Source organism: Rhinatrema bivittatum, chromosome 13 (genome assembly GCF_901001135.1).
Source record: "Rhinatrema bivittatum chromosome 13, aRhiBiv1.1, whole genome shotgun sequence".
Taxonomy (NCBI): domain Eukaryota; kingdom Metazoa; phylum Chordata; class Amphibia; order Gymnophiona; family Rhinatrematidae; genus Rhinatrema; species Rhinatrema bivittatum.
The window spans coordinates 15,705,833-15,994,190 of record NC_042627.1 but is presented as its reverse complement, the minus strand read 5'-3'; the positions used below and the strand labels follow the sequence as shown (position 1 = coordinate 15,994,190).

The 288,358-nt window shown below is 43.8% G+C and overlaps 3 protein-coding genes and 1 long non-coding RNA gene across 6 annotated transcripts in view; 1 reads left to right on the top strand and 3 right to left on the bottom strand.

The window, feature by feature from the left end:
- Positions 1 to 38,387, bottom strand: part of MAN2C1 (mannosidase alpha class 2C member 1) — a gene marked incomplete at its 3' end in the record, with an annotated part of 65,636 nt that extends 27,249 nt beyond the window's left edge. Inside the window, 9 exon segments of the mRNA XM_029575300.1 lie at positions 544 to 636; positions 1,178 to 1,288; positions 1,725 to 1,831; positions 9,308 to 9,497; positions 10,949 to 11,126; positions 15,417 to 15,487; positions 20,744 to 20,867; positions 29,588 to 29,713; positions 38,153 to 38,387. Coding sequence (XP_029431160.1) covers positions 544 to 636; positions 1,178 to 1,288; positions 1,725 to 1,831; positions 9,308 to 9,497; positions 10,949 to 11,126; positions 15,417 to 15,487; positions 20,744 to 20,867; positions 29,588 to 29,713; positions 38,153 to 38,250 — 1,098 coding nt within the window.
- Positions 38,388 to 61,592: 23,205 nt separating this feature from the next.
- Positions 61,593 to 234,766, bottom strand: SIN3A (SIN3 transcription regulator family member A). 2 transcript variants are annotated; one of them, XM_029574814.1, is made up of 21 exons: positions 234,740 to 234,766; positions 203,019 to 203,239; positions 196,093 to 196,272; positions 195,453 to 195,559; positions 188,553 to 188,835; positions 163,164 to 163,412; positions 148,860 to 149,012; positions 147,484 to 147,642; positions 146,656 to 146,745; positions 138,352 to 138,470; positions 130,971 to 131,181; positions 122,266 to 122,382; positions 119,883 to 120,121; positions 112,035 to 112,218; positions 104,712 to 105,285; positions 88,094 to 88,263; positions 82,490 to 82,663; positions 81,876 to 81,968; positions 79,015 to 79,109; positions 73,933 to 74,140; positions 61,593 to 64,536 (listed from the first exon to the last, which is right to left on the bottom strand). In XM_029574814.1, exons 2-21 carry the CDS (start codon positions 203,205 to 203,207, stop codon positions 64,306 to 64,308), a joined length of 3,825 nt encoding a protein of 1,274 aa, XP_029430674.1. In that variant the 5' UTR covers positions 203,208 to 203,239; positions 234,740 to 234,766; the 3' UTR covers positions 61,593 to 64,305. The 2 variants fall into 2 exon arrangements, with proteins under 2 accessions (XP_029430674.1, XP_029430673.1); XM_029574813.1 differs by lacking the exon at positions 234,740 to 234,766 and adding an exon at positions 229,038 to 229,169.
- On the top strand, positions 229,513 to 233,440 carry LOC115074868. The gene is made up of 2 exons (XR_003852354.1): positions 229,513 to 229,649; positions 232,322 to 233,440. It is a non-coding gene; the product is annotated as an uncharacterized LOC115074868 (long non-coding RNA).
- Positions 234,767 to 263,332: 28,566 nt separating the features above from the next.
- The window catches only part of PTPN9 (protein tyrosine phosphatase non-receptor type 9), a 93,450-nt gene continuing 68,424 nt past the window's right edge, over positions 263,333 to 288,358 (bottom strand). Inside the window, exons 9-13 of one of the 2 annotated variants that reach the window (XM_029574811.1) lie at positions 281,759 to 281,828; positions 273,127 to 273,205; positions 271,911 to 272,064; positions 269,028 to 269,235; positions 263,333 to 266,668 (exon numbers count right to left, since the gene is read on the bottom strand). In XM_029574811.1, coding sequence (XP_029430671.1) covers positions 266,457 to 266,668; positions 269,028 to 269,235; positions 271,911 to 272,064; positions 273,127 to 273,205; positions 281,759 to 281,828 — 723 coding nt within the window. In that variant the 3' untranslated portion in view covers positions 263,333 to 266,456. The remainder of the gene's footprint in view (positions 266,669 to 269,027; positions 269,236 to 271,910; positions 272,065 to 273,126; positions 273,206 to 281,758; positions 281,829 to 288,358) is intronic. The other variant, XM_029574812.1, reaches the window with a different exon arrangement.

The window sequence follows — 288,358 nt, the reverse complement described above, 5'->3', positions numbered from 1 at the left end:
GGACAAACAGGCAAAGGGAAACAGAGAAGGGCATAGGAAGATGAAGGCAGAAAGAGAGAGGGTTAAGAGAGCGGGGATAAAGAGTCAGAGAGAGACAAATAGGAAGAGGGAAAGAAAAGCAGATGACAAGAGGAACAGATACAGCCAAGGGGAAAGACATAGGAGACAAGGGAGATTTAGGCAGAGGGAAACAAGAAGATGAATGAAGAGCTGAGAACCAGAAAGGGAAGGATGGAACAATAGACTGACATTTTCAGTGGTATAAAGATCAGAGATAGGCAGAGGGGAAATAAGGGGGTAAGAGGAAGACAAAACTGAGAATGTGATGGAGAACAAGAAAGAAAACTGATAACATGAAAATAACTACAGGACATTGATACAAAAAACCCCACAAAAAAACCAACAACATTTCTTTGCCAAGCTGCACACTCATAGCTGCAGACAGACAAACACTAAGCTGCTCTCTCAAATCCCAGACAGCAGTCACTGCCTCCCTACCCCCCTCACCATTCCCTGATAACAGCAGAAGGACACCGACTGTACCTCTGTGCACGATTTCCCAAACTCCTGCTGAAAAAAGCGCTGCCCCTGGAGGAACTGCCGCACCATCGACTCTCCACTGGGGAGATTCCCATCCTGGAACGAAACAGGAGCAGGGCGTGGAGCGAGAGCATCACTAGTACTGAGCAGCCAGGTACATGCTACCCAATCTCTGTCTCAAAGGACAATTTTACATAAGAACATAAATCATTGCCATACTGGGTCAGACCAAGGGTCCATCAAGCCCAGCATCCTGTTTCCAACAGTGGCCAATCCAAGTCACAGGTACCTGGCAAGTACCTATTCACCCAGGTAAGATGACTTGGCTGAAGATCTGCCTGGCTAAAAGCATGTGCTGGTTTCCACAGAGCACAGAGATGCTGCCAGGGGTGGATTTAGATTAGGGGAGCGGAGAACAACGCATGCATTCGGTTTTCAAAATATATACGCCATTTCCCCCTCCCCTCCCTCAACAGTGCGCACAATTTAAGGGCACCGTGTGTGGCTTTCCTTTGAAAATTAGCTGCAATATCTGCAGGGTAAAGCACTCACTTAAGTGGCAAACAATGCCCCCACCCCCCAACAGACTAAGCCAGCCACAGAAATATAAGGAGAGGCGCAGAGCTCCATTCCTTACCATTTCCACCCAGGTACCACCAACGGGTATGAACTGCCCTCGCTTGACATAGTCCTGAATCTGTGAGTACAGCCCTGGGTACCAGCTCTTCACCCACTCGAACTGCTGGGCCTGGAGAGATGAAAGGCACTTTACTGCGAGCTGAACGACAGAACATGAAGTGGTGCCTCCCGAGCTGTGCACGAGAATAAGCACAACAAGGAGGAGACGGCAGCACTCGCCTCAGGTCCACACTGTGCTGCCAGACCCCTGAAGAGATACAGGTAGCGCAAGCAGGATGGCTTCTATCTTTAGACTAATGGAAGTGGATAATGATGATAACTCAAGACAAAAAAGTGACTCCCAGGAACTGAATGTGTCTAAACCTGTGGGTGCTGAGATCGCTCTTCCTGAGATATCCCCAGCGCCACTGGGAACGGCGCTACAGGAGAGAGAGTATGTGCTCCCGGGAGCCAGGAATGGTGATATCCTAGCAGACAAGTGCGACAATATGCCTGAAAGATGACAACGATGCTCCTCGGGAGTCGAAGAAACGATGGAAACTTACCTGAGAACAAGTGAACTTAAAGTTGGGGTTTTTCTCCATCAGGCGTATCACAGTCACCCAGCTCCGAGCGCACTTTCGAATCGTCTCTTCGTATGGCCACAGCCAGGCTGCAGGAAGAAGACACAAACACGTTATGGCTATTGTTTACCTTTTCCCTTGATCCCTAATTTAAGGCACTAGTCAGGAAACTTCCCCTACATTCACTGCTCCCACTGAAGCCAGTTTAGCAGCAGCAGCAGCAACTGGAGGATGGCAACCTGCATGCATATTTCAACTGGCCAGAGCTGGGAGTCTGGTGTTCAGCTGGAAATAGTAAGCCTGGTGCCTGCACTATTAGAATGACCAGGAACCTCTTACCCTCCCCCACCACCTATAGCTAGAATAATTTTTATTTTATTTATTTTATTTATTTAAGGTTTTTTATACCGGCATTCATGATAGCGTTCACATCATGTTGGTTTACATGAAAACAGGGGTGTGATGAATACAACTAAGAACATAAATAAACATGATGAAGAGATGCAGTTACAATTAACAAGGGCTGATGAACTGGGGTGGAGGAAATAAAGAGAGATAGATGAGGTTAATTATATACAAGATTATTATTAATTATATACAAGATTATTATATACAAGAATATTATATAATATTCCTGCTGACTATTCTCAACAGTCACGTAATCAAAATACACAGGTTTGTTCACTACGTCCTTCTGTGGAATATCTAACAATCCTATTTTCATCTTTTCTATACTTTTATTTCTTTCGCTATAAATCTTTACGTTTCTTTATATACTTGCAGTCAAATTGAGACCAAAGCTCCAATCAGCTACTGAAAGATGCTTTTGGGAAGAGACTACCAGGCTACAATGATGCTCTGACTGATGCGTGTGAAGCGCAGAGGTACTGCTAATTATGACTAGAAGTGAAGGCAGGGCACCTACATGAGACCATTTGATACAATGCACTGACAAAAAAAACAGACAGGCTAATCCTCAGAGAGTCGGTGAGTGAATAATTTTACACAGCAATTCAGTAGGACTTACCTGGGTAAGTCTGCCACAGAATATACCCAGCAAAGCTACATTCAGAGCTTTACCCTGACAAATGCAGGACAGACTTATGTGCAAACTTTAACCGGACAGTACGCAATCTGTACGCTCGCTGGCTAAAGATCAGACCCGAACCCCAGAACACATCCAGCGCTGCTGCCTCTTTTTAACATTGGTATATTTGGTGCACACAGCTCATTGGACACCTAAAATGTTTCTGCTTGATAGAGGGAAATGTTCAAATCTTGGCTTCTGCCCGACTAACTCTAAAAGTTAAGCCAGACAAAGCCTTTAAATAAACAACCTCAAAGAAAATAAACAAGCATTCTGTCATCTGCATAGGACACTGCTCAGACACTGAGCCACATGATTTCACCTTCTGGCACGGCCTGCATAGGAGGTGTAAGGCACGGAAGTGGTGGGGCCTCCTTGAATTTTAACTAATAGCCTTTGCAAGCGATGTTTAAAACCCAACTTTCCGATGTGATTGCCTTCCATGGGCTATACCTCCTCCCACACATGGCTGTGGCAGTGGCTTGGCTATCCTCAAAAACTATGCGGTGGCTTCTGGGTGGTAGTCGATGGCTGTCTCTGTTGGTGCTGTGCTCTAGATCTGTTCCTGGGGGGCACTGGCTACACATGCGGCCTGGGTTGTGAAAAGGTCTGTGTCCGGTAAGGAGTAAATTGCCAATACAGATGTCGTTGGTAGTTGGATCTTCAGTAACTAGAGTAATTCCTCCTGGATGCCTACATTCTGTTCCTTTAGTTGTGAGACTGCCTCCCTCAACTTGTCTCCGAAAAGATTATCTCCCTTACATGGAAGATCAGCTAACTTCTCATGAACATCTTCATGAATGGCACTTGCTCTCAACCACACCATCCTGTGTACTCCTATAGCCACCGCTGATGCATGGGCTGAAGCCTTGAATGCTTCGTACACCGTCCACAGGAGGTGATGTAATCCTTCCTCCATGTCTCTGTCCCTGAACTCACTCCACAAGTGGGGTTTGAGCAATTGCAAAAGCTCATATAGATATTGAGTAATGTATAACTGGTGTTGGATTTTTGCATTCAACATGGCCATTTGGAAGGTTTTCTTCCCAAAATAGTCCAGGTAGTGGTTGTCCTTTTCGGGTGGTACATTAGAATGCAACCTGGATTTCTTCACCTTCTTCATGGCCGACTCTACCACAATGGAAATGTGTGGCAACTATACCACACTAAAGAATGGTGACTTCTTCATCCAAAATTTCAGGTCTATTTTTCTGGAAGCAGGAAGTCCTGAGAAAGGAGACTACCAAGTTGTTTCCATGACTGCAGGGGAAGGGAGTGCTGTAGGCTCAGACAGGACCTTGAAAAATCTTCAGGTTGCCGAGGACTTCTGCTCTAGGATCTGGTACTCTCTTCATTTCCACCTTGAGCAGCAACCCTACTTTCTCTACACATTTTGAGTAAGAGAAGTCTTCGGGTCGCAAAGATGGCTCTGGGGGTTCCTCAAGTGGATCAGATGGAATGCCTGTGGAGGATTCTGGTGAAGACTGTGGGGAGTCAGGCAGTTCCGAGCTCGGCTATGGTGATTGTGGCAGACGAGATCCTTCTTGTCGTTGAGAATCCTGTGGTCGAGGAGAGGTGTCCTTGTGTGGGGATAACTCCACCGATGAGGGGCTCATAGATGGACATTCTTGATTCCCTGATTCCAGAGATGTGAAAAAATTATTGAGAATGTCCAAGATTTGGGATATTGCCTGGGATGCCCCTGCAGTGATATGTTGGTCCCTTGCCTCGGCTATTACGTTGTGGGGCTTATCTTGGCCCAACTTTGTTCTTTTGGCTGTTAGCATCGCAGTCAAGAGGATGTTTGACGAAGCCCCCACTCACGGTGAGCTGCTGGCTCTGACATATTAGACGGTCTAAGCCTCTTCAATAAAGGCTCTTGAAGCTGAGGTGAATCTCTGTTCCTTCATGAGGTGGAAGAAAGGTCAGAGAATACCCTGCTTGAAACCAGTGCTGGGTGATCAGGGGAATGCGTCAATGGGCGCGTACGCGCATTGTGCTTCGGGATTAGCAGAATTAGACTCCTGCGCCGATGCCTGGTGAGTAGGGCAATGCACCAATGCACATTTAAGTGCATGAGTGCACCACGCACCTGGATTGATAAGCTGAGATGCCAATCCAGGGCTTCCCTGGATGTAGAGCATTGGTCCCATATTGATGCAGCACATTGCCCACCGCATTCGCAGGTGGAGTGTGAGCATTTGGGGGCAACTACCAAACCGATGATGCCTCTCTCGACAGGCAATGGCTTTGAGGTGCATGGGGGGGCAGAAAGTGATGGGGGTTCCTGAACTGATCGCTTCTTACTTTGCAGTCCTAGACAGGAGAACCTTTTTTCTTTCGCCAGTCTATGAATATTTGGTGCTGGAGAAGAGTGAGAGGAGTGGCGCTCTGAAACCAGAGCGCAGGACCCGGCTTCATCTCTCAGACACGCGATCTTCTCTGCGCGTTGTCCTCTGGGCCCTGGGTGACATCCGACCACAGACCCGAGAGTTGGACTGGTCGTGCTTAGGGTCCAGGCAAATGTAGCAAAGGTCATGTCCATCGGTGATGGACATAACCTTACTGCACAGGCAATATCTGAAGACAGGCGGTTTGGGTGCCATTCTGTTGTTTTTCCTCTTTTTCTAAAGTCCAAGGAAAACGAGTGAGAGCTCTCTGCGTGCTACTGGCAGTGCAGAAAAAAAACAGACTGAGAAGGAACCGATTTGCGCAGGAAGATATGCACAGTCACACAGAGCCAAAGCTCTGTAATCGCTGAGAGATGCTCCATCTACAGGCCGCCGGAGGATGACCCAGACAGCATCTCTGCTATCGACAGGAAAATGTCTTTATGCAGAGATGTCGGTGATACAAAGTCTTTATAAATCCTGTGGGGGCAGGGATCTGCTCCAAATTGCAGGAGAAACTAATGTTTGAAAATATGCAGCACAAATGTTGCTTAAGGAAGCCGCTCCTTTATAAACCCTGTGTGAAATCATCTGCTCGCTGCGTAGGTTATCATATTAAAGAGAGTGCAGAGTATTCACACGTGCACCGGAAGTTCACCACTGAACATAAGCCGACAAACAGGCCTTCGGATGTTTCGCCAATGCAGGCTTCCTCAGGCGAGAAATACTGTCAAACACTGACCAGGCATGCTGTGTTGCTAGATGGAAACAGCCTGAGCAGTGCTAGTTCAGTGTCATTCAGTTTATCAAAGGAAAAATATCAGTAGCGTTTAATCAGCTACCATAATTTAAGGTCACGGCATTGAAACCTTCAGCAAGCGTCAGAGCAGGGCTGTCAAAACCTTTACCCATTTTCAACATCTGGTGCTAGCCAATCCTTTTCTATATTGTATTATTTTATATAATTGTGAAAAATTAATTGTTATTTTTGTGCCAATCCCTAAGACATTCCTATTCTTCTATATTTACTATATGGACACACATCAGGAACACTAGTAAGTACTGTCACTGCCTTATTTTTTTTGTACTATCTATCTCTATATCTCTATATTTATCTATATAAACAGAAAATGGACAAAATAAAGAATACTAATGGTGAGCAATTTAGACTAAATGAATCACTAAATCCTGAAAAAATTAACAGTATATTCAATTTTAAACATAAATTTTATTAGAAATGTAATCAAAAGATTAAACGCTACATGTTCTTAAAATGCCATTTAGAAGAGAGATTAACATACATTTTATAATGTCCCAGGAGAAATAGTATTAAATGTCCTACTTGTTTAAAAAGGTCAGCATGGAGTTCTGATGATGATCAGGACAGCAGCGCTATTTTTATTAGGTAACATGATTTTTAGGGGGTGGGGAGGGGGTTAAAGGGATTTTTGTTTTTGGCTTTTAATGGCCACACTGCTCACAATCTCCAAGGTTCTTGAATTAATAAATCAATGAATGTCCGCAAATTCTCTTAGATTGAATATTGCTAAATCAGAAGCAATTTGCTTCTCTAGGGACCCTGACTATTTCACTAAAACTCCGATGCACTTCTCTTTCAGTTATGAGTACTTGTGTCGATTTTAAACTTGTTATTCACAACTTGGGATTTTTAGTTTGACTCTAGGCTTTCACTTCATGCTCATATAAAACCAATCATTCGTACAGGTTTTTTAAACTAAAATTACTACGACATTTAACATTTATTTTAAACCAAGGCGATTTTCGTACTATTGTACAGTTGTTTGTTTTATCCATAATTGATTCTTATAGTTTCCTATTTATGAGGCTCCCAGCTTCCTCTGTTCAGCCATTGCAAGTACTGCAAAATTCTGTGGCCCATTTGATTTCTGGGGGTCACAGATGGGGGCCACGTTTCCCCGTTATCGTATGACCTGCACTGGCTGCTCGTCAAAAAGCGTACTGAATTTAAAATCTTCATACTAATTTTGTGCAGATATAACAAGTGAAATTTGTCCATAGTATGTTTGGTATTTCAGATATTTTTCTGTCCAGCTAAGCAACATTTCCACTTCTTCTGCCACCTGCCGACTTTTTGTGCCACCTTGATGATTCACATACACCACCTGCTGTGGCATTGTCAGATATTATCCTGACCATATGACCCTTCACAAGTGAGTCTAAGAATTGCAGAGCTAGCCAAATAATTTTACTCTCCAAATGACTGATGGACCACATCTACACTTCCTTTGGCCATTAGCCTTGAATAACTCGTCCTAAACAATGATCTCCCCATAATCACTGTCACCTAAGCCTGGGGCTCAGGATCCACTCAAGACCTAATTCTTGGGATTCAGCCACAATCTCAAGCTGATTCAGATGTCCTTTAGCACCGTCAGCTTTATGGAGTAATTCTTGCCCAGGGAACCAGATCCAACACCGCTGCCATGGAACCAAGAAGTTGAAGATAACTCCACACCATCGACCTCTGGGCAGATAACAATGAAAGAATCTGATGCAGCTTTGACTCCTTTGTTCCATCAGATGCACTTGACCTGCCCTCATGTCGAACAGAGCTCCCAGATATTCCAGGGTCTGCGAAGAGTTGAAACTGCTTTTGGAAAAGCTGACTGCCCAACCCAGCTCCTGCAAAACCTGCAACATCTTGTTGGTGGCCACCACTCTCCTCTGGTCTGACTTCACTCTTATCAACCAGTCGTCCAGATAAGGGCGAACCAAAATTCCCTCCTTCCGCAGGGCTGCCCTTAGAGAAGGTTCTTGGAGGAGTGGTCAGCCCAAGGGTCAGAGCCTGAAACTGGAAATGTTCCCCCAGCTCTGCAAACTGCCGGTGTTCTCTCTTTATAGGGATATGGAGATATGCTTTTGTTATATCCAAGAAGATCAGAAACTCCCCTTGCCACCCTGTCAGAATAAAAGACTTCAAAGTTTCAATTCTGAAACAAGATACCCACAGGAACCTGAGATCCAGAATGCTCCATCCTTTTTGGGCACCACAAAGTAAATCAGATAATGCCCCCCCCCCCCGAGCCTTTAGGACCAGAATCAATTCCTTCAAGCAGAGCAGCTGATTTAACGTTACTCTTACAGCCTCCCACTTGAGTAGAGCGTGACAAGGGGAAATCGTAAAAGTGTTTGAATCTGGCTGGAGGAATTCCAGGGCATATCCTTCCTGAATCATCTCCAGCACCCAATGATCAGAAGTAATTTGGACCCATCTCCTATCTCCAGAATTGGAGACTAGGACCCCAAATTCTCATTGAGAGGCTCAAGAAGCGCCTGCCCCAGAGGCACCATCTTTACCTTCTCTTTTGACCGACCAAATGTCCAGAATCTCTGAAAACCCCATGACTGCCCTTGCTGAAATCTTCTAGAATCCAAAAACTTATTTCAGGCCGGAAAAGACTGGGAAGAACCTCTAGGTCTGTCCCTTGGGAACCTTAAGTACCTTGGATTCACGCCAAGCCTTGGCTCAAAGCTCTGCTCAACCGAGGGAAAAAGATCTCCACTTTCACCTCAGGAGCTGCCTATCTTTTCTTTTTAATGCCTTATGGCACTGCTCAACTGATGGAGAGAGAACCAGTCTTTCACCTCAGGAGTTGCCCGACAACAACTCCTATTCAGCCTAACCAGGCCTCAGTCCCCGCCTACACCATCTGCGGAAATCAGAGAAAACTGGCAGGCTGAGGTCGGCACATAGACGGGTGACATCAGTGAGCCTGAGTTTTCTCTGTCTCTACCTGCTAGTTGGGATGCATAAGCCATTCATCTAGACTGGTCTGACTGGATGAAGAGAATTTTTTTTTAATGTGCTAGTTCTGCTGCTTTGAACCATTACCTGGAGTTTTATGGTCTGCTCTGATGTAATTTAGAGTCAGCTGACAAGGTTTATGAATTCAAATGTTAGACAGGAAGAAAATTAATGGAGTAAGACGCACAGTGGAGAAATACAAGTAGGTGCTGACAATAGACAAGAGCTGGATTATGCAATACTCACAATTTGAAGCTGGTGTAGGTGGGAAAGCTTTTGGATCTGCCTAACAGCAAAATACCTGAATCAATGTGGCAATGTCCCAGAGCATGGATGAGGTGCTGGCTGTCCCCGTTCTTTTGGTGGAAGAAAGAAGAGGACAGCCGACGGACTTTTGGGAAAGTTGATGGGTCTGTAACGTCACACAGGTTCACCATCTGATTGGCTACGTAGAGTGCCTGAAAGCTCCGCTGATTTTCTTCCCCGAGCAGCTGTAGATGAGAAGGAGTAAATGAGGTGCAACAGTAAGCCAGACGAAGTGCATCCTGGTTCCCAGGAGTACAAATCCTGCACAAACCAAATCACCTTTGTATGGAACTTAAAAGAATTTGCCAGCAAGAAGATCCAGGTCAGCAGCTTGGACCAAAACAGGAAACCCCAACAAATGGAATAAAATGTTTTCAAAAAGGTCACTCTGTGCATAATTTACATTTTCTGTTTGGCAGCTCCTGTGGGCCTTCAGTTCAGAAGCTGCAGTTACCTTTTGGTGCCGATATCTCAAGAGATACAACCCAATACGGCTGGAAGCTGAAGGAGAGAAACCATTCCTGAGATTCCTGCTGTCTGGACACATCGGTAAACAATGTGCAGAGCATCGGCAGGCCATCCATTGGCCAGCTTCCCCTACCTTTTAACAAAGTGATTTTCTGACTTGGCACCGAGCCACAAAAGCTGTGATTCCAAACCTTTGAAGCAGGAGATGGTGCTGGGGTGGGCACCTTTATAAAGGAGTATATCTGAGACAGCTGCTATTATGGGGGTTATAATAAAAGAAATGAGGAAGTGGAAGTAATCACTAGAAAGGAAAACATGAGCCTGCTATGGGGTAAGCTGAGCTGACAGCAGGGCAACAGTTTTTAAAGTATTTCCATTTGGGACCCACCTAAATGCTCTTAAAAGCTTCTGGCACTTATCACAAAATAAACCAACTCTAGAATCCAAAAGAAACCATTCTTCTTACTGCAGCATTAATACTGTAAATACCTGTCCACTCTTTTCTTTGAGTTTCTGAGTGTTCCCACTGCAATTTATATCTTGTGACTCACCAGCACAGATGCCGGATCAATTCCCTCTTTTTTTTAGACAATAATGTTATCAGAATGACCACCTGGCTTGGTATTTCCTGGAACGCAACGCCTGAGGCTGCCAGTGTTGTTATCATACAGAAGGGCCATCCTCAAAGGCATTTGCCCAGGTAAACTGGTCCGAGTGAAAAGCGCTCTCTTCAACTGCACAGTGCTGGACGTGCAGCCGCATTAACAGGAGGCGCTCCCGAATGCGTGTTCAAGTCTGGAGAATGAAGCAGCCGGCAGACTGAGGGTTTTCAGCTGCAGGTGTCCTGTTCTGCCCCTGCTTGGCTGCCCGCACAAAAAGCAGCTACAAAGTACTCAAACACCTTTTCTGCATGCACTTTGCACCAAATCATTTTCAAAGAGAAACACAGGATGCTGCCCTTTGAAAAACATTTGTAAATTACACTTGTTGGAAGTGCCTACGTAGTTTGCAACTAAGCGGGTTACTTCCAAACCACCCCTACAATCTTTACAGCCATGGCCACCAACGCCCGCCTTCTTTCAGCCAACAGTGACGTTCTGGACATCTGCTGCAAAGGGAAAAAGGACAAGAAGTTAGACAGCGGCACCGGAAACAGTAACTTGAATACCCTGGCCATGTCCAGGAGGATCTCAAAATCCACCAGCAGCTCATGCACATCCCTGTTAAAAACCACAAGCTCCGCACGTTGCACGACAAACTTCTTGTTGGGATCAGGAGGTGCAATCATGATGTTATTCCCAGCCCCGAAGAGCTTGTTGCAGGCCATCTCCACATAGAGGGTCAGGCTGTGTGCACAAGAAGAAAAAAAAATGAAAAGAACCAGAGGACAGACTTATAACATCTCTTCATCCTGACCTAGGCATCTATGAAGATCAGGCAACCTAAGCTTAAAGTTTGCTTAGGACCAAAAAGGGTTATGTTCGCTTGACTCTTGATTACTGACTGGAAGGGTAAGCTGGGCTAGTTATTCGGACTGGAAGGGTCAGTGTGAGGTACTGTGGGACAATAAAGCATAATATCTCAGACAGGCTTTCTGGGACAATTACTAAGGACTGGTAGAGTTAGGTTCACTGGGCTAATGGCTGCTACTGTCAACTTTATTGGGCCAGTGGCTGATAAGGCCAGGCTCCCCAGGCAAGGAAAGATAATTTTTCAGAATGGCAATTTTCAAAGACTTACTCACATAAATTCGCTGTCTAAAAACTGCCCTTCCAGAGAGGATAACAAGCATGCACACATGTATACAGATATATGGACGCGCGCACACACTCTCATGTATTTTATATAGTGCATGCAATTGCGTACAGATGATATAAAATACGCGTAAATCTATCCTACAAAATATGCTCGTATCTAAAAGATATGTGGCATGTAATGTAAAACAGCCGAATAAGTAGTGTTTTAGCACTTATCCACCTAGACTCACTAAGCCACTATGTTTTATAGCAGGAGGAGTCCCACTATTGCAAGGGGGGTCACCACGATAGTGGGGCCCCTCCCTTGAGAAAGCATTGCGGCTGTATGGCGCACTCTTTTGTGCTGAGGCCAGACACCGTGGCACAAAAGAACGCGGCGAGCAGACCTTTCATGCGATGGCGGCCCCCAACCTCACGGGATTGCCATCGCTGGCCTGAAGAATTAAAAGATGCAGCAAACGGGGAGGTTGAGTGGGAGTCAGCGCTGACCTCCGTCTCAACCCGGGGCCGCCGGCTGAGGTGGCCCCCGACTCCCTCAAAAAGCAAAAATAGAAAACTTTAGGCCTACGGCAACAGCCTCCCCACTCCCCTTCCCACAACGTCCATCAAGAAGACCCCCTTCCGCCACGTCCATCAACAAGCCTCCATCCCTCCAAGCCCAACATCAAGACCCCCTCCCAGAAAAAGAAGCAGGTCCCCCACCCCCCCACGCACCCTTCCCCACTCCTGACCGCCCCCAAACCTGCCAAGGGATGCCGTGTAGGGGCCTGGTGCACCCTTTCACCCAGCCCAGTCGGTGCCATGTTACAAAATGACACCAACCTGACCTTGCCCCGGCCATGTGACTGGGGTAAGGTCTGGGGATCGGACCCAGGCCAGGTGGCTGAGATACGATCCCCAATCCCTGGACCTTATGTGGGATCCCTTGACAGGGTGTACTGGCCTCTACGGGGGATCCCTTGACAAATTTTGTTTTGGGGTGGGGGGGAGATGGGGGGGTGGGGGAGGGTGCACGGGACCTGCTCTTCTTTTTGGGAGGGAGGTCTTGATGTTGGGCTTGGGGGAAGGAGGGTGCCGGAGCCTCAAGTTTATTTAACAGACTGGGGCAGGGGGCCGTCATCGCACGCCTAAAGTTTTCTTTTTTTTACTTTTTGGAGGAGCCGGGGCTGCCTTGACCAGTCACCCTGGGTTGAGACGGGGGTCAGCACTGAATCCTGCTCAATCGCTCCGTTTGCCGTCAATTTTTTTTCTGCCATTTTAAATGTGCAGCAGGAGGTTCGGGCCCTGTGTTAGGGTCCTGGACCTCCCACCGCACATCTAACGCATTTCAGTGAGGTGTTATTTTATCATGGCTGATCACCTTCTCGGTTGGGCACAATAAAATATTAACATCAAATTGACTATTCATGACCTTCTTTGTATGTATTTGCATTGTTCATGCATGCAAATTAGATCATTGTAATATGGGAGGATATCGCGCATATAACGTATGTTAGAGCCCTAATGCAGCTTGATGAATCACCCAGTAACTTAGCCAGATAAGTCAGAATTTATCCGGATATGTGGTGCAAATCTGCTCTGTGCATGTTGTCTTGCTCCTAATTTTAATCATTTACTCAAGAAGATTTAACTTGCATACTTTTCTTAGTCCAGCCTTGGCCCTTGGGGAACTTTATGTCTTTCCTCCATGGCAGAGTGGAACTGGAGAGCAATTGTGAGCCCATGGCATGCATATCAGGTAAGACTTTAGACTGACTGCCCTCTACTTCTGCCAGCTGCCCGAGGACTGTTTGTACAGGGTACCATCGTCATGGAAGATCCACCTCTAGTTTTTATCTTACAGCTTGGCTCTTAAGAGGACATGCTTGAAGAAGATGGGCTCCTCTCTTTGGTCATTTCCATTCTATTTGAAAGCCCATAAGATAACTTCTCTGGCTTACATTTGGGTTTGGCACATATTAAGAGTCATTCTGTAGGGACTGCTTGGTTTCCCTGGGCTGCGAATACCCCTTGCATTTTGGTCTTTCTTTAGAGAGGTTTAGAAAAGAGGTTGGCTCTGAATATCCTGAAGGTTCAGGTTGCAGCCATTTTCTATCACAGAGGCTGGATTTATAGCATTTCAGTAGCAGTTTATCTGGATGTGTTCAGGTTTCTTTGGGGAATTAAAATATTATGACCTCCTTTTACACCTTTGGTTCCTCAGTGGAACCTTAATCTAGTTCTCAAGGTGTTGGTTTTGCTTTTCTTAAGGATCTCTCCATAAAGGTGTTTTTTTACAGTAGCAATCTGTTCAGCTTGCCGAATTTAAAAAAATTCAGGCTTTGTTTTGCAGAGACCCCTACCTGATCATTGAACCTGACTGTCCATTTTCACCCAGTACCTTCCTTCCTGCCAAAGGTGATGTTGGTGTTCATTTAACTTCCGGCGTGTCCACTCTGTTGCAGATCTTAGTATCATTCACAAATAGACAAACTTTACGTACTATCCCTTCTGCAATGTCACTCACAAAGATATTGAACAGAAGCGGTCCCTGTGGCACTCTGCTTAACACTGTTCTCTCTTCAGAGCAGATTCCATTTACCATCACACGCTATCTTCTATCCATCAACCAGTTTGTAATCCACACCACCATCTTGACGCTCATTCCCAAGCTTCTCATTTCATTCACGAGTCTTCTATGTGGGACTGTATCAAAAGCTTTACTAAAATCCAAGTAAATCACATTGAGCACTCTTCCCTGATCCAATTCTCTAGTCACCCAATCAAAAAAATCAATCAGATTAGTCTGGCAGGAACTTCCCCTGGTGAATCCATGCTGTCTTGGATCGAGCAGCCCACTGGATTGTAGATCGTTCACTCTCCTTTCCTTCAGCACAGCCTTCATTAATTTTCCCACCACCAAGGTGAAGCTAACCAGCCTGTAGTTTCTGCTCCCACTCTTGTGAAGTGGAACCACCATCGCTCTTCTCCAGTCACTCGGCACCACGCCTGTTTCCAAGGATCCATAAATACAAATTCCTTTGTGAAGCATTACAGGTTGGATGTTTTTGCTACGGAATTTGCAGCTTACGGAGCTGGTGTTCTCAAAGTGGCCCTTATGTCCTCACTCCCTAATTAGTTAGGCTTTGGTATTTCCCAGCTATGTGGACTGGACTGGTGTAGCAGGATGAAATAGGAGGAGAAAGTTTTACCTATTAATGTCTTTCCATGAATCCTGCTACGCCAGTCCAGGACCCTCCCAGGAAGTTGGGCCATTTTGAGTCACAGATTTTCTGTCCTATAGGCTCAGGTCTTTTTTCAGACTATTATCTCTCTGCTGTCCTGATGTTTATTGTTATGTTCTACTCTTTCATAGTTTTTAGACAGGTGACAGGATGTCCGATGATTTTCTCCTCATATCTGTTATGGGTCTGTTATTCTCCTATTAAAGGATGTAGTCTGTTTCAGGGCTTTGTCATCAGAATACTAGATTTCCTCTGTGCATCACCTCTAAGTAGTAGTGGTGATATCATGGAGAATAAAATCAGTATGCTCTGCCTCCATTCTGCTTGTAGGGGGGCATAACCCACTTGTGAGGTCTGGACTGGTATAACAGGATGAAATGGACTAGAATAGCTTGCATTTTCAATTCTATGTCCATACTTTTCAGGCAAAAATTCCACCTGCACAAAAGCTGATGCAAGTGTCTTTGTATCTATGGTAATTTTCAAAGGGAAAGCCTGCAAGTACTTTCCTTTTGAAAATTGGTGAAAAAGTACTTGTGGACTTGGCATCAATATGGGAAGTTTGAAAATTGTCCCCCAGGACTCAGGTATTGACACACAAATAATTCCATCCACATGCTGCACGGACTTTGCTCAGGTAAGTCCAGCTTCTTACCTGTGAGGCTCCTGTTCCTGCAGGCTGTCTGTCAGGATGCAACTGGTCTTCTCACCCTCTTTGGTTAAGCCCTGCCCTCAGGATAAAGCATGAGATAAAAGAGAATGATGTATCCACATTTTTCTCTTTGAAATTCAGAGTTCTAACTAAGAGCTGCCTCACTCCAGGACAAAACCAGTCTTTGTAGATTGTGACTCCGTTTCTTTTCGGGCCTGGCAGTTTTCATCTTCTCCTTTGTATTCGGGCTGGGCGCTGGTGCAATGACCTTCATTTGCAACTATCCGAACGTTTTTCCCCCGGGTTTATATCCCCCCCTCTCAACTCACCCAGTCCAGTTATTGCAGAGACTGTCCTCGGCAGCGGGCCACGTACCGTGGCTTCTTTCAGAACCCTGCAATCATTGGCCCTTAATCTGGCCACTGGTTGTCACCACTGCCACTGCCCTCTCCTCAGGCTCTATGATCACTGCCTCGGCAGCATCCCCAGTCCTGGTCGGCCTTGGGTGCAGAAGACCTAAGCCAGAAATCAGATCCAAGTGCCTCTGCATGCCCCCGAGTCATTGGGTTGGCTCCTGCGATTAAAAGGTTGAACTGCAGGAGCCTCAGCAGCCCACGAGGCCTTGACAGCTCTTGTACTACACTATGGAGGTAATTTTCAAAAGATTTTACGTGCGTGAATGAGCTTTTGAAAATTGCTACAATATACGATTTTACTCGATAAATCCTTTTGAAAATCACCTCCTATATTTTTTGTTGGCATTTTGAAAGGAATCACAACCTACAAAGATTCCAGTTTTCTCTGCAATTCAAGATTTGGCAAACAACTATCATAATATAACTCATGAACAGAAAAGGGTAACTGCTTTATATATGTTAGATTAGAGAGCCTCATAATCTATGAACTGAAAGATGATGAAAACATATAATGTAAGTCAAAGCTTAGGCTAAGTTGGTTAGGCAGGGGGCTCCTTGCCCCATTTACATGAAATACACTCCTCAGAAAAACCTCTCTTTTCTTTCTCATATTGTAGACAGAAAGACAAAGCTGCTCTTGCTATCGTTGTTAGTTCGAGATCTGCCTCGACACTTTCATAAAGGAGCGTATCTGTAATCCCACACTCCAGCAGTGTGAGCTGTTTCACAAGAGAGCCCCAAGGTAAAAGCTGAAATAACTCAAATTGCATAAATCAGATCCATTTTAACTTCCTTGGCTTGGAAGGATTACAGTCATTGTCCAGGAATACGGAGAGATAAGGAGAGGGGAGAGCTGAGGGCAAGCCTGTTGCTCTGCTGGAGCTTTCTCTAATGAATCTTTTTGTGCTGAGTCTTCACTGCAGTTGGAATGAATCACAGATTATCTTTATTCTCCAGAGGTTCTGAGTTCAGTCACCTTCTGCTGGTTGAAAGCAAAGTTCAACAGTGGAGAAAATGCAATGTTATTTACAAGCTTATCCCGCAGCATTATATGTCAGCCCCAGATCAACATGCAAGGCTACGGACCAGGCCTTCCACCCAGAAGCTCACAAGATAAACAAATAACTGATTCACTTCTATATCCACCCCCACACTTTATGATCACTGTCCAAGGGCTGGAAAGAAGTCTCCTCCAAGACTCTTCCTCAAGGCCAATCTTATACAAGCAGAGGTCACCACAGTAGTGGCAACTGCAGCAACAGGTCCAAACCAACACCAGCGCTGCGGCCCGCACTTCCCTTGCTTTTATCTTAGAAGGATATTTATCTGTTTTATAAATAAACATGTTGTCCATTATAGTATATGTTGGCTGGATAAGAGGCTGAAAAGAAAACCTGGGGGGCTACAGGTTTAGCAATGTTTTACACGAGTTACTAAAAGATTCAATTTTGCCAGAGAAAGAAGATCTCCTAGGCTGCTATGTAAAAGGCCTGGAGTTTAGTTTCAGGTGACTGGAATGGTTTCTTTAAAGTGACACAAAAGAGGGTGAGGAGAGAGAGGTTATTGTAAACCAGAGAAAGACCATAGGTTAATGAGATAAGGGCACATAGGAGTTAATTAGCAATTACTTGAAAGACTGTAAGGTAGGGTGGTAGGGTAAGGGTAGAAATAATGTATTACGCCTTTTCCTAGGTTCTTAGAGCCCAGCAAGGTGCTAACAACCTGTCTGTCCTTCACCAACGTCTTCCTCACTACGCAATATTACAGATCGGCTACCTACTAAGGAAACCAGGGACCTTATCTGATGTTACCCTCATGAATGACCACTGAGATCACTAATGAGGTCACAATCCCCTTGATGTGGCCCCTGTGTGACCAATCAGCTATCGGGCAGTGGAAAACCTCAGGCACTTCCGGACGGCAGTGGGGATGCTTTCTACATAAGCAGCACCTCATACAGCTAAGCTGAAAGCTCACCAGGGGGTAAGTATTTACTCTGTAGCACATCTTGATGCTTTCATGCCGATAGTTACTTATTTTGCCTTATAACTTACAAGTGATATATGGATTTAAGTTGAAAACCAAGACATTGAGGTTTAAGGGAGGCCTTTCCTGCCCCCACTGATGTCCTGTTCAGTACCAAGGAGAGGAGGCTTTAGCTTATAAATGTTTATCTCCCCAGGACCCCGACCCCCATGGGAGAAGGTCATTATAAAATATGAGATCTGATATATATTTTGTGCATATTCTTGAGGTTCTGCACCACGTGTTGTGGCGTACGTTAGTTTACATGCAGAAAGACCATTTGAAAGCAAAGGATTCACCATCTGAAGGCTTCCCCACTTGGGAGGCACAAGGAGGGATATGGGAGAATATTCAACGTGTTTAACAGGCTTCAATAAGTGCAAGATGAGATTTTCCATGAAAAAGAAATTCAAGGCGAAGGGCTCCTGAGAATAAGTTGGAGGGCGGGAGACTCCAAGGAAATACTTCTTTACCAAGAGAGTAAGAGATGCCTGGCACAACCTATCCGCAGAGGCACCAGGAACCCAAACCAAGAGAGGGAGAGGGGCCGTGTAACAGGAGGCCTGGAACCCAAACCAAGAGAGGGAGAGGGGCCGTGTAACAGGAGGCCTGGAACCCAAACCAAGAGAGGGAGAGGGGCCGTGTAACAGGAGGCCTGGAACCCAAACCAAGAGAGGGAGAGGGGCCGTGTAACAGGAGGCCTGGAACCCAAACCAAGAGAGGGAGAGGGGCCGTGTAACAGGAGGCCTAGAACCCAAACCAAGAGAGGGAGAGGGGGCCGTGTAACAGGAGGCCTGGAACCCAAACCAAGAGAGGGAGAGGGGCCGTGTAACAGGAGGCCTGGAACCCAAACCAAGAGAGGGAGAGGGGCCGTGTAACAGGAGGCCTGGAACCCAAACCAAGAGAGGGAGAGGGGCAGTGTAACAGGAGGCCTGGAACCCAAACCAAGAGAGGGAGAGGGGCCGTGTAACAGGAGGCCTGGAACCCAAACCAAGAGAGGGAGAGGGGCCGTGTAACAGGAGGCCCGGAACCCAAACCGAGAGAGGGAGAGGGGCCGTGTAACAGGAGGCCCGGAACCCAAACCGAGAGAGGGAGAGGGGCAGTGTAACAGGAGGCCTGGTTATTGTCTAGATGTGGAAACTTTCACCTAGAATGGTGCAGCGGAGTGGGGGAGTAGCAGCAGGCTAAGTACGAAGCAGGGAAGCCAGGGTTCAGATCCCACTGCCGCTCCTCGCGACCTTGGGCAAGTCACTTCACCCTCTGTTGCTTCAGGTGCAGATTTGTAAGTCCTCTGGGGCTAGAGAAATAGCCACAGTGCCTGAATGCAATCTACTTTATAAAATGCTGAAAAGCGGAACATAAACCAAATCGAATAAATACAGGGGCCAAAAAGAGAATACCAAGGCAACGTCCGCAGTGCAGCAGTGCAGCTGCATGAAGCTCCCAAAGAGAGGAGGCAAAAATCCACCAGCAGGCAACGGCAGCAGGGCTTTGGTACATTCTCAGATACAGTTGGGGGATGGTGGCTATACTTCCCAAATAAGGGAATAAAGAACAATTTTCAAAGCTATCTAAGCCAGGTAAGAAGGGAGTAACACGGCTGGATTCTCCCATTAGAAAACTGCGCACCCCATAGAGCTAAAAGCACTCACTGGCTTCTGCGGCACCCATGCCTTTAGCCGTATTAAAAACGGGTGTTACCGGGGCGCTACTAAGATCAGGGGAGTAAACAGTGTGCGCACATTTGAATTTTAAAACGTATGTGTGCTAAGAAGGTGCAAAGTATATGGGCACTGCAGCATGCGTATCTTTTGGAGACAGTTTTCAAAAGGAAAGTATTGGGGAGTTTCTCTTTGAAAATCCACTACAAGGTATGCACATACTTTGCAACAATGCAGGTTACTGAAAATTACCTCATAAAGGATAAGGGCTTGATCTCATGCAGATTGTCAAACTTGTACGGCTGAGAGATGGGATATATCCTTAGCACAGTAAGCAGTAATAAGGCCAGAGAAGAGTGATAATCAGAACCTAGAGCAGGGTGGGTGGCCAAGCTTCTACAGCTATCAATAAATAATACCAAGAGGAAGGACAAACAGTTCACGAATGTCCTTTCAAGTTCAGAAACAACAATCTTTTAATTGTGTACGGGTAAGTGTGTCAGCATCACAAGTAACTTATAATAACAGCTTCACTGTCCCCCGACACAGGCCGTGTTTCAAGAAAACTGCATCGGGAGGGAAACCTAGAAGAAAGTAACAAACGTCAAGAATAACTTTAAAAGAAAGGACAGAAATATCTGAGAACACAAAAAATGCGTACAAAGCTTCTACAGCTGACAACTGGGAGATATCTTTAGCTAGAGAACAGTGTAGGCAGAGGCAACTGGGCAGACTGGATAGACTAACATCTACCATGCTAAAATTAAATCTACTCAAGAGTAAAAATCCCTCTGAAGCCTGTTGGCCATGTGGCCATCTACAGACAAAAACTAGTAGCCAGATGACATTTCAGATTCCTACCACAATACTTGGTTACAGAAGAATGGAACAGGTAGTGGACATAGGAAGGTGAATGCAAATGGTCATTTTAATCTGACGTATTCCAATGGGAGGAAAAGCATGTTAGTTAATATTAAATAGATTCACGGTTATAAAACTAAACATACTTCAAACTATTTTCCAGAACTAGATTTCAATTTGTCTTTGGACAAATGATTAAAATAAATAAATGTTATCAGATGCTCTCAACGTGTATCTGGAGGGTGTGTAACAAGTAATCCTCCATGAGAGTGTGCATGCAAAAGTTAATTCATTACATACAGGATATATACAACAGCCCTTTACCAATACAGATACAGAGCATACTCTAAATACAATTTTATCCTACCTGGACTGGCTGGCCATCTCTCCAAACCATGCCCTCACCATCGCTCTCCCAGACAAAATGGATTTCTTTTCCAACCCAGTTCTTGGGAATGCTGAGTTTCACGCAAAACCAGCATGTCCACCACCTGAAAGCCAAAATATTTACTGACAAACCGCATACACAGTTGTGTTGTACGCTGACAACTTTTTGTACATAAAAATGTTAATCTACCGCTACACTCTACATCATGACATATCTTACTGTATTTACAAAATGATTTTAAACAAACCTTTTATATATTTTATGCTTAGATCCTCCCCTCCCACATGGGCTGAATGATTACTAAAAGTTTGGGAGATGGTAAAAATGGAGGAGTTAACTTCTGCATTGAGACAGAGGTGGAACCAATTTTTAATTCTTGGAATTTTGCTATTCACTTTTTTCTGTTTCCTTTTTTTCACTTTTCTCTCCCTAATTTCTTTCTCCTATTCCCCCTTTTTTTTCTCTGCCCTTCAAGGGGCCACACTTCTGAGCCCTGCTGAGCACAGATCCACTCACTGCAGGTTTAGGGACTGGGGATCTGGGATGAGTTCTAAAGAGGACAACCCACAAAATTAAACAAACCACATTCCAAGGGTTGTATTTCAAACAGAAAACTGATTTCACTGAAAAAGACAGAGTTCAACAGGTACAAAAACCAGACACAGTCAGGTTACAAATATTTCAAAGATCAGGAAAACAGGAATTCCAAAATCACTAATAAATGTAAACCGATGTGATCTTTATTTCATATAGGAACACCGGTATATAAAAATCTAAAAATAAATAAATAAATAATAAAACCACAGATACAGGCCTCAATTGTGCTCCATTTTCATTTAATAGCACAAAATATTTTGGGTAGGGGAGATCCCAGAATTTTCATTGTTCAAAGCCTTATACAACATGTTTGAATGTTTGAACCTGCAAATGATGGCATTTGGTATGATTGATATTGGATTAACAGAATGTGGTTTCCGGGATATTTTAATGCCTCAGGTTAAAGGGGTTTGGTGTGGATGTCCCCCTTAAGAGTAACGGGAAGACATGATTGGTGGGGAAGTGTCCAGGGAAGGTAATAACTCTGGGTTAAAATTGGCAGGAGTGGCCCTTTCTAGGTTGAAGCTTGGGAACAGAGGGACCTCCAGGATGTAGGGTCCTGGAATAGCCAAGTCCGTGGGCTGGAGCCGTGGGACCTCATCACTAAGGAGTGGCTTCTGCAGGGGTTCTCCCCCCAAGGGAAAAAGCCTGAAGCAGAGGATTGGAGAACAGGCTATTCCAACCCAATGAATAGCTGGAATGAGGTGCTGAAGAAGGAAACATTACTATTTACCTGATAATTTCCTTTCCTTTAGTGAAAGGCAGGTCAGTCCCAATGAGTGGGTTATGCATCTCTGCCAGCAGATGGAGATGGAGCAAAAGCTGACTTCACGGCTATATAGTTCCACCCCGACTTCAGCCCACCAGATTTCTCTGGAAAAGCCAAACTGTGGACAAACTTGATTAAACGTGAACGTTGTTAGCAATAGGCAATCATTCGTGTTTCTAAACCAACCAGATCACTGAACTCAGCCAAAAGAAGGAACATATCTAGCAATCTAAGAGCTAGAGAAGCCACTTACCAGTTATCAATGAAAAACAGAAACCATAATCTGCATCGCTCATCCTAAGAAGGCTAACCACAAAATCCAAATCCGGCAGCCGAGGCTGGGTCTGGAATTGACCTATCCTTCACTAAAGAAAAGGAAATTATCAGGTAAGTAGTAATTTCTCCTTCCTTAGCATTCGGGTAAGTCAATCCCAATGAGTGGGATGTACAAAAGCTAATACCAAAAAGGGTGGGAGGATGCCAGTGGCCCAATCAAAACCGCCCTCGCAAAAGCAATGTCTTCCCTAGCCCTAACATCCAAGCTTTGAAAAGGTATGCAAAGATGTCCATGTCACTGCCCGGCTAATTTCAGCAGATGACAACAATCAAAGCTCCGCCCAAGATACCACCTGAGCCCTCGTGGAATGCGGTCAAATCTGCTTTGGAAAGGCAACCTCAGCATCCACTTAGGCTGCCACAATGACTTCCTTAGCCCAGTGGGCAATCTTTGCTCATGTTGCTGGTGCTCCCTGCTTACTTCCACATTGGAGCACAAACAGGCAAGCAGACTTCCGAACAGTCTTAGTGATCTCCAAGTAGCACAGTAAATGATACTGAATATCCAATGAACGCAAAAGACAGTATTCAACTTCATCTCTGTCCCTATCCAAGGCAGGCAGAGAAATTGGCTGATTCAAATGAAAGTCCAAAACCTCTTTGGGCAAAAAGGAAGGCACAGTCCAAACCTGAACCGCATCCGGACTCATACGGAATGAAGGTTCATGGCAGGAAAGAGCCTACAGCTCAGAGACCTGATGAGCTGAACAGATTGCTACCAGAAAAACTGTCTTCAAAGTAAACAGCCGCAAGGAAAGAGTATGCAGCAGTCAAAAAGTCAGCCCTGCCAAGAACTTAAGGACCAAGTTAAAATCCTACAAAGACACCAGAAGCCGCAACGGGAGACAAAGATGTTTAACTCCCCGTAAGAAACGGGACATGTCCGGATGGGAGGGGCATGGACAGAAAGTTTCAGATCTGATCCATCAGCTTGAACGCTCGAGAGTCCGGCAGGAATACCTTACCGACCCGAGTATCAAATCGAGCCCCTAGGAATTCCAGGACCTGGGAAGGGCGGAGATTGCTCTTGGAAAAATTGACTATCCACCCCAGGGAGGAGAGGAAAGCAAGGACTCTGTCCACTGCCAGCTTGCATGCGGTCTCCGACTTGGTAAGCACCAGCCAATCGTCTAGATAAGGGTGGACGAGGAGTCTGTCCCGCCGGAGGGCAGCCGCCACCACCACCATCACCTTGGTAAACATACGTGGTGTCGTGGCCAGACCGAAGGGGAGAGCCCGGAACTGGAAATGTTGCCCCAAGATGTGGAACCAAAGATACCGCTGATGATTGGCACGAATCGGAATGTGCAGCTAGGCCTCTGTCAAGTCGAAAGAAGCCAGAAATTCTCCGGGATGAACAGCCGCTATCACTGCCCTCAGGGTTTCCATCCAGAAGTGGGGGATCTTGAGGACCCGGTTGACCCTCTTGAGGTCCAAGATGGGGCAGAAAGAGTCGTCCTTCTTGGGAACCACGAAGTAGATAGAATACTGGCCGGCGCCTCATTCCTCCACTGGAACAGGGATGATAGCCCCAGCCCCTGGAGCCTGGCGAGAGTCTGACATACCGCAGCCTGCTTCCAATGGCCGCACAGGGAGATCATGTACAGATCCGGCAGATCCCGGGCAAATTCTAAAGCGTAGCCCCTCTATTATCTCGAGAACCCACTGGTCTGACGCGATTTTGACCCATTCCTCCAAGAACAGGGAAAACCGACCACCTAAGTCTGGAACGGAGAAATGGGCCTGCGGAATCTCACTGAGAGGTGGGCTTGGATGCGGGGTGCTTTGGATTACCATCCCAAAAGGCGCGGCACCCTCGAAAAGACCGAGACCAGGACTTAGAACTGGAGGAATTTCCTCTAGAGAAAGCGCCCCGCCCCCTGGGATTATATCGCCGCTGACCCCTGAATCGGGTGCAGGTAGGGAAGAAGGTTCTCGCTTGCTTCGGGCGATCCTCTGGTAGTTTGTGGACCTTGTTCTCACCCAAGGATTTAATGAGCTGTTTCAGGTCTTCGCCAAAAAGTAACTTGCCTTTAAAGGGGAGTGTGCCCAGTTGTGCCTTGGAAGACAAGTCGGCCACCCAATTACGGAGCCAAAGGAGTCGTCTGGCTGAGACAGTGGAAGCCATCGCTTTTGCCTGGACCCGGAACATGTCATAGAGGGCATCCGCCCCATACACTATAGCGCCTTCCAATCTTTCAGCCTGCTCTGCCTCTGCAGACGGGAGGTCCTGGGTGCTGAGCAGTTGTTAGACCCACCTAAGGCTAGCCCGCTGCATGAGCCTGCATGAGACTGCTGCAGATCGACGCCAAGACTTCAAAGATGTGTTTGAGATGGAATTCTAGCTTACGGTCTTGGACATCCCTTAGGGCCGTAGCACCCACCACCGGGATGGTGGTGTGCTTAGTAACTGCAGTCACAGAGGAATCCACCTTGGGCATTTTCAGCATGTCTAAGCACTCCTCCGGAAGAGGATAAAGCTTCTCCATAGCTCTACCGTCGCGGAGCCCTGATTCAGGAGCCTCCCACTCCCTAAGGAGCATTAGCCGATGCATCGAATGGAAGGGGAAGGTGCATGGAAGAGACCCGAGTCCAGCCAGGACCGGGTCCGAGCAAGCCGGCATTGCGGCCGAAAACTCATCCACTGCGGGGCACTCTATCCCCAGCTCCTGAAAAATAAAAGGGATAAGTGGCTCCAGTTTCTCCCTTCTGAACAGCCGAAAAACCCTAGGGTCATCCCCCTCCAAGGGGGGGGGGAGGGGGGGAGTGTCAGCAAAATCCTTATCTGGATCTTGGTCTGGGGCACTGAAAGGAGCGGGGGGGGGGGGGGGGAAGACTCCCAGGATCACCCGCACTCAGACAGACCCCTGCGCATCAGGACCCGCTGGAGCGGACGGCACAGCATTCCGAGGAATTTTAGGGAGAGGAGGAGCAGGAGGGGGTCCGCCTCTTCTTGCAGGCTGGCCAAATAAGATTTGTGCATGAGCAGCACAAATTCCGAAGATAACTGAGGCCTGGAACCTCCGGGGGGGGGGGGGGGGGGGGAATCCAAAAAATCTGGGTCCTGAGAGTCCTGCTGCCTCGAAATAGCAGCATCTGAAAAACCCAAAATGTCCGCCGTTCCCGCGGTTTGCCGACCCGGGAACGGCGCGGCCATGCGCTTCAGAGGACTGGTCCGGGGTCCTGAGGTGATTGCTGCCACGGAGGGACCTTCCCTTCCTGGCAGACAGCTAGAGCAAAGCTCCTCGCGGGAGAGTAGAATCGATGACTCCCCGCAGGCTAAACACAGAGGGGATCGCGGCATGGCCCTGAATCAGGGAGGAGCAGAGAAATCAGCTGAGCAGCCGGAGCTGAAGGAGCGGAGGCAGAGGAACGAACCCTGCACGCTCCCTTCTCTCTGAAAAAGGCTGCCAAGCTAAGAAAAAACACCTGATCGGGGTGTTATTTATATATATATATATATATATATATATATATATATATTATATTCTTTTTTTTTTTTTGTAATTGGGCAGGCAGGGGAAGAACCGTCCCTGCAGGCAGCAAGAGAGAGAGAGAGAAGGCTGTAAAGGAGGAGTGACTGGCACCACCAATTTCACCCCACAGCCGAGAACACCAGGGATGGGGAGCCTAGGCTATGAAACACAAGGGGCAAAGCCCCCCCTAGGTCCCCCCAAGAGCGAGGAGACAGAAAACTGTCCCCTTACAGGAATCAACAGAATCCAGAGAAAGTTTACACAAATCTCTTTTTTTTTTTTTAAATTATAAACAGTACTTGCTTGACCCGACACAAGAAGAAAGGAAAGCAGCCCCCCAAAAGGGGGATAGGCATAAAGAACAGGGAACCGCAGGGTGAGCAGTCGCATCTGCTGGAGACAGACAAATACTGAAGGGCTGCAGGGTAGGCTCTGTCCTGATACAGGATACCCTTACAGTTTTGGTCTGTCTCCATCTGCTGGACAGGAGGCTCAACCCATGGTCTGGACTGATCTGGGTACATACAGGGAACCCTGATTTTTATTATTATTATTAATTTTTTTTTTTTTTTTTACTGCCACGGCCCAGCTGATCTCAGAGGAATTCCAAAGCAGTAATGGCAGCTTCATCAGTCACGCACTCGGGCTCCCCTCGCTCACTGCCTCTCTCCCTCCTCGCGGCCCGCTGACAGAACTCTAATCCTCCTGGCCTGCGTAACGGTTGCCACCGAGAACTTCCGAGGCTCCTGCGGCACCATATCCACGCAGTTATCAGCCGCGCACAGCAGCTCCATGCTGCCATCTCTCCCAAGGCCTAAATTTTGGGGGGAAAAAATCATGGCCATATTTCCTGACCCCTTAAAAACCCTCACCCATATACAAGTTTAAAAAATATTAAAATAGAGAAGGCCAGGTGGACTCTGGAGCAGCGGTGATGCCTGTGGTGTGCCAGTTTGGGCTTGGAGAGTCCATGGGGATATGACCTCAAGCCGGCACCGGACACCTTAAAAACCTTCACCCATACACAAGTTTAAAAAATATTAAAATAGAGAAGGCCAGGGAACGGTGGCAGCGTGATGCTGCTGCTGCGAGCCGCAATCGCGCTGGGGATGGGAGGGTAGCTGGAGGACCTGCCATCACCAGCGCAATTGCAGCTCGCAGCAGCAGCATCACGCTGCTACCGTTCCCTGGCCTTCTCTATTTTAATATTTTTTAAACTTGTGTATGGGTGAGGGTTTTTAAGGTGTCCGGTGCCGGCTTGAGGTCATATCCCCATGGACTCTCCAAGCCCAAACTGGCACACCACAGGCATCACCGCTGCTCCAGAGTCCACCACAAGCCAGGGACCTCACAGCGATGAGTCTCTCACAGCATCAGAACAGGTAAATAATATTTTTTTTACTTTATTTACACTTATATGGGTGAGTGAGAGAACATTGTGTGTGTATGTGTGTAGGGTGGATAAGGGAGAGCACTGAGTGTGTTTGTGTATAGGTGGGTGAGCGAGAGCATTGTGTGTGTGTGTGTGTGTGTGTGTGTACAGGTGGGTGAGTGAGAGCAAGGTGTATGAATGGGTGGGAAAACATTGTGTGTGTGTCTATGGGTGGATGAGATAGAGCAATATGTATGTATGGTAGGTGAGAGAGAGGGCATTGTGTATGGATGGGTGAGAGAGCTCATTGTGTGTGGGTCGGTGAGAGCTCATTGTGGGTGGGGCTGGGTGGATGAGAGCATGTGCGTGTTTGTATGTGTGTATATATGGGTGGGTGAGAGGGCATTGTGTGTGTACGTAGGTGGTTGAGAGAGGGAACTGTATGTGTGCATATGGGAGATGAGAGAGGACATTGTGTGTGTATGGGTGAGAGAAAGCATGTGTATATGTGTGGATGATAAAAAGAGAGCACGTAGGTGCAACCCCTCCCCCCTCCTTCTTTCTGCCTGCAAATTATTCTTCTTATTGGTATGGCTGCTACTTTGTTCCTCACTGTGCAGTGTACTTGCCACTGTAACTGCCTGCTCGTCCCCCCGGGCTCATAGAGTTATAAGGGGGACCCGGCCCCCGGCTCAGATAAGCAGTAAGCGCCAGTATTGTGGTCCTGCTTTAAAAAAAAAAAGGTTGCCCACCCCTGCGCTAGGCCAACCCCATGCCACTCGTAGGAAAGGACAAAGGATTCCCCTCTCCTGCAGAGCAAAGCCCCTTTGCTGCCCCTTCCTGGCTTCCTCCAAGATGTCTTCTCCCAGGACTCATGGAGCCCCCGTTTTATAAAACTTCTGAGTTTATTGACACCCCTCCTCCCCCAGATAACTAATAAAGTATATTCTGCAGGACGTTTATCCTAAGGAATATATGGGACAAGTGAGCCGGCTAACTTGTCCACTAAACGGCCTAATGAATATTTGCCTCTACCGTCCCAGCTGCAAGGAACCCTCTTTACTAGAATATTTCTACTGCAAATTGTTTCTAGTAAAGCCAAACAGGTTTTACACTTAATATTCTGAAAGTATACCCCCTATTGCACCCTTTTGCTTTGTTAACGTTTACTTGGCTTTCATACATCTGTTATTTTCTGAATATAGTTTTTTTTAGTATTATTTCCCTTCTGTTTTGGTTTATGTGAATCTTGTTTTAATGTCAGCAAATCACACTGCTCCTTTATGGGTGTTTTCTTTGATGTTTAAGCTTTGAGATTTGCAATTTAAAATGTTATATTGTATGATGTGCTTGATACTGCTGTGGTGATTTGTAATTACATTTTCCTCTGAATTTTTGTATTGGTTGCATTATTTTTTAAAACAATAAAAATACTGAATACAAAATACAGTTCCTAGAAGGAAGAGGTGTTCCTTGTGACATCCAGACGTGTGCAGAAAGAAAAGGTGTTAAAATAAAAGACAAGAGTCTTATATTAGCGAATGGCTGTCAATAGTAAGTGCAACTTCACGATAGGATGGGAAAGGCATCTAGAACTGTGTCCAGGTTTAGAGGGATAGAAAAGGGGAAAGGAGGATAGATCCCTGCAGCAGAAAAGATTCCAGTTAATTCCAGACTATTATGCTGGGGAATGAACTTAGGTTAAAGCTTCAGCAGCCAATCACAGTGCAGAGGTACTTCATACCATTTTAGAATTACGGTAATCAATAAAGCATGGGACAAGTGAATACGATACCTCAAATATGTCGAGAGATAGGAGGCCTTTTGGAGTACATGCTTTCAACCAACTGAGCTGCACCAATATTCTAACGTAACATGGACCCAGATATAAAATGATTTTTGTTCCTCAAAATATTAACAGACACCATCACAATACTTGTTTATTAGAAGTCAATAGGTTATTTCAGTTGAGATATGTACAAAAATATTCTAGTTCCTTGATCATTTTTTAAAGCAACTTAAAAGCCCTAGTTTATATAAAATTTAATAAATAACAAAAATTGCTAGCCATCTGAGCCACCGATGAGTGAGAATTATTTACCATTCCATAGTAATAATGGGGATCTAACCTGTACCACTAAAATAAATATCAGACGGGGCAGAATCTTTAGCAGCCAAGCCCACGGGGAGATTCTTCCTACTGTTTTACACCAACTTGAGGGGCTAAAGGCCTCTTTCCATCAAAGTCCTCTCCTATTGCAGCTTTTACTCACGTAGGTCCGTAGGAGTCTCCAACTTTGGCAGGTTTGAACTCTTGCTCGACAGCTTTTTCATAGGAAATTCGCTCTGGGGTGAGAAAGTAGGAGAGTCCATCTACTGGGCATGTGGCACCAAAGAGCCTGTGGTTGAAATGAACATTAGAACTCAGACACATCTTTATAAAAAAAAAAGCTGAAGTTGTATGTGGGTCATTTGACCTAGCAAATCTGCTTGTTCAGTTTTGCTTAACCATTGTTTCAAGTCGCTACTTAGACCCGCATATAAACAAAGCAAGGAAAAAGGCACAAACTGCTTTCTTCCATCCCATATGTAAAAAGAGTTAAGGTAAGCCTTGAAGGGATAAAAGACATTAAAATACAAGAGACAGTGAGCAAACGTAAAGGAGAAATAGCCGCTAAAGTAGTTATGAAAAAAAATAAGACGAAACACAAAGGAAATAAAGAGAGGGAGATGGAGAGCAACTTCAAGAGACAGGTATGCAAATGCTAAGTCTTTTTAACAAAAAACACAGACCTGAAAGCCAACATGACAGAGGCAGAGGTAGATATCATTGCAATCATAGAGTCCTAGCATAATGGAAGCCAGGACCATCCCACACTATTATCTCTTCAAATGATAATGCAAAATAGGGAGGGAATGGTGAGGAGAGGTCCCTATTAGAAACACAGGGAAAGCAGGAAGAATATGAATTACTTAAAGAAACTTTAGGTTGCCCATGAGAAACCTAAGAGAATTTCTGTGTACATGGGAACATTATACAGAGCTCAAACTAAGAAGAATGAAGTGGATTCAGTCAAGACACGAGGCATCACCAGAATGGCGAGCAAAGGAGAAGCCCTGCTTATAAGCAACTTCAGTTCATCAGATGTAGACAAGAGCCTACTGTGAGTGAGTATACAAGATACCCCCTCAAACCCTTAGGAGTCCAGCCACAGCTATCTGGCCCGGTACTCCTTAAGGATCAGCCTTGCAAGGGATTCTGGATGAAGGGAGGCTCCCCTCACCATACTATAAGAAATCAGGGCCCAAAAGGGCTAGAGAGGCCCCGGGGAACAGGCAGAAAGCCAGAATATCGCAAGATGACTTATGCTGAATGCTTTTGGAACTACAAGGAAGGACTGCTGAGGTAAGCAGCCTTTGGAAGCTGTTTATGTAAATAAAATTGTATACAAGGACACAGCCAGAGGCTGCCTCCTTTATCCCCACTGGCTGTTTCCTAAGCCACGATCGCTCACATTACCACACCTACCTGCTACAGCATCAACTAGGAATGGAGAAGTCCCTGATGCCCTACAAAGGTCATTCCCCTCAGGAAACTAATGGAAGAGCCCACCTGAAAGGAGCTTATCCTGAACTTGGTAATGACAAATGGAGACTGTGTCACTGACCTCAAGGTAAAGGTAAAATTTAGGATCTAGGGATCACGGTGATGTGATTCAATATTAAACTCCAACCTGAACTGAACCATACTAAGATTAGAGTCTTGAATATCAAGCTGCTGAGTGATTATAACGGAGGAGGCCATATCGAGACTAAGGATACGGAGGAATGTTTATCAGCAATAAAAGGGAGTTCTGAAAGGGTGACACATCATTGTGCAAGTCTGATTAATAAAGGAAAAAGGAGAAAGAAACCAGTATGGTTCTCTAAGGAGATAGCAAAAATGGTAAGTGTAGAGGTTAGCATTCAAAACAAAATACATATAGTCATATATGTATACATATAGTCATATAGTCATAAAATACATATAGTCATATTTATTCACTTTGCTATACAACTACATTATTTGATGCAACTGGCTGAAATGTAAATATTGCTTTGTTCAATCTCTCCCCTTTTCCAGATCCAAGTTAATTTTCCCTGTTTTATTGTAACTTTCTCACATCCTTTAACTGATTTACTGTATCTAAAGTTTAAAGTTTCTATTGGGAATATTGTTTATTACGTTACGCTCTGCTTTACACACATTGTTATCTGTAAACCGGGTTGATGTGATGCTAGTCATGAAACTCGGTATAACAAAAATAATAAATAAATAAATAAATAAATAAACACAGGCAGAGGTTGACAGAAATATCAGGAAATACAAAGGGAGGCAGAGAGAGCAGATACCTGAGAGGAGACACCTGACCAATTGATAAAAGGAAGAAATAAAAACATTTTTACATAAATAATGGAGAGCAAAAAAGCAAGAGGAAATAGGTAAGACAAAAGGGAAAAAGCGAAATTTGCAAGGAGTAGCAGCAGAAGGCAGAGACATAACATTTACAGAATGAGAAAATCACAGAGCAAAGGCAGGAAATGGCATTGATAAATGAGAAAGGATTACAAATCCATTTTCACTTGAAGTATTTAAACAAATGAGAGTGCACAAGGCCATGGGACTCGGTAGTGTAAGAGCTTGAGTGTGCTGATCACACTGCTCACAACGTATCCCGGAAGATGGGGAGATGCCAAGGGACTGGAGAAAAGCAGACATGGTCCCACCTCAAAAAAGTGAGAACAAGGAGGAAGTCGGCAACCACAGACCTGTTAATCTAACTTTAGTAGTGGGCAAAACTATGGAAAAATTACCAAAATGAAAAGCTAATGCAGCATCTTGAAACAAGTAGACCCAGATAAGATGATTTCACAAAAGGAAGATTCTGTCAGCAAACTTGATTGAGTCTCTTAGTGATGTCACAAAGCAGTCAGAGAGGTTTGCGCAGCCTTGCGTGCGCCGATCCCGGATTTTAAAAGATACGGGCGGCTACGTGTACTTTTGTTTGTTTGTTTGCGCGAACAAAAGTACATGTGCATGTACTTTTTTTTACAATCTGCCCCTTAGCTAATACCTAGTTACATACTTACTTGCAGATGCTATTATTTTGATTCTCACACAGATGATAAAGTCTGAATTAATATAATTTTATTGGTCCCTAGTTGCTACTCTGGGTTAATGGTTCAGCAGCATATGCTGTCTGCATGTCCATCAGACATCTTTTTTTTTTTTTTGAAAGAAATAGAATAGATTTTTGTAAGCGCACAGTACAGTTGTTTTGTTTTTACTCTTTGCTCCACCGATGGGGGGGGGGGGGGGGGGGAATATAGGTGATACACCTGAGTTTAACTGTTCCAGATACATTTAAAATAATGATAAGCAGGATGTGCAATGCCAATGGGAGATGCTGACCAGCAAGGACCTGAGACTATAATTCATCGCATGGTGAAGAGACACCCAAATGACTGCAGATGTGGAGAAACATGAGCTTCTGTTAAGCAGGCCATGCTGAGCAAAGTGGGCCTTACACTCATCATTCAATGAGAGGTTGCCTATTTATTTATTAACTTTTATTTACCGACATTCGTGAAGCACATCATGCCGGTTTTACAATGAACTCAAAGGAGGAAAATTACAATAAAACAATAGAGCAATAAAAACAGGGCAGGAGAGTAGGGAAGGAGGATACGGAGGGGTGGGAGAGGGAGGGGATAGGGGGATGGGAAAAGCAGAACCGATAGAGGAAGTAAGAAACAAAATAGAGGAAACTATATACAGTTGACAATATGTACAGTTACAATCAAATTATGTAGAGCTAAGGAGGTATTGAGAGACTGGCAGTATTATCTGAGCGATGGTATTCACCTATATACTCTGACAAGCCGGGTGTTCCCTGAAGTCAAGGTAGGCCAACCATGTGAACCAAGTATAGAAATTACAAAGAAAGACAGAAGATATTGAGAACCGCCACAGAGACTCCTGGCAGCCTGGAGGCACACCTTGTTAAGGATTTCAAATCGGCCAGATTTCTGGGTCAACTAAACTCCAGGTGATATTGAGCTTAGATGGGGCTTAGGTAGTCTTGATGAGGGTCACCTGACCAATTATACAGAGTGAGCAATGAGTAAATGGATTTAGCTTTTCTTGCAAATATGGTAGTAGCCCTGGTCTTTTATTTTATTTATTTAAATCTTTTCTATACTGTCGTTAAGAAGGGTCCGTCACAACGGTTTACAATGGAGCACATAAAATAAGGATGCTGAAATATATTAATTTACACAGGTGCCATAATGGTTCGGTACATAGTTTTCTAAACAATATTAATGGTTTGTGATACAATACTGTCCAGGATTTTTCAGTTTTAAAACAATGCTAACTTTATAAGTGTCACTTTATCTTATAGTGATGGATGAGAAGATAAAGTTAAATAAAAAAATACAGCTACACACATTATTTGTTCGTACCTCTCCCTTCGCCGGCTTCACTATTTCCCCTTCTCTATTTGATATTATATATTATATTTGCTAGTCCTAAGGGACCAGTGTTTAATGCATTTATATATCCAACAAGTAATAGCCATTGCTCTGATTATTGCTGACACCAATATAACTATAGATTAGGAAACTTTTCATCCAGCAGGTGTCAGTGTAAGTGTTCTGAATCCAGAGGTACAATGTAATAGAATTATTTCTAACTACTCTGGCTGAGGATGTATTTAGAGGTCAAGCTGCATGGATTCAGAGTTCTCACCCACACACAGACTAATTTGAAGGCCACAAGCCAACCTCTGTGTGAACTCATAATTACTGTTTTGCACTGTGAAATGTTTACAAACAGGCAAGAATCTGTTTATTATAGTTATTCCAGTAGTTCTATTGTAAAAAAGTAAGCAATTAACTGATACTAAAGCCTGAGATAGTGAAGGCCTCACAGCTGTGCCTGAAATTGATAAGAACAAAGAGGAAGGGAACACTGCTGCTCTCCCAAGCATTAATGCTAGGGACACTAGCGCGTCCCTAGCGCCTCTTTTTTGACAGGAGCGGCAGCTGTCAGCAGGTTTTACAGCCGACGCTCAATTTTGCTGGCGTCGGTTCTCAAACCCGCTGAGAGCCATGGGTTCGGAAACTGGACGCTGGCAAAATTGAGCGTCCAGTTTTCAACCCGCGAGCCGCTTTCAAATTTTTTTTTTTAACTTTTGGGACCTCCGACTTAATATCGCCATGATATTAAGTCGGAAGGTGCACAGAAAAGCAGTTTTTACTGCTTTTCTGTGCACTTCCCTGGCGCCGGCAGAAATTAACGCCTACCTTTGGGTAGGCGCTAATTTCTGAAAGTAAAATGTGCGGCTTGGCTGCACATTTTACTTACTGTATTGCACAGGAATGACTAATAGGGCCCTTTCTAATAATTCCCAACATTCTGTTTGCTTTTTTGACTGCCGCAGCACACTGAACTGACGATTTCAATGTGTTATCCACTATGACGCCTAAATCTCTTTCTTGGGTTGTAGCACGTAATATGGAACCTAACATTGTGTAAATATATCATGGGTTATTTTTCCCTATAAGCATCACCTTGCACTTATCCACATTAAATTTCATCTGCCATTTTGATGCCCAATTTTCCAGTCTCACAAGGTCTTCCTGCAATTTATCACAATCTGCTTGTGATTTAACTACTCTAAACAATTTTGTATCATCTGCAAATTTGATTATCTCACTCATCATATTTCTTTCCAGATCATTTATAAATATATTGAAAAGTAAGGGTCCCAATACAGATCCCCTGAGGCACTCCACTGCCCACTCCCTTCCACTGAGAAAATTGTCCATTTAATCCTACTCTCTGTTTCTGTCTTTTAGCCAGTTTGCAATCCACGAAAGAGCATCGCCACCTATGAGGAACTTTGTCAAACACCTTCTGAAAATCCAAGTATACTATATCTACCGGTTCACCTTTATCCACATGTTTATTAACTCCTTCAAAAAGGTGAAGCAGGTTTGTGAGGCAAGACTTGCCTTGGGTAAAGCCATGCTGACTTTGTTCCATTAAACCATGTCTTTCTATATGTTCTGTGATTTTGATGTTTAGAACACTTTCCACTATTTTTCCTGGCACTGAAGTCAGGCTAACTGGTCTGTAGTTTCCCGGATCGCCCCTGGAGCCCTTTTTAAATATTGGGGTTACATTTGCTATCCTCCAGTCTTCAGGTACAATGGATGATTTTAATGATAGGTTACAAATTTTTACTAATAGGTCTGAAATTTCATTTTTTAGTTCCTTCAGAACCCTGGGGTGTATACCATCCAGTCCAAGTGATTTACTACTTTTCAGTTTGTCAATCAGGTCTACCACATTTTCTAGGTTCACCGTGATTTGATTCAGTCCATCTGAATCATTACCCATGAAAACCTTCTCCAGTACAGGTACCTCCCCAACATCCAGTTCAGTAAACACTGAAGCAAAGAAATCATTTAATCTTTCCACGATGGCCTTATCTTCTTTAAGTGCCCCTTTAACCCCTCGATCATCTAATGCTCCAACTGACTCCCTCACAGGCTTTCTGCTTCGGATATATTTAAAAACGTTTTTACTGTGAGTTTTTGCCTTTACGGCCAACTTCTTTTCAAATTCTCTCTTAGCCTGTCTTATCAATGTCTTACATTTAACTTGCTAACATTTATGCATTATCCTATTTTCTTCTGTTGGATCCTTCTTCCAATTTTTGAATGAAGATCTTTTGGCTAAATTAGCTTCTTTCACCTCCCCTTTTAACCATGCTGGTAATCGTTTTGCCTTCTTTCCACCTTTCTTAATGTGTGGAATATATCTGGACTATGCTTCTAGAATGGTATTTTTTTAACAATGACCACACCTCTTGCACACTTTACTTTTGTAGCTGCTCCTTTCAGTTTTTTTCTAACAATTTTTCTCATTTTATCAAAGTTTCCCTTTTGAAAGTTTAGCACGAGAGCAGTGGATTTGCATACTGTTCCTCTTCCAGTCATTAATTCAAGTTTGATCATATTATGATCACTATTGCCAAGCGGCCCCACACAGTTACCTCTCTCACCAAATCCTGTGCTCTACTGAGAATTAGATCTAAAATTGCTCCCTCTCTCGTCAGTTCCTGAACCAATTGCTCCATAAAGCTATCATTTATTCCATCCAGGAACGTTATCTCTCTAGCGTGTCCCGATGATACATTTACCCAGTCAATATTGGGGTAATTGAAGTCTCCCAGTATTACCGCACTACCAATTTGGTTAGCTTCCCTAATTTCTCTTAGCATTTCACTGTCCGTCTCACCATCTTGACCAGGTGGGCAACTAGTCACTAATTTTTGATCTGTAAAGGTTTTAAGTGCAAATATGATTAGAAACAAGAAGGGATATTAGCTGACAGGCCCACTTGTAATCAAACCTGCAAGTATGAATCTCTCATCAGAGATTGTTTTTTTTTAAGTAACTGCCTTTGAAGCAAGGATATATAGGAAAGCAAGAACTGAGCAAACATCAGTCGAGAGGGAGTGCTGACAGCAGAACCTTCATCTGCTTACAGGTCTAAAAACAAAGACCACATACAGGACCATATTTAATTAGGAGGACGTGTTCCCATCCTATGCTTATAGAAAAAACCTTTATTGAACAAAGCTCATAATGTTTCTTCCTCTCTTTCTTTCAGCTAACTGCTTCAACTTCATCTTTTTGCTCTATTGCACCCTTTACTGTCTCTTAACTCTCTCACCCCAAACATCTCCATCTACATATACACCCTGCAAATTAACATCCTATTGTAGGCTTGGGGGAACGGTTATTCTCAATAATCATGAAAGGTAAAAGCCACAAATGAACAATGATAATAACTCCCACCTCCCCAAAATGGAAAACTATTATATATTCTACAATGCTGTGTACATATGGAATTGTGTACAAAATGTGTTACAATTACTAAGGCGAATATTTCAAGCTATTTTGGTTTCATTGTAACTGACAAGAGTGGTTTTATGATCTGAAAACAGCTAACATCATATTGGTCATTATATGATCTGTTGCATGACTTGCATTCCAATTCCAAAACAAAACCAGTTTTAGAAGAAAAAAAATACTTTTATGCAATACTTAAAGTGTAATGAAAAGAGAAAACGAGCAACCAGGCTACAGTAATAGGTCTTTCACTAGCTCAGTGGATGAATCCCTTGTTTAACTGCAAGTCCGGATCCTGAAACCACAAGTTGGCAAGGAGGCGGCACAGTAAAGCACTGTAGCGAGTGTGCAATCGTCACATGACACAGGGACTATTGTGGCACCTCCTGACGTGCATCATCCTATCAGAAAGCACCATGGGGGTGTCTCCCACGTGTCACAGATTGCTAAACTTGCTGTGCACTGAACTATTAACACAGCTCTCAACCAGTTCCTGTAGGTTCAAGTTATGACAAAGTGCATATGATGCCAAAATAATACATAGCGTGGTTAAAATAAACGGAGAAAAACTTAGGTGAATCTGCGCCCAGCCTCAAATAAGAAATCCCCCGCTACCCGTGCGGCGTATCCCAAGCCCCTCTCAGATCCCGATGGCTGCTCTAGCAAAGTCTGTGAGATTCTGATTTACAACGCAGCTCGGGCTTTGTGTTACAAAACGACGACCTCGTTCAGGTCTGCCTAGCAGCGCATGCTGAGGAAGGAGAGGGGAGATTGAGCAGAGCAGCCACGTAAGCGCTTCCTGCTTCCCCGGCCGGAGGGGAAGGTTAAAAGCAACGGACCGGACGCAGTCCGCTCGACCCCCAGCTCCTCACCTGCCGCGTAGGTTGCAGTCCGTGAAATATTGCTCCGAGGTGAACTTTTCCACCCGCTCCATGGTCGTGCGCCGGTTCTTCAGCACCAGAGCCGCCATGGCTGCGGTTTCCGCTGCCGGGCCGGGGAGCTGTGTGCAGTCCGGAGGGGGACGAGGTTGGGTGCGCTCCCGTTCCGCACGCCTGGGCGGCGCTAAGCAGCTCCAGGAGGCCCGAAGGACCCTAGACTAGGGATCTGCCTGCAGGAGAGAAGGCGGCCAAACCGCCCAAGGCTACAGCGTGACCGTTTGCCGGCCGAGAGTTTTCAGCTGTAGCCTATTACACTTTCATTCAACGACAATGGGGCATATCAGAAGTACAGCAGGAAAGATGGAGGGAGAACAAATGTGGAACTGGGCTAAATTTTCACGCCTGTAGTAGGTCAGTTGCAAACTCAAAGGTCCATCACCTCCCTAGGTCAAATTGAGCCCTCATGCCCTTGCTCATTTAAGAGTTACTCTTAAGTTCTTATCGTGAGACACCGTCTTGTGACTTGCAGAAAGGGCAGCTTAGGCACTATAACTTTCCGGGGCAGATTGGCTTATGGGACATTTGAGCAGAAAGGTGGAAAGTTCAGCACGCCGTTTTTGGTTGCCTTCGGCCCATGGATATGTTGCCTATACCCAAATGGTGCCTTGACAGCAGTAGAACACGCCTATAGCTCTGAGTCCAATCTCAGCCCAAGCCGGTTGCTCTGACTGAAGCTGCTGGTTAGTGCTTTCGCTCCCCAAACCTGGCAGAGCCAAGACCAGTTCCAGCCCCTGCCTCAACTTGGGAAGGCCACAGAGGGAAATACCCAGCACAGGGTAAGCTATACTACCCCTGAAGGCCTGGGGGAAAGAGCCAGACCGGTACAAATTACAGCCCCTTGATTTATTAAGGAGAAAAAAAGTCCCATTATTTTCAACAGGGCTCTGATTGTAAGGGACTATAAAACTCATTTTGTGTGCATAAAACATATTTTTCATATATTCTCATGCATTCATTACCCTAGCATACTATACACATTTCTTTCTTCCATTTATGAATGCATCCTTCCTCAAACGACTCAAGGTGATGTACAACACTAAATCAACCTAAAAGTAACACAGTATTCCATTGGCAAGTTTGCTAAACTATTTTCCATAGCCACATTCCGCTCATTAACACATATAAACAACTTTACCACAATGGCAAAATTTACCTCCTTTACAGGGTACTCCCACCAAACATGACCCCCCCCCCCCCCTCCCTCTCTGCCCTGCATCTCGTCCCCTCCCCTTTTGCATTGCATTTCCACCTTTCTTCCCCCCTGCCCAGAGTTCCTCCCTCTCTCTGCCTTGTCATCTTTCTCCCTCCTCTACCCCAAATCCCCTTCTCTTGCCCAGACCCACTGACCCCCCCCCATCCCCCATTTCTATTCCTTCTGTCCAAAGGACTGTAGATCCTCATTCTTCCTTTGCACATAGCCTCTCTCCCTACCAGCAGCAGCTCTAGCACTGTGACTGCACTCTCTCCAGCAGCAGCAGCTCTAGAAGAGGTTCTTTTGGTGGTGGGTGTGACTCCATGTCAGCACAGCTCTCCCTACTCCCCAGTCCTTTCCTTTGGTGGCAGCAACAGTTTCTCCTGCACATGGCTCCAACATTTTCTTTTGCAGGCGGCGGCAGCAGCTACGTGTAGTGCCTGCACCTACTCTATGTAATAGATCATGCTGTGGCTGCTGCTGCCTTGTTCCTGCCTGCTACCTCTCTTGTTGCATTGGCTTCAGGTTTGGTAGGGGGATGTTTAATAGCAGGGCTGACAATTGAGCAAGCATCAGGAGCCTCGGCATTATTTTGATACCTCTAGTCACAGGTCAGGAAAGGAGGCAACAATACTGAAAATGGTGACAATGTGCTAGCCATAGGCACATGCCTACTCTGCCTAATGCACAGTTCAGGACTTTTGCACCACCCCTTTCAGATCCTAGCATTTCCACACATGTCAGTATCTAACTTACTATATTTAAATTAGTTCATATTAACATTATGGATATTTTCATTATGTACCTTGGCAGTTTTATGATTAAACTTGCAGACGCCCAGGTGCTATCCCACCTTAGGTTATCTCATAAGATCCATACTTTGCACACATTTTTATAATTGCTGAAATGCAAAACATATTCCTACTATGAGCCCTACTACATCTTATATTTTTAAGCACTTTCCTCCAAATTCTGGATCATTAAAACTCAGTGCATTACCTTCAAAGCAAACAAATGTAATGTCTAATAGTTGAATAATCACAACAAAATGAAGCAGCTACCTCTCCGATTAATTCAGAGGAGAGAGGAGACCAGATATACTCTATAGCTCAATAAATCCTAATCTCATAATTTTTAAACCCACCAAATGACAACATCATCTATCTTCAAGCTCTTGTTCAACTCTAATCTGCAGCCTCTCGCCACCAATGGGCCGCAGGCTGTAATCAGCCTTCAGAGGATTTTAATTGTAATCATCTATTGTCATTTGTCACTAATATCTAAACCCAAATGCTTTTTTTTTTTTTCTTAAAAGAATTATTTCTGTTATTCTATTATAATCACCATTTTTACATACTATTAGAACTCCCGTTCTCACACACCATCACCAAATCTCATAAATTGAAAAGAATACTTAGCCAGTAAATCTTTTAAATCAATCAGCTATACTGCGTTGTTTTCAAATGTTCCCAACATGAATCATGTTTCAACTGAAGCTCAGTCTTCTTCAGGGGAATTATTATTTAAATCTCAATAGGCCAAAATATTCTGTTAACCCCAGACATATATTCAACGTCTCTCAGGGGATTCAAACATGGTGCCACAGCGTCCTTCTATTATTCGAAAGTGTAAATAAGCGAGTCACATCAGTTCCTTTGGTGCCTGAGCAATAGATTCTGATCCATTGTGATTCCTGGTTCTGCTCTTCTGTGGTTTTCTAGCCTCACGTGGTTGTTGCCTCAGTGTTCCAGTCTGTGGTGTCTCGGCTTGTTCCTGTTCACTCTCTAGCTCCCGCAAACGCTTAAGCTTGGTACTGCAGACAGTGAGGGTGCTTTCACTCCAGACCTGTGGCATCTTGGAATAAGACTACCTGGGATCTCAGCCCTAATGCAGGGACCCAGTTACATGAGCAGCCTACAGGTAGGCTTCAGGCGTTTCTTAATTTTCATCACATACAAGGATGCAGAGCCTGGGTTGGCCCTAGCAACCATGGTGGACTATTATCTATGTTAGAAGCCTTACCACCTCAGTTTCTAGTGGGAAAGGTATTATTACATTTAGTAGATGCATCTTTCTTTTACTAGTTTTTGGGTTAGAGCAAGGTCACCAGGAGCTTTTGTGATTAAAAAGCTCATGGCAGGATGTATGAAAGGAAGGGCTAGACTGCAGAGGCACTATCCAGTTACATCAGCTTGTTGCAACTCTAGGTGCTGCAGGCAGGTCTGAAATTGTGACATACCCTTTATAGCTAAAACCATATAGCAAGTATAGGAATATAGACATATTTGCCAAACTATCAACTCATGTAGACAATTTTTTAAAATAATGTTATGGGACTATCATATAACCCCTTAGTTCATATCTTTTAGAACATGACTTATGTTTAATTGATAAATCACAGGGGCACAAATATAATCATAGGTCCATTTTTAAGACTTTAAAAAATATTTTTCAATACTATAAATTATAAAAAGAGCTTTACTTCCCAATTTTTGTGAGTTACTTCCGGCCCAACACGGTACCATGTTTCGCAAACTGCTGCTTCAGGGGCTGGAATCAATGTATACTCAGCCAGATTACATGCAGTCCCATCTTAATTTTTTAGATAGCTGGACAGCATTTCTCTTTCACGGTGTCTCAGCTTTTCAAACGCTCAAGACTTGAAAAGACTTGAAGTAGAAATCATCTACCACTCTGTGTGAGCCAACCCACATCAGACCATCACTCCTCTCTCTGCGGAAGCTGATCCATATCAGATAGATATCTCCCCGTGGGAATCATACAGGTTGCTGGTTCATCTACAGGATGAAGGCATAATAGTTGCTACTCCTTCCCTCTGGAAGAGGAGAGCACTAACAGATTGCTACTCCTTAGTAAGATCAATACAGAGTGCTACTTCACCCCTTGGCGGGGTGATCATTTATATCTTGTTAACGCCTCCTTCAACTGAGATATCCAGCATCCAGATTCATAACAGATTGCCAACTCCTCCCCTTTGGGGAGCTGGTCTCTAACACATCCGTGCCAGAAAAAATGGTTGAACCTATTACTGTGCATATTGATAATCATAGTTTAATGAGACAAAGCCAAACATGGTTTTAGCCAAGGGAAATCATGCCTTACTAATCTGCTATATTATTTGGAAGGTGTGAATAAGCATGTGGATAAAGGTGAGCTAGTTGATAATAGTGTATCTGGATGTTCAGAAAGCATTTGACAAAGTACCTCATGAGAGACTCTTGATGAAATTAAAAAGTCATGGGATAGGAAACAATGTTTTATTGTGGATTGAGAACTGGTTAAATGATAGAAAACAGACAACAGGGCTAAATGGTCAATGGATAAAGGTGAATAGTGGAATGCCCCAGGGATCTGTACTGGGACCAGTGCTTTTTAACATATTTATAAATTACCTAGATATGGGAACAATGAGCAAGGTAATTACACTTGCTAATGAAACAAAATTATTCAAAGTTGTTAAATCACAAGAGAATTGTGAGAAATTGCAGGAGGACCTTGCAAGACTGGACATCCAAATGGCAGATGACATTTAATGTTGACAAGTGCAAGTGATACATATAGGGAACAGCAACCCAAATTATAGATACACAATGCAATGATGAAACTTGCATTGTGTAACACACCCAAGAAAAAGAGTATAAGATATGTTGAATTCCTCTGATCAGTGTGCGACGGCCAAGAAAGCAAATATAATGCTAGGAATTATTAGGAAAAGAACAGTGAATAAAACAGAAAATATCATAATGCTTCTGTATTGCTCTCTGGTGAGACCACACTGAGTATTGTGTGCAATTTTGGTTGTTGCATCTCAAAAAGGTATAGCAGAATTAGAAAAGATACAGAGAAGGGCAACCAACATGAAAAAGGGATGGATGATTCCCCTATAAGGAAAGACTAAAGAATTAGGGCTGTTCAGCTTGGAGAAGAGATGGCTAAGGGGAGATATTTATTTATTTTTATATACCGGTGTTCCATTTTACATATCACATCGGTTTACATTTAAACAAAATTTGCAAGAACTCATGCGTTACCTTTGTCAAATACATTAAACATTTAAATATGGGTATTGTTAACAAGGGATATAAAAGAACATGGGGAATGGCTAACACTACGGGATGCACGAAGGGGTGTTCTGGCGCTTTAACGTCCGTCACAGTTCTCAGTGACGTCAGAGGGGGCAGGTCTCCCGATCAAGGATCACTCATGGCCCCTTCCCTCTCAGTTCCAGATGGATTATTTCACCTTTTATTTTCTTTCTTTCTGTCTTTCTAATCACTGTTAGTTATTTCAGGGAGCCCGGTGGTGATATTGTGTGGCATCCCTGTGATATATGATATGATAGAGATCTATAAAATAATGAATGAGTGAGTTACTAAGTAATTCATTAAACAAACAGTAGAAAATATTTTTTTTTACTCAACACCTAAAGTCTTGAACTTGTTGCCAGAGATGTAGTTAGTGCTATTAATGTAGTTAGGTTTAAAAAAGGTTTGGACAAGTTCATAAACCACCATTAAGGTGGAGTTGGGGAAATCCTTTGCTTACCTCTGGAACAAACAGCATGGGATCTATTGACCTTTTGAGTTCCTGCCAGGTACTTGTGACCTGGATTGGAAACAGGATACTAGGCTTGATGGACCTTTGGTATGACCCAGTATGGCAAATCTTATGTTCTAATTTCAGACTCCCACTGTTTTCTCTGCTTTTGGAGTTTTGCTGCAGAGTAATTGTTCACACAGGAGGGAGCGATAATGGTGCTTACCAAAAGGGACAGTATTTCTGTTGTAGTGGATGATCATCTGGGAGCCAATGACCACCAGATGGTGCAATTCAATATTAGGATGCAAGAGATGAAGGCTAATTCTAAGGTGAGGGAAAATCTAGGAGAACAAGGACGACAGTGGGCAGATGATATAAATTTTATATTCCTTAGGGGAATAGGGCGTTTCAGCAAATGTTTTTCCATCACTGTATGACGGTCGTGAATAATTAGTTATTTTGATAATTATTTGTTGTTTAATGTGGCCAAAACTACTTTGCTATGGATTGGGAAACAGCCTTCTCCAGTATTTGATCCTGTCTTAACTTGTGCTGATGTAATACTGCAAATTAGCATAGAGCCCACAATTTGGGCATTATAATGGATTCAAATTTGTCCTTCGTGCCACAAATTAAGCAGAAGATACAAGCACCATTATGTCAATTAAAAATGCTAACGTCATTGAAACCATTGCTAATGTAAAATTTATTTAGATTTGTTTTACAAGCATTTCTTTATGGACAAAGATTGTTGCAACAGTCTTTATTCTAGTTTGCCCAAAAATCACGTGCATGCCGCACAATTGTTGCAAGATGCAGCTGCAGGAACTTTGATGGGGATCAGTCGAAGGGAACATATTTTCTCAATCCTTCTAGAACTGCATTGGCTTCCAGCTAAATGGAGGGCACAGTTTAAATACTTGTTATAGTATTTAAACTGTTAAATAGGAATATTCCATGCCATTAGCAAATAAAAGTTTATACGCCCAAGCGGTGGTTGAGATCTCAAGATTTGAATTTGCTAGTTGTTCCTTCTTTGCAAGAGTACAAAAGGCAAAGAACATGTGCAAGAGCTTTTTCCCATGTGTCCTCATAGCTTACCACCTGATTTACAAGCTACTAAAGATATCAAGATATTTAGGAAGCAGATCAAGGCATTCTATTTTAATAGTTTATAATGTATAATTTGTTAAAATTTTGGTTTTGTGTGAATTTTTGCTTATATTGATTATGGACTTATTGCTGTACTCAACACCACACAAGTTGGAGGTTGTAGAAGATAAATATTAAAAATAAGAAAATAAAAATAAAAACAAAAACTGTTTATTGGCTAGTTGGACGCAGCTGGAATTCTGTTTACTTTTTGCAATGGTGATTGAGTACTCTCTCCTTGTCTGTGTCTTAAGCTCAGACATGTATAGTCTATTTGTACTAAAATCTTTTATCTGACTTGAAAAGGACTTACTTTATAATATGAATCTGTATATCTCTCTACACTTTGTACTTATCTTTCATATTCCTTGAAATTAAATCTAAATTGGATCTACTCTTATGTAAATTAAAGAGTCATTGTAGATTATTATGATAGCTTTAAAAGACCAACAAAAAAGGTGTGGTAGTAAGCGAGCTTTTGTCCATAGTCTTTTTTTCCAATCCAATCTAATAAATGAATAAGTTTCAGCTTCCATGTCTTTTCTTGCCTACATGTTTTGTCAGATTGCTATGTCTTTTATTACTGATTTTATTTAGTATTTTTCTTGGATATACTTCCATCGATAATCAGGATGAATTAGCCATGCTGCATGGGGTAACATCAACAGGTGGCATGAGGTGGAGCTGTCTCTCGAAGCTTGTAGAGCTTTTAGCTCTACTGGGCATGCATAGCAGTTCCCAGAAAATCACGTTCTGGAAGTCTCCTGTCTTGTTGGTACTCTGCCTGGAACCTTGTGTCTCACAGGTTTTCAATTTTTTTTCCTTAGTTCTTCGCGAAAGTGAACCCCAAACAGTAATTTTCAGTGCTACCATGGCCCAGAGAAAAACATTGGGTTTTAAATACGCTCATGTGGCCAAGATGGACATAATTATTTCTATTTGTGTCTGGGGCCTGACCACAACCATGCTAATTGCTGCGATTGAGGAAGAATGTCACCAAGATCCCAAAGATAGAGCAGAAAAAATAGTACGCCTTCAGAGGATGCCCCATTCTCGGCCACAGAAACTTCTTCAGTTTCAGCTTCAGAAAGTTTGTCTTCAGGACCCAACCATGGAGGCAGGTAGTCCTCATAGTCATCCCCAGGAAGAAGTCGGGCTGACCAGCCTCAAGATGGACACATATGCCAAAGGCACTGTCAAGGTCTCAGTCGACGCATGTTGTCATAGTGCCCAAGAAAGTACTCTCAGCACATAAAGTAGGGTGTGCGCCATGACTGACGCACAACACAAAAGCATTGAAGGCACACAACGCTCCACCACCTACAGCAGATGGTGGATCTGGATCAGCAAATATGGCACAAAATGCAGCATGCCAAGGCCAATGGCTATAAGAAGGTCTCATTAATCAAAAGGCCAGCACAAGATGGCTCTGTGCTGCAGCACAAGAAAAGGAAGAAACACAGAAAACAAAAGCCAAAAGAGCAGACCGCTCCCTTGATCTTCTGCCACCGAATCACCACCAAAAGAAAAGAGTAAGCCAACACAAACACCAAAAAAGACCCATCATTAGATCCAGACATACCAGCTCCCTATTAGGTGCATAAGAGGTCACGAACACCCTCAGAGTCATCGAGAGTTAGTCTCAACTCCAAAAGAGAGGGATTGACCTTCTCGACCAATCCAGACCACAGAATGTTACAAGCCTCAACAGGTCGAAAAATGGCCATTGCCTATGCCGTTCCCTCAGATACCTATGATATTTTGGGAGCAGCAATATAGCTGCCCAAAATTCCTAGGGGTCTCTACTCTTCATTTGAGACATCAGTACATCTCCCTTCAGGGAGGCCTAGACTTTGTGGCAACAAGGCCTCCACCTCCAAGCACCGGAACCAGTCTGCTCCCTCTTACGACTAGACCATACATCTATGGTAGAGCAAGAACAGATTCTGGTGCCTAAGGAAGATGATCCACCCCACTCACCAGGCCAAAGATCACACTATTGACCAAATTACAGATATAGCAAAGAATTTCTTCTCTACACCATTTCTTCATGTGAAACAGCCCATTTTCTCATAAGCATAACCTGTTCATCAAGTTACAACAGAAGCAGTGATGCCAGGAGCACCGCCATTTTCTCCCTCCTCCTCTTCTGAGAAAAAAGGACCTTCCATCACTGATTGTACCTTCATGGGATCCTTCTCCAGAACCATCACAGAGGTCAAAGAGCCCCCTATCCTGCCTCCTCCAGGCGAGTCCCCGAGCAGTTCCACTGGAATCCCATCTGATCTGCCAGAGGAACTACTAGATCACTCTTCTCTACCTGAAGATCTGACATATTCCAGATTCATAGAAAAATGGGTCCCCTCCTCAATGGGGAGGTTAAGAAATATCCCAATCCCCGTGCAGAAGTGAATGGGATCCTTCAGATCTTTGACATCGCGGAATCATCCATGCTCCCATCTCACACAGTACTGGATAAGGTACTAATGAAGACATAGGAATCCCCATTTTCAGGGGTGCCTGTGGCTCGCAAAGTGGATCTTAAATTTTGCCTAAAGACGACACTACCTCATAATTCAGTAGCGGTGACCATGAAAAAGGCAAAAAAGACCAGATTCCACTATCACACCGCTAAGGAGAGACCGCAAGCTATTGGACGATTTTGGCAAGAAGATATTACAGAGCTCAATGCTCACTTCAAGAATTCATCAGCACCAATTTTTTTTATGGTCCATTATTTGTATGAATGCTTGCAAGATCTCAAACCCTACCTAAAATCAGATGAGGGACAATTAATTACACCACAGCCACTCCATGATCTAGAAGAAGGTCTGCACCATCTATTAAGATCTGCATACAAGGCTTTTGACCCTACCGCGAGAACATCAGTAGCCTCTATAGTCACGCAGCACACGGCATGGTTACAAGCGAGTGGCAGAGACTATGTACACGAGAGGCTGGTAGATCTCCCTTGTTTGGGATACATTCTCTTTGGTAAGAAATTAAGAGAAACTGTTTCACAAATAAAATGAACAAAAATGTTGCTGGGCAATTGTTGACTGCTAGAGATCAACAAAATACAAGGCGCTCATTATCCGTAATACAAGCAGTCGTTTTTCCCCTGGTCATACAGGCCATACCAACCTTACAGGCAGACTCCTTAACAACCTCACCAGCAACCGCAAACCATGCAGAGCCAGGGGTGACAAAGGGAAAGATGCTCACAAAAGTCGCAACAGCTAAGTCGCAGCAACATTTTTGAAAGAACTACTGCCAAAGAGGCAGAGACCAGTTGGAGGCAGGATTTACTTCTCCAAGAACTGGTACAAGATAATGGTGATCAGTGCATTCTAAAAATTGTTCAATAGAGTTACCATCTCAACCTCATTACCCACCCACAGATGCCACACTTGGCCTTTCACCACTCAATTAGTCACACATTGCCTTGCTAACCCAAGAGATGGGGAAGTTACTGAAGCAGAACACCATACAGGAACAGGAATCTTATGGCCAATCCTGGATCTCAGGACCTTCAACAAGCAAACCCATCAAGAGAAGATCAAAATGTCATTCCTGAGCATAATATTGCTATTCATTCAACCACACAACTGGATGTGCTCCCTAGACCTCAAGGATACGTATAAGCATATCCCCATACACCCATCCTGTTGGCATTACCTCTGCACAGTGGGGGAGAAACATTATCAATGTAAGACTCTCCCATTTGATCTTTCATCTGCCCCCAGAATTTTCACAAATTGCTAGATATGGAGATAGCTCACTTGCATTGTTCAGGAATACGAAATTTCCCTTTCTTGGAAAACTGATTAATTGTAGCCCCCAGGAAGGATGCCTTAAATGACAGACACAAAGATGACCATTTGCTGCCTGGAAAACTTAGGATTTTTAATAAATTACAAAATGTCAAACCTACCACCAACACAATCCCTACAATTCAAAGGAGCACACATCAACTCAATACAGTCCAGAGCTTTTCTTCCCAATAACAGAACTCAAACCCTTCGATGTTTAGCAATTCCCCTGCAGTGGCAAAGCACCACATCAGCACATCATATACTAGTGCTTTTGGGGCACATGGCAGCAGCAATAAATGTAGTCCTCTTGATACGCTTACATATGAAATGCCTGCAATGAGGACTTTGATTCTAGTGGGATCAATTCCTCCAAACCCCTTGCAACAAGAATCTCTATAATGGACTACATGAGAAAAAACTAGTGGCTACGTATGGGGGCACTAGAGGTGTGCACCCCACTTCAGCCATCACCTCATCAGGTTACTCTAAGCACAGATACATCCACTCAGGTCTAGGGGGGTTTACCGTTATCATTTCAAGACACAATCTCTGGTCTTACCAAGAGAAAAGGCTTCAAATAAACCTCTTGGAATTAAGGGCAATGCACTATACGTTGCAGGTTTTCCAACATCTGCTCCAAGGAAAAACCAATGATTCATACGTACAATCAAGTGGCCAGGAAGCTCTCCAGATTTTGAATTGGGCAGATTGCAATGTGGCATCGTTACAGGCTGCATATCTTCTGGGAATAGTCAATACGGAGGCAGTCAGACTCAGCAGAATTTTCCACCTTCAGGAATGGTCCCCTATTGCAGGAAGTGACCAATGACTTTTTTTTTTTTTTTTTTTTATTAGCAATGGGGACATACTTGGTTAGATCTGTTCGCCATGGAGAGCAACAGAAAGGTGAATTGCTTTTGTTCCATCTGTCCAAGCCCTTACAGGGAAGCACCAGATACATTCCTAATCTCATGGAAAAAGGGTCTTCTTTATGCCTTCCCTCCAATTTCGATAACAAAAACAATCCAAAGATGCATTCGGGATTGAGCCAGGATGATTTTAATTGCTCCAGCATGGCCAAGACAGCCTTGGTATGCGTATCTCATAATATTCATTGAGCCCCCCCATGAAACCTAGTATGCAGTCCATCTCTCCTAATCCAGGAAGAGAGTTTTCTTCATTCATGCCAGTCCTCCCTGAATAACTGCATGGATGTTGAATGCACAGCCCTAGCTCATTTGCTTTTACCTAATGAAATGGTATCAGCAAGAAAGCCTTCTACTCTATGAAACTATGCTTTCAAATGGAACCACTAAACCAGATAGTGTGGAGACAGGGCCAGTGCAAGGGTATTAGGTACCCTAGGCAAGCCTATCTGCCTCCCCCCCCCCCCCAACTTCATTCACTCAGACAGGCCCCCCTTCTTTTACACACCCTTAGGTTCCTTGTTTCACATACACACGCTCCCTCCCTCTCTCTAACACCATTGCTCTCTCATACAGACACAATCCTTCTCACACACACAGGTGCTGCTCTTGGCCCGCCGAGTCTCTGCTCCTCTCGGCCACGAGTGGGATGGGTTCTGCTTGCGCCCCATATGGCTGCTCTTTGCTGCCCACTAATGGCTGGTGCCCTAGGCGACCACCTAGTTCACCTACTGGGACTTTCCAGTCCTGGGTGGAGAGCATTTCACTGCTGCCTTCACCTGTGAAATTAGACAGATACTATCATATCTACATCACCTTTTCGCTACTGGACTGGAGACTTCTTCCATTAGAGTACACGTCAGTGCTTTAGCAACTTTCCATCAGCATGAGAATAGATTCACAATTTTGTTACATCCACTAATCTCCCATTTTATGAGGAGCTTGTTAAACTTATACTACTCCCCAATGCAGTAACCACTTATACCCTGGAAAGTAACATGGTACTTCCAGCTGTTATGGAACTCTCATTTGAGCCTTTGGACCTAAAATTTCTGACCTGGAAGATATTCTTTTTGGTAGCATTTATGTCCGCACAAAGAGTTAGTGAACTTCAAGTGTTGGTTCATTACCCTCCATATTTGCAATTTTTCTATGACAAGATGGTCCTCCACATGCAAGTTCTTACCAAAAGTAGTGTCAGCTTTCCACATAAATCAAACTATTACTCTTACAACTTTTTTTTTCCCAAAACCACACAAACAACAAGAAAAGCACCTCCATACTCGATTACAAAAGAGCCTTGGCCTATTACAAAGAATGCAAGGATATAGTTTACTTAGTTATTCATGACATATGACTCAAATAGACTGGGAAGACCAGCAGCAAAACACACTCAAACTGGATTGCATCTTGAATGCAACATTGTTATGCCTCCAAATCTATATCCTTAATGCATCCAATAATAGCGCACTAGGTGCGAGCAACAGCAACTTCCATAGCACACTTAAATGTGCATATTGAGGACATCTACAGGACAGCCACCTGGTCAGTTCACACCTTTACATCCCACTACTGCCTAGACAAGTTAACAGAGGCAGACAGTTCAGTGGGACAAGCAGTGCTCTCCACAGGAGTCCAGGTTGCAAAAAAAAAAAAAGGACTTCTAAGATCATTAAGGGCAACTCTCAGCTTGGGTCTCTCCATGTAGCATGGCTAATTCATCCTGCTTATTGATGGGAAAAAAAAGCAAGTTAGCTTACTGTAAACTGTGTTTTCCATAATAGCAAGATGAATTAGCCATGCGATCCCACCCTCCTTCCTGGCCTGCATCTAGATTTTCCTCATTCAGCCTACCTCTACAGCTTGGACACAGACTGAGGAGACTTGTAGAATGTGATTGTGTGGGTACTGTTGTACATGCCTAGCAGAGCTTAAAGCTCTACAAGCTCTGAGAGACACACTGCCTTGTGCCGCCTGATTATGTCACCCCATGCATCATTCAACTTATCTATGGAAAACAAAGGAGGCAACAAATAAGCAAGCCACATATAGTATGTTCTGGCTGGGATCAATATATAAACTGATGTCAGTTCTACAACATTTCTACACAGAATAAATGGACAAAGATCTGGAGCTTCTCATGCTGCAATAAAGCTATGTAGAGCAACTTGGGGGACTATTTGGTTTAGTCCTATAGAGATATAGAGTCTTTCACAATGTTTTGCATGCCTGTTTCTCAAAGAACAGAAGAAAACAGTGTTTGTATTTCAGAGCAACCTCAATTAATAATTACACACATTCATACTGAATGTGGTCAGAGATGTCACCCAATTTCATGGTGGGGAAGACCAGTACCAATGGTCAAAAACCCCAAATCTATGAAAACAAACGACAAGTAGAATTGATCTAAAAGCTTTTACTCTTATAAGAAAGCAAGATTGTTTACCTATAGACAGCAGGATGAATTAGCCTACAAAGTGGTTTTGCGTAGCCTGATCACCTAATAGTCCTCTCTCCACTGGTGGGGTCTAGGGTTGCTTGTTTCAATAGTTGCTCCATATTGCAGCCCTCACTTTGGGACTCCCCATATCTAATGGCCAATTCATGCCAGCTTGTCAATGGAAAAAAGTTTACTTACTTGTAAATGGGGTTTGCTGTAGACAGCAGGATGCATTAGCCATACTTAATACCTAGCTGCCTCAAAAAAGTGTAAGAAATGGAAGAGACTGGGGGGCTCATAAGGCAGTACACAGGAATTCCTGGCACATGCTCCATAAAGTCCTTACTGAGCTCAGAGTTGGGTCTGTGTTGTCATTGTCATCTACATGGCCTCTTTGTGTGCTCCCCACCCCTTGGTGGACTAGATAGCCAAGATCACTTTGTTCACTGAGACATTCAACAAAAGGCCCACTTTGAAATCTTCGGGGTTCATCCACCATTGACAGCATGCTTTATCTCTGGGATCCAGAAGATCTGGTGGGGCAACGGTTGACAGAGCTGAACTCAATGGCTTTGGAGGGCAGACTGAAGGCCATGCACTGCTGCAGTCATGCATGCTAGAAAATCTTGCTTTAGAAGACAGCCCACTAGGACCATCAGTAATGTATCTCTTTTGACTAGAAGAAATGCATTCTTAACAATCTATCCACACTCCTACGACCTGGATCCTTTGAGATGGGGCAGGCTGAACTTGAAATTGACCAGCAACACCAGACATTGGTGGTCAAATGGTTGCTTTGAAGGACTGCAGATCTCCTGTGGAAAATGGACCTGGTCACCAACCACTCATCTAGGTAAGGGAACAAAGACTTCCCTGTCAACATCAACATGCAGCTGCTACTGCAAGGCATTTTCTGAACTCTCTCAAGGTTGCCGAGAAGCAAAAGGAAGCATCTTATACTGTCGGTGCATGTCATTCACCACAAACCTGAGGAAATTCCGGTGGAAGGGTTGAATGGGGATGCAAGCATAAGCAACTTTCAGGTCGAGCGCAAACTCAATCTCCTAGTTGAATAAATGGAAAATTTGTCTGGAGCAAGTTCATCTTGAACCTCTCCTGAATCAGTTTGTTCAGCCCTTGCAAGTATGGAATAGGTCTCAATCTCAGATTGCTTGGGTATTGGCAAATTCTGTTTTTTGTTGCAGGAGCAACTCTACCTCCAGCTGCAGCTCGGTGAATTGAAAGGGGTTGGAGCGGAAGATTGAAGCCTGTTTGACAGGTGAGACAAACGAATAGCAACTAGACTCCACAATGTTCAGGACCTTACTGACACTAGTCCATTTCAGAAGATGGACTAGATCCACTACCCCCACCCCCCAAGAAGAAGTGGGGAGGCAGGCCTGAAGGATAAACTGGTTCTGAGCTTAGGCTGCAATTTCTGCTGGGCCTTTGGCTAACACCTTTCCTTCTGCTGGCCATTAGCAGGCAGCTGCTGTTGAAGAAAGAGGAGCATGAGGGCACTGAAAAGAGCAGAAAGGGAGTTTTCCTACAAAGATCCATTCTTCCAAAAAGTACTGTCATCTGGCTGGGGTGGACTGATGCTGCTTAATCAGAACCAGTCTCCTTCACTTTATCAAACAAGTTGTCCCCAGCACAGGGATAGCCACCATAAAATCATGCACATCTTCACGAAGGTTGCCATCAAGTCTTTGAGTTCTGTTAGAAGTGGCTAAAGTCCTGGATGTAGTGTTTCAAACTTTGTACATGGAGCAGATCTGATGTTTTTCACATTCCTCTATATCCTGTTCAGCTCAGCAGAATTCTTGTTCCGGGTCTGACGATTCTGTCTTAAAATCTCAACTTCTACTCATATTCATTTAAATACTGTATCATATATAGCTGATGAGCAGCAATCCAGGTGCTAAGCATGGATCTCCAGAACACCTTCTTCCCAAACATGTCTAACATCTTCAGGTCTTTTTATTTATGTCTAAAAGCTTATATACACCGCACTCCAAAAATCTGACCAGTGTTGTATACAACAAAATAAAATCAAACATAACATAATTAATTTCAATATTAAAATATATATATTTAATTACATTGCAAGCCATCTGAACAAAGCCTGATGACTGACACACACATGGGAACAACCAAGCTTTTCCAGGTGGTATGTGTTAGAATGATCACAAGTGCACTTTGCATGCTACAATGCAGAAATTACTACTGAGTGCTGCAGCAGCTGAACCATGTCAAAACCCAGGGAGGACTGCACACTACACTTCAGATCCAACTTTCAGGCCCCTAGAAAACAAAATATCATTGGCTGCCACATCCTCAGCTGTAGATCTTTGATCACTATGTACCAGAATGGATGCCGCATCCGCAGAGGCTGAAGAAACTGAAGCAGCCCGCAGCCATCTGCTCTCTGGCCTACTTCCTTCCTAACACTGATGGAAATCCTCTGGCAATTTATTCCAGAAACAGGAGCAGCAGAGATCTTCCAGGAAAAAGATGTATGCTGGGGCAAATCTCGTTAAAAAAAAAAAAAAAGGTCAAAAGGGGATTTCTTAAGCCGAGCAAGGACTATGATTAGATTGCAAGGAGCAAGAAGATTTTTATTCTGGGTTTTTAGATAAGTTAGCTTTCTATGAATCTGGCAAATGTAGGTTGCTGGAAGAACTAATTCCTCCTGAATTTTCATGCTATCCTGCTATAGCACTCAAATGCACCCAGATTTGAGTTGGTTTTCAAACTGGAACCAGATAGGCTTAACAGATATTGAAGTAAGAGGGGAACAGGGAATTTAAAATAGGTCCTGATTGAACCATTAACACTAGATAGCAAATTTCTTCAATTTAAGGTTGTAAGATCTCAGAGCATTTTATTAATACTTGAATAGCTTTATTCACTTCAGTAGGCAATTGCATAGAGAAAACTAGATGACTTTCAACATCCATGCAGTCAGAGCAAAAGACTGAAGACTAGGATGGAGATTCCTAATTCATTGAATGATCAGGGAGGGGAATGTTCTCAGTTTTATTGGCTGTTGAAGAGCCAGGGGTTGAAGCCATGGAAACTAAATTTGATATGGCCAAAAATGGGCTATCACATTCATCAGACCTTTCTCCCCTCTTAACTTTTGTTTTGGTTAGTGGAATCGGAGGTGAGGGGTGGGGCAGGAATTAATGCATAAAAGTGGCCCCAGTTTTATGAGATTTTAAAAGTATCCATTGCTAGGACTGTCCTTTGTTGATCTTCTGGAGCAGTAGGTTGGACATTTGTTGTTGAATTGTACTGCGAAGATTTATTTGCAGTGCCCTAAAGCTGAAAACAGTTTCTGTACTACCTTATGGTCTAATCATCATTTGACTGGTTGAAGTTAGCAACTTGATGTATCTGCTATTTGGTTTTGGCTTCCAGGGAGATAGACAGCAATCAGGCACATTGTTTTGGAAATTGCTTGTTTCCATATCTTGCATCCCTCTTTACAGATTAACAGAGCTTGTTCTTCCTTGTTTGTTGATATACAACATTGCTACTTTGTTGTCTATTTGGATCAACACCACTTTGCCCGTTAGCCAAAGATTGAATACTTTTAAAGCATTGGAGATTAGTTTCAACTTCAGGTGATTTATATGGCATAATCTTTTTTGTAGAGACAAGATCCTTAAACATTTGATTTATATTCTGCTTCTCAGCACATTTCCATATCCATAGAGGGCTTACAATCTAAGTTTGTATCAGAGGCAAATGAAGGTACAATGACTTGCCCAAGGTCACAAAGAATGGCACTGGATTTGATCTCTGGTTTGTTGCCTGTTGCTCTAACCGCTAGGCTACTCCTCCAAAGGCTATTCGGATAAGCTCCCCAACCTTGTTTGGAGGGATCTGTAGTTATTTTAATTTGAAATTGAGATTGGTGAAAAGAATGACCTCTCCACAAATTTGAAGATTCCAGCTACCATGCCAGAGAATGAATTAACCCTGTGGGAAAGCATTGTGGGTAACTAGTTCCATTGAGAATTCACGTGCCACTTCACTTCTCATGTCAAGGTGCATAAGAGAGATAACATGGGTTATTGCTGCTGTGCGTCCTAATATTTTAATGAAGAATCGGGAAGACACCTGTGTTCGATGTGAGAGAATTATCCAGGTTAGTTTGTCTGCTCTCTGCTAAGGGAGAAATACCTTTCCTTGCATTGTAACAAAGCAGGTTCCTATAAAGTCTATTATATGAATAGGCTCCAAATTGGATTTTGAGAAATTTATGATAAATCCTAGGGTTAGGAGAATATTTATATGAAGTGTGGAGGAATGAACATCTCGAAGTGCATGACTGAATATGAGCTAATCATATAAATATGGAAAAATGCATTGCTCTCTCTTAGATGAGTAGCAAATCACTACAAGGCATTTTGTAAGCACTCTGGATGTGGCAGATATGCCAAAAGGGAACTTTATATACTGGGTAATGATTGTTGGTACAGAAATGTTTTGATTTTTATGAATGGGGATATGCCTGTATGAATTCTTGAGGTAGTGTGGTTAGCCCATCATTGTTTTCCAATTGAAGCATGATTATCCCTAAAAGGCTCATGCTGAGCTTTTCTTTCTCCAGGTGTTTGAGATCCAATGTCCAAGATGAGGCAGAGACCACCTGTTTTCTTTAGAATGAGGAAATATTTGGATAGAATCCTATGTTGCTTGTATGTAGTACTGAGACTGTTTCCCCCGCAAAGGCAGTGAAGATGGCTGACAGCTCTTGTTGGAGGAGTTGAAACTGTTCAGTATTCATGGAGTGATTCTTCAGGAGATTGATTGGGGGAGAGGACTTTACATGTAAACTGTACTCCTGTTGTATGATCTTTAATACTCAGTTGTCTGCGGTTATTAAAGACCATAGTGGGCTGAAGTGTTGAAGCTTTTCCTCTCCTGCACAAACCCATGGGAAGGAGTTTACTTTTTGATTACACTAACAAAAAGGATTAAAGTTAGATTTTGGCTGTGCTCTTTCCACCTCTTATTTACTGCAGGTGAGGCCACTGAAGAGAGTAGGCTTGGTACCTTCTTGAATAGTATTTCTATCTTCTGTAATGCCGAGTTTGACCTTTCCTGTTTGGAGATGGCTGCCTAGTTGTAGCTGCTGACAGGGTAAGTAGAGTGGAACAGTTATCTTTATTAAGATCAGTTTCTTTCACTTTGTCTTCAAAAAGATTATTCCCTGTGCATGGAGTATCAAGTTTCTTGTGAACATCTTTATAAAGACCCGAAGCCCACAGTCATGCTAGCTTTCTGGCTCCAATGAAGATATTCTAGAGGTTATCTTACAAGTATTCATAATAAATTGATCAAATTAGATGCTTTTCACGTTCCTCTGCTTCTTTCGCACAGAAGCAAAATGGTGCATGGTGGCTGAAGAAAACTGCTGTCATATCTTGCAACTTTTGCAGAGTTATGGAAAGCTATACCAAATGTTAACATTGCTGACTGGAAAATCTTTTTTTGCCAGGATTTCCAGTAACTTTAAATATTTCCTTGGAAAGAGTATAAAAAGGAGTTTTTGACTTTTGCTCTTTTCAAGGCTGATTCTACTACTACAGATTCATGGAGAGTTGTACCTTTTGCTGCCCAGGACAATTTTGAACTTTGTATTTGAGAGCTAACATCCTTGATACTAGTAATGTAGAAAAGGACATTTGCCACATTCTGATTTGGGATTCTTATAGTACTCTATGAACGAACAGCCACTACTTATTTTGGGGCATGAATATATTTTAGTATGCCATACATCTTCTCTTGATTCTGCTTCGTCTTCAGTTCGGTGTTCTCTAGAGAAGACCCTGGAGAAGGACAGTCGCTAGTTAAGACGGTGGATGGGGGTGGAGTAGACTAAACTCCATTTACAGAACAGAATGTATGGGAAGAGCTAGGAAAACTGAAAGTGGACAAGGCTATGGGGCTAGATGAGGTACATTCCAGGATACTGAGGGAGCTCAGAGATGTGCTGATGGGTCCGCTGAAGGACATGTTCAATAGATCCCTGGAAATGGAAGTGGTGCCGCAAGATTGGAGAAGAGCAGTGGTGGTTCTGTTCCACAAGAGTGGTAACAGGAGGCTGGAAACTACAGGCCAGTTAGCCTCAGCTCAGTGGTGGGAAAATTAATGGAAACTGCTGAAGGAAAGGATAGTGAACTATCTACAGTCAGCAGGATTTGCTGGACCTGAGGCAACATGGATTCACTAGGGGAAGGTCTTGTCAGACAAAGCTGACTGATTTTTTGATTAAGTGACTAAAGAATTGGATCAAGGAAGAGCATGCGATGTGATCTACTTGGATTTCATCAAAGCTTTTGATATGGTTCTACATAAGCTTGGGAGTGAGTGCCAAGGTTGTGGCATGAATTACAAACTGAATGATGGATAGAAGACAGCATGTGATGGTAAATGGAACCTTCTCTGAAGAGAGAGCAGTGTTAAACAGAGTGCCACAAGGATCGATGTTGGGACCAGTTCTGTTCACTATCTTTGTGAGCAACATTTTGGAAGGAATAGAAGGTAAAGTCTGTCTATCTGAGGATGATACTAAGATCTGCAACAGAGTGCACATGCCAGAAGGAGTAGAGAGAATGAGACGTAATTTAAGAAAGCTTGAAGAGTGGTCAAAGATTTGGCAGCTGGGATTCAATGCCAAGAACAGCAGTCATGCATCTGGGGTGCGGTAATCCAAAAGGGTTGTATGTGATGGAGGGTGAAGGGTTGTTGTGCATGGAGCAAGAGAGGGACCTTGGGGTGATAGTGTCTAGCGATCTGAAGACTGCAAAGCAATGTGACAAGGCGATAGCTAAAGCCAGAAGAATGCTGGGCTGCATAGAGAGAGGAATAACCAGTAAGAAAAAGGAGGTGATAATCCCCTTGGTGCAGGTCCTTGGCGAGGCCTCACCTGGAGTAATGTTTTCAGTTCTGGAGACCATATCTCAAAAGGGACAGAGTCAGGATGGAGGCAGTCCAGAGAAGGGCGACCAAAATGGTGAGTTGTCTCTATCAAAAGACTTATGAGAAGCTGAAGGACCTAAATATGTATACCCTGGAGGAAAGGAGATGCAGGGGAGATATGATACAGACCTTCAGATACCTGAAAGGTTTTAATGATGCATAAACAACAAACCTTTTCCCATTTGAAAGAAATCAGTAGAACTAGGGGGTCACGAAATGAAACTCCAAGAAGGATGACTCAGAACCAACGTCAGGAAATATTTCTTCATGGAAAGGGTGGTGAATGCCTGGTATGCCTTTCTGGAGGCGAAGGTGAAGACAAAAACAGTGAAAGATTTCAAAAGAGCAAGGGATAAAAACTGTAGATCCCTAAAGGCTAGAGAATGGAAACAAAGAAAAGAGTGCATGGGGGTAACTTGCTGGTATGGCGGTTACTACCCTTAAACAATAAGCCTTCATACTATTGATGCAACTCCATCATTGCTCTCTGCTTCAACAGCAGGGGGGAAAAAAAGAGGAAAAGGGAATTAGATTCAGACAGCAACCAACAAGGACATCGAATTTTATGGTTTGGGAAAACAAATAAGCATGGGGTAACTTGCTGATGTGGCTGTTACCGTAACCAATAAGCCTGAAACTATTGATGCAGCGCCAACATTGCTCTCTGCTTCAACAGCAGAAGGTGACAGGGAATTGGACTCAGACAGCAACCAACAAGGGCCCTGACTTTGATGGTCTGTGAAACTGATAAGTATGGGGGTGACTTGCATGACATGGTAGATACTGCCGTAGGCTTGCAGAGCAGTCTGGATGGACCATTTGGTCATTTTCTGCCATCATTTTTGTTTCTATGTACAGTAAAAGGAACTTTTTTTGCCATTTTTGAGCAAAAGCAGGATATGACATACCTGTGGTAGAGATGTACTTCTGGGAGGCTGTGCAAAGGGGTCTGATGGAAGACCAGTGGATTCTTCATTGTTAGTAGTATGACAATTGAATGATGATTGTGATTCTTCGAGAGTTAGACAATAGATGGTGGTTCTGACATTGCATTTGGAAAAGTTGAACCTTGAGACGTAATCTGTGACTCAGCTTGTAAAACCTTCTTGCCTGGCTTGAAATGGCAGAATAGTGGATTGAGTTTATGATTTTGGAGCCATGGACTCCACAATGGGACACTGTAGCTCTACACAAGATGGAGGCAGCGGAGAATCTGGTATATTGGGCAAGGTAGATTTTGCTGAAGTCAAGCCACATTTTCCTGACAAAGAGATGATGGCCCTGTTTGGAAGGGCAAATCCCAGTAGATAAATTCTGATTTTGGAACTGGAATAGACATGGATTGTTTAGGAGAAATGGATGCGGAATAAACTGATTTATTTTGATTGATCAGCACTAATACTTTTATCTCAATGCCAAGAAAGATGGTACCCTTTGCTTGTTGATGTCGCTAGCGATGGTTTCCTCTTCGCTGACCCAGAAGGTTGAGAACTCAAAAATTCTTTTAAGTATGTAACATCTGGATCTTCTAACCCTAGGAGACATTTGAGTACCATCAGCAGATTTCAAACATGGGATGATCCTAAGCCATGAACATAGCAGTCATGCTGATCCAGTAAAGTCATCTTGTAGGAACAGCAGGAACATTTTTTTAAGCCCGGTTTGCCATTGTGGAAAAAGCTGAGGATAAGTCAAACTATTTTGGGGAAACAAAGCAAATTCTCTATTTTTTGAAACTCTCAAAAGAGAAAAACCCAAAAGAATATTTTGACAAAGGAAGAGGAAGAAATTGATGAATGGCTTAAGGAAACAGCAAAAATTGCATCCTTTTGCACGAATAGAAGGAAAAAGACCGAGGAGACTCACTCAGTAGCAGCTGCTGTGCAGAAACACCTGCGCAAGCTTAGAAAAACCAAGGTGACAGAACTTTTCTGTCTTGGTGCTATTGGATGACATCTTGTAGGGCTGATTTCTGTCCTGCTTGTCCATGGAGAATGTGTAAAAATTCCATACATTTTAAGGGAATTGAAGGGGAACTGCTAGAACTAATTTTTAATCAATGTGGGATTCCAATTTACGTGGACTGCTGAAATGGTGACGTGGACAGTGTGAGCTTAACTACATTAAATGAGAGCTTCCTTCACTTAAAAGATGTGAAATGCAACCCACTGCTACAATAACACAACACCATTTATTCCCAAGGTTTGCAGCTCATTATATACCCTATTCCCTGCAATGTAATATTTAACTACCCTCAAAAGAGAAGAATGAAAATAAAATATAAACACAGTAGTTAGCCCTGATATTTTAATGGAAATACTGCACTACAGTTAGGTTTACAACATTTTGTATAGAAATCATCACATGGAAAGGTGGTGGAGAATCACAGAACAGAATACAAAAGCAGTTTCAAATTAAAAAGAAAGAGCTGTCTTCCATGGTTTTGGCTGGAACTAGAGCTGTACAGATATCACTGTATTGTGAAGGGGACATACAAGTATGTTTGGGAGGAAAAAAAACTGTCTCCAAATGTTTTTGGGCACATGGCAACTTTTTATACCCTAGAAACTAACTGGATAGGCAGGCCTCAAACTACAGCCACACATCAGCAATAGGAAATGCACAAAGGCTAACAACTCTGTGCTTAAACCAGAAGCTTCTAGCTCTCCTGAGATTCTATAATTTGGGGGAGGGGGGAGGAGAAGAGGGGAGATGCTTACAAATCTTTCCAAGACAGTGTTGGACTATAACTCCTTCTCCTGAGTGTGCTGAAAAGAAAATGCAACTGGGCCAATGATGTGCTCATTTCCCCCTACCTCCTCTTCCTATTACCAGGTTTGTAGCTACCTTTTCAACATAGGGTTGAAGCCTTGATGATTGGTAATATTGCTGACAAGTTTCAAACTTGTACTAATTCAACCCCTTAGTGACTACAGTACATTTTAATGGTTTCCCTTTCTGCTTCTCTTAACTCTTCCACTAATGCACACACAAAACACCCCTTAAGGGCCAAAAGTACATTTTGGTGGTACTACTGGACAAATCAATCTGTCTGAGGCACTCTTTTCAATATTAAGGGAAGGAATTTATACTAACACGAGTCACTGCTGTCCAGTTTATCCAAGCTAGATAATATGAAATAAAGGGCACATGTATGGATTCGTACACCCTATTTCATATTATAAGATGAGGCAAGAAATAAGAAGGGAAAAGGGAATGAGAACATTTGCCACAAAAATTTCAGATTTTTGTGTGATTAAAAAAGCCACTTGAATTGGCTTGCATCAAATATTTTTCCAATACTGGTTTGGTACATTGTTATTCTTTCCCCCACAAACACTATGAGGAAAACATCAAATACAATCTATCCTAACTTGGTAGCTCAATGTACTTCCTGAAAATGACATTTCTCAGACTTGGAAGACTAGACAAATTAAATAACTCGGGGGGAAAAAAATCCTGTGTGTTAAAGAGAAACCATTAGCCCTTCCTGCGACACTGTAAATTAACCTATGCAGTTGGAGAGAGAGGGGGGTGTAAAATCACACCAGTTAGAAATTCAAAGAGTCTTTGGGAGAGGACAGTTTTCCTATGCAAAAGGTTTGTCATTGCTGTCCCATAAAAAGCAATGGGATTTGATTCCCTGCAACCTGATGGGTTCCAAGGCAAGCCCCACACCAGTACATTCAGGAGCTTGCAGCACCATGAGTGATTAGCTCAGGAGTTCATTCATGGGTTTTCTTTCCCGTGAAACAAACACAGGGCTCGTACTGGACCCATCAAGGGGTTGCTTACGTCCCCCTGCAGCAGGCTCCCCGTAACAGACTACCAGGAAACATTCCTCACGCCTCCCTTTCTCCCCAGACTGTGAGCACCTTGCTGATACCAGCCACGTTACCGAGCTGTGTGCCGTGCTCCACAGTCCCAGTCTCTTAAGGCCTCCTCTGGGCACTGTACAAGGGTACAATTGTTTCTCTTACAAAAGGAAGGAAAAGCTAAACCTTTATTTTTGTTTATTTACAACTAAAAGAATGAAGAAACAAAGGGGAAAGGAAAAAAAAACAAAACACAAAAATAGTTCCACACATAAAACCCTACCATGATAACTCCCTTTGGTAAAAAGTGTAATAAATGTTCCTCATCTCTCTGTTCATAAGTTCTACATTACAAACTCACCTGGTACTATCAGACGCAAGAAGCTAGTAGTACAGCTGGCATGTCAAGCAATTTTCCTTTCATTAAAAAACAAAAAAATTGACACTATATACATTTATTTACAAAACAGGAGGTGCAACATGGAAACAAGTTAAAATGTGTTGGCTGGATTCCATGCGTGCATGTGTGTGTGTGTGCCTCGGTACGGTGCTAGTCAATCAAGCAGGCAGAAAGAAATCCTCGAGAAAGCTGGTTCAAACTTACAAGAGTGGTAAGAAGCCCAAAGATAGGGCAAGGGAGGGTAAAAATCAAAACAGAAGTCACATTTGGCAGTATTATAGCCTCTCACAGGCCACGTGTTTGATCTTGATGGTTTGAAGCTCTGACACTAAATGTACTGTCCCGCCAAGCACTTTTCTGAGAGATCCAGGCAACAGCCTGCCTTTTTTTTTGTTTGAAATGACATTTCTCAGCAATTATAGTACAATGTAAAAAAAAAAAAAAAAAAAAAATCTCCAATTTGCTCTGGGTATGCACCCAAAGTCCAATGTTATTCCACAGTATTCTACTGCCAACGTTGCTGGTCTGAACAACTTTGTACAAGCTCCTTGCAGCTTCTCTGTTAAACAGAAAGGTATTCCAGTGTAAGCCAAGGAGTTCCAAGCTCTCTCCCCTGCTCCAGCTACTGCTTGCAATTCTCCAATGATAAGCTGGAATCCACTGAGGGAAGAGACTGGACCGGCCTGATAGTTATCCATGTGTGGCCATTTTAGCAAAACACACAGTAAAGGGAACGTCCACCCAATTCCCTGGTTACACACGCACACACACAGACACGCTAGTCCAGGGAGCTAGGGTGTCTTGAATACTGTGCCATATTTGACTCGATACTTGTTGATGTTCACAAAGTGCAGGGTCTCTGATTCACGGGCAGTGCTGCAAGGCACTAGTCCCTCCAGCCCTTCTCCCATTAGCCACTTGTTGGTCTCAGCAGCCATGTCGTGTGTCACATACTCCTTGGTCCATTTGTCTACCCAGGCCTGGAATCTCTGGTGTAGCCGCTTACTCACTCTTTCATGGGACTAAAGGAAGAAAGGGAGAAATAGACATAAAAAAAACCCCCAAAAAACAAAACTGAGTCTTTAGTCACCAACATGGAAGGTCATTTAACACAAAACCTGAACACTCTGTCTTCTATTTAAATACTCTCTGCAAAACATTCTGCAATTCTAAAGCAATGCTACCTAGGCCCACAACTTCATCAAGCCCAGCTGCAACAACAGGAAAGAAACTAGGCACAGAATTACAAACACGCTATTGACTGTGACCAAGGGCAAGCCGTGGTCTCCTGAGCCTTAGAGATTGTAGCCATAAAGCAAACTCTGACCAACATTCTCTTTAAGAGGAGCACCAGGGGCCATAGTCACTGCCGTGAAAACTAACACCATACATCTAAACAAGGCAAGAGCCACTCATGCGTAGTGCTGAGCTTCTGCCTACACACCCATATGGTCATACAGTGAAGAGGCACAAAACTGGGTCCTCTTTGGATATCATATCAATCTAAGTTCTTCCAATTATGCACATTTACAATAGTTATTACTTGACCCTTCTCCTACCAGCAGCTTAACATACAGGGTCTATTTCATTTTTTTCTTTGGCATTTTTAAAGTAACAAGTTCAAACCAGTCAAGTCTTATTCTTTGGAAAACTTTGGCAGTAACACCTTCCTTTCCACTGAAAGCATCTAAAGCAACAGTGCTTTCCTATACATGGTACTAAAGACTCCAGTTCTAGTTCTTCAGCATTACCCCAAACGCCTATCCTATTCATAAATGTGATGCAGTTCTACTTTGCCTCTGGCGCCAGTAAGACAAAATGATGCCTTATATGCCACAGACAGCAAGAGCAGCAGCTCAAAGCCAGCCCAATTTGTCAGGCTGCAAGAGGAACAGCAGTGCCTGTGAAAGACTGGGGAAGAGGTAGGAGGAATAGCAAGCAGAGACTGATAAGGGAAACATTGTATTGCCTGCAGGAAGGTGGAGGCTTGTGTGTAAAACAGACAATCTGTTTTAAACGCCTCTTAAAATGGAAAATCTGCTGGTGCTGCTCTGCGACTCAGCCCTGATAATTGTAAAAGGAAACTTGGTTCTTACCTGCTAATTTTCATTCCTGGAATACAACAGATCGGTTCAGACAAGTGGGTTTTGCATTCCTTCCAGCAGATGGAGGCAGAGAATTAAAAAGCTTTTCAGGCACTGCTACTTAACCGGGAGTGCCACTTGCAGTCCCTCAGTATTGACCTGTACTCAAGCCAATATAGAATCATCAATTACCTCAAATAATAACTTCCCCTCCTAGGATGAACATAGAAACACAGGTTGGAGCCCCCTGAATCAAAGCCCTCGCCATCCAAGGACACCGAAAAAACAAGAACAATTAGTCCAAGGTTCCAACTATATACAAAATTTGTTTTAAGGAACTAACTCCAACAATACAGTCTTTCGAAATCTAGGGGATGGGTCTCTGGATGATCTGTGGTATTCCAGGAATGAAAATTAGCAGAAAGAACCAATTTTCCTTTCCTGTTCATACTCCCGATCAATCCAGACAAGTGGGATGTACCGTGGGATATACCCAAGCTATTCTATACTGGGCGGGTACCCGAAAGACCCAATTGCAGAACACTCACCAAAACTCACCTCCTCCGGCTCTCTCACATCTAAGTGATAATAATTAGTGAAAGTGTGTAGAGACGACCACGTAGCCGCTCTACAAATCTCCTGTGGCAACACCAACTGACACTCCACCCAGGAAGTTGCCTGCACTCTAGTTGAATGTGCCTGTAATCCCACCGAGGCAGTCCAACCCTTACAGAGATAGGATGAAAAAAATGGTCTCCTTCAACCAACAGGCAATCTTGGCTTTAGAAGCTTTGGTTCTTTTCTTTGCACTTCTGAACAAGACAAAAAGGTGATCTGACCGCCGGAAGCCACTTGTAACCTTAAGATATCACAACAGTATCTGACAAATATCCAGGAGGTGCAGTTCCCTCACAAGCCGCCTCTCCCCCGCTAAACTCGGAAAAACCACAAGATCTACCGACTGGATGAGATGAAAAGACAAAACAATCTTCAGCAAAAAGGAAGGTATGGTTTGCAGAGACCCTACATAATCCGAAATCCGCAGAAACAGCTCTCTACAGGACAAAGCCTGCAGCTCAGAGATCCTTCTGGCTGAACAAATTACTACCAGAAACACTGCCTTTAAGGTCAGGACCTTCAATGATGCCTTCTGCAGCAGCTCAAATGGAGGACCACAAAGACCATGCAACACCAAGTTTAAGTTCCAAGATGACACATCCTCTGCATTGGAGGTCGCAGATGTTTGGCTCCCTTGAAAAAACATAAGCTATCCGGATGAGACAACGGCCTCCCTTGCAACTTTCCTTGGAAGCATCCCAAGGCTTCCACCTTTACGTGAAGCGAATTATAGGCGAGACCCTTAGTCAAGCCCTGCTATAAAAAGGCTAGAATGTGTGAAACATCCACCTGTAAAGCATCCAGACCCTTCTCAACACACCAGGACTCAAACACTCTCCATACCCTAACATAAGCAAGCGATGTGGAAGGTCTTTAAGCATTGTAGTGATAACAGACTCCAAGAACCCTCTTGATCTTAAATGTCTCCTCTCAAAGGCCAAGAGGCAAGACAAAAGCGATCCACCCAATCCAAGATGACAGATTCTTGTCTAAGCAGATCTTGCAGATGAGCCAACCTAATTAATTAGATCCGCAAAGCATGGATGCCGCAGCCATTCCGGAGCCACCTACACCACCCTGCCTGGATGTTGCTCTATGTGTATTAAGATTCACCCCACAAGAGGCCATGGAGGAAACACGTACAGCAGAATCCCTGTTGGCCATGGTAGAATTAGAGCATCAATCCCTTCGGCTCTTGACTCTCTTCTGCGACTGAAGAATCTCCTTGCTTTGGCACTTTTGCATGCCGCCATCAAATCTAGCTGGGGCTCGCCCCAACTGGCCTATATGAGGTCGAAGGCCTCCACTGGCAACTCCCATTCTCCCGGATCCAACTGCTGCCTGCTGAGAAAATCTGCTTGAATATTGTCCACTCCTACAACATGAGATGCCACAATCCCCTGTAAGTACTGCTCTGCCCAGACAAATAATTCTTGGGCCTTCAGAGCCATTCCTCGACTCTTCGTCCCATCCTGGAAATTGACATACTCCGTCATTGCATTATCTGAAAACACTTTCACCATTCGACCCCAAACCTGAGAGAGGAACACTCCCAGCACCTTGCGAACCACCTTCGTTTCCAAACTATTAATAGACCAGGTCATCTCTACTAGCGACCTTGGCAGACTGCCCCCAACCTCTGAGGCTGGCATCCGTGGTTACAACCACCCAGTCTGAAATCTCCAGATCCACCCCCTTCTCCAAATTGGGTCACGAAGGCCACCACGAGAGACTGGAGCTGGAGACCCCCTGTAGCAGTAAGGGTCGATGAAACTCCTCCAACAACGAATTCCAAACGGACAGAAGTAGCCTCTGAAGTAGATGCATGTGAGCAAAGGCCCATGGTACTAAATCTAACATAAATGCCATAGAACCCAGAACCTGCAGGTAATCCTAGGCCCTGGGCACTGGCATACATAACAGTTGGGTAATCTTCGACTACAACTTCAGAATCCTTTCATTTGCCTCCAAATACTCCAAAGACTGGCTTGGAATAAGATGACACTCTGCCAAGTTCACAACTCAGCCCAGAGAATGCAACATTTCCAGCACCCTTTGAACTAATCGGCCACATTCAACATTGCCCGGATAAACCAGTCAACCAGATAAGGGTGAACCAGAGCCCCTTCCTTCCACAACGCAGCAGCCACCACTACACCATTACTCTGGTGAAAGTCCATGGAGCTGTTGCTATAACCCGAAAGGAAGGGCCCGAAACTGAAAATGCTGCCCCAGTACCATGAAGCGAAGAAATATCTGATGCTTCGTGCATATGGGGATGTGCAGAAAGACCTCAGTTAAATTCAAAGAGGCCAGAAATTCTCCTTTGCGAACAGCCACGCTATCACTGTTCACAACGTTTCCATACGGAAGTGCGGGATCCGCAGCGCCGCATTGACTCGAGAATGGGCCGCATTGACTCGAGAATGGGCCAAAAGATCCCTTCCTTCTTGGGAACCACAAAGTAAATTGAGTACCTCCTTTGATCCTGCTCTTCTTCCAGAAGGGGAATGGCTGCACCTAACCTCTGAAGCTGGAGCAATATTTCCCGGACCGCCTCCCACCTGCTGCAGGATGTGCAATGAGACTCCATGAAGGTTTCCCTGAAGGAGTGAGAAAATTCTAAAGCATAGCCATCCTCTTATCACTTCTAGAACCCACTGGTCCGAGGTGATCTTGGTTCACTCCCCGTAAAATCGTATCAGACATCCTCTGACCGCCTCCGAGAGAGAAGGCCGATCTGGCTTAGTTGCGATGACTTGGTGCCTCCGGTCCCCTGACCGGCCCATCTCGGGCAAAGCTTCGGGAACCCTGAAATGACTGCTGCCTTCTAGATCCTTGCTTCTCAATGCCAATGATGAACTCTTCTTGGGAAGAAAACGCCTCAACACAAAAACTTGGGCGAGAGGAAAAAGTCTTCCTGCTGCTCTTATTCGCAGGCAGCTTGCTTCTCTACTAGTCCCCCAACTGTTTTATTAACTGCTCCAGGTCCTCTCCAAATAGCAGTTTTCCTTTAAAGGGGAGATTGCAGAGCTGCAATTTGGACATGTCTGCTGACCAATTCCGCAACCACAGTAGACAGCATACTGACACTACAGATACCATACTCCTGACAGAGGTCCGTACCAAATCATACAAAGTATCGGCCATGTATGCAATCCCAGCTTCTAACTGGACTGCCTGCTGCGAATTGTCAGCGGAGTTCCCAGCTTTCTCCTGAAATTTCTATAACCAGTGCAAGCTACCACAGATGGCCACTCGAAAGCTTAAAGCCGAGTCCTCAAACATCCTCTACAATTGCCGCGGCAAAATCTCCCCTGGGTGGTCTCTCTTACAGGTCCCTGGGATTAGGTAGCCCCTCCTGTCGGCTAACAGCCCCAATGAGGCTCCCTCCCCCCTTCCCTGCAGAGTGGGCGCTACCACAGGCCTTACAGTTTAGCGCACTCTGAAGTTGGCGCTATTAGGAAGGACATGTGGTGCAGCCTGCCTGCCATGCCAAAACTGTAATCATGGCACTAATCACCTCAGCTCGTGTCACTAATACAGACAGCCTGGCACACAACTTCTCTCCCCTTCACCTGGCAGCAGTTTGCGACATTGAAAACCAGAAGCTTAGGCTGCAAGACTTTTTTTTTTTTTTTTTATTTTTAAAGACACAGTCAGCCAAGAAAAAGAGAACAAAAAGAAATACTTCCTTGCTAATACCTCGAGACTTCGTGGAGAATTGTTGTGCCTATGCTTTTGTTTGGCATATCATGTTAGTTTATGTTGGACTCTGTCGGGCCTACCTGTATTACTAGTCTGTTCGACGCAATGGTTTGTAACTCCCATTGCTAATAAAAACTATTTTGAGAAAAAAAAACAAACAAACAAACCTGAAATATTTCCTTGCTGCAGGCTGCTGACTAAATCCTTGGGGGAGAAGACCACAGAGGAAGAAGGAAACCAGGACCCCTGGCTTTCCTACCCCTGGATATTGCAGGCTAAAGCTGAACGGGGATTGCTAACTCCCCTGCTTGCCTGGCTCAACCTGAGAGATGGGTCCATGAAGGAACCTATCACCTCAGGGAGCTCTTCTAATCTTCTTTTACCTATTTTCTACTGACTCACTAACTTTTTTTTTTTTTTTTTTTTTTTTTAATTAGATTGCAGGTTTGCACCTCTACCATCTGCTGGAGAGACAGAAATACTGAGGGCCTGCAGGTGGCACTCTTGGTTAAGCAGCAGTGCCTAAAAAGCTTTTTAGTTCTCTGCTACCATCTGCTGGTAGGGATGCAAAGCCCACTTGTCTGGACTGATCTAGGATATGAAAAAGAACTCAGGTTCAAGTTTGTTGTCACTGGAGTCAACTGGGGTCCAGTGAAGGCAGGAAAGTAACTGCTGCTACTGAGGCAGCAGCTGCTGGTCAGATAGTGGCAGTGAGGCTTCATCTGAGATGCCCTTTCAGCCAGCAAGGGCTCCTGGTGCTACCCAGACATGCTGTCTGGGGTTGGGGGAGGAGAGATGGTAAAGGAGAGGAAAGGGAGCATGAAGCAAGGGTCTGTATAGCAGAGAGGCTCAAATGTGAATGTTTGTACTATAACTGGCTCTTCCCAATACATCACCTCCCAGATTTGAATTTTGGGTTTTAAAAGCAGCAGTATTACCTAGTTTACTTATATCATGCTTTTGTTTCTTGCTTCTCTCCACATCCCCTTTTTTTTCCTCTTGCAGCTGTTTTACATCTGCTTTCCTTCTTGAAAGATTTTTAACTTACATTTTTACATTTGTTTGTACAAACCCAGGCCTCTATAGTTCTTACAAGGAAAACTGTAGTGTCCAAAACAAAACCAGGCAAACCAAAAGCCCATATGACCATGAATAGCATAAATATGTTAACTGTCACTCTCCCAGAGGGCATGACAGATAGTGTCAGTGCATGTAGTGCAAGCACAGTTGGACACTTTCATTTGCGAGTCATTGGGGGGGGGGGGGGGGGGGGATTTTCATCCTTTTAAATATGTAACCAATTATAGCATCTTTAAAAATGTACTCTCTGTAGGTGCACCACAGTAAGAACGTGTGTCCTGCAAGTAGTCTTATTACAGAAGAGTGTTATCACTCAGGTTTGACTTGATGACACTTGTATAAGAAAAAGAAAAAAAAGGCGTATCATGAATCCAAGGGTCCGAATTATTGAAAATAAATGCTACAAACAAGAAAAGCTTTAACGTTTAAGGTCCATTCTTAAGTGTACAAATGTCCAAATTCCAACAAATGACAGGAGAGAAAACCCTTCGTGGACACATGGTATAATGTATGTGTGAGCATGCTCAGAGAGGCTCAGAGAGGCTCAGTCAAAATTCTAGAAACTTTGACCTAAGTTTTCCGTGCCGGGCTCCATTGGATGATATCACCCAAGCGTGAGAACGGCCAACCAGCTTGTCCTCGGAGAAATGCACGGTCCCCTGACATGGACTGTATTTCGCAAAAATGGCTGTCTGGAAGGACAAGGCAAAGCTTCTATAATTCAAAGAAACAATAGAGTAAATACAACAGAACCCAATGAAATAACAAAATAGCTACATTTTAGCAAAGAGGAAAGAGTAGGCAAGAGCGTTACCATACCAAAGCATTCATGCAGCACTGCTCAGAAGGCATGCAGGCTCAAAACAGCAATGACAGAAATGAGACTGAAATCTAGTAAACAGACAGACTGATCAAAAAGAGCACCAAAAAAGTCACGTGACGATGAAACTGACCAATCTAAACTAATTGGGGGGACCAATCAGAGACTGCATTTAGAAGTTATAGGCACAATACCACTAAGAAAAGCAAACAGAAGGCAAGTGAGACAACAGAAACAAGCACACACGCCAGAAACAAAAAGCAACAACAGAAACGGGTAATGAGAAACATACAAAATAAGGGAAATATAAAATGCTTAGAGAGAGATCACAAAAAAATGTCAATAAAAAATGTCAATAAAAAACAGACCATTAAATCTCACAATTGCACCCCACCAGCATTAGGGTACCAAGAGTGTGGATCCACCACGGTTTCCTGTGAAGAAGCCGGTCCCCAAAGTTACCCCTGCGGACAAGCTGGCAGGGAGCTTCAATGGCCAAAATTCTGAGATTGATGGAATGTTTGCAGTCGAGCCAATGAGAAACCAGTGGGACGACCTCCTCCTGTGAATTACGTATGCAGCTCATATGCTCAAAAATGCTAGTTTTGAGCAAACGAGTGGTCTTGCCAATGTATAAGAGGGGGCAAGGGCACAAAATGATATGGACTGGGCCAACAGAATTGCAGTCTGAGGTGTGTCTCAAAAGAAAAACGCTGCCTGTGGTAGGATGGATAAAAGTAGAAGCAGAGCAGGGAAAAGGACAAATGCCACAACCGCCACATGGATGATGGCCTGAAACAGAATTACTTATAGATGTGGGGGTCCCAGAGTTCAGAAGAGACAAGCCAGTCTCTCACATTTTTGCCACAAAGGAAAGCAAAATGGGGAGACTCACAAAACCCTGAGGATGGACACAAGATATCTCAAAAGCATCAGATAATGGAGCAGACCTGGCCAACCCAAGGGGAAAAGGGAAGGACACAGGTGATCCTATCAGATGATGAAAATAAATACTCAGGAATTAGTGAGAGATCGAGGTTGTCAAAATGCACACACTTAAGTGCTCGCTTCAAAATCCTGTTAGGATAGCCCCAGGAGTTTCTTTGAATTATAGATGGTTTGACTCGCCCCACTCGATGCAGCCATTTTGACGAAACAGTCTGTGTCAGGGGACCTTGCATATCTCCTGTCATTCAGGCCGATACAGTACAGTGCGCTCCGGCAGAGTGCACTGTTAACCCGCATTTGGACGCGCGTTTGACGCGCTAGATTTACCCCTTATTCAGTAAGGGGTAATAGCGTGTCGAGAACGCGCGTCCACCCCCCGAAACTAATAGTGCCCGCAACATGCAAATGCATGTTGATGGCCCTATTAGTTATTCCCGCGCGATTCAGTAAGTAGAATGTGCAGCCAAGCCGCACATTTTACTTTAAGAAATTAGCGCCTACCCAAAGGTAGGCGTTAATTTCTGCCGGCACCAGGAAAGTGCACAGAAAAGCAGTAAAAACTGCTTTTCTGTGCACCCTCCGACTTAGTATCATGGCGATATTAAGTTGGAGGTCCCAAAAGTTAAAAATAATTAGAAATTAAAAAAAAAAAAAAAAAAAAAAGTAAAATCAGTCTGCGGCTTGCAGGTTGAAAACCGGACGCTCAATTTTGCCGCCGTCCGGTTTCCAAACCCGTGGCTGTCAGCGGGTTTGAGAACAGACACCGACAAAATTGAGCATTGGCTGTCAAACTCGCTGACAGCCGCCGGTCCTGTCAAAAAAGAGGCGCTAGGGACGCGCTAGTGTCCCTAGCGCCTCTTTTTACTGCGGGCCCTAATTTGAATTTTTTTTTTTTTTACTGAATCGCGCACACAGGAGAGTGGCCTGTGCGCGTGCCAGGAGAGCAGCATTTATTTTCAGTAATTCGGATCCTTGGATTCATGACACTTTTTTCTTTTTCATTTACCCGTACTTGCACATATTTCCACTTCATTTTGTGCTTGTATAGTAAGAAACGAACCACAGCATGTACTGTCTTACAGAATCTCCTAGCCAAACAGTGACCACTGTACAGTCCCCAGTCTTGGCACAGATAGTCTGAGATCTCCATCCATTCCTACCTGCTGAGCACGCAGCAGAGCCGTCCTCCTGTACATGTAATCTTCTGACTTGATTACATACACCATCTTGTATGAATTCAATTTGAATTTACACTCCAGTTTGTCCAAGCTCTCCAAGTTTTCCATGGACTTCTTACTGTTCCCCTCCTTCCCTTCTTTCTCCTGCTGCTCCCGACCCCGCTGACACTTGCGGATCCTCCTCAAGTTCCTGAAAATCAGAAAAGTTTCTGCTGGAATTAGTGCATCGCCGCAGTCTCCGCACAGGCCCAAGGAAAGCTGGACTATTTTGGCACATGCACATATGGAAAACACATCTGTATACTAGCTTAGTCAGTTAGAATTTACTTGTTTGTGAGCTCTGCCAAGCCCCCTTTATGATTTCAACATTTCCTTTTATCTGTTTTCACACTTTTTTTGGACAACCTTTTATTGCCTAGACCCAATTCCTCAATATCTTCTCCTTCCCAACTCCACTCTTCAATTATTTATGCTTTGCACGTATCAGTTTAGTGTCTCCATGCAAAGCATCATTACAGCACAGCTTGACTGATTTAGCTTTCCCATGGAAGAAGTTGTTAAGAACTTAAGAATTGCCATGCTGGGTCAGACCAAGGTCCATCGAGCCCAGCATCCTGTCCCCGACGGTAGTCAATCTAAGCCGCAAGCTCCTGGCAGATCCCTGAAAGTAGATTTAATTCCTTCCAGGGCTAGCAATAGTTTTCTTTAGTTTTCTTGGCTAATCTTGTGTTATGGACTTTTCCTCCAGGAACTGTCCAAACCTCTCTTTTAACCCAGCTATGCTAGTTGCCTTGATCATGCCCTCTGGCAACAGATGCCACAGCTTGATTGTGCGCTGAGTGAAAAAGTACTTTCTATGATTTGTTTGAATCTGCTGGTTGTTAGTTTCAGTATTAATTGAAAGGGTAAAATAACCATCCTTTATTTACCCGTTCCACCCCACTCAAGATTTTATAAACTTCTATCGTGTCCCCTTCTCAGCCATCTCTTTTCCAAGCTAAAGAGCCTTAGTCAAGGCAGACTCGTCACAGAAGAGATGTTTCATCCCTTGTTTTTGCCACTCTCCTCTGCTCCTTTTCCAGTTCAACTATGTCTTTCTTGAGATGGGGCAACCAGAACTGCACACAATACTCGAGGAGTTTTCAAAAATATGAAACACAAATATCTCCTTTGGAATTACATTTAAGGGAGTTTTAATGATCTTAACTCCCACTGTGACCACGCAGCTGAGAAAGCTAAAAGCATACTTAGGTGCGTAAAGAGGTATCACTAGTAGAAACAGGAAATATTACCACCTCTCTACAGGTCTCTGGTGAGACCCTACCTTGAGAACTGTTGTCAGTTCTGGAGACCACATCTACAAAAGGAACACGGAGAAGGTACAGGAAATTCAAAGAAGGGCCACCGAAATGATGCATGGACTGCACTATAAGCCAGCATAGAGCATGAAGAAGCTAAAATTGTGTTCTCTAGAAAAAAGAAGAAGGGGAACTGGAGATATGATGCAAATATTCAAACATCTAGCAACGTTCAATGAAAGTACTAGAATGAAGCATTTTCCATAGAATGAACAGTTGAAGGACAGGGGCTCATCATATGAAGCCAAAGAGGGAATCTGAGAAAATGCTATTAAATAAAAGAATAGAGTAACAGACTTCTTGCAGAAGTGGTAGGAGCCAAAACTGTGACAGAATTCATGCATTCATGTGATACACACAAAGGAATTTATTAATGGGGACAGAGAAAAGACCATAGATCGAGCGAGACCTGTGGCAGCATAGTAGATGGGTACAAATGGGCAGGTTGGATGGACAAAATGGTCCTTTTCTGCCATCATCTATGTTTCTAAATTAATAATGTAAACATTTGCTAGTACTACTATCTTAACCGTGGTTAATTTTCAAAATACCTGGTTATTCTCAAATCTTGATCTACATAAGAACATAGAACTTAAGATATGCCATACTGGGTCAGACCAAGGGTCCATCAAGCCCAGCATCCTGTTTCCAACAGTGGCCAATCCAAGTCACAAGTAGCTGGCAAGTACCTAAACATTAGATAAATCACAAGCTACTATTACTTATTAATTACCGTAATAGCACTTTATGAATGTTTCCTCTAGGAACTTATCCAAACCTTTTTTAAACCCAGTTACACTAACTGCTATAACCACATCCTCTGGCAATGAATTCCAAAGCTTAACTATGCATTGAGATCGACGCCGCTCCTCCGGAGGGGAAGGCTCCGAGAGGGGCTCGTTTGAGAACAAGTCCGAGAAGTCATCGCCCTATGGGTCGTAAGGATCCTCTTCCTCTCTGGGGCCCGAACGCAGAGGGCTGGAAGGGGCAGTGGGCCTGGGCCCCCCAAGGGCACCCCCAGCATCGAGAGGAGCATCGACCATGGTATGCCGGCGGTGGGGGGTGGGGAACAGGACCGGTGGCGGCCCGGGGAACTGCGAGCAAGGGTGCCCGGTCCCCGAGGCCTCATCCTCTTCCTCGGACCTGGGAATCAGGATCGCTTCCGGGGGAGGGCGTCTGTGGCCGAGGAGGCATCAAAGGCCTCTCTGGCACCGGTTGCATCGGTAGGGCGCCAAGGTGGTCATCCAGATGCTCCAGCAGGGGTGCAAGCATTGATGTTGGAGGCTCAGAAACGGGTATGGGGGCCAGTGGTGCCGGCAGCTCCATGCTCTGTAGCGCTTTGAGAACCGCAGATTGCACCCTGTGGTCCAGCTCCTCCTGAAAGTCCTGGGTGGTTAGGACTGATGGAGGGGAAAGAGGCAGCGCCAGCACATCCTTGGAAGGATCACGAGGAGGACCTCCGCCTAGCACCGTTGCTGGTGGGGAACGCCTTGGGCTACCGGAGGCACCGGAAGATGGGGCCTCTGGCAGCCGATGCCGCTCCAAAACCGGCACCGTGGTGAGACAGTCACAGTGTCTATGCTTTCTGGATTTCCAGCGCCCCATCATCGCTGGTCTTGGGAGCCCCTAAGGGGGGAGGAGAAAGGTTATCTCAACCCTCAGCCGGGTCCGAGCCCTCAAAGGAGTCCTCTAGCGTCTGTGTCCGGGGATCAGGAGAATGCATCCTGCGGATCCGGACTTCCGGGGAGACTTCTGGCTTCCTGGGTAGCTTCTGAGGAGGGTCCACCGGCAAACAGATCTCATGACACCCTCTCTTGCGGGCACTGCTGGCCAAAAAGGCCTGATGCATGAGTAGTATAAACTCCGGGGAAAACCCGGAGGACCCCATAGCAGGTCCGACGACCGGGTCCTGGTCCTCAGAGATCTGTCCCAAGGCCCCCAGGGCCCTATCGGGGCTTGAATTGGCGGGGAAAAAGCTCGGGGGGATTCCCTTCCCCCTATCGCTGCCTCCTCCGCCACACGAAATGCTCCCAAAATGGCCACCATTCCCGTGCTAAGAGGGAACGGGTCGGCCCGAAGCTCAGACGCAGCCGGCAACAGTCCTGCAGAGACTTATGTGCTGGGAACCGCCATAAAAGCGCCAGAAGGTCCTTCCCCCTCCATGGAGGCAGGCACGGCAAAGTCCCGCCGCAGCTCGGCTCAGGAGCCTCCCCCCACACGCGGAGCACCGGCTGCCACAGGGCATAGCGAGGACGCGGCAAAGCCTGCCAAAAGCACTGATCGACACGGGGGGGGGGGGAACCCCGACAAAAAAAAACTCACTGCCCAAAGTGCGATCCCTCACATGGGCAGGCCCCCGCGGCGAATCATTCCTGCAGCAAGGAGCCCCTGCGTCCCTCATAGTTTTTTGTTTTGTTTTTTTTGTTACTCAATTAGAGGCAGGGAAGGGAACGCAGAGGAGAATTACTTCCCTGAGAGTAGGCAGAGTCTGCAGGCTGCAAAGAGGGGGGAGAAAACTGGTCCCCCAGCTATCACCCCCGGCGCAGAGGCACACTGTTGGGGTCTCCAACCCCTTCTCATTCCTGCCTACAACCAGCGGGGGGACAGTCCCACCAGGACCTCCCAATCCCCTGGGAGACTTATTCTTCTCTACACAAAAGTTCTGTTCTCTTTCCTTCTGTATCTCTCTTTTTTTTTTCTAGGCTCAGGTACAGAACCACAGGTTTTGCACCACTTCCATCTGCTGGAGACAGAGAAATACTGAAGAGTAAAAGGTGACACACCGGGTTATGAGGCGGAGCCTCTGAAACTTTCTCTGTCTCCATCTGCTGGAAGGGAGGCAAAACCAGGAGTCTGGACTGATCCGGGTACTTACAGGGAACTACATATTCTAAATGACTCAAGTGTGACATCCCTTTGACATAAGGTTCTACTGGTCAGAATATGTGATACTGATGCAATATAAACCTGCTGCTCATAGAAAGAAGACAAACCAGCTGTGTTCATTCTCAAGTTTTCAAGTGATCTGGCAATTCTGGTCACCACATCTCAAAAAAGATATAGTTGCACTGGAGAACATGCAGAAAAGAGCGACCAAAATAAGGGGCATGGAACAGCTCCCCTATGAGGAAAGGCTAAAGAAGTGAGGGCTATTCAGTTTGAAGAGATGACTGAGGGGGGATATTATAGTCATGAAAGGACTTGAACAGGTTAATGTAAATGAGTTATTTACTCTCAGATAATACGACTAGAGGGCACTACGTGAAGTTAGCAAGTAGCTCATTTAAAACAAATTGAAGAAAATTCTTTTTCACTCAGTGCATAGTTAAGCTCTGGATTCATTGCCAGAGGATGTGGTTATAGCAGTTAGTGTAAATGGGTACTTGTGACTTGGATTGGCCACTGTTGGAAACAGTATGCTGGGCTTGATGACCCTTGCCCTGACCCAGTATGGAATGTTATGCACCTTCTCATCGGTCAGACTTTTCCCCTGTACACCAGTAGAATGAAAGGATAGGTGTCCTGCATAAGTATCCATGCAAACTCTTGTACCAATAATAGTGCTTTTTATGTACCATCCAGAATGAACACACACCGTCTTAGAGACTGCAGGGTGTGCAAAAAAGCTGCTGGGTCATGCCTCCACTCTCTCATGAGTGTTACTTGTATAACACCCACTCACAATCAATATGGAGTGTTCACTCACCTGGGTAAAAACACAGGCTTCTGGGCCAGGTGTTCCCGCAGCTCTGGGGAGGTTGAGTCAGAATTCACATACCGCTCCACATAGTCAGACCAACGCTGAAATCACGCACAGAGCAAGAGAGTTACCAATGGCATCACATTCTAACTCCAAACTCAATTTTGCTTGCCCTCAGGATACCGGTGTAAAAAGCCTCAAAGTAAACCATCCTATGGCTCACACGCAATGACTTTAACAAAGGCAACTCTTTTTCACTCATAAAACTCTTCCCCTTTTCACCCACCACTAAGACTCTATCCAATCACTTCCTATCCGGTCTCATGTCACACAAATTTTCTAGAGCTCCCACAAGTTCTCTTTTCTTCTCTTTCCTTTGTTACACTTGCCCCTTACTACTCATCAGCCTCTGCACTCTTATTCTGACTCCTTTTGGGATCATCCCATCTTACCTGGTTTCCTCCTATCCTCAATGTCCACTTCCATTTTGCCCTCTCTCCCATACTGTTGCCCCTCCCTGCTATCCTGTTCACCAGTTTCCCTCTCGCTTCTCCACCCTCCAAGCTCCAGCTCTCATCTCCCTTAAGCCCCTGCATGCATGTGTGTCCTTTTTGGGTTTAAACTCAACTTGTGTTTGTATTCTTAGCAGGCTGGGAAAAAACCTCTCTCTCATATACAATGCATGTGAAGCTGCAGTCCAAGCATCATCCAGTTCAGAACTCAAAACTGGACAAAAAACTAAACTATAAAGCAACTCTGCTGGACTGAAATCTATCTTCTTAATGGTTACCTACCGGAGTGTACACAGTGCTAACTTGTTGGGAAAGAAAGCTTGTATTGTAGTGCCCCTTCTGGTGGAAAATGGGGAACTTTATGTTTATGTGCTGTGTGACCTCCAGTTCACATCTGCTTCATTTACTGTATAAACTCTCTCTATTTCATACCCAGTTACTACCAAGAGAAAATAAAAAAAAAAAAAAAAGCAGCTCAGGATTTGTTTTTTCTGTAGCTGATTATAGCTCACACTTTACAACAGCCGTTGTTAAACAATGTCAGATAACTGTTTTATTGCAAAAAAAACAAAACCACAAAAAAACAAACAAAAAACCACAAAAACCCCCCAAACCCAAAAACAAAAAAAGCCAACCTGAGCTTCATATTCCATTGCTTCTGTGCAGTAACTAGATGTTAGAGAAATACTTCAAATAAATGGAGCAAATGTGAATTGGCAGCCACCGAGCAGATGTACATACAAGTAATCCTAAGGTCTCCTATATTTACCAGGACCTTCATCATCCAAAAAAGAAAAACTATAATAGCCAAGTCCTTGACTGGTTTTCCCTTTATACAGTGAAGCTCTCTCTAAAAACTACCCTTATTTAAGTCATTTGTATATTGCCTAGACAAGGTTCAAACTGGTGCACAATGGAATATGCATAAACCCTATTGAACCCTGGCCTGGCCAAAGGAAAAAGCATCTTTTAGCTGTGTTTCAAAACCTCTACAAGATCTGCAGCCATATACAAAAGTAATGAACACACTAAACCTCCTATTGAACCATTCTAGTTTTTCCACTGAGAGCTTGGTTAGGCAGATGCTCTCGCCTCTCCTAGTATAGCAAATAGATTCACATTGAAAGTAATTGGAGCCAAGTAAAGCCCGGCCAACTAAGCAAAATGCAAAATAAAACTATTATTTTTCTAACAGATCCAGAGTGCTACTTTTAAAAAAGTGCTTCTAGGATTTAACTCCAATTAAATTCTAATTTTAAAAAATGCCTCTGTATTTCTATATACTACCTCACTAAAATGGGAGCTCCAAGTACATTCGTGCCTACCTCACAAGTCCCAGGCTCTATATCTGCTCCATTTACTAGCTAAACATTGTTCATTTGCTCTCTGCTACTAAGGAGCTGGACTGTGAAGTTTAACCCGAGTTTTCCCCGACATACTCCAAAATGGTTTGAAAATCAGAGAACATAGGTTAAGTGTCACATGCCCCTTCAGAGCAGTAACTTGGTGTGTATAAACATGTTTAACAAGTAAACAGCACAAATGATAGAGCTGGCAAACAATTTACAACCTACAGGTCCTTCTTCCAGCCGCTTTTAATAGTTTAGAGATCCTTTAAATAGTAACAAAAAAAAAAAAAAAACGGAAATTGATTCAACCGAATTCAGATCCTCTGGGCTAATTCTGCAGTTTCTGCTGCCTGAATCTTGTTGGACAGAACGAGTCCCAGCCTTCACCGCCACTCCAAGAAGGGAGGAGTGCAGCAGGACAGAGAGAGAAGGTAAAGAAGGTAAAAGAGAAAAGCCAAAAATCTAACAGCAAGCAAATCACAGAAAAGGAAAGACTCAAAACAGAAGGGAGTAAAAAAAAAAAACAGGAACACAACAAAATCATAGAGGGTAAAACAAAGGAGCTAATAAAAACATCCAGCAAGAATGAGGACTGAAAATTAAGCGATTAAAAGGAAAGCACAAAGAAGGAAAACAAGAATCAAGAAAGAACAAAGGAAAAAAATCACTAAGTCGCTGTAGATCGTTAAAACTTTTTATTTTTATATTACAAGTTGCTTTTTTTTTTTTTTGTAACAAACCACATAGGTAACAAAAATGCACAACAATTTGACCATTCTAACAGTTTCATTGCACAATGAGCAACCGCAACCGCACTGCCTGGAGACAAATCAAATGGACATTTTGATTTTGCTTTTTTTCCCAGCCTGATTCTTAGTATTTGTGGTTTGGAAATTGTCCCTTTAAAAAGGTCAGAGCTCAAACCTGCTCCACCCACAGAGTGAACAGGGTGTCAGAGACCGTCCTTACAGGTGCACCAAGAGCGTCATTCGTGAGCTGCTCTTACCTCCGCCTCCACAGGGTCATCCGAATTCTCTTCCTCTGTGTCCAGTAGCTCAATCGTCAACTGAACCTGACCTCGGCTCTGGATGAACATCAGCTGCAAATGAGAAACATGAGTTCACAATGATCACAACAGTGCTGACTGATAAACTGCCTTAGAGCCTAAATGCCAGGACATCACTCAACTGCAACTACTGTGTTGCTTTCTCTAGCTTAAGAGGAGGAAATGTTGAGCTGACCATGTTGAGATTTCAACCTCCGCTTTTCCCCACAGGTGTTTTGGCCATCTTAGATGGCAGACACATCCGGGAGGCAGGATCAGCTGGAGTTTTGCATTAGCTGAATTTTCAGTGACCATATACTAACAGGACAATTTTGCACACCTTAGATAAGTCCACACACTTTTGCTTGCCAAACCAGCACAAGAGTACTCCGTAATGCAGATTTATCTAACTATCCTTTAATGTTGAAATTAGTCTGCAGCTAATTAGATCAATTTTTTAAAATTACCTTCTACATTTTTATAAAACATATACATATTTTATGATACCAATATAGTCCCAGGGTAAAGGTGGCTGTACTTGAAAACAAGTGTTTCAGAGTCTGGGCTAAACGTACCTTGAAGCAGTTTTCATCAGACATGCTCTGCTCAGCTTTGCGCTGGTAAGCAGCCTCAGTAAGGGTCCGGGAAGCTTGGGTAGCAAGGAGGCCTCCCGTTGCCCCAATATTGCTCTCCAATAGGTAAAGGTCAGTCACCTGCACGCAGATCTCGTCACTCACTATGTGCTGGAGCTGGGAAAGGAAATACAGGCGGCATCAGTACTTCTCTTTTACAAGCGGAAAAAGGAGAAAAAGTGTGTCGAGGACAAGGCAGAGACAGATCTGAAGAATGCTTAAGTAGGGGCCAGACTTGGTAAAATGTTGAATCTTTCTCTCTAGAATATATTGTCTCTTGATATAAAAATACAAGGTGGCACGGGAAGTGATTTAGACTGGGAAAGTAGTTAAAAAAAAACAAAAAACCCCCAGACACAAATTCCATGTCCTTCATTCCAATATGTGGATGGCTGCTCAGCAGAAACTTACATTTAGTCACTACCCATCCATTGTGGGAGATATGTAGGGATCTTTTCAGTTATTCTTTTATTTTGCTCAGTAACTTATCCACCAGCTGAAAAAGCCTTTACATGTAATGGCACAATTGAGCAGCATGTCCACTTCCACAGACATCACGAGACTCCTGGCACCTCCTTGTCTGTTTATGTATGCCACTCACTATCAAACTGACCAATAATACCCTGATCATGCTGCTTATCAGAGGCAGAAGAGACAGTAAAGCTCTCCTAATTGCTCGTCTCAAACCAGTGATGAACCACAAAGTCTCTGGTACCATCTAGTGACCCTGAGCCACCTGCTGACAGTCAGAACCCCCCCTTCCCCCAGACTCTCCATCTGGCATCCATCGTGTCTATTACCCAATCCAGAAACTCCAATTCCACCCCCTTGGATAAAATGGCCATGAAGAGCCACCAAGCTAGACATACTTGGCCTCCCTCTGAAGGGGCAATTTTACCTTGCAATTTTGCATTTGAGGGCTCCAACGTGAAAGCAGAGTTTTCCACAGTGGCCTCATATAAGCCACCACCAAAGAAGCCAGATGAAATGTGGATGCCATTGGCCCAAGGCCGGCAGATAATTACAGGTCTTGAGAAGTGATAACAGGCAACTGGAACATTTGGGCTGGAAGTTTTAATAATCATTCAACCTTCTTCCATCTTGAACTGGGCACTAAGATATTCCAACACCCGTGAGGGATCCAACTTGCCCTTGGCAAAAAGCTGACTACCTTTCCTGCTGAAAGGCTGCCATGATCACCACTATCACCTTGGAACAGGTGCGAGGAGCAGTAGCAAAACCAAAAGGAAGTGCCTGATACTGGATACATTGACCCAGCACTGAAAACCAGAGAAACCTCTAATGATCCCTGCAAAATTGAAGAGAGATCCAAGGACACCAGTTACTTTCACTTCTTTACAGCCACAATCATCAACTTCAGGATTTCCATACGAAAATGAGGCACCTGCAACAACACGTTCACCTCTTTCAAACCCAAGAAGGGACAAAACATGTCTTCTCTCTATGGTACCACAAAGTAAATGGAATAGCACCCTTGACCTCTTTCGCCATCTGGAACTGGAACCACTGCTGCGCCAAGTGGTGAAGCAATCCAGGGTGACCTTTACTGCCTCTCTCTTCCCTGGAGACACACAAGGGGAGACTAGAAAGGCATCAACCACTGGATGCACAAAGTTAAAGGTGTAACATAGAAACATAAAATGACAGCAGAAAAAAAACCTAACAGCCCATCCAGTCTGCCCAGCAAGCTCCCATACTTATCAGTTTCCCATACTTATCAATTTCACATATCGCCAAGGTCAGGGCCCTTGTTGGTTACTGTTTTGAGTCAATTTCCCACCAACCCCTGCCGTCGAAGCAGAGAGTAATTTTGGATTTGCATCAAAAGTGAAGTATCAGGCTTATTGGTTAAGGGTAGTAACCGCTGCATCAAGCAAGTTACCCCCATGCTTGTTTCTCCAGACTGTACAGTTCAACGCCATGTTGGATGTTGTCTGATCCCTGCAAACTTGGAGAGATCCTCTTTTCCAAATTTCTCCTTGCCGTAGAAGCAAAGAGCAATGTTGCAGTTGCATTAACCGTATGAAGGCTTATTGGATAAGGGTAGTAACCACCATTCAGCAAGCTACCCCCATTCCTCTTTCATTCATTCCCATCCTCTAGCCTTTAGGGATCCACAGTGTTTATCCCATGCCCCTTTGAAATCCTTCACAGTTTTAGTCTTCACCACTTCCTCCGGAAGGGCATTCCAGGCATCCACCACCCTCTCTGTGAAGAAATATTTTCTAACATGGTTCTAAGTCTTCCTCCTTGGAGTTTCAAATCGCGACCCCTAGTTCTACTGATTTCTTTCTAATGGAAAAGGTTTGTTGCTGACCATGGATCATTAAAAACTTTCAAGTATCTGAAGGTCTGTATCATATTACCCCTACTCCTCCTCTCCAGGGTATACATTATTTAGGTTCTTCAGCCTCTCCTCATAAGTCATTTGATGGAGAACACCCACCATTTTGGTCACCCTTCTTTGGACCGCCTCCATCCTCTCTCTGTCCCTTTTGAGAATCAGTCTCCGGAACTGAACACAGTACTCCAGGTGAGGCCTCACCAAAGCCCTGTACAAGGGGAATATCACTTCCTTTTTCTTACTAGATATTCCTCTCTCTATGCAGCCCAGCATTCTTCTGACTTTAGCTAACACCTTGTCACTTTGCTTCGGCAACTTCAGATCAGACACTATCACCCCAAGGTCTCTCTCCTGCTCCGTGTATATCAGCTTTTCACCCCCCCCCCCCCCAAACACATACAGTTCTTTTGGACTGCGACACCCCATGTGCATGATTCTGCACTTCTTGGCATTGAATCTCAGCTGCCATATCTTCCTTAAATCCAGTCTCATTCTCTCTACTCCTTCCGGCGTGTCCACTCTCTCCTCATCCCCAAAAGCACCCACTGAGCCATAGATATTTTGGTCCATTCTTCATAAACCAAGAGTAAACATCTTTATCTGCACTGCGTGGACCAACTGACCTTCATTGACGGCTCGCAAGCCTTCTTGAAGTGGTACTGGAACACCTACAATACCCGAATGCAATCCACTTTGAAGTGCTGAAAAGCAGATATAAATAACTAAAATAATCTCTCTCTCGCACCCCTCCAATGACAGGGATGCACTTCAATATTGCCTCTGAGAAGACAGGGCGACGCAGTCTTGCCTCATGAAATGTCTGTATGCAAGGTAAAGTCTTACAAGACACCTTCAGCCTATCCTCAAGTAGCTTATGGACCTTCAATTCCACAAGATGCTTAAGTTATTCAGGTCTACATCCAAAACAGCTTTCTTTGAACAGATTTCCCAGCTGTGACTTGGGTTAAACATCTGCAGCAAAAATATACAGCAAAAAGGAGATGCCTGACAGATATTGCTGAAGACCTTCAGCAATATCTGTCAGGCATCTCCTTTTTGCTGTACTCACCCATGTGTGAGGACTACCATCCTGCTTGTCCTGTGAGAAACCATTTGTTGTCCTTAAACCAAATAATTCAACAGCGATGAAAACCATACCAACTTCTAGCCGCTCTACCTCCTTGTTTATCAGGCTCTCCTCAGAAACTGCCATTGGAATCTGTTGTACCCTGTGCAAGTTCGCTCATGCCAAAAGACAAGTACACATGGCTGCCCTGAGAGCCAGGGCCCACACCTCAAAAATGCATTTGCGATATAGGCACATCTTGAGATTCCAAGCTCCTTTAAAGGCTACACAGTCTTTCACTGGAATTATTCCCCCCCCCCCCTCCCCGAGACCATGGAGACCAAGGTTTCCATGCAGGCTTTCCAATGTTCCAAGGCTTCTTCAGGAAGGGGTACAGCCTCACTATGGCCCAAGCACTTTCATCATTCTAAACAACGGAAAGGCCTTAACCAGACCATGCTGTCCTTCCAAAATGTGATCTTCCTCATTCTGCTTTGGCCCCTTTTCCTTAATTCCCAGCTCTGCCAGGATCTGAGTAAACATGGCAGGTAATTCTTCCCTCTTCAACTGGTAAAACATTTTGGGCATCTTCCTCCTTCACCACTAGGAGTTTCCCTTCCTTCCAGAGGGTCCTTATCCAGACTGCTACTTCTAGGGTCCCCTCTGAGGGATTTGCTGGGAAATCATCCCCTGGGCTTAACTACTTCTCAAAGATCTGCAAGGAATTTGAACATGTTATTCTAAAGCTTATTTATGCTGGTGACTAATGGTGAACTTGTGAGAACTGGAACAGGATAAGATTTGAGTGTAAAATCAAAAAGTGATTTTGCAAGTTTCTGATGAAGCCATTAGGTTGAACATTAAATCACTAGAAGATATATCTTGTACCTTGTCATAAGTGTCAAATTTCTTCTAGATATTTTTTTGGTCCAGTAGTTCCTTCTCTCTCTTTTTTTCTTTTAGCTCAATCATAACCACTGCTGGGATTCTGGCACTTGGGGTTTTTCTCCTATTTTAATAGCCCCTTCCACTGTTCTTAAGTAAATTGCAATGTCCCGAGGACAGCGCCATGCACCAGAACTCGTTTTGGAACCCTGGCTCCTAGGCTCTAAATCTGTCCACCAGGTGTAGCCTTTATTGTGGATCATGGCTCCCACACTCCAGGAAACCAGAGTGCGGAAGACCTGAGCTGGGAATAAAACTGGGACCCTCCACATTTAAATGCACAGCACTGTTACAGAACTGAATTGGAATTTTTAATATCCATTTAGTTTGGTTTTTTTTAATGTAAACTTACATTTTATTTTTCATAATAGGACAAGAAGCAACAAAACAAACAATTAATAAAGTAAAAAAAAAGGCAAAGCAATGAATAAAGAAAAGGAAAGAACATCCTGGAATACCCAGAATGAAGGCACTATGAGTGGCAATAACCTCATCCTGAAAATGATTAGGTACAGGGAAATACCAGCACCACAACAACTATTTTTAATTGAGTGTTAGTGTGTTATAATAAAGAAAAATGTAGAATTTTGTATCTCCATGTTCTGATGCAGGAGAAGACTCCTAAGAACCTGAACTGTCCCCAAATACCTGGAATTGTATTGGTTTAGGAGATCCTAGAAAAGTGGCCAAGTTAGAAGAAAATCTATTTTGCTCTCTAATGCAGGCAAATATAGATTCAGAAGATAAATTCATGAGGGCCAGGATCAAAACGACAATATACCCAAAACTAATTTATGGATGCAGAGCTGAAAACCTTGCCAGATTATAGATCCATAGTTTAGTTTTCACTCAAGGGAGATAATCAGCAGGCCATTTTGTTTTTCTCTAGATCACCTTAAATAAAAACAAAAATAAATTGCCCCAACATTTTGTGAGTGTTTATAATTCCTTTTTGTTTGTACAGTTTGTGTTTTGTTTTTATGTATGTATGTAGATGTATAAATACATATTTTTAAAATGAACAAACATGGGTACTGCAAAGAGGATTAAACTGGATAAATAAAATAAATCTACCAAACAATTTAGCTACATGAGGATATAACTCTACAAAGTGAACAAAGAGAGATGCCCCTTCCAACCCTCCCCAATTGTGAAGTGCCAATGAGCTCACTTGTCTGACGATGCTCTGGATAAGTTTATCCATGGTGAAGGCAATGAAGGCATGGATGGTGAACATATCCCGCAGGTTGTCCTCATACTGCGATGAGTCCAAATTACCATCCAGCAGATTCCGCACCATGTCCAGGAAAGCAGAGTAATATTCTCCCACCTCCGTTTCCACTGTGGAGTAAGAATGGACAGGGGCGAGAGAGAAAGAGCAGTGAGGCCTGAAGGGAGGGGAAAGCATAACAAAACTATTTGAGCTTAAAAAAACAAAAAACATATACATTTCCATGACTTGTTGATTGCTGCCTGACCCTTCTTTCCCATATCAAATGGGAAATGGTCTAGAATAAGTTAAAAAAAAACAAAAAAAAAAACCAGGGGAACACTCCCAATATCATCATTTCTAGAAGAACAATCAGAGTATTTTCATTCATGAAATCTACAGGCAAAATCTAAATGCATGAAGGTGGATATCACGGACAGAGTGTTATGTTGTACTGAGTTTTGACTCAAAAGCAAGCTATCAAAAATCAGTTATATAGCAAATGTTGCTTACCTGTAACAGGTGTTCTCACAGGACAGCAGGATGTTAGTCCTCACATATGGGTGACATCACAGGATGGAGCCCAATCTCGGAACACTTTTGTCAAAGTTTCCAGAACTTTGACTGGCCCCTACTGTGAGGGCCATGGCGACTTCAGTAGCACACCTACGATCGGTGCCACTTCCTGACATTTGCAGGGCTGCCACCTGGAGTTCTCTCCACACTTTCGCAGCCCACTATTGCTTGGACAAGGCAGGAAGACAAGATTCCATCTTCGGCCAGTCTTGTCCTGCGTAGCCTGTTTCCAACGTGACGTACCAACACCCTTCCGCCTACCCAGTGGGGTTCAGGATGCCCTCAACCAAATTCCACCCCAGTTGTGCCTGTTGCACGCCATTGGGTACATTTGGTGCTGTTCGGACATCCTCAGCTCGGTACTCACCCATATGTGAGGACTACCATCCTGCTTGTCCTGTGAGAAAGCAAGTGTTGCTTACCTGTAACAGGTGTTCTCACAGGACAACAGGATGTTAGTCCTCATGAAACCTGCCCGCCACCCCGCGGTGTTGGGTTCGTAACATTTTGTTTTATTTTTCGGCACTGCTGTAGCTTTCAAATAAGACTGAAGGGGGATCCCTGCTGGCTGCAGGGTTGGTGCCATGCTGGGCATGCCCAGTAGGGGCCAGTCAAAGTTCTGGAAACTTTGACAAAAAAGTGTTCCGTGATTGGGCTCCATCCTGTGATGTCACCCATATGTGAGGACTAACATCCTGCTGGATGCCATGTATCATCTTCTGCCGGCAGAGCTTCAGCTCCCTGCCGGTCTGCTGTTCCCGGGGTGCATCTTACTGCGAACCTCGGCGTGGCGCAGGTCCCCCTCCTCCTCCTCCCAACTCAGCCCAATCAGTATGGCGCAGGTCAAACATCAGCTGTTTGAATCGCGTGCGCCGACCCGCAGCACCTCGGGAACAGCAGACCAGCAGGGAGCTGTTTGAACTGGAGGGGCCTCCCTAGCGCACGCGGTTCAAACAGCTGATGTTTGACCTGCGCCATACTGATTGGGCTGAGATGGGAGGAGGAGAAGGGGGACCTGCGCCACGCCGAGCTTCGCAGTAAGATGCACCCCAGGAACAGCAGACTGGCAGGGAGCTGAAGCTCTGCCGGCAGAAGACGATACATGGCATCCAAGTTAGTACAGGCCATTTCCTTAGATATATTAGATGTTTCATGCATTTGACTGCACCACCATACTGATTGGGCTGAGCTGGGAGGAGGAGGAGGGGGGGACGGCGCGCGAGAGGGACAGACGCTACATTCACTCAAGGGGGAGCTCCATACAGAGCCCGTCATGGGGACAGAATGTTTTTTTTCTTATTTTTCTCCTCTAAATCCTAGGTGCGTCTTATGGTCAGGAGCATCTTATGGATCGCAAAATATGGTATTTAATTTTAGGGACTTGCCAAGTACTTGTAACCTGGATTGGCCACCGTTGGAAACAGGATGCTGGGCTTGATGGTCCCTCGGTCTGACCCAGTATGGCATTAGTAGCCTGGGATCTACCATATTTTTCGCTCCATAAGATGCACTTTTTTTCCCCCAAAAGTGGGGGAAAAATGTGCGTCTTATGGAGCGAATGTAGCATCTCTCCCTCTCGTGCGCCATCCCCCTCCTCCTCCCAACTCAGCCCAATCAGTATGGCCTGGGAGAAGAGAGAGCTAGAACGCTGCAAGGAGGTACTAATCCTGTTGCCGGGAGCAAATTGAAACTTGCTCCGACGGTGCCCCAGACGCAGACTTCCTGACCCCCACTCCTGACATCATCAGCTGGGGACTAACAGAGGGGCCTTCATAAACGGCCCTACAGTGGCGCATCACCGAAGCCAGGCGCGTGGTTTTGTCTGGAAAAACTGAAAATAAGATCATCAGAATTTAACAGAGGGCTGAGATACAGGAATTATAACTTCAAAAGTAAGCTCTCTCGATCTTGGAAGGGTGAGGAGATTTAAAAAGGTGGCGTGCTAGCTGTGACTGCTCTGCTCAGAGTAAGTTCTCTCTTATTTTACTTGTGATAAGATATGCCCTTGAAAAGGAAAGGGAAAGTTAGAGAGAGTGTATCCCTCAACTCCAACGATCCCAGCGGGGCAGCGTACAATTCTGCAGTACACAGCTTTTCACCCACATATGGAGAGGGCGAATTTCCCCGCTGGTGAGGCTGGAGAAGGAGCCTCCATCTCATCTGGGTGGGTCACCTTAAGCCCCCCAGTCCTGAGGAAACTTTCATCGACAATCTCGCAGAATATCCCAGATACGGTTTTGGTACCTAACGAGCCGGCGGGCTCTGTTAGTTTTCCAGAGGGAACAACCGGGAACCCTGTGAGTTTAAATCCAGCTATGAATCAGGAGAATATGATTTCTGAAGTACAAGGTGTTTTGCTTCAATTAATTGATATGAGAATTTTTATCCTAAACCAACTGTAGTGACTTTAAGACTCCTTATGGGAGCTCGTGGCACAGCTTGGGTCTGCAGTACAAAAATATTCCCAGCAAATTGCTACAAGTGGACAAAAAGAGGACACCTTTTCCCAAGAATGTAATACTAAATTAGAAGAGCAAAAAAGTCGAATTCAAGGGCTGGAAGATGGTGCAAAAAAAGGGCTGGAAGTACAATCCAAAATAATACAGGAACAATTAATGTTGAATAAGAAAATTGAGTTCATGGAAAATCGCCTGAGGCGTCTTAATCTCAGGCTTTTGAACTTCCCCAAAATTATTGGTGAACAGCCCAGGGTTACGTTAAAGAGATATTTAACTGAGGTCTTGAAAATACCATTAGATAATTTGCCATCATTTAATAGGGTACATTTTCTACCTTTTCATAGTGTGAGAGGAAGTGAGGAACAACATCAATTGGATTTGCAAAATTTAACACAATTTTTGGAATTCTCTACAATCAAAATTGTGGAGAGCGCTACCCTATTAATTTCTTTTGTTTATGAACCAGACATCAGTCTTGTAATACGCAGCTATTTCCAAAATCTAGGGATAAATTCCCATGGTCATTTTATCCAGATATTCCCAGACCTAGCCAAACCCACGCAGGAGAGGAGGAAAGGCTTCCTGTCATTATGACAAGAAGTCCAATCATTAGGAGCAATTTCAATTGAAGTTTCAATTGAAGTTTGCATATTGAAATTAAATAATGAAGTGTATATATATATTTTTTCCCCAAACAATTAAAAATGTTCTTAGCTTCCCGAAAAAGGATGCTCCTAGCCTCCTCACCTCAGGTAAGTCCCATAACCCAGGAATAAATAAATGAATGGGTAGAATCTATGTTATGCTATTTCTAGAAGAGTAGGTTTTTTTTCTCTGGTAAGCTCCTTTATTCTTGTCTCCTATCCCCTACTCCCAGCAATTTGTGGTCTAGGTAAAAATGAAGGATTTCAGTTATAAAAAAAAAAAAATTATTATTGTATATTTGTTAATATGGTTTCTTTGTTTCTGTACAAAGTATATGACTTTGTAAATTGAGAAAACTTAATAAATAATAAATTGGGGGAAAAAAAACGATGGAGGACAAGGAAAACCAAGAATGTTTGTAAAGTTTTTGACAAAGTCAAGCCACATTTTCTTCACAAAGGCTGATGCAATACCACGCGCTCAGGTTAGCACACAGGTTGTCCATGGACGTCCATAACCCCATGGCTGGACGCACGTCCATAACCCCTTATCAATAGTATGTAAATGCCATGTTGATGAGGCTATTAGCTTGTACCCCCTTATGTAAAAAAAATAAACGTGTGCGATATTAAGTCGTAGAAACCACAGAAAGCAGCAACGTGAAAAAAATATTTTAAAAAATGTCTTGCCGGTGGTCAGGTTAGGAAAATGGACGCTCGTAAAATTGAGCATCTATTTTCCTAACCCGAGCACAGCCACTTCTCCCAGCGCCTGATGCCAAGGAAGCACTAGGGACACAATTTCCCCTAGCACCTCCTTTTTAATGAAGCAGCTTATTAGCCTACTGCATCACGCGCCTGGAAGAGGTGGATGGGCACACGTTAGGAAAGTGGGTGCTCAATCATGAGCACCTGTTTTTCCCGCACAAATATTGCATCGGCCTGTAAGAGCTATCTGATTCAAACTAAAACTGGCATAGCCTGTTTAGATTCTGAATGAACTTTTTTGATTGGTTGGCACCAATGTTTCTCTCTCAGCATCAAGGAGTTGCTGGTGCTGACAAAGATAGGTTTATTTTGTCGATTATGCTGGGGAGACCACTGTGCCAAAGATAAACACATCTTAATTCTGTGAGATGAGGTGTTATCAGCATGGAAAGGTCCTCTCTCTGTGCCTACCTGCTTCATTGAAGGGCGCAGTTTCTCTTAGAGAATGAATGATGGATATGCTTAGATTTTCCCTGAATCATGGTGCTTAGGCATGTAAGGACTATGGCCTTTTTGTTTGAGGCACTGGTCTCAGCTGATTATGATTTTCTTTTCGTTGCTTCAGAAGGTTGAGAATGCAAAAATTCTTTTGAGTATGAAACTACTGAAGTTTATGGCCCTGGGAAATATTCATGTGATGGTCCATAATGAAGGCAACAGTAGTGGAGATCCTCTAAAGAAATCTTGTAGAACATCTCTTTAAAAGCCTGGTTTCTTGTTCACTACTACAAATACAGCTGAAGCTAAGAAACTCAGTTTTCAAATATTATAGAAAATGTTTTTGCAGAAACTCATGAAAAACAAAGCATTACTGAAGAAATTAAAATAAACTCTGCAAGCAAAATTTTGAACAAGCAGCTTAGAAGACAAAGCAGAAACACATCCTTTTGCATGAGTAGAAGCCACAGTGGCTGTGCGGGAACCCTTTCTGAGCTCAGAGACCTTGGCCCTATTTAACAAGATTAATTTCCTACCCTCTCCCATTGATCAAAATGGGTTACAAAAAGGACATCCATAAGCTAAAACAAAAATGAAAAGAAAACCAATCATAAAACAACCAAATTAAAACAAACATACATCACTATGTCAACTTACAGCAGCAAGAACAATAGAAAAAACAATATAACAGCTTGAAAAAAAAAAAAACAAGTTTAACTCTTTGAACTGTTTTGCACCTGTGAGTAGACAAAGATGTGCAGGTAGAGCATTCCGCAGTATCGGACCTGCCACAGGGAAAGCTCGATCTCGTTTCAGTTAAGTGAGCAGGCTTGGAAGATGGTACCTCAAGCAAACCTTTGCTGGCAGAGCGATTGGAACAGGATGATTTGTAAACTCTTAAGGCTGAATTAATTCAGGGAACCTCTGGATTATTAACTAATTTATGAATTAAGAGTCAGGACTTTAACCTTCATCCTACCAACTGGGGTCCAATTGGACCTCACGCACTAATGTGCTTCCGCTATATAAACACCAGAAATTAATTTCATCCGCCATTTTAGGCATTTGTCACTTAGCCTACGGTAAATCTGATTCAAATGTTATTCTAAACTATTCTACTTTATTCTTCCTACAGCAGCTATTATTTGGGGGTCCAAAAAGATTCAGAATTTGCAATTTTCAATGATTTAATTTTCAATTAAGCAAGTTTAAAAATGTATAACTTCTGATTCTTTGCATTTTCAATGATTCTTTGCATTTTCAGTTGGTAAAAATGTATACAAGAGGGTCTTCTAGGCAGAAATATGCTCTGTATTCTACTGCAGATGTTCTGAAAGCAATTTAAGGATAACGATGACTGATTTTGAAGATACAGACAACTCTGATGATGAGATTGATCACATATCAGAGCAATTGGAACACAGTGACACCAAATCCGGTTTTCCATATTGAAATAATAAGGCATGTTCAATGACAACGATTTTCAAGGTCAATCAACAAAACTGCATGGGGTCCATATGAACCCCAGTTGGTAAGATTGTGATGTAAAATATGTTGGTAGGATGAAGGTTAAAATTTAGTTCTCCAACCTATTGGGAGCCAATGCAAAGCAGCTAAGATAAGGTGACATATTCATGCATGGGTGTCCCACTAAGAACATGTGCATCTACATTCTGTATTAATTGGACAGCCTGCAGAATGCAGACTAGCAGGCCTAGAAAAAGGAAGTTACAGTAATCGATGGATGGAAATAGTGTCTATAGCACACAATGGAAATCATGGGATCTTAGCAAAAACGTTTTAACCTATGTAACATTTTTAATTTTATGAATACTGCCAATACTATCCTTTAACATCTGAACACATAGAAAAGGAGGCATCAACAATTATTCCCAAATTCCTTGCCTGTGTTTTTATAGGGAGAGAAACACCAAACATGAAATCAGATGGAACATCGGCCCTGGGGAATTTACAGAGAAAAACCAACTCAGCTTTTCCTATATTCAAAATTAATCTTGTAAGAAAGTCACTGTTTTATCATATATAAACAGTTTGATAAAAATTGTTACTAGTCAGGATGAAGTAACAGGGAAAAACAATGTCATCTGCGTACAGTTTATATGAGACAGACAGGGTCACTAATAATTTGCAGTGGAGTAAACAGATATTGAATAGAGCCATGGAAAGCGTGGAACCCTGCGATATACCTGCATCAATCTGCTGCCGAGGGAAGGGTATCTCCGATCCTTACTTGATGTGAATGATTATTGAGAAGGGAAGCAAACCGTTATAAACACGGATCCCCCTACCCTGACCTCCACCAAATGTAGAATCAGAATGTTGTGGTTAACAGTGTCAAAAGCGGCGGAAAGATCTAACAGTAGAATTTGGCTTTTCCTGGAATCAAAGCTGCGCTGAATGGTATTCAAACTGGACAGTGGCAAGGCTTCTGTTGTAAAGTTCTTTCTGAAGCCATACTGCTGACAATCCAGGATGGAATGATTATTCATAAAAATCAGTAAACTGTTTTAATACAGTGGATTCTATTATTTTTGCAAGGAAGGGAAGAAATAAGCCGGTATCAGACAGCATTACCTAGTTGTGTGGCTGATTGTTCCGCTTATCTATGGAGAAAAGTATATACCTGCAGAGCATGCAATTTCAGACCCGAATGCCCTAGCGAAAAAATCACTTTTATTCACCAAACTTGTTCACCCTCAGATTAGTTAAGTTCAGCAGGCTAAGTGAAGGAAATTCATGCAGCTTCATCTAGTACATATAAGTGCCAGAAACTGCACCTTTCTGTAGGTTGGTGCCACCCAACAAAGATGGGTTTCTTCCCATTTCTGTTTAATGTTAAGCCACTCATACCAATTGGAAAGATGCTTCAGCACCTACACAGCTATTTCTGGTATTAGCATACGTATCAGAAAATGCGGAGTCATTTTGCTTACCCCTGTGACTGCCTCCCTTCCCCACTCCCAAAACTAATTTTGGGAGTGACTGCCTCCCTTCCCCACTCCCCACTCCCCACTCCCTAGCCCACAGTGTCTTTGCTCTCTTTTCCCCTTCATCTCTTGCTTATGCTCTTTCCTGAAGGGACCCCAGTTCTTGGATGCAAAGTTAGGTGAGCCCCCCACCAACCTAGAGTGGACACATTCATGCTCAGTACAATTTGAAGGTTTAGAATTTGTGGATATGGTTACATTAGAATGAGACTCAGCTACACTGCGATTTGAATGCAAACCTATAGTCTCTGAATAGCCCAACAACTAAGAATTTAAACTTTTATGGTTATAAGAACTATTATTCTCAACAAGGACCATGAGGTCATCTAGGAGTGATCTCACCTGCTAAGGCCATGCTTACTTGTGCTGTCTAGGGAGGAAGACAGGTCTTTGGGAAGTCATGTCTAACAGAGCCGAATGTTAATCAAAATGAAGAGAAGGGGAGGCAAAATTCAAAATTAACACTTGGGTGGTATTAAGCAGTGACCTTTGTCTGCCTGAGATGTGCTACTGATCAGATTATTGTCCAGGAAGGGGAAAACGTACAATTTGAGTCTGACTACATTGCAACTACTGCAAAGTCACTACTAAACACTCCAAAAATTGACACCATGCTTAAAGAACCATCACAATTATGGCAGTGCTATGCACCACGGGGATGGAAAATGATGTACAAAATTTGGGCACCAGCAAAAAAAAATATATATATTTTTTTTTTTAGAAAGGGAAAGAAATAAATTTCTCCTTTATAAGAACCTTTTTTGCTTAGTTTGTTTCTTTGCTTTCTTCTTCTTCTTCCTCCCACCAAGCCTCTCCCCCGACTGCCCTCAGCAGCCTCTCATCCTTCCTTTCCCTCACTTCCAAACACTTCTTTTTTCGTATCTGCGATGGCTCCCCTAGGACCCAGGTGGGTCACAGATGCCAGGTGTATTTGGATTTTTTCCGCTCTTCGTGCACCTGTAACAAATCGGAGATACTTCCAATGATTGGGACATAGCTCTACATGGGTGTAGGCCTCTGAAGAACAATAAATCCCTAGGAAAATATCCTGACCTTTTCTTTCTTCAGGTAGAAATTCAAGTTTCTCAGATCAAGAAATCCTCCATTTTCTTGAAGTACCTGGCGTAAACGCCCCCAGCTTTTTTCCTTCAGACGAATATATTCGACCCCTTGGGAATCTAAAAGGGAGCTTTCCAACCTCAATAGATCCTTATGAGAATTAAGTCTGACTAACTTTTGAGGAAGACAATTCAGAAGGAGTTCCAAAAAGGTGTCATTTTTGTCCACTTCGGACAACCCTTAAAATCTGATTGTCTGAGTCTGCACGGGGGAAACATGCAAAGATTAGCCCCCTCCCCCACTCAACACTGTTCTTTAACTTTTCCAACTAAAATTTATCTAAAAATGTCATCCATGAAATTACCCTTCCTCCCCCAAAACAGGCCTTTGGAACATCTCCTCCCACTGAGGCCAAAACTGGAATAAAGCATGGACTTTTAGCCACACTGAGGGATGGCATTTTTCAGACAGACAATTAACGTAGGTAAATGCTTTTTTATCTATGTAAATTGCATTGAAAAATGGATTTTTTTTTATGCAGGATAAAAATAGTTTATACAAGTAAACCCGCCTTCCTCAATGTGGCAGCATTAAAAGGTACTGTTTCGGGAGGCATGTTTTGGTTGGAGGTGGATAGTATAGCAGCTGTCTGCAGATAAGGATCTTTGTCCACCAAATCTGTCCAGTAGCCTCAAGCCCTACTCCTACTCCATATCTGTCCCAAGTATACTTGAATTCAGTCGCTGTTAAAAGTCATCATTTCCGCTGGTAGGCTATTCTAGCATCCAGTACCTTCTCAGAAAAACAGTATTTCCTCTAAGCTTTCTTCTCCTTCCAACATAGGGCTAGACAATATTTCAAGAACTTAGGCACCAGTCAAAACTCTTATCTTATCTCAATTTTTTCTTTCATCATTTATTTTTGTTTCTTTCATTATTATTTTATTTTTTTTTATTTTTTTTTTGGAGGGACAGGGGTTGTTACCTTTTTTTTGTTTTGTTTTCTCTCCCTTCAATTTTTCTAGTGATAGGAGACTGAGTGAGGCTATAGCTCCTCCTTTGTGTGACCTGACAGCAGAGTCTTTTCCTGAGGCCAGCAACAGTGTCTCCAGTGGGCTCTGGGCAGCAACAGGCACCAAAGTTTAGGCACCCAAGCAACTTGGTGCTCAGGATTTTTCCCCAGACATTCAAAATACTCTTTTTGTCCTTACGCTCCTTTTTCTATTTTAAAAAAGGATAAATGTTTATCTGTTAATTTGCTTTCCTGCTACATGATTCTAGTCCACACAGGTGGGTTATGTCCCCCAACCAGCAGACGGAGGCAGAGCAAACTGGATTTCTCCAGCAACATCATGCCGCTATGTGTATAGGTGGTGCAGCAATCCAATATCCCTACGGCAAAGCAGTGAAACAACTACAAAAGATAAAAATATAAGAGATATCAATAAGAGCAGAAAGAGTTTGTGAGGGGGAGGGAACCTGCCTGTTATGAACAGATAAACAAGGGAATAACAGGACGGGATCAAAGCATCAAACAAGGAGACGTGTGCTGAAACTTCTGTAAATATACATAAAGCAGTACAGAGAACTAAGATGTACACACCCCACACGTCTCAAGAGAAGGGTCCAACTTCCTGGGGGGGAGGGGGGATGATGCCGGACTCATGTACAGAACTAATGAAAAGAAAATTAACAGGTAAAAATGTCTCCTTCCCTTCTTCCTGCTGCACCAGTCCAGTCCACACAGATAGGAAGTAACAAAGTCCCACTACCTAGGGAGAGAAAAAGTAAGAACTGCCATTTGGACACCAGCTCTCTAAGCTGCATCCTCCTTAGCAGAGTTGTCCAGTATGAAATGCTTGGCAAAGGAATGTAAAGACAACTAGGTAGCTGTCTTACAATATCTTCAGGAGACACCGCAACAGCTTCAACCCAAGATGTACACTGTGCTTTTGTAGAATGAGCCCTTCGACCCTTAAGCAAATATGCAGAAGCTATTGTGTCTGTAATCCACGTACCCTTTGAGGCCACGTCACCCACGTGCAAACCCCAAAGAGGACACTCTGTCCATTCTTCGGAAGGAATGAAGATACTTCGAAGTATCTGATAACCCAATGCATGCCCAAAAAAATCCTGAAATTCAACCCTCGAAAAATCCAGAAGTGTAAAACTGATTCAGGTAAAACAGTAGCTTTGGTAAAAAGGAAAGAACGGGGCACAAGGACACATATCGTATTTATTAATAAAGCAATATTCCAGTAAGTGCCAGACTCAAGGCCTGAGTTTCACCCAATGGAGGGCTGCTTCAGGGGCTAAAATAAAACAATCAATGCAAAGTTTAATTGCAATAAAGTTCATAAACACACAGAAAATCATTTTTCATATAAGTTAATTTTTAAAAATTAATTTTTTTTTAAAAGAGAAAGGAGATTAACATGCAAGAGAGTAAACAGTAGGAAGACAGAAAGCCATGGAAGGACATTCTTAGCTTTGATGATGGACAACTCAATGAACTTTTACCATCGGAACCTTTTTTTTTTTTTTTTTTTTTTTTTTTTTAATGACGAGGTCTTCATAGATTTCTTGAAAAAGTGGGGAGATTCAATTAACTTGAGTAAAAGTCTTGTGAGGAGCAACCTACATGCATCAATACTTCTGGATTACTGTCGTTATAAACGGATACCCAGAGGTCTAAGGATCAACAAACCTCCAAGTATGTATGTTTATTTTAAATGTTCTCTAGACCTTATGATTTTAATCATCAAAACTTCTAAGGCAAGGGAAGAAAAGATCAGAAGTGAACTGGACAAGCAGCTTGACTTCCTCAAGAAGAATGATCTCTGTTTCGATATTATTTATAGTGACTATAAGAAAAATTTAGAAAGTTTCACAAAGGAACGGAAATCACTGAAATATGATAAATTCAAAAGAGACGAAACAGATTACAAAAATAATAAGGTTTATCAGTGGCATGGCTTTAACAAACCTTTTATTAGAAACGATAATGATTTTTCACACAACAAAAAAAGACATTTTGATGAAGGACAAGCTAAAAGAAATGGCTTAAGCCCCAATCTAGATAGGAATGCCAAACGCATACGCAGTACAACATATGTTGAAGAGACCCTTCAGCACCCCTCTTTAATAGAGACACAGAATCAGTCAGACCTGACAAAGGTGATTCTCGTATTTTTCAATTACATAAAATGTGGAGAAAGAATTCAGAAAAAGATGTACCTACTAATAAAAAATGGGAATCCCCTTTTTTCAGAGGAAGAGGAGGAGGGAGAGGGAGAGAGAGAGGATTTCAGAACCAATCCTACAACCAGTTTCACAATCCGTTTCAGACATACCGGGAATAGAAACACACAATAAGATTGTCAATATCTCCTCACGGTCACTTAATTCAGACGAGACAAAAGTACTTAAAGGCTTGTCATTTTGCCAACAGCGTCCAGTGAGGGCTTTGAATTTGGTGGGTCAGTGTTTTCTTGACATTCCAAATCAGACTCATGGGATAGATTATCATCTGTAGCAGGTGCACGGATGTGAAATAAACTACCCTCAGTGTTATGTAAGCAGACATGCTGTAAAACTTTCAAGACACAGCTGAATGCACATCTATTTGAGCAGACATTTATAGACATGATTATGTAATGAAACTCCTAATTTACGCTGGTCTATTTTTATGTTTTTTGTTTTGTTTGTTTTAATTATATATGAAAGTATGATTTTATTTTATTTGGAAGCCACTCAGAACCTTGGATAAAGCACCACACCCCACCAAGCTGATCCACCATATCACAGATATAATTGACTCCCTGGTATAGCACTGTCCCATTGGCTAGCCTCCTTCCATCATGTCTCTGGGATTCCAATTATGTCTACCTCTTCATTCAGTGCTGTACATTCCAACTCTCCCATCTTAATTTTTAGACTTCTGGCATTAGTATACATACAACTTAAAGTATGTTTATTTGTCTTGTATGATCCCTACAAGAAACCTCTGAAATCGGCAAGCTGAAAAAACTACCATAAGAGATTGCTTTCAGGGTAAGATCCTTCAAAGAAATCATCTTCAGAGCCTTCAGCACCAGATTCCACTATGGTACCAAAGGATGAAAGAGAGAACATAGCTTAACTCCCTGCAAAAACCTAACATCTGGATAAGCAGCCACAGTCATTTCTTGGACCTTATACCTGGAACAAGCAATAGCTGAACCTTTAGGGAACTCAAGGCTAGGCCTTTTTCCAGCCCCTGCTAAAGAAAGCTCAAAATTCCAGGGATATCCAAACACCAAGGAGAGAGAGCAATCCTTGCAGAATTCCTCGGACACACACCAGACCAGAAAGTAAGTCAAGGAAGTGGAATTCTTATGAGCTTTCAAGAGTGTAGAAATGACAGAAGAAGAATAACCCTTCTTCGTTAAGTGTGTCCTTTCAAAAGCCAAGCCATAAGAAAGAATGAAAAATGATTATCCATAAGAAAGGGCTCCTGAACCAGATGATCTCTGGCATTCAGACACTACAAAGGAAGGTTGTCCTGAAGCCTCATCAGATCCGCATACCAAGGCCTCAATGGCCAATCTAACGCCACCAGAATCTCACGACTTATCTCCAACTCTATCCAATGCAGAGTTCGGCTGACCACAGGCCATAGAAAAAAAAAACACATACAGAAACTTCTCTTGTGGCTAGGGCTGAACAAAGGCCTTTATACCATGGGAGCCGAGCTCCTAGCAATGACTGAAGTACAGTGAGACCTTGGTGTTCTTGTGAGATTCCATCAAATTCATAGAGGCCAAGTCCAGCAAAGAATAATGAGCTGAAAAACCTCCTGACTGGGAAATCAAGTAGGTTTCGGCTTAGAAAGTCCACCTGCATGTTTTCCCCGATTGGCCATGTGAGCCACTGACAAGAGCTGCAGATTCTCTTCTGCCCAGAATAAAAGAAGATTCACTTCCTCCAACACTCTTACTCCTGGTGCTGCTCTGTTTGTTCATATATGCTACTGCCATTATATTATTGGACAGGACTGGGACAGTCTTCCCCCAATCCAGGGGAAGAAAATGAAGAATAAAACAAATTGGCCCTGGTTTCCAATTTGTTGATGGACCAGGCCTCTTCCTTGTCCAGATAATGAGACTCGGGCAAGACATGTTCTTATCTGTTGTGACCAGAACCCAGGACGGAGCCATCAAACTGACACCTCTCAACAGTTTCTGAGGAAACAAACACTCAGGACTCCGCCTCCTTACTGCCAGCAGAGCCAGATGCAGATCCTGGGACTGAGGATACCACTGAGACAGAAAATAATTTTGAAGAGATCTCATGTGGGCCCTGGCCCATGGAGCTAAGTCTCAAGCAGTTGCCTTGGAACCCAAGAGCTGAATATAATCAAGTTCTCGGAACAGGAAGAGCCAGAAACATGTGTGTTTGGAGAATCAATTTGTCCACACTTTCTACTGTCAGAGAGCCTGCCTGGGTATTGAATCAGGCTCCCAGAGAAGAGACTAGGGTGTTCTTTGCAAAATTAATCACCTAGCCCAAGCCTTCTAAAACCTGGACCACTCTGCGGGAGGTCTGAATCATTGCCCAGATAAAAGTGAACCCTGATCTCTTCTATCCTCAACAATGCTGCCATTAACCACCATAACCCTGGTGAAGACCTGCAGAGCCGTGGCCAAACTGAAGAGTATCCATGCGAAAACGAGAAACCCTGAAGCTGGAATTCACCCCCTAGAGGTCCAGAATGGGACACTATGGAGCAATGGCTATTCCTTCTCTGGAAGGGGCACTGATATCACAGCCCTCAACAACCGAAGATGAAACAAGGTCTCAGCCTCCACATTTTGCTTTATGGCCAAAGAACAGAGAAAAATCATAAAAGCATTGTTAACTAGCAAACGGGAGCTCCAAGGAATAGCATTGATGGACTAGCTCCAAAACCTATTAATCCGAGGTTATGTGGGTCCACTCCTGGTAACAGAACCAACGAATGGACCTGCTGCACTTCATTGAGATGCCTAGATGGGTGCTAAGGAGGGAATGCAATTAGATTTTGGCTTCCGAAACCCCGAATCTGCCCGGTTATCAAAATCCTCCAAATCCTTATCTATACCCACGGAGGGAAGCTCCAGTGACACCCCCCCTCCCTGAGAAGTATGCCTGAACAGAAAACCAACATGGAGAAGGAAATCCCCAGAAGCCTCTGCGTGTCTTTGGCCTGCCTGGGCTGAATGGACTGAGTGACTTACAGAATTGTCCCTGAATATCTATAGAAGCATGCAAGCTGGCACCAGACAGGTGATGTCTATTCATAGAGTCACCACAGGGGAGCTTCAGGCACCATTCTCAGGAGTTTGTAATCCACACAGTTACAGACGTGTTGATTGCCTTTACCAGTAAGAGTTTAACAGAACAAAGAGAGCCATGGGAAATGGGCTACACATCCTGGGAAGCCAATCAGGGTAGTTAGCGATGATTTAATCATGCAGTTGACATTACAACTTATGTAAATGATCCTTTGGGCAGTCATGCAAGTCTCTAGAACCTTCTATCCTTTTCCTGTATTTGAATGTTATCTATAAAACAAGGGTCACTTCCTGTATCCAGGGAGATGCTGGTCAGATTGTAAGACTAAGGGCACCCAGTATCTCCCGAGAACACTTATATTGACTAATAAAAATACATTATACTTTTTACTGAGTCTAAGTGTTCTTGTGTCCCTGGCCATAAGCACAGAGTAAGCTTTACATCCCCCTCCCGACTGGTTGCTTCCTCAGCTCTGCACAGAGTGTTGCCCATGTTAGAAGTAAAATCTGGGTTTGCATCAGGCTTCTGAATAGCAGTCAGCCTAGTGCAAAAGGCTGAAAGACTCCCGAGGAACCATTCGAGGTACTCACATCTGGAGAGGCCAGAATTGGGGGCACCCATGCTGGAACAGCAAGCAAGAGGACCAGCATCTGCCAATACCAGAGACTCCCACTGAAGCTGCAAATCTTGAGAGATTGCCCCAAGACAAAGATAAAAAATAAACCTTCTGCTGAGATGTTCTCGGAATATTCTTTTAAGAAGAAAAGGGTGGCTCTCCCTCAGAGCTCGACCTAGTCTCTTCTGGAAATGGGAACACATTAGAATTCACACAGACTGGCACACCAGCAGTCTGGCCCAAACCAGCATTCCAAAAACTCCTGCTGCACCAGATTCTACCATTGGTTGAAGGCAGAGAATATTAGGTTCTCACCATGCTGCACCACCTTTACATAGTGGCATAATATCACTGGAGAAATCAGTTTGCTCTGCCTCCATTTGCTAGTAGGGGAACATACCTTACCTGTGTGGACTGAACTGGTGTAGCAGGAAGAGATAGAAATGCAACTTTATTGTACCTTATTGAAAACATTTATATTTGAATATTTTTGTTATTCCACCTTTTCAAGGACAGAGTTGAGGGTCATACAAACCATTTTTTAACACATAATTAACTCTGCTCATTATGGAATAAAAATCAGCTTAATTTTATGGCAAATAAAATATGCCATACAATTTTATAAAAAGCAGTCATGACAAGTAAACTATCATGAACCTGACACATATGGAGCAGCACACAAGACAGCAGTACTCACTGGGTTCCTTGAGTCGCAGCTGGATGGCAGGACTGTCACTCTTTTCCCGTTTAATCCCCAGCACCTCTTGTTCCCATTCTCGTTCCCGGGTCTCCTCCTCGATCTGACGCTCAGCCTGGCTGTAGATACGCAACAGTCGTGAGCACAAAATCTGGTGTAGTCGCAGGAAAATGTACCAGTTGTTGTTAACATAAAAGAGATTGTATACTTCATCCATGCCCCGCAACTTCTGGGCCGCCGTGCTACTGAAGAGCAATTTGGCTTTGGGCACATTACTCCCAACCCCATTGTGCTTTTTTGCTACCCCAGTAGCTTCATCAATATCCATCTCCTCCTCTTCTTCCTCTTCTATATCTGAAAGCATGCCTCGCTGAGCAAAAAGCAGGTCCGGGATGAAATGGTACATAATCTGTTTGATTTTGTATTTGTCCTCCTTCTGGATTCCCGTTTGCCTTTTCACATGATGGATAATAAGTCCGGCAGCATCATCCAGGATCTGTTTGTCCTCATAGGTGAGTGTCAGGTGTGGTCCAATTGGCACACTTGAATTATCCTCAGATGCCTGTTCTTGCCGCTGAAGCAAGAGACCAAAGATAAAATAGCATGAGCTGCACACACTACTAGGCTGGGCTGATATCCTAATTGTGCTATAAAGGAAAATTGGTTCTTACCTGCTAATTTTCATTCCTGTAATACCAAAGATCAGTCCAGACAAGTGGGTTTATGCATCCCTACCAGCAGATGGAGGCAGAGAACAAAACTTTGAGGCACTGCTACATAACTGAGAGTGCCACCTGCAATCCCTCAGTATTGAACTCTACCCAAGCTAAAGAGTAGAGAGTCTATCACCCTAACTTTCAGGGCGAACAGGAAATTCAGGTTTGTAATCCCCTTGACCTGGTGCCCTCCATGCTTCCAGAAAAAAATCATAACTCCATAACACCCATCTCAACTTATTTACAGCATGTAAACTTTCTGCAAAACATACCAGTATATTCAGTCTTTCGGCAGTAAGAATAGGCTGACTTCTGGACTGATTTGTGATATTACAGGAGCGAAAATTAGCAGGTAAGAACCAATTTTCCTTTCCTGTTCATACCCAGATCAGTCCACATAAGTGGGGTGTACCAAAGCACCCCTAAACTGGGCGGAATCCCGAAAGACCTACACGCAGAATACTCTCACCAAAGGGTGTGTCTTCCTGTGCCCACACATCCAATTGATAATGCTTGATGAAAGTATGAAGCGTTGACCACACCACTGCCCTACATATCTCCTGTGGAGAAACCAACTGACACTCTGCCCAGGATGCCACCTGAGCTCTTGTAGAATGAGCTGGTAAGCTTATGGGCACCACATGGCTCTTACAAATATAAGCAGAAGAAATAGCTTCTTTCAACCAGCGAGAAATCGTAGCTTTTGAAGCCTTAGCCCCTTTCTTCACCCCTTCGAACAGTAGAAAGAGGTGATCCGAATGCTGAAAGAATTTTGTAATCTTCAGATAACACAACAGGGTCCTGCGTAAATCCAAAAGATGCAGCTCACTCTCTGGTAGAGAGGCCCTAAACCAGTCCAGAAAGGCTGGCAGCTCCACCATCTGATTCAAATGAAGAGAGGAACCACCTTCGGCAAAGAGGACGGCACTATCCGCAGTCACCCTCTCAGACTCAACCCGTAGAAAGGGGTCCCTACAAGATAACACTTGCAGCTCCAAAATCTGCCTGGCTGAACATATGGTTACATGAAAAACAGCCTTCAACGTCAGATCCTTCAATGACGCTCCCCCTTAAGGCCCAAAAGGGGCCTCACAAAGCACATGAATAACCAGTCTGAGGTTCCAATTTGGACACAACTTCCTTACTGGTGGCCATAAACCCTTGACTCCTGAGAAATCACACATCTGGATAGGAAGCTAATGACCAGCCTTACCCCCTGCCCCTATGGCAACCAGAGGCGGACACCTAAACTCAGAGAGATGTAGGCCAGACCCTTCAACGCTCACAAACAGGGGATCCAGGTGCTTATGAAGGCACCAAGCTTCAAACACCTTCCAGACCCGAACATAAGCCATAGATGTAGAAGGACGTCTAGCCTGAAGCAACGTGGACATTTCTATCTCTGACTAACCCTTTAAGCACAATCGCCATCTCAAAAGCCAAGCCACTAGACAAAAGTAATTCTTCCGATCTGAAAATATGGGACCTTGCTGAAGCAACCCTGACAGATGAACCAACTGGAAAGGACAGTCTATTGCGAGACCCATCAGATCCACGAACCACGGCCTGCAAGGCCATTCCAGTGCCACCAGAACCATCTGGCCTGGATGTGCCTCCACGCGCCGCAATACGCAACCGACCAGAGGCCAAGGAGGAAACACGTATAGGAGGATTCCTGTCATCCAGGGACAAACTAGAGCATCCAGCCCTTCTGCTCTGACTTCCCTCCTGCGATGGAAGAACCTCAGAACCTTCGCATTGTCCCTCATCGCCATTAGTTCCAACTGGGGCACTCCCAATCTGGCACAAAGGCAATCCCAGACCTCCGGGGATAATTCCCATTCCCCTAGATCTACTGCTGCTTGCTGAGGAAGTCCGCTTGTTCATTGTAATGGATGTAATGTTCGTTGTGATAGCGAAACCGAATGACGGTATATAAAACTCGATAAATAAATAAATTGCCTGCGCCTGCTGTGAGACTCCACCACGCCTTCGAAATGACACTCCGCCTAAGCAAACTGTTGAACTTCCAGAGCCGCCTCATGACTCTTCGTACCTCCCCGACGATTAATATAAGCCACCGTTGTCGCATTGTCTGAGAAGATTCTCACCATGCGACCCTTTACCAAGGGAAGAAAGGCCTCCAGGGCTCTGCGTACCACCCTCATCGCCAAGCAACTGATCAACCAGGCCCTCTCCGCTGAAGACCAGAGTCCTTGCACAGATCACCCCGACACACTGCCCCCCCCCCCCCCCCAACCCTTGAGACTGGCATCGATGGTCACTACTACCCAATCCGGAGCCTCCAGATCCACTCCCTTCTCCTAACTGGGACGGGAGAGCCACCACCAGAGACTGGATCTGGATTCTCCCTGAAGAGGTAAGGGCAGATGAAAGTCATCCGACCATGGATTCCATCTGGACAACAGTGCCTTCTGCAAAGGACACATGTGAGCAAAGGCTCATGGAACCAAGTCCAACATGGAAGCTATACAGCCCAGAACCTAGAGATAATCCAGACCTTCAGCATTGGCAGCTGAAGCAGACACTGCACCTGCGCTTGCAACTTCGACACATTGTCCGAAGTCAGAAAAACCCTGCCTAGGCATTTACATGGATAGCGTAGCAAATATTGCCCCCCACGAGCAAGGATCTCAGTTCTCATGGTCAAAAACTTCTTTCGTCGTTCTTGTGTTGCTCTTTTCACGTCTGGATAAATTCATATCTGTTTTCCATGAAAAGTAAGGTTCCTATTTCGTAGGAAAAACCTTAGAACAGTATTCCTTTCACTTATAAAAGCAAAGGAAATTAACAAAGTTCCCCTCTGAGAGATTTCTGTCTCTTGGGAAAGTTCCAATAAATCAGTAATATCCATAATATGTTGCTCTTGAGAGACTGCTCCTGATGGTTCTGACTCCTCTTGGGGTAGATAAAAGGCCTTTGTTATGAGGCATTGCATTAGATGGAATCTTAAGGATATTCGAAATATAACTCTTAAAGAAATCTATTGGTGGTATAGATTTAAGAACTGGGAAGTTGAGAACCCTTAAATTCAAGCTTAAGGAATTCTCTATATTCTCAGAATGCACCAACCCTTGCTGTATCTTTTCATATGAGGAAAATTTAGTTTCCAAAGCTTTTAATCTTTAAATCTTGCGAGGTAATCGTTCCTTCCATAGCCAGTACATGTTTGTTTGTATCTGAAGTAATTCTAGTAATAGAAGAAATAGCAGTTTCTAAGTGAGGCCAAAACTTCCCAAATACTATCCAATGTTATTATTGCAGGCTTTAGTTTAAATTGCATTCCTGGGGCTGCTGTGACTTCATCTCCTTCACTCTGCAGAATATTAGTGCCAAAAATCCCCGATTGTATGGCCTTTAATGTAGCCACTTGGGTCTTCGTCGAAATATCTGAAGTACCCAGCCCCGCCGGGGCTACCGTAGGTTCGGAATCAAAGCGGCATCTGTCCTATATCCAGAAAACTAGCCCCATCCCTATCTTGCAAGGGCGTGGGCATTAAGGATTCCAAACATACCGCATGTACTCCACAGGGAGGGGTTGTCATTCTTGGCGCTCTGGGGCTCAATGAGATCTCGTCGGCCTGTAGGGTAGGTGTTCGCTCCGCGCTTACTCCCACCGCGGCCTCTCTACCTGGTTCCGGTGTAGGTGAAAGAAATTGCTCAATCCTCTGCTGTATCAACTCGGATGAAACCGTAGGCTGGGGCAGTTATTTAAGTTTCGCCTTGCGTTTTGTGTGAAGCATATTAATTGAGATCCCACAGATTTTCTCAAGAAAAAGCAGATCTGTGAGAGACTACTTCCTCCCTGCTGCTCAGTCGGCGGCCATCTTAGTCTTAATTATGTATTCTTTGAACCATCTAAGCTTAGGGCTTTTCTGGACACTCACTCCTAAATGAACACTTATGTAGTCTTGGCAGTAAAAATGTAACATAGATTTGCTCTCATTTTTCTTTTTATGATAAATCATTGCAATGTTTCACTCCATTACCTTTCTTGGTCCCCCCAAAGTTCTTTAATTTTTGAGGAATGTTAATAATAGTACCTTTGTATTATGAGAATTGCTTAGAACTTTATTTCTGTGATATTCCTATTACTGGTACAAGTTATCTTGTGTTAATTGTAAATTCAATTAAAAAGAAAATAAAAAAAAGAAAAACCCTGCCTGTTCGAGTATTGAATCGCACTCCCAGATCCAAGTATTGGGTCGGCAACAGATGACATTCTGCCGCGTTTATCACCCACCCTGGAGAACGCAACTGGAACACCACGCACTCGTCCTCCATCTTTGCCTGGATGAACCAATCGTCCAGAATCCCCTCTTGCTGTAGAGTCACCGCCATCATCACCATCACTTTTGTGAAGGTACGGGCACAGTGGCTAAATCAAAGGGAAGAGCTCGAAACTGGAAATGCTGCCCTAGCACCATGAACCAAAAACTTCTGATGGTCCCTTCGAATGGGAACATGGAGGTAGGTTCTGTTAGGTCCAATGACACCAAAAACTCTTTTTCGAACAGCTGCTATCACTGTGAGCAGCGTCTCCATACAAAAATACAGAACCCTTAAGGATACATTCACCTTTTGCAAGTTCACAATGGGCCAAAAAAGAGCCCTCCTTCTTGGGAAACACAAAATAAATGGAGTACCTCCCCTGATCTTTATGTATGAGGAGTACAAACTCTGAGGAAAAGTCTTCCGGATCCGCAGCGCTATGATCAGACAAGCTACTTTCAGACTCTCTTCCCTCCATGCTGATCCTCGGCAGGTAATTAAGTCACAGGGGAGAGCGAAGGAGGGAAATCACCAGCCTCTTGCGGGCCTGTAGGCCGCTGCAAGCAATAGTGTTGATCTGGCTGTCTCAATTGCCCCCCCCCCCCCCCCCACACACACACTCGCGGCCCCAATGATCTCAAGGCCCTCCAGTCTTCCAATACGCTAGAGGAGGTTCCCTCGCCCCCCACAGCACACCCAATGCAAAGGGAATGGGAACAGAGGCGGGCCAACCAAAGGCCACAAGCCTTGCAGACCACCATGTGCGGTTTTGGCACCATTCCCACTCGGCTACCAAAAACTCACGAAGGAACAGAGACGCCAAATAGCACAGAGGAACACCCCCCCAGCTGCCAGGATCCCCTAGCAGAGAAAATAGCAATGGGCTTACCCCTCTCTACCTGCACCCGGCACAGACAGCCCCCACTGCCGAAAGCGTCCTGCCAGACAGCTTGCAAACAAACTCAGTCTTGTTTTTCTTATTTTTTTTTTTAAACTTAATTTAAAGGACAAAGAAATAGTATTACTTCCCTTTGTGGGGACAATAGCAAGCAGGAGGAGGCTTCAGAGGCCACGAGGGAGCCAGTCCTCTGGCTATCAGGACCTCAGACACCAAAGGGCTACAAAACAGGCAGGGGTTACTAACCCCCCCGGTCACCCAGCTCAGGCTAAGAGATGGCCCACCAAGGTGCCTAACACCTCAGAGATACAACAAATCCGAAATTAATCTTTTTTTTTTTTTGTTTTTTTTTAAACTATACCTAGTCAGACTGCAGGTTTACACCTCTATCATCTATTGGAGACAGAGAAATACTGAGGGAATGCAGGTGGCACTTATGTAGCAGTGCCTCACTGTTTTGTTCTCTGCCTCCATCTGCTGGTAGGGATGCATAACCCACTTGTTTGGAGTGATCTGGGTATGAACAGGAATGGCCAAATAAAACAAATGGCAAGGCAACAGAAAAATATTAGAAAATATAAAAAATGTTCCCTCCTATACCAGTATCTCATTTGATTCATGTTAAGACCTGTTTACGAATATTACCTCTGTAAATTGTAATTTGTTGATTTATAGTTATGAATGCTAATTTTGTAAACCACTGGGATCTTTATATGGAACGACAGTATATAAAATGTCTAAATAAATAAATATTTCAAATTACGCATTAGGTTAGACATCATAATACATCTTGGGTGTTTCAGACAGATCTTATGTCCTCTTTCCTCAAGACTCCCAAGAAATGTTACAGTATTTATTTATTTACTTGTGTATGCCAGTATTCATGGGGACATCATATCGGTTTACATCTATACAATAAAATGTAACATGATCAAGTTAAATACATTCATAAAATATATAAATCATATTACATCCATGTAAAATAACTCAGCTGGCTAAAACTATAGATAAAAACAAAATAAAATGTAGTAAAAATAGGTAAAAAAAAACCTCAAACAAAAATAATGTACAATAAAATATGGTAAAATGAAATCAGGTGAGAAATAAGGAAAACCAGGGGCTAAGTCTGTCTAGGTTGAAGCAAGCTTGAAGGCTTGCTCAAAAAGCCATGTCTTAAGTTTTTTCTTGAATGTTTGTGTGTGAGAGTCCAGCCTTATGTCTAAAGGCAATGTGTTCCATATTTTCGGACCTGCTAGAGAAAGAGCTCTGTCTCGAACCGTAGTTAATTAACTATTTATGGTCATTTCCTGAGGTTAGATTAGAAGAAATACAACCGATTAATTTATATCGTAGTGAATAGCCTGTTTCTCATCCAAACGTTAATCCATGGCATTTCTCAGCAAGTGCTGCACTGACCTCATCATATATACTTTCAATCTCGTTGAGTAAGCTCTTTGACCGCAAGAGCTTGGTGTCATTCTGTTTGTAGTTGATACCCTGGTGATCCAAAGATTTTAAATAGTATTTCTCATTCTGTTCCCGCCAGATCTTGTTAAATCCTCTTTGAGCTTCTCTCCATTCCTCTTCCTTCATCTTTAACCTGGACCATAATAGAAACAGAGCATGGACATGGACACTGATAAAGTTAACACTACAAGACTTCAAATTATGGAACTGAAGCCTTCAAATCATTCTTTAATAAAATGCAGTCCGTTCTTATAAACAGTATTACCCATACAGGTCTATATATTTCATATTGCAGCAGGAAGCATTGTACTGCTACAACTGGTCATTGCCTGCACTTTCAGGCCGATGCAATATCGTGTGCTGAGCCTACCGCATGGGTTAACGAGCGCTTGGGCGCGCGTCCATAACCCCTTTTGCAATATCCAAAATGCGCATAGCTAATAGTGCTCGTCACATGTAAATTCATGTTGATGAGACTATTAGTTATTACCCACTTAGGTAAAAATTAAATGTGAGCTTCACGCGCACATTTTTACTTAAAAAAATTAACTCCTGCCAATCTAAAGCAAATTTCCTTTGCTTTAGACCAGATAGATGAATTCAGAACCAGTGGGTTATGCCCCTCAACCAGATGGAGAAGGCAATAAGCGGACATCGCAGTATTTATACACGCCTGCAGTGACATCAGCCTGCCAGTATTCTCTTCAAAAGCCAACTGTGGACAGACTAGCAAAAACTTGATTAATAACAGAAAACCATTTCAGTACTCAGCCAACGAATGTATCAACACTAGTCTAGGGACTGGACTAACACAAAGAAACCCCTGAAAAAAAACAGCCACACGGGACTATAGTCCAATCGTTTGGTATCCAAGGGCGGGAAGCTGAATTCATCTGTCTGGTCAAAAGAAAAGGAAATTATCAGGTAAGTAGTAATTTCTCATTTCTTAGCATCCAGACAGATGAATTCAGAACCAATGGGATGTACACAAGCTGCATCCTCCCGGGCCTGCACATCCAGACGATAAATACCTGGAAAAGGTGTGTAAGGAGGACCACATCGTAGCTGAAGTTGAATCTTCGATGGAAGTCAACAATCTAACTTCCGCCCATGACACTGCCTGACACCTAGTGGAATGAGCCCTAGCCTTACTAGGTAACTGCTTTTTAACATCCACATATACGGCCTGGACTACCTCCTTAATCCAGCGAGCTATAATAGCCCGCAAAGCCGGTTTGCTCTGTGTACTTCCACTGTAGAGGACAAACAGGTGATCCATCTTCCGGAAAGGTTTAGAAGCCTCCAGATATCCCACGACATGTCTCTTGACAGGCAAGGGTCGCAACAGGCAATATTCCTCCACATCTCTTTCCCTATCCAGAGTCGGCAGGACTGATTCAAGTGAAAATCAGAGACCACTTTAGGCAAAAAGGAAGGAACAGTACACAGCTGTATCGCCCCTGGAGTCACTCAAAGGAACAGCTCCTGGCAAGACAAGATCTACAGCTTGGATATTTTACGTACAGAACAAATCGTCACAAGAAACACTGTTTTTAATGTCAGCAAACTCAAGGAAAGGTTTACAATGGTCGAAATGAAGAACCTGCTAAGAAATCCAAAACCGGTTTAAGATTCCATAATGGCACCAGTAACCACAAGGGAGGATGAAGATATTTCACTCCTTTCAAGAAACAGGCCACATCTGGATGAGCCGACAAGGGACCACCATTCACCTGAACCCTAAACAGGCAAGAGCCGCTACCTGTACCTTTAAAGAATTAAGGGCCACCCCTTTATTCATTACATGCTGCAAAAATTCCAAAATGAGCGGGATCTTAACTGAACAAGGAAGCACCCCTCTATCTTCACACCAAGCCTCAAACACGTGCCAAACCAGCACATAAGCTAAGACGTGGAGAACTTTCTTGCTTGTAGCAAGGTGGCAATTACCATAGCAGAATATCCACGCTTCAGCAAGCGAGCCCTCTCAAGGGTCATTCCATAAGACAAAATTGAGTTGAATCTTCATGAAGCACAGGCCCCTGCCACAGCAGATCCATGTGGGCCACAAACCAGAGGAGAAAATCTACCAGATGCCTTCGCAAATCCGCATACCATCTCCTGGACCAATCTGGTGCCACCAGAAGCACCATCCCTCTGTGATTCTCGACCCTCCAAACCATTCTGTCCAGCATGGGTCATGGGGGAAAGGCATACAGTAACTTGTCATCCGGCCATTCCAGCACGAGAGCATCGATGTCCAAGGAGTTTGGATCTCTCCCTCGACTGAAGAATCAAGGAACCTATGCATTGCGAAAAGTCACCAATAGGTCCAGAAATGGAAAGCCACAATGATCCACTAATCAGCTGAAATGCCTCATCTGTCAATACCCATTCTTCTTGGTCTAGACTCTGCCTGAGAAAATCTGCCTCAGACAGAGTCTACGATGGATTGGGTGCCCTGGCTTCAATGGGAGGATGGCGCCCAGGAGGGTTGCCTGGGCGCCGTCCTCCACGAAAGGACTGCTGACATCCCGAGCTTGGACTAGGTCTTCAGCTCCTGCGGGGCCCACCAGGGCGAAATCTGCGAGAATCCCAAAAACGAGCTGGAGGGGGAAAAACCTTCCCAGAAGGTTTCCTATCCTCCGGCAGTCTGTTGCCTTTGGACTCCCCCAGCAATTTCACTAACTGGTCCAGATTCTCCCCGAAGAGAAGCTTGCCCTTAAAAGAGAAGTTACAGAGTTGAGACTTGGAAGATAAATCTGCTGACCAATTACACAACTAGAGTAGTCTACGAGCCGTAACAACAGACACCATGCTACACACCGAGGTCCGTACCAAATCATACAACGCGTCAGCAACATAGGCAACTCCTGCCTCCAAACGTGCGGCTTGCAAGGGCCCCCCCGCCTTCGGCACTGGGAGCTGCGGACGCCTCCTGGACTCAAAGACAGGCTCTCTGCACGAGGCTGGTGCAAATCACAGCCCTGAGGCTCAGCGCTGAGACCTCGAAGACTCGCTTAAGGTGTATCTCCAGTTTGCGATCCTGAATGTCCTTCAGTGCAGCTGCCCCGGCCATAGGAATGGTGGTCTTCTTAGTCACGGCAGACACAGTCGCGTCCACCTTCGGTATATCTTTAGAAGATCCAATATATCCTGCGACAGGGGGTAAAGTTTCACCATGGCTCTTCCCACTTTCAAACCAGCATCCGGCGAGTCCCACTCCCAGGTCATCAGCTTGCGAACCTTCTTAGGTAACGGGAAGGAAGTTGTCGGACCCTGAATCCCATCAAGGACAGGGTTGACACCTTCGCTGCCTGATTCTTCCTGCGAAACCTTGATCCCCAGGACATCCAAGATCTGGGGAATGAGAGGTCAAAGCTCCTCTCGCTTAAACAAGCATACCACGCTGGGATCATCACCTTCTGAAGGTGGGAGGTCGTCCTGGTCCACATCACCCATATATCCTGGGTGAGTCCCGGATCCTGATCCGCCCCGGAGCCAGAGGGATCCCCGAGTGGGGCCGGCAACCTATTCTCACCTGGAGCCCTCTGTCGAGCCCCTGAAGGTTGATTAAGGTCCGTGGACCCCGTGGATACCCGCTTTAGTGGAGGCTCCACCAAAGCATCCAGCTGTGCTGCTCTCTTCAGGATCGCCTGTTTCCTAGCCAGGAATGCCTGGTGCAGTAGCAGCAGCAAACTCAGAACAGAACTCCCCTGAATCAGTACCCCCCCCCCCAACAGGAGGGTCCGGTAGCCCAGGGTCATCCACAAAAATGGGAATCTGGTCCACCAGGGAAAGAATGGGAGGGGCATCCTCCTCCCGCGGCATCCGCCACGAGCCACCCTCCCTCGCAGAGGATGCCCGCGGCCCAGAGGCACGGAGCCCTTGTCTGCCTGATGCCCCACCCCCAATGAGGAAGTTCCCTCCTTCCCTCTGGAACAGGCAGTACAAAGGGAACTAGTGTTTAGGGCCTGCCCTGACGTGCCACACGCCCAGCAGGTCCCCATCTTCGGTCAGTGTGCCATACACCAGTCCGAGCAGCCACGTGGTCGTCAGAAGCAAGAAAAAAAATCAATCTGGGGAAACCTTTGCGCGGCTGCAGGAGCTAAAAATAACGAACTCCCTGCAGGCGTGAAAACTCTGAGGAGAGCTGCTAGCATGAAAAAATGCGACCTAGCACACGCACGAAGGCCTTCCCTCCCCCCTGCCGACCTACCCGAAGCCCCGGGCCGTCATTAGGACCCGCGGGGGTCGAGCTCCCCACTCCAACTGGCCTGCCGACAAAACGGCACGGCACGGTCTGTCCCCTGAAGCAACTCTGCCTACCTTGAAAAGGCTTCAGTTTCTTTTTATTTTACTTTTTCTTTTTTTAAAGAAACTTTACACTGGAACTCCTGGAGCCTGAAGAAAGGACTGAGGGGAGCCTCCTCAGTGGTCGAGGGAACCAGGAGCCCCTGGCTATCGAAGCCACTGGACTGTTGCGGATGAGACTCAGGCAAGGGTGTCCAACCCCCCGGTCTCTCGGCTTCAACTGAGGGATGGCCCACGAAGGTGCCTAACAGCTCAGAAAGCTATACAGCTAAGTCCTAACTAGCCTAACAGAGGAAAAAAACTTTCCTAATAGATTAAAAAAAAAAAAAAAAGTAACTTAACAGAGTGCAGGTTTACATCTCTACCATGTGCTGGAGTCCGAGAAATACTGAGGGACTGCAGGTGGCACTCTGTTATGTAGCAGTGCCCAAAGTTTTTGTTCTCCGACTCCATCTGCTGGTAGGAATGCACAACCCACTGGTCTGGACTGATCTGGGTATGTTCAGGAATGGCCAGTTTCGCCAACTCGCTCCCAAACAAGAGCGAACCTTTAAGCGAGTCAATTTTGTAAAGTTAGCCTTGGAGATTGCATCGACTGACCAATTTCTCAGTCATAACTGACGCCTGGCTGCTATTACCGAAGCCACCCCTATGGCTGAGGTACGGACCAAATCGCAGCCTGCATCTGCCAAAAAGGCACTGCTGGCTCTATTACTGCCTGGAATTCACTCCAGATTCATCAACCTCCTGAGAGAGAAGTAAACAAGAGCGAGCCACCAGGGAAAAACAAGAATCTATCTGTAAGGTCACTGCCACAGCTTCAAATGCTTGCCTAAGGATGGACTCAATCCTTCTATCGTGCATATCTTCAAGGCCGCTCCTCCCTCCATGGGGATAGTCGTCCACTTAGAGACGGCACAGACAAGCACATCTACTTTCAGAAAACAAAAATGCTCTCCCTCCACCGGATTCAGGGGGTAAAGGCCTTTCAAGACTTGACCACCTTTGAAATTAGCCTCTGCGGGGACCCAGTAAAGATCAATTCTTGAATGGCCTCCATAACAGGAAAAAGACAAGAGGCTTTACACAAAGAAACCAAAATGGGATTTTTCTTTGGCTCAGACATGGAATCAGCCCCAGGTACTCCCAGCATCTTTAATGTCTGAGAAATCAGAGCCAGTAGCTCACCTCTATGAAAGAACCGCAACATAGTCCTATATGATTCCAGTCCCGGAGGAATTTCCCCATCCTCCAGAGAGTAAGGATCAGCCTCATCATCCGTGCCATCCGGATCCCTATTGGGAAGACCTGCTACCAGTCTATGTGTACTTTGGCACTTAACAACAGTACTGGGCGAGTGAGAGGTCACCCACCACCTGCGACTCTGACCTGGCAAGGCTGAAGACTGTGCCTGAGGAAAGGATTGCAATCTTTGAAAGAAATTCCACCCAAGAAAAGGCAGAAGGATCCATGCCAAAACCAGAAGGTACCTGTGCTGTGCCTCACTGAGCTTCCTTCCCCTGCTGATGAACCTGTTAAGGAAATTCCAAGGTCAAGCACCCCTTCTGGCATGTCTTTACTCAGGCCCTCATCAGGCTGGGAAGAACCAGGCTTAGTAAAATCGGATGAAGGCAATTCTCCCTGAGCCTCTAAGCAGCACTGGCACAAGTTAGAGGGATGCCCAAATATGACAGGCAGCACAGAGGGAAAGGCGCTTAGGTTTCTTAGCTATGAGCGCCATCGGTCTGTCAGAATGCTTAACCGTCGACTGAAAAGTGTGCGTCCAGCTGAATTTGCACTGTAAAATAAATGCATCCAAAACTTAGGCGTCCTAAACTTAAGCGCAGAACCCGTGTTTGAAGAATGCTTAAATGCCGCCCAAATTATGCGTACAGGTAAGTGCGTGCCTAACACACACGCCGCTACCACCTGGATGCCCAAGCAGGCGTCCAACTAAGCGTCCAAAAACTGAACGCACAACCTGGCTGCACAGCCAGATGCTCTTGCACGAACCAATGGTCCTGAAGAGGGCAGTCTATCGCAGAGGGAAAAGCACGCAAAAATGCTGCCACGGCCTACCACACGGGGCACAAAGAAAAGCCTAAGAGCGAGGCCTAGCTCATAAGGGCTGCTCAACCCGCCAGGCTGCCCATGTCCCTTAACCTCCCTCAGGGGTGGGAACGAATACTGGAACAGCACACCGAACATGGAGACCAGAGGAAGGAGGAAGCCCTACAAAGTACCCTCTTTTTTTTTTTTTTTTTTTTTTTTTAAAGCTTTACCTGAGCTCAGCCTGTCCCAGCTGAGGACAGAGACGGTCTCCGACTGCAAGGGGAAAGGGCATATACAGTCACCGCCACGCTCACTGCCTTTCATCTATTTTAACAGCTAAGTCCACACCAGCTGACAAAACCAGCTACCGGGCCAAGGCACTCATCTAAGGGTCCACGGAAATCACCTCAGGAATTCTCAGCTGGGGGAGGGACCATTTGGTATCACCGCAGGAGTGGGGTGAATTAGATTTCCTTCTTTCTTTTTCCTCCTAAAACTTGAGCCAATCCCCAGTAGGGAGATGCACGTCCACCATCTGCTGGAGACAGACAATACTGGCAGGCTGATGTCACTGCAGGGGTGTATATATACTGTGATGTCAGTTTTGCTCAGTTTCCTTATGCTGGTAGAGGTGCAAAACCCATTGGTTCCAAATTCATCTGTCTGGACGCTAAGAAATACTGCTTTTCTGTAGTTCCACTGACATAATATCACGATGGTATTAAGTTGGGGGAACCAAGAAAAGAATAAGGTAAAAAAAAAAATAAAATTAAAAAAAAAAAAAAAGGCTTGCTGATGGTCAAGTTAAGAAAACGGACAATCAATTAATAAGCATCCATTTCTCTAACTCGTTTTTTTAACCTGTGCACAGCCACTTCTCATCGGCGCCCAACGCTGGGGAAGCACTAGGATGCATAATTGTACCTAGCGTCCTCTTTTTTTTTAACGCAGCGGCTCATTTGCCTACTGCATCGCATACTCAAGAAAGGTGGAGGGCGCACGTCAGGAAAGCGAGCGCCCAAGTTTGGACGCACAGCACGTCCATATTGCATCGGCCTGTACGTATTTGTGTGTTTATTACATCAGGGGAAAAATGAAATTCTTTAGCATTCAGAAACCTAGTCCCAAGGGAAGGAAAGGAAGGAGGACTTTAGTAAGTCTTCCCTCAGTACAGGCTTGGGACGGAGCCCTTCACTTGCCTCCAGAAGGAATTAACTTCACCTAGAAAAAAAGGTTTGGCCACACTGAGCCAGCCAGAGAAAATCAGAAGAGTTTTCAGAACTGTAGGACTAAAGCATGAAGCATACACTCACCCTCCTGCTCAAGGACTCCACCTAATGTTACTGCTAAAATCAAGCTACATTCCCATAAGCGCAACATCCCTGGACCTAACAAGTGCAGAAAAGTGACAAACAGTATCCCTCAGAATACCTTTTCAGTACAATAGGAACAGCGACGGATGGGTTCTTCTTCAGCCCATCAATGATGTCAGCAGCTTTGTCAGCGTATATCCTTTGCAGGGCCTTGCGGTGGATTACCTCAGACGTGCCGCCCAGGGTATTGTCCAGTCGAAACTTGGCTTGTTCTTCCGCAGACAAGCGAGAGAGCTTCTTCTGAATTGTCTCCAGAACTCGGATTGTAGCAAGATTTGTCTCTAAGACGACATCCAGCTGGGAAGAGAATACCCGGGTTAAATTGAACTTCCTAGTCACATCTGCTCCATACAATTAATACTGTAAAAATTATGCTATAAAATGTGATTCAGATATTAATTCCTGCAAAAAAAAAAAATCAGCTATAACAAATAAAGCCTCAGCAATTATTTACTTTTCTGTTCCTAGAGAAATTCTGCAGGAGAAAAAAAACTGAAAAATTTAAAAAACAAAGCATTTCTGAACAAGGGTTGGACTGTAATTAAATACCAGACTAATGTCACTTAATGTTATGTGCCCTTGAATAGAAAGAAAAGTGAAGACAAAGTTGACATCAAAAGGCAAAAATTACAGAAATCAGTAAATTCCTATTGCTATCAACACATAAAAATCTGGTTCTCTTACACACACTTCAAACATGCAGTACATAAATCATTTGACATAGGCAATCTCAATCTCAGTAAGCAAGTTCCTCTCTACACAGCTTTACAGCAGTCACAAAACAAAGTAAAAAATGGGAAAACAAAAAATTGCATAATTTTCTCTACAGTAGTGGTTCCTAAACCTATCCTGAAGGAACCAACCAGTCAGGTTTCAGCATATCCATAATGAATAAGCACAAGATAAATTCAAGGCCGGCACAACTCACTGTGCAGGCCATGCACTTGCACTGGGTGGCGACCTGAAGGGGGCAGCAACCTGGGAGCAACAGTCAGCTCCAAGATTAAGACAATGTAGCTGACGCCACCACCACTGGACCCCCAAATCCACCGAGAGGTCAAGATCAGGAAGCAGCTACTGCCAAGCTGGCAGTCCCAAACCTGCCAGACGGCAAGAAGACAGCAGTTCCCAACCCACTACACGGTTCTGAGGCACAGTTGTTTCGAGCCGCAGTCATGGCAAACTTTCCCACGCTGAGCAGAAGATGACATGTCAACGCGATCAGGCCTAGAAATAGCCCCTGCCGCTGAAACTGCCGGCAGTGCGTTCCCGATGCTGCCCGGGCCACTCACCCGACCCTGCCTCCCGGCAGTCAGGCCGATCAGCATTTGACAGAGTTTCCTTCTTACTTTTTTTTTTTTTTTTTTAAAGGAACCTCCATCAAAACAAAAAAGCACACAGCAAGCAAGGAAAACTAAAATAAATACTTCCCTGCCTCTAGATGCCAGGAGGAAACTGCTGAAGGTGGCAAGGACCCAGAGGGGGGTGAGGGAACCAAGACTCCCAGTTTTCGCACCCCCTGATCGACAAGGTTTGAGTTAGTTCAGGGATCACCAAGCCCCCCGCTCACCGTGCTCTACCCGAGAGTTGGCTCACAAAGGAACCTAATACCTCAAGGAGCCTTCTTACTAGGAATCTCTCTTCTTCCTTAGATTTTTTTTTTTTTGCAAAACTCCAGACTGCAGGTTTGCACCTCTACCATCTGCTGGAGACAGAGAAATACTGAGAGACTGCAGGAGGCACTCTCAGTTAAGTAGCAGTGCCTGAAACATTTTCATTCTCTGCCTCCATCTACTGGTAGGGATGCAAAACCCAATTGTCTGGACTGATCTGCTGTTTTGAAAAATTTGTTTTATTAGAATGTTTATACTATTATGATTTATGTTTGTTATATTTCTTGATTTTATTGTTTAATGGCTGAGGACTAGTGATGATTCTGTTTTTCCACTGTAGCACTGCATACAGAGTCTGATGAAATGGTTTCCAGTTTTCTCTCTTATCTGGTGAGGGTCTGCCTGTGTGACCAAGGAGAGGTATTCTCCTAGCATTTGGGAATCCACAGCAGTTTGGTTTGTCCTGTTTTCCTAATAGGAGGTGTATTGATGTTTTAGGGCCTAGTGTAATATTTTCAGGGTTGCCTTTTCATTGATAGGGTTCTTACTTTTTAAAATGCTAGCAGTCAATGCAGTTTGGTATAGGTGGTTTATTATATTTTAATTGTAATTTACTCATGGCTTTCTGAGGGTCAAGCCCACTCCCGTTACAGTAGTCCTAATGCCATATAGGATCTGTGTGTCTTTTTTATGTAGGGTTTTCTGGTTGGCACCATAGCAGTGCCTGTAAATATATACATGTGATTTTTTTTTTTAAACCTCAGAAAACTCTTCTTAGAATATTCTTTCATGTAAAATCTATTATAAATGCATAATTAACATTTATACCTCAAACCTCTCATCCTCACATCTGTAGATGTGCTCCTCATACTGGGTCTTCTTAGAGCTGACAAAAGTGGAATCCTCAGACCATGAAGGAAAGGAAACCCATGTGTCATTCAAAACCTTTGGGAAGAAGGAAAGAGAAAATGGAGATAGATGATGAACTTCCTGCCAATTATCTTATTCTCCCTCCAAGTCTCCAATAATGTTTCTGGACCCTCTGGTTACTTCTTCAAAAGGGATTAGTCATATGAACTTGGTTTCCCAGAAATCTCCCATCACTGTCAAATATAAAAAAGACCCATCGTAAAAATTTCTTATAATTGTAAAAAGTAAAGTTTGAGATTGAGAATATGCAGCTAAAATCTCAATTATTATATTATCAAACTGCAGTCAGTTCACTTTTCACTATTGTTTTTCCAACTTCTGCTTCAATTGTGGTCTCAGCTAATCATGACACATCCCATAAGAGCATCCATTCAATGAGAATTTGTGCTCATATCATTCTCAGCTTACAGGTAGGGCCAATATCATAATACACTTGTTTTGAAGCTCTCTGATGTCACTCCTTATATACCTCCGTACTGACACCATCCTGCCAGTATTTCTGTAACTGTGGACAACTTTAACACAATCAAATTAAAAATGTTACCTTTTTTTTTTAACCAGTGAACTTCCAGAAAAATCAGGAAGCAAAAATGAAGAGTTGCTTACCTGTAACAGATGTTCTCAGAGGACAGCAGGATGTCAGCCCTCACACATGGGTGACATCATCTGATGGAGCCCGGCACGGAACTTTGATCTCAAAGATTCTAGAGCTTTCAGCATGCTCTACTGAGAGCATTACTGTGCCCCTCCCTGTCTCGGGTATAGTCCACCTCAGTCCATGATATAGCAAATACAAGAAGAAAACAACTCCCAGGTAAAAACATAAAGAGGCAGACAAAGGAGACAGCTGTAGAAAATACAGATGTGAGACTTCCCAACCATACGAACCCCCTGCCAATCCCAGCAGGGAGTTGCCGCTGAGGCAGGTATAGCCCACATGACCCATCTTCCCTCAGTAAAGATATTGAGAGAGTCCTAGGCTTCAGCATGACGAGAACATGAGAAGAATTCTGTAAACCTCTCTGCTGATGGCAAAAAAAGGAATGCTGCCAGAGGCAGCCCCTTGCAAGAAGGCTCTCACCAATTTGGGAACCCTGAGGGTACCAGAAAAGGAACAGTCTGATGCACAGAGTGTCCAACAACCGAGCCTAGATATCAAACCTATGGCTCAGAATAACCTGTTGTTCCACCTGATAACATCGTTGCACACTAGCGGAACCATCCACATGGATAGGCACTGCCGTGTCTGCCAACGAACACATCTACCAACAGGGGCACTTCTGAAAGAGGAGTAAAGAACCCATAACAGTAATATGGGTGGGAAGCCACTTTTATGGGATCCTCCACCCTGACCCAAGTTGCCCTAGATAGGGGAAGTTGTTGGATGACAAACATGCCAGTGAAGAAACAGAGGGTGGAGAAACCTCCCCTCAGAGGTAGAGTGCCACCCAACAACACAGATGAGTAGGAGCAGCACGACATGAAACTATGCACGTTGCACTCATCAGGCATCCAAAGAGGCACTCTATCCATGCAATAGGAATCCTCATCTGCTACTGGGAAGATTTCCAGGAATTCACAACCCAACAAGGATTCCCAATCTGCATAGCTCATCAACAGACACAAGGCACCCCCACTGCGCAATAGTGCAACAGGAAAGCAAGCGCTCCCAATAGGTGGTTTTCAGATCCTAGTGGCTGCCACTCAGAGGCGAAGCCAATCCAGAGGATAGGATGTGAAAAATAACCCATTCTATGATCATAAAACAAGGGCACTAAGAGGGAACATAATGAAGGCACTTCTGAAAAGTCAGACCTCTCACCGCCGATGCGGAGGGAGCGCACGCTGTTCAATCGGATCAATTGTGGGGCACAATTGTTGATCTATAAGGTCCGCAGAGCAACCAGAATAGTTGCTGGTGGCTGCCTAGGCAGACATTAGGGCCAACATGGCAACAAGATGAAGGAAAAATCAGCAAAAAGTCACCCAGCTGGCCCATTTTGCTGCACTGATTCATGCGACTCAAAGGCTATAGCGTTACCCTGGTCAGCGTCACACACTGGAGAGGGAATGCGTCCAAGGAAGTTCTCCCTTAAGGGGATCCAGAGCGTAAGCCAATGAGGGTCCCATCCCCTCCTGAAAGGGGAATGTACCCTGATATCCACCACAAAATGGAGTGAACAGAATCATATTCTTGGCAAAGACCTCCCAGCAACTGCAGCACACCGATATGGGATGTCTGCTGGCATCAAAATAACACACGCACACACGCCAGTGGGAACCTAGTAACCGTAGTGCCTCTCTGTTGAGTCTGAATTGTGCAAAGCAGTGCTGTGCACCCACACCGTGGTTCTCTGTCATGCAGACAGCGACGCATATGTATAGAAAGACAGCACCTGTGGGCACAAAACAGCAGTGGTGGACCGCATGTGAGGTGTAGCACCCTTGAGTGCCAGACACATGAAGGTACTAAAAAGCGCTCTTGGTGCCACCTGCCAATGGCTCCTGATAGCAATCAAGAGTCACTGCCAAATGCATCTGGCACAGGCAATCCAGCATGGAAGTATATGTTTGTTTGTGCAATACCAGGGATTCCCTGTGTGATACCTACCACATGCAATGGGTTTCACCCACAACCAGAATGTCTGTGACCGTACCTGCAACAATGTATAGTGCCCCCACTCATGGCACTACTCTCCGTATGTTAAGGTTCTTCTAAGTTCACTTCTTGTTGTTGTTAACCTATCCTTCCATGCTGCACTTAAGTTATCCCTCTCCCAGTTCCTCCTCCCTGTTATGTACTTTCAACCCTGCTGTTCAAATGTGAACCGGTATGATGTCCCTACTAATACCGGTATATAAAAGCCTTAAATAAATAAATAAAATAAATGGCACCCTGGCAATCCACAGTGATTGTACCGACCTGGTGGTGCACCTGGCAAACAGAGGCATAGACGACCCTCGCCAATGGCAAGCCCACCATCAGCAATCCAAATGGTGCACTATGGCGGCAGCAGTGTTCACCGTGTGCAAACAAAGGCAACGGTGCCGACTATCACCTTATGTCGCTTGAAGGTGTCCTTCAATGGAGGCACCTCCATGGTGTCCCTGGCACTTGCTGGCATCGACGGCATTCAGGGATGCCTACATGCCCAATGGCAAGGAAGGCACTCAATGTAGAAGGTGCCTCCAGCACCCGACACACCTGGCAACTCTGGCCTTCAACTGCACCCAAAGGTGCTTGTGGTAAACATGGCAATCTATGCACATGATAGGAAAATGACTGCGCCACAGGCATCCAAGCTACCCACGCCATCGAATGGCATCCATGGCACATGACTGTGACCACAGTGCACCATGTTGAGGTGATTGATGGCACCTCTGGTGCTCGATGGCAGTGAGGGTAATCTTGGTGCCTGATGACTGTCAAGGCTCTCGAGGGTGTCAAGGGCATCCATGGTGCTTCCTGGCATCCGCAGGGCTTGATGGCACATAGCACTCAAGACCAAAACAACAAAACCAAAGGTAAACAGGGCTTTCACTTGAGACCAACATAAATAAAAAGATTCTTGGACATTTTGAGACCAATGATTTAAAAAAAAAAAAAAAAAAGTGTTCTATGTCTTTATAGAACAGCCATTTAACGAATATTTGTAATCCCCAATTATGATGGTCTCAAGTCAAAGCTTTGTATAATACCTAATAAAAGTATTATACAAGAAACAGTCACTTATCTTGAAAGTAACGACAGAAATATCCCATTTCTTTAGAAGGTAGAATGATTGTGGAGCCTATGGATGTGAAACCATAAAACAACCTGACACGCTACATGTTTCCGTTCTTTCTCAGGGGCATTTGATCTCTATTGAAACATGCCTATTTCAAGTCACGGAGTCCAGAAACAGACAGACATTATAGAGTTCTACTTTCGGTTTCCAGTCATCTCAAAACGGCATGTACTTAATTCTCCCAAGAGGGAGAAAAGAAAAAGTAGTGAAGGGGGAAGGAAGAGCATATCTTCACCAACCCCCTTGGATCTGAACTGTTCCACAGGAGGAGGGAGCAAAAGCCATCACACCTCTGGATGTGTTCTGTCCACTCTGTGTACTAGAAGCTCTTGGACAGCTAAGGGCTATGCTCCACTGAGGGAGAGAAAGACCAGTCTTTCACCTCAGGAGCTTTGAAATGTTTCCCTTGTTCAGCCTACCAGGCCCTGGTCCACAGCACAGGACGTATGCTTATCTGCTGGAAACCGAGAATACTGGCAGGCTGGTGTCAGCACAGAGGTATATAACAAGTAATCAAAGCAAGTCTGTTAGTTCTGTCTCCATCTGCTTGTTGATGTGCAAAACCCACTGGTCTGACTGGATGAAGAATTTTTGGCAGTTTGCGAAAAACCATTGCTGACTCCCTGTTCTAATTATTCACAGATTGATGGTATCTTATGCCATCAGATGACAAGGTGTCCTTTACTTCATATGTTAAAGAAAGGAAAATTGGTTCTTACTGTTAAGTTTTGTTCCTGTAGTACCACAGATCACTTTAGACTCCTGGGTTTTGCCTCCCTTCCAGCAGATGGAAACAGAGAAAGTTTTACTGACACTGCTACTTAACCACATGTGCCACCTGCAGTTCCTCAGTATTAGTCTGTACCCAAGCCAAAAAAAAAACAAAAAACACACAAACAAACAAAAAAAAAAAAAAACAAAACACAAAAAAAAACAACCAGGCAACCAAAATCTATCCAGAACTCTCTTCAAATTAATTAATCGAATTGATTACTATACAAACAGAATGAGCAGACTACTCTCCCCTCTACCAATCGGGCGGGTTATGGACTGATCTGTGGTACTACAGGAACGAAAATTAGCAGGTAAGAACCAATTTTCCTTTCCCTATATATACCCATATCAGTCCAGACTTCTGGGATGCATCAAAGCTCCCTACTCGGGGTGGGACCTGGAGAGTCCCACTTGCAGAACACTTTCACCAAAAGATACGAACCCCATGTCCCCCACATCCAGACGATAGTGCCTTGCAAAAGTATGCAACGACTTCCACATCATTGCAAATCTCCTGAGGAGAAACTGAGCCTCTGCCCACGAGGCTGCCTGAGAACGTGTAGAATGTGCACACAAACCCTCAGGAACCGGACAACCTTTAGTAATGTAAGTGGATTCAATAGCCTCCTTAAGCCATCATGCAATAGTAGCCTTAGATGCCTTCAAACCTCTTTTCGAACTACTCCACAGAACAAAGAGATGATCTGACCTTCTGAAGTCATTAGTTACCTTGGGATATCTCAACAATGCCCTCCTCACATCTAAACAATCTGAGCTACCTCTCATGCGTGGGCACAGAGGAGTCCATCTCAGGAAAAGCTAGAAGCTCCACTGTCTGATTCACGTGAAACGTGAACACCACCTTAGGTAAAAAGGAAGGCACTGTCTGCAACGACACCCCCCTCCCCGAGTCTGAAATCCAAAGGAATGGATCACGGCAAGATAAGGCCTGCAACTCCGAAATTCTTCGAGCTGAACATATGGCCACCAGAAAACCACTTTAAGAGTCAAGTCCTTAAGAGTAGCTCTTTTAAGCTGTTCAAAAGGTGCCTCATATAAATCTGTAAGGAGCAGATTAAGATTCCAAGATGGACAAACTTTCCGCATCATTGGACAAATTCATTGTCCCCCGAAGGAACCGAACCACATCTGGATGAGCCGATAAAGTAGAGCCCTCTATTTTGCCTCGAAGGCAATCCAGAGCTGCCACCTGGACTTTAAGCAAGCTCAGAGGCAAACCCTTTGACTAAGCCTTCTTGCAGAAAAGATAAAACGTCAGACACTAAAGGTTTGAGAGGTTGAACTGCTTTAGAGTAACACCAAGTCTCAAAAACCTTCCATACCCGTACTTACGAGAGATTAGTAGATCTTCTCTTAGCTTGTAACACAGAAATGACCACATCAGGAGAGGCCTTACGTCTCAATCGCTGCCTCTCAAAAGCCATGCCACTAGACAAAAGCGAGCGGCCTGGTCTGAAAATATGGGACCTTGATGAAGGTTTGCTAGGTGACCAAAGCGAATGCCAGTGCCAAGTTGATCAGATCCGTGAACCAAGGCCGATGTGGCCATTCAAGAGCTACCAACAGCACCTCATCTTGATGGCCTCTCTATGCGACGCAACACCTTGCCCACAAGAAAGCAGGAAGGAAAGACAAAGCAGAACCTCCCGAGGCCAAGGTACTACTAGGGCATCAACACCTCGGCCCCATGCTCCCTTCTCTGACTGAAAAACCAAAACACCTTGGCATTCTGACGAGTCACCATTAGATCCATGTGTGGAGAGCCCCACCTTTTGCGAATGAGCTGCATCGCCAAATCAAACAACTCCCATTTGCCTGGATCTAACGTCATGCGACTCAAATAATCTGCTTGAATGTTTTCAACCCCGGCAATGTGTGACACCGCTATCTGCTCCAGGTGCTGTTCCACCCAAAGAATCAACTCCTGCGCCTCCTGAGCGACTGCTCGACTCTTGGTTCTGCCCTGTCAATTTAGGTTTTTTGTTTTTTTTAATTTATGTAAACTGCCATCGTCACACTGTCCGAAAGGACCCGCACTGAACGACCTCTCAACAAAGGCAGAAAAGCCCACAGGGCTAGGTAGGACCAGCAACCCTGAGCAGACTGTTGCTGACAAACTGCTCCCCAACCAGAGATACTGGCATCGGTAATAAGCACTACTCAATCCAGAACTTCGAGGTCTATCCCCCAAATGAGATTGGAATTTAGAAGCCACCAGTACAGACTCTCCCGAGCGACTCCCTCGAGCAGCAAAGGAAGATGAAATTCCTCCGAGACTGGGTTCGACCGTGACAAAAGAGCCCTCTGCAAGAGTCTCATATGAGCAACGGCCATGGTACCAATTCCACGGTCGAAGCCATAGAACCCAGAACCTGTAAATAGTTCCAGACCTTGGGCATCGTTAACCCTAACAGGTGCCAAATCTGTCCCTGCAGCTTCCGAACACGCTCCTTCAAGAGAAATGCTTTGCTTACCAGTGTCAAATCAAGCTTCCAGGTACTCCAGGGATTGCGACAGTTGCAGTTGACTCTTCGTCAAATTCACGACCCAGCCGAGCGGCTCAAGAAGCTAGATAAACTTCTGAGCCGACTGGCGGAAAAGAACTTCCGACTTCACCCTGATAAGCCAGTTGGTCCAGATAAGGATGCACCAGAATCCCTTCCTGACGCAAAGATGCTGCTGCCACCACCACCATCACCTTGGTGAAGGTATGTGGTGCTGTGGCCAACCCGAAAGGAAGAGCCTGAAATTTAAAATGTTGACCCAGAATCATGAACAGCAGAAAAAACACAGAGTGGGCCAAATGGGAATGCGCACATACGCCTCCGTTAGCTGCTTGCGGGGAACCAGAATTACCGCCCCCAGTCTTTGCAGATGGTCCAGCATCTCTCGAACCACCACCTGTTTGTCTACAGAACTGCAAGAGGAAACTAGAAGTCTTGGACCAGATGAGCAAATTCTAAAACGTAGCCATCTCTAACCACACTGAGAACCCACTGGTCCTGAGTAATCTTGGACCACTCCGTGTAAAACCGCGACAGGCGACCCCTATAATAGGAATGACGGAGTGGACCAGCCTCGCCTCACTGCAAGGACTTAATTCCTGTTGCGCTACCACCGGCGACGCCCCTAAATGGTCTCTGGGCACCTCGAAAGGACTGACCCCAGGATTGGCCCCGAAGGGAAAACTGCTTTTGCGGACTTTGCGCTGCCCTTGCCAGATGAGACTGAACATCCCGAAAATGACAACGGACCTGAATAAACCTTTTGTACTTAGGTTTATCTTCCAGCAATCTGAGAACCTTATCACCTAAGGTCTGCATCAAGCACTCCAGATCCTCAAATAGGAACTGGCCTTTAAAATGAAGCGAACCTGAGATATGTCTGCTGACCAGTTACGCAACCAAAGCAACCTTCTGGTGGAGATTGCTGGCATCATAATCCAGGACAACGTCCGAACTAAATCATACGGAGCATCCGCCCTGTAAGCCACTGCCACCTCAACACGCTCAGCCCTGTTTGCCTCTTCGCCTGACTTCTGGACTTTCCTGCACCTGCTGCACTCAGTGCAGGCACGCACGCTACATAAAACTACTGCAAATAGAGTGCAAACTCAGGGCTGAAACCTCAAAAACCATCGAGGTGTACTTCCAGTTTCCGATCCTGCATGTCTTTCAATGCTGCAGAACTCACTACTGGGATGGTCATCTTTTTAGTAACAGACGAAACCGCAGTATCAATCTTAGGAAGGGAGAAAAGCTGTTCATACTGCTGGAAGGGAGGCCAAACCCAGGAGCCTGGGCTGATCTGGGTACCTACAGGGAAAAATCCTTTCCATTTAAACAATTTGCTTTTCCCCAGGAGGTAACCTGCACGGAGCAGCAGCTACAACCCCAAACACCCTTTGCTGGGTAGACTAGATAGGCCATTTTGGGGTTTTTCTGCCAACAAGCACTATGTTACTTTACCACATAGCATCTACTGTGACCACCCGCACTCCCCTTCTGAAATGCCACTTACCTCCTTGCAAAGTGGTGTCCTCCCTGTACACTTGGGCTGTTGGTAGCTCTTAGGCAATGCTCTGTAGCTGGAGCCCAACCTCTTACAGGAAGCATAATCTATTTCCATGGCAAATCCTTCAGTGGCTCGCTCCTTAGGGAATGGCTCTATATGAGTCGATTCCTTGTAGCCCAAAAAATTTTTAAACCAGGTGAACAATTCTGGGAACTTCCTGTGGGGAAATAATTTAACAAATGAAAAACAGAAAACAAGCACTTGGGAGATCACACTGCCTAGACTGTGTACATGCATGTTGTGTGAATGAGATACTTGTGTTCTACTCCTATACAAGGGTTTCTAAATAATAACTAATCCCTTCGCCAGCGAGGCCATTTTTCACTCCTCCATTTATGGTGCAATGAAGCTCCAGTTGCATTATCTTTGTTTGATATTATAACCACAATTTATTTTTTTTATAGACTACTTTATTTGTACATTTTTAATTGATTATTAATTGTATTTAAGACCACAGATTTGTATTATGCTTTTTATGTTTTTATTTTAGTGTTTTATGATTACATCTTTTGTTTTGATATATTTTACTGGAACTTGCATAAGTTTGAAATGTTTGTAAACCGCTGACGGCTAGTCTAAACAACTGTATATAAAAGCCCAACAAATAAATAAAAATAAATAAATGAACACAGCCTGAACTGAACATTCATTTTCAATGAAGAGTTTGGGGAAAGTCCATATGAACGATTATAGGCGCAGCCAAACATTAAACCCAAGCAGTTAATTTTCACATTGTAGCTTTTATCAGCTAAGAAGCACTTAAAATTGCTGGTCGTAGCATGGACTACAAGCTGCATACCACTGCTTCTATTACACAACCTGGTTACTCTAACCAAGATACAAACTGAGAAAAAAAGCCAACAAATCCACTTCAAAATGACCTATCAAAAAAGGACTCAACAAATAAGGGATGAATTCTCCACATGAACAGAGAGAACCCTTGGCACCAAAGAGCTTACAAAATTAATTTTTGTGACTTTAATTTGCTTTCTAGATTTTGATATCTAAAGAATATTTTATTCTTAGATTTAATATGCTATCTTTCCCAAAGGCCCAAAAATAAAATAGGTAATTGATTAGTTAACTTATGCATTATGGTCAAAAGTTCTGTTTACTCACTATTGGTCATATAGGGGGCATGGTCCAAAGCATCTTACAAAATATATTTTAAAAACAAAGTTTGGGGAGCACCTTGAAGGAGAAAGCCCGTGCTTTAGTGGATCGGGAAGCCAAGGGCCATCATAGCACCTTCTGGGAAGAGGTGGCAGAGCTTTTCCTACTCCACGCTAGGGACATCTTGTGGAACCTGGGGGCTATTTAAATCTTGGCCTAGCAGCACACAGCCAAAGCTGCACACCCATCTTAAAGATTCTGAGATGGGAAGAAACAGGAAAGTGCAGGTAGAAACTTCTTCTCCAAAGACACCATCTGTGAGAGGCCAAATGGATTCTCATGTGCAATACAAAGGATAGATGCCAAGAAATGTCCATCAAGATGCTTTATTAGGAGACTTGTCAATCCAATAAAAAGACGCCCAACCCAGGCCAAGTTTCGCCCCCGCACGATCAGGGGCTGTATAAGAGATATCTTATATACATTTGATAATTATCTTGTACTGATAAATTTTTCTGCAAAACTGTGAGTTGGAGTAGTATGAAAACACCGTAACCAGGTCTCCTGCAAGGTTTCGGTGGAGACAGTTGATTATTGATGTGCAGTGCTGCGCGCCGAAGCTGGCTAGCTCTCAGGTCAGAATACTTTGTCAGACGGCACGCCGGTCTCCTTCTTAACATTAAGAAGGAGACCGGCGTACAAGATAATTATCAAATGTATATAAGATATCTCTTATACAGCCCCTGAGGCAGCCCCCGTGCGGGGGTGAAACTCGGCCTGAGTCGGGCGTCTTTTCATTGGATTGACAAGTCTCCTAATAAAGCATCTTGACGGACATTGCTTGGCATCTATCCTTTGTGTTGCCCCAATGGCTTTTTTAGATCGCCTTCCTCCTTGTTTTATCAACTTCTCATGTGCAATATACAGCAAGTCAACTACCTAGGGTTTCTGCTCAAGAAAGGTCCTATGGACATCCAACAGCCTAAGCTACTGTGCATGAGGCGCAGAAGCATCCAATTCTGGGAAAGCCGGAAGCTCTATTGTTTTGATTAACATGAAAAGCTGATATCACCTTGGGAAGAAACGAGGGAACCATCTGCAAGGACACTCCTGAGTCCAAGATCTGAAGGAATGGATCGTGGCAAGATAAAGCCTGCAACTCAGATTCTCCTCACAGAACAAATGGCTACCAGGAAAACAACCTTCCGGGTCAATTCCTTAAGAGTTGCTCTGCGGAGAGGTTCAAAAGGTGGCTCACACAAACCTCGGAGAACAAGATTAAGATTCCAGGATGGGCAAACTCTCCTAACTGGAGGGTGCAAATTCTTAACCACCACCCCCCAAGAAATTGAACCACATCGGGATGAGAGGACAATGTGACCCTCAACTCTACCACGTAGACAAGTCAGAGCCGCTACCTGTACTCTGAGGAACTTGATAGCTAGGTCTTTGATCAAAGCTTCTTGAAGGAAAGATAAAACCTGAGACACAGAAGACCATAAGGCCTGTACCCCTTAGTTATACACCATGCCTCAAAGTCCTTCCAAACTCGGACATACAACAATGAAGTAGACATCCGTCTAGCTTGCAGAAGAGTAGTTATGACCGCCTCTGGATACCCTCTTTGTCCTAAATGCCGCCTCTCAAAAGGCAGGCTGCTAGACAAAAGCAATCTGCCTGGTCTGAAAATATGGGGCCCTGCTGAAGACGACGAGGAAGATGACTGAAGCATAATGGTCCGTCCACTGCCATGTTGACCGGATCCATGAACCACTGCTGACGAGGCCACTCCGGGGCTACCAACACCACTTCTCCCAGGTTTTTCTCTATCCGATGCAACACTTTGCCTATCAGATGCCAAGGGGGAAATATGTAAAGAACCACCCCTCGAGGCCAGGATATTACCAGAGTGTCTACCCCTTTGGCCCCGTACTCCTATCTTCAACTGAAAAAAACGAGATGCCTCTGCACCGAGACACGTCACAATTAGATCCACATGGGATCAGCCCCACCTCTCTCAGATGAGCTGCATCTCTGCCTCGAACAACTCCCACTCCCCTGGATCCTAGCGTTGTGTGACTTAGAAAATCTGCTTGGATGTTTTCAACCCCTGCGATATGAGACCCTGCTATCTGAATCAAATACTGCTCTGCCCAAAGAATTAACTCCTGAACCTCCTGGGCCACCACATGACTCTTGGTTCCTCCCTGCCGATTGATATATGCCACGGTCATCGCATTGTCCAACAAGACCCTTAGCGAGCAGCCTTGAACCAAAGGTAGAAAAACAAGCAACGCTAACTGCACTGCTCTGGTCTCTAAGAGATTGATAGACCAAGAGGCTTCTTCCAACGACCAAACGCCCTGGGCCGACCGTCACTGGCATACTGCTCCCTAACCAGAAAGGCTGGCATCGGTATTAAGAATTTCCCAATCCGGGACCTCCAGATCAACCCCACGGACCAGATTGGATGACTGCAGCCATCAAGCTAGACTGTCCAACACATGACCATAGAGCGAGAGGGTTATATGAAACTCCTCCAACAACAGATTCCACTGTGCCATTAGAGCTCTCTGTAGCGGTCTCATATGCACAAAAGCCCACGGCACCAACTCCAGCGTTGAGGCCATCAAGCTGAGAACATGCAAAAAATCCCAAGTTCTGGAAACCTGCAAAGCCAACAGATGCCAGACTTGCGTCTGTAACCTGCAGGCGCTCTCCTCTGAGAGGAACACCTTGCTCTTCAGCATGTCGAATTGAGCCCCCAAGTAGTCTAAGAGTCCAAGATGGATCAGCTGGCTCTTCGCCAAATTCACCACCCAGCCTATAGATTTCTAGGGTGGTGATTACCTGCTGTACCACAGTGATTTCCGACTTTGCTCTGATGAGCCAATCATCTACATAAAGTTGTACCAGGACCCCCTCGCGCCTCAATGCCGTCGCTGCCACCACCATTACCCCTTGGTGAATGTGCAGAGCATCGTGGCCAGCCCAAAGGGAAGAGCCTGAAACTAGAAATGCTGACCCAGTACCATGAACCTCAGAAACCACTGGTGATCCGGACGAATGGAATATGTAGATAGGCCCCCGTCAGATCCAAAGAAGCCAGGAACTTGTTCTTGCGCATTGCTGTGATTACCAACTGCAGAGTTTCCATCCGAACCCTCGGGACCTGTAGTGCCACATTTACCCATTTGAAATCCAGAATGGGGCAAAAAGAGCCTTTCTTTGGAACTATAAAGTAGATGGAATACTGACCTTTTGCCTCATTTGCTCTGCGGAACCACCGCTCCCAAGGCCTGTAACCTAATGTTCCCCGGACTGCCTGACGTTTTTCCAATGACCAGCAGGGGGAAAATTAGAAACAAGTCGCAAACAGGCTGAGCAAATTCTGATGCATAACCATCTCTTATTACAGTTTACGCTGAGGACCCACTGATCCCAAGTGATCCTGGTCCACTCCCCGTAAAAATGTGCTACAAGACCTCCTATAAAAGGATTGGCAGAGTGAACTGGCCTTGCCTCATTATGAGGATTTGGCTCCAGCAGTCCCCACTATTGGAGGAAGCTCTAAATGGCCATCGACAACCTCGAAAGGACTGCCCCCAGGACTAACCTCAAAAAGAGAACTGCTTTTGCGAGGCTGGGGTTCCTCTTGCCTTGCGCAATCTCCTAATATCCCGAAAACGTAACAAAGATTGAAAAGGCCGCTTGCCCTTAGGCTTATCCTCCAGCAACTTGTGCCCCTTATTCTCATCCAGGTCCTTCATCAAGTGCTCCAGATCCTCACCAAACAAAAGGCACACCTTAAAAGGCAGAGCGCCTAAATGAGATTTAGATGCAATATCCGCCGATCAGTTGCATAACCACAATAACCGCCTGGCTGAAACCACGGAACCCATAATATGGGAAGAAGTTCTGACCAAGTCATACAAGGCATCCATCACATAAGCAACCGACTGCTCCAAGTGCTCTGCTTTATCTGCTTCGACACCCGAATTTGCCTGCCCAACCTAAGCTGTTAAACCCAGCGCAGGCAAGCACTTTGCATGAAGCTGGAGCAGTTAGCCACCCGCAGACTCAAGGCAGATACCTCAAAAATCCTTTTGAGCTGAATTTCCAACTTCCGGTCTTGAACATCCTTCAATGCCGAGGAAACTGCAACAGGGATAGTTGTCGTCTTTGTGACCGCCGAAACCACAGCGTCCACCTTTGGAAGGGAAGAGAGCTCCAACGTCTGTTCTGGCAAAGGATAGTGCTTAGCCATCACCCTTCCCACTCTCAAGCCAGAGTCGGGTACTCCCCATTCTCGATCCACCATCTTTTTCACAGACCTATGATAGGGAAAAGCTCGAGGGGGAGCCCAAAGCCCATCCAGAACGGATCTGCACCTTCCATATCTAAGTCTTCCTGTGGGAGTTTCAGCCCTAGTTCCTCCAAAACCTGAGGAATCAAAGTGCCTAACTCCTCCTTCCGGAACAAGTGGAGTACTTTAGGATCATCACCTCCAAGACTGGAAGATTATCTAGATCATCTTCTTGAGATATGCAGACGTCATTTGGATCAATAACCTGATCCTGCGACAAGGCCTCCTGCATCCCGGGGTCCCCCGAGACCCAACAGAGTCATCCGAATCTGCCTCAGCAAACCCAGGACATAGCGAACGCTGTCCCAGCAGAGGGTTCCAACGTCAAGATTGCTCAGGCCCCAGAGTACCTCTCTCTGACCCCCTAGAGGGTGAGACTGGCTACCCAAACCTTCCTGCTGAGCTAAATATACCTCGTGCAGCAGGAGAACAAAATTAGCAGAAAAGGTCCAAGGAGCCTGAGAGAACAGTGAGGGCGCAGTCTCCGCGGATGCAGGCATTGGCAGATCTAAGCACACTGCCTCATCTGCCCCCACTAGACCCTCTACCATGGTCGGGTGGGCCGGAGAAAGATGCAGAGGCAAATCTCCCCCATCGTCCGTATGAACAGACCGCACTGCCAGGGGACCCAAAATGGCTGCCATTCCTGCGTCAGAGGAAATCGGAGGCTTGCCGCAGTCCACACATCAGCACTTCACAGAAACCCCCGGGGAAGAGCACGAACGATGGTTCCTACCTCTTGCAGTCACCAGAGCCTCCAACGGACCCTCTCCCCCCCCAAAACGAAGGCTGCACATAAACTAAAGTGGCTGAGCTGCACTGATCCTGCACCACACACGCGGCAAAGAGAGCCGCAAACCATGCTGACACTGGTGGGAAAGCCTCTCTGCCCGAGCCCCGAACAAAAGCGCGAACGGGAACAAAAAAAACCAAAACAGAGCCTGCACACCCGCTACAAACAGGGACCAGAAGGAGAGAGACGCCCGCGAGACAGCCTTACCTTTTTTTTTTTTTTTTTTTTAAACAACTTTAAAACTCTGATCAGCCTCTCCTCTGCAGAGAACCTGGAGCTGTTCAGCTCAGTGTCAGCAAAAGACAAAAAGAAATAAAGAGAGACTGAAACCAGAAATTTAAAGAAAGAAAGGCAAGCTGATGAAAGAAAAAAAAAATAATACCAGCCGCCCTGAGCCTACAGCCACCTGGGCAGCCTCGTGAAGGGGAGGGATCTGGACCACCAGATTTACACCCCATGGACTAAAGGAGTGAGCATACAACCAAACAGGGAAGGATCCACCAGGACTCAAACACCCCTGGGAGGAAAGGCTCACAGCCAAAAAAGAAAAAGTTCCCCAGACCTCAGAACTGCAGGTTTATACACCAGCCACCATCTGCTGGAGTCAGAGAAATACTGAGGAACCACATGTAGCACAAAGGATTAAGAAGCAGTGTCAGTGAAACTTTCTCTGTCTCCATCTGCTGGCAGGGATGAATATACCCCAGGAGTCTGGACTGATCCGGGTACGAACAGAGAAACCTGACTACGTGGGGGCCCTCCAGGACAGGTTTGGGAACCACTGCAGTAAAGGGTAATGGTCCCTGAGTTCAGATTTAAATTGCCTCTCATCCACCATCGTTGCTGCTGTACAGCAAGCTGAATCATGCACAATTTTCATCCCTCATTCTTCATCACAAGAGGCTGCATTTTCAGTGGTCATGTCTGTAATCTTTTGGGATTCAGTCTGGTTGGATGCAGAGCAACAAATGTAAAAATTCACTATATAGTTATATCACAGAATACTACAAAAGCGCTTCTCTCCACCCAAGCAATTTCACAATGGTAACACTTACCCTAGGAATGGCGAGACCAGCTGCACAAGCTCAGCCCGGGAAATCACTTCTTGATTAAAAATCACAAGGCAACGCAGGAAGTTTTCATATGCTTCGGCGCTGCGAAGAGCTTTGCGGACCTTGCAAAGAAAAAGATGTAAACCAAAAGGAGAAATGTTAATAGTCACATTATCCTCCCTACACAACACCGCTTGACGCCAAGATACACTTTAATCCAAGAAATGGGAATTCTTCACTATTTGTTTATGAGGGATCACTAAAGAAAAAAAAAAGTTTCAGTGGGTCTAAATAAATTCAGGTGTGGCAACAGAAAAAGATGTCTGATCATCAAGCTGCTGATTGCTAGCAGGCACTGTAGGAAGACACAAAAAAATAAGTACAGCTAGATGTTCACCAGGTATTTCTTTAAGCAACAAGTTATAACTAGTAAATTGAGCAAAAAAGATATTGAATCTTTTCTGAAGTAATTTCCCAAATGTCAGTGAAAAAAATGCCACTAGTACTTGACTAAGCAGGTGGAAAGTACTTTGCTGAAAAGGAAAAACTTTAAACAGCAAACCGCTTAACACTGTGTATACATACAAGAGGAGCAGAGACTGTTTCTTTGCTCCGATTCTTGCCCTATATGCAAACCAAGACAGGAGCACTGCAGAGGCTTCTTAGGGCACTGCCCCAAGTACCAAGTCTAGCAGCAGGTAATACAAGTCACATCAACAGCAAGAGCTAGGATACGTCTATACTCCAGTATCCATCTTCTGATAGCAATCAGATGGGTGAAAATGTAGCTGCAGGCTGCTCCCGAATTTTACTAAACCCACAGGCACCTAATGGGCACAACAACTGCAGTGCTGTGGAGAATAGAGGGAGACAGCCTGAACCCGAAAAAAGGACTCTAGGCAGGAAGAGTTGAGTTTTTATAGCTGAAAGATTCCGCAGAACAGATTGGCTGAACCTGCTATCATGTCAGTCTATCTCTGTCCAAACAGTAATGGGCAGCGAACATATGGAGAGAACTCCACGTCGCAGCCTTGCAGATCTCTGCCACAGGGACCGCTAGCAAGTGGACCACCAAAGCTGCCATGGGTCTGAACCTTGACGTTGCCTTGACGTTGCCTCTAAGCAGAAGACCCGCCTGCACATAGCAGAAGGAAATACAATCCGCTAGCCAGTTTGACAGTGTCTGTTTGGTAACTGCATACTCCCAATCTATTCTTGTCAAAAGAGATGAAGAGCTGCATGGACTGCCTGTGGTCTGCTGATCGCTCGAGATAGAAAGCTAAAGGCCCTCTTGCAATCCAAGCTGTGCAGAGCCCGTTTGACCCTGGTGCAAATGAGGCCCGGGAAAAAAGGTGGGCAGGATGATTCACTGGAAACATCTGGTCACAAGAATTTTTCACAAAAATGTTTACAATATCAAGAAATATACATGGTCCAAAATATTCAAGCCCCAAACTACTGAAGATTCAACATATTGGATTAAAAATATATATGAAAATCAGTCACCACTTTAGGTAGGAACTTAGGATGAGTATGGAGGACCACCCTAACACAAAAAAACTTTGTGTAGGGCAGATATGTCACCAACGCCTGAAGCTCGCTTATCCTGACCTTCCAGGTCAAGTACTTCAGATCACAGGAGCGCAGTGACTCGAAAGGGTCTCGCATGAGTCAAGCCAGCACCATGTTGAGGTCCCAGGACACAACAGGAGGCCGCAGGGAAGGTTTCAGCTGAAGCAGGCCCCGTATGAACTGGCCCACTATGGGCTGCACGGAGACAGGTGAACCGAAGACACCTTGGTGGTAGGCCCTGATGGCACTCAAGTGTACTCTAACCAAGTTGGTCTTCAGACCAGCATCCAAAAGGTGCAACAAGTGGTCAAGCAACCTCTGAGTGGGACAAGAGAACGGATCCAAGCCGTGACTCACACCAGACAGAAAACCTCTCCACATCAGGATATAAGACTTTCTGATGGAAGGTTTCCTAGAAGCTACAAGAACTGGAGACACGCTGTCAGAGAGGTCAAGGGGCTGCGAAATCAAGCCTGGGGAAGTCCCCAAACTGATCAGTTCTGACAGAGAGGTCCTGCAGGAGCGGGAACCAGACCTGTCTCGGCCAGCAAGGGGTAATGAAAATCATTGTTTCCCCTCCCCCCTGTCCTAACGGAGCTTCAGGAAGGTCTTCATAACAAGAGGAAGCAGAGGATATGCATACAGAAGGCTTTTGCCCCAATGGCAGGCAAAGGGATCCGAGGCTGGCTATCCGTCCCCTCTGTACGGGGAGCAGAAGTGGCTCACCTTGTTGTTGCAGGGGAAGGCGAAGAGGTTCATGTCCGGGATACCCCAGAGGTGGAAGATGAGATCTGCCACTGCTTGATCCAGGGACCACTCATGAGGTTGGAACGCTAGACTCAGCCAGTCCGCCACCACATTCTCCATCCCAGCCAGGGATGTGGCCCAGAGCAGCATGCCCTGGCACTGAGCCCAGGAGCAAGTCTGGACAACCTCCTGACACAGGAGAAACGATCCTGGACCTCCCCCTACTTGTTGATGTTCCACATCGCCACTTGGTTGTCTGACTGTACCACGACCGCCTGGTTGGGCAAGCTATCTCGGTACGCCCAGAGCATTGCCCAAAGCTCCAGGAAGTTGATCTGGCATTGAGCTTCTTGAGCAGACCACAAACCTTGAATGCCCACTAGTTTTCCCAGACTTCCCACCCAAAAATTGCAGATGACAAACAAGTTCAATTTCACTTGTGAGAGTCAGTTAGTAGACATAAGTGTACGAATATATTTTGATAATATATTCGCTTATCTTTCTCACAAAACAGTGACTACCATACGCATGTCTGAACTTTGCCCCAGAACACTCCTAATACTGCCCCCTTCCCCCCATAAAATGCATGCACGGTCAAAAATACATGCATACTCTCAATGTTTATAAAACAGTATATACGCATATACATGCTACTTACATTACATATGCTTTTTTTTTTTTTTTTTTTTTTACATGTGGAACTCCTTTAAAACTTCACTCCAGTTTGCTCAGTTGCAAGTCAGGGCTCTAGGTGAATAGTTCAAAATTCCTTTTCTAATCAGGCACAAAGCCTGAAGCTGCTGCCAACAAAGGAGAGTTGCTTACCTGTAACAAGTGTTCTCGGAGGTCAGCAGGATGTCAGTACTTTACATGGGCGACATCATCCGACAGAATTTTGACTGAGCCTCTCTGAGCATGCTCACACACATGCATACCACGCGTCCACGTGGGGTTACCTCAGTCTTATTATTTTATTTGCATTCTACATTATAATACTACATATGAGGTGGAAACACGACTCTGTGGGGAGGCGTGTGGGTTCTGTAAGGACTGACATCCTGTTGTCTTCTGAGAACACCTGTTACAGGTAAGCAACTCTACTTTCTCTAAGGACAAGTAGGATGGTAGTCTTCACACATAGATGAATCCCTAGCTACTGATGGCTCTCCCAACAAAAAAACAAACAAAAAAGGACCAACAAAAGAGGTGCCAATAGGCACAACCACCAAAAGTTGGGTTGGTAACAGAAAGGGGGGGGGGGGGGGGACAGCTGGAACAGAAAGAATAGGCCCTAGGAGGAAAGAGAGTTGGGTTCTAAACTCAAACAAGTTCTGAAGGACAGACTGGCCAAACCTGCTGTTGCATTGGCCATCCCTTTCCAAACAATTATGCGATGTGAATGTGTGGAGAGAACTCCACGTCGCAGCTCTGCAGAGCTCCTCCATGGGAACTGCTTGTAAGTAGGCCACAGACGACACTGCTATGGCTCGAACATGGTCCCCAAGATGCAGTCCTGCCTGAGCATAACAGATGGAAATGCAGTCTGCTAGCCAATTATAAAGAGTCTGCTTGGCAATGGCGATCTCCAACTTATTTCTATCAAAAGATACAAAAAGTTGGATGGACTGTCTATGGGCTTCTGTCCACTCCGATAGGCTAGGCTCTTTTGCAGTCCAAACTGTGCAGGGCTTGTTCACTTTGGTGTGAATGGGGCCTGGGAAAGAATGTTGGCAAGACAATGAACTGGTTAAAGATGGAAGTCAGACACCATCTTAGGCAGGAACTTAGGGTGCGTACTTAAGACCACACTGTCATGAAAAATACTTAGTGTAAAGTGGGTAAGTTACTAAGGCCTGGAGCTTGCTGACACTGCGTACTGAAGTGACTGCCACTAAAAATATAACCTTCCAGGTCAGGTACTTTAGGTCACAAGAGTACAGTAGCTCAAAAAGGAGTTTTTATTAGCTGAGCTAACACCACGTTGAGATCCCAAGACAGATGAATTCTAAAAGAGTGGGTCTTCAAACCAGCTTCTGATAGGTGTAGAAGGTAGTCAAGCAGTTTTTGTGGGGAGCAGGGGAAAAGATCTAGGGCCTTCTGCTCACACCACATGGAAAACCTCCACTTCAGTCCGTAGGACTTTCTAGTGGAAGACTTTCTGGAAGCCACCAGGACCAGAGACACATCCTCCAAGAGATCGAGTGTTTGTAATATCAACCTCTCAATATCCAGGCTGTGAGCGACAGGGCCTGGAGGTTGGGATGGTACAACTAGCCTTGATCTTTGGGTTATGGGGGAAGTCCATCATGAAACTGATCAGGCTAAGGACATCTCACAGAAAAATGGAAACCAGATCTGTCTCAGCCAATGGGGGAGCTATGAGGATCATAGTCCCTTTGTCCTCGCAAAGCTTCAAGAGAGTATTTGCCATCAATGAAGCTAGAGGAAATGCAATACAGGAAACCCTTGCCCAGTGACAGGTGAAGGTATCTTTGGCTGGTTTACCCCATGTCCTGCACAGAGTGTTTAATTGAGGATCCTTCTTGTTAAAAGACACAGCAAATAGATAGAGATCTGGGCTTCCCCAGAGATAGAAGATCCAATTCACGACCCCTTTGTCCAGAAACCATTTGTGGGGTCTGAAGGCATGATTCGGACTGTCCACTCTTACATTCTCCATTCCAGCCAGGTACATAGTCCCGAGCACCATCCCATGGGAGAGAACCCAAGACCAGATCTGGACCGCTTCCTGACACAGGAGATATGATCCAGGTACTTCCCTGCTTGTTGATATACCACATTGCCACTTGGTTGCCTGTCTGATCTCTGAAAGCCCATGGCACATACCTGAGCACCTGGAGTTCCAAGAAAATGATCTGACAGGATGTTCCCGGGCAGACCATAGACCCTGTGTGCAGAATCCATCTACATGATCTTCCCAGTCCAGGATGGATACATTTATATTTAGGACTATTTGGTAGGATGACTTTGGAAGGACACCCCCCTTTCCAAATCTGAAGTTTCCTCACCACCAGGACAAAGATCTGGAGGGATGGTGTAACTCTGATGCAATCCTGGAAGTCCTGAGTGGCTTGCCATCACTGCGACCTTAAATATGTGCAAAGTGCCAAGGGAGTGATGTGTACTTTAGTGTCCATATGGCACAACAGCCTCAACATGTGCCATACTGACACCTTCTGGTTCTGTAGAATCCTCACTGCGATAGTCATCAGGGGGATGGCTTGTTGCTGGGGCAGGAAGACTTTCACATAAGCCATGTTTAGCAGGGCTCCAATGAAATCCAATTGAGGTGATGGGCTGAGATGCGGTAGCTGACAAGAACCCTAGTGTCTACAGCACCCGAATGGTTGAGCGCATGGATTCACCTTCCCCCACCCGAGAGGTGCTCTTGATCAGCCAATCATCTAGATACAGGAAAACATGAACTCCCAGTCTGCGAAGATACACAACCATGGCTAGGCCTTTTGCGAAGACCCATTGGGCTGATGCAAGCCCAAATGGCTGAATGTGATACTGGAAATGCTACTTTCCTACCACAAAGCTGCCTGAGAAGTTCTCGATGTGAGTGAAGGAGCCAGGGATCATAGCCAGTCCCCTTTTTCTAAGAAAGGGATCAGAGTGCCCATGGGGCTGATGCAATCCCATATGGCTGAATGAGATACTGGAAATGCTACTTTCCTACCACGAAGCTGCCTGAGAAGTTCTCGATGTGAGTGAAGGAGCCAGGGATCATAGCCAGTCCCCTTTTTCTAAGAAGGGGATCAGAGTGCCCAGGGAAACCATATTGAACTTTTCTCTTTTGAAGAATTTGTTCAAGGCCCATCGGTCTAGGATGGGACAGAGTTCCTGTTTTCTTTGGTATCAGGACATACCAAGAGTAAAATCCCTGCCCTCTGTCCTGGTGGAACAGGCTCGACCACTCTGACCAGAAGAGGGAGAAGAACTCCGCTACTAGTACCTACTGATGTGCTACCGGGCCCAGAGGGAAATTTAGCAGAGTACTCAATAGGTTTCATTCGAACCCCTTGCGAACGATGGACAGAACCCACTGGTCTGAGGTTACACTAGGCCACTGGTTCGCAAAGAACAACCGCCTTTCCCCGACTGGCTGGTCCATCGCTTTGTGTACGGGTGACTTGGCTATGTTCCTGCAATCCAGTCAAAACCCCGTCCCTAGAGTTGACTGAGGTGCCGGTTGGGTTTCAGAGCCCTCTGTTACCTAGAATGGCTACGAGGGGCTTGATGTTGCTGACTGGAGCAAAGTAGTGGAAGGTAGTACCTCTTTGGGCGGAAGAAGGACTTCCTGGGCCCAAACCCCTTGATGGCCTCCTGGCTGAAGAGGACGCGTCCTGAATGCCAGTGGAAAGCTGCTTAAGTGTCCTGGACCCAGCCTACCACGCTCGTCACTTTATCCCCAAAGAGATTCTCTCCTGTACATGGCATATCAGCAAGTCACTCTTGCACCTCCAGTCTGAGATCAGAGACACGCAGCAATGTGAGCCTGCAGGTGCCAATTCCTTCGATGCAGTTTTGAAAACATCATACCTGAGCCCAGCACCATGTATCAATGGGAACCAATGCCAATGCCTCTTTGGCTTCCCTTGATGCTCAGATCTGACCTTCCACAACCTGGAACAGCTCAATGATGGCCAATCTCTGGCGTCCCTATCAGCTGACAACAGTGACAGAACCAGTGGCCCTGCCAATGTTGATGGTTCAAGGTCCCTCAATGCCAATGCCTCTGATGCCGATGGATTGGTCTTGTCCAGCCTGAAGAGGCATTCCATCTTGTCGAGTTAGATCTTACATCCCTTCAGGGTCATCTCGGCACACTTACTGCAACCCTGGATGCCATATGATGCCCCAAGGCAGAGGACACATCTATCATGGGGATCTGCGATAGACATGGTCCTCATACACTAGGGCATCGCTTAAAACCAAAAGTGGTCATGTCGTCACGAAACAAAAGGGAAGCAAGATCAAAATCGATGGCGGTGGTTGTCGATTACCGGCGGGCACAGAACACACTGCTGCTCTGGGAGATCAACAACGAAAATAAACTTACCCTAAAATGCTGAGAAACCTATTTAGGATGCTAATGGAAGAACTAGGGGGCCCCCTTGTCAACTGACCAAAGAGTGCGCTAACGAAGAAGTGAAAAACTGCATTTGAAAAAACAAAACAAAAAAAAAAAATCACAAAACTCGTGGAAAAAGTAAGGCTCACCAGACCGCGAGACACGAGACTCCGCAGAAAAGAGACTGAGGTAGCCTGTGTGGATGCATGGTATCTTGCATGCGTGAGCATGATCAATGAGGCTCAAAGTTCTAGAAAGTTTGATATAAGTTTTCTGTGCCAGGCTCCATCCGATGATGTCTCCCAAAATGTGAGGACTGCCATCTGCTGGTCCTCAGAGAGTTCAGCATTCTAGTCACTTAAGGGGACAAAGAATCCAAATACAATCTGTGTACTGCCGATACTAGTATGTTCATGGGAGCAATACATACCTCTAGAACATGACATCCTGGAGGCGAATGGTTAAAAATAAAAAAAATCAGCTAATCATACAACTTTCAAAGTAAAGCAGTGAAATGTATTGCCCATATGCTTTAATGGAAGTTATTTCTCTTTCAAGCAAGGGCCTCAAAGTTTCTTTCAGGAACTTGCTGTGGGTCCCAAAGCAGAGGGAACAGAAAAAGGAAGAAGTTTGTCCAGTAAACTGATAAGTACAGAATGAGAGATTATGGGAAAGCTTATGGCATCTTAGGCCTTGCACCTTCTCCTTCCCCAATTACCCAACCATTCTTCCCTGGGTTTTCTTCCACATAGCCTTATCACACATACAAACATCAAATTCAGATGTTAAAACAACAAAACATGAAAACTCTCAATTCATTAAGTCATGACAAAACAAAAACTATTAAAAGTCATTTAGGATACAAGCCTTGCTCAGGACAGATTTCTCACCTTCTCAAAGAACAAGGATTCTGTGCCAGCCCCATACTTGCTGGCTTCGGCAAAGGATGGATCCTTTAAACCCAGCAGCTTTGGCTTTTTCTGTGGGAATGGAAAAAAAAAAAAAAGGGGAAAATAAATGAGCCCGACAAAATAAAAAGAAAAGCAAATATGCAATTCTGACCTGTAAGCAACAGCCCAAGAGAGAGATCTAGATTGACAGAAATGCAATTCTAAGACAGAAGAACCATGCTAAGGTGACAACACTGTCTCATAAGATATAGCATGCTGAATATCCCAATCATTAGCCACCTAGCTAATTCTGAGCCTTGCAGTTTATGCCCAAATCTTCTCAACATGCAACTATCGAGATGAAAGTAAAGCAACATCAATGGTCATGGATAGATATCTCCTGAGTCACAGCATGAAAATGAGTAAAATAGTTTTGCTTTTAGACATTCCCATTCAATTCTGGCACATTCAGAGTAAAGTACTCTATGGATGATTCATACTTCCAAGTGGCTAGGAATCTATAGAATTGACCATTGGCTAAAGCCGTAACAATTTAGAGGACATGCACTTAAAAGAAGAAAGGTTCTGGACATCTACAATTTCAGCCTACCCGCTGACATCTCTTTCAGAACATAAGCATCATGCAATCCTATGAAACCTCCAGCACCAGCCTCTTCCTTCTCCATTGAATCACGACAACAAATATCATCCAAAAGAGAGAGCACACATCTACTGAAAATCCATACACAGCCTCCCATGAAGCAGGGCCTTACTTTTACCAACATATGGCTACTTCTGGCATCTCCAGAGCACGACACATGGTCTCACCTTCACTGGAAGTGTTACTCCAGTGCCCACATGTCGGCGGATCTGGCAGCCATTCTGGCTAGGTCTCTGCTGCTTGTTGTTCAGCTGAGGTTTTTTCACTGTGCCTCCATGGTCATTTCTGACAGATTCCACTTTTTCTGCCGTCGTCTTACCTAACAGCTTAGCACACAGAGAGGGCAAAAAACAACATCTAGTGATAAGACTCTCAAAACTGGAATAAATGAAGATCTTGAACCATTAAGGTTCTGTTTACTATCAATGGTTATCTGATCATCATTAGAAATAACCTTCCACGAAAAAATACAAAATTGTCTTTTTTTTAAATCACTGTATGCTGAATATAAAATTAGCAGGAGTTAGAATATCATTCATGCTGATATACAGTCGTTGAAGAGCCCCTTCCGTATGGTGAAATACATGGTCAGATCACTCTAGCATTTCAAAATTCAGTACTTCATTTCTGCTACTAATTGAACCACATACTATACAAAGACAGGGCTACAAGGGATATGGGCATGTACAGACATACAAATAAGTAACCTTATATGCAGACCATCTCCAATTTGCTATCTGTCTATCATTATAAACTAAGAAGCCTCTCAACACCTGCTATCTAACATAGTGGAATAGTGTATACGGTATATTAATAGTTAGACACAGTTGCTTACTATCAGTAAAAAGTTTGCCCTGCTGCAGAGCATGCATTGGGTGGACATGTACGTTTGAGTCTATGGACTCAAAACTTCTGCACAGCTCTGGCTGACAAAGTTCATCTCAATTATTATGTATATGTTGTGGCTCAAGGTCTCTCCCAATACTATCTACTGCCAAGGCAAATAGAATTGCTCTTATTTCAGTCTATATAAAAATGTATGTGTTCTTAAAACATAAAAACATTATGTTGCACATCAAAAAGGTGGTATGGCAGAGAGAGAGAGAAAATGTATAAATATTAAATCATTAAAAGCACCAAGAGTGGAGCCACAAAGTTAGCAGGGATCCAGAAAAAAATTCCAAGATATGCTTCACAGTTATGATCTGAGGTGTATATTGAATATAGCTGGATTCACCTGTTTGCTTTGGAATATTTAATTTTGGAATTTTGTACCCGACAAAATTAAAACCTCCAATTTTTTTTTTTTTATTTTTTTTTATTTATTTTTTTAAGTGCTTCAAAATTCTGTTCTGCCATATGTAACATTTCTGCATGATCCCTTTCTGAGCAGTTTGCAATATGTGTGGATCTTGGTGTGCCTGGAAATGGAGGAATGAGGTTAATAGGATCGTGTACAAAATTCAGTTCTGGATTCAGTAGAGCATGAGTGCAACAGCAGGCTGGGCTGTTACAAGTGCTTCACAAACTTCTCTGTACTCACCATTGAGCTGTTGGCATCTGGCAGGAACTGCCCAAACTCTGACAGCAGATCTTCCTGGTTCTTAAAGAGACGTGCCACCTGGGCATACACCTCCTGCTCTGTCAGAGCTGGCGTGTAACTCCCACCTGCTTCTTTGGCATTCCGCTGCTCCTTCTGTCACATATTGAATACATAAATTAAAAAAAAAAAAAAAAGCAGAAAAAAGTGAAAAATAAAGTGAAATCTATTTTCAATTTTATTTTGACTGACATCTATAAAGATGATTCTCTGTACTCCTCCCCATTCACTTGAGGAGTATCCTTCACAGTTCCAGGATTTCTCAAGTTATCTTCCACATCTCCTCTTATAAGTCAAAAGAGCACAGTCTTCAGACTGAAGAGAACAGTTCCTTACAGAGCAACTATTCCCCATGCCACCAGGCTGGCATGTTTGTTTATTCATCGTGAAACTGTCATCCTTGGAAAATGTTTCTTCTCTCTCCTGCAAAATGTAGCCCAAAGGAAAATTGGTACTTGCTAATTTTCATTACGAGAGTCCCACAGATGAGTCCACATGAATAGGTTTTTCTCCCCTTCCAGCAGATGGAGCCAGAAGAAAAACTTTTCCTGCACCAGCAGAACATTAAACAAAGTGCCACCTGCAGTCGCTCTGTATGACCTGTACCCAAGCCTAAAACATATAGCGGTAATTACAACCATTCTCACTCCAAACAAGAGAAAAAACTGTTGTTCAACTTTCCTTACATGACAAACACAGAATAAAGCAGTTTTCAAAAATCTAGGGCTGGACTCTGGACTGATCTGTGGGACTACAGGAATGAAAATTAGCAGGTAAGAATCAATTTTCCATTATTTATTGTCCCTCAGATCAGTCCAAATGCATTGGATATGCCCAAGCTCCTCTAACCTGAGCATGAACCAGAGAGACCTGCTTGCAACACACTCTTAAGAACATAAGAAATTGCCATGCTGGGTCAGACCAAGGGTCCATCAAGCCCAGCATCCTGTTTCCAACAGAGGCCAAACCAGGCCTCAAGAACCTGGCAAGTACCCAAACACCAAGAAGATTCCATGCTATTGATGCAATTAATAGCGATGGCTATTCCCTAAGTAAACTTGATTAATAGCCGTTAATGGACTTCTCCTCAAAGAACTTATCCAAACCTTTTTTGAACCCAGCTACACTAACTGCACTAATCACATGCTCCGGCAACAAATTCCAGAGCTTTATTGTGCGTTGAGTGAAAAAGAATTTTCTCCAATTAGTCTTAAATGTGCTTCTTGTTAACTTCATGGAATGCCCCCTAGTCCTTCAATTATTCGAAAGTGTAAATAACTGATTCACATCTACTCATTCAAGACCTCTCATGATCTTAAAGACTTCTATCATATCCCCCCTCAGCCATATCTTCTCCAAGCTGAACAGCTCTAACCTCTTTAGCCTTTCCTCATAAGGGAGCTCTTGCCAAAACCAGTGGAGTTTGGAGTCAGACATCTAGCCGATAATGCTTAATAAAAGTGTACAATGAAGACCATGTCACCACCCAGCAAATTTTTTGTGGCGACACTAGTCATTCCACCCAGGACACAGCCTTAGCTCTTGTGGAATGAGCCCAAAGCCCTTCCGGAACCAGGATTCCTTTCCCTTTGTAAGCAGAAGCAAAAGCCTACTTTATCCATCAGGAAATGGTCTCTTTCAACGCCTTCTCTGCCTTGCTATGACTTGCCAATAGCACAAACTGATGATCCATTGTACGAAAACCTTCAGTGAACTTCAAATAATGCAAAGAGGACCCTACATATATCCAATAAACGAAGCTCCCTGGAATGTAGAGAAGACTGCTCCAAATTCTCAAAAGAAGGTAATTCCACAGCTTGATTCAAATAAAAAGCAGAAATCACCTTCAGCAAAAAAGAGGGTGCCATGTGAAGGAATATCCCGGCCTCCGAGAACTGAAAGAAAGGATACCTACACAATGTAAGTAGCTCCGAGATACACCGCGCTGAACAGATTGCCACCAAAAAGACCAACTTCAAACCGCACAATGTCAAGGTGCAATGCGAGGGAGGAGTTATAGACTCATTCCCTCTGTAATAGGCCAACGCCGCCACTTGCACTCGAAGAAAAAACTCAGGGCCAGCCCTTTTTGAAGACCATTCTGCAAACAAGGGAGAATCAAAGGACTCACACACCTTCCACAGGTGCTATGGAAGAAGAGTGTTTCATCGACTGAAGAAAAATTGCAATAACCTTGTCTGAATATCCCTTTAATTGCAAGTGACCCCACTCAAAAGCCAGGCTGTGAGACAGAAGCGATCCACCTGATCCAAGAAAATTGGGCCCTGGCGCAATAACCTGAGAATGTGTCCAAACCACTAGGTCCGTCTACCACCTGGTTTATCAGATCCACAAACCATGGCCACCAATGCCACCAAGATTACATTTCCGCGATGAGATTATATGCTTGAGGACTTTGCCTATCACGTTCAGAAGGGACGAAGCGTTGAGCCTTGGCATTTGCCCTTGATGCCATCAAGTCTATCGGAGGCACTCCTCACTTCGCATGGATGAGACACACAACCTCGCTCAACAACTCCCACTCTCCAGGGTCCAATTTATACCTGCTGAGAAAATCCATCTACACATTCTCCACCCTTAGAATCATAGAAATGACAGCTGAAAAGGACCAAAAAGTCCATCCAGTCTGCCCAGCAAGCCTATGGCAGTATCTGCCACGCTGTACAGGTTACCCCCATACTTAGTTTCCCAGACCATAAAAGTCAGGGCCTTTGTTGGTTGCTGTCTGAATCCAATTTCCCTTTTCCTCCTGTCGTTGAAACAGACAGCAATGATGAAGTTGCATCAATTATATGAAGGCTTATTAGTTAAGGGTAGTAACTGCCACACCAGCAAGTTCCCCCCCCCCCCCCCCCCATGCACTCTTCTTCATTTCCATCCTCTAGCCTTTAGGGATCAACAATGTTTCTCTCATGCCCCTTTGAATTCTCACACTGTTTTTGCCTTCACTACCTTCTCTGTAAGGGCATTCCAGGCATCCACCACCCTCTCCATAAAGAAATATTTCCTGACGTTGGTTCTGAGTCGTCCTCCTTGGAGTTTCATTTCGTGAACCCTAGTTTTACTGATTTCTTTCCAATAGAAAAGGTTTGTTGATTGTGCATCATTAAAACCTTTCGGTTATTTGAAGATATGTATCTTATCTCCCCCTGCACTTCCTCACCTCCAGAGCATACATATTTAGGACCTTCAACCTTCATTTGATGGAGACCCTTCACCATTATGGTTGCCACTTTCTGGACCGCCTCCTTCCTGTCTCTCTCCCTTTTGAGATATGGTCTCCAGAACTGAACACAGTAATTCAAGGAAGGCCTCATCAAGGACCCATACAAGGCGATTATCCCCTTTTTCTTAATGGTTATTTCTCTCTCTCAGGTAGATACAATAAAGACACGCGGAATACGGGCGCTCAGTGTTAACCGCCCGCTTTCCTAACACGTGCCAAGCCACCTCTCCTGGGGGCGCGATATAATGTTTAAATGAGGGGGTCACACTAAAGAGGATGTGCTAGGGACAATTGTGCACCCCTAGCACCTTCTTGGCAGCAGACAATCAGGAGAGGTGGCTATCAGCGGGTTAGAAAAACAGACGCTCAATTTTACGAGTGTCTGTTTTCCTAACCTGTGCACAACCATGGGTTAGGAACATGGACACTCATTAATTGAGTGTCCCTTTTCCTAACCTGACCGCGGCACTTTTTTTTTTTTTTTTAAACCTTTTGGTTCCTCTAGTTTAATATCACCATGATATTAAGTCACAGGATGTACAGAATAGTATTTGCATGTGATGAATGCTATTAGTTTCGGGGGGGGGGGGGGGGGGGGGGTTTAAAGCGTGTTTTGGACATGCTAAATCCCTTATGGTATAAGGGTTTGTGGACGCACGTCCAACCGTGGGTTAAACAGTGTGCTCAGCTGAGTGCACTGTATTGTATCGGCCTATCTATGCAGCCCAGCATTCTTCTGGCTTTAGCTATCACCTTGTCACATTGCTTTGCCATCTTCAAACCGCTAGACACTATCACCCCAAGGTCCCTCTCTTGCTCCATGCACAACAGCCTTTCACTCCCCATCCCATACAGCTCTTTTGGATTACCGCACCCCAGATGCATGACACTGCACTTCTTGGCATTGAATCCCAGCTGCCATATCTTCGACCACTGTTCAAGCTTCTTTAAATCACATCTCATTCTCTCTATTCCTTCCGGCATGTCCACTCTGTCACAGATCTTAGTATCATCTGCAAATAAACAAACATTACCTTCTATCCCTTGCCACATGAAATGCCAACAGAACAAGGAGATGCTTTTCCGCCCAACAAAACAACTCTTGAATCTCCAAAGACATGGTCTGGCTCCTGGTGCCCCCTTGCAGATTTATGTAAGCTATCGCCATGACATTGTCAGAGAGGACCCTTGCTTTGCTGCCTGGTCAAGGACAAGCAATAGAAACAGGAATAATGCCTTTAGGATCACTCTAGTTTCCAGCCGGTTGATGGAACAGGATGCTTCTATCAAAACTATAGCCCCTTGGCTATTTGACACCCCAACAGATGGCCACCATCCTTTCAGATTGCCATCCGTCGTTACCACCGCCCAATCTGGAATCTCCAGCCCCATACCCCTTCCCAAATTGTCCTGCGAAAACACCAGGATAGATTTGATTTGACCTCTGCAAGAAGGGGTAAATGGAACCTGAAATCCTCCAACTGGGGGTTTCCAGTGCATCACCAACGTCCTCTGAAGCAGATGCACATGCACAAACATTCAGGGCACCAAATCCATCATAGATGCCATACAGCCAATAACCTGCAAGTGGTCCCAGGCCCTGGGACTCCAGAGGCATAGCGCAACTGTAAAATCTGGTCCTGTAACTTGACCATACTCTTAAGTGAGAAAGACCTTGCCTACCTTGGTTTCAAACTGTGTGTTTAGGTATTCCAGTGTCTGTGAGGGAACCAGGTGACAACCAACTCTAGGGGTTCTAACACACCCACTGTACCAACTGTTGGCAAACCTCCCAAGATTTCATCCCAATAAGCCAATCGTCCAGATAGGGGTATATCAGGATGCCCTCCCTCTAGAGGGCTGCCACCACGAACACCATCACCTTGGTAAACACGCGAGGCACCATAGTGAAATCAAAAAGAACTCCTCCTCAAAACTGATAATGGTTCCCAAGCACTGCACACAGGAGGAAACTTTGGTGCCCTTCCCAAATGGGGATATTTTATTTATTTACAAACATTTCTATACCACAGCATTACCACTATCATTCGCAGCAGTGAACACCACCAATGTCATAAAAACTATCATAAAAAATTAACAATAAAGTTAAATATATAATTGCATACTGACTACATAAAAGATTTTCAGACATTTCATAAAATACTTGTAATCTGACATTAAACGAATTTCCTGCAGAAGCTTATTTCATAAAATGGGGGTAAATTGTGAAAAAAAGTGTGCTTAGATGTAATCTTTAGGTGTGTTTCTTTGGCACTTGGAATCTTTAGTAACTGCTACTCTCATGACCGAAGATTACAAGTCGAACATTGCACTTGTACTAATCCCAGTAAGTAAGGAGGACACTTCCCATATAATATCCTATGCATTAATGTCAAGATCTTAAATTGGAATCTATACTGAATTGGAAGCAGTGCAAGTCCTTCAATAATCGGAATAATGTGAGCTGATAAGGCAAAACCCGCAACAACTCGAGCTACCGTATTCATCGGCAGTTGTAATGCTTGTAAATAATATGTTGGAAAATCCATATAAAGCCCATTACAGAAATCTAAGCATGATAACACAAAAGCCTGCATTACTGTTCTAAAATTGCTCTTATTTAATATATATTTTAACCATCTAAGTCTTCTTAATTTGAAAAAACCTTTCCTTACAACATTTGACAGCTGTCAATGTAAGGTAAATCCAGCATCTAACAACTCCTACGTCCCGAATAAATTCTGAAGCCTTCACACTCTCCTTCCCTACCTGTAAAGATATTTGCAATGGGTTTATATTGCATGTAAATTAGATCATTTCTGTCTTTTTTATATTTACTAACAAATTATTCTGACGCAACCATAAGTAATTGCATTAATAAATTATATCACGCACAGTCTCATCCATATTTCCTGTAATCTCAAAAAAATAGCTACAAATCATGGGCATGTAGATAAGAACATAAATTCCCATACTGGGTCAGACTAAGGTTCCATCAAGCCCACCATCTTGTTTCCAACAGTGGCCAAACCAGGCTACAAGAGCCTGGCAAGTACCCAAATACTAAGAAGATCCATGCTACCGATGCCAGTAATAGCAGTGGCTATTCCCTAAGTCAACTTGATTAATAGCAGTTAATGGACTTCTCCCTCCAAGAACTTATCCAAACCTTTATTAAACCCAGCTACACTAACAGCAACAAATTCCAGAGCTTAATCAAGCATTGAGTGAAAAAGAATTTTCTTTGATTAGTTTTCAATGTGCTACTTGCTAACTTCATGGAGTGATCCCTAGTCCTATTATCCGAAAGTGTAAATAACCGATTAAAATCATGAGAGGTCTAGAATGGGTAGATGTGAAAGACCTCTACCATATTCCCCCTCAGCCGTCTCTTCTCCAAGCTGAACAGCCCTAACCTCTTCAGCCTTTCCTCACAGGGGAGCTGTTCCATTCCCAATTATCATTTTGGTCATCCTTCTCTGTACCTTCTTCAGTGAAACTATATCTTTTTTGAGATGCGGTGACCAGAACTTTACATAGTACTCAAGGTGCGGTCTCACCATGGAGCGATACAGAGGTATTATGACATTTTCTGTTTTATTCACCGTTCCCTTCCTAATAATTCCTAACATTGTTTACTTTTTTGACTGCTGCAGCACACTGAGCCAATTATTTCAATGTATTATCCACTATGATGCCTAGGTCTTTTTCCTAGGAGGTAACTCCTAATATGGAACCTAACATCGTGTAAATACTGCAAGGGTTCTTTTTCCCTATATGCAACACCTTGCACTTGTCCACATTAAATTTCATCTACCATGTGGATGCCCAATCTTCCAGTCTCGCAAGGTCCTCCTGCAATGTATTACAATCCACTTTTGATTTAACTACTCTGAATAATTTTGTATCATGTGCAAATTTGATAACCTCACTCGTCGTATTCCTTTCCAGATCATTTATAAATATATTGAAAAGCACTGGTCCAAGTACAGATACTTGAGGCACTCCACTATTTACTCTTTTCCACTGAGAAAATTAACCATTTAATCCTACTCCGTTTCCTGTCTTTTAACCAGTTTGTAATCCATGAAAGGACATCACCTCCTATCCCATGACGTTTTAGTTGTTTTCTTAGAAGCCTCTCGAGGGATTTTGTCAAACACCTTCTGAAAATCCAAACAAACTACATCTACCGGTTCACCTTTATCCACATGTTTATTAACCCCTTCCAAAAAGAAAAGCAGATTTGTGAGGCAAGACTTCCCTTGGGTAAATCCATGTTGACTGTGTTCCATTAATCCATGTCTTTCTATATGTTCTGTAATTTTGATCTTTAGAAAAGTTTCCACTATTTTTCCCGGCACTGAAGTCAGGCTCACTGGTCTATAGCTTCCCGGATTACCCCTGGAGCCCTTTTTAAATATTGGGGTTACACTGACCACCCCTCCAGTCTTCAGGTACAATGGATGATTTCAATGATGAAATTTCACATCTATTAGGTTACAAATTTTATTTTTTAGTTCCTTCAGAACCCTTGGATGCATACCATCCGGTCCAGGTGATTTGCTACTTTTTAGTTTGTCAATCTGGCCTACTACATCTTCCAGGTTCACAGTGATTTGCTTCAGTTCATCTGACTCATCATTCTTGAAAACCATCTCCGGAACTGGTATCTCCCCAACATCCTCATTAGTAAAGTATGTTCATGCTCTGTAACAGCAAGTAAATATTAGAGTGTAGCAGACAAATATGAACCATGTGGCACACCCCAAAACAGTGGTATCTAATCAGGAGTCACGGTTCTTCCCAACTTGAAAGAAAATTGCTCATTCAAGAAGGAAGCAAACCAGCTGCTCAATCTCTGTCATCCCAATTAAAGGCCCCCCACCACTTTCCACCTACCTACCAAAACATCCAGAACCAATCTGCAAACGTTCGAACAAACATCTACCCTTGAAATTGAAACCATTCTAAAAAGAATGAAACCTGCTTCCCATTCTGCTGACACCATCCCCTCTAAGACCCTCCTATCTTCTCCCACATCCATATCCAGACTTCTATCTGACTTGATCAACTGCTCTCTTACATATGGCAAGGTCCCAGACCCACTCAAACTTGCAATAGTCAAGCCCCTCCTAAAAAAGCCCACCTTAGACCCCAAAGACCCCTCTAACTACCAGCCTATATCCAACCTCCCTTTTGTATCTAAAATACTTGAAAAGGTTGTCAATACCCAGCTCTCTGACTACCTCGAAAACCACAACATTCTGCACCCCGCACAATTCGGCTTCCGTAAAGGTCGCAATACGGAAAACCTCCTTCTGGCAGTCACCAACACCATACATATAGGCATGGACCAAGGAACCTCATTCTTACTCGCTATACTAGATATCTCTGCTGCTTTCGACACTGTCAACCACCAAATACTCCTATCCCGGCTATCAGAAATCGGCATCTCTGGCACTGTACTATCATGGTTTACCTCATATCTCACCCATAGAGAATACCTGGTCAACATTGACAACTCTGAGTCCCCACGCATACCCCTCCTCCAGGGTGTCCCCCAAGGATCCTCCTTATCCTCCACCCTCTTTAACATATATCTTCTTCCCCTCTGCTATCTACTTTCTAACCTCGGTCTCAATTTCTTCATGTATGCGGATGATGTACAGATCCTCATCCCCATGCAAAAAACCCTACAAGAAACTCTAAACTTCTGGGAATCCTGTCTTGCCTCCATTAACTCTCTCTTAGACAGCCTCCAACTCGCTCTTAACACAGCAAAAACTGAAATCATCCTCATTTCCAACAAACTCGAGGTTACCTCACAGGCCTCTACTAAAACTACCCCCCACAACCCTCCCCATCCTGCCATCTGTAAGAGACCTAGGTGTTGTATTAGACAAACACCTTAATTTTCATCCACACATCAAATCCCTTCTAAAAACCGGCTTCTATAAACTCCACATCCTCAAAAAGCTCAAACCCCTCCTCCACCTTCAAGACTTTCGCCTTGTATTGCAGTCCACAATCCTATCAAAATTAGACTACTGCAATTCACTTCTCCTAGGCCTGCCCTACGCCACAATTAAACCACTACAAATCTTGCAGAACTCCATGGCACGAATCATCACAGACACTCGTAAGAGAGAACACATCACACCCATTTTAAAAGAACTGCATTGGCTCCCCATCACTTTCCGTATAAAATACAAAACCCTTACAATACTCCATAACATGCTTCACAAAAATGACCACGAATGGCTCAAGGAAACACCACGTTTCCGTACATCCAATCGTCCATCCAGAGCCTCCACGGCTGGCACCTTACACATCCCACCCCTCAAAATAGCACACCACTCAACTACCAGAGAGAGAGCCTTTACCATAGCCGGCCCCTCCCTCTGGAACTCTCTTCCCACGTATCTCCGCCTTGAACCTTCCTTACCCAACTTCAAAAAAGGCATCAAAACATGGCTTTTCTTACAAGCATACCCTGACTCCAATCAGACCTAAACCCCCTCCACTGCCACTTCCAATTCCCTTACCCCTTCTAATCCGTTGATGCATCCTAGGGAATTGCTGATTTTGTAAATTTGTTAATTTTTTATTCTCAGTTTTTTTAACACAGTTCCTATCAATTTCTCTCTCCCCTAGCACTTCACTACCTTTCTCCTTCCCGCAACTTCTGCGCTTACTGTCACCTGACCCCCATCCTCTCATTTTTCCTTCACTGCTCCACCTCCCCCCTCCCTGTTATTTGTAATTTCCTCTTCCTCCTTTACAATGTTGATTGTGAACCGGCATGATATGTCCTATGAATGTCGGTATATTTTAAAAGCATTTAAATAAATAAATAAATAAATAAATAAATAAATAAAGGACATTATGCGAGACAGAGTCAAATACAGCTGAAACATCTAGAAATACTGCAATAACCTGACCATTTCTGTCAAGCTTTTATAAAATAAAAATCAGAAATAGAAATTAACACAGTTTTGGTACTATAATTTCAACGGAGGCCTCTCTGATGTGTATGAAGAACATTATTCTCATCAAGATAGTAATGAAACAGCTTGTGACCTATCTATCTTCTCAATTATCTTCCCCAGCGGGGGCAATACTGAAACAGGACAGTAATTTGAGGGGTCTGCCTTAGCCAAATCGCTGCCTGACCCTTTTGGTATTGGACTGATGGCAGCCTTTTTGAGATCATTTGGAAGCATCTGTCTTCTAGATAACTGTTATCCAGCTTTACCAATATCTCTAAAAAGCTCTCGAGAGCAGATATTATCCAGAAAGGACATGATCTAAAGGGCAACAAGTTTTCCTGAGACCAGAAATAATTGCTTCCACCTCCATCGATACCATTGCAGTGAAGGAGGTACACTTTAAGGACACAGGTTGTATCATCTCCCCTGTAGTCTCATAATTCCTAGAAGAAATATTGCAGATAAGTCTCTGAGATCTAGAGACGCCAAGAATTCTCCCTTGCTGACTACTGAGTATACATTCAAAAACAAGGTATTCACTTTCTTGAGATTTTGGATGGGCCAAAAAGTGCTCGCCACTTTGAGGACCACAAAATAGATGGAATATCTTCCTTGCACCCGCTCACCCACAGGAACTACCACTTCTAACTTTAGAATCTTCTCTTTTATGACTTGAACTGCAGCCTGTTTGATCTTGGGAGGCACACGGAGAGACCATGAAGGCCTCGTACAGAACGTGAGCAAATTCTAAAGCATAATCATCTTTTAAAATGGAAAGGACCCACTGGTTCATCATTACCTTGGCCCACTCTGAAAAACAGGGCCAAACAACCCCCAATGCTCTCGCTTTAAGAACGGGCCAAGCGTATTACATTGTGCTACTTTAAAAACCTCCAGAATCAGATCTAGAACTTTAACAAGTGGGCTTTCTGGACCCCCAAAAGGACTGCAACTTGCCCAAAAATAGACACTGCAAGCAGGCTCCATTCCCTGGCCGATAGTGCCACTCTTCCTGGTAACTAGTCTACTAGGAAGATCTTTCTTGTTCCCTTTGGGTTTATCTTCAGGCAACTTATGTCCCTTGGACTCCCCAAGATGCTTCACCAGCTGTCCAAGCCTTATCCTAACAGCCTACCCTTGAAGGAAAGGTTGCCGAGCTGAGACTTGGAGCAGACATGAGCCGACCAATTATGCAGCTTGAGAAGCTGTTTGGCCAAGAGAGTCGTCATATTTCGGGCTGAGGTACACAGCAAATCATATAAAAGAATCTGCTATAAACACCAAGCAACCTCCAACCACTCTGCCCCTTTGGAAGAAAGGGCAGCTCCCTGCCCCCTCACTGGAACCTGTTTAATCCATCGCAAGCTGATCCTCACCATGGGGCTACTGCATACCGCTGCCCGGATCCCCAAGGCTGAGACTTCAAACATCTCCTCCAGATGCAACTCCATTTTGCAATCTTACGCATCCCTCAGTGCCATGCAACCCGCCACTAGAATGGTGTTTTTTTTTGTCACTGCCGCACTTCGCCATCGCCCTTTCAACCTTTAAGCCCACCTCCCATTCCCTAAAGATAAGCTTCATGGTAAGGTGGAATGGGAATGACTTAGCAGGATTTCTAAGTCCCTCCATGATGGGATCTTCACCCTCATGTTCAGATTCTTCTACCACCTGCTTAATTTCCAGTTCCTATAAGACCTGGGAGATCATAGAGTGACATTCTTCCTTGCAGAATAGCTGAACCACCTTTGGGTCATTCCCTTCGGTCACTGGGATCTCCCTCTCTTCTGAGGGATACCTACCATCCTCCTCACACCTAAGAAGTTCTGGTGAGGAATCCTGCCCTCTCTATCCCCATTAGAATTTGTGACCCCCCTTCCCAAGCCTGGCTCTGGAAGCTGCTTTCGCTTGGAGGGGAGAGACAGATCCAGACCACCTACCCAGGGTCATTTTTTTCACTTTGGGAGGCCACTTACTAATACCACCCCCCTTCCTTTTCTGGCCAGGTATGCCTTGTGCATCAGAAACACAAAAAAAAACAAAAAACACACAACCTTCTCAGAACCAGATCCCTCATCTAGAGAGTCTACTGCCTCCTCAGAGCCCTCCAGCTTACTGTCAAAAGCCTCCAGAGAAGGAGACAGCACTGGAAATGCAGCTCTCTCCCCCGAAATCCCCTTCACTACGGGACCAGTGAACAAGATGGCTGCGGTTCCCCCACTGCAGGGAAGACTTGCAGTGCCTTCCTACAGGGCCCGGGGGTCTCTGATTGTTCCTCGTTGGCTTACTCCCCTCTGCTGTGGCAATTCCAGCTACCAAGCTGCCCTCTCTGCTCGCCCATACATGGCCCACAGCTTGTGCTTTGTGCACTTGTCTCCACAAGTTCAGCAGCACATCCCTCACTCAACGGGAGTATCACTGCCCTGCACCACGCAGTCTGTATCAGCACAGCTAACATCAGTCCTCAATCATCACTGCCACCCAAAATGAAAGCTGCTCCACGACCCTGACTAGCTGCAGAGACACAGCCTCTCTCCATCACACAAGCTCCCCCTATCTGGGAAATCGCCAACCTTGGTTTTTTTTTTTAAAGCCTTAAAGAAACAGTTCCCACTTTGAAACAAAAGGCACAAGCATATTTTCCTGCTGCAGGGCCTTCTCTGGATGTCATCACCAGGCCAGAACGACAAGGGAGGGGCAAAAGACAGACCTGAGGGAGCTTCCCCATGTAACCAGAGTAAAACTCCTCCAAAAACCACCAACTACTGCTCGCTCCTTCTATACCAAAGGGGCAACCACAAGACAGAGCATAACATCCCCATGAGCAATTTCTATCTTCATCAGCCCAAATGCACGTTTTGCATCTCGAGACTGAGAATACTGAGCAACTGCAGGTGGCATACTGTCCTAATGTACTACTGGTAAAGTAAAAGCTTTTCTTTTCTGTCTCCATCTGCTGGTAGGAGAGAAAAATCCATGCACCTGGACTGATCTGGGGGACAATAAGGAAAGGAGAATTATAAACAGGAAGAGGAATAGAAACCCATTCAGAATGGCATATCTTTCCTCCCAGAGATTGTCAAGTTACTTTATTTAAAAGTTTTCTATTCCGCCCAATTCAAAATCAGTTTGGTCTAAGCAGATGACAACACAAACATTCTTAATATAAATGACAGACGAAGACAAATATAAATCAATCTCAACAGCCAGAAATGAGGCTAGCAATCAGAGCGCAAGTTCCCACAAGCACAATTCAATTTGACTCAAAAAATTAGACAAATGGGGGAGAGTAATTTTCATTAACTGCTGAAAGATGATATTCACTGTTAGCCAAAAATAATGTTGGACCATATGAAACTGGCTCCTTAGAAACAGGGAATAAACTTTAGAGCAGAAAAGGTCTTATTTGGACATATATAAAGAAAACCAGATTTTGAAAAGCACAAAAAACACTGCTGAAAAGCAGTTGCTCTACCAACCAGAAAGCTGCTCACAAAACAGTTGCTTTCCAGGTGACACTTGCTTATTAGTGGTTCAGAAAAATTGTAAACCTCCACACCCACAATATAAGCATATAAAATCAATTTTTTGAATGCCAGATTAGTTTTGAAGCAGATTCTCCCACAGAGCTCTGCAGCATGGAAAAAAAAAAAAAAGCAAAAAAACTCTTGGCGAAGGAATTAAGGGTATGGACTTCTTTTATCTTAACTGCTTTCACACTAAAAAGCATACTACTTACACTTAGCAACAGTACCTATGCTTCATGACCTCATCTTTGTTACCTGAACAGCATTTGCAACTGTTTTAAAGAGAATCTAACATGCCATTTCCTAAAATGCATCATGAATTGTAATTGAACTTACTTTCACAATTACACTTTTTTTTTTTTTTTTTTTAGTTTAAACACACCTGGTGATATTTAATAGTAAACTGACAAAGGAACTGGCAGTTCTTCCCAGATCTGTCTTCCTTACTCTAGGCATCCGTGACCATGACACACCCCCTCACCTGGTACGTATGCAGAATCTCCAGAAACGCCTTATAAATATCCGGCTGCCCCTGGAAGCGATTCTTGATTTTGTTGACATAGTTGATGGCGTGATTGAACTCAACGGGCTGGTTATTCTGCAGGGATGGGGTGGTTCCGTGGGCAATAGTCGCCGGCGTATGTGGCTGCACAGGTGGGGAACGCGGTGGATAGGGAGGCATCTGTGGTGGCTGCTGGCTGCTGGGGGTATGTGCCTGTGATTGCATTGGCTGAGAGGAGAAAAAGAAACCAAATCCTTGCCAGATTCACCATACTATGCTTTTACTGGATTAAGCAGACGTTATGAATCATGTTACTTATTATTGATCAAGTTAGGTCAAGGTTCATGGCAGACATTCAACACGATTTCCTTGGGATCTCTACTAGTTACACAGAGGTGTCTTGCTTTAGTTTTGGAACTGTACATTCAGACTACACTTGCAACAGTGACAACTGTGTACATTTAACACCAGACAGACAACAAGTGGAAAGTATGGCGAAGTTTAGTCTTACCTAATAATTTCCCTGCCTTCAATCCTACTATACCAGTCTTGATGTGTGTGCTTTCTCCCCCTAGCAGCATACAGGGGCAGACGGGTCACTTTCTTCTGTGACATCACTTATAGTTACTATGGTGCAGCTCCAGCAAAAAGCCAGTATTTTTAAGTTAAAGCCATGGAAGAAAAAAACTAATTGATTCAAATGCCTAAACAGGTTCATAATTTGAAACACAAACCCTCCAAAGAAATGATCCTTCCAATTGTTTCTTGGATTCATGAAAAGAAAAAGGGAAAGTGAAAAGTAAACCTCCATTTGCCTCTTAACTGCGCAGACCTATCTTGGTTTACAGAGATTAACTTCCCAGGAAAGTGCTGGGCTGGTGTAGGAGGATTCAAGGAAAGGAAATTATCAGGCAAGACTAAAAATTTCTCCTTCCATATCCTGCTACAGCAGTGCACATATTGGAAGTGCCCAAGCCCAACTCAGAATTATCTGGCTAATGATTATATGCTCTACCACAAAACAGTGATCTATATTTATAATATATAATATTTATAATAAATCAAAAAAGGGGAACAAAATGTCCAATCACTGTAATAAAAAAATATAAGATTTTACAACACAAAAGATCTTACAACACAAAAGATCTTAAAATCTTATATTTAAAGATTTTACAACACAAAATTATTTTGGGGACTTTTTCACTTGGTTAAAGACATAGGATAAAATCACTTTAGTGGAGGTGGTTGGAAATTAATGATTAAAATCCAGATAGAGGTGTTGGGACACCCACAGAAATAATATAAGAAACTTTCAACCAACCCCCAAAAAAATGTTTTCCTTTTTTTAATATGGTGAAAAATTATTTTAAAAAAATGTAAAAAAATATGATCCCTGATAGTGGTATTTAAGAAGCAAATTTTGATTATATCACTCAAATAAAAGTTATTCTTGTTTGTAAGATAATTACAGTGATTGGACATTTTGTTCCCCTTTTTGATTTATTATAAATGATTATATGGGCATTTAGCCAGATATTTTATGTCACGTTAGCTGAATGAGTTAACCAGATAATTTATTCAACTAGCATAACTCTGATAATTCAGTTAGCCAGATAAGTTATCTGGCTGTCTGGTCGTGCGGATGAGCTGTCCTAAAGTTAGCTAGATAAAGTTATCTAAGTTTTGGTTGGCTACATTAAATAGTGCAGCTCCACTATTGAATATACCTTCAACGTTAACTAGATACATTTATCTAGCTAACCTTGCTATCTGACAGGAGCTGAATATGGACCCCAATGTGTTTTCAGCTTCCTTGGGTAAGGAAAGTGATGCAATGAGTGAATGTTCAACCTCTAGGCTGTCAAGCTGAGGGAGAAGAGGTTTGGATGATACAGATGACCCTTTTCATGAGTCAACAATGACTGGTCAGGCCCTAGAGGTATCAGGGGGCTGAGGGTTATTTATTCTAGGTACAAGAAACACGCTTTGTCTGGCCACACTGGTGCAATACTTATCAGGTAGACCTAGTCCTTTTTGTAGTGTTCTGGCTGTCAGCAGAATTGGTAGTAAAGCGTATGTGAAATCTGCAGTGTAGGTAAGCATAAAAGCGTCCTGAGCAGATCTGAGTTTGCTTGGAAGAATGGAACAAAGACTATCCATCTTTGTTTTCCTCTGTAATGAAGAGTTTGATGGAGGGATGCCCCCAAAAAGGTTGAACAGCCTGATGGCTATTGACTAATGCATGACCCATTTGTGAGGCAAGCACCCTGCTGAGGTGATGTGCCAATGTGTTCGAAATCCCTGGAAGATAGATCACTTGCAGGACAGCTTTAAGGTTGCATACCCATTCCTCAAATCCTTATCACCTCCTAGCAGAGAATCCATTACCCTGTGCTTCCTTACTTGTTGATATAAATCAGCTACTTGGTTATCTGTTTTGATGAAAATTCTCTTCCCTCTACCCAGAATGAAGCCTGCCTGATCAGGGTGTATCAACTTTGCCATTACTCTATTCAAACGATTGGCTAATATTTTGGTGAACCATATCATTGATCACTATTGATCAATGATATGGGTCTGTAAGAGCCACACTCCAAGGGGTCACGGCCCGGTTTGGCCAATATGGTGATCCCGGCGACATTAGATCCCGGGAATAGAGGGGTTCCATGGCGGAGAGCATTAAACATCTCCGTTAGATGGGGGGTCAAATGATTTACAAACTTCTTGTAAAGGTGGCCCATAAATCCATCTAGCCCCGGGGCTTTATTGATTTTGAGCTCTTTTATCATCTGCCTGATTTCCACTTGTGATATTTCTTTTTCAAAGAACTGCCTTTCTTCATCTGTTAATTGGGGGAGTGCCACCTGATCTAAATAAGACTCAATCCCTTCCTTCTTTATACTTGATTCAACCGTATACAAATTCCCATAAAATTGTTGAAATAGAAGCCGAATTTCCTCAGGAAAGGACAGCAGTGAGACATCTGCAGATCGTATCCTAGTTATTTGAGCTGCTTTTTCAGCTTAAGGGTCAACAGTCTACTGGCCTTGTTGCCCCATTCAAAATGCTATTGTTTCACCATAGTTAACTGTAATGAGATTGCATCGAGTTGTAGTGCACTAAGTGCTTGTCTGGCCCTCTGTAGTTTTAGATAAACATATTGAGACTGGGAACTTTTATGCAGAGCTTCTAACTGGGCGATTTCTGTAGTCAATAGGGCTTTACGAGCTTGTTTCTCCTTCTTGTAAGAGGCTTTGAGATAAATTTCCCCCTGAGGACAGCCTTTAAACACTCCCAATACAATGATTTGACGTTTGGTCCCCATTATGCTGTTGATATTTCTCTATTGTCTCCAAACCTTTTTTTTTTTTTTTAAACTCGGCTACACTAAGTTTTACCACATCATCTAGCAACGAATTCCAGAGCTTAGTTATGCATTAAGTAAAAAATTATTTTCTCCAGTTTTCAATGTACTGCCTAGTAACTTCATTGCATGTCCCCTAGTCTGCACTTTCTGAAAGAGTAAACAACCCATTTGCACTTAACTCATTCTACAGATCTCAAACCTTCCCTCAGCCATCTCTCATCCAAGCAGAATAGTTCTAGCCACTTTAGCCTTTCCTCATATGGGGATTTTTTTTCATCTCCTTTATCATTCTGTTTGCCCTTTTCTGTACTTTTTCTAATTCTGCTATATCTTTGAGATGCAGAGACCAGAATTGCATACAACACCAAGATGCGATTGCACTATGGCTTGATATAGAGGTAATATATTTTCTATTTTATTATCCATTGTTTTTTGGATCATTTCTAACATTCTATTTGCTTTTTTGCATACTGCCGCACAGTGAGCAGAGGATTTCAATGTACTGTCCACAAGAACTCCAAGTTCCTTTTCCTGAGTAGTGACTCCCAACACATAACTCAGCATGGTGGGATTATTTTTCCCTAGGTTTATCACTTTGTACTTTTTCAAATTAATTTCATCTGCCATCCAGTTGCCTAGTCTCACAAGGTCCTCCTGCAGTTCCTCACAATCCACTGCTGTTTTAACATTGAATCATTTTGTATCGTCTGCAAATTGATCACCTCGTTTGTTGGTCCCTTTTCCAGATCATTTATGAATATGTTGAAACCATACATGTCCCAATACTGATCCCTTTGGTATTTCACCAACGATCTTTCTCCATTTGGAAAACTGACCATTTAGTCCCACCCTCTGTTTCCGACCTTTTAACTAAGTTGTCCTTCAAAAACCTAGAGTAAGAATTTCTGGTGGTGAAGCATGCTCTGGTGGAGAGTTGGCAGATACACCCGTTGAGACCTCCACCAACTCCAACACCACCAGGACACTTACCCATCACACCAAAGAAGATGTCAAGGACCTCAGAGGAGAGGTGAAAAGTGAGTCTCAGTGGTAAAAGTGTGGAAATACCCAGGATCCAGATCCCCTATGTTCTTCCTCTTCTGACATATGGTAAGCCTCCTTAGAGGCCACTGATGGAGCAGATTCCTGAGGGCTAGTAACTGCCTAATGTTGGATGTAGCTGGGACCCCCCCCCCCTTGAGAAAAGTAGTTGAGGCAACAATGGCTGCAGTGTCCCCCAACTGCAAATGGTCAGTGATGTGAACAAACCCTAAAAATTTCTAACATGTGACTCGTCAGCTGTGCTTCCTGTGGAGGTACTAGAGCAGATATATCCTTCTCCAAGAACATCACAAGGTCTTTGCTTTGGGAAGTTCTCCCAAGCTCTGCATAAGGGCTCCTGATAGTTCTTCCTGACCCTGTCCTGATCCACTCAGATGTACACTCCTCCCTGGTGTCACTGAAGTCAATCCCTTCTACTTCAGGTCAAGACAAAAGAGATGAGAGGGAGGCATCGCAATTTTTTTTTTTCGCTTACATCAAGGAAGGGCTTGCACTAAGTTATCTCCCACAGCTAGCCAAGGCCCCTTTTTCAGGTTTTACATCAATCACACCAAACAGCATTGATGGTTCTTGCAGGCATATACTTGGGCAACATCAATGGCACTTAAGTGTTATGACACCAGGCTCCTCCAGGACAAGGGCACCAAAGTGTACCAATAGCACCACCTGCGCCAAGATGAGCATTGATGGCCTAATCACACCAATCTAGACTGCATCAACGAAACGCCCACTGCAGTAGGACCATCAAGTGCATCAGTCTCTGTGCCAGAGAAGTCCTGAGCCCGTTTGGAGTGCTTTGAATGCTCTGTCTGCCGAAACCTTGCGTTTTTTTGGAGCAGCTGAACATGAACCCAATTTGGTCAATCAGGGAGTTTTAGTCAACAAAAAATGACTGGGGGAGGGGGGGAGAGAGAGGAACAGCTCATGATGAGGTGTTCGTATGGGAACTCCTACATATGTTCAGTATAGCAAAGCTCTACTGACTCAGAGAGAATGGAGACATTACTTACCTGATAATTTCATTTTCCTTAGGACCAATGGGTATTGTGCTCTCCTGATAGCAGATGGGAGACTGAGTCAGATTTCAAAGCTGTATGTAGCTGTATGTAGGCTGAGTCAGATTTCAAAGCTGACATCAGTCTACATATACCCGTGCAGCGTGCTTTGCTCTTCAGTATTGTCTTCGAAAAGCCAGTGTGGTTATATGTTGCTTATTACTTTATTAACCTTGAACTGGTTCAACTGATTTTATATATATATATATATATATATATATATAAAACTTTTGAACTGGAGACCGCCAGTGCACTGAAACAAACGCAGACACCTGGGCAACTGTGGGTGTCTTGGATTAGAGGTAGGCCGTGGTTTACCTGTACTTGTTCGGTCTCGAGATTTGATATCCAAGGTTCTCTATTTCTGGAGCAGCCATGGGTGGGATGCTGAGTCCATCTGTCTACACTAAGGAAAACGAAATTATCAGGTAAGTAATTTTTCCATTTCCTAGCATGTAGCCAGATGGACTCAGGACCAATGGAATGTACAAAAGCTACTCCCCTATAGGGTGGGAGGCTGCCTGTGGCCCACTTAGTACTGCCCTTGCAAAGGCTGTATCCTCCCTGGCCTGAACATCCAGGCGGTAGAACTGGAGAAGGTGTGTAGGGAGGACCATGTTGCCATCCGACAGATCTCGGCTGGCGAAAGCAGCCAGGTTTCAGCCCAGGAGACTGCCTGGGCCCTTGTACCATGCGCTTTGACCTGTAGAGGTAATGGTTTTCCTGCCTCTATATAGGCAGCATTAATAACTTCCTTGATCCAGCGGGCTATGGTGGCCCGCGATGCCGCTTCCCCTTGTTTCTTCCCACGGTGAAGAACGAACAGGTGGTCAGTTTTGCGCAAGGATTCTGATCTCTTCAGGTACTGGACTAGGATTCTGCTGACATTCAGGTGGTGAAGAAGTCTTCCGAATCCCTGTACTCATCTGGTGATGGTAAGGATATGGTCTGGTTCATATGGAAATGGGAAACCACTTTCGGAAGGAAGGATGGTACCGTACACAGCTGTATGGTGCCCAGAGTGAACCTGAGGAATGGTTCCCGACAGGATAATGCTTGAAGTTCGGAGATGCGCCGGGCTGAGCATATCGCGATCAAGAACACTGTCTTAAGGTCAGGAGACGTAGAGACAGGGCACTTGTTGGTCTGAAGGACTCCCCTGCTAGGAATTCTAGTACTAGGTTGAGGTTCCATAGAGACACTGGCCACTTTAGAGGTGGTCGGAGTTGTTTGACCCTTTTCAGGAAACGAGACACATCAGGATGAGCCGATAGTCTGATACCATCCACTTCGGACCTGAAACAGATCAGTGCTGAGACTTGGACCTTGAGGGAGTTGAGGGACAACCCCTTCTGCATACAGTCCTGTAGGAATTCTAGGATCGTGGGAGTCTTGGCTGTCCTCGGGAGGAGACCGCGGTCCTCACACCAAGCTTCAAATACTCTCCACATCCGTATGTAAGACAGAGATGTGGAGAATTTGCATGCCCGAAGCAGTGTGTCAATCACAGCTTTTGAGTAGCCGCGTTTCTTTAGGCTAGTCCTCTCAAGGGCCATACTGAAAGAGAGAATCGAGACGGGTCTTCGTGGAAGATCGGTCCCTGTATGGTGGTAGACGCAGAGGATTCCCAGATAATAGTCTTCGCATGTCTGCGTACCATGGTCTTCTTGGCCAATCCAGGGTAACTAGTAGGACTAGTCCCCTGTGATGTTCTATCTTGTAGATGATCCTGCCCTTTAATGGCCAGGGTGGAAAAGTATACAGGAGGCTTTCCTCCGGCCAGGTCTGGACGAGAGCTTCGATTCCCCGAGCTTGTGGTTCTCGTCTGCAGCTGAAGAATCTGGGGACCCGGGCATTGCGACAAGTTGCTAGTAGGTCCATTGCTGGGAGACCCCATCGATTTACTATTAGCTATAGCTAGAAGGCTGTGTCTGCCAGCGACCATTCCCCCAGGTCTAGGCTTTCTCTGCTGAGGTAGTTAATAGACTAAAGATGGCACCTGAGAAAAATGACTTTCACTTCAGGAATGTAGAAGGACTAGGGAGCATTCCATGAAGTTAGCAAGTAGCACATTTAAGACTAATTAAATAACTACCATTACCGAACTTTCAGCATAATGTAAATATTTGTTTCTACCACTGAGTTACTTTCTGCTCAGTCTTCTTCTTCCCCCAGTTCCATTACCCTTGTTTAATTGTAACTTTTGCTTCTCAACTCTAGTTTAAAATTTAAGGTTATGTTATTCTACCCCAGTTCCTTGTAAATAGACATGATATGATTGTATCATGAATACCGGTATAAAAAAAGCACTAAATAAATAAATAAATTGAAGAAAATTATTTTTCACTCAAAGCACAATTAAGCTCTGGAATTTGTTGCCAGAAGATGTGATCAGTGCAGTTAGTGTAGCTGGGTTCAAAAAAGGTTTGGATAAGTTCTTGGAGGAGAAGAAGTCGATTAACTGCTATTAATCAAGTTTACTTATGGAATAGCCACTGCTAATAATTGCATCAGTAGCATGGGATCTTCTTGGTGTTTGGGTAATTGCCAGTTTCTTGTGGCCTGGTTTGGCCTCTATTGGAAACAGGATGCTGGGCTTGATGGACCCTTGGTCTAACCCAGCATGGCAATTTCTTATGTTATGTTGTCTCACTTTGCCGCTGAGAGGAAAAAAAAACACACAGCTTGTCACCTACATCATCAATTATATGGTATCAAAGTTATGATTCAGTTTAAACTATTATTAATCATGTTAATATTTTAAGTGTTTTAAGGTAAAGAAGAATACGAGAATGAGTAGGTTGCCTTATTCTTGTATTAAATAGCAAAGTAGCAGAGGAATTTAAAAGAACAAATTAAATGCAATATAGGCATTTATGAGTTAAGAGAGCTCATCAATTTGAATAATCTGTTATGGCAGAAACTTTAGAAGTAATAATGCTCACATCCGATTCTTTCGTGTGGGATTTGCCTTCATTAAGAAACAACAGATATAGGGGTTGCACTGCAATTTTGCTTTCAGTGTTCTCTCTTGATACACAGAGAAACTTCTGCAGGTGTGCAGAAGAAAAAATAATAGATTTGTATTGTTTTAAGGGGAAGGCTACAATAACCAATAAGAGTCAGCAGTGCATGGCTCAGATACTTTTTAATCCTGCAATGTGTCTCTATTTCGCCTTCTTTGTGCAGGGATTGTTTGTATAATTGCTGGAAAGGAGAAATCCTCAAATCCACCCCGTGTTTTTTTTATTCCTCTCAGTCTCAGCTACAATTATTTTCTGGAGGAAGTATTAAAATATAACTGTGTAACCAATGCTGATTTGAAGATACTTAAATATTTTTAAAATTTTGATATATGCAGCCACGAGCGCAAACACATTTGCATACGAGTAAATTTTGAGATCTAATTTTTCTTCAAAAGTTGTTTACCTTACCTGAGCTCAGTTTAAGAGTTTTTTTTCCCCTTCTCTCATATTAATTGTACAGTGCTATATAGAAGCACTTCTCTATTTAGGTAAATGAATAATGAAACTTATTTGCAACATGTGATGCAGATATGTGAATTATTTTCATCTGCTTGCAGCACTCAAAGTTAAAAGTTTAAGTTACATTGTTTATTTTACTTTGCTCTATTTAGATTTATAAAAGAAAAACATTAACAAATCTTAGGAACGCTCAGCATTTCACAGTGTGCTTATTTGAGGAACAAATTTCATATGAAATAATTACATTTATAAAAGCTTCAAGTATAAATATTTGTTTAGTTTGCTCTGATCTGAACACAGAAAATAATATACTTTTCTTCATTTCTGAATTAAAGGGAACCAGTTATAAACAATTAAATGAAGGACCTGTAGAAAAGTTTATGCGTTTAAAATACCAGAAAATGAATTCTTAGCACGGGTACTGTATCTAATTTTTGTTCATTTGACGTTACCATTACATTAGCATTTATCAATATGCAAAGTTAAGAATTCTTGCCAAGATTATAGATAACAAAATTACTATACACTTCCCTTCAGAAGTGACAAATTCAAATTGGCTTAAATATTTTTTACATGGCATGGACTCTTAGAAAGTGACTAAATATTGGATTTTATTTAATTGGAGAAATTACTTACCTGATAATTTCATTTTCCTTAGTGTAGACAGATGGATTCAAGACCAATGGGTTTATGCTCCCCTGCCAGCAAATGGATACAGAGTCAGGTTTCAAAGTTGTCATCACCCTAGATACACCTGTGCAGTGACCTCAGCCCTTCAGTATTCTCTTCAAAAGCCACTATGGACATATTATCGAAAAAAGTTGATTAAAAACAGATAACCATAACTGTACTCAACCAAACACTGAACCCCAGTAAGATTATAGATGCCAGGATCTAGGGACTGGATGACTGCTTACACATAATCTCTTGGAATCGATATCCACTCCACGGCACCGTTCTTGCGCAGCTGTGGGCGGGATGCTGAGTCTGTCTACACTAAGGAAAACGAAATTATCAAGTAATTTCTCTATTTCCTAGCGTGTAGCCAGATGGACTCAGGACCAATAGGATGTACAAAAGCTAGTCCTGATCGGGGCGGGAGGCTGCCCACGGTACGGTTAACACTGCCCTTGCAAAGGCTGTGTCCTCCTGGGCCTGAACGCCCAGGCGATAGAACCTGGAGGTGTGCAAGGAGGACCATGTCACTGCTCGGCAGAAGTCGATGGGAAACAGCAGTCTAGCTTCTGCCCATGAGCCTGCCTGAGCCCTAGTGAAATGAACTTTAACTTGAAGGGGTAATGGCTTTCCTGCCTCCACACAGGCTCCTGCGACCACCTCCTTAATACAGCGAGCTATGGTAGCCCGCGAAGCTGGTTTGCCCTGCTTCCTTCCACCGTGAAGGACAAACATCTTTTGAACTGGTTCTGAAACTTCCAGACTATTTGACATTGAAATGGCGGAGGAAGCGGAATTCTTCTGCATCCTTGTGCTTATCTAGGGATGGCAATGAAATGGACTGATTCAAATGAAACTCCAAGACTACCTTAGGCAAGAAGGATGGAACGGTACGAAGCTGTAATGCTCCTGGAGTCATCGGGAGGAACGGTTGCCAATATGACAATGCCTGTAGTTCAGAGATGCCTTCTGGAACATAAACCACCTGGAATCCCGGGTAGTCAGATGTTCCAGAGTCCAGAGCGTTAAAGTGGTCTTGTGTGTGCCCTCACCCACAGCATTACTTCCAGGGTTGCCGCCAACAAACAGAGGACTTTAAGATGGCTCCACACAGTCAGGCATATCATTTTCATCAACAGACGCACTTGGGACATCAACTTCCTTATCCGCGTGGTCCCTAGGAAGACCTTGCCCTGCTTGGTGTCGAACCGGTCTCCCAGATATTTCAAGGACTGGGAGGATTTGAGACTGCTTTTGACCAGGTTTTTGACCCAAGTTCATAAAGCAAGGAGGTCACCCAGAAACTCTCTTTCGCGGACTTTGCCCAGATCAATCAGCCGTCCAAGTATGGGTCCATCAGGATTCCCTCTTTTCTCAAACCTGCTGCTACGACCACCATAATCTTGGAAAATGTTCTGGGGGTGGTGGCCAGGCCAAAGAGCAGTGCCCAGAACTCAGTACAACAATGCATAGGAAACAAAGTTCTTGCCGGATTGGAACATGTAGGTAGGCCTTGGATAGGTCCAGGGAGGTTAAGAATTCTGATTGTACAGCATTATCACAGAACTTACCGTTTCCATGCAGAAATGGATCACTCAGATGTTTGTTGATGCTCTTGAGGTCCAGGATGGGGCAAAAGGAACCTTCCTTCTTGGATACGATGAAATAGATGGAATAATGCCCCGTATTTTCCTGGGGCACAGGTACTAGGATTAAAGGCTCCTAACGACAAGGGCTAAACAGGGTAGTCTCCACTGACTGCTCCTTGTGTCAGGAGTGGCAAGGAGATATCATGAATATGTCCCGAGGAATGCTACGAAATTCTAGCACATATCCTTCTCATATGACCTCCAGTACCCATTTGTCCGAAGTGATCTCGGCCCACTGTTGGTAGAAGAGGGACAGTTGATGCCCTCGTTCCAAAGATGGGTCGGCAAAACTTCATTGGGGGGTTTGGGACGAACCTGATCCCGAACCTGACCCTCTCTTGGGCTGCAGACTCCGAAAGGACTGAGACCTCCCAAATGACAGAGACCTCTGCAATGTTGAGTTTCTGTAGAGGCGAAAGAATTGGAAGCTCCTGGATTGACCCCTCATGGGCAAGGGGCGCAGTAACTGCTTTCTTTAATCTTCTATTAGCCGGGGTACTGAAGATTTGCCCATTTACTGGCCAGCTTTTCCAATTCGCTTCCGAAGATAAGTGATCCTTTAAAGAGCATCTTTGTGAGATTTGCCTCGGAGGTTGCATCTGCTGACCAATTTCGCAGCCATAGCTGTCTTCTGGCCGCCACCTCTGAGGCCACTCCTCTGGCCGAGCTACAGACTAGGTCTGAGCCTGCTTCAGCTAAAAAGGCAGCGGCGGGTTCCATAACTGCTCTGGAATTCGCTCCCAAGTCATCCACCCTCAAAGAGATGAGCAGGCACGAACAAGCTACCAGTGCACAACAAGAAGCAATCTGTAAGGTCATTGCTATTGCGTCAAAGGCCTGTTTAAGGATGGACTCCATCCCCCTGTCGTGCGCATCTTTTAAGGCCACTCCTCCACTGGGATAGCTGGTCGCTTAGATGGCACAGACCAGTGCATCCACTTTAGGGAAACGCAAACATTCTCTTGCTGCCGGATCCAGTGGATATAGAGCTTCTATCGCTTGTCCACTTTTAAAATTTGCTTCTAGGCCATCCCATTCAGGTCAATCAACTCCTGGATGGCCTCCAGTACTGGAAAGTAGCAAAAGGCTTTCCGTAGGGAAATCAGAATGGGATTCTTCTTTGGTTCTGTCAGAGTTCACCCCAGGAACTCCCAGCATTTTCAGGGTCTGGGAAACCAGGGCCAGCAATTCATCTCTATGGAAAAACCATAACATGGTCCAATACGGTTCTAAACCAGGGGGGATTTCCCCATTTTCCAAGAAATATGGATCCTCTTCTTCATCCATGCCGTCTGGGTACCTGCCAGGGATACCCCTGGTGAGTTGAGGCATGCCTCGAGATCTACCAATAGGATTGGGAGAGCTTACCAACTGAGGTTCTGTCCGGACAGGAGCAGACTGTGCATGTACAAAGGATTGAAGGCCTTGAAAGAATTCCACCCAAGACTGCCAGGTCCATGCTTAGTTAGGAGGTACTGGGGTAGGTGCTGCTAAATTTCCCCCTCCCATGGAAGACTCAGTCCTGGGATTACTCAGATCCAGGGCACTTCCAGTTAAGGCTGTGGCTGACCTATCCTCTGAATGGGAGGAGCCGGGCTTTGCAAAGTCCGGGGAGGCCAACTCTCCCTGGGCTCTCTCACAATGCTGACTGCAAGAATCCAGATCAGACTGTGCAGCCCTAATATGACAAGCAACGCAGAAAGAAATGCATTTATGTTTCTCTGCTGCCGGAGCCATTGGCAATGGTAACTGCGTGTTCAGACGGCTCGCACTTAAAATTTCAGGCGCCTTTGTGGGCCACAGCAAGGCGCACACTCAGCCCATGTGCCTGGTTTTACTTGTATTCTGCGCCTAGTAAGTTGTACGAGTATGTACACATGCGGCGTTATGTGCAAAGTATGTGCACAGAGCTGACGCGCATTGCGCGTACTGAAGCTCTACGGTGGGCAATACAGGCACAAAACAACCACGCGCAAGATGGCACCGCCGCGACCTACCACGCGGTGTGCCGACCAAGCTTAAAGCAGGGCCTAGCCCACGGGGGGAGGGGGGGCACTCAACCTGCTCAGAAGCCCACTTCCCCTTACCCCAATGGGATCGGGAACGACATTGGTACGGTGTGCCGAGCAAGAAGTTTGGAGGAAGTCTTATCAAAACCCCTCCAACGTCTCTGAATCAGGAGGAAATCCTTTTTTTTTTTTTTAAACTTACCTGGGCTCAGTGCTTACTGTCTGAGTACAGAGACAGTCTCCGGCTGCAGGGGGAGAGGGTTTTGGCAGTCACTGCTGCCCTCTGCTTCCTGTACCCGCTGCCTTTCAGCTGCTTGAGCAGCAAAGTCCATGCCGGGAACCGGCTACCGGACCAAGGCACACCTCAGGAATTCTCAACTGGGGAAAGGGACCTTTAGCTATCACTGCAGGAGAGTGGGGCTCAATCTTTTCTCCAATTTAAAAGTAGAATTTCTTCTTCCAAAAGATACAGCAATCCCCATAGGGAAAGCATGTCAACTGCTGGAGACTGAGAAATACTGAAGGGCTGAGGTCGCTGCAGGGGTATATCTAGGGTGACGTCAGCTTTGAAACCTGACTCCGTCTCCATCTGCAGGGGAGTATAAACCCAATGGCCCTAGGAAATATGATATTGATAAAACTATTAGGACACTGGACACTTGCTTTAAATTGATTATTCCAATATTTTATTATATACCTTAATTCTAAGATAGTTTTTGAAGAGTTATAATATATGGCCACCTCACAGACTTTAATGAACTCCAACAATTCAGAACTGCAATTATTGTTTCATACTGGATTTTGAAACCCTTTCTGTATTTGCTCTGAACTTTAACAATTTAGAAAAGTTAACTATTGTTTAGTTGATGGACAGAAACCTATATTAAAAGGGATCCACTGCAATATCAACATTAATTTTACTGATCAACTGGAGGATGAACCAAATTAAACTGACAGACTGTTGCTCTGCTAGCAATATTAAAGATACAGCATTAACTCCGCCCATAAAGAGCAGAACAGTCTTCTGCAGGAGCTTGAGGTGGCAGCTCGTTTGCTTGTGAGTTGCCCATCAATACAGCTCTGAAATCTATATAATTACATCAGATTAGGACTGAGGAGCAATGAACTGGCATTTCTTATTGGCACTATAATTATGTGCCATGTATAAAGATTGTAGGTGTCTCTTTTCCAACACTGTTTGCCATATTAATTTCAAGCACTAAACCAGAGCTTCCCAAACCTGTCCTGGGGACCCCACAGCCAATTGGGTTTTCAGGATATCCACAATGAATCTGCATGAGATAAATTTGCATATCATGGAGCCTCACTAGATGCAAATTTAACTCGTGCATATTCATTGGGGATATCCTGAAAACCCGACTGGCTATGGGGGTCTCCAGGACAGGTTTGGGAAGCCCTGCACTAAACAATGCATGAAGTAACTTTGCTTTTGCCTTAGCTCGTTTCTCTCACTTTTTTTGCTTCTGGTACTATGACTACACGTGCTGTACTGCTGTGTCAAGAAGAAAGTGCAAGGCTGATGTCACTACAAAAAACGCTGCCCTTAAAGCAACACCCCCCTTATGCTGGCAGTAAGTGCTCTTTCAAAGCACACAAAGATATTTGACCTGCCAAAGGCTGCTGCTGTAATGAAAACACAATGGATATTGTAAATACTGATATTACATTAGCCTGTACCGCTACCATGAGTTTTATTTGTGCAGTTGTGTTAGAACCAAAGGTTATTAAGTAATTTAGTAAACAGATTGACATCACTGCATTGCTATGGCAGTAGGACTTTTGATATTATTAATGACCTAAAGCCTAAGATTCACAATATAGTGACTGATCAAATGACTGCTGCAATGAAGTGCAGATTACACAAGCTTTGTGGATATTTTAAAAGCTACTTTTTTTTTTCTTATTGAACTGACTTTAAAAATTGAACTGTTCTGAAACAGCAACTAAAACAATTACTCAGAGATATTACCAAGAACTTTATTATATATCAACTTCAACACTAAAGACAATTTTAATTTTTGTATATTCTGTGACAACTCCAGAACTAAACATGAATCAGTGTTGATTTAATGACTGAACGATCTCATATTATAAAAACAAACTGAAGTTATTTCTAAGCATTACAATGGATCAGTACTACGCTGCTAACAGTTAAAGTGGATATCGTATAAGCAATGCAGCTCAATGAGGACCTGTTCACATACTGCTTACCATGTCTTCAGCCACAAAGGATCAACTCCCACAGTAGCATCATGCAAGCCAATGCCAGGAGTACAAGTAAATGGCAACAGAGACCAGGCAGATATACAGACTTGGAATGGAAGCAGATGACCATGACCAGGAGTGAAAGCCAAGTTACAGACTAGGCTGAGGAGCAGACAAATAAGAATACTAGAGGAAGGGGCAATGGGCATGATAATTCCTCCGCCTTTGCCTGTTGCCCTATGTAATACTTCATTTATATCACAGAATGCTTATTGTGCTATTGGCCTACCCACACCCTATAAAATAAATGGGGCCAATTCTTTTAACTTAACCCACATCCTTGAATATGCATTCAGACTGAGCATTTCACTCCTTGAATAAGATCAACTTCTATTGCCAACACCACCCAGTGTATTTCTTGCTACAATCTCCCCCACCAAACCCCCAACTGTATTACCAGCCAACGTGGCAGGGGACAAGATCACAAGGATTTCCTGCTGAACTTAGAAGCAATAAAAACAGTTAACATATGCTTCAACACAAGATTTGAAATTGCTCAGACTGTTTAATAATATCATCGTGCCAACATATACATTCTGTTAATTGCCCTCAACTTCTTGCCTATTTAATGTTGTTTTCCATATTTACAATTTACTGAACAAAACGGGGGTGGTGCAGAACTGATTTAATTATTGGAAGATAAATGAATAAATATGTAGACAGCACAAGTATTGTTATTCTGGAACCTTCCCATTTCTCAACATATAGTTAATCTGTCTATGCATCTTAAATACCCTTCTTATTCTTACCCTGCAACTCCTTAGTTATTTCACTAGTTACAATTCTTAGAGTTCACCTGTCACCTATATTATTTCAGCAATCACTAGTTAAGAAAAACACTCAAATATAACGCTCACAAGTGAAAATAAAAGCAAATAGAAGTGACAATGCTATACTAACAAAAAAAAAGAAAGTTTCTCCTAAGATTACTAACATCTGTTAGTATTTCATTTATAAGTCTAGAAACACAGGAGAACTTCATTCTGTGAAACCTCTTCTATTAGGCTTAGAGATAGACTAGAATTTCTAGTTTAGAAATATTAGAAAAGCTACTCCTAGAACTATTTTTAATTTTTTTTTTAACCTTTTTAATTTTTGTTTATACCTGACTGCAATGTGTGTGCGTTTAATCTCCGCCATGTCTGCCTCTAACTTTATTGATCTTGCAGTAATTACCCCATTGTCTAACACACATACAGACATTTCTCTGTAGGTAGTTGATTTATTATGCCCTCTCCCCAGAAAGTGAATTGATACAAGTCTTTAAGGAAACTAAAGGCCTTAAAATACATACCCCGCTGTCTCCTTTCCTGCAACGGGTTAAGCGCCCCAGTCTACCTATAGCTCTATAGAAACTGCTGCATAAGCCAGAAAGTTACTACACCACTGTATTACAGTTATGTTTACAACACACCGAGGTTGAACTGGTACTTCAGCTTAATTGCAAGCTCATAAACAGAATGTGCATATATAGCGAGAACAAATTATAATAAATGGCCAGTCAGAAATATTTTGACAATTGTGTAACCCAGTTATTGGTTTAAGGATTGGAAATGTACGAAGTGCCTTATCAGTAAAAACATCTGATGGCTTGTTACTGGTGTCTTGCGTGGCACTCTCTCTCTCCATAAGGTATGCCTTATATTATTTGTAGCATTTAATAAAAACAGATTATTTTTTTTCCCCACAACTGTTGGCTCTTCTAGGAATTCGTTTTTCTTGAGTTTGTGGTATTAGGTCCCATATGTTGTGGGCTGGAATCTGAAGGAAGCTCTGTTAGATGTTTTTTTTTTTTTGTTTTGTTTTATAGCTAATAAGAGCTGTGTTCTTTTTGAATATTCCCAAAAGTATCTGTACAAGGTTATTTTTCCATGATATTTCATTATAAATTAATAAAGTAAGAATTGTTAATTTTTTTTTTGGTCAGACACTGTGAGGTCTTCCTGGTGAGCTTCGCCACAGACAACTGTCAAGGTATGGATAATCACAATCTTTTTTTTCATAAGAAAGCTGCCACCAGGGCCAGATTTAAGATTTTGGCACCCACAGGAAGGGCTGGAGGGTGTCGCACAGGAGTTGTTGGCACAGAGTTGATGCCTTTTTGAAGTGGCACTGGTGCACGAATGTAAATCAAGAGGGAAAAGGCTCTCTTTGGGACAAGTATTTCGCGCCTTCAAAATTTGGCACTCTGGACAAGCGTCTCTGTTGCCTACGCCTAAATCCGGCCTGGCCGCCACCACTATCAAAAACTAGAAAAAGTTTGGGAAGCTGTGGAGAGACTGAAAGGGAGTGCTCAAAGAATGCAGCAAATATCTTGATGGTAAAATAGAGGAAAGTCTCCTAGAGAAGAGGGAAACTCACCCTGCCCAGGGCTCCCAATAAGGGCCACAGGAATTCCATACTGAAAGTTTAAATGGAAATACTGCTAGTTATCCCATAAAATAGACGATGGGTCTGTAGGAACAGTTCAAAACGGGACTATAAAGTAAATGCAATACTGACAGTGTTCCTGCATAGTGTAATTGTAACCCACTGCTTGCAAGTGCTGAAGTTACTCAAATGTAGCCAGAACCACCACCTTTCCCATGGTTGAAAAACAAGATATAGCAAAATGTGAAGTGGAAAATTCAAGAATGCCACTGTGAATTCATGTGGAATCACGCCTGATAAACCTGCAAGAGGCAACTCAATCTTCACTGAGTGGAATGGGTGGACACAGAGGAACAAATGACTGCTCTCTTGGTCATAAGGGCCCCTTGAAAAGATCAACCTTAGTGAAAACATCTGCTGAGCTGTTTTCTGCCCTTCAGCAGTCTAACCAACACCACAACTCCAGACAGCAATCTGCGGCTAAATGGCTTTAAATTCAATACTTCTTTCCTGGAAGTCTTTGAAGGCTATGCCAGTTTCTAGTAGAATTATTATTTTGTGAGTACCCATCGAAAACAGGGCATTCACACGTAGAACTTGAGAAAGGCATCCGGTAACAAAAGAGACAAATCAGCCAAATTACTGATATCCCTGATACCACTCTCAGATGCATCACCTTCCCAGGCCACAAATCAGCCAAATTATTGATATCCCCGACACCACTCTCAGATGCATCACTGCAGCGGTCAGCTGCTAAGCTGAAGTCAAAAGCAGCACAGACTCTGCTGATCCCGCACCAAAGGATGGGATGGGGGGGGGGGGGGTGTCTTCAAAGGCTTCCCCAAAAGCCAGAGCTAGCCACCAGAAACAGCACAAAGTGAGCCAGCATCGTTGCTTAAGTGTCAACTCCCAGGTCAACAGGAATCACCCCGAGACTGGTATACGAGGCCCTGAAGCTATCAGTAGCCACTGTAGTGGAAAATGGCTCCAAAAATAAAGACACCCCAAGCCAAGTCTGAAACCAGCCTGAACTGCTCTTTTCTTAATGGAGGAAAGGAGGTGGGGAACCCTATTCCCCAAGCACTACCTCTCCTGTCAGCAGATGTCTGCCTTTACCTTTTTTAATTGTAGACAAGTTAGAAAGGGAGGTGGGAGGAAGGTAGGAAGGAAAAACATCTGAGGGGATATTTCAAAACCAACAAGCTCCATTCGACACCCTAGAGCTGAGTGTGAGTGTCTGACTGGGCTTGCTGAACTGGTAAAAGCTAGTAGCTTGGCCTGCATTTCAAGGACAGAACTGCCCAAATTACTCTTCCAGGCAGGACAAAAGATCAAAGCATAAGAATCTCCTGAAAGATCGCTGAAATATAGGGGGAGGGGGGAATTGGTTCTTCCCTGCTCATTTTCATTCCAGACAATGTGGTTTTTTTCATCCCTACCAGCAGATGGAGGCAGAGAATAAAAGCTTTACTGACCCTGCTACATAATCTAGAGCACACCTGCAATTCCTCAATATTCACCTGTGCCCAAGCCAAGATGCAAACACTTCAAAAACTGACTTCCCCTCTCATCTCCTAAATCAAGCAGGGAAAAAGTAGAGGCCCTTCAACTAGAGCTCTTACATCAATAACTAGAATTGAAATCTCCTAAACTGAACTGATAAAAACAGCTTCTCCACCATTTACATACAGAAGAGAGATCTTTCCAGATAGGTCAGGGCTCTGGTTTAACTTGTGGTATTCCAGGAATAATAATTAGCAGGTAAGAACCAAAATTTCCTTTCCAGTTCATAACCCAGATCAGTCCAGACGCATGGGATGTACCCAAGCTCCCCCTAAACTGGGCGGGAAAGTGAGAGACTAGCGGCTCCGCACACTCTCTCCAAAACGCACCTCCTCTGGCCCTGCACATCCAGCCTATAATGTCTGGTGAAAGTGCATAGTGAAAACCAAGTTGCTGCCTGACAGATCTCCTGAGGGGAAACCAACTGACACTCCCTTCACAAATCTTTCAGCCAACATGCAATTACAGCTTTGGAAGCCTTACAGCCCTTCTTTGCTCTACTAAACAGAACGAAGAAGCGATCTGACCTCCTAAAACCATTGCTGACCTTCATAGCACAACAAGGCTTGCCTGATGTCTAACGAAGAAAGCTCCCTTGTATGCAGTTCTGCCAAGCCCAGATTCCAGAAAGCTGGAAGCTCTGTCTGACCAAGGTGAAAGGCAGAAACCAACTTCAGTTAAAAAAAAAAAAAAAGGGGGGGTACCATATGTAACAACACCCCCTTCCTCACAAAACTTAAGAAATGGATCTAGACATGACAAGGCCTGAAGTTCTGAGTTCCTCTTGGCCAAGTAAATTACTTTCAACAATATCTGTCTCAACAGCTCAAAACAGCAAACCACAGAGTAACTACCCAAAGCACTAAGTTAAGGTTTCAGGAGGGACAGTTTCCGTACAGGATGATACAAATGCTTCACTCCACGAAAGAAACAGAACACATCTGGATACGAAGCTAGGGATATTCCATGCACCTTACCCCAAAAACAGCCCAGAGCCACAACTTGAACCCGAAAGAAATTATGCATCAGACCCTTCTGCAAACTATTATACAAAAAGTCATGTGACACTGGCAATCAAGTGGGCTCGATTGCCTCTTCAAGACACCACGACTTGGGCATAAGCAGAGGTCAATGGTCTTCTAGCCTGCAAAAAAGTAGCAATGAACTCTTCAACATATTCCTTCACCCGTAAATGCTCCCTCTCAAAAGCAAAGTCGTAAGACAAAAGCATTTCTCCTGTTCTAAGACGATTAGTCCCTGATGAAGCAGATGCCCCAGCCTTAAGGGACTGTCCATCGTGAGATTTACCAGATCCGCAAACCACGGGTGGCGTAGCCATTCTAAAGCCATGTGAATCACTTTTCCTCGATGCCTCTTGACCTGCTGTAACACCCTTCCTATCAGGGGTCACGGTGGGAAGGCGTACAACAGTATCCCTGCCAGACACGAAAGGTCCAAAGCATCCAGTCCTCCTTATCCGACCTCATGCATGAGACTGAAGAGAAGCTTTGGTGTTCTGTGTCGATGTCATCAATTCCAACTGTAGGATGCCCCACCTGGCCTGGATAAGAGCCAACACTTCTACAGACAGTTGCCTTTTCCCAGGGGTCTAACATTTCAGCTGAGAAAGTCTACCTGAACATTGTCTACCCTGGTCTCATAGGACACAGCCAGTCACTAGATGTTGCTCCACCCAAGAAAACAGCTTCTGGGCTTCCTAAGATACCATTCAACTCTTGGTTTTCTGCTTGATGATTGATCCATGCCACAGCTATCGCATAGCTAGATAGGTCCCAAACCGTCAGACAAGGTTGAAGGGAAAACGCCATGTGAACCACCCTCATCGCCAAAAGACTGATAGACCACAACGTTTCCTCTGCTGACCACTTATCCTGAGCTGTCTGCCCTTGGCAAACAGCACCCCAACCCTTCAGGCTGGCATCGGTGGTCACTACCACCCAATCTGGGATCTCCAGATACACCCTTTACCTCAAATTGGCCCGAAAAAGCCACCATGAGAGGCTGGATCTGGCTAACCCCTACAGTGGTAGGGGGGGAACTGAAACTCCTCTGATTGTGGGTTCCAGTGGGACAAAAGCACCTTCTGAAGTGGTCTAATGTGAGCAAACACCCAGAGTATTAGATCTCGAATAGATACCATAAAACCTAGGACCTAAAGTAATCTCATACCCTGGAAAATAAAAACTGTAGTATGCGTGCTGCCACTAATCACTGACAGTGTTACTTTGAGAGCTGCATTCACCTTTTTTCAGGTCCAGAATGGGCCGAAAAGTTCCTTCCTTCTTGGGCACCACGAAATAGATGAAGTACCTTCCTCTTCCCCCTTCTTCTGGAGGGATGGGCACTATCACTTCCAGATATCGCAGTCGGTCCAATGTAACAGGAACCGCCTCTTTCTTGATGCAGGAGGTAGAAAGGGAAACCATAAAGGCTTCTCGTACTGGACAAGCAAGTTCTAAAGCATAGCTGTCTCATCACTTCCACGCAGGCTTACATGGTCCCCAAAAGGCCTAAGTCTTGCCCGAGCTTTGTCACAGAGACAAGGAAGAGCCTTTATTGGGACAATATCTTTGTCTCTCCCAAAACTGAAGCAGATACAATAAGCTCCTCGATCCCCCTTTCGCTTACTTTTGGGCAATTTATGTCCTTTTGACTCTTCCTGGTGTTTCACCAACTGTTCAAGGTCCTCTCCAACCAGTTTGCCTTTAAACGGGAGAGATTACCCAGTTGTGATTTGGATCAAACATCTGCCAACTAATTCCACAGCCACAGGAGCCTTCAGGCTGACCCTACCAAGACCAATCAAATCATGCAAAGTATCTACCACTCCAGATGTTCAGCCTTAGTGGAGGCCGAAGGAGTCGAGCCTGTTGCCTGTGAATGTTGGAGCCAACGCAAACATGCCCTCTTCATGAAACTGCAGCAGACTGCCACCCTGTTGCCCAAGGCTGAAACCTCACTCATCCTCTTGAGTTAATTTCCAATGTCCGATCCTGTGTGTCTTAACGCCACCGCCACCCCAGCCACCAGAATGGCGATATTCTTGGTCATCACAGAGATTGAACCATCCTCTTTAGGCAACATCAAGAGTTACAAAGCATTCTTGGACAAGGGGTATAGCTTGACATTTCTCTTCCCATCTTCATCTCAGCCTCGGGAGTCTCCCATTCCCTGATCACCAACTTCTTCACCATTCTATGGAAAGGAAAGGCCTTCATCGGACCCTGCAATACTTCCATGACAAACTTCACCTCTTCATGATCAGATTCTTCCTGAGGAACCTTAAACCTCCAGTTTTCAGTATTTATGGGATCAAAAGCCTCAACTCCTCCTTCCTGGACAATCTAACCACCTTGGGGTCATCTCCCTCTGCCACCGGTATATTTTCTGAATCTGAGAGATCATTATCCCCTTCATCATCCAAAGAACCCCCATCAGACCCTTCAAGGTCATCAGAATATTCAGAAGCTCTTCTCAATTGCCCTTAAGACAAATCAGGCAGAGAAATTCCACCTGACCCCCTTTGGTGTTCAGCTTTCCCACCTTGGCTTGTCTCTGGGCCATCTGTGGTCGGGATCACTTGCCTCTTGCGCTCTCTCGATAATAAGCCTTATGGAGAAGCAGTGCAAAAAAAAAAAAGAAAGGGAGGAAAATCCCCCCCCCCCCCCCCCCGAATCTATTGGCTAACCCATTCAAGATATCCTCAGCCATCTCTGTGCTCTCCTGGATGCAGCATGGGCACCTCAGTCCACCAGGGATAACAGAGGAGGGGAGTCCCTTCCCTCCCAAGACAATCCTACTCTCTCCCACATGCAGGTAAAATGGCCATTATTCCCACATCAGAGGAGCCCAAATCTGCCTGCCCCATACGACCAGGTCGTTCTCCTGCTTTCCTGAGACACCGCTGCTGGAAACTTCCTCCTCCCCCACCCTGGAGAAATATCTACTGCACAGGCCCAACACAGTCAACCATGAGCGCCTGTTCTCACACACCCAGCAAATGTTTCCGTGCTCTGCAGTAGCTGTGTCAGGTCACAGCCTCACACAGGTTCCCTGCTGCATGTGCTGCTAAGGATTGTACCCAAGCCTCCCTACTGCTCCCGGGCTGCTCCCCTGGTTTCTGCAGCACCCGCCAACCCACACCTCCTTCACTGGCTCTCCTAAACCTCGTGGTCTGACTCTTGCCATTCCTCTTCCCCCCCCACCCCCGGCCAAGATGTGGACCTCTTAACTTACCCAGCCAGCAAACCCCAAGAAAAACAAACACTTCCCTGAAGCTGCTCAGGCAAGGGCACAGGAAGGAGGGACATACACCAGGGAGCCAGACCACTGGCTTTCAGTCCCCCCCACTGATTCCAGACAGAGCTAGCTGAGGATCACCAACCTCCTACTCATCTTGCCCTTCCAGAAGTCTGATCCTGCCAGGCACCTAACCCTCTGGAAACTTTTTTTTTAAATTCTCCAGACTTCAGGTTTGCACCTCTGGCATATGCTGGAGACAGAGAAATACTGAGGCACTGCAGGTGGCACACTATGTTATTTATGTAGTAGTGTCAGAAAAGCTTTTACTAGCGATGGAGATAGAGTCCACGCGTCTGGACTGATATGAATAGGTTGAGCAGCTTGGCCCACAGTTCTCAAGCCAAAGCTGACAAGAACTGCCCAAATTACTCCATCAGGCAAGAAAAAGGCCAAAACATGAGTCAAGATCCTGCTTCTCCAAATGAATACATGCTGCCATCTGCTGGAGACAGAGAATACTGGCTTTTGACCATGGTAATTACCAGTAATGAGGTCACAGTATAGGTGTGTCCTCTGTCTCCACGCATCTGGGCTGGTGTAGCAGAATGAAAAAGGAAAATCATCAGCTACTTTTGAATTAATAGTTGTAGTATTAATTTTAGTGAATGTCAATCACACTGTCTACATTAAATGTTTCACTTGCTTGACACAAACCCTGGAAGATCATGGGAGCAAACCATTTGGCTGAAGGATGAGACCATCACACTGTCCACAAGAGGGTTCTTCAAGTCACATCCTAAGAATGAGGGTTTAGTACCTTAGGACGCCAATAAACCACTAACTGAGCAATAATACATTACTGCACAACAGGTATATGCTGCCAAACTTAAAAAAAAAAAAAGTTCAATTGGCAATACTCAGAGCAGCAGTCTTACAGACATACAGCAAGATTCAAGCTTACAGCACAAAGCAGTTATGAACAACATGGAGAACAGAATCATACCAGAACACTATATTCCAAGGAAAACGTCTATCAGACTTCTTGACTATTCCCTATTCTCAATTTAAATAGATAGCAGGAAAAACACAGCCAAGCTATAAGCTTATTATATAGGCATCTATAGAATAACCGTATGTAGGAATGCAAAAAAATAAGGGATACAAATATAGGTCAACCATTAACCTTAAAGAGAGAATTGTTATATAGTTCTCTTTAGATACCCTAAAAAAATTAGGCTATAAAAAATGAAATTTCCTAAAGGAAATTATATATATAAAAAGAATATATAAATATAAAAAAATCTTCAATAAAGTATGCAAAAATAGGTCAACCAATTACTGTATCATTTGTTCCACATATGGTTATTCTACAGACTGACTGGGGAACAGAATTCCTTGCTTTGTGTCTCTTTGTATCACTAACAAACTAGCCTAGGGGTTCTTACTGTCAAACTCCAATGTGCTCTTAGAACTGTTGCTAAGTTGCACTTTGTAGTGTCATGGGGGACTTCAGTTGTAATCTGACACTTTTTCTCCCTCACACCCCCATTGACAGAATGTCCCAGTGCTTCTCCTTTTGCTCACCTTGCTTATTTTGGCAGGGGTCGGCTGTGGGGCTGGCTGGGCAGGAGCTGGGGTTGACTGTGTTGAGGGTTGTGATGGGTGCTGAGGAGCAGGCTGAGGCTGTGGCTGGATGCCGTGGGTGGGTATCTGATGAACCTGCCCAGGGGTTGTCACATTCACCATGTCATTTGTCTGCACCTCAATTTTATAACCAGGGGGCAAGAAAGTGTTGAAACCCATGATCAAATCAGGATGACCTTTGAACAGCTGAGACACACGACTGATCACCCCAGGGGTATCAATGCTGAAAATCAACACAGAACAAAAAATGGTTATTTGGAAAAATTGTAAAAAGTACAGACATTTATATAAAATAGTTACACAGAAATAAAGAACAAACAAATGCTCAATGTGTTGGGTCATTTTCTCCAAAACCAAATAATTCTATCACCACCACTCAACATGTCAAATTCTGGAGTAGCCAACAGTTTAAATACACAGTATTTCACTAAATACAAAGCAGAAATGTACTCTTATTTAATAAATTTCCTTTCCTTGAGTCCTCAAAGACCAGTCCAAATGAATGGGTTATGCTCGTCGACCAGCAGATGGAGACATATCAACAGTTCACTGAAGTCATCCCTTTTAAGCACCTGTGCTGCACCCAGACTGCCAGTATTATCTATAACATACTAAATGTAATATTTAATAACCCCCCCCCCAAATATAACCAAAGGGCTTCCAACAATACACAAACATTGCAACTATAACATACACTGGAAGAAAGAAGGATACACACCTGCAACACCTAACGGCCACCAGCGCCTTCCTTTTTCCCCCAAATATATACAATACATTTGTACACTGAAAATATACAGTTTGGAAGAAAAGATTGGGTGGATTCTTGCCTTGTCTGCCTGGGCTCAAAGAAAGGAAATTATCAGACGAGTAAAGTTTCTCCTTCCTCTTCATCCGCACAAAATCAATCCAGTCACATGGGATGAACCCAGGCTACATCTGATCTGGTCGGGATACTGCCAAGCTTGCTCATAACACCTCCATAGCAAGGACAGCTTCTTTAGCCAACACTCCAAATGATAATGCTTTGAAAGCAAATGTAAGAAAGACGAACCTCTCATTTATCTCTTCGCTAGAGCCAGGCAATGTTACTTGAAGGACAGAGTTATACTGGCTTTGCTATGCCAGTGCCACAGTCTCTTCTGTTCCTCCAATGGATTGCATAATTGACTGTTTCTGGTCCTATACAGAGGAATGGGCCGTTGTCTTTTGGTTCTGTTGGTAGTTTCACCTCCCATGTTCTCTTTAATTTGTTCTAAATACCAGACGTTATAAGATCAGTGTCGGGGAGGGGCAGAGGAAAGCCAGTGAACCCTCCAGGGCCGCTGGGTACTTTGTGCCTCTTGAGGAGCAAGGAGTTCTGGGTGTGGCTGTGATTTGTGTGTGTGAGTGAGCAACTGGCTGGGAGGGGAAGGGGGGTGTAGGGGGAACCTCTTTCTGTTTGCAGGACGCAGTGTATTTGCGGCTGTTTCATTGTATGCCAAGCTGTTTTCTAAAGGCCCAAGCTGGGAGGCCTTGGAAGTCCAAATGTGAATAATGACATTTTTTTTTGAGTGTCCTTCTGGACTCGAGGTATGGCGCAGGTTAAAATTGTCTCACTGAATGTGGACGGGGTGCACTCCCCGATTAAGCGAAAGAAGCTACTCACAATGTTTAAGCACCTGCGGGCCCAGGTAGTATTCCTGCAGGAAACGCACCTTTCAGATAAACTACAAAGAGACTGGGTGAGTCAATGCTACTTTTCCTCCTTTAGTTCGAGGAAGCGTGGAGTCGCCGTTCTAATCCATACAAATTTACCATTTCAGCTAGCGCGCACATACCAGGATCCAGAAGGGAGATATGTGATTGCTGTAGGTACAGTCTATGATTAGAAAATGGTGTTGTGTAATATTTATGCTCCTAATGTATATTCTCCTTTATTTTTTGCTTCCTTGGTGAGTCGTCTGGCTAAGTTCCCTAACTATCACCTGGTAGTCGGGGGTGGGGGGGGAGATTTTAATACAGTGGCTAATAAGCAGCTAGATATTAGACCCCCCAAGCCTATGCAAATTCAAGACAGGAGTAAAGGTGTCAATCTTTTATGTGATAAATTGCAATTAATGGACATCTGGCGGGTATTGCATCCCAGAGACTCTGACTTTACTTTTTTTCTAACCCACACCAGGTCTTATTCCCGATTAGATTACTTGCTGGTATCAGATAGCTGTTTCCAGAGGGTGACGGAGGCCATTTTTGGTACTATTTCTATCTCTGATCACGCCCCTGAGATGGCAACAATTCAATGTGGATCCATTTATATCTGGACAAAGTATTCCAGACTTATTTACAAAATCAATGGCTGGAATACCTAAAACATAATGCGACTCCAGATATGAGCATCGCGACTGTGTGGGAGGCTGGTAAGGTTGTGATGCGAGGTGCAATAATAGCGTATGTGGCTAGAGCAAATAAAAAATGCAATGCTGAAATTCTGAGGTTAACTGCTGTTCTTAAACAAGCTCGACAACAACATATGACCTTCATGACGGGGGAGTCCAAGGCGGTGGCTGACAGGGCTAGGGCTGCTCTTAATGGGTTACTACACCAAAGGGCATCTAAATCGCTCCGTTATTATCAGTATCACTTATATAAACAAGGGAACAGGGCAGGTAGACTGATGACCCACCTTATTCGGCCTAGGGGGCAATGGGCAGCCGTAACAGGGATTAGGGATAGCCAGGGAGTCCACTTGAGTACCTCACCTGACATTGCCCGTAGATTTCGGGACTATTATATGTCTCTTTATGGCTCTTAGCCTATGGCTGCTGATGTTGCTGAGTCCCTCTTTCAGGGGATCTCATGGCCCTCGCTAACTGTAGATCAGATTACTGCATTGAACAGCCCTATCATTGAGGGGGAAATCTGTGCTGATATTTCCAAGCTTAAATTGGGCAAGGCAGCGGGCCAGGATGGGCTAGGCTCCGAATTTTACAAGATATTGAAATTTTCAATCTTGTCCATTGCAGAAATATTATGCGGACCTTTTGTTCACTGACCGCCTGGCTGAGGACTAACCGGTCTGTCATTGTCGTTCTCCCAAAGCCAGGAAAAGATCCCTTGAAAGTGGGTTCTTATAGACCCATTTCCTTATTAAACGTAGACATTAAAATCCTTGCCCCTCCTTATTCATAGAGATCAGACGGGGTTTGTTAAGGGGCGACAGGGGGTCTGCAATGTTCGGCGCTTGCTGGCAGTATTAAGCTATCAATCGATAGCTGAGGCCCTGGTTTTCAGTCTGGATGCGGAAAAGGCATTTGATTCCTTATCCTGGGAATACATGTTCTGGGCTCTACAACGTTACGGCTTCTCAGGGGCCTATCTCCAATGGCTGAAGGCTCTTTATTGTAACCCTAGCGCAACTATTTTGCTTAATGGGGGATCCACCGACCCTTTTCCTTTACACTGCGGAATACGGCAGGGGTGTCCCCTTTCTACATTGCTATTTGTGTTGGCATTGGAACCCCTGGCTATTCGGCTAAGAGGAGACCCGGGATTCACTGGGATTAGTGTAGATGGCCACCCTTTGAAGACTACTTTGTTTGCAGATAACATCCTTCTGCTTGTGGGACAATCCTGCACCAGTGTGCCTACTATTATTCACCTTTTTGTCTGGTGGCGGGGCTGAAAATCAATTATGGAAAGTCAGAGGTTTTGGCCCTAAATGCTCACCTGCCTGGATCCTGGGACAGTCCCTTTCCTTTTCAGTGGGCCCCTGGCAAGATCAGATATTTGGGCATCTGGATACCCCGAAAGCTGGCACAGCTTTATGAGTTAAATAGTGCCCCATGTCTCCTTAAGCTTTGGGTGCAGCTGCAGCTCTGGACCCCAATGCCACTTTCCCTATTTGGTAGAAGTGCTCTTATTAAAATGGTAATGGTGCCACGGCTTCTCTATCTGCTGCACATGACACCCTGTTGGTTGAGAGCTGGAGGATCTTCGGCAACTGCGCGCTAGTTTACAAAAGTTTTTGTGGAAGGGGAAACGGGCTTGGTTGGCTTATGCGGTCCTGGAGCATCCCCGGGAGAGCAGGGAGGGCTTAATTTACCGGATTTTAGACTCTATAATGAGGCTGGTCAGTTGCGGTATGTGGGTGAATGGATTACAGAAACTGACTCTTATTGTGATTCAGGGATGTTACATAAGATGTCTCAACCTAGCTCCCCCTTTAAGTATTATTCAGATGCGCCCAGGGCTGCGGAGTACCATGGCATACCCTCGAATATTTTTACAACCTTCTACCCGAGCCTGGCGCAGGTTGTGGCAACAGTGGGGTTTGAAGGGCATAGCCTCCCTTTTTTTTACCTTTTCTAGGGAATGCAAGTTTTGTGCCAGGGAAGGATAGCCAGGCTGGATTCCAGGCTTGGGCTGACAATGGAGTGTTATACATATTTCATTTGTTTGAACCCGATTCCCATATCCTCCAAGATTTCGCTACTCTGACAAGCAAGTTTCAACTGCCTACTAAGTACTTTTATGTGTACCTGCAAGCCTGTCGTATTCAATCCCTCGCATGGTCTGTAGAGGAACCGACAGCGGAAACGTTTGCTACTAAGGTTTTTGACACTGCCTGCCTCCATAATGCAATTACTGGATGGAAAAAATCAGGGCAGTCCTTGGGCCACTCAAGCCGATTACAGCATCTTACAACTCGTTGGACTGCCTTGTTGGACTCACAGTTGGCCCCGTCCTACCTGAAGAGCTGCTTTACGGCTCTTTACCAGTTATTGCCAGACGAGGGGCTGCGTGAGGTCCAATTCAAAATTCTTCATAATATTTTCTGTGATGATGTTCGCCGATTTCATACGAAGCTTACCCAGTCTTCTTTATGTAGCCGGTGTGGCACTGTTGAGGGCAACTTATATCATCGTTTGTTAGCGTGCCCGCACATGGCGCTTTTTTGGAAGTCAGTCCTTGACGTAATTAATAAAAGTACTGGTATTGTCCTCCCTCATACGGGTCGCTTTTGATGGCACACCAACAGTCCTCTCAGGTTCCTGGTACGCGTTCCAGAGCAAGATTTGAACGCCTAGCGGTTATGGTGGCATGCCATACCATACTGGATATCTGAACTGACCCCTTGGCGCAGCCTTCAGTTGATGCATGGTTTGGCAGGATGGCCTCTACTTCAGATGGAATTTATGGATTTTCTCCTTGGCAAGAGAAAACCGGATAAGATATGTACTGCCTTGTTGGAATGCATGTTATGCCCTGTTTCCTCTGGCTCTCCAAATTGAGCTTAATAACACTGGGTACAAGGCCATATGGTCATAAATGAGGTTCGGGGGGGGGGGGGGGGGGGGTTGCGTGGTCTGTCTGTGGTATGCATGCGGTATGAATGAGGATGCTTTGGAGCTGGGTATTTGGGGTGGGGGTGGTAGGGTCAGGAGTGGATGGAGGATATAAAAACGGAAAACCAGGGAGTACGTTGACAGAGGATTGGTTGTTGAACCACACATTTTTTGTGCAACACTTGTATTGTATGCAGTTTTTTTTTCTGTTTGCATCTGCTATTGTTATCTCAGATTTGTGTAACATCTTCCTATTAATAAAAATTTTGGGGAAAAAAAAAAAAGACGAATCTCAATTCTGACCACAAAGTCACTTGGGATCTAGTGAAATGTGCTCAGACTTAACTTGGTAAGGACTTTCCTTTATCAAAATAAGCTACTGTAATAACTTGCTTAGTCTTTGTTTTTAAATGCTGCCTCACTCTTCTGCACACCAGTACAAAAACAAATAATGTTGAGATCTCTTGAAATATCTCAGCAAAAGTCTGCAGACTTCTAAATAATGCAGAGTACCCATGTCCTTTAGTATGTCTGCTAAAGTAAGGCAAACAAATCATCTGAGTCGGATGAAAAATTGCACTACCTTCAGAAGGAACCGTACAGATCTTGACCACATCTCACGTAATCTCCAAAAAGAGCTCTCTACAGGACAAGACCTGTAGCTCTGAAACCCGTCTGGCCAAACAATCGCCACCAAAACCACCACCTTCAAGGTAAGCAACCTTTAAGAAATCTTAAGAGGCTTCAAAGGGAAAATCAGCTACGAATGATAAAACCAAGTTTAAATCCCAAGAGAAAACAGGATCCCTAACAAGTGATCTAATGTGTTTAACACCTCTCAAAAAATGAGAAACATGTGAATAAGTAGGCAAGGAAGAGCCCTGCATGTGCCCTCTAACAGGCTGCTGCTTATTTCAAGAAATTAAGAGCTATCCCTTCACCAGACCATGCAGAAGAAAATCCAGAATACGAGGTCCTGAAGCACTTCTGTGAACTACTTTATCAGAACACAAACACTCAAAGGCCTTCCGAATTCAAACATATGCCAAAGATTGAGAAATTACTACTTACCTGATTATTTCTTTTTTTTTTTTTTTTTAGGACAGTCAGAGGAATCCAGAACAAATGGGTTTATGCTCATCTGAGGGACCACGGAAATCACCTCAGTAATTCTTAACTGGGGGACGGACTATTTGGTATCACTGCAGGAGAGCGGGGCAAATTAGCTTTCCTTAATTCTCCTTTTCAATTTGAAGCAAGCCCCGGAAATGCATGTCAACCTTCCACTGGAGAATACTGGCAGGCTGATGTCACCGATTTCAGTTTGCTCTGTCTCCATCTGGTGGTAGAAGTGCATAACCCACTTGTTCTGGATTCATCTGGCTGGACGCTTAAGAAAGTCCCTGTACCCGCTCTCCCCAAACATGAGTTTTTCCTTCAAGCTTATAAAATATCCCAGTCTTACTCTAAAGGAAGGAGGGAAGGTAGACAGCCTGCTGGTGTTCTTTGCTCTTACCTTTGAGATTTGAACTCCTTCATAATATCCAAGAAATCATTATAGACTTGAGGCTGACTGCCAAACTGAAGCTTCACCTGGTCAAGATAGGACAAGGCATCTTCCACCTGACAAGCAGGATAGTAAAAATCCATGAAGTAATACATAATACAAGTCAGACAACCCAGTTTTACACAGAATGACAGCAGGAACACCAACAGCCAATGCCGTATGATCTATACATGGTGTCACAGTTCTCAAACTGTGAGGCCATACTGCACAAACTAATCTAAAACCAAAACCTGGAGTGCCCTACTGGCTATAGCATGCCTTTGTGTATTGAGGCCAAAAGTTAAATGCCCCAAGCATCCAAGAAATGTAACATCCAGGTAAAATGACACTGAATGGCTTACATACTATAATAACAGAGATACATTTTTACAAATCTGCTGATTTTTTAAAGTCAAAATGAAGAAATGTCACTGCAATGTTTTCACCTGATGATTACAAAACAGGAAAATTAACACAATAACATGGCCTCATTATTTAATCACATTGCAGAATTCACCTATTAGCAAGCATCAAGACCACAACAAAATAATAAATTTATACACCCAAGAGGAAAAGCACTAGACGTATAGGCACCTAGGTCCTGCATTACCTTTAGCCTCTGGAACTGCTGCTGTCCTTGAACAGGTGCTGCCGGAGGCGTTGCATGGGTATGACTCTGCACGACTTGGCCGCCATGTGCCTGCACTGGTGTAGTGGTGTGATGGTGTCCACTATGGACAGCAGCAATAGTAGGCCCGTGACTACTTGAACTCTGTGGCACAGCAGACACCTGCAAGTCAAAAAATTGCACTCTGAAGAGAAAAAGCTCCACCAAGACACACCAGCAAACATAGTAAACACACAGTTCCAGTCAACCATCACCTATTATCTCCACAAGTTCTCCCAAGTCTATGGGAAAAGGACGATACCAGCTCAGTCTAAGAGCTCTTCCAATTCAGAAAGCAAGTGCATGACTCTGTAAATAAGACAATTTTCCTGAGGACAGAGATACAGCAGAGTTGCTTACCTGTAACAGGTATTCACCGAGGACAGCAGGATGTTAGCCCTCACATATGGGTGACATCTTCAGATGGAGCCCTGATGCAGAAGACTTTTGTGGGGTCCATCTTCAGTCTTAATATAGAATTATGATTAAAATAAAAAATAGGAGAACCCCACTCTGAGGGGTGGCGGGCAGGTTTCATGAGGACCAACATCCTGCTGTCCTCAGAGAACACTTATTACAGGTAAGCACCTCTGCATCCTCCAAGGACAAGCAAGATGGTAGTCCTCACACGTGTGAATCCCCAGCTACAGGCTGCTCCCCTACACAAAAAGGGGACCAACTAGGTACCAATGGGCACAACATCACCGGCATTGTTGGTAACAGAGGGAGAGACAGCCTGAACCCAAACCTGGGACCTAGGCGGGAGAGTTGGGTTCTACACCTCAAACAGATTCCGAAAGACAGATGGCAGAACTCAGTCACGTCAGCCATCCCTATCCAGACAATGAGATGTGAATGTGTGGAGAGAACTCTACATCGCAGCCTTGCATATCTCCAAGGGAACTGCTAGCAAGTGGGCCACAGATGCTGCCATGGCTCTGACAGAATGAGCCTTGACATTACCCCCAAGATGCAGATCCGCTTGGGCATAACTGAAGGAGATGGGATCCGCTAGACAACTGGATAGCGTCTGTTTAAAATGGCAACATCTAATCTATTCTTGTCAAAAAGAAATAAAAATTTGGATGGACTGTCTTTGGGCTTCTGTCCACTCCACATAGAAGGCCAAGGCTCGCTTGCAGACCAAACTGTGCAGGGCTCGTTTGCTTTGGTGTGAAATGGAGACTGGGAAAGAACACTGGCAGGACGATTGACTGGTTAAGATGGAAATCCGTCACCACCTCAGGCTTGAACTAAGGGTGCATACGCAAGACTACCCTGTCATGATAAAACGTAGTGTAAGGTGGATAAGTCACTGGCATGGGGCTCGCTTACTCTGTGCTTCAGGTCACAGGTGCACAGCGGCTCAAAAGGAGCTTTCATTAGCTAAGCTAACACCATGTTGAGGTCCAAAGACACCGCGGGAGGCCTTAGGGGAGGCTTCAACTGAAAGAGACCCTGCATGAAACATACAACAACTATAGGCTATACAGAGATGGGTGTACCCTCTACACCTTGGTGGTATATGCCAACTGCACTGAGATGGTCTTTAAGCCAGTCTCCGATAAGTGAAGGAGGTAGTCTAGCAGTTTTTATGAGGGGCAGGAGAACAGATCTAGGGCCTTCAGCTCACACCACAAAAAACTTCTACTTCAGTGAACAGGACTTTCTAGTGGAAGGCTTTCTAGATGCCACTAGGACTCGAGACATATCCACTAAAAGATCAAGTGGCTGCAGGATTAACCTCAACATCCAGGCTGTGAGCGACAGGGCCTGGAGGTTGGGATGTCACAGCCTGCCTTTATCTTGCATGATGAGATCTAAGGAAGTCCACAGATGATTGGTCTCCGGATACACAACTCCCGTAGGAGTGGAAAGCAGACCTGTCTCAGCCAATGAGGGGCTATGAGGATCATAGTCCGCCTGCCCTCATGAAGCTTCAAAAGAGTCTTTGCCACTAAGGGAATCGGAGACTACACATACAGCAAACCCTTGCCCCAATGATGGGCGACATAATCAGAGGCTAGTTTGCGTCTTGACTTGTACAGGAAGCAGAAGAGCACCACCTTCCTGTTGCAGGATGACACAAACAAATCTACATATGGGCTCCCCCAAAGGCGCAATATCAAGATTTTCTACCCCATAGTCCAGTGAACAATCATGGGGTCTAAAGACTCGACTCAGCCTGTCCACTACCACATTCTCCATTCCAACCAAGTACATAGCCCTAAGCACCATCCTGCGGGACAGGGCCCACGACCAGATCTGGATCGCTTCCTGACACAAGAGGTACGATCCCGAGTCTCCCTGCTTGATGACGTACCACATAGCTACTTGGTTGTTGGTGTGAATCAGGACAAATTGTTGGACAGCCAATCTCTAAAAGCCTTATTGCCCGAAGCTCCAGGAAGTTGATTTGACAAAAGCATTCCTGGGCAGACCAGAGACCCTGAGTGCTAAGCCCATCTACATGAGCTCCCCACTCCAGGATGGAAGCAACCGTGTTTAGGACAATTTGGGTAGGGGGACTTCGAAATGAGATCCCTGTTCCAGATTTAAAAGTACCTGCCACCAGCACAATGCATCCATGAGAGGCTCTAAGTGGCCTGGCGCCACTGCAACCTTGGAGTCCATTGGGCTCTATGCATCTGTAAATGTGCCAAGGGAGTGACATGGACAGTCACGGCCATATGGCCCAACAAACTCAACATGTGCCAGGCTGACACTTGCTGGCTCTGTTGGATCTCTGTCACGATGGTCACCAAGGAGATGGCCCTCTGGCAAGGCAGTTTGGCCTTGGCTTGAAACATATCTAGCAGGGCTCCTATGAAGTCCAACTGAAGTGACGGGCTGAGATGGGACTTTACATTTAATTGAATTACCCAGTGACTCCAACACCCAGATGGTCAAGCGCATGGACCTGGTGGCCCTTGCCTGAGACATGCTCTTGACCAGCCAATCATCCAGATATGGCATAACATGCACTCCTAGCCTGCAGAGGTGTGCTGCCATCATGGCCAGGCATTTTGTGAAGACCCGTGGGGCTGACGTGAGCATGAACGGCAACACCCAGTACTGGAAGTGTTATTTTCCCACGACAAATCAGAGATACTTTCCTGTGACTGGGAAAGATTTTGATATGAGTGTATGCATCCTTTAGGTTGATGGAGTATAGCCAGTCCCCTTTTTACAAAAGGGGGATCAAGGTGCATAGGGAAACCATCTTGAACTTTTCTTAAGAAACTTGTTCAAGGCCCTTAGGTCTAGGATGGAAAAGTGTCCTCCTGTTCTCTTTGGAATCAAGAAGAACCTGGAGTAGAACCCCCATCCTCTTTGCCCTGGTGATACAGGCTGAACTGCTCTGGCCGATAAGAGGGAGGAGAGCTCTGCTAGTAGTTCATCCTGATGTGCTTCTGGCTCCCAGAATGGGCACAGAGGGCAATTTGGCAGGACACCCAGTAGGTTCAACTGGTACCCCTGATGGACAATGGACAGAGCCCACTGGTCCCAAGTACGGGCAACTGGCATATTCTCCCTATGACCCAGTCAAAACCCCCATCCCAGGAGTTAACAGAGGAGCCGGTTGGGGCTTGGGGGCTCTCTACTGCCTAGGACGGCTGTGGGAACCTTGATGGTGTTGACAGGAGCAAGGAGGCAGAGGATAGTACTTCCTTTGGTGAAAGAAAGACTTCCTTGATCCCAGTCTCGCCAGTCTCCTGGCAGAGAGTTGTTGGAGGGTTTCATGGTGGTCCCGAAGTTGGGCCACATTGTCCCTCACCCTATCTCCGAAGAGATTCTCTCCAGTACATGGCACATCAGCGAGTCGTTCCTGTACCTCTGATTGGAAATCCGAAGCCACAGCCATGCCAATCTGAGGGCGCTGATTCCCGCTGCAGACTCTTGATGCCATCTCTAAAATATCGTAGGTCTCTCAGACCTCGTGTTTTCCACACTCCAGGCCATTATACACTAGTAACATGAGGGTGTCCTGCTGTTAAAGTAATCGTTCTGTCATCTCCTGCACCTGCTTCCAGATGTCTCAAGAGTATTGGCTCAAGTAGAGCTAGTAGGCAGCGATGCAAGCAATGAATATGGCACCTTGAAACACCTTCCTCCCAAGAACGTCCATTGTTCTATGGACCTTTCCCAGGAGTGCTGAGGTAGGAGTCAGAGAGCGCTTTGCCCTCTTGAGAGTGGATTCAATCAGCACTGACTAGTGGGGCAGCTGACACTTATCAAATCCGGCAGCCTTATGGACGAGGTAGACCCTTTCTACTTTTTTTCTTTTTATTTTATATATATATATTTTTTTAATTAATGGCAGGCACTGTGAGGGAGTGTTCCCATAACCCCAGTAGCAACTTAAGGATCTTATGTACCGGGATTGTCACCGTCTCCATGAACTGGATGATCTCAAGCATTTTGTGCCTAGTGTTCTCCTCCATCAATAACCAAAACAGGATGGCTTCCGCCATTACCCTCACAAAACCTGCAAAGGTTAAGTCCTCAGGTGGAGACGTCCTTCCCTCCTCTGGAGTAGAAGGTTCTGAAGGGAGACCCTCTGAGTCTTCAGAGGACTCCTCCAAAGTATAATCCCCCTAGGGACCATAGGGATTCTCATCCTCACTGTAAGCCACAGGGTAATGGTCCCTAGATGCAGGCACTGATAGAACTGGATAGGGACAGCAGGCCTCGGCATCTCTGCCGGCATCGGTGGAGCTTCCTCCTCTGAGGAACTAGCAATGACCACCGTATCAGTAGGGGAGAGACCTCAGTGCCCTGCTGGGCACAGATGCTGTCCCAGGATTCGGCACAGAGTCGGTAATGCACCAATGAGCACATTGAGCTTCTCTAGAAACAGTTCAAGGACAGGTAGCACTGGGTCCGGTGCCATCTGTGCCACAGAACCGAAACCCTGCAGTGCCCAGTCCACCACTAGCTGGACTCAGTGCACCAGCTACTCCTCGAACTTTGCCAATGCCAACACCAACAGAGGAAGGGTAGCTGGATCCTCTAGGTGGATCGGTGATTGGCATCAAGACCGGTGAAGACAGAGGGGACCCCTGGCACTGATGAAGGATTGGCACTCCTCGCTGCATGTTTGCTTTGGGAGCATCGTAGCAAAATCCAGTACATCAACGTGGACCAGCACCAATGTTTCTTCGGCTTCCCTCGATACTCAGCCTGGTCCTTCCCCAGTGCAGAACTCAATGACGAGAAACCAGACAGACATTCTCGGCCTAAAGGAGATAGATGATGGTCAGTATCCAGTACCTCTATCCACCAGCATAGACAGTCCTGCCGACTTTGATGGATGGGTCCAATCGGCACGGCTCCTTGGTTCTTCGATATTGATGCCACCAATGCCAATGGTTCAGACTTCTTCACCATAAAGCTCCTCCACCTTGTCAAGTCGAAGCAGACATTCCTTCGGGGTCATCTGAGCAATCCCGGATGTCATGCAATGCCCCTAGGCAGAGGCTATATCTCATGTGGGGACATCGCCAAAAACCGGACATGGCCATGATGGATGAAACAAAAAGGGCACAATTCAAAGGCGATGGTGGTGCACCATTGGCCAGGGAGCATCAATGTGCTGCCACCATGGGAAATAGATCGCGAAAGGAAACCTTACCCAAATTGCTGAAAACCCTGACTAGGTGATACTACGGGAGGGCACAGAGAGAGACCTAGCGACGGAATAACGAAGAAAAAATTTGAAAAAAAAAATTTTTAAGTTTTCCACAAGGCCAAAAATAGACAAAGTGAGCTCACTCATCACGAGGCTTACAGCTCCACAAAAAGAGTCTGGAGAGGGACTTACTGTGGACGTGTGATATAGGGCATGCTCAGTATGCCTAGTCTAGAAACTTTGACTTAAGATTTTCACATCTGTGCTCCATCTGATGATGTCACCCATGGAGGAGGACTACCATTCTGCTTGTCCTCAGAGAATGCAATTTCTATGTCTAGAGAGATTTATATGCTGGTCTTCCTCATGGAATAGGATATGTATTTGCAAATTTTAAGTTTTTGCACTTACGAGTTTACTGTTGTGTCCCACTTAGAACTGTGGATGGGGCAGGCTAGAAATCGTTTTCTATAAATAAAATGATAGACCATTTGGTCTTTATCTGCTGTCATTACTATGTTACTATGTCAAATAAAAAAAAAAAAAAAAAATCACACAACTATGTGTCCCTAATCAAAACAGTGAAAATGCAGGAAAATATAGAATCCAGTGAGCAAAAACAAAATCACCCACAACAAATCAACATTGCCACCCCCCCCCCTTTTTTTTTTTAATGGATTCATTAAAACCTGCACAGGACAAGATATAGAAACAAAATGACTATGGAAAAAAAAAAAGGCAAAACACCAATATATCAGAAAAAACCCTCATCCCCCAATGTGGAAAAATCCCAAACACACTGTACTCAGTTCATTCAAACTATTTACTAAATGCTTTGTCCCATTCTGTGTCTATGGCAAAAGAGCTTAGTAAATGACCCCTTTTGATATTCCGTTTCAGTTGGCCAAAATTTCATTTCAAAGAGAAAATATCTTTTACCAAAAAAAGGAAACCGACCTGATTCGATATGTCTATCGAGAATGTCGGTATATAAAAATTCTAAATAAATAAATAAATAAAAGGAGAAAAATCAGGCAAAGAAACCAAAGTCTAATTTCTCTAAAATATGCACATATCAAAGCCATGTCCAACCAACAGCAAGCCATGAAAAGTCATTTTAAATGGGGCTGCTCCCTGAGGAAATAAACGGGAAAGCACGGACTATTACCGCTCTACCAAACCAGGGTCCCAGCAGTGAAACCCTGGACACTCCTCTCACTCTAGAGAAAACACATACCTGATAGCTGGGAGTTACTGAGTATTGAATTCCCGTGGCAGTCTGCATGGCCTCTGAGACAGCTTCATATACAGGAGGCGCCGGCGCGAGCACACGGTGCTGGTGTTGAAAGACGTCCGTGCTACTAGCAATACGGCGCTGCTGTGCCGGGTACACAGGCAACTCCTGCTCATCTGATCGCCGCTTCATTTTGAAATCATAGTCAGGCACGTGTTACAAACCTGGAGAAATAAAGCCAACACACAGACAGCCTGGTTAGCTTATAGTTTAACTAGACAGCAATACAGTGATGTGTTTTTTTCGCTTAATAAAAAGAGAGCTATTACTTACCTGATAATTTCATTTTCTTTAATGAAGACAGGTTAATCCACGACCAGCGAGTTATGCACCTCTACCAGCAGACTGAGATGGAGCAACGCTGACGTCCTGGTATATATACTCCCGCACTGAAATCCACCCACCAGTATTCTCTGCAAAAGCCAACTGTGGACAACTAAACAATACATGATCATAACTTAACAGACAACCATTCAAGCACTCAGTTAACAGAAAACTGAGCTCAGACAAGAAATGTAATATCACTAATCTAGGGACTGGATCTAAACACTTTTACCAGTAATCCCCAGAAATGCAGCCACTCAGGAGGACTATAGCACCACCATCTGGCAGCCAAGGGCAGAAAGGTGGATTAACCTGTCTTCATTAAAGAAAAGGAAATTATCAGGTAAGTAGTAGTTTCTCCTCTCTCCTAGCATTCAGCAGATTTTTCCACAAGTGGGATGTACCAAAAGCTACTCCCAAGCACGGCAGGAGGTTACCAGCAGGAAGGCTGCGTCCTCCCGGGCATGCACGTCCAGGCGGTAATGCCTGGGAAAGGTGTGTAAGGAGACCCATGTCGCAGCGCGGCAAATCTTGACGGACGACAATCTAGTTTCTGCCAGTGACACTGCCTGAGCCCTAACCTGACTAGGCAACAACTGCTCAGCATCCACATACACGGCTGTGATAACCTCCTTAATCCAGCGGGCTATCATAGCCCGTGACGCTGGCTCACCCCGTTTACCCCTACCATGGAGTATAAACAGCCGGTCCATCTTCCTGAGAGATTTAGAAACCTCCAAATAGCTCATGATACGCCGCTTGACATCCAAAGTCTAACGGATGATATTCATTCACGTCTCTCTCTCTCCAATGTTGGCAGGGAAACAGATTGATTCAAGTGAAAATTCGAGACCATCTTTGGCAAAACAGACAGAACAGTTCACAACTGGACCGCCCTGGAGTCACTTGCAGGAACTGTTCCCGGCAAGATAGAGCCTGCAGTTTGGAAACTCTACGTGCAGAACACTGTTCTCAAAATTAAGTAATCTCAAGGACAGGCTAGGCAATGGTTGAAAGGTGAGACCCGCCAGAAAATCCAGCACCAGCAACGAGGGATGAAGATGCTTCACCCATTTCAAGAACCAGGCCACATCCGGATGGATTGACAAGGGTTCACCATTCAGCTGACCTTGGAAACAGGCCAAGGCCACCACATATACCTTCAAGGAATTAAAGGCCAAGCCCTTAATCAACCCATCCTGCAAAAAAAAAAAAAAGAAAAAACAGATCTTAACCGAAGGAGGATGAACCTCTTGTCCTTCACACACTCAAACCAAACCTGAACATAGGCTAAGGAAGTGGAGAACTTTCGCACTCAAAACAAGGTGGAATCACAGCAGTGGAATATCCATGCTCTAGCAACTGAACCCTCTCAAGGGCCATATCGTAAGACAAAACAAAGTTGAATCTTCATGAAGAATAGCCCCTGTCGTAGCACATCCCTGTAGTCCAGTAATTGGAAAGGAGAGTCCACCAGGAGCCTCCACAGACCTGAATACCACATCCTCCTGGGCCAATCTAGCGCCACCAAAACACCAACCCCTTGTCTCTCTTGATCCTCCGAATAATTCTGCCCAACATAAGCCATGGGGAAAAGGCATATAAAAGCTTGCCTTCCGGCCACTCCTGCACAAGGGCATCTATGCCCAAGACTTCAGATCTCTCCTGCGACTGAAGAGAGGAACCTTAGCATTGTGTGATGTCACCAGCAAGTCTAGAAAATGGGAGGCCCCAGCAGCCCTCTATGAGCTATAATGCTTCATTTAACAGTTTTCATTCTCCTGGATATTGACTTTGTCTGCTGAGGAAAGTTGGCTCATACATTGCCTTTTCCTGCAATGTGTGAGGCTGAAATCTCCTGAAGATGTACTTCCGCCCATTCCATGAGTTGGGCTATTTCCTGCGACACATGCTGGCCTTGGTTTCTCCCTGGCAATTCATGTAAGCCACCGTCAACGCACTGTCCACATCATTTGGACCACTCGACCCTACAAGCGGGCGATGAATTGCAAGAATGCCAACCAAACGGCACAGCTTCCAGCTGATTGATGCTCCAGATAGACTCCACTGTATTCCAGCACCCCTGCACTGTCAACTCTTGAAAGTGGGCCCCCCAACGCTGGAGGCTCACATCTGTCGTGAGTACTAGCCAGCCCAGTGTTTGTAGGGGGAACATCCTTAGATGATTTGCTTGCAACCACCACTGCAGCTGGATGCTGATCTCTGCCAGTAACTGAAGCTTTATCAAATAGTCCTGAGGCTGTGGTCTCCAACGTGCAAGCAATGTGCACTGAAGAGGATACATATGTGCCCTTGCCCACGGAACCACATCTAGGATGGCTGCCATCAACCTGAGCACCTGTAGATAAGACCACACCAATCAGGCGTATTGTTTCTGTCAACAGTCGCACCTGCACCATCGGGTTTCCAAATACGGATCTCCAGAAGAACACCCTTCCTTGCTTTGTATCAAAACACACATCAATATACTCCAGTGTCTGAGATGGCTACAGATTGCTCTTGGCCATGTTCACCACCCAATCTAGTTCCTATAGAAAGGAGATCACCTTGCACGAGGCCTGAAGACTCTCTTTCATGCTCTTGGCCTGAATTAGTAAATCGTTTAAGTATGGGTGGACCAGAATGCCATACCTTCTCAACACTGCCACTACCACCACCCTGACCTTGGAGAAGGTTCTGGGCGCAGTGACCAAACCGAAGGGTCTCTCTTAAATAGGTCACCCCAAAACAGGAAAACAGTTGATGCTCTATCCCGATCGGAAAACACAGATACGACTGACAATTCCAGAGACTTAAAAAGCTCCCCCAACTGTACTATCATTATCACCGAACATAAGGTTTCCATGCAGAAGAGAGTCAACTCCCTTGAGATCCAGAATTGAGCGAAAGAACCTCCTTCTTGGGTACAACAAGATAATGGAATATCAGTCCATATTTTCTTGTGACTTTGGCACTGGGATCCAGCCCACAGGCTAAGGAGCCTTGACAACATGCCTGTCTCTTCTGCGAAAAGCTGCGGGAAGACGCCATGCAAAAAAGTGTTCCGAGGAACACTAAGAAACTCCAGGGCATAGCAGTCTCTCATCACCTCCAGACCCACCTCAGATTTAAAAAAAAAAAAAAAAAAAAAGGCTAGCACACCATCATTGAAAGGGCGTCAGGGAGCACTGCCGCTCGAGCCCACGCCCCATCTGGGCTACCTGGGACAGAGACCTACCTAAAGGTTGAGCGCCCTCAGAAGCTGATCCTCTGTAGTGTCAAAAACATTTGAAACCCCTAGCATGACCTCTTCTACCAAACAAAAGCGGTGCCTGAATTTTATCTTCATATAAATGAGGAACCCGAGACTCACCCCACTTATTGGTCATTTTTTCCAACCGACTCCCAAAAAAATGTGATCCTTTAAAAGGCAATTTCGTAAGATTAGACTGAAATTGTATCGGCCGACCAATTCCTCAGCCATAGCTGACATCTGGCCGCTATCGCCAAAGCCACTCCTCTGGCAGAAGAACGGACCAGATCGCAGCCCCAAAGAATGCAGCTGCCAGTTCCATCACTTCCCTGGAATTCAAACCACACTCATCAACTTCCTGAGAGAGAAGCAAGCAAGAGTGAGCCACCAGGGAGCAGCAAGAGGCCATCTGCAATTCGTTGCCACAGCCTCAATGGCCTGCTTAAAGGATAGCCTCAATTCTCCTATCCTGCGCATCCTTCAATGCTGCTTCCCCTTTACAGAGATAATTGTCCACTTGGTGACGGCACACACCAGCACATCCACTTTCAGAAGGCTCAACTGTTCTCTCACTGCCAGATCCAAGGGGTACAGCACTTCTAAGGAATATCCCCCTTTTAAAATTAGCTTACGGGGTGCCCTATTCAAGATCAATCAATTCTTGAATAGCATTCATAATGTGGAAGCAACATGATGCTTTACACAAAGAAACTAAAATGGGATTCTTCTTTGGCACAGTCATTGAATCATGGCACCCCCAGCATCTTCAGTATCTGGGAGATCAGAGCTAGCAACTCATCTCTATGAAAGAAACAATGTTCTATACAGCTCCAACCCCAGAGGAATGTCTCCATCCTCCTGGAAGTAAAGATCGCCTTCATCATCTGTGCCTGGTGCCACAGCAGGTCTAAATGTACTTCAATGCTTACCCATAGCACCAGGCATGTGGGGGATACACAGACTGTGATCCTGAACTCTTAGGTTTGGCCGGCTTCGCTGACTGTGCCTGAAGAAAAAAAAACACAAAAAACAGTAGCCCATGAAAAAATTCCACCCAAGAAAGGGCAGAAGGATCCATAACAAAACCAGGAGGAGTCTATCCTGAGGGACACTGAGATCTTTTATTCCTATCTTCCGGTAGCCGAGGTACTGGGGATTCACCTCATTTGCTAACTTCTCCAATTCGCTTCCGAACAAGAGAGATCCTTTAAAGGGCATTCTTCTTTGGTTCCCTTTAGAAGTTGTGTCAGCAGACCAATTCCGTAGCCATAGTTGTCTTCTGGTTGCCACTACCGAGGCTACGCCTCTGGCCAAGGTACGCACCAGGTCTGAGGTCGTATCCGTCAGGAAGACTGCTGCAGGTTCCATCGTCTCACCGGTATATGTTCCGGAGTTATTTGTTTCTCTCGAGAGGAGCAAGCAGGAATGTGCCACCAGTGCACAGCAGGAAGCAATCTGCAGTGTCATTGCTGTTGCGAAGGCCTGCTTAAGGATGGATTCTAATTGTCTGTCCTTCAGTGCAGCCCCTCCCTCAACGGGAATCGTTGCTCGCTCAGACAGCACAGACCATGGCGTCCACTTTCGGGAAACGCAGGCGTTCCTTGGTCACTGGTTCTAGAGGGTATAGGGCTTGCAAGGCCTGACCCCCTTTAAAGCTGGCCTCCGGGGCATCCCATTCCAGGTCAATCAGTTCCTGGATGGTTTCCATCATTGGGAAGTAGCATGAGGCTTTACGTAGGGACACCACGATGGGGTTCTTCTTTGGTTCCACCATTGGGTCCGTGCCTAGAATACCCAGTCTGGGAAATAAGGGCTGGTAATTCATCCTTGTGGAAGAAGCAAAGCATGGTTTGGTATGGTTCCAGGCCTGGAGGAATTTCTCCTTCTTCCAGGGAGTTTCCATCATCATCTGAGGTGTCTGGGTCCCTGTCCAAGAAATTCTTGTTTAGGCAAGGCACGTCTCAAGGCATCCAAGCAGGGCCAGGAGGATCTTGTACTTCTGGTAGGGGTTGAGCCTGGGCGCAGCTGGGGCTGATTGCGCCTAGGGGAGGGACCCTTAGGTTTCACCGCAGGAGAGCGGGGCTCCATCTCCTTTAAGGTAAAATTTTTTTTCTTTCTTCTTTGCTGTATTTGTTAACACTATTCTAGTGTGTGGGATAGTGTCCGCATCTGTTAGGAGACAGAGATACTGAAGAGCTGAGGTTACTGCAGGGGTATATCTAGAGTGACGTCAGCTCCCATCTGCTAGCAGAAGAGCACATAACCCACTGGTCCTGAGTCCATCTGGCTACACGCTAGGAAAGTACAGTGTTACAAACCATTACTTTCAGCGCTATACAAATTTTAAACTCCAGCATTAAAATTTCCACATGCCACAGAAAGGTGCTACAAGTCTTTCAATGAGTATGATCAGCTGCTAATGGCATTCGGACAACACTGAATCCAACATACTTTAGAAATTATTTTTAAAAATATGTGTTGGCCACAAGGACAATGGGGGAAGCTGGTCCTACGGATGGATTTAGGATTTTTGCCATCCCTGGGCATTTTTGGTGTTCACACCCTCTACTGTAAGAGTCCGTTTCAGGACAGCAGAGGACTGTTGTCTGCTGAAGAGATTCAGCAGAGCACGTAGACAGCAAATCTTAACCAACCTTTTGCTCAAATATGTTTGCTGCCCTCAAAGGCATAATGGGTGCCTACTGACAAATCCAGGGCTGGTTGTTTCCCTTACAGTAGGAACAATTTTGGGGGCTGTAAGAATCAGTACTAAGTTTAGCAAGGGGGGGGGGGAGGTGTTACACTCTCCCATGCTTAAAAAAAACAAACTCAATGTAATAAGATGATATGCACTGCACCCAGTAGTTACAAAAAAAAAAAAAAGTTAAAAAATGATATATACTTTTCACTTTCATCACTGAAGTTTACATAGTAAACAATTAACTACCATTTTAACATTTTACTTAAAAAAAAAAACAAAAAAAAAAACCAAACAAACCCCACAGTAGTAACTTTCATACTTCTAATTGAAATAACTGCAAATTAAACCTTTACTTCACCTCGGTGAGGGGAGAGCTTAGCTCTAAGGGAAAGTGAGCTACTTTTTAGCACACTTTGCTTCATTAGAAGTTATTCCATAGAAAAGTTAGTTCTTACCTAATAATTTCCTTGAGTACAGCCAGGCCAGGCACGTAAGGCCTGGCTGTACTCAAAACAGGCAGGTACGCATGTGGGTGGGACGCGTAGAAGGGTTTGGGAAAGGGGCGGGCCAGCACCATTAGGCACGATCCCACTGAAACATGCGCCAGGAGCCAACCGATCCGCGCAAGTTGCTGCTGCTCCAGAGAGCAGGTAATTTCAAAACAAAAAAAGTGTAGGGTAGTTAGCTGGGTTTTAGGAGTCGGGTTTAGTAGGGGAAAAGGGAGGCACGTTAGGAGCAGACTGGGAGGTAACAGGTAACAGGGCCTATCACATCGCCACGCGGATCTAATGAAATCCCACCTACTTACGTGCGCGAAATAAAATCGTACGCGCGCGTAGCAGATTTTATAACACGCGCGCATGGATCTCATGCTGCCCTCAGTCTGCCAGTAGTGTAAGGAACAAGCTAAGAAACATTTTTACTACACTAAAAAAAAAAAAAAAAAAAAAAAAAAAAAACTTTCCCTCATTCCCCACCCCAGCCAAAACCAGAAGGCTTCTCCAAGGGAGAAAAACAAAAAAACAGGAAATGAAACAGACACAAATGTTACCAAGGAATGCAGGCTATTCACTTAAACATCTAGTGCACACAAACAGTTGTTCTGAAAATTAATAAAGGAGAATAATCCACTAATCTGGCTGGACTCAAGGAAAGAAAATCAGCAACTAAGAAGTCAATATCTCCTCTCTCTTTAGTCCAGATTCATGGGATGTACCCAAGCTCTCTCTCTATTGGTTGAGACAGTGCCAAGCCTGCTCTCAAGATTTCCAGACAAGAGCACTTTAAACAAGAAAGCAGGGAAAATCAGGTCCCCATGCTACAAGCCTTCAATGGCAACAGCTGATGAAATTTTGTCCACAAAGCCACCTGCACCATGGGGTAGAGCATGCCCTCAATTTCCTGGGATGCAAGCCTTCCCCACCACCACTCCGCGCTATCAATGCCTTTGGAATGCTTCCCACCCTTCTAGAATCGCTAAACCAAAGAAATAAAACTATTAGTGACCTGTAATTATAGCAGAATTGAGCACACTCCTCCCGAGTCCCACTGAAAGGCAGGGAGACATACCCTCTGGTTAAGAAGGAAAGAAAATGCAAAGCTATCTTAGGAAGGAACTAAGAGAATCTATACTGCCTCATCTGAAGAACCCACAAAAGGGACCTTTATACAAGAGAGCCAAAATTCATCTGGTGGAACAGATCGTTACCAGAAAACAGCACCTTAAGAATAAGCAGCTTAAGCAATGTCTCTTAGACTCAAAAGGATGATCAATCAGGTAGGACACCACAAAGCTCTGATTCCAGGGAAGCACTGATTATCTCACCAAAGGCCGAATATGCTTCATTTCCTGAAGAAAACAAGACACATTCAAATGAGATGATAAAGGTCTGCCCATCAATCAGCCTCTGTAACAGGGAACCACTGTTACCTGCGCCTCTGGGAGTTAAGGGCCAACCTTTATCCAATCCCCCTCCAGGAATTCCAAGATAGCAAGACTCAAAGCTCCTTTAGCCAAGATCTTCCTAAATCGAGCACCAAGCCTCAAACAACTTCCAGACTCTCACATATTCCAAAAATGTGAACATTTCCCTGGATCACAAAAAGGTATTTTCTTTTTTTGTTGAAATAATTTTTATTGATGTATCACAAACAAAGACATCAAATACAGCAATAATCAAATAAAACAGCACAACACAAAAAGGAAAGAAAAAATATTAACAAAGAAACCAAAATAGCAAAGTATCCACCACAATTATGACATCAGAGGAGCAAAGCAGCTTAAACGAAAAAGAATATACCAGATACTAGGAACTAAACAAAAAGGTATTTTCAACCTTTTGAGAATCTCTCCTGTCCGACAGATAAGCCCAGTTCACATACTAAGAGCTCCCAATTGACCAAAGCGCTATCAATCTGACTATCCCCTGGTGCTCGGAAATCTTCTTCAAGAGATTCATAAACCAGCCAGTCTTGAATCAGAGCATCCAAACCGGCTGAGCCCTTCACACTTCTTCGACTGAAATATCTTCACAACAGAGTCCACCACTGGTTCTCCTCATTTGGACACAATCTGGGAAAATGCTTCCTGGTGCAGTCTGTTACAACTGAGAAAGTCATCTTGTACCTTCTCTACTCCCACAAAAAAAAGGGCAGCAGAGCGCCCTTTTTCCATGCTTCTCTGCTCAAACTAATCGCAGAGCTCTCTCTTCTGCCACATGTAGACACCACACCCCACACCTTACCTTGGGGAATCACATATGCCATCGACATAGCATTGGCTGACAAGATCCTGATTACCAGACCCAGAAGATCAGAAGCAAACTAAAAGGAGAGCCTTCCCTATCACCCTGGTTTCCGACCGATGGATCATTTGGCTTCTTCCAGATTCCAAGAGCCTTTAGTCACTATACACTGAGCACCCCAGTCCCAGAGACTGCATCAGAGGTCACCATTATCCAAAACGGGAGTAAGTTTCAAGATCCACTCCCACTGTCAAGTTCTTACATACTACCTAACAAAAGCAAAACTCTCTCAAACATACATCTGGGACTAAGACCACGTTGCAAGCAAGTCCTTCTGCAAGGGTGTCATGTGCACCCTTGCCCAAGGAACTACATCCAAGGCAGCTGTCATGGATCTCTGAATCCTTGGTTCTGCATCTATCAGATCTTTATCTTTCAACCTGCCTCAGCCTTCTCCGGTTTCAAACCAAACCCCCCCATGTACTCCAGGGATCAATAAGTAGTAAGATGCTCTTGCTCAAATTAGAAAACCAGTTCAGATCCTGCAAAAAAAAAAAAAAGAAGCATAACTTTGGTCGTCATCAATATGCTTTCCTGAGCCAACTTCAGTAAGATTACCAAAAGATCATAGAAACATAATTGCAGAAAGAGAGACTGTATGGCCCACCTAGCCTGCCCATCTGTCCAATTAATTTAGCAGTATAATTCTCACCACTTCCTTAGAGAACCCCTACATTTATGCTTTCTTGAATTCTGATACTATTTTTGTCTCCACCACTTCCTCTGGGTGGCTGTTCCACAAATCAATCTCCCTCTCTGTAAAGAAATATTTTCTAAGAATGCTCGAGTCTATCCCCTTTCAACCTCATCGGATGACCACTTTTTCTAGAGCTTTATTTTTTTTATAATATTTTATTCTTGGAAAGATATAAAACATGTTGTAACATACCATCTATTCCAACACAAATTTTCAGAGATTTAGAATACTTATAACACACGAGCCTCCTTTCTGTTGAAAAAGGCTCACTTCCTGTGCATAGATACCTTTTAGATATTTGAATGTCTCCATCTTATCTCTCCTATCTCACTTTTATTCTAGGGTATACACGTTTAGATCTTTAAGTCTAACCTCATATGCTTCAGAATGACAACCACCGACCATTTTAGTAGCCACCATCTGGACTGACTCAATCCTGTTTATATCTTTTTGAAGGTGCGGTCTCTAGAACTGTACACAGTATTCCAAGTGAGGTCTCACCAGGCTCCTATACTGGGGCAATATCACCTCCCTTTTTCTGCTGACCATTCCTCTCCCTATGCAACCAAGCATCTTTCTGGCTTTTGCTGTCACTTTATCCACCTGTTTGGCCAACTTAAGATCATCAGATACAATTACCATTCTTCCTTTGTGCTTAGACGAATTTCACCTCCAATACAGTACCTTTCCCTTTTGTATCCTAAATGCATTATTCTGCATTTTTATAGCTTGGACATAGTGACCAAAACAGAGCTGGTCACGATGTCTTCTTGGGTAAGCTGGTGACTTCTGATGCCCCCCATGCGTTCACCAGCTCTTCTAAATTTTCTCCACAAAGATTTCCCTATAAGGAATGTTTAGTCCACCTTGCCTTGGAAACTGTAACTGCTCATTAGTTAGCAAACAGGCAGCTACAATGGAAACAACACTCCTAGCTGAAGAAGGACGGACCAAAGTCACATGAGGCATCTGGAAAGAAAAAAAAAAAAGAGCTGCCGCCTCTGGTGTCATTTGAGCTACATCCTCCAGGTTCATCCCCCCACATTCTAAGGAACTTTTTTGTACTTGCAGAGACAAACATAATCCTACTCTAGCAACAATACTACTGCACACTGCCGCCTACAGCACCAAACCAGCATACCTGAGGGCAGAGCCCCCTTCCACAGGAATAGTGGTCCTACTAGTGAAAGCAGAAAACAAGGGCATCCTCCTGAAGAAATTCCTGATCCAGGAGGGGATAGAGTTGCTTACCTGTAACAGGTGTTCTGCAAGGACAGCAGGACGTTAAGTCCTCACACATGGGTGACATCATCGGTTTGAGCTCAATCCAGAACTTTGATCTCAAAGATTCTAGAGCTTTCAAACACGCCCTACTGAGCATGTGCAGCTGTAGTTATCACCCTGCCCCCTAGGCAGAATCCCTCAAGTCTATGATATAGCTCATACATGGAGAAGCCAAATCTCAGGGGAGGTGTGTGGGTTTCGTGAGGACTAATATCCTGCTGTCCTCTGAGAAAACCTGTTACTGGTAAGCAACTTTGCTTTCTTCACCAGGCCTCAGCTCACAGCATGAGATGCTTGACTGCTGGAGACAAAGAATACTGGAAGGCTTAGGTCAGTATGGGGGCCTATAAGGGATGGATATCTGCAAACCCTGTTAGTCTGTTTTCATCTGCTGGTGAGGAGGCAACCCATGCATCTGGGTTGATCTGGATGGATGAAGAGGAAATATAGGTTATCATGCATTTGACAAAGGTAACTTTTTTCCTGCATCTGTTTTAATGACTTGTATACTATACAAGAATGTCGGTATATAAAAATTAAAAATAAATAAATACATTTGTAATGGAATGTGTACTAAAACTTACTGCATTGGGAAGTAATTTTATCACATAAAAACTACACACTAAACCTAGTACATTTTACCATACTGGCCCCTGACAGGCCTCATTTCATGATATAATTTTGGAACGGCAAGAAGCATAAGGCTGTTTCTAAATTCATGGGCGAGGAGGTGAAGATTAAAAAGGCTTGTGATAGATGGAAAGAACCTCACTCTTTATGACTCAAGGCACATCAAGATACCCCACTAATCACCGAGTAAACTTTTAGTTTTGGACTGTTTAGTTTTAAAGCTTCCAATCTAATACATAGCATTCAAGAGAGAGAGAGGGAGAGGGAGAGACTAGCCATAATGCCCTCACACTAGATAGGTATTTATCTCTCTATGGGAGGCCTACCTAGGAACCAGAGGTGAGGTTTAGGTATTAGTGTAGTGGTTAGGGGCCACTTTGACATTCAAAGTGATACGTACGAACAGAATAGTGCACTCTTGTGAACATTTGATGACCCTCATAAGAACATAAGAAAATGCCATACTGGGTCAGACCAAGGGTCCATCAAGCCCAGCATCCTGTTTCCAACAGTGGCCAATCCAGGCCATAAGAACCTGGCAAGTACCCAAAAACTAAGTCTATTCCATGTAGCCATTGCTAATGTCAGTGGCTATTCTCTAAGTGAACTTAATAGCAGGTAATGGACTTCTCCTCCAAGAACTTATCCAATCCTTTTCTAAACACAGCTATACTAACTGCACTGACCACATCCTCCTCCTCGGAATGAGGAAACTCACCCTAAGATGAGATGTGTGCAGTGTTCTCTCAACCTAGCTTGATGTTACCCAGGTAGAGAGTTGAGAGAACACTGCACACATCTCATCTTAGGGTGAGTTTCCTCATTCAGAGGGTCATCAAATGTTCACAAGAGTGCACTGTTCTGTTCGTACGTCTCACTTTCGGGCCAATACAGTAAAAATCACGCGGGAGAGCACACAGGCCACTGTGCGTGCAATTCACTAAATTAAATTTAAATTAGGCCCGGCGGTAAAAAAAAGGCGCTAGGGACACTAGCGCGTCCCTAGCGCCTCTTTTTAGACAGGAGCGGCGGCTGTCAGCGGGTTTGACAGCCGATGCTCAATTTTGCCGGCGGTTCTTGAGCCCGCTGACAGCCACGGGCTCGGAAACCGGACGCCAGCAAAATTGAGCGTCCGGTTTTCAACCTGCGAGCCACGGCCGATTTCAAATTTTTTTATTTTTTTTTTTTTTAACTTTTTGTAACTTTCGGGACCTCAGACTTAATATCGCCATGATATTAAGTCGGAGGGTGCACAGAAAAACAGTTTTTACTGCTTTTCTGTGCACTTTCCCGGTGCCCGGAGAAATTAACGCCTACCTTTGGGTAGGCGCTAATTTCTGAAAGCAAAATGTGCGGCTTGGCTGCACATTTTACTTACTGAATCGCGCAGGAATACCTAATAGGGTCATCAACATGGATTTGCATGTTGTGGGCACTATTAGGTTCAGGGGAGTTGGACACGCTATTACCCCTTACTGAATAAGGGGTAAAGCTAGCGCGTCGAAAACGTGCATCCAAATGCCGGCTAACAGTGCACTTCATCGGAGCGCACTGTACTGTATTGGCTTGTTTGAATGTCAAAGTGGCCCCTAACTACTACACTAATACCTAAACCTCACCTCAGGTTCCTAGGAGGGCCTCCCATAGAGATATAAATACCTACCTAGTGTGAGGGCATTAGGGCTCTCTCTCTCCTCAGTGGCCGATAGCAAACATGGTCGTCCCCCCCCAGTGGTTGAATGTAGGAAATACCACAATTCTGGCACTTATCTCAAAGTGCGAAAATGTTATCGCAATTTGCGGTAACTTAGCGCTTTGCATAGGTATTAGCGCAAATTGCATTAAACTGCCTATTACCATAAAACATGCCCCTTTTTCTATCGCATGCGATATTTAGTGCTTTGTTGGGAGGGCCAACTACCCAGACACCCTAGGATCAGCTCTGTATGTAATGTTATACTTGCACACTCACCTCAAGTTATATGCTTTCCAATCACAGCAATTAGGAGATTGCATTCCTAAACACTTTGATTAACAGTGGAAAGTAAGGAGCTAGAATTTTGAAGGAGCAATCCTGCCATATCACTGCTCATTCACCCAAATCAGCAGCAAAGTGTCTACCATTATGCCTCATTATTTTCAGTAAAAATACATAGATCCCAGGGATTGACGACAATCCAGGTTTAAACTCCAGCTAAATGCAAATAAAGATTCCAGGCACTTTACCTCCCACAACACAGCACCCCAATCAAGCCAAGATTATAGCAAACTCTGCTGTAAACCCCAATAAGAGCAAGAGTCGTAGTCCAGAGGCTGTAATATTCTTACCAAGCTTTCCACTTGAGAGTAAATTCTCAAAAGATGTAAAAATTACATTTTACTGACTGGTATTCCATAGTAGCTCACTAGCAAATAAACCTACTCCCAATAGGATTTCATTGTTCTCTAAGACTTTGGATTTTTAATAACCAGTAAAAGAAACCCCCATACAAAACAGAATTTTCACCTTAAAAAAAGGACTTATAGCTGGTATTTATTACTTTTTAGGTTTAAGAGTCTTGTCTAATCATCACAGAACTGTTTGTGTATATAGCATGAAGAACATTTTAAAAGGAATTAAAACCTTTCCTGAAACATATACCCATTTTGGTTCATGTTTTAAATCCAGGATATGGATCCCCATTGCAAAAATGAAGTCCATCTGAACTAAGTTTTGTTTCTAATTTTATTTCCACTGGAAGGCTGCGCCATAAATCCATCACCCTCTAAAGAAATATTTTCTATTATTACGGGAGTCTCTACCCCCTTTGAGCATCAAATCATGACCTCTTGTTCTATATTTTATTTCCACTGAAAAATGTTTTCTTCTGGAGCATTTATCCCAACATTCACCCTTTCTGTAGCCACCAATATATACTTTTAATCACTTTTAGCTCTCTATCCAAGAACCCAGCTGAATCTCACAAACACAAAGTACTACCTGCCACAACACTGACAAAATTCATTTCTAGTAAAACCTGGATACTACCTACCAGACAGATTAATGTGCATTTAAATTTGGCTCTAGCAGTTAGAGCCAGGGCTTGTTTTGCAGTGTTATATCATTTTGGTGCTTACAGCAGTCTCAAAAATATTCAGCAACATTGCAAGACATTTCTGCTACAATCAAAGCCCAAATGGAATAACCCAGTGGCAAACCTGGACTCAACTCCTGGGTTCAAGCTTATCCTTGGACTTGGCCAAATTCACAGCCCTTGGGAGGGAGAGGGAGTCTCATCCATCACCCAACAATGACACCTAGTGGCCAGATTCAGGCTGCATGATACCAGGTTTCCAAAGCATCCGAGGTCCCTAGCCAGAGACAGTCATTGCAATGAATGACTCAGCTAACTGGGAAGGTGCAGAAGGAATGATGAATAAAATAGGGGAAAAACCCAGATAACTGTGAATGAAGGCTCATGGCACTGTAGCCCAATAAAGAGTGATTCTAATTCAGCTAGAAGCCCAAAGGGGGAGAAGAAACTGCCAAGTGAAAACACAAAAATAAAAAAGGTAGCTTCTCAAAGTGTATAATTTTCAGAAATATTTCTAAGTTCTTGAATTGTTAAGCTGTAAAGTGGATGCTTAAGCCATGAGAACTCTTATCATAACTGTTTAAATGCACACACATGCAAACATTTTTCTCCTCTAGCCACATACCCAAACTGCAGGTAGCAGCAGAAGAATTTGACAGGTAAGAGATGCAGGAGTCCCAATTTAGCAGACAAAAGCCCAAAATGTTTTGATGCAAATATTGTTCATATAACTCCTTAGATAAGTCACAATGTAGTACAAGTTCTTTTCCAAAAAAAAAAAAAAAAAAGCACTAAGCTTTTGTCTAAGTAGCTTCAGAGAGGGAAGGGCCAAACTGTAATGTGCAGTTCAAAGCAGCAGTCAGCCAAGGCAGCAAAGGAAGATGATGTAGCCCATCCTCATAAGTGTTTAATTGGGCAGACCCTCTGCATCTCGAAGAGGTAGACAAGAGATTTCCCACCACTGTCTCCAATGCCAGCTCTACCTGTTACTGCTGAGATCGACGGAAAGGAATGGAGTTGGAATGGCTCGCCCCCCCCCCAAACCAAAAAGGTGTTCCACTATCCACTGCTCCTGCTGTGTCTTGGGGATGGGGAGCAGTAATCATGGAGGCAAGTGGAGTCGGACTAGAGAAAGGACTAGGAGGGGAGGAATAGCAAGTGAGGGGAGAGGGAGACTGAGTGAGGAGTATTGATGGGGATGGGAATGGAGGGTGTAATAAGTTAGGGGTCTCGGGGAGCAAATTGGAAGAGACAGTGAGAGGACTGGTTCGTGAATGAGGATATTGAAAGGAGTGAGACAAGCAAGTGTGAGGATCAATGTCTAAGGGACTAGTGTGAGTGGCTCATTCCTTCCTTCCTTTCCTGACCCCAGAGATCACCCTCTTCCTTCTATGTCTCTAGCCCCTCCATTCCTTATCCCTCTAATCCTACTGTCCAAAATCCTCTCTTCATTTTCCTCTCCCCCATATCTAGATCCCTTTCCCTCCCGCACCAATCATTAAGATTTACTGGACAGAAGTGTCAGAAAATAACTTTATAAACATTTCTGTGTCAGAATGTTATACTTCATTAAAAAATAATATACAAAATAACGCAAAGTTTGCCACGATCTTGACAAATCTGCCACAGGAAAACTGGGACGCTGTTATTATGCAAATATCTCTTTACTGGAACAATTCTAGGCTAGCTTTTGGGAGCTATATACTCCCTTCATCAGGTCAAATCTAAGAGGGCCATATCCAGACACACTCCAGATAGCAAAGTTAGCCAGAGAAGCCTATCCGACTAACTTTGGAGGTATATTTAATAGCCAGCTATATTCAATAGTGCGGCTAACTTTAGGATAGCTCATTAGTCCGACCAGTCAGCTAAGTCATCTGGCTAACTTTGAATATTGAGTTAGCCGGTTAACAACTCTCAGTTTGCCCTTGAATGCCCCTAACTTACAGGCCGATACAGTACAGTGCGCGCCGGTGGAGCGCACCTTTAACCCGCGTTTGGACACGCTAGCTTTACCCCTTATTCAGTAAAGGGTAATAGCACATCGAAAACTCGCATCCAACACCCCCCCCCCCCCCCCAAAACTAATAGCGCCCGCAACATGCAAATGCATGTTGATGGCCCTATTAGTTATTCCCGCGCAATTCACTAAGTAAAATGTGCAGCCAAGCCGCAAATTTTACTTTCAGAAATTAGTGGCTACCCAAAAGGTAGGCGTTAATTTCTGCTGGCGCCGGGGAAGTGCACAGAAAAACAGTAAAAACTGCTTTTCTGTGCACCCTCCAACTTAATATCATGGCGATATTAAGTCTGAGGTCCCAAAGTAAAAAATAATTAAAAATAAAAAAATAAATAAAAAATGTAAAATCAGCCTGCAGCTTGAAAACCGGATGCTCAATTTTGCCGGCGTCCGGTTTGCAAACCTGTGGCTGTCAGTGGGTTTGAGAACAGACGCCGTCAAAATTGAGCGTCGGCTGTCAAACTCGCTGACAGCCGTCGCTCCTGTCAAAAAAAGAGGCGCTAGGTACCGCGGGCCCTAATTTGAATATTTTGTTTTTGCGAATCGCGTGCACAGGACAGTGACCTGTGCGCGCGCCGGGAGAGCTCCCGCGAACTTTACTGTATCGGCCTGTTAGCCAGCTAAATTCTGTCCCCCTAACTTGTTAGCTGCCTATATTTTAGCCGGATATGTTCCCAAATATTCATTTAGCTGGCTAATTTATGAATTAGCTAATACTTTTCCACATGGACCTCAGAATAATTTAGGGAACGTCAGTGTCTCTTGTTGTTCATAACATTTTACATCAGCACAGAATAAAATAAAGCCCATGCTTAAAGTTTAAAAGAGAAGCATTTCACCATTGCTCCTTGCAACTTGAATTACTAATAAAATGGATTAAAGATAAATCACCACACAACAGTTAGTTTTTTTTTTAATTAAGGAAAACTTGTTCCTGTCTCAATAGCCAAAAACATAATCCACACACACACACACTGATCCATTCCTTGCTTTGACTTCTGCAACCTCTGGCTTGCACATAAAATCCATTCAGAATGGAACAGGAAAAACAAAAATGTCTTTCCCACAAGTCTCACTTCTCCTACAGTAATAGTGGTGATCAGAGCAATAGTTTGGCTGTTTCTTGGTTATACTACTTTTTTTTGTTATTTCTCTTTTCTTTAACTTAACTTTATCTCTTTTCTTCCAGCTACCTAAGCTTCCAAGTTCACGGTCCTCGTTTAATGTAACTTTGTCTTTTCCTTTACCTAATTATTTTTATCCTTGTTCGATGTAAACCGTCCTGATATGGTATTTAACCATGAAGGTCGGTATAGAAAAATGTTAAATAAATAAATAAAATAAATAAATAAATACTACTGTCTCACTTCACTGTTCTGTATTGCTAAGGCTCCCTTGAATTTTCTACCAACATTTTAGCATATTTTAGTCTTAAATGGTGTGTGTATGTGCATCTTTTATTATGGCACAATCACTACGGAGCACTAATGTGATATAATATATGTTTATGTGACATGTAATAAAGGATAAACATTTTTGAAAGGTGATATTGAAGATAAATTTAAATTGATATTGTATATTTATGGTAATACTTTGGGAGTCCCTAAGTGTGTTGGATTGTGCATCTTTCATTATGACCACAGTTCATTAAAGACATGTAGGGAAGGTGTACTGCCAATGGTTGATACAAACATGCCAATGGCATGCTATACACTAATGCCAATTTTTTTTCCCCCTCACAGATGGCTGAAAATGATGTTCTTCCTGGTTCAGGGCCACTTCTTTCCAGCCCTGCAGCCAATTCTCCTCATTCAGGCTCCCAGCACCAACTTCTAGCTGATGGAACAACCCGGCATTTGGGGGTTTTTTTCCCCCAGTCTTCGAAAGGCGTAACAAAAAGAGGTGTTGGCAATCTTGTATAGGAGTGATACCTCTTCTAGGGAACTGTGTAATTCTTGCGGCTGCCCCTCTAAAAAACTCAGCAGTGGAGACAGCCCAGAAAAGAGTCAATGGTCTGCATCAAAAACCCTGTGCCTTTCTACATATATTACATGGGGGGGGGGGGGGGGGGGGTATGAAAGGGCAATTCAAACACGTCAAAAGGTATAAATAATGCTCCAGAAGCAAACATTTTTCAGTGGGAATGAAGCTCCAGAACAAGAGGCCATGATTTGAGACTCAAAGGGGGGTAGAGACTTGGCTAATATTATAAAATATTTCTTTAGAGGGTGATAGATTTATGGAGCAGCCTTCCAATGGAAACAAACACAGTAATTGAATTTAAGAAGGCACAGGATAAATGCAGAATCCTTAGCTGTGAAGAAGGGAAGGAAAAACCAAAAGATCAATTCTTGTCTGTGGCATTACAAATGAAAGTAAACTAGGGTGACTGGATGGGCCTTTAGGATTTTATTTGCCATCAAAATCTGGCTTTTTATGAAGCCTGTTCAGAAATAAAATTAAGACTCATTCTATGAACATGAGAGAAAAAGCTTAGTAAGTCAAGCGCAAAGAGTTCATGAAGATTAAGTTTTAGGTATCCTCTATGAGCGTAAGAATGACACCCTGTGGGTAAATTGTGTCCATCTCTCTGTGAGCTAGTATCAACGGGGAAACCACTAAACATGTTTAATTTCATTTTTGACTTGTACACAGCTAAGAGTAAAAAAAAGATACATTCCTGGGGTAGGAAGCAGCAGTATCAGCCCCAGCTGAAAGGAGGAGCCAGGCAAGTCCCAGGGTGGGAAGATTATAGCACCCACAGCCTAGAGCCAAGCCCAAGCCAATGGACCGAAGAAGGGACAGTAATGAATAGTCAAAAAAAAAAAAAAAAAAAAAAAAAAAAAAAAAAAAAAAACAACCTAGCAAAATATCAATTTTTAAATTAAAAGAAAGAAAAAGGTTTCCTTATCTGTAAACAGGGTTCTGAAAAAGCGAAGGAGGAATTAGCCATTGCGGATGGGTGACATATGATGGAACTGACTCTGACCCAGCTTTCTGATTTTAGACTTCCCTCATGAGCCCCTGCTCTCTTCCAGAGCTTATACTTTAGCAAGGTACTCTGCTCAGGGAGGTAGATAGGTATTACGTATGGTTACTTCATCCTGCTGTCTATGAAGAACCTTGTTTACAGATAAGCAAACTGGAATTAGGTATGATGAGCGGAAGTCCCAAGTTGAGGTTATAAAGGGGAAGAATTTACCTAAGATAATCTGGTCCCACCAAATGGAGGAGCACGGGACCTCACCCTGCCTTGGTGAAACCCTGCACCAATCATCTCCAAGGGAGATGGCCCCAAAAGAGGTCATTTGCATCATTTAGGTTCTCTTTCCACACCTGATCCTGGTCTCACACTTCTGCACCATGCTCAACCCCTGACCCGAGGCCGATCTGGTACCTGGCACCACAGGGAAGAGGATGCTTTCTTGTGCATGCAGGAACAGAGAGCAAACCCTCTCGATTTCCGGCTCTGAGATTCCAAGGCTGCCTTGCTCTTGAATAAACTCTGCTCCACAGCCCCGTGCCAAAGACTTAAGGCTCTTACCTGCCAGGGCTTGAGAGGCTTCATCCTCCAAGTGTGGTGCTGCTGTGCCCTAGAGGACTTCCAACCACATAACAGTTGGAGGAGTCATGGTTTTGACCCAATAGCAATAGCCATCAGAAGGTGGATCTGTGATGGACCTCCAGCATCCACTAACAGCAAGCTTCTTGGCCTTTAACTTTTCCACACTCATCCAATCCAATGTTTTGTTTGTTTTTAAACTTAAAAAGGTTTTGTTTTAGGAGCTGCAGAGGCCATGGCAAAAAAAAGAGAAGCAATGAGGTAGCACAAAGACACTAAGGCCAAAAATAAAAAATATTAAATAAGAGACTGAGATACATCTGTAAGATAGCTCAGATGAAGAAACACCGAAGAGCTCGTGAGGCAGTATACGCACATGGGAACTCTCATGCAAGCCCAGTGAAGTCTTTACTGAGCTCTGAGACCTGGGTCCGTGTCGGTGACATCGGAAGACGTCACTCAATTTCTGCACACTTGTCAATGAAGAAATTGAAAAAAAAAAAGTTTTTGCAACAACCCCCGCCCCAAATCCCATTTGGCTCCTAAGAATTCCGGTTGATGTTGAAGCTTCCAAAAACACTGCTACTTCTCCCTATAGACCTTAACATACTTTGAATCTATCCATTGCTTTATCACATGGTTTTGCTACCTTGGAATCATCAAATATAATCCCCTAGAGTAGGGGGAAGCAGTGCATGCAAACAGACTGCATGCTTATTCATTGTGGAGATCCAGAAAAACCAGCCCTGTTTGTAGTACTCCAGACCTGGAGATGCCTACCCCTGTCTTCAAAGTCTCTCCCCTGATTGGTGCACATCGATACCTCACCCCAACCACATTCATAGGGCTTTATTTTTCCTGGTAATTTCTATGTTATAAAAAAATTAATCAATGGAAAAATGACTTGTTATAAAACACATACCAAAAAAAATCAGTAGAAAAGTCATTTTCCACTTTTCTTCTGTTATAATGTTGAAATTCCCAGTCACATCCAGCACATGTTCCACACTCTGGCTCATAAGAGACATGCTGCTCAGTATGTAGGAGCCACAGGTACAGGCCCCCAACGGGACCATTAGGGCTGAACAATTAGAAGCCCCATGGCTTCTATAGGCCAAGCACTCTTCATCTTCCTCAGTTGCAGCTCCACTCTCCAATCCATGAGAACAGCAGCACACCTAGCACTGTGCACTTCAAATGTGGCTGTCTCTATAGTCTCCCCCACAAAGATCAAATTGCTCTTTTTCCATCCAATTCATAGGGGAAGAAAGTCAGACAGAAGGTGGACTTAGGAAGGCAAAACAAGAGAGAATTGCATATTGGTTTTGGGGTTTGTTTGTTTGTTTGGGGGGGGGTTTTGGGGGGGGGGGGGGGAAGAGGAAGACTGTACAGGGAAGGATGGTAGGAGAAAGGAAGGCTTGGCACGGCACTGGGATGAACAGCTATGGATCTCTCCCCCACCTCAGGGTGGTCACTGTGCTGCTGCTAAAAACAACAAAAGTCTGTGAGGCTGGGGTCAGTTGAGTTTTTTTCCTCTCCTACCTCACTTGCCTGGCACTCTAGCATCTTGCAGATGATGTATTTTTTGACACCTTGTCCAAAAACATTGCTGACTCCTGTATTAGTGTCTTCATAAATATCTCAAAAAAAGTCTAGATTGTTAAATTCTAACTTTCCTGCTACTCTGGATCCTCTTTCCCTCACTTCCAAATTGTTTTCTACACATACTGCTTCATAAACCCCATCTCCTATTAGAGATCAAAATTAGACAATGAAACCTTTATTTAAATGTTTTTATATACCGATAACCGTTTGCACATCGTATCGGTTTACATAGAACAGATAATTAGTGAAAAGTTACATACAAAAAAAGAAACATACAAAAAGGAAGCACCAATTCAAATAATACAATAAAGCTCCACACTGAATATTCACGAAATGTATTTGCATGAATTGCGTCTACTGCATTCATATTCTTTCTGGATATCCTGCAAACCTGACCAACTCACGGCCCTGCTCTGTTTTATTGATAATTTGCAAAATCCATTCAGCTAGCAAAAGAAAAAAAATAAATTAAAAATTATGCAAAATCTCTCTCATGTATATTCATTGTGGTTATCCTGAAAACCCAACTGACAGGCCGATACAGTACAGTGCGCTCCGACGGAACGCACTGTTAGCCGGCATTTGGACCCGCTAGCTTTACCCCTTATTCAGTAAGGGGTAATAGCGCGTCCAAATGCATGTTGATGGCCCTATTAGGTATTCCTGCGCAATTCAAAAAGCAAAATGGGCAGCCAAGCCGCACATTTTGCTTTCAGAAATTAGCGCCTACCCAAAAGGTAGGTGCTAATTTCTCCGGGCACCGGGAAAGTGCACAGAAAAGCAGTAAAAACTGCTTTTCTGTGCACCCTCAGACTTAATATCATGGCGATATTAAGCCGGAGGTCCCAAAAGTTTAATAAAAAAAAAAAAAAAAAAAAAAATTTAAAATGGGCCCGCGGCTGTCGGGTCGAAAACCGGATGCTCAATTTTGCCGGGGTCCGGTTTCCGAACCCGTAGCTGTCATCGGGCTCGAGAACCTGACGCCGGCAAAATTAAGCGTCGGCTGTCAAACCCACTGACAGCCGCCGCTTCAGTCAAAAAAAGAGGTGCTAGGGACGCAGTAGTGCCCCTAGCACCTTTTACCGCCGGGCCTAATTTTAATAAATTAAAATACTGAATCGCGCACACAGGAGAGCGGGCGCTTGCCCGCTTTCCCGCGTTTTTACTGTATCGGCCCGTGAGTGAGGGTCTTCTAGGGCAAGCCTAAACATCTTAAAGAAATACAAAAACTTACTTGCATGTGGTGTTCTAATTTACAGGCCATTGCAATAAAAACACGCTAAAAATGGAAGCTTGTTTTCCTAACACGCCCATCCACCTCTCCTGGTGGATGCTAATGAACTGCTGCATTAAAAAGGACATGCTAAGGGAAATTGTGCATCCCTAGCATCGGACGCCCAGGAGATGTGGGTGTGTGCAGGTTAGGGAAACAGACGCTCATTAGGAGTGTACATTTTATCCCATGACAGCTAACTTTTGACCAGCGCAATATACACGCACAATACACACAGCCTGGAGCGTGTATACTGTTCTCCCACTTTTTTTTTCAGGCAAGCCTTTTTAATTTTGCATGGTGCTGCTTTCTGCGGTTCCCACCTACTTAATATAATCATGATACTACTATGGTTCCTCCTACTTAGTATCATGATAACACTAAGTCCACGGAAAAGCATTTTTTTATTTTTAGTTTCAGCCCTTGACATGTGGAAAGACTTTACGTCTGCTCAGGGCCAGGCGTAAAATTTTCTGTATTAAGAAGTGCATGTTGGACAAATGGCAATTTTGTAAGCTGGAGCTATTAGCCTCATCTAAATGGCATTTACATGTCATGAGTGCTATTTTATTTATTTACTTATTTAAAAAGTACTTATATCCCACTACTTCCAAAGAATATGCTCAGCACACTAATCCCATTACAGCATCTAGAGTTATTCTAGCACATCCAACTATGTGTCAAGATGTACGCTAGGCACTGGCCTCTTAAAATGTAAGGGCTGTGTAAGAAATGGTGTTCAGAGAACATTTCAGTGCTCACATGTCAATAATCATTGAGGCAAGACCACAAAAATCTAGTTATTGTCAAAGAGGATTACATCATAAAGTCTTTGCACTTGACCATCAGGACTAAGAACTGCCCCCTCTTCCTCTTGGCGATTACAATTCCCTGTTCCTCTCCCCCCCCCCCCCCTTTTTTTTCTTATGGTGGGCATAACTTTTATCTTTGTAGTTTATTTTACCTTGTTTGTTTGTATAGTTCTTACCTTCATGCTATTCTTGTATTATGTCACTGCACAATGATATAAAAGTGAATAAAGAATAAATTTTAAACATGGTGTTTGTGTATTTTCATATTCCTACTACATATGTTTTCTACTGCGATTTGGAGGCTTTATATTATAGGTGTACAGACAATAAGAAACTGAAGTGCAAGTTTGCCTTCATATCCATTTCATATTTTGTAACTGGAAATACTTTAATTTTTAGACAAACATCAAACTCAATATCGACATTACACATAAGTTGAGCAGTACTTACTAAGCATTTTTCTTTCCATAAGCACAAAATGGAATACAATCTTTAGAAAATATCAATTATATCCTATCGTCCTGGTTCAGTGCTCTCCAGTCTCTCCCTACTGTCACCAAGCTAACTATGCAATTGCAATAAGTTGTCAGGTCAACCGCAGGAGCGAGAAACCCTAAGTTTTCGCTATAATAAAGTGTAATTACAGCACAAGCTCACTATGGGAAAAGCACATGGAAATAACCGGAGATGGCTTGTAGGATGCACGCACCTCCTCCACACAGCACAGACCATTTGATTTTCCAAGAACTTTCCATTCTTTTGTAGCGCACTCGCATTCAGCCCAAACTAGAAGGGAACTAGCGTGTCCTGCCCGAGCGCTTATCTTGTCACTCGGTGGCTCCTGAACGTGATCCTCAGGTCGCCACGTGTATGCACAGAGCCCCCCCCCCCCATCAGCTTGCCTTCCCCTCGGCTCGCTGCATGGTAAGGTCCCAGCCCGCCATCGCCGCCTTCTCGCGGCTGCACTGGGACCCGGCGCGATTCCGTCTTGTGAACATGACGAGCGGGTGCCTGGGACGGAGGGGGAGGAGCAACGCGCAGCCAAAAGCAGGAGCAAAGCGAGCAGCGCCAACTCAGTGCAGGCAGCCGGCACCGGAGACCTTCCGGAAGAGACGTCCTGGCAGATCGCGCCCCACATCCTCCCCGAAGGCGGTACCGGCTGCCTTTGCCGAAGGGACTATCCCACGGGGGGGTGGGCTAAGTTAAAATGACTGCTAGCTCGCGCCAGAAAATGCTGACGTCTCTACGCGGTGGTGCTTACAGTAGATCCGCTCCCCCTTTCCCCTACCAAATCCTGGCGCCGGACGAACCACCACATCCTTTCAACGCGGACTGCAAGAAACTCGCCTACAATCCCCTCCCTCGCACCACACCAAGCGGGAGGGAGTCGGCACCAGCGCATGCACGCAGCCAACATGAATACCCGCGGAAAGCGAGACAAATACACACATCCCGGGCGGCACGGGCGCCAGGCGTACACCGGCGCGAGACCCCCTAGCGCGCGCGCACAGCTACGGCAACCGGCGCGAGATAAATAGTGGAGACCCCCCCACGCCGGCACGAGGCACATGCGCGCGTGCTAGCGAACGCCGAGCAGCAAAGCACCGGCACCACTGCGAGACGCAGAGCCCCCCCCCCCCCCCGGCATCTGCGCGAAGCGCACACACGCGGCAAACAGGGCAGCAGCAGCGGGGGCTCTGAACTAGAGCGCGAGGACTCGACTTGGCTGAGGGGCGCGAGATAACCCGGGGTATCTTCTGCGGGCACATGAGGTGCTCGAACACTCAAAACTATCTTCAAGCCTGGAGCAAGGGGAGGAAAACGGTGAGGTCTCCCCGCCCTCCTTTCGTGGCCGTAACGATAGTCAATACTCCGGGAGGGCTCTACCTCCACCCCCTTTCATTTTTCTTTTCACGTACTCACCTCAGAAGTCACCCTCGCCACGGCGGCGCTGGAGCTTTTTCCCCGACGATCCCCCAACTACTGGAAACTCCCGGGATCTACGGCGAGGGTTCCTACCACCAGCTTTAAACCAAACAAAAACAAAATCCCAGCGGCAAAAAATTCCGACGGGTGAAAAAAAAAAAGCGGACCGATAGAAAAGGGGGAGGTGCGGGGCCTTGGAGATTCTGCTGTAGGTGGGAGGCCGCGGCCTGCGGGAAGCCGCCAGCCCAGCACCGTAAACAAGCAGCAGCATACACTGCGGGAACCGGAAACCTTAACCACAAACTTCCGCAGAGCCGGAGAAAAAATATCCCGGGAACTCCAAAACTAGAAGGAAGATGGAGTAACCGTCTCTCGCCCGCTCCACTGTCACCCGGGAAATCCCGCCTCCTTCCAACTCTGACTGGCCGCGCTGCAGCCAGAGGTGTGGGCGGACGATACCCCTAGCGCCATTGGACAGTTCCGCCGTCAATCGGCAGCTCTCTGGCTGCCCCTGAACCTCTCCGCCTATCGCAATCCAGTTTCGAAGTCTAGTACCCGCCCTATTCGGAGATTCGATTGGAGATCGGAACTTAAGGTAAACCCGCGGAGGTAAGGGGTGTCCTATGAAACGTTCGTAAATGAAAGACGCCTGCCCACTTAAGTGACTGACAAATTTTATGGTGGACCCGCCCCATCCAATCTCATTGACTGTCGTAACCACGTGAGCGGAGCGTGCATCACTCCCCCCTATAGTCTCCGCCCCCTGGGAGTCCCGTTGAATGTTTACATCCGCAAACAAGTAGATGGAAACATTGAAAGATTTTCTATTTATGGATAACCTGACCTTATATTTTACTAATAAAAAAAGCTAGAAGAGTAGGGAAGCCAATATGAAGTACTACCCTGGGATCTGCACGATAGGAAAGGTATTGTTTCCATCTCATTTTTAACAAAGTATTCAGTTACTCCATCAGATCCTTCAGAGAATACATTTTTTGGTAAGCAGCAGCGTCTAAAAGTGAACTCTCTTTTAGACGCTGCTGCTACTGTTCTGCTACTTTTCAATTATTTTGTTTAAGCAGGTTCTCCCACGTTGTATTCGCAAGCTTAAGCTCTAGCTAAGTAGAAAGTATACGTTTCAACAAAAACAAAGCAAAGTTTATCAACAGTCCATATTTAGACAAAGTGGAATCAGCCATAGTACAGATGATAAAATGTTAAATTGAAATGTTTTTCCTGCAAACCCAAATGATATTAACTAGAACTTGCAGCATAAAAACTGTAAAGTCGCATACAGATCACGTTACTGTTTATCATACGAAAAAGAATGCATTTAAAGATGCACTAGTTTATTCAGTTATGACAGCAGATGAGTTTAGCTTTAAATATGCTTCTAGTTGAAGCCTACCAGCATATAGTGATGCGTCAAGTTATTGAATGTTTAGCCTCAAACAAATGAGATTCGCTTTCTTTGGCTTAAATCTGGACACCTAGCTAATACCACATCTGGCACAATGAAAAAAAGACAAATTATACTGTCCTGTTTCATAAACAATATTAAATAGTCTGACAGCCAGAACATAAGGCTTACATGATCTGGCATTTTATTTTGATTTAGGTATGCAAGGCAAGTCCACAGCAAGACACTTATTCTTTCTTTCAACAGACCTGGTTACTGGAAGCTGCAGAATTTAGTTTAAAGAAAGTACATTGCTTTCCAAAGTAAATTTGATAAATAGTTAAACTGAGGAAGATGCATTTCCCTGCAAGGTCTATTGTTAATTATGACACTCTATCCAAGGTAAAATTGACCAGCCTTTACAGAAGATAGCCCCAATCTACATTGTGAGGGGTAATAGAGCCATGCAAATCATTTAATGACCAAAGAAGTCCAATAAGTCTCTTGTTTTACTATAATGTGATCTTGAATGTACAGATCACATTTTTCATATTGCATTGATTACTATGCATGTTAACAGTCACTTGGTCTATGGACATTCAGGTTATATATGGGAAATTCTGAATCTAATGTCGGTATAGAAAAACAAATAACTATATATAAATGTGATAGGGTACAGCCCCTTCCAAATGCAGAATCTTTCAAAACCAGAAACCCTTACAGACATCCTGAGATGGGAACCCCTGTGTTATCATGAAAGTTAAATATGAATGTGCACATATTGTTGATATCATAAAAAGTCAAAATGGTTTGTGCCTCACACTGGACAAGGAGAACATCCATGAAAAGTTAAAAAAATTAAGGCTTACTATCTTGACAGCGTGGAGGATGGATAAAATCAATGATTTACAATAGAAGATATCCCTCTTTCAAGTGCAATTTGACATGGATGTTATGTTATAAAAATTGTGATGCAGAGCTATCCAGTCCCCTTCATAAGGAAGGGTAGTACATCATGATATTTGAGTTAATTTCAGTTAAAATTTGCTGGATGGGACATAAAAAGGTGAGTATGTCATCATAATGTAAGCCATACAAACCAATCTAGTCTACCAGTTTTACTGTTTTAGAGGTTAGTTATCTATGAAACCAAGTTGTAACTGACCATGCTCTATTAAGATATGAATTATGATGGTAATACAAATGCATGTTAAACCATCGAACAATCTAATTTAGTGCTAGACCACATTCACCTGCTTGTTACTTTACTCTTAAAATATTCCTCTCCTCCCCCATGTTGTAATTAATCTGAAATTCACTTGTATATTCAAATAGTTTTCTGCCTTTACCTGCTCATTTTGTTTTGATCTAGAACCTGCTGAAATGTATTAAAATAGCAAAAGTTTTATCAACTTTTGTTTTTTTGTCCTTTATTTCCTTGCATTCAACGGGATTAATAGACAACCATACTAGTACTTTATCCAAAATATTATACAAATTATGTAACGCTTTCTATGATTATTTCTAGTTTATCTCCTATATATGACCTAAGCACCCTTAATACAGCCTCAATTTTCCTTATTAAATGATGTCAATGCTTTTCGTTTTCAGATATACATTAAGAAAGTTCTTAAATATTTCATTTTTTCTGTATTACTATAGAATATATTTATGGATCTGAATTGTTTTCTTTGTATATATGAAATGAAAAATTATAAAGGTGGAAAAAAATATTATACAAAAAACGAGCTATCTTACTGGTCGCCTAGAGAAAATCCAACTATGAATTGTTAACACAATCATTGTGTTTAATGTAAGCGTACCCCTGAGCCACCCAATATGATACAGTAAAAATGAATTATTTCCACTTTTGTACTTTTAGGAATCGTAACTTTGTTACCCCTGGCAACATTCCGAATTCAAGCCCGGAGCAGTTTACTCAAAGAAACCAGGAGTTACCTAGATCGAGGCAAGAGCTAGAAAATAAAGGCGGGCAGCTGAGCCGGGAGGATGACGGTCTCATTTTAACCCCTGCATTGTGATGCAGGCTGTAGCTAATGAAGCATGTGTCCGGAGCCGAGGAACAGCCTAACTCCTCCCCCTCAGTGAATATCTATATTCTCCGCTAAACCCAACCCCTAATTCAGGAAAGCAGGATGCCAGCACGAACACCAGCGGTGACTTTGTTGCATAAGAGGTTTTTTTCCCCAGCAACCAAAAATTGCAGTCGCCAACTCCTCTTCCGCCGCATTTACCATGCCCTAGGGAGACTGCCCCCCACATTTTTTTCCCTGTAGAACAGCGCCCCGGTACTAAGGCGCCGATCGTTTGTGGTTCACGGAGTACGACAGTTTTCCCTATGCCCCTCCTGCACGCAGGAAGCAAGGGATTACTGGCCCAGTCTTTGTTCTGAACCTCTCCCGCCCTCCAAATCTGCGGTGCCCAATAGGCAGAAAACGGGAAAAAAACACGGAGGTGGGACCAACTTCCGGGATGGCAAGGGATGGGCGGAGTTTAGCACGCGAGGACCCAACCAGCTGACTGAGGAACGAGAAGGCTCTCCCGCTCATTGAAAGAGGCGGGATCCAAGTTTAAACCCTCCCCTTTACATGAGCCTTATCTCACTCGAATCGTTCCTCTTTACCGAATTTGGACGCCCTTCCCCAAACTAAGGCGGAGCGCTAAAGTCTAAGTCTCTGCCCTCATGGGGGCAGAACCTTCTTTCGTTTCTTCCAATAAAAGCAAAGGAGGGTGTGACTACACTGGAGCTCCCCGCCTCCCACAGCAACTGAGGATGGAGAGGCGCTGACGCTATTCGAGGTTTTATTCACAGCTGCTTTTACGCTACTGTTTTGAAGTACAAATTGGACGAAGCGTTATTGGCGTAGCTCTAGCTGCGCTAGTGCCCGCTCAAGTTGTAAACAGTGTCTCTTCTACCGGTAGGAAAAAGGCGCGGGGAAGAAAAAAAAAAAAAAAAAAAAGGTAAATCCAGTTTGTTCCTCCAGATTTACCAGGATATCATCACGTAAAGAGAACCGAAGCACGAGAGTGACTGGCTAGCTGTAATCCATCCTCAAGACTCCTAGTGAGCGCAAATCCACGATGACCACCCGAGAGTGGTCGTATCCTGCCAGCCATTGTGATGCCTCAACGCGCCAATCAAGCCCCCTCCCAACATTAAAGATATACAGTATTTGCCCAGTAAGGCTAGGAACCTTATTTTTTGGTTAGCATCTTGCAAAACGTAAGCGCATTCGCTATCGCCAAGATCCATCCCAGAAAGGCAGCTATTCTAAGTCATGGAAAAAGCACCGTAAGAAGCCTTCACCCGGGAGGCAGGGTTATAACTACTCCTATAATACAGCCGCTAGCTAACTTTCTCTCTCCTTCACACTAGATCTCGCTTACAGTCACCAGACAAAAAATAAAGCACGTGAACATAAGCTATAAACAAAATATATAAACATTTAGAAAACCTATGCAGCAGATCGTACCACCTGTCAGCATTATTGCTGCAACAACAGGGTATCGACTAGTTCAAATCTGGCGGAATGCAGCTTCCATGTTTGCTACGCGAATACTTTAAAGTCGAGTTTCAAATCAGGAAAGGCATTTTCCAACCATTCGGGGTACTGATCTAATAAGCCTTCTACAATGAATAGGCTCAGGGCACGCAGAGAGACATCCGGCTGTTTGCCGGGGTTCCCTAGGGCTCTAGTTGAAGAAATCTTTGTCGACTGGGGGGCAGAGAAACTGGGACGGAACGGGAAAACAAGCTTTTATTACTTTCCACTGAAAAGAATAATGGTATATCATTTGGATCACACATGCAAAATTAGGTGCATCGGTTAGCAGTTCACCTTCCGTTTAAAAATAAAAAGATTTTTTTATTTTTTTAAATCCTAACTCCAAGCCAAAGCATTGAACCTCGCAGTGTACCTACAAAATAGGGGTAACCGGTGCAAGAAACCTACAATTTTCTCGGCTCGCTCCAGCGCAGAGCTTTGTTTATGCTATCGGGAAAAAAAAAAAAGAGCATTGAAGCACCTTCTTTCCCCCTCCCCCCGGAAACTGCCTAAAACGGAGTGCAATGTCAAACGAGCACGGGCGGAACCAGCAGCTCAGACGTCGCCGAGCGAGCGAGAGGACGGGAGGCAGAGTGCCGTCGGAAACGGGCTTCTCTCTCGGCCACGATACGAAAACGGGAGCGAAAACCAGAAGACGTCCCTCCTTCCCTTTCCGGCTTCCTATTTCAGCCTCTTCTGCAAACTGATCCGATCCTTCGCCCCTTTCCTCCTACCCTTAGAGGAAAGTCCGACTTGCTCTTTCCTGCAACCTCACACCGACTTGACAGGGGACAATTTAACTTAAAATCGAGTAGAAGGTGTAGTTATTTGGGGGGGGGGGGGGAATAAAAATTGAAAGCAGCTGTTACCTACCCTCAAAGCGCCAGGCGAGGCGAGCAGTCCTGAATGGATGGAAACGCCCCCCCGGGCCGCATTGGCTTCCATCGCAGTGTCGTCACCTTAATCCCACCCCCCCTACAAGAAGGAGGAGGTGGTGGTCTGGCCACAATAAGCAGGACACGCCCACTCCAGCCACCGCTCTTAAGCCTCGTACACGACCTCCGATCGTGCTGCTTACAGGGCCGGAGCTACCCAACGACCCACCAGCAGCTGGGCGGGGGGACGGCAAGAGACAGCTGTAGTCACAGCAAAGCAACAGGTCCTGACGGAATACAGAAACGCACCCAGGCACCACTTCCGCTCCACCTTTATCTAGGCACAGTTATACAGAAAATTCAAGTTCTGCTTTTCGCCATGGTTTTAATTTTGGAGTTTAGGCCTTATGATTTTTTTTTTCAAGCTGTTTGGCTTGCTTTATGTCTACGCTCCTGACCGGACCTGAGTTGGTAGCTTTCAGTTCCGTGCTGGTACCACGGATGGGGGAGAAAGCGCTAAAAAAAAAAAAAAAAAAAAGTTAGTACTAGTGATTCAGGGACTCCTCTTTGTTTCCGTTTGTCAGAACACTTTAGTAACCACTTTCTTCAACTCAGGGCAATTTTTAAAAATTGTATGCGTTTATCTCTCTAAAACGCCCATTTAAAAATGGCTGTGCCTTACTGTGGAAAAACTGAAAATACCTGTGCAATGAAAGAACATCATGGGGTCGATTTTAAGACCTGCGCGTACACATGAACACGTCGATTAATGAGCACGTCACTGTGCGCATGTTATAAAATACGATGTCCGCGTGCACATGCGCGCCGGATTTTAATGTCCGTGCGGGTGGCCCACAACTGAAGCGCACAGGGGAGGATTTTAAAATTATGCGTGGCAACTTGATCCCCTTTTCCCCAGTTCGTTAACCCTATCTTTCCTCCCTCGTCCCCTCTCTAACCTAACCCTACCTAGCAACAATTTTTTTTATTTTTATACTTACTACTCCTTGGGAGCAGAAGTAAACACCGCACGCCTGCGGGAGTGCATCTAATGGTGCTGTCCTGGCCCTTCCCGCCCAGACCACACCCATCCCTTTTGAAAGGCCCAGCACTTTGGCGCATAATGGGGGTTATGCATGTGGCTGGGCTCTTCTGAAAATGCGCACAGCACCTGCAGGGCCCGGCCCTGCACGTAACCCCCGGTAATTCACGCGCGCAGGGCTTTTCAATTTTATTTGCACATTTTTACCCATGGGAAAAAAGGATGGTTCCTGGGGGAATTCAAATTGATGTGGGTGCTTTTAACTGCAGATTGACTTGTACAAATAGCAGGTGCAAAATCCACAAATCCTCAGATACGTTTGTATCTACAGATTCCAATCGTTGGCATAGCCAGAAGTGATTTTTTTGGATGGGCACAAGGTTAACATAGGTGGGCTGTAGGCATGCAGGTCTCAGACCTACTAGTTGTATTCTTTTCTTATTGATAAATAATGCCATATACTGCACCCTACAATGGCTTTCTAAGTAGTTTGCAACAGCCATTAGGTGTGAAACTTTAAAACATTTTACCTCAATTATTCCAAGCACTTACCAGCATTCTATTAATCTCTGTATTAATTTTATATTTATTGAAGTTTATAAATGCATAAGTATATCATATAAAAAGCAAAGAAAACAAACAAACAGATACAATTAATCATGTAATAAAACAAAAATCAATGTATTCTTTCATGGATCCTTTTTGCACAAAGCCAGCAATTATAATTGCAATAAAATAGCAGTAATAATCAGAACTTGTGCAGAGCAGAGCTAGGTCAATTCACATTACAACCAACATGAAAAAAAAATATTAAAATTCTGGTGTCAACTCAGCAAAAAAATCCCTTCACTGCTAAACATTTTGTGAAGTAACACAAACTCTTGAAAAAAAAGACATCTAGAACCTTGCCATACCATACAATCACAGGACTAATTCTCAGGACTTAAATAACAGCAAGCTTATGAAAAAGCAGCAATGCAAATACTACACCAGGCTCTAGAACATTAGTCCATCGCCTACTGGAGTAACAGAAAAGATGGACTACTACAGAGCAACTAACACACTAACAGAAATACTGCACTTCAATCACACACAGTCTGATCTTTGTGTTTTTCTAATCAGTCGGTCTCTTTTATTTATTTATTTATTTATTTATAAACTTTTTAAATATACCGACATTCGTGGGTACATCATGCCGGTTTACAATGTAACAGAAAGACGGAAATTACATAAAACAGGGGTGGGGGAGATGGGAGCAGCAGGAAAGGAGGAGGAGAGAAGAGCAGGAGGAAGGTAAGGCAGGGAGGAAAGGCCAGTGGTGAAAGGGGGCCACCGGAGGGATTAAGAACTATAACATCGTAGTGTGAGCACTTGGCAAGAGGCACTACGGTCAACTTTGTACTTTTCCCTTGTCAGTCATTTCCTAATTCCTTTTTAGGGTCTCTTTTCTTATTCTATTTCTTCGCTTACTGTCTTCTTCCCTTCCTCACACACACACACACACATGCTTTCTCTCACAGACTCTCTCACACACAAGCTCTCACTCTCATATTCTCTCCCCCCCCTCTCACATTCTCTACCTATACACACACACAAGCTCTCACATGCTGTCCTATATACACAGGCTCTCACTCTCACATGCGCTACTATACACACACAAGCTCGAACTCTCACATGCTCTACCACAAACACAAGCTCTAATTCTCTCCCCCACCCCACCCCCACGCCCATTCTCACACACACTTGCACACCCAGGTTCCCATTCTCACAGTCAGATGCACACTCAGGCTCCCATTCTCACCTTTACGTACCCCCAGGTGCCATTCTCAACCCCCACACTCAGTCTTCCATTCTCACCCACATACACACACCCAGGCTCCCATTCTCATCTACCCACACACCCTAGACTTCCATTGTCACCCCCCCCCCCCCCCAACACACACACACACAGGGCCTTTTCATTAGTCACAGCCAAACTCCTGCCACTGGGGATGGGGGTCCCGCGAAGGCATTGCAGCTCCAGCCCTCTTCTTCATCATCACAGGGATGGGATCCCGTGACGGCCGTGCTGCTCTGACCTCTTCTTCATCGTCACAGGGATGGGATCCTGCAACTGCCTTGTTGCTCTGACCCTCTTCTTCATCGTCACAGGGATGGGATCCCGTGACGGCCGTGCTGCTCTGACCCCTTCTTCATCGTCACAGGGATGGGATCCTGCAACTGCCTTGTTGCTCTGACCCTCTTCTTCATCGTCACAGGGATGGGATCCTGCAACTGCCTTGCTGCTCCGACCCTCTTCTTTGTCATCAAAGAGATGGGATCCCACGATGGCCATGCTGCTCTGGCCATCTTCTTTGCTGTCGTGGGGATGGGATCACATGACGGCATTGCTGTTCTGGCCCTGTTCTTTGCCGTCGCAGGGATGGGATCCTACAGTGACGTTGCTGCTCCGGCCCTCTTCTTCGCCATTGCAGAGATGGGATCTCGCAACAGTATTGCAGCTCTGGTCCTCTTCGCTGTTGTGGGGTTGGGATCCCGTGATGGCATTGCTGCTCTGGCCCTCTTCCAGTGTCAGACAGCCCTGGTTGGGTGGGCTTGAGCTCAAATTAAGTGGGACTTGGCCCTCCCGTGGCTACGCCATTGATTCCATTGGGAGTTTCCCTTTAAGAATAAGTGTAGCCTCCACCCATCTCTTGAGTCCTTTCCTCAAAAGCCTTAATCCTTCTCTTTACTCATATTGTTAACTGATGGCCTGGGCAAAAAGATTTTTGACCCAAACTTATGGGTTACTGGGGCTACACCCCTTCCTCTGGACTGGTCAATCAATCTTCATCCAAAAAAATCTTCTCCAACCTCTTTTCTCTAATACTTAACAGAATCTGATGAGCAGATGCCCACCAGAAATCTTTTTCACTCCTCAATTGAGACCGTGGGCAAATCTCAAACTTCTGCAATCACCAACCCACTTTTCAGCTCCTAATCCACTGAATCACTGGGCATGCTACAGGGAACTTTGTTCTCCACTGATGTCTTTCCCCCAAAGGGTGGGCCGAGAGGAGGAATGAAAAATGTAAAAAAAACCAAAAACCCTCCTATTGTCTATGTCTGGAAAATCACATGGGGATATTAGTGACAGGTGAAGCCCCATCACATATATATAAATACTCTTGTCTTCCTTGTTATTTTAAGCAGAAGTGCCTGGATTTCTAACTCTGCTGCTTCTTAGCTCCACTAATATTTCTTCTAGTCTCCTGTCTGATTTCTTTTTCTTATTGTACTAATTAAAACTGAAAGCTGTGCACCAGCAGCTTGGGCTCTGGTGGCACTGTGGCCTTTCTTCATCTTCGTCCGCCGGCGGGTTGGGCTCTGCCAGTGGCCACACAGCATCTCATCTTCTTCGTCCGCCGGCGGGTTGGGACTCCACTGGCAGCACAGCATCTCCTGCTGCCGCTGCTCCCCCCAGGTGTGCCGCCCCATGCAAATGCACTGTAAGCACACCCACTAGCGCTGGGCCTGATTATTGACCTGGAAGGCAGCATAGAAATATTTGTAGGTAAATAAGTAAATAAAAGAATGTAGGGATATCTGCTTTCTGAAATAGGCTAGGTCTTCCCTACTGTGGAATGACCACTATGGAGAAACTGGAGGTGAGAGCTAAGGAGTGAGAGTATACATCTGCACGTACTTCTAAACAAAATATTCCTTTTTCACTGTATATTTTTGTTATTTATACAGTCAATTGCAATAACACTTCTTTCATGTGGTCTAAGGTGAGAACATAAAGGTCAAATGATTTGCTCAAGCTCATACAATGAATAGATATTAGAAGTGGAGAGTCTCAAAGTTTCACCTTGTCATGCTCAGACCCTTTTGCTGAATCTGTAATATAATTGCCTCAGGTACCCATTTAGAGAGTGTAATTTTTCATAAAGTACCCTGATTTAGGGTGCTATATAAAATGCTACAATACTCACATAATTCCAATTTTTTACATTAAAAAGACAGGAGGAATGATAGCTTTTCCCCTTGCTTCTAAGTGGTGATCTGCCCCATTTATACTTCCTTTTCCTACAGAAAGAGGTCCATGTAAACAGTTGAAAGATCCAATAAAATTCCTAGCATTTTCAAATCCTTTATTTCAATCCAGCCAAGGTTTCACAGTAAGTCATTCTCACCTACTGATTATTTAGTGGTTATGTAAAATCAACTGTTAGTCCAGGTCCCATATATTCATGTTAGTAATAAGAGCTAAATCAAAAACGATAGTTTAAATGGAGTCCAAGGCTGAATAGATACACAAAATGCATAACTCTCAAACCCCTCTGGACTATTTCAAGGTCAAATTGGATCAACTGTACCATTTACATTACCATTTATAGAATTTTCTCCATTTACGTGTTGGCACTCAGTCTCGTATGCTCAAAAAGCATATTTACATTGACTTCAGGACATTTAGCAATTGAGTTATCCTCTAAGGAAACACAAACTACACGCAGCAGCATATACGCACCTAAATGGCTGTGCGTAGTTTTAGCACAGTATTTTATAACCCGTGGATATCATAGAATACACATTTTTACCCTGCAACATACGCATGTATCTATGCTTATGCAAGAATTCATGCAATGCATTGAATCCATTTCATTTATCAATGCACTGAACGCAAATATTTTTCCTAGATATCACCAGAAGGCACATCTTCTCAGTCGCCGGCACCTCGCTCTGGAAGGCAATCCCGGATCATTTAAGGCAGATAACATCGCACAAAACTTCAAAAACCCATTCTCGGTGGCTTTCAGTTCTCTTTCCATCCCCCAATAGGCGTTTCACGACTCTGCCTCCCATTTACCATCTCTTGCAGCCTCCCCTGCCCAGCTTCCTGTTTACATCTCCTTCTATTTCATTTTTTTTTTTACTCATATTATTTATGCTATGTGTTTACCTTATGGTATGTTTTTATGTTCCTTTTAATTATGTATATTAACAAATGTAAACTGTTTTCACCGACTTTCGTTGTAAAAGTGGCATATAAACCCTTCTAAATAAATTTAAAAACCAGATGTTTATTTTATGCACGAAACAAAAGCAGAAATTGCACATGTAAGTTGGTCAATTTTGAAGCATTCATGTGTAAATCAAATTAACCAGTTTACCAATTCATTCATCAGTTCACCCAGTACTTCTCCAGGTTATCGATACCTTCAACCTGAACAAACTCAAGGCAATCTACCACCTGAGGCGACCTCCCCTTACCCCACCCTCGCTCGCTCTGCCCCTGTCCCTTGCCCCTCCTCCCTTCTCTATGTCGGCATCAGCATCCCTCCTCCATGCAGCCGGCCTGGCCTCCAGTGGTCTCCCTCCTCCATGCTGCCAGCCTGGCCTCCAGCAGAGGCCTGTAGTAGTGATCCTCCTCTTTTCTGCCAGCGCCAGCCTGGGTCGGTAGCCGCAGCAGGGGCAGGCAAGGTGAGGCGGACGCCACAGTGGCATTCTGAGAGGGGCATTTTTTGCCGCCTCAAAATTCTGCCGACTGAAAGGGCCACCTCACCCTGCCTCATTATAGAATTGCCTCTGCTCCCAATTCACTCAGACCTCCAACCCATTCAGCACTACACAATCACATTTAACATCACTTAGTGTAAAAATACATGAGTAGGTTGGCAAATGTATGTTAGTTTCCTAATGGGGGAACAGTTCTTACAAGGTAGATTAAATCAAAGAAAAAGTGACTTATGCTATTTGCTAATAATGTTTTGGTTGTAATTTTCAAAAATCGACTGTTTAAAATATAGATTGAAACCATATTGATTTTGTTGGTTATTAACCAGTACCAGAAGAAGCACCATAAACTATTTACATACACATTTCAAACAGCAAGTTTAATTGTATTTATCATTGGGGTTGTGGTAGAAGGTTTGTCCAGTCTTGTACCCAGTACTTAACATGACATTCTCCTACAAATTGAGATCACCAACTGGAAACTCCATGTTACCGCCCTTTTCAGATTCTCCCCTTTCACTGTAATCCCTACATTGACTGACACAAACACTTTTGAATTATATGTAGATTGCTAGGTGAATACAATTGTGCAGAATAAGAACGTTTAGCACAAACTCAAAAACATTCAGACTTGATCAAGTGAGGTAGGAGTAAGCACATTCACAGAGCCGGCTACAGTACAACAAGATTGCAGTCCCGTTGCCGGATCTTCATTGACAGGGTACCGGGCTGGTGAAGAGGACCAGGGAGAGCCCTTTCCATGCAGCTGTCGATATTCCTGCATTGATGGGAAGGGGATGACGATCAGGTCACGGTGCAGTAGACGGGTGGAGTTAGTGCTGGGAAGGTGGAGAGCACCAGACCCAACCGGCGACTTATGCATTTCATTTCGGTAGTCAGACTCTCCCTGTCATTACGTTCTAATTTCGTCAGCTATCGGATTTGAGGGACATTTTGAATTAAAAAGATGTTACTGAGGGTCATAGCTTTTTCTTGCCACCCCATCTAAGTAGATCCAGCAGTGGCTGACATTAGAAGGTATTTACCTCTGAACTTTCCGTGGATAATACTCAGTAACATAGATGCTGCTTCCAGTGTCTCATAGGAAAGGGTTCAGGGACTGAGGTTGTTGTAAACAAGCCAACATTCCCTCTAATTTATGCCCTATCTCAAAGTTTGTTCTAGTCTATGATTTCTGCTTGTTAGGCAAATTAAATTATGCTGAAAATTTCAATTGCTTCTTAACATGAAGATTGGAGCTATGTTTCCCACATATTTAAAACATCCATTATTTTTAAATATGGTGTTCTTTATTAATGCTTTTTGAAAAAGGTTTAAATGGATATTGTTAAATAATGTGGGTTTGGCACAAACAATTCTGGGAATGTTCAGAATGAATGCATCTAAGCTATTATTTTGTTTTGCCAAAATTGACCATGACATAATTATAGCTCTGTTCATACCATACCTCTCTCCTCTTCACCCCACTTGAGCTCCTAACCTAAGGACAACTGTCCCAGGTCTCTAGAGAAGGGAGCTTCTGATATCACAAAAAAACAGAGCAGCTCTTGCACAATGTTACTGACCAGTACCTGTGGCCCTGGCATGGTATCTGTAGACAGCAAGATAATTCAGTCACATAAGTGGATGATGGCACTAACATGAATGCTCTCACTTAGAGCTCAGAAAGACCTAAATGTCTTTCAGAGCATGTGCAAGTGTTCCAGTTCAATTGCTGCTGCGAGAGTCTCCTCAGTCATTTCACAAGCCAAACTTCAATGCTATGGGGAGGTGGGCAGGATTCTGTGGCTGAACTGTCCTGCTGTCTATAGAGAACATCTGTCACAGGTAGGCAACTCTGCTTTCTCCATGATGAAGCAGGACTGAATTCAGCCACACAAGGTGGGATAATCCAAGCTGAGAGTAGCAAGACAGTATTTGTTTCTTGATAAGCAAGGAAGGACTTGTAACCCAGATAAGAGCATAAGATACACCATACTGGGTCAGCCCAAGGGTCCATCAAGCCCGGCATCCTGCTTCCAACAGTGGCCAATCCAAGTCACAAGTACCTGGCAAGTACCCAAACATTAGATAAATCACAAGCTACTATTACTTATTAATTCCCGTAATAACAGTTTATGCATTTTTCCTCTAGGAACTTATAAAAAGCTTTTTTAAACTCAGTTACACTAACTGCTGTAACCACATCCTCTGGCAATGAATTCCAGAACTTAAATATGCACTGAGTGAAAAATAATTTTCTTTGATTTGTTTTCAATGAGCTACTTGCTAACTTCATGGAGTGCCCCTCGAGAGAGTAAATAACCGATTTACATCAACTTGTTCAGGTCCTTTCATGATTTTGTAGACTTCTATCATATCCCACCTCCCCCCCTCAGTCATCTCTTCTCCAAACTGAACAGCCCTAACTTCTTTAGCCTTTCTTCATAGGGCAGCCGTTCCATGCCACTTATCATTTTGGTTGCCCTTCTCTGCACATTCTCCAATGCAGCTACATCCATTTTGAGATGTGGTGACCAGAACTGCACACAGTATTCAAGGTGCGGTCTCACCATGGAGCGATGAGGCATGATGGCATCCTCCATTTTATTTTCCATTCCCTTCCTGATAATTCCTAACATTCTGTTTGCTTTTTTATCGCCCCAGCGCACTGAGCTGACGATTTCAATGTATTATCCACTATGACGCCTAGATCTCTTTCCTTGGTGGTAACTCCTAAGATAGAACCTATCATTGTAGAACTACAGCAAGGGTTATTTTTCCCTATATGCATCACTTTGCACTTGTCCACGTTAAATTTCATCTGCCATTTGGAAGCCCAATCTTTCAGTCTTGCAAGGTCCTCCTGAAATTCATCACAATCCGCTTGAGATTTAACTATTCTGCATAATCTTGTGTCATCTGCAAGTTTGATCACCTCACTTGTCATACCCCTTTCCAGATCATTTATAAATATATTAAAAAGCACCAGTCCAAGTACAGATCCCTGAGGCACTCCACTGTTTACCTTTTTCCACTGTGAAAACTGACCATTTAATCCTATTCTCTGTTTCCTGTCTTTTAACCAGTTTGTAATCCACAAAAGGATATCTCCTCCTATCCCATGACTTTTTAGTTTTCTTAGAAGCCTCTCATGCGGGACTTTGTTGAACGCTTTCTGAAAATTCAAATACACCACATCTACCGGTCCACGTTTATTCACCCCTTCAAAAAAATGTAGGAGATTTGTCAGGCAAGACTTTCCTTGGATAAATCCATGTTGGCTGTGCCCCATCAAACCATGTCTATCTAAATGTTTGTGATTTTATTCTTTATAACAGTTTCCACGATTTTTCCCAGCATTGAAGTCAGGCTCACCAGTCTAGTTTCCTGGATCACCCCTGGATCTCTTTTTAAATATAGGTGTTACATTGGCCATCTTCCAATCTTCAGGGACATCTAATGATTTTAATGATAGGTTACAAAATAAGTCTGAAATTTCATTTTTTAGTTCTTTCAGAACCCTGGGTGTATACCATCCAGTCCAGGTGATTTACTACTCTTCAGTTTGCCAGTCAGGCCTACCATATCTTCCAGGTTCACAGTGATTTGGTTCAGTTAATCTGAATCATCACCCATGAAAACCTTCTCCGGAGCGAGTATCTTTCCAACATCCTCTTCAGTAAACACCAAAGCAAAGAAATCGTTTAATCTTTCCACGATGGCCTTATCTTCTATAAGTCCCCTTTAACCCCTTGATCGTTCATCAGTCCAACCGACTCCCTCGCCGGCTTTCTGCTTTGGATATATTTTTTAAAGTTTTTATTGTTTTTGCCTCTGTGGCCAACTTCTTTTCAAATTCTCTCTTTGCCTGTCATATCAATGTCTTACATTTAACTTGCCAATGGTTATGCTTTATCCTATTTTCTTCTGATGGATCCTTCTACCAATTTTTGAATGAAGATCTTTTGGCTAAAATTGCCTCTTTCACCTCACCTTTTAACCATGCCGGTAATCATTTTCTTTTCCCTTCCTTCCTTCCACCTTGCTTAATGCATGGAATATATCTGGACTGTGCTTCTAGGATGGTATTTTTTAAAAATGTCCACGTCTGTTGCACATTTTTTACCTTTGTAGCTATACCTTTTTTTTCTATTTTTCTCATTTTATCAAAGTTTCCCTTTTTAAAGTTTCATGCTAGAGCCATGGATTTACATACTGACCTCCTTCCAGTCATTAATTCAAATTTGATAATATTATGATCACTATTGCCAAGTGACCCCACCACCATTACTTCTCTCACCAAATCCTGCGCTCCACTGAAAATTAGATATAAAATTACTCCCTCTCTCATTGGTTCCTGGACCAATTGCTCTATAAAACTGTCATTTATTCCATCCAGGAATTTTATCTCTCTAGCCTGCCCTGATGTTTCATTTACCCAGTCAATATTGGGGTAATTGAAATCTACCACAATACAAAAACAGTTAATAATTAAAGTGCAACGAACTACACTTGTCTCTCAAAAAGACGTCGCAAAAACCAAAATTTTTTAAAATTTTTTTGTGCATGAAATTTATCTGAAACTGTGGACCATCATACCACCCTTGGTTGATTTAGGCAGTTAGCCCCGTTTTACAACCACAACGGGTCACATTTAATCATCGGTCCAGTAATGTCCTTCACTACTTTATTAAATTTTTCTTTTTCATCTTATTTTTGTTCATTTATAATAAAATCTTGTTGATGCTATTAAAGTATATTTGAAGCGGAATTTTCTTACTTGTGTGGAGCGCCACAGCGTTTCCAAACGTTTGTCTTCAGTGTGTTTTTTTACTTGTGCGGAGCGCCGCCGCGCTTCCGAAACTTATCTTCAATGCTGCCGTCTCTTGTTAGCAGAGAATGAGATGAACTTCCGAATGAGGGTGCTCATATATCTACGAGCTCCTGTTAGTCCGACGTATGTTTCGCAATTTGTGCTGCTTCAGGGACTATGTTCTAGTCAGGAAGCTGTAAAATTTGAACTTGACAAGGTGCAAGATTAATTCCCGCCAACATAGCTTCAATGCTTAAATGCCTGAATGTTTGCTTCCGTCTAATTCATACGGTGTTTGATGCCTATAACAATGACAATAAATATGATACCACATATGTTTTTTTGCACACACACTTTTATAAACATAAGATATGCACTTTCCCAATGGATTACAAAAATGAACATGATCACAGTCTCCTCTTACCGCACTCAGTGGCTTGGTCCTCTTACCGGCATTCTGCTGAATTGCCGCGAGATCTGCCATGATTTTATAAGATCACCCAGCTCCTCCAGTGTGTTTGATTCAACAGGTGAGTGGATTTACATAAAGTGAATCCACTCTATTTCTTTGTTAAGGCCACCGGGGGTCACTGTGTCTAATTGGTAAATCCAGCGTTGTTCGCATTGTTGCAGTTTTTTCACTCGGTCTCCCTTTCTCCAATGTGAATGGATAACTTCCAAGATAGTCCATTTTATATCTGAAAAATTGTGGTTACAGTCTCTAAAATGTGTTACTAGAGGTTCTTCTGCTCGACCTGTGTTAAGACAACATTTATGTTCAGTCAATCGAATTCTAAACTGACGTTTAGTCATGTCCACGTAGATAAGTGGGCATGGGCAAAAGATGGCATATACCACAAAAGTAGATTTACACGTAGTTTGTGGTAGGGAGACTATCCGGCCCGATTTTAATGTGATAGTTGTTTGTGGTGATTTTAAAGCACAATGGGCACAATTTGCACAATTCATGATGGGGTCCTCAATGTTCAGGGACTCATGGAAGCTAGAGTGGACCACTTGGTCTTTAATGTTTCTTCCTCGAGAGTACGCTATCCCGATGGGTTCCTTAAATGAGGGGTGAATTTCCTGAAGAATTGCCCAGTGTCTCCGTATAGCTCTGCTGATCATCGGGGTAGCCAATGTATGCCTCATCACCAAGGTCTGTTGGTTCGATTCCTCACGTTGTCTCGGCAAAAACATAAATTCCCTGTTAGAATAGAGGGCTCTTCGATAGGCTTTTTTAATACTGGATAGCGGGTATCCTCGCTGTAAAAATCTTTCCGCCAAAATTTGAGCCTGTTTCTTAAATTCAAAATTGTCTGTACATAGTCGTCGTATGCGCATAAACTGTCCGACAGGTAAATTTAACTTGAAAGTAGTGGGGTGAAAGCTGTCAAATCTTAAGAGATTATTGCGATCGCTGGATTTTCGATACAGGGTGGTGATAACAGAATCTTCATTTTTGGTGATGAGAATATCTAAATAGGACACTTGACAATGATGAAAATTCATGGTGAATTTAAGGCAGGAGTTCAATGAGTTAAGCCAAGCATGAAATTCCTGAAGGGCTGTTTGTGATCCTTCCCATATTATGAACACGTCATCTATATATCTTTTCCAATGCTTCAAACATGGAGCCCATGGATGCTGTTGTATGTATTGACTTTCGAATGCTGTGACAAATAAATTTGCAACATCTGGTGCCATGGCGGCTCCCATAGCGGTTCCTCGGATTTGCAAGTAAAACTTGTCTTGAAAAGCAAAGTAATTATGACTCAAAGCTAAATCCAGTAGTTCAATAATGTAAGAAGTTGGTATACGTTGAGGATTTGGACGATTCCTTAAGACCGTTGATATTACAGTAAGCAATTCCTCTTGAGGAATTACTGTATATAACGATTCTATGTCCATAGTGACTAACAGGCTTTGACTTGATAGTGCAATGGTAGATAAAAATTGAAGCATATGGGACGTGTCTTTGATATATGAAGGTGCTTGTGACACAAATGGCTGTAGTAATTTATCCAAGAAAATGGAGATTGGTTCCAGAACTGATTCCTTGGCCGAGACTATAGGCCTTCCAGGCGGATGTTCTAAGTTTTTGTGGATCTTTGGTACTATGTATAGTGCTGGAATTCTTGGATGCTTATTAATCAAGAAATCACATTCACTCTTTGTAAGAAATTTCTGTTGGTAACCAAATTCCACTATACTTATTATCTTTGCTTGGATACTATCTGTTGGATCTGCGTCTAGTTCTTGATAAAATGCTGTATTAGAGAGTTGACGTTGTACTTCTTCAATATACGCTGTTGTGCTCATCACTACTACCGCCCCTCCCTTATCAGCTGGTTTTATTACTATGTCCTTTCTATCTTGTAGCTGATGTAGTGCCTGTGATTCTTCTTTGGATAAATTAAAGTATGAGTGACAATGTAATTTTTCAATGTTTACAACATCATGCATCACCAATGTGGAAAAAGTGTTAATGGCTGCATCTCCCGGTGGAGGTGGACTCCATTTGGATTTAGGTTTTACAATGGGAATGATAGATGATGGTGGGCTTACTACTGGGGATTGGGATAAATAGATCTTTCTCTGGAGCTGTCGAATGAATTTGTGAAAGTCACACCTGAACTGGAAGGGATCATGTCTCTGAGTTGGTACAAAATTTAAACCTTTATTCAGCACTTTTTCTTCCAGAGCTGACAGGGGACTCCCTGATATATTAATCACTGCTGATGTGGGGGCCAATCCATCTGACCTGAGGGTTGTTTGTTGGACGGGTACTGCGACCTGGTTTTCGGTCGGTTCCACTCCGCTTGTTGATAATTCCGGGACCCTCTCCTTCTGCCTCTGTATGTTTGACCTCGCTGTCCTCGCTGATATGCAGGTTTTGCAGCGTCCCCTAAAGGGAGCTCTTCATCACTTCCTGATGAATTATCTGATGTGTTAAACGTGACTTTCCTTGGTTTGGCTTCCTGATTTAACCATGGGTAGATTAACCCTTTCTTATAATCCCCTTCATCCCTGTGAAATTTTTCAATTTTGGTAATTTTAATTTCTTCTTTGAATTTCTCCATACTGCGTTTAAACTCCTGTAATGTGTTATCAAAGAGATCTAATGCCACCTTATTTTTTAATGACTCCAACATAGTGTCAGACTGTTGGCGTATTTCTTGAGATATTTTACGTGTCTGGCTTACAATTAATAACATTAGATCCATTGAACATTTGTTAAGAACATGAGACCATTGTTCTAAAAATTCCGGGTATTCTGTATAGATTTTAGGTGCTTTTACCATCCTAAGCCCTCGTGGGATACGCTGATGTTTTAAGTATTCCACCATTGTAACTCCATGCAACTCTGTTCGTATCCAACGTTTATGTAACATGGTTAATTCAGTCCAAATGGAAGATGCAGCGATGGCTGTATCTGAGCCATCCGCAAACAATGACTCGCTCTGTAATGCATCATTGAGCTGATCATCTGAGAAACTAAGAATGTTGGTCCATTTGGGATGTGCCATTATCTTTACAATACTGTATATACGTGAACACCACAATACAAAAACAGTTAATAATTAAAGTGCAACGAACTACACTTGTCTCTCAAAAAGACGTCGCAAAAACCAAAATTTTTTAAAATTTTTTTGTGCATGAAATTTATCTGAAACTGTGGACCATCATACCACCCTTGGTTGATTTAGGCAGTTAGCCCCGTTTTACAACCACAACGGGTCACATTTAATCATCGGTCCAGTAATGTCCTTCACTACTTTATTAAATTTTTCTTTTTCATCTTATTTTTGTTCATTTATAATAAAATCTTGTTGATGCTATTAAAGTATATTTGAAGCGGAATTTTCTTACTTGTGTGGAGCGCCACAGCGTTTCCAAACGTTTGTCTTCAGTGTGTTTTTTTACTTGTGCGGAGCGCAATGATGAGGCATACATTGGCTACCCCGATGATCAGCAGAGCTATACGGAGACACTGGGCAATTCTTCAGGAAATTCACCCCTCATTTAAGGAACCCATCCGGATAGCGTACTCTCGAGGAAGAAACATTAAAGACCAAGTGGTCCACTCTAGCTTCCATGAGTCCCTGAACATTGAGGACCCCATCATGAATTGTGCAAATTGTGCCCATTGTGCTTTAAAATCACCACAAACAACTATCACATTAAAATCGGGCCGGATAGTCTCCCTACCACAAACTACGTGTAAATCTACTTTTGTGGTATATGCCATCTTTTGCCCATGCCCACTTATCTACGTGGGCATGACTAAACGTCAGTTTAGAATTCGATTGACTGAACATAAATGTTGTCTTAACACAGGTCGAGCAGAAGAACCTCTAGTAACACATTTTAGAGACTGTAACCACAATTTTTCAGATATAAAATGGACTATCTTGGAAGTTATCCATTCACATTGGAGAAAGGGAGACAGAGTGAAAAAACTGCAACAATGCGAACAACGCTGGATTTACCAATTAGACACAGTGACCCCTGGTGGCCTTAACAAAGAAATAGAGTGGATTCACTTTATGTAAATCCACTCACCTGTTGAATCAAACACACCGGAGGAGCTGGGTGATCTTATAAAATCATGGCAGATCTCGCGGCAATTCAGCAGAATGCCGGTAAGAGGACCAAGCCACTGAGTGCGGTAAGAGGAGACTGTGATCATGTTCATTTTTGTAATCCATTGGGAAAGTGCATATCTTATGTTTAAAAAGTGTGTGTGCAAAAAAACATATGTGGTATCATATTTATTGTCATAGGCATCAAACACCGTATGAATTAGACGGAAGCAAACATTCAGGCATTTAAGCATTGAAGCTATGTTGGCGGGAATTAATCTTGCACCTTGTCAAGTTCAAATTTTACAGCTTCCTGACTAGAACATAGTCCCTGAAGCAGCACAAATTGCGAAACGTACGTCGGACTAACAGGAGCTCGTAGATGTATGAGCACCCTCATTCGGAAGTTCATCTCATTCTCTGCTAACAAGAGACGGCAGCATTGAAGATAAGTTTCGGAAGCGCGGCGGCGCTCCGCACAAGTAAAAAAACACACTGAAGACAAAGGTTTGGAAACGCTGTGGCGCTCCACACAAGTAAGAAAATTCCGCTTCAAATATACTTTAATAGCATCAACAAGATTTTATTATAAATGAACAAAAATAAGATGAAAAAGAAAAATTTAATAAAGTAGTGAAGGACATTACTGGACCGATGATTAAATGTGACCCGTTGTGGTTGTAAAACGGGGCTAACTGCCTAAATCAACCAAGGGTGGTATGATGGTCCACAGTTTCAGATAAATTTCATGCACAAAAAAATTTAAAAAAATTTTGGTTTTTGCGACGTCTTTTTGAGAGGTAATTGAAATCTCCCATTATTAATGCACTACCAGTTTGGTTAGCTTCCCTAATTTCTCTTAGCATTTCACTGTCTCACCATCTTGACCAGGTGGATGGTAGTATACTCCTATCACTACACTCTTCCCCAACACACAAGGGATTTCTACCCATAAAGATTCGATTGTGCATTTAGTCTCGTGCAGGATCTTTATCCTGTTGGACTCTATACCATCCCAGACATATAGCACCACCCTGCCACCAGAATGCTCCTCTGTCATTGTGATATAATTTGTACCCTGGCATAGTTGAAATATTTAGTTAAATAAGCTTTTAAGTTACATCTGGATAAAGTTATCTTTACAGGGATCTTCTAGACAGTGATGTTTTAACAAAAAATGTGACTAAAGGACCAGGCAGCCACTTTGCAGATTTCTTGAAGTTGAGTGATTAGGTGCTAAGGAAGTGGAAGTCACTTGTACTTGATGAATCTTTGCTTTGAAGATGTTTTACAGACTTAGTATATCAATAAGAAATGCAGTCTTTGTGTACCTTTCCTCATTCCAAATCTTCAATGATGTGTACTGTGCTGTTCATATGTCTGACTGTGCATGTAAAACTGCCCCCGAACCCTAGACCACCACCAAAACCTCACCTCGAGTTACTAGATGACCCTCCTATAGTGGTATAGATGACTAATATGTGTGCCAATCCAGAGGCACTCTCTCTCTCTCTATTCCACTCCCTGTTCCCGCTCCCTCTCCCTGCCTGAAATGGGATTTGTGAAAAATTCTGTTTCAGGCACAATGCATAGCTATTGCAGGCATAATGCTAGGAAAAAAGGTGTAGTTATTTCCAGTAATATCCCATGACAGCAAGCATAACGTATGCTTTGTGCTATTGCATGCAGCGTTAGCACTTTTCATTTTCGTTTACTCTGCCCAAAATCCTCCCACTTGAATATATTTTGGAAATTTTCATGGTCAGCGCACAATGCGATAACACCTGCATTGTGGCCTTATCGCAGGCATTAGGACTCTAATGTATTTTAATGAATGACCCTGTTAGATAGCTGGATATCTTTGAATATTAGACCCTGACAGTTTAGGCAATGACCGCTATGTATGATTTTGAAAACCCAGTGGTCTTAAGTAATGAAGGACTACTAGAGATATAAGAATGTGAATCTTTCCTCTACTGGAAAAATTCTGAGGGAGAGGTTGAATTGATAAATCTTGTAGTCAAAAATTTGGTGCTCACTTTTAAGGATTATTGAGTAGCCCTCAGTTGGGCCTTTTCTGGAGGCTGTGATCTTTGCTGCTGTTGTGAACGTTGCCTTGATAAGGGTACAGTTTTGGTATCTTCTACAAAGGTAAGTAGTATTGCCTTTTGTATAGTCATTACTGGTATTTCCTTAAGACTGGATGGTTGGTCAGAGGTTATTTGTTGATTGAGTTTGGAAGATTGAGCAGTAGTTTTTTATAAGGTCCATAATATCTTTAACTTTGTCCCCAAAGAAGTTGTCTCTAGAATATGGACAGGTTTTCATGTATATTCTCTCATAAACCTGAGCCTTTAAGCCAAGCTGGTCTTCCGAAGCTGTTTCAAAACTATCAAAAGAAAACTTGCCCAGTCAAATTAGCACATTTATTTGGGGCTACAAGCCAGCTAGAATAAAACTGGCTACCAAAACCACCGGGGGGGGGGGGGGGGGGGGGGGGGGGGCAGGCATGGCTTTGCTGAATCTTAGGCTCTACTAAAGGGATGCTTGATTGGTGTGTTAAAAAACTGGTTCAATAATGTACATACAGGATGGCTTGCTCTGGAGAAGGAGCAGGCTGGGGAGGTCAATATGCCAGTACTCCTGTCCCTGTCAACCTCTTCACCACTGGGTAGGCACATCTGCAGGAATAGTCTTGATCATTGCCCACACCTTACAGATATGGACGCAAGTTTCCAGGTATCTGGGGGACAACACAGAAAGGCTTCTGCCTACTTCTTCCATTTAATAGAAACCCAAATATCTCAGCCTGTACACTCTCACAGCATTTGAACAATGGAATAGGAAAGGCTTGGTATGGAAGATAAAGGATTCCTTCCTTATCAGGAGCTGGTGAAGGAATGCTATCCACCAGAATATTCATGTATATATTAATTACAGATATGAAGGGCCCCGATTAGTAAACTGGACATGCAGAATTCTCTTTGCCCACATAATAGAAGGGTCTCATACTTATGCACCTCAGGTGCATCCACTAAAGGGGTGACCAATATTGGGGAATTCTTCTGAGAGAGTGAGTCAAACACTTCACAATGTTTGATAGATAAGTGGATTGTGGATTTAGGTATCACCTTAACTACAAAAGAGTGGAAATGGATCTGGGCTAGCACGCACAAGCTATTTACTGGGAAAGAGTTGAACTAGCAGTTACATTGTTACACAGAACCTACCATACCCCCACTTATTATGCTAGACCTTTCCAGGATATGACACTGCATGCTGGAGGGGTTGCGGGGAACAAGGTACTTGTATACATATGTGATGGCACTGCCAGGTGTGTTATGATTTGGGGTAAAGTTGTTCAAGAAACAGCTGACATTTTGAACATTCTAATTCATTTGCAACCTAAATTGGAGCTGTTGGGAATTTGGCAATGCTCACTTATTCCAGCCAAAGCTGTGGTGGGCCAACTGATCCTAGCTGTGAGATCTGCAATTGCGACATCTTAGACATTTAAACCCAACTTGGACTATTGGCATGCTCAAGTTAGAGATATTTCTGATATTGAGAGACTGTGTTAATCTTATCAATACAAATTTCAAATATCATCAAATTTGGGGATGTTACCTTGAGCACTATGGTACAGACTACTGAACTAGTTGAATGGATGTGTGTCTACATCAAAGCTTGATCACAGGGTTGCCTTTCAAATACGCACAATTGCCTTGCCATGTTCTTATTTTTCACACTCGCTAACATGAATGCACTCTGCCTTATCTCTGTATTAAATAGTTATGTACCTAAAACATTTGTATGCCTGAAATCTGTTAAATAAAGTTATTAAAAAATACCAAAAGAAGATCTAATGAGATGTTTGGCACATTCTTCAGTATCAAGATGATGGGTAAACTGAAATTGTGAGACTGAAGATAGAGTTGATGAAGCATCCTTTTTCTATATTCGGTTGTAAAGATACTGAACCATTTGGAATTTATGTGCCAAAATTCTCTGCAACATTGCTGACTAGATTTTCTTTCCCATGTTTCTAGTAGCTTCACATCTTTGCTCAGAGAAGTACTAGAGTGCAACCTGGATCCTTTTCTTTTTTTGAATACGGATTCTATTACTACGGATTCATGAGGCAGCTGCAATGTTTTATGCCTTGAATAGGATTGCACCTTATACTTAAGATCCAGCTTTCAGAAAGGAGTCTGACATTTAGAATTTATAGATCAGCACAGAAATGGATTGGTTAGGTACTTGAATATATTTTAAAACACAAGGTACATCTTCCTTTGATGCCATCTCTTCTGATTTAAACAGAATTGCTTTTGCCATTTTTTGAAGAAATGTTAGATAGGTGATGTCTGCTAGTGAAGCGGTACCAGCTCAAAAGAGGGGTCCAAAAGCAAACCTATCAATTTTTCCAATGAATGAGGTCTATAGTTTCCCAGATCACCCCTGGAGCCCTTTTGAAATATTGGGGTTACATTGGCCACCTTCCAGTCTTCAGGTACAATGGATGGTTTTAATGATAGCTTACAAATTTTAATAGAGCTGAAATTTTTTTTTGATTGTTTATTGAAATTTTCAGACTTTTTACAGAACATATAGTTCAGAATTGTGACATCATAATAGGCAAAAAAAGAAAAAATTTATGATAAACAGAATTATACATTGTATATATTTACTTCTTCTCTATTCTGTCTTTATTATAAGAAAATGAGAGAGACAATTTTAGATAACAAGCAGAAATCAATAGGAAATTTTTAAACGCACTATTTGTACATCATAATGCTTCAGAGTTAACCTGTGCATATATATCTATAATCCTACTACCCGCAAAGCTAACTAGAGTGAGAGTTGAGATAAACACGTAACTGATCCGGTTCTCTAGATTTATATCTAACATCTTTAAATAATATAAGGCAATAACATGGGAACCGGAGTATAAATCTTGCCCCACTTGCCAAAACTTCTCCCCGCATTTGAGAATTTTTTCCTCTTTAATTGAGTTAACTTAGTTACATCAAGGAAAATTTTAATCTGATATCCATAAAATTTTTGAGCTTGGTTCCGAAAGAACATTTTAAGAATAAAATCTCTTTCAGTTGATGTATCCAATTGAACAAACAAAGTAGCTCTCTCTTCCACCACAAGCTCATAGGATTTTTCCAGAATGGATGTCAAATCAAAGGAATCTTCAGCTTTTTGCTTCTGACTAGGATGATCTTCCATTTTGTTTGGCTGGGGTAGATAATATATTTGGTTGATTTTGGGTAAATCCTGTTCCGCAATCTTCAATATATTGATATAGTAACATCTAAGTAACTCCCGATGGGACAACAATCGCATCTTGGGAAAATTTAAGATTCTTATATTATTTCTCCTTATAAGATTTTCGAGGTTTTCCATCTTATTCATTTGAATGTTCTCTGATTTGATCAAATTTGTTTGAATTTTTTCTATTTCAATGACTCTATTTTCCAAGCCAGAGGTTAACAATTCATTTTTCTCAAGTCTCTTTTCTAAGACATGGCTTTGCTCAATACTCTCTTTAACCATATTTGTCAATGATGCAATAGATTTTTCCATTAGAACATGTTCCAACGTCACTTTTGGAGTGATGGAATGTGAAGATTCACATGAAACTCGTATTTCATTCTCTTTTCTCAGTCCCGAATTAAGAAAACTGTTACCTTCAAAGGCTTGCTGCAACGCTTCTACAGGTGGGTCCCTGGAGCTAGTTGACTAAGCTCACTGAGGATAATATGGCTTCTTCGCCTCCTCTCTGGAGTTCCCCTACCTGGATAGCCAATTTTTCTTCCAGCAAAGCCGCGATGTTCACGTCGGGTTCCAGTTTCTTAAGTGGAGCTTCTGGGGTAGTAGGCGCGCCAGGGCTCAAAGATGTTTCTAAGGCCAGGGGGCTCAATAGCTGCTCTCCGTTGACTCCTCCAATGACCCCTCCTTCTGGCTGTAGCTGCACCAGGCCAGCAAAAACCTCCTCGATTCGCGGTTGTCAAATAAGCTGGACCGGAGTAGAGGTAATTTCTTTAAGTTTCGCTTTACGTTTAGTGTGTGGCATGATGCTCCTATCACTGAGAAAAAGTTCAAAAATCAGGCAATTGTAAAGCTAGGAAATACAAATAAACTCGGAGCTCTGTTTTCACTGCTCACTCCCCAGCGGCCATTTTGTCTCCTGATTTTGTGAAATCTCGTTTTTGAGTTCCTTCAGCACCCTGGGATGCATACCATCTGGGCCAGGTGATTTGCTACTCTTTAGTTTGTCAATCCGGTCTACTACCTCTTCCAGGTTCACATTGATTTGGTTCAGTTCATCTGACTCAACACCCTTGAAAACCATCTCCGGAACTGGAATCTCTCTAACATCCTCATTAGTAAGCAAAGAATTAATTTAGTCTTTCTGCAATGGCCTTATCTTCCCTAAGAACCCCTTTAACCCCTCGGTCATCTAACGGTCCAACTGACTCCCTCACAGGTTTCTTGCTGTGGATATATTTTAAAAGTTTTTATTATGAGTTTTTGCCTCTGCAACCAACTTCATTTCAAATTTTCTCTTCACCTGTCTTATCAATGTTTTACACTTAGGAAAAAGCATATGCATTGTCAAGTTATTTTCTTCAGATGGATCCTTCTTCCAATTTTTGAAGGATTTCTTTTTGGCTAAAATAGCAGATTTCACCTCACCTTTTAACCATGCCAGTAATCGTTTTGCCTTCTCCCAGGACAAGCAGGATGGTAGTCCTCACAGATGGGTGACATCATCAGATGGAGCCCTGTCATGGAACACCTCCGTCAGCTTCTAGAACTTTGACTGGCACACTGAGCATGCCACCAACCCCGTGGCCACACGAGGACCCCCCTTCAGTCTCTTTTTTCCATGCAGCGATTGCCTTTTGGTTACTGGAGCTCTGAGGGAATTATTTCCTCACAAGGAATTCTTCGAAGTTTTCTTCCATTTTTTTCACCGCTTCGGGGTCACCCATCGCGCACCTACTCCTCCGTCTGGTAAGTCCGTTTTGCGCTTTTATGGTCAGTTTCCATCTGTTTATCTCCCAGTGGCAGACGGCCACAGACTGCACACCACCCCTTTTTTTTTATCATGGTGACTGGTTTTCGGAAGTGCCTTGATGCCAAGTTAGAGATGCATCGGTGCCAGAATCTTTGGTGCTGTGGCACTCTTGTTGATGGTGCCAAATATGTGTGCACTGAAGAGGTTTTGCCACCGTGCCTCTTATGGTAATACTTGCTAATTGGCACCAGAGACGTCTTCTTCCCCCCTCTTGCACTCTGATCCTGAAACCAGAGTTTCTCGACTCCAGTTTATTTAATTATTTATTGGTTAAAGTATTTATAGCCCGTACCCTCCAATGTTCAGGGCAGATTACAAATGAACATACAAAATTGTTAAAAGTAAATCAAAATATAAAAACAAGTTAAAATAATACGACAAAAACTCATTATAATAAAACAAACAAAAAAAAGATTAGTCTTGGGAGGTAGACAAATCACAAAGATCTGGGAAAGCTAGTCTGAAGAGGTGGTAGAAGTTGATTTTTTGACCTGAAGTTTCTGCAAAGGGTGTAAAGATGTAAAGTAGCAGATAGCCATGAATTATGGTTATTATAAATAAGATTGTGTATTATTGTTAGGGTTTTGGATTGAATATAACATTTGATTGGAAGCCAGCGTAGGTGAAAAAGAGCTGGGGATATGTGGTCGTGTAGTTTATGACATGGGGGCTCTGACCTTCTCTATTATGGTAATGGCCCCTTTATTCTTTTCCTGTCTGCTTCCTCTGAAGAACAGGAGGGATGAAATTTTAATTTGAGATCCCTGTATGAGAGAGCTCGGGAGGGCATTCTTTCATATGTTGTGTAGTTGCTCATGTCATGAAAGGGGCCCAGTTAGCAGCGGAAAAGTTCATGGAAATCCAAGCTTGACATTTTGTGATTACATTTAGTGCAAAATTTAAAAGGTTGCTTTTCTGAAATTATGAAAAAATAACCTTAAGGCATTCAAAAGTAGAGACACCCCCCCCCCCTAATATTTCTAATTTTATTTTATTTTTTTGGAGACCATGAATAAAATGAGATTAGAAGAAAAGAAATATGGAAAAGCAAGAATGAGGAAAAAAAAATATTGAAACATTTACACAAAAAATGGCAGCTGTAGAGAGAGAGTAGACATCCTTTCACCTCAGCAGAAGAACAATGATTAAGGAGACTCATGTGGCAGTGGCTGCACTAGGAACACACATGCTTCTCACTCTTTCTGAAAGAATATGGTCTGTGTTGGCACCATCACCTATTTACAGGGTTGAATTCAGTCCTGCTTGTCCACGAACATGTATCCTATCCCAGTCACTTGGGATATAACCTCATTAGTCATGCTATTGTAGACCTTAAGCTAATATTCAGTGCAAGTTGACTCGGTGCCTGTCAGTATTGCAAAGTAGCTCCTGGAGCTGTCAAGAATCCTGCATTGTAGCAGATATGAAGCAAAAGCTGATGACAAGGCACGTGAGTCAGCACATATTCAGTGCCCACGGGCAATAGAGAAGTGCAAGAAATATACTTAATACACATCTTAGAGCATATCATGGGATCATCTGCAACCTACAGCTCTACACTTCTCTTTGCTATTTTATAAATACATTAATGATATAATCATTACATACACAGTAGAGTTTTAGAAAGTGTACTGCACCACAGGATTCTACAAGCTTTGCAGGCTTTAATATCATAATTGTGGTCTCAAAAGTTCAAGTAATACCCACATTGTTTTGGTCTACTAAAAGGTATCTCAACCTACAAGAATTCCAATTTGCTTTCAGGACAGCTACTATAACTCTGCAAGAAATCTAACTAAGGCCTCGCTAAAAGATGTATCCATTTTAAAAGAAACCAATGTCTTTAGAAAGGTGTAGGACACTTTCTCCTCTTCCCATGGCAGCCGAGGGCTCCATCTTGAAAAAGAAGCCAAGGCAGCATATCACCTATACGATGACATATACTGCGCAGCTAAGGGTATCAGATCTGCTTTATTTCTACCACACAGAAACGCGAGGAACAGCCCAAAAGATATGGAGAATCCAATGACCTGGAAGGTATTGTTTTGTGTCTGGAGAGCTTTGAGAATACCGGTGCTTGATTTGTATTAACACTATACAGAGAGAAGTTTTCCTGCAGTAAACAAACAGCATTCAGCACTGTATACATAAGGTACCTGCCATTGCTTGGAATGTTAAATACAAAGAAAATAAAAGTGATTAATTTGGGAAGGGTGGTGAAGCATACATAGTTTATACAACACCTTACAGTTTGTGACTGGACCAATATATGATATTTTTGAGAACAGTCTGTCTCCAAAACGTTTTTCAGGGTAAGGTCAAGTTCTGAACTGGTTGAGCAAAATGAGTGGTGTAAGCACACAGGTCGGTCACTCTTCTGAACTAGGCAGTCCTGGACAAAACGTTTTATGCATACGTTTCCCAAAAGGGGCTCTGAGGGGTTTGAATTCACAACAGCCTTTCCAGCCGAACCTGGGATTCAACCACTATGCTTGAAGGAGCAGCTGCCCTTGCTGAACACGGAAGAGAGGCCTTGTCCAGGAAGTCCAATGGCTCCTCTCCCTCCCCTGCTCTACAGCACAAAGTAATAATTCATTTTGGGGGAAGGGTGGGGGGAAAGGAGGGAGGTAGAAAATGTTTATAAAGTAAGACTGTGCACTTTTTAGTACAATAAGAAATGAATTCTTACCAAAATACAATACAGGGAAAGGCATAGCCAGTAGAAAAAGAGGTAACAATGCTTCTTTATAGATTTCTAGTGAGTCCTCATAAGAACATGCCATACCGGGTCAGACTGAAGGTCCATCAAGCCCAGCATCCTGTTTCCAACAGTGGCCAATCCAGGTCACAAGAACCTGGCAAGTACCAAAACAGTAATATAAATCCCATGCTACTAATGCTGGTAAATAAGTAGTGGATATTCCCTATGTCAACTTGATAAATAGCAGTTTATGAATTTCACCTCCAGGAACTTGACCAAACCTTTATAAAACACAACCACGCTAACTGCCTTAACCATATCCTCTGGCAATAAGAACATAAGATATGCCATACTAGGTAAAACCAAGGGTCCATCAAGCCCAGATCCTGTTTCCAACAGTGGCCAAGCCAATTCACAAGTACCTGGCAAGTACCCAAACATTAAATACATCTCAAGCTACTATTGCTTCTTAATTAATAGCAGTTTATGGATTTTTCCTCTAGGAACTTATCCAAACCTTTTTTAAACCCAGTTACATTAACTGCTGTAACCACATCCTCTGGCAATGAATTCCAGAGCTTAACTATGCGCTGAATGAAAAATAATTTTGTTTTCAATGAGCTACTTGCCAACTTCATGGAGTGCCCCCAACTCCTATTAGCTGAGAGAGTAAATAACCGATTTACATTAACTTGTTCAAGTCCTTTCATTATTTTGTAGACCTCTATCATATCTCCCCCTCAGTCATCTTTTCTCCAAACTGAACAGCCCTAACTTCTTAAACCTTTCCTCATAGGGCAGCCATTCCATGCCCCTTATTTTGGTCACCCTTCTCTGCACTTTCTTCAGTGCAACTATATCTTTTTGAAATGCAGCAACCAGAATTGCACACAGTATTCAAGGTGTGGTCTCACCATGGAGTGAATCAGAGGCATTATGATAGCCATTGTTTTATTTGCCATTCCCTTCCTAATAATTCCTAACATTCTGTTTACTTTTTTGATTGCCGTGGCACACTGAGCCAACGATTTCAATGTATTATCCACTATGATGCCTAGATCTCTTTCCTGGGTGGTAACGCCTAAGATAGAACCTAACTTTATGTAACTACAGCAAGGCTTATTTTTCCATATATGCATCTCTTTGCCCTTGTCTACATTAAATTTCATCTGCCATTTGAAAGCCCAATCTTCCAGTCTTGCAAGGTCCTCCTGCAATTCTTCACAATCTGCTTGAGATTTAACTACTCTGCATAGTCTTGTGTCACCCACAACTTTGATCACCTCACTTGTCGTACCCTTTTCCAGATCATTTATAAATATATTAAAAAGCACGGGTCCAAGAACAGATCCCTGAGGCACTCCACTGTTTACCTTTTTCTAGTGTGAAAACAAAGCATTTAATCCTACTCTCTGTTTCCTGTCTTTTAACCAGTTTGTAATCCACGAAAGGACATCGCCTCCTATCCCATGACTTTTTAGTTTTCTTAGAAGCCTCTTGTGGGACTTTGTTGAACACCTTCTGAAAATCCAAATACACCACATCTACCGGTTCACCTTTGTCCACAGGTTTATTCACCCCTTCAAAAAAATGTAGGAGATTTGAGAGACAAAGACTTCCCTTGGGTAAATCCATGTTGGCTCTGTCCCATTAAATCATACGTAAATGTTTTGCGATTTTATTCTTTATAACAGTTTCCACAATTTTTCCTGGCTAGAACTTAATTGTGCATTGAGTGAAAAAAAAAATACTGTGTTCAGTTCCGGATGTCGTATCTCAGAAAGAATATAGAGATGCTGGAGACTGTACAGAGAAAGGCAACCAAAATGAGGCAGGGCTTGTAACAAGATGCCTATGAGATGAGAGTGAAGGAGAGATAGGATACAGACATTTAAATACCTGAAAGGTATTAATGCACAGGAAGCCAAGCTTTTTCAATGGAAAGGAAACTGTAGAACTAAAAGTCACAATATGAATTTTCCAAGGGGTTAGATTCGGGAACTTGGTCAGAAGGTATTTTTTCACAGAGAGGTTGGTAGTGGACACCTGAAATGTCCTCTTGGAGGAGTTGGTGATGACAAGGACAATGACAGACTTTAAAAAGCATGGGATAAACAGAGAGGCTTTCTAGTAATGGTAATCAAGGCACTAGGCAACCTTCACTGAGTGACAGTTGCAGCCTAAGGCAATGGTGATTTGGCTGTGTTGGGCACACAGGAAGGCACGGGGTAACCTGCACAGAGCAGCAGTTGCAGCCCTAAAGGAGACGCCATGGGATTGGGCGGATGCACATCCAATTGCTGCTAGGCAGATTAGAGGGGAAAATTTGGTCTTTATCTGCCATCATTTCCCATGTGTTTGAGACGTATTTCAAAAGGCTTTCAGACACATCTAGGGATAGGGAACTAGCTCCAATACCTGAATGTAATCCACTTTGAAGTGTCACCCAAAAGCAGAATATAATTTTAAACTATTTTTGAGTAATGTTTTTGACACTTGCTCGCTAATACATTTCAAATGCACTTGATAGAATGTTAAATCTTCACAATACATGACATTTTGATCCTTCTGTCTTGAGTTTTGTCTCCCCCTCAGCTGGTGCAGAGCCAGGAGAGCAGAAAATGGTTCTGCTCTTAAACATGATCCCTGCTGGAGATCAACAGCAGCTCCAGGTGGGAAGACTGAATTCAAGACACCGGTCTTACATTGTTCTAAACATTATTTGTTAAAGCATTTTATTTTTAGATTGCATATAGACAGCATATGCAGAACTGTACACATTAAGTACAGGTAAGTCAAGACAGGGGGTACAATGAAATGTTAGCATAAATCATACAAGTACAATAGGTACGGGGGTCCCACTGCCCTGAGAAAGTAAATTATATTTAAGAGAAAAATACAGTTTCACTAAAAAGCACAACATGTAACTGTGTAGCACTATACATGCATAAATAACTGCCTTTATATTAGCCAAAATTTCACTGCAGCAGTTAAATACAGCTGTAGATGAAAGCATTTTGAGAACGTTAAAGCTTGCTGCCATGGGTCTGTAATGAGCCTAAGTGGCACTATGTATGCAACCTTTAAGACAGAGTCCTGTAAAAAGGAGGATGAGATTACAAAGTTATCAAAAACATTCTGGTCCTTCTGTGGCTTACCATTTCCCCAGACTGCGGGCACCCTGGCAACCGCAAAGCCAGTCGAGATGCTGGAAGCCACCACTTACTGCACACAGGAAGATTTGTCATATTTTCTCTTTCAAACATTTTCCTCAGAAAGGTTGAATATATTGTAGTGTTATGCTAACAGAACAGTAAAGCTAAATATGAAGTGATACTTATGGTTCAATCATAATTATCAAGGGATGAAGATTTTTATCACATAGTAACTCAATGTCAAAGACCCTTTCCAAATATCTGCCCCAAAGTTCACAGAAAACATTCTGATGTGGTGCAAATTCACTACAGCTCCTATGTCCTCATTTGTGCACAGCCATGGAAAGCTCCATACACACAAACTTGGAAAATAAAACACGAAGAGAGACAAGGATTACCTTCAACATCCATATAGATAATAGTATTGAATATCCAATTTGTGTATCACATCTGAAATGTATCCGGTCTAAGAGGACCGGACCAGGCTATTTATTGTACTCTGAGGAAATGCATGGAGGATTGACCGTCACAGGAGAACAGAATTACACATGAGCTCAAGAGGGGCATAGACTGTACCATGTTAGTCACTCATGGGACAGGCTGAAACACTGAATGTCAGTTGTACTAGAATATGAAAGATGGCAATGCCTACACAACATTGGGAAGACCGTATCAACCAAAGAATGGAAAAAGTGCACAGGAAGTAACCAATGTGGCATTGGCCAAATAGGACTCCTATATCATGTATCAATGTAAAAGATCAGGGGGTTGTCTGACTGGAGTCTTAGTCATCCACAAAGGTGACACTTGGTGGCTGGATTCAGAATCCACGGTACAGGTTTGAAGAGGATCCCTGGTGTATGGCTCCCAGCCGCAGGACCATTGCTCCAATGACCAGACCAGACCAACAGGGATGGGGAGAGGAGGGCGGATAGGCGGTGCAGGGAAGCTCAGTCGGTGAGGACTCAAGTGTGTGAGTGGCAAAAAGTAGCCAAACCGAAAGCTTCTTGGGTCTATCCCTCAGGTGGGCTGTAGACAGAACATGGAATATCTATGGACCTTACTTGTAGTCGCAGTGCTGTGGAACAAGGATCCTTAACCAAATTAGCAGCATTTTCTTATTTGTTTGCTATTATTCCGTAGTTTCACATCAATAATGGAGGCATACTGAGGGCCTGATTTTACTACAGCTTTTTGCCCATTCTACATCTATAGGGAAAAAGTCCAGTAAGGCAGTCCCCTAAGTATTTTACTGCTCATTCATATAGAACCTGGTACATACAATACAAGAAAATCTATTTTCTGAGAATTTTTCAGTGCTGAAATTTTACTCTTCTTTTCAGCATACATTGTTTTAAAAATAATAGAGAGTACAAGTTTGGTTACCATAGTTGTACACAACAATACACAAGTGTAGCGATGAGTTCTAGAGGACACTAATAAGGGAACACTGCAGTTTCTTTAAAGGAAAGCTATAAAAATGTCACTGTAAATTAATCTATCACATACCAGAAGAAGCTGCAAATCTACAAACAGCATCTGCTGTAAGTCAGTCCTCCCGTTCTCTATTTTGTCATGGGGTACTGTGGTCACGGAAATTGGGCACTTAATGTTGATGCAAGCTCATACATACAGTGCTGGCTGCTGTACATTGGCAACTTAGTATCTATGTCTAACACGCAAGTGGGCACCAGTAATCCGATTGCCCATAATGAGGGTGCCAGCAGCTGGCTGCCCATTTTAAGAGGGTCTCATTCTACTTCAAAGTAGTTACTTCGGTAACAAACAGAACTGAGCAAAAACGGAAACACTCCCAGCGCTTAACACCAACTAGCAGCCGATTCCAACCCTATTCCCAGGGAAGAGTTCCTTCCTGACACTATGCACGATTCCTGCTGGAGCCGCAGGGCGGGAGGAGGGAAAAATGGAGCAACCCGGCTGAGCACTCACACAGCCATGAGAAGGGAACATGTGAAAACAACAGAAAATAACGAACTTTGAAGGAGCATGGAGCCGGAGTTCCTCACTAGTTTGAATGCATTTTGGAATTCAAAATAAAATGAAAAGTAATCCTAAGAATAAAAAAAGGTTAAGCTTTTTTTTTTTTTTTTTATTGCAGCATGCCAGCTGCTCAGATTGTGGGCTCCCTTTAACATATGGAGAACTCTGCCGTCATAGGTCCCTGGCCCACCTGCACAATCCAACATGTGGCTAAAGCAAAAGTAAATAAACCTTGTGTAGGATAGCGTTATTATTCTTTATGGGTAACTTAACCGAGATCCTCCTATATTTGTGCCGTTCACAGGCACCAGATACGGCGGCCGACACTGGCAACATTCCATCCCATGCACACTGGAAAATCTAACAGATGCACACTGGCATTATAAACCTGAGGTGTGTTCAATAAACTACAGAGAGTGTGGAATACCATTCATTTCTTTGTCTCTAGTAGCCAGGTTAGGTCATAGTTTAGCTTTGATAAGGCACAGGTCAATAGGTGCAAAAAGTTAAGAAAAGAGAGATGCTAGCCGTGGTTCATCAACTAACCAAAGAAAGTTAGATGGGAACCCTCTGCTGTAGAAACACATCTCTGCTTTAAAATTACTTTCCGGCTAGCTGAAACTCTGCTGATTCTGGATTGGATGTTGCCTTTTGCTGACTGGCAGACAACTGGGATCCCAGCCTGCTTAGCTCATCTTCTCTCCCAGATCAGTCTGGCTGGGCAGCAGGCCTTGCCGCTGAGCATGCTCACTGATGGCCATGTAACAGAAGTAATACTGCTCAGGGGTCTGGATGCTGAAGGCTCTCTGGGTCCTCATCCTGCGCACCGTCTGGTACACGTTCAGGGTTCCAACATCTTGCAGCTGCGAGAGGCAGATATCCAGCGAGCAAAATGTACCTGAGAAAAAAAAAAAACAGAGACATGCAACTCCAGAAGTCCAGCCAGCATAAGAGAAACACATAGATGGGCCATACATGACTAAAGCCAACATGTGAGAAAAACACACAGACTCAAAGGCACTGCTAGGTACTTAAACTTGGGCCTATATGGTCTGCCCCCTAAGATTATAATTAAATTCAACAATCACAATCATCCCCCACCCCCTGAGAATGATCCTGTAAAAACTCAAGACACTCGTTTCACTGAGATCCTGCTGGCCCTACGGGGGCCCAACCACACTGGAAGCGCCAAGGGGATGCCTTGTGCTGGCCAATTCCTACACGATCAGCGATGTGCTGCTTGTTTCTCGTCAAGCTGCTCTCACCAGCACCGTTTCCCTTGGCGAGGCACATCTCGTTTTCAGAAAGTTATTTAGCTCTCCACCAACTCTCTCCATAAACCAAAAACACAAGTGATTGTATGTTCTATGTAAAATTTAACACTGAAAATTACATCCCAATTAAGGGATTCTAAGCAGATTCTAAAACCTTTAAATACTTAATATGCTAATCCATAAAACAATTGTACACGAGCTTTGGAAACTTCAGATGTCACATCAGAGACATTATTCACACCTGAAGAAGGGAACTGTTGTGCTCTCAATCTCTTATAAATAACATTTTTGGATAAAACCTACATTGATCCAATCCAATCTGCTCCAGTAGCCACACAGCTACTAGATCAGTGCGTTACATAATCCAATCACCAAAAGAAAAGAAAATGCTTTTTTCTACCTACGTTTTCTGAGCAGTAATTTTTCTTTTTTTGCATTCGTTTCCGACGCTTTCCCCTATTTTGCTCACCTGTCTTCTAACTCTTTTCAGGCTCTCCTTTTCCTTTTTATTTTTTCTCTCTCCTATCTTTATCACTTCTCCCCTTTCATCTAAAATTTCCTTCTTTTCTCTCTTCTCTATCTCTCTCTTCCTCTCCCTTACATCACTATCACGTCACTCTCTCTAGCTTCTCACAACTGGATATCCTCCCTTCCATCCTTCCTTTCTCATCCTCCAGTTCTCCCTGTCCCAAAACGTCACTTCCCTAACTCTCCCCTGCACTGCTCCTCTCACCCTGGATGGGTTGCTCCCACCAGTCTCTTGCTATCTGTCTCCCTTCTGCCACATTACCACACTCTGACTCGCTCATCCCCTCTCCATCATTTCATTTTACTAACTTCCTCTCACTTGACGGTGAGGGAGACAAATTAGAGGCGATGGGAGAATGTGAGAGGAAGTTGGTAATGCAAACTAATGCAAAAAAAGAAAAGCTCGTGTACAATTGTTTTATGGATTAGCATATTAATGATTTAAAGGTTTCAGAATCTGCTTAGAATCCCTTAATTGGGATGTAGTTTTCAGTGTTACATTTTTCATAGAACATACAACTTCTGATTCACTCCCCCCCCCCCCCCCAAATATCCTCTCTGCTCGCCCATCACCCCCTCACCTCAGGACTCTCTTTCCCTCTCTCAAACGGTTCCAATCTCTGCACCTGGCTCTCTCTCTATCGCATCTTTGCCTCTCACACACCCCCTCCATCACCACCTTTGGCTTTCTTTCACAAAGACTGCCTCCTCCCCCAGATCTCTCTTCAACCCAATTACCACCACCCTCCCCACATAATTCGCATGCACCCTCATCTCCTAGTTCTCTTTCATTATCTCAGACAGCCCGCACTTCCAACATTCAGTCTCCTCCTCACTTCCCCAACATACAACCCTCTCCTTACTTCCCCCAATATTTATCCTCCCTCACACCAGCATTCACCCTCCTCTTCATCTTACCACCTGTCAGCATGTCCCTCCTCTCCCTCCCCTGATTGGGCTCAGGGATACCCCCCCTTCCTCCTCCCCAGTTCTACCCTTAACTGAATCTTGGGATCACAGGCTGCCCTCTCGTTCTTTTTAAAGAAGGGGACGGGGTGGGAGGGAAAGAGACCGGAGCACAGGACACAGTAGAACAGAAAAAATTGCTCTGCTCCCTTCTCCTTCCCTGCAGACTGCCTGGAGAAGGAAAGAGAACAGCTGTTTATTCGGGGCACAAGCCTTGTGTGCCCATGGCGTACCCCCCGTCTCAGGGTGACAGCTCTAATGAGACTCTTTCCCACTGCAGAACAGAAAGAGGTCTGGAGGCGAGACCCTCTCTCAGTGTTCAATACAAGGAATTTGGGGGATTAAAGTATGTACCGGCCTGTGGGAATTTGGGGGAAGCAAGTGTGTGGAGAGACCAGTTCTTAGTTTGGGGAACAGAAAGCCACTGCTTTGAAATATACAATCTTACTACAGCCCTCCAGCGTTGCCCGTTTTGCCTAAAGACGTTACCTGTCCTGCCGATTCCAGCACTGCAATGCACCACCATAGGAGGCCCTCCTGGGTGACCTTTCCAGCGCTGCCCAAGGGTTTTCACAGCTAGCCTCTGCTGGTGCTTAACTGCCCCCAGAAAGTCAATAAGAGCGGTAGCTGAAGACGGCACCCCATAATCCGGCCAGCTCAGATACTGGAAGTGATAGACCTGACGTCTCTCCCGGCCCTGTGTGTACAACATGCGTTTCGGTTATTTCACCTGCATTTCCATAAGCCAAATATCAGTCACTTCCTCTCCCACTGCTTTTCCCCTACACTTTCCGACCAGCTGATGAGGTATAATTGGAACAAAATCTCTTTCAGGGATTTGGGATACGTTTTTCATCTTTCAGCCCAACAGAACTCGAGTTCCATACTTGCCCTCACTATGAGAGGGGTCAGGACTGCTGTTCACTGAGGAAGCAACGTGAAGGAACTCAGCGATGAACAAGCAAGCAGGCCGATACAGTAAAAATCGCGGGAGAGCGGGCGAGTGCAGAGGCCACTCTCCTGTGCGCGCGATTCAGAAAAAAAAATTATTATTCAAATTAGGGCCCGGGGTAAAAAGAGGCGCTAGGGACACTAACGCGTCTCTAGCGCCTCTTTCTGGACAGGAGCGGCAGCTGTCAGCAAGTTTGACAGCCGACGCTCAATTTTGCCGGCGTCTGTTCTCAAACCCGCTGACAGCCACGGGTTAGGAAATCGGACACCAGCAAAATTGAGCATCCGGTTTTCAACCCGCGAGACTATTTTAAATTTTTGTTTTAAATTTTTGATTATTTTTAACTTTTGGGACCTCCGACTTAATATCACCATGATATTAAGTCGGAGGGTGTACAGAAAAGCAGTTTTTACTGCTTTTCTGTACACTTTCCCGGTGCCGAGAGAAATTAACGCCTACCTTTGGGTAGGCGCTAATTTCTGAAAGTAAAATGTGCGGCTTGGCTGCACATTTTACTTTCTGTATCGTGCGGGAATAAGTAATAGGACCATCAACATCCATTTGCGTGTTGCGGGTGCTATTAGTTTCGGGTGGGGGGGGGGGGTTGGACGTGCTATATTACCCCTTACTGAATAAGGTGTAAAGCTAGTGCGTCGAAAACGTGCGTCCAAACGCGGGTTAACAGTGCGATCCGCCGGAGCGCACTGCACTGTATCGGCCTGAAGGAAAGGGAATATCCAAGCCGAGCGTGCTATTCAAAGCAGTAAGACAGTAAAGATGTCTGCACACCACCAATGTTTTGGTGCTGAGCCACCTTCATCAAAATATTCCTTGATTAAAGATCCCTGGAACCAAACACCTCCATTAAATTCATATTTTGACTGGTGTGCCTGGCTTTAATTGGATTATTTAAGTAGCAGTAAAAAGTCCCGTGTAGGCAAAAACATCCTTCCCTCCTCCCCATAGGTATATATAGAGAGAGATTTTGTCTCTGATGGGTTGCTTTCAATGCATTACTTAGCAAAGGTCTTTGGACACACTTGAAAATTAGATACCTCTCTCATGGTTTAGAGTCTCCAAAAGGATTTGTTTTGCACATACCATGACAAGAAAAATCTCATATTTAAGCCAAGGTATTCTGTGTACAATCACAATCTCTCAAATTTATGGCTAGTGCTCGTTAATACTTGAATTGTGCCAAAGACAGCCTCCTTCTGAAGCCTGAAAAATGTACTACATACAGACAACAAACACATCAAGATGCACTTGGAAATTATTTCCTATAGGAGTGGAGCTTGATATTTCACTTTGGAGGATAAAAGGAAAACCCATCGAATAAGGAAAGTGGATTTTATCTTCAGCAGGAAAAGACCAGGCCTGGAATGGAAGAGTGATAAACCTTCTATCTACAGGAACAGAGAGGGTTGTTACTTTTCCTGCTGGGAATTTTATTTTTAATGGAGAGAGGATGAATAGGAAAGAGCTGGGCAAGGTTTTGAAGAAGGTTGTTTCAGTGCAATTGAATGAGTTTTTAAAACAGAATGTTTTACATCAAAATCAATGTGGTTTACGACCACAGAATATTACTGAGACCTTATTGGTCTCATTAATGATGTTTTATTAGAGAGTATGGCTGGAAGGGTTGGTGCAGTGATTAGGGTTGCTAACTGGCTCCAGATTTTCAGGACAGGTTGATCCAGTCCTGGTTTTCCTCCCCTGCATGCAGGTACTTATAGGCTTGTCTTTCTGAGGGAATGCAATAGGGAAATCAGAACAAGCCCCTGCATGCAATGGGTAAAACCAAGACTGGATCAGCCTGTCCTGAAAACCTGGAGCCAGTTGGTACCCCTAGCAGCAATGGGAGTTTTTCTTGATATAAGTTTGGTTTTGATTCTGTAAATTATAAAAGATTTTACTGTCCAGGTTATCTGGAATAGGAAATGGTGGAAAGGTTCTGCAGTAGTCCAGTTCATTCCTTTCAGCAAGGGAGCAGCAGGTTAAATTTGGGACTGATGTCTGTTTTCTGTAAATCTGTCTTCTAAAAGTATTCCTTTTTTAAAATCTGTTTTCCATTTTCTTGTTTCTACTTCTGATTACAATGGAATTATGTGACATCCAAAACAAAAGACAGGGTATGAATACTGATAGCAGCTGAATTGTTCGAAGAGACCCAAACTAAAAAAAAGGCTCCATTTTCTTTACTCTCACATGAAAAATTTCAATTTTTACTCTGCCTACCTCAATCAAGAGAATGTTTACTTCACAGTTTCTCACCTACTGGTGCTTTCTTCATTTCTTAGTTCCAAGGTGATCATCTCCCCTTCACCAAACCATGCATAGGATCTACCTACAAGGAATACCCTATCTCTGAACCACTCAGTTCCAGGGGCATCTCACCCTATCACTTAAGAGGGATTTACCTCCGCATTCTTCAGCTCCAGAATGCTCTTCTTGTAATGTTTAAAGTTCTCAATCCCTATGTTGTTCACTGTGAGGGATCCATACTTTCCTTGGGAGTCTGCTTCCAGGGGCCAGTACTGGCCACACTTCTTCCTGCCCCCTTCTTCAATCCTGCTGAGATAAACCAAAGAGACAGAACAAGGAAAATAAAGACATATAGAGACAAAGATAGAAAAAAAAATAGAAGAAATTAAATTATTAGTAAACCCACTATTTTTTGTAATTGAAGATATCAAAAATATCTTGTTTTAAAAATTCAGAAAGGCAAATTTTTTCCAAAAGCCTATTTTTAGAAAGTAAACAAACACAGCTGGCTATTGTTAAAGTAACTTTAAATAAATGTAACACTACTATGTCTGATTTGTTCCCCCTCTCTCATGTCATACTTCTTCCTCTGTCTGGTCTTCCTGATTATCTATGGATGCTGCCTAATAGTCTCATTCCTGGATTTAATATTTTGCGATCTCCTATCTTTGAGTTTCCATCTCTTCCCAATGTTGTGTGTTCCTTTCTCTATCATGTTTCAATAATAGAGAAACAAAGATCACAAATCACTAAGATGGGATTTAGAGATCCAGCACTGGATTATACTCTTAGGACATCAGGAATGGAGTTTATCAAAACTGGGGATGCTGAGCATTAAGAACATAAGAAGTTGCCATATTGGGTCAAACCGAGGTTCTATCAAGCCCAGCATCCTGTTTCCAACAGTGGCCAATCCAGGTTACAAGTTCCTAGCAAGTACCCAAACATTAAATATATCCCATGCCACTACTAAGGCTAGTAATATCAGTAGCTATTCCCTAAGTCAACTTGATTAATATTCAAATCTTTTTTAAACCCAGCTACACCAACTGCCCTAATTACATATTCTAGCAACGAATTCCAGAGCTTAATTGTGAGTTGAATGAAAAATAATTCTCTGATTTGTTTTAAAACTGAAAACTTAATTTGGGATTTCTAATAGAAGGTCATCAAATTAGTTTTGATTTTTCCTCACAATATCTGAGTGTAAAAATACCTAAAGTATGGCTTAAGAAGCTGCATCTGACTGGTGAAAATGTGACTTTTCCAAAGTGTGACTGTGCCGATTCCCAGCTGGCTATTAACATTCTCTGCAGCCATCTCACCATTCTGCACCTTTTCTCTTCTGCTCCTTCTACCCCAAACACTCACCGTGTTGTCATAACTATCACCAGCACATTCTGCTCCCACACCATGCGCCAGAAGTCAGAGTATGTGTTCTCCATAGGACCTGCAGAGAGGAACAGTATTCATGAAGACGAGAAGGAACCACCATGACACCCCAAGATACAAGCCTAACTTCTTCTGGTACATGGATCCTCCAGTCTTGCCCAATCAGAAAATACTCTACATCTCTTTATGCACACTGAAAAACACTTTGGGTCCCAATGTCAGCCTTTGCAGATACTGGATACATTTGGGCTGCTAAAGATGAAAATGACTGAAAGCACACACTCATCATGAGTTTCAGCTCCCACATGTAAAGGCATACTGCTGCAATGCTTCTTCCTCTCATTTCTGCTGCAGCCTAGCTCCTTCCAAAATATAGCTTTTTTTTTTTTTTATAGAAGGCATGTCCCCTTTATACCATCACTAACATTTGGATTCCGGCAAAAGGCAAAACACAAAGGGCCTCATTTACTAAGCATTTCTCCCATACAGAATGGAAGAAAAGCCTTAGTAAATCAGACCTATATATGGAAGAGATCCACAAACATGAGAGAAATATAGAAAGATTCCTAGTAGCCGTGGAGCCCAGCTAGATGCAGCAAGCAATGTACACATTCTATCCCAAATATTCTGACTGCCAGAGAAGGAATAGATGTATGCATTCCATTGCAAATGCTTTGCTTATAACCAAAGATATGTTTTTGCTGCTAGGTCATTTACATTTGTTCTGGAAAACAAAGCTGCTTATCTATAACAGGTGTCCTCTGAAGGCAGTAGTTCACAAGTCACACAGATGGGTGAAGCCATCTGATGGCACGATACTGAACAGTTTTTCATAGCTTTCCAGCACAGATCTGAAGACCCCTCCAAGCACATGACTGCGCTTACATTCCTTTTCCCCATGGCCACACAGCATGCCGCCATTCTGAAATTAGCCTAATTTGCTCAACTCCCCTTTTCTTTTCCCTGTATCACCCCTACTATGCTTACCAATGCAATAACCGCCCCCCCCCCCCCCCACCTTTATTATTCCTACCACTAACAGGTTATTACACTTCTCTTATCTAAGCTTGTCTCCAATCAGCTTGTAGTAATTTTCACATTTAGCTCGTGATAAGAGCCTGCTTCAAAGCAACAGCATACATTGTTGTTCAGCATGCACAACCAGTTGGTCTGTCTCCAAACAGTTGATAGAACTCAGAAGGGGAAGGGGTGATAGTGGATCTGGTGCTTATGAACGGAGAAAGCCTCTGTAATGTCCAGATATATACCCCCTCCCATAAGACAGCATGTTACAATATAATAGCCAAGGCACGGAGGAGTCATACAAAACTCAAACACACCAACTTTGATAAAATGAGGAAAAACCTTAAAAAGATGCTGACAGGGTAGAAGGAAGTAGGACAGTGGAAAAACAATAACTATTGCTCTTATATTTTGCTAGTTTTACTTTTTTTTTTAATGTATTTTACTTTGTTCTCTTTTTTAAATTGACTGTAATTCATTATTATGCTATTATATTGTAAAGAGCTATAATACAGAGTGGAATGGCAGTCAATCAAGTTAAATAAATAACTAACAACAACAACTGACTAAACTAAACGAAGCTCTATAGTAATGGCAAAAAAATCTTTATGTCCGAAAGTAATAAAAGTAAGGAAAAGGACACTGCTATAGGTCCCCAAAGAAGTGGCTAAAAGAGTAAGAGCCAAAAGTACAAGGATTTCAAAAAGAAGAACCCAGGGAAGAAAATATGGAAAAGCTTAAAGAGATGAGGGAAGACATCAGTTTGGCAGAAGTGCAAGTGGAAGAAGAGATAGCTAGAGAGAGATAAAGCAAGGTGGTAAAGTTTTTCAGCTACGTCAGAACGGTAAGATCGAGAGGAGACAAGGAGCAATGTCTGGAGAGAGAGAGAGAAGGACAAAGCAGAAATGATAAACAAATACCTCTGTTCAGTATTCGCTGAGGGCAGTTTAGGCAAGAGTAGGGTAGATAAGACACCAATTACAGAAAAGTGCGTTTGTGGAGCTAGCAAAACTGAACGTGAACAAAACCAGGGGGCCAGGCAGGACGCATCCTAAAATACGAAGCGAGTCTGCTACAGGACTGACGTGTTCCCACAAGATTCAAGAAGGGTGGCTAACAGAGAGAAAGGTGGAAACTACAGGTCAATTGTGAGAAAATTACATGGAAGCCCTACTAAAGGAATAGAGAATAAACTATATACAACCCAGTGAGTTGCAGGATCTGAGAGAACATGGTTTTAACCAGCAGTAGGTTGTGTCAAATCTTATTGATGTCTTTGACTAGGTGACTAGAGAGAATTAGATCAAAGGCATGTGCTGGATGTGGTTTATTTGGATTTCAGCAATACTTCCGATATTATTCTGCTCATTAATAAACAGTACCCTACGGGGAGACTGGATTATTAACTAGCTGAGAGATAAGACAGTAAAGAGCAGTGGAAATCAAATTCAGTCCAAGGAGAGAAAAGCGATTAGCGGGGCGCCTCTAATTGAACAGGATGTGTTCAATACTTTTTTTTGAGATATATTGCAGATGGGTTAGAAGGGAAAGTTTGCCCTTTTGAAGATGACACTGCAACAGAGGGAGCAGAAAGAACGAGAAGTCATCTCCAGCTGACTGTTGCTACTATAGTCTTAATATTTAAGCCTGGTAAAGAACCTCTCTATCCAGGCTCTTACCATTCCATATCTTTTTTTTTCAATGCCGATGTCAAGATCCTAGCTAAGATCCTGCTTTTGGACTGGACCATGATGGAACTGATAAGAGAGGATCAGATGGGCTTTATTAAAGGCTGTTACTCTAGGGTGTTTATTATTATACCACTTGCCAATAAATATAAACTATCCAGGCTGATACTAACTCTTGATACCACAAAGGTATTCGATCCTATACAATGGGACTTTCTATTTGCTGCTCTTAGGCAGAAAGGCTTTGGCACTGGTTTCGTATATGATCATCCGTTGGCTGGAGTGTAAAACTGTTTTCTTTCCGCTCCCTTTCCTATTAGAAGAGGGACAAGTCAAGGATGCCCTCTTTCTCCTCTTTCATTGTACATTCTGCTTGTAAACCATGTTAGCCAAGAGGATGCACACAGTGATAGATTTAGGATTTTGGGACCCCATAAGCACTGTTGCCCCCCCCCCCCCTCCCTCCCACCAAGGTTCGAGAACAGGGAGCAGAAGCTCTAAGTCCCCTAGTTTTCTGGGACAGCTCAGGGCTAGATTCTGTGGCAAAAATGTAAACATTCTGAAGGAAATTGGAAAACATTTCCATCTTTTATATTACATTATAAAAAGAAAGTCACGTTACGCTGTAATTACTAGTATAACTTATTTTATTTTTATTGGGTGAAGAAAAGTGATGTCTGGTATCAATACAGGGAAAAGACCTCAGGGGATGAGGAGAGGAAGGAAGCAGAATCAGGAATGGGGTGAGGAGAAAGGTAGAGAAGTCTGAGAAGGAAAGAACTAGAGATGGGGAGAACTGAGAAGATTAGGAATGAGATGGAGAAGAGGAGGAAGAGAGGAAGGTTCTTGAATTAAGGAAGGGATGGAAGGAGTAGGAAATATCTTGGAAGGAAGGGAAGTTTGAGGGTCTGAGTGAGGAGGGAGGACTTGAATTGTAGGGAGAAGAGGAGTGAGGTGTCCCTACCATGCTCGTGTCCTGCTTCTCCTTGCTTCCACGCTCTACCATCCTACCCAATATGGCATACACATACATTTAGCACCAATCTCTTCTCTCTCACACATACAAACACTGCCCTCCTACCCTTGTTCCCCTCTCTCATATACACATAGGCTCCCCACTCCTAGCTGATATCCCCTCTCATCCCATCCTCCAAAGATCTCTGCTCAGCCACTCCTAATCTCCCCAGAATAATCCCCTTTGGTTCTGTCCGCTACAGGCTCTCCTCCTGAATGCTGCCTGGAGGAGAGGGGCTGGATCAAGAATTAGAGGGCTGTTCTCTGCTGCGTGAGATTCAGCAGAGCTGAAAGATAACAAATCTTCAGTCAGCCTGCTGCCCCGACACAGGCTTAATGTGCCTGTTGACAAATCCTGGCCTGGATGTACAATAAAAACACACACAAAAGGTGACAAAATCAAATTGACATTAAAACTTAATCTGCTAATAAAATCACAACTAGTAACCAATAAAAGTAATTATCCTTCTATTTGATTTAGCTATTGAGGCTTTGGCTCAGATAATTAGGCTAGGTTTCAGTATGGTGCCAGGGTGATTAAATTTTGCTCTACAAGGATGACTTTTTTTTTTTTTTTTTTTTTAAACTTACCTGCGAGTTTCCACACCTAACTTTTTGGGCCTTTTGGAGACCTACAGTCTGGCTTTGGGATATAAGGTTATTTTTCAGAAGTCTGAACTTTTTACAGTGAGGCCTGGAGGAAATAGTTTTGTACCTTGGTGCTTACAGCATTTTTGAAGGGTTAGGGAGGGGTTTAAATATCTTGATATTTTATTCCTAGTAGATGGGTAGACTTATACAAGAAGAACTATATACCTGTTGTACAAAAAAATACATAAATAACCTGAAAGATTGGAAGGATAGGTTTGTATCCTGGGCTGGGAGAACTGTTATTCTCAAAATGAATGTCTTGCCTAGGTTAATATACTTATTTCAACACATCCCATACACGTTGCCCATGTCTTTCTTTGCCAGTCTTAACAGGGATTTATCACGATTTATATGGCAGGGCAAGGTGCCCAGGATTAAACTGAGCTCTCTGTGGAGGACTAAATTATATGGGGGTATGGCATGGCCCAATTTATTGGCCTACTATTGGGCATCTAGACTTGGTTGTCTTAAAGTCTGAGTAGGTCGTAACCAGGACCTAGTTTGGTTTTCTCTTGAGGCTGGCATGGTGGTGGGAGTCGATTTATCCTTCTTGCCTACAATGCCTCCTCTCATTAGATGTGCCCTTCAATCTAATCCATTAGTGGCACATATAGTAAAGATATGGAGGACTTTTTGTAAAGCAACAGGGGTTCTGTCTGGTGACCTCTCTTCTTTCCTTGTTGAAAGATAATCCCAATATCTCTGTATTTACCTTCCATATTGATACGGTGGATCGGTGCAATGTTGGCTTAAGGTTCATGAGCCAGTGGTGGGGCGAACAAGGATGGATACTGTTTAGGTCTTTAAAGGTTGACTTTGGTTTAAAGGATGAATTGGAAGTTCTGTACGAGTGTATTAGAGGGGCCTTGCCCAAAACCAAGGGTACTAAGTGAAACAGAAGATCGCCCACTAGAATGGAAGCTGCATTAATGCTGGCTAATGAAGGGGGTTAAATTGTTTCCTTGCTATACAAAGCTATTATTCAAACCTTGGAGGATAGGGCACCTTTGACAGTTTTGATTAATCCATGGAATGCAGCCTTAGGGTTGAACTTGCAGGACAGTAATTGAAAAAAGATTTGAAAGATGGCACACACTGCCTTCTTATGTAGTTGCAGGACAGAGTTACTCTATAAATTGTTACGGAGGGCTTTATAGATACCCAATTCTCTATCCAAACTTTTCTCCTCCTTCTTCAGGACTTTGTTGGCGAGGCGTGGGAGGAAGGATCCTGTGTCCATATGTGGTGGTTTTGCCCTGGAGTCCATGGGTTCTGGCCACGGGTGAAGGGCAAAGTTGATGAACTTCTTGGGGTGCAGGCACATTTTACACCTGCCTTGCGTTTGTTGGGCTGGCGTAGGTTTTGAACTTTAGATGTATACTTAAATTGTGTGCGCAGTTGCTTTTGGCAGCTAAATTCACAACAGAAAGGTGAGCCCACTGATTGCACACTGGAAGAAACAGGTGCACAAGGTGACCCTGACTGAGAAATTGACATATGAGCTGAGAAAGAAGTGTTCTATATGATCGCATATGGGGGGGGAAGTACTGAGAATTTGTTTTAAGACATTGATTTGACATTTACTACAGTGTGGCTTACTATTGCATTTTATTTGTATTACCGAGAGTCTACTGTATTGTACTTCCATTGAGTACTGTTGCTGTGCCTGCCGTATTTGTATGACTGAGTTCTTTGGTTGATCTGCCAATTTAAATAAATGTACAGTTTAAAAAAACAAAAAGAAATGATCTAAGAAAGCTTGACGAGCAGTTGAATGTTTGGCAATTAAGATTCAAAGAAAAAAGTGTACCGGTAGTCGAGTTTTCTTTGTTTAAATTTGTTATAATGCTTAAAAATAAAATAAAGAAAAAAAATGCAGTCATGCATTTGGAGAAACAAAACTCTGAGGGGGGGGGGCAGTACATGAAGGGGTTTGAGAAGCTGATGTGAAGTTTCTGATGATCTCAAACAGTACAATAAGGCAGTGGCCAGAGGGATGCTCGGGTGCAAAGGGAGAGGCAGAAACAGAAAAAAAGGGACGTGAAAATTCCTCTATACAGGCTTGCGACTTCAACTAGAATATTTTGTTCTGTAAGGAAGTTATACATTTGAAAGAATATAGATAGGCTAGAGATGGTGCAGGGTCTGCCCTAAAAGCCACAAGAGATGCGACTCAAGGACCTAAATATGTAGACCCTAGAGGAGAGGAGAGTGAGACTGAGGGGTGACACCAAAAGGAAAGTAAACAGCTGGGGGAAAGAGTAGGAAGGGGTTTTTTTTTTTCTCTTAGTAATGTTGGGTGGAAACAGTATAGGGTTTTGTCCTTTTTTTCTTGTGAGAGAGGGAAAAGAAAGGAATAATTATTGTCTTTTTTGGATTAATTACTCTATATGCTATTGCGTTTGATATGTTATTTTACTTGCTGCTTTTGCTACGTATGCCGCTGTATTCAGTGTACACAATGTATCTGTTTTGAAATGTTGCACGCTGCCCTGGGCCCTTTGTTGGAGTAAAGCAACAGAAATCAAAATCTGAAAGATATAAAAAGTGCTCAAGAAGTAAACCTTTTTTTTTTTTTTAAATAGAAAAGAAGGTCTAGAATTAGGTCTGAAACTCAAAGGAGGTAGACTCAAGAATGTCTGGAAAGATTCGTGGAAAGGGTGGTGGATACCTGGAATGCCTTCCAAGGACGGGTGGTAGAAGCTAAAATAATTAACTTCAAAGGTTATAGGATAAAATACAGATGATCCTTCCTTGCACAAAGCGAAAGGAAAGTGGAAGCATGACCTTGTGCCACCACAGGCCATGGGCTAAGAAGCAGGGAGCAGCAATTACAGCTCTAACAGCAATGGTGTGACTGCAACAAGTGTCCAAGGCAGCACACGGAGCGCCTGTTCTAATCCTAACGTCCAATGCTGGTATAACCTATACGGAGTGACCATGGGTAGAACCCAAACGTCAATGATCAAGGGGAGGCGGGGATATTTTAGGAAATGGCTTTGCTAGTTGTAAGAATTAGTAGAAGATGTGGTAATAGATCATTGAAGGGGAAATGGGTGTTGGGTTTAGTATAAGAATCTCAGAGAAAGATGAGGAGGCCTGAAATGGCCTATCGTTGAAGGTAGACCAGCACTTTTAACAGATTCTGGACATGCTTGGGACCGATATGTAGGGTAGTGATTAAAAAAAAAAAAAAGAAGAGAGATTGAAATGTTCAGGGAAAAAGTATGGGAGTTGGAACTAGTGTTGGGTCAAGTATTAGAGGCTCATCTACTCAAACCAGAAGAATCGCAACTGGGCAGACCGGATGCGCCAATCTGGACTTCTTCTGTCGTAATTTTGTATGTTACTACGTAGGGATCATCAAGTCTTCACTGGAAAGCTCTGGAAAAGTGTTCCATGTCAGCATCATTGGATGCCATCACCCCTCTGTGTAACTTTAGTTAACAGCTTGCCTTAAAAGAAATCAGCAATTTTCTTTTTGCATTTTGTTTGTTCTAAAAAGCCTTAAATAGTGTTTCAAATTTTAATTAAAATTTCACATTTACTCTAGCAGATATATCTACAATTTGTTTTAAGTAATGTTTCCTCATACATAAATTTTAAGAAAGAAGGACCAATATATAGATTTTTGATACCCCCTTCTTCTCTTCCCTTTTTCTATTTCAAGATGCAATGAATACGCCATGCATCACATTTCATAATAATAGCCTGGACACATACAATTTATTTTTTAAAATCTTTTTATGCTAATTACAGTGCATGCCGCACTGTAGCATCCATACCTCCCTTCCCTCCCTCTCCCCCCCCCCCAGTAAAACATTACTGCTGTCAGATGAAGGCAGACCTTTTGACATTAAGGGAAAAGACCCTCTAGAATGAGGAGTTCTGCAATCCTCTCTCTAGCTGTTTAGGCAGCTTACTTCTTCCTGGCTGAATACAGTAACTAAATACAAGATTCCAGTGATGCCCTGTAGAATGGAAGGGAGAGGGTTTTTTTTTCACATATCCATATGCTCCCTAACAAAAAAAAAAAATTATTTTCCGAGCAGTGCTGATGCCACACTTTTGAGGCATGTCAGTGGTTAAGATTTTAATAATTTTACCAAAAACACAAGTAAACACAGTGAACAGGAGATGGGCCGAGACGATAAACTGCAGAGAAACAGAGTGAGATATAGCACAGGCCCAAGAGGACGTGACATATAGTGGGACAAGGTAAATGTGCTAATTACCCTGGGTGCCAATGTAAGCATTCTTCTGCTTGTACCCATCCATGAAGCTGGCATTGATGTAATCTGTCTTCTGCGAGAGAGAGAAAGAGAAATGGATGAGCGCTGTTGCACAGAGAAAGCTTGCATCCAGTGCCTCACTTTCTGAGGACCGGTAACCTTGTTTGTCTAAGAGAAACAGGAAAGCAAGTTTGCTTACCTTTAAACAGGGTTCTCAGCAGGATAAATTAGCCATGACATATGGGGTGATGCCATCTGATGGCACTGAATGGGCTCATCTCTCATAGCTCAGTAAAAGTTCTGAGGTTCTTCAACAGACCCTTAGTACAACAGTCGTCCAGAAGAAATGCCCACTTCCAAACCAAATCTATCCACTCTCCTATGAAGGAATCCTCTGGAAAGGAGTGACATTTGACTTTAAAAAAAAAAGTTAATCAGGAACCATTGAGATTGAAGGGGTTGAATGATCTTATCAAGGAATTCCAAAACCTCTCATTTATTTTATTTATTTAAAGTATTTGTTACTCACCCCTCTAAGAAAGTCCAGAATGCGATACAATCTAGACATGTGCGCTGTAATAGTAAAAACTCAGGGACAAGACTTGATTTATAAGAGATGCCATCTTTAGGGCACCAACCAGTAGTTCAGACAATGCCGACTCCGACGATGAAAGTGTTCTGCTACCATTGCCAGGCATTAACACCTTCAGGGCTACAGCCAGGCCAAAGGGGAGGACTTTGTACTGGTAACGAGCCCCTTCCATTATGAACCTGAGATATGTCGAGCGAGTTGGGTGAATGGGGATAATTAGTATCGGCGCTCTTGAGGATCCTGGGTGCACATCTAAAACCCAGGCTGAATGAATGGGAGGATTATATGGAGGGAGTTCATCTTCAAGTTCTCCTGGGCCAGCAGTTTGTTCAGCCTCCCGATCTCAGACTCCCGTTTTTTTTTTTTTTGGGGGGGGGGGGGGGGGAATGAGGAAATAATCGGGACTAAATCCTAGGATGGAACCGGTTCTATCGTCCTCTGCTGAAGGAGCACCTCCACTTTCAATTGAAGCCAGCCCACAGATGGGTCTGGATTGAAAAATGAAAATCACTGGGAGAACTGTAAGCAGTAACCACATGCCACAATTGTCCCTGGTGATCTTGATCCATTCTGGAACAAAGGATTGGACCTTCCTTCCCCCATCTACCCCCAATCGGAGATGGCAGGGAGTCAGTCCTGAAACTTGTCAAAAACTAGGCCCAAGCTTCAACGGCAGCTGTTGCTGGGCTTTAGGATGACATCTCTCTTTGGCACTCTCTGGATGAAGTTTCTGCATGACAGGGGCGATCTGATGAGACTGTTAAAAGTGTAAAGGACATCTCTGGAAGAATGCTAGACTATAAGAATACTGGCATCTTGGAGATGAGGATGGTTGTCTCCTCCTATTGACAAAGACTGAAAAGTACCCTTGATGCTCCTTAATCTGAGTTACAGTCTATTTGACTTTGTCTCCAAACACGTTGTCACCCACACATCCACATGCAAATTATGTACATCTTCTCGCAGGCTGCTGGCTTGTAACCCAGCCAGCCTGTGAACCCCATTGGCCACCACCGAAGTTTTGGCTGCAGTGTCAAACGCCTCATAGACTGAGAGGATTAGATGTTTCTCACACTCCTCTGCATCCTTCACTGCTTTGCAAACTGTGGCTTGCTCTGCCCTTGGCGATTCTGTTAAGGGTTTCAGCTTCTTAACACGTTCTTGCAAGTTCTGCACTATGTGCAGCTGGTGCGCCACGATACGAGCACTCGGCTTGGAACTCTGGAAGACTTTCTTCCCTACAGTGTCCAGGAGCTTTGGGTCTTCCCCAGAAGAGTACTGGAGTCTTCTTGGCCTGCATAACAGCTGACTCTACCGCAACAGAGGGATGAGGAAGCTGGATAACATCAAATCTAGGGGCTGGCTGCACCCTATATTTCAGATCAGTTTTCTGGCTACTGATAAGCAATTAGTGGGATTCAGGGATTCTGCCACATTCTGGATAGCAGATCCTGGAGTAACTCGTGCACAGGAATTTCTGCAGTTTGCTGAAGGCTGCAGAAGGCCAAAATCTTTTTGTTCTTGGATCCACATCTTTTCTGATACTGATGCTCATTACATTTACCAATTTATCCAGAAATCTAGAGTAGCAGAAAGCCTCTGGAGTGAAGACGTTTTTGTGGTAAAAATTCCCACTGAGCCTTCCTCTGATCACGAAAAGAGGGAGAAAGGGGAGAAGCACTGATCCTTAACGCAGATGATGAAGATAGCGACTGAGGCAGAGACCTCTGATGCCTCCGTGGGCACATGCCCAGGAAAGAAGCTGATCTAGCTGAAGTTTTCCCCCAACCTCTGACTCAGGGCAAGACTCTCCAATCACAGGGGTAGGCTTTCCCAGGTGTTGAGGGCTAACACTGATGGGTGGCAACTCTTGCATGGGGCTACATACTGGCATGGAACTAGGTAGAGCTCTGGTTTACAGGAATCTCTCTTCCATTCTAGACAGGAGAGGCTCCAAGACTCCTCTCCAGTTTCAGGAGGCAAAGAAACTCTTCACCAACAAAGTGAGCTGTTGTGATTTCTGGGCTAGATTTGGAGAAGACATCTTCTTCAGAAACCAAGTCTGTTCCTCATTTTATTTATTTATTTATTTATTTATTTATTTATTTCTTTTATATACCGACGTTCGATCGAGATATCACATCGGTTTCCAGATAACTCAAAGAATAGGGTAGTAACAGCCCTATTTTACATTATAACATTGTAATAAAAATAATAAATTGTAACATTGTAATAAATATAACAAATTATACAAATTATAACAGGAATAACAGGATTACGTTGAACATTTGATGTAGTATATAACATATGTACATAAATGACTTGTTGATGAGGATATATTAAGGTTAGGTTGGCAGGGAGGGTTGAAGGGGGGAATGGGGGGATAAAAGAGCTGTAAAAGAGCTGTAAAAGAGCTGATGTACTTAGTTCCAATGAAAGATTTGGCCCTGAGATACTCTGTGCAGACCTGGCTGGGCTCTGAAGACTCAAGGACATCCCCCTCCAGGACCAAGATCAGCTACTCTTAAGCGCTTTTTGGCTATCCTGCATCTTCTAGTCTTTAAGCCCTGGGGGACATATGACCACAGATGAAGTAATTAGCCATATCCTGGTCAAGGCCTAAAGTGGTATAGTGAAATTGAAAGGTGGTAATGATCAATGTGTGGAGACAGACGAAGAAATGGCAGAAATATTAAACGAATACTTCAGCTCTGTGTTCACTAAAGAAGACCCTGGAGAAGGACCATCTCTACACAACAAGAAACTGGAGGGAAGTGGAATAGATGAAAATCCTTTTACAGTAGAAAATGTGTGGGAAGAGCTAAAGAACCTGAAAGTGGACAAAGCCATGGGGCCTGATGGGATTCATCCAAGGATATTGAGGGAGCTCAGAGATGTTCTGGCGGGTCCGCTGTGTGACCTGTTCAATAGATCCCTAGAAACGGGAGTGGTGCCGAGAGACTGGAGAAGAGCGGTGGTGGTCCCACTTCACAAGAGTGGGAACAGGGAGGAGGCTGGCAACTACAGGCCGGTTAGCCTCACTTCGGTGGTGGGAAAAGTAATGGAGTCTCTGCTGAAAGAGAGAATAGTGAACTATCTACAGTCCGGAGAATTGATGGACCAGAGGCAACATGGATTCACCAGGGGAAGATCCTGTCAGACAAATCTGATTGACTTTTTTGACTGGGTAACCAAGGAATTGGACCAAGGAAGAGCGCTCGATGTCATATACTTGGATTTCAGCAAAGCTTTTGATACGGTTCCGCACAGGAGACTGGTGAATAAAACGAGAAGCTTGGGAGTGAGTGACAAGGTGGTGACCTGGATTGCAAATTGGTTGACGGACAGAAGACAATGTGTGATGGTAAACGGAACCTTCTCTGAAGAGAGAGCGGTTTTAAGTGGTTGTACCGCAAGGATCGGTGTTGGGACCGGTCCTGTTCAATATCTTTGTGAGCGACATTGCGGACGGGATAGAAGGTAAGGTTTGTCTTTTTGCGGATGACACTAAGATCTGCAACAGAGTGGACACGCCGGAAGGAGTGGAGAGAATGAGACGGGATCTAAGGAAACTGGAAGAGTGGTCGAAGATATGGCAGCTGAGATTCAATGCCAAGAAGTGCAAAGTCATGCATATGGGGAGCGGAAATCCGAATGAACTGTATTCGATGGGGGGGGAAAGGCTGACGTGCACGGAGCAGGAGAGGGACCTTGGGGTGATAGTGTCTAATGATATGAAGTCTGCGAAACAATGCGACAAGGCGATAGCAAAAGCCAGAAGAATGCTGGGCTGCATAGAGAGAGGAATATCGAGTAAGAAAAGGGAAGTGATTATTCCCTTGTACAGGTCCTTGGTGAGGCCTCACCTGGAGTACTGTGTTCAGTTCTGGAGACCGTATCTACAAAAAGACAAAGACAAGATGGAAGCGGTACAGAGAAGGGCGACCAGGAAGGTGGAGGATCTTCATCGCATGACGTACGAGGAGAGATTGAAGAATCTAAATATGTACACCCTGGAGGAAAGGAGGAGCAGAGGTGATATGATACAGACTTTCAGATACTTGAAAGGTTTTAATGATCCAAAGGCAACGACAAACCTTTACCATAAGAAAAAAATCAGCAGAACCAGGGGTCACGATTTGAAGCTCCAGGGAGGAAGATTCAGAACCAATGTCAGGAAGTATTTCTTCACGGAGAGGGTGGTGGATGCCTGGAATGCCCTTCCGGAGGAAGTGGTGAAGACCAGAACTGTGAAGGACTTCAAAGGGGCGTGGGATAAACACTGTGGATCCATAAAGTCAAGAGGCCGCCAATGAAGAGTGGGTGACTCGCCAGAATGATGGCTACTGCCTGGAGACAATACCCTTAGTCAATAAACATACACATGGTTACTGTGACTCCAACATCACTCTAAGATTCAACAGCAAGAGGAAATGTGGAAAAAAGGATTTGCACTCACAAAGACGGGAGTAGCTGGCTTGTTACGGCGGTTACTACCCCAAACCAAATGTACCTGATACTTCACTCTCGACGCATATCCAGCATAGCTCTCTGCTTCAACGGCAGGGGAAAAGAAAAACTGATACTTCACGCATATCCAGCATAACTTCAACGGCAGGGGAGAAGAAAAAAGGATTCACACTCACAAAGCGGGGAGTAGCTGGCTTGTCACGGCGGTTACTACCCCAAACCAAATGTGCCTGATACTTCACTTTCGATGCATATCCAGCATAGCTCTCTGCTTCAACGGCAGGGGAGAAGAAAAAAACTGATACCTCACGCATATCCAGCATAGCTCCCTGCTTCAACGGCAGGGGAGAAGATAAACAACCAATAAGGGCTGTATAACATAATCTGGGTAAAAACAAATAAGCATGGGTGTAGCTTGCTTATTGCGGCGGTTACTACCCCTACTACCTCTAACTAATCAAGCTAGATATTTCACTTGGATGCAGCTCCTCCACCGCTCTCTACATTAATGGCGGGGGTGGAAGGGAATTAGAACCAAGAGCTAAGAGAAACAGATAAGTATGGGAGAAGAAATGAGGGAAGCTTGCTGGGCAGACTGGATGGGCCATTTGGTCTTCTTCTGCCGTCATTTCTATGTTTCTTTGTTTCTATGTAATAAATCTTCTGAGCATCCACGATAAACATCTAGTGCCCACAGATACAGGTTTTGAAGCTGCTGATGGCTAGCTTCTTTTTAAGTCTTTCTCCAGACATCACATGCCAGAAAACTTCTACCTGCAATGAGGCAGACAAAAATGTTATGAAAAAAAATGAAAAAGAGAAGATCACAAATCCGTGTGAAAGCTCAGACAAAATCAGAATGGTGAGGGGCTCACAAGGCAGTAAGTGTGTGGAAACCACTGCGCATGCAGAGCAAAACGCTTCACTGAGCCAGGAGAGTGGGGTCCGTTTGACGCCATCAGATGATGTAAGCCCCACACATCATGGCTAATTCATCCCTGCTTGAGGGCTAAGAATTACAGGTCTAGAAATGCAATGGAAGAAATTCATTTTGAGAAGACATAGCTTTTCATCAAGGAATCGTCTATGCTGCAAATTTCTACCTCTCTCTTTTTAGGGGCACTCTGCATTCATGGACATGAAAGGGTCTAGAGAAACATTTATCAGCTATAAGCCCAGCTAAAAAAACCCCCACTCATTCTTTACTGCTAGCAGGCCTCCTGACTATAGGACACAATGCATAGAGAAAGTTATATTTTTCTATGCTATTATTTCATTCTTTAAAACTAAGAAATGGAAGAATGATAAGTTAAATGAACTTGCTTGGATCTGCAAGAAGACCGATTGCCTAGTCTGGGTGTCTCCCTTATGGCTGTCGATTAGTTGGTTCCTTTTGGGTGGATGGGTTCACACAAGTATAAAGAACTTCACATGTCAGCAAAGTCCAAAGTTAGACAAGCCAATGACCCAAGTAGCAGCTTTTTCAGTGCATAAAACCCTACACAATACATAAATAGTAAACAAGGCTATATAAAAGGGTG

Coding starts and splice junctions, on each gene's coding strand:
- SIN3A (XM_029574814.1), bottom strand. CDS start 203,207: ATGAAGCGGCGATCAGATGAGCAGGAGTTGCCTGTGTACCCGGCACAG. Junction 122,383..130,970: donor GGACACCACTTTGCAAGGAG/GTAAGTGGCATT, acceptor TTCTTCCCAAAG/GTTTTGAATGACACATGGGT. Junction 120,122..122,265: donor GTGAGGATGAGAGGTTTGAG/GTATAAATGTTA, acceptor TTCTCTTCCCAG/CTGGATGTCGTCTTAGAGAC.